This window comes from Lissotriton helveticus, chromosome 4_2 (genome assembly GCF_964261635.1).
Source record: "Lissotriton helveticus chromosome 4_2, aLisHel1.1, whole genome shotgun sequence".
Lineage (NCBI taxonomy): Eukaryota > Metazoa > Chordata > Amphibia > Caudata > Salamandridae > Lissotriton > Lissotriton helveticus.
The window spans coordinates 151519780-151766499 of NC_136064.1; the positions used below are offsets into that span (position 1 = coordinate 151519780).

A 246720-nucleotide genomic window follows, 5' to 3' on the forward strand; every position below is an offset into this window, starting at 1 on the left:
AAGAGTGATGAAAGAGTTGAGAAATGAAGAAAATGGATTAAAAGTTAAAAATGGACTGCCAATTCGGCATTTTGCTGTGCCAAAGTTTTGGGACATAAAGTTGTTCCATTTATGTTGTTTAGTTTGAACACGTGAAGGTTGGGCTAGGCACGTTTTTCTTTGAGCACGCATAGTTAGTAGTAAAAAAGTGAATCTGACGAATTATTGAGAACTTATGAAATCGAGCGGAGTGCAAACCCACCCCCAACAGATGTTTTGTGCTTATTAGCCCTGGGGTTTTGCACCCAAACTAAACGGTAAAAGTAGCATAAACCTAGTTGGTTATATCACATTCCACAAGTGAGACGGAACAACCGAGTTCGTAAAGTATGTTTATTTTAGAGAAACAACACATCACTGAAATCAGAAATAATGTTGAACTTTTTACATTCATACCGTTTAACATAGGCTTTCAGCAAATTAGAATATTCGTAACGTAGATATTTAGCATAAATCAAGGGCACCTTGTTATGTTTAGAAAGGAAATAATGCACTATGGGAGTATGAGTGTTCATACGAAAACGAGAAAGAGAGGCAGGTCAGGTGACATCCACGTAATCAGCATGGGACCAGATTGAGTACTAAGGGCGTGATTAAGGTTTAAATACGGTCAGATTGCAGAGCTCATGAGTATGCATCGGCAAGTCAGTGAGGAGAAAGACGTTTTTTAGTACAATGAAGGAGCGCCAGCAGGTACGTTAGAGACATTGATTTAAAGAGGGCAATGCAAGCACAGTGTCTATAATAGAAGGAAGGTTCACGTACAAACAAAGTGCACATATTGATTTAAAGAGGCTAACGGAAACATAGTGTAAATAACAGCATGAGAATTTTCGAATTATCCAGAACAGGGTTGCTTTTTGAAACGGTGCAACACAAGTGGGGAAAAGAAATATAAATGTTCACCGATAGAAATATGTTAATGAAGTTTTTAAGTTTTTAACTGATGAGAGAATGTCAAAAAAATGTAGTAGAGATTCAGATAATAATAAGACGGTACACTAATGTATGTATATATTGTAATTTTCAGTGACCCCTGACGAAGAGCCAAATTGGCTGGAAATGCATTGGGTGCAAATAAACTGCTTTTTAAAGAACCTGGCTTTAGCACGTGTTTTTGAAAGAGGTTCGGATGGCCCATCGTTAACATAAGAAACTTGGGAAATTGCCATAATCTCTCACCTGTGGATTGCGACAGAGTACATATGGAGTTGGACTAATGAGATGATAAAGAGTGATGAAAGAGTTGAGAAATGAAGAAAATGGATTAAAAGTTAAAAATGGACTGCCAATTCGGCATTTTGCTGTGCCAAAGTTTTGGGACATAAAGTTGTTCCATTTATGTTGTTTAGTTTGAACACGTGAAGGTTGGGCTAGGCACGTTTTTCTTTGAGCACGCATAGTTAATAGTAAAAAAGTGAATCTGACGAATTATTGAGAACTTATGAAATCGAGCGGAGTGCAAACCCACCCCCAACAGATGTTTTGTACTTATTAGCCCTGGGGTTTTGCACCCAAACTAAACGGTAAAAGTAGCATAAACCTAGTTGGTTATATCACATTCCACAAGTGAGACGGAACAACCGAGTTCGTAAAGTATGTTTATTTTAGAGAAACAACACATCACTGAAATCAGAAATAATGTTGAACTTTTTACATTCATACCGTTTAACATAGGCTTTCAGCAAATTAGCATATTCGTAACGTAGATATTTAGCATAAATCAAGGGCACCTTGGTATGTTTAGAAAGGAAATAATGCACTATGGGAGTATGAGTGTTCATACGAAAACGAGAAAGAGAGGGAGGTCAGGTGACATCCACGTAATCAGCATGGGACCAGATTGAGTACTAAGGGCGTGATTAAGGTTTAAATACGGTCAGATTGCAGAGCTCATGAGTATGCATCGGCAAGTCAGTGAGGAGAAAGACGTTTTTTAGTACAATGAAGGAGCGCCAGCAGGTACGTTAGAGACATTGATTTAAAGAGGAAAATGCAAGCACAGTGTCTATAATAGAAGGAAGGTTCACGTACAAACAAAGTGCACATATTGATTTAAAGAGGCTAACGGAAACATAGTGTAAATAACAGCATGAGAATTTTCGAATTATCCAGAACAGGGTTGCTTTTTGAAACGGTGCAACACAAGTGGGGAAAAGAAATATAAATGTTCACCGATAGAAATATGTTAATGAAGTTTTTAAGTTTTTAACTGATGAGAGAATGTCAAAAAAATGTAGTAGAGATTCAGATAATAATAAGACGGTACACTAATGTATGTATATATTGTAATTTTCAGTGACCCCTGACGAAGAGCCAAATTGGCTGGACATGCATTGGGTGCAAATAAACTGCTTTTTAAAGAACCTGGCTTTAGCACGTGTTTTTGAAAGAGGTTCGGATGGCCCATCGTTAACATAAGAAACTTGGGAAATTGCCATAATCTCTCACCTGTGGATTGCGACAGAGTACATATGGAGTTGGACTAATGAGATGATAAAGAGTGATGAAAGAGTTGAGAAATGAAGAAAATGGATTAAAAGTTAAAAATGGACTGCCAATTCGGCATTTTGCTGTGCCAAAGTTTTGGGACATAAAGTTGTTCCATTTATGTTGTTTAGTTTGAACACGTGAAGGTTGGGCTAGGCACGTTTTTCTTTGAGCACGCATAGTTAATAGTAAAAAAGTGAATCTGACGAATTATTGAGAACTTATGAAATCGAGCGGTGTGCAAACCCACCCCCAACAGATGTTTTGTACTTATTAGCCCTGGGGTTTTGCACCCAAACTAAACGGTAAAAGTAGCATAAACCTAGTTGGTTATATCACATTCCACAAGTGAGACGGAACAACCGAGTTCGTAAAGTATGTTTATTTTAGAGAAACAACACATCACTGAAATCAGAAATAATGTTGAACTTTTTACATTCATACCGTTTAACATAGGCTTTCAGCAAATTAGCATATTCGTAACGTAGATATTTAGCATAAATCAAGGGCACCTTGGTATGTTTAGAAAGGAAATAATGCACTATGGGAGTATGAGTGTTCATACGAAAACGAGAAAGAGAGGGAGGTCAGGTGACATCCACGTAATCAGCATGGGACCAGATTGAGTACTAAGGGCATGATTAAGGTTTAAATACGGTCAGATTGCAGAGCTCATGAGTATGCATCGGCAAGTCAGTGAGGAGAAAGACGTTTTTTAGTACAATGAAGGAGCGCCAGCAGGTACGTTAGAGACATTGATTTAAAGAGGGCAATGCAAGCACAGTGTCTATAATAGAAGGAAGGTTCACGTACAAACAAAGTGCACATATTGATTTAAAGAGGCTAACGGAAACATAGTGTAAATAACAGCATGAGAATTTTCGAATTATCCAGAACAGGGTTGCTTTTTGAAACGGTGCAACACAAGTGGGGAAAAGAAATATAAATGTTCATCGATAGAAATATGTTAATGAAGTTTTTAAGTTTTTAACTGATGAGAGAATGTAAAAAAAATGTAGTAGAGATTCAGATAATAATAAGACGGTACACTAATGTATGTATATATTGTAATTTTCAGTGACCCCTGACAAAGAGCCAAATTGGCTGGAAATGCATTGGGTGCAAATAAACTGCTTTTTAAAGAACCTGGCTTTAGCACGTGTTTTTGAAAGAGGTTCGGATGGCCCATCGTTAACATAAGAAACTTGGGAAATTGCCATAATCTCTCACCTGTGGATTGCGACAGAGTACATATGGAGTTGGACTAATGAGATGATAAAGAGTGATGAAAGAGTTGAGAAATGAAGAAAATGGATTAAAAGTTAAAAATGGACTGCCAATTCGGCATTTTGCTGTGCCAAAGTTTTGGGACATAAAGTTGTTCCATTTATGTTGTTTAGTTTGAACACGTGAAGGTTGGGCTAGGCACGTTTTTCTTTGAGCACGCATAGTTAATAGTAAAAAAGTGAATCTGACGAATTATTGAGAACTTATGAAATCGAGCGGAGTGCAAACCCACCCCCAACAGATGTTTTGTACTTATTAGCCCTGGGGTTTTGCACCCAAACTAAACGGTAAAAGTAGCATAAACCTAGTTGGTTATATCACATTCCACAAGTGAGACGGAACAACCGAGTTCGTAAAGTATGTTTATTTTAGAGAAACAACACATCACTGAAATCAGAAATAATGTTGAACTTTTTACATTCATACCGTTTAACATAGGCTTTCAGCAAATTAGCATATTCGTAACGTAGATATTTAGCATAAATCAAGGGCACCTTGGTATGTTTAGAAAGGAAATAATGCACTATGGGAGTATGAGTGTTCATACGAAAACGAGAAAGAGAGGGAGGTCAGGTGACATCCACGTAATCAGCATGGGACCAGATTGAGTACTAACGGCGTGATTAAGGTTTAAATACGGTCAGATTGCAGAGCTCATGAGTATGCATCGGCAAGTCAGTGAGGAGAAAGACGTTTTTTAGTACAATGAAGGAGCGCCAGCAGGTACGTTAGAGACATTGATTTAAAGAGGGCAATGCAAGCACAGTGTCTATAATAGAAGGAAGGTTCACGTACAAACAAAGTGCACATATTGATTTAAAGAGGCTAACGGAAACATAGTGTAAATAACAGCATGAGAATTTTCGAATTATCCAGAACAGGGTTGCTTTTTGAAACGGTGCAACACAAGTGGGGAAAAGAAATATAAATGTTCACCGATAGAAATATGTTAATGAAGTTTTTAAATTTTTAACTGATGAGAGAATGTCAAAAAAATGTAGTAGAGATTCAGATAATAATAAGACGGTACACTAATGTATGTATATATTGTAATTTTCAGTGACCCCTGACGAAGAGCCAAATTGGCTGGAAATGCATTGGGTGCAAATAAACTGCTTTTTAAAGAACCTGGCTTTAGCACGTGTTTTTGAAAGAGGTTCGGATGGCCCATCGTTAACATAAGAAACTTGGGAAATTGCCATAATCTCTCACCTGTGGATTGCGACAGAGTACATATGGAGTTGGACTAATGAGATGATAAAGAGTGATGAAAGAGTTGAGAAATGAAGAAAATGGATTAAAAGTTAAAAATGGACTGCCAATTCGGCATTTTGCTGTGCCAAAGTTTTGGGACATAAAGTTGTTCCATTTATGTTGTTTAGTTTGAACACGTGAAGGTTGGGCTAGGCACGTTTTTCTTTGAGCACGCATAGTTAATAGTAAAAAAGTGAATCTGACGAATTATTGAGAACTTATGAAATCGAGCGGAGTGCAAACCCACCCCCAACAGATGTCTTACCCTCACTATTAGCACGCAATCTGCATGCACACCATTGTGTCACCCTAACCTGCCACATGTTTTTTTTAAAAACAATTCAGTCAATGTATGCATATAAGATACTCATGTTTTTTCAAACCTATTGAATTATGACTTCATTAGCCTTTTGCATTGTGTATCTTTACATATTTTGGGGCTATTGCTTTGCTAGGGGAGGGAGGTGAACGTATATGCCAGAAACTATTTGTAACCTTATCACCCATGCAATCCAAGTAGCTGCTGTCTGGGAATTGCGTGCATGCCATGTAACACAAGAGACCTACATACTGCCCAAGGCCTCCCAAACACGCAAAGCAGATGCCAGCAGAGGGCGTTTCATCAGTCAGCCATCTTGCTCTGTCTCCGTGTGGCATTTGCGATACCAGGGCATTTTGGGGGGATTTCAGATTTTTCAAATAATGGTAGGTTGTGGGTGCTTGTGGCATTTCTGAAAGCAGGACATCTCTAAGTACAATGCACAGTGGTGCCTGAGACCTGTCTGACTGATGTGCACTGGTGGTACGTGTGAAATCTCAGAGTGAGGTGCAGTGGTGAATGGTGAATGTGTCAATACCTGTTTCCTGAGGCAGCTTGTATTCCTAAATCAGACTTCATAATCCAGTGTGTAGCAATTGTATAGCTCTTCAGTCCCTGGTTGCACAGCAGCCAGAATAATGTGCTGCATGGCTAAACATTTATAAGGTCTCAAAGGCGAGACCTAATGGCTATGCCAATGCTTGTTTTGAATTGTGTTAGTGTGCAGCATGTTAGTTGTGTTGCAGTGCTGCTGTGTTGTTCTAGTGTCTGGTTATTTCAGGTGGGCCTGTTGTTTGTATTAATGCAGTATTTTGTGTTTTCCTGCAGGGTTTTTCTAAGAGAGATGTCTGTTCTGGTTCATTACCACCACATTGTAATGCATGTGCTTTCAGTGACTGTAAAAGAACACAGCAGCCATGGAGCACAGGCGTGGCACAGGGCAACCCCCCTCACTGCCTCTCACTGAAACACATATCTTCCAATACCGGAAGTACCCGCAGCAGGGAGCACAGCATGCGTCAGAGCCACGCAGGTGGCTCCAGAAACTGGATTTTCCCGTTTGGAGACGTGAAATCATTTGTAAAGATAGCTTCAACCTGACATTTCCGCCACCAAGGCTTGTTTTCAGTTGCGGAGGCGTTGGGGCCTTGAGTGATGGGAGAGGGGTGAAGAGTGAGGGGCGAGGGGTCAGGGTTCAGGGGCGGTGAAACTGATAAAAGCCAGTTGAAGAGAAGAGATAGGGCTGGTGGGCATTCCATGGGGGCAGGACACGTTTCCCAACCAAGGATAGGATTCATGTCAAAATCTGAATCTGGGAACAAAGGATTCAACAGAATCAACAAAAGAAGTGACCACACAGAGGACACAGCAGCTGCAGGCGACATCCCCCCTAAGCCGAGGACATTTCAGCACACACAGCAGCTCTGTGCAATAGCACCTCGGTGGATGTACACAGCAAAGACAGCAGCCACACACAGGGCCCCAGCTTTATGTGTGCGCTCAATACAACACACACAGCAGTTTCAAGCAACAGAACCACAGCTCACTGCACATGCACAAAAAACAAGCAGCTTCAGTGAACAGAATCACAGCTCGGTGCACCTGCAGAACACACACAGCAGTTTCAAGCAACAGAACCACAGCTCAGTGCACAGGCAGAACACACACAGCGGCTTCAAGCAACAAAACCACAGCTCGATGCACATGCACAAAAAACAAGCAGCTTCAGTGAACAGAATCACAGCTCGGTGCACCTGCAGAACACACACAGCAGCTGCAAGCAACAGAACCTCAACTTGGTGCACATGCAGAACACACACAATGTGTAAGACCTGGCACCATTGGCGTGGGTCTCCCTTCCATTTTGTTGCTGTTGCCTCATGTGTTTTTGTTGGTGTTAGCTGCTCAGAGCACTGTGCCACTGCCAATCAGAGCCACAGTGCAAGAGCTCCCAGTATAAAGTGTATACATTGATTGGATTCCATGATTGGCTTATTTGATTTACTGTCAGACCCCAGTAAAGTGCACCAGGAGTGCCCAGGGCTTTTAAATCCAAATGCTGCTAGTGGGCTTGCAGCACTGGTTGTGCCACCCACAGAAGTGGCCTGGTAAAATATGTCTACGGTCTGCCATTGCAGAGCCTGAGTGCAGTCTGGTACTGTCATGCTGACTGGGCAAGTGCACCCACTTGCCATTCCCTAAACCATCCCTTGACTTCATATTAGTCACCCCTATGGTAGGCACAATGGCAGGGTGCATTGTAAGTGTAAGGTAGGGCATGCTCTGGTGTGTGTGGCATGTCCTAATAGTGAATTACAGCCAATTTTATTTTTCACTATTGCAAGGATACCTGTTCTCCCTAGGCCAGAATGAGCTGTTAGAATTATTACATTCTATGATCCTAACAGACTCAGAGAACATGGTAGAAACTCGAGTTTAGTATGCCTGTACTCAGAATAATAAAATACATCTTTTAGTAAAGTTTATTGTAACCCCATGCGCGCTGCGGGTTTTCCCGCTGTGCGCTGACTTTTGCAAAAACCCGCGGTTCATGACGAGCTCAGCTCGTCATGAGCGTACGACAGGCGTAACTCATGACGAGCTGAGCTCGTCATGAGCGTCGAAGGGGTTAATATTCTGTGTTTGCAAATACCACTTTTAGAAAGTTGGTATTTGCTAGCCTAACATTTTCAGCCGGCCTCTGCTAGGATGTGTATCTGCTGTCTGGTTTCTGTGAGTGACAGGCTGGGGAATTCCAGGAGACAGGCTGGGGCAGCCAGGTGGTGAATAGGAAGATTACATCCAGATGGGTGAGAGGAGTGCACCTGGACTCTGAATAGACCTGTGCTCAGCCACCACAATGCTGGCTCCACCTTCTTTGGAGCGTCTGATGTCTCTGCCATGCACACTGAAAAGACAAGCCAGAGTCCTGTAAACAAAGTACCCCAGAACTGGGCTGAACTGGGCAAAGAACAAAAGAATTGTGGTATAAATCTTGGGGCCCTGCTCCGAAGAAATCAGATCCTGCTGTAACAAGAAGAACCTCTGCCCGACGAGAAGGAACTGGGAAAACTGTAAGAAGGAGTACTGTCCCTGACCTGGGGGATTGGCCTGCATCGATGGCCTTACTACTGAAGGAGAGGGAAAAGACTGGAAAAGACTTTGCTCAACTTGTGCCTTCAAGATCTCCAAGGGCTTGTGGGTGAGCTTGCCCCCTGAACGGAGTCCCAGGACTAGTGGACTCCCACCGCCTTAACAAGAGTTGCTGGAACTGCTGATTTCCCCCGTAACACTGGAACCGCGATCTATGTGCGTCTCAAAGACTCGACTAAGGTGAACCCCCCTGCCAGTTGTCCGCCCTGAACTAAGCGACTCTGCTTCCCCACGAGCCGTAGCTTGCACTGTGAGACCCAGGGCCGCACCGCACGCTGCTTCACCCTCCCCCTCCAAGCCGCACTGTTCCCGGTGCCCCTCCCACTGGCATTTGAAGTTACGAAGTGCACCACAGGGCGGAGTACGGCTCGCACGCCTGCAACGTACAGTCGGCCTCGCACCGCGCTGTCCGGAATTCAAAGGAGCCCCGCTCTTTGAGGTACGGCTCGCACAAAGCATTGTACCGTGAACGCTTCAAAGTCAGGACCATCCACCTTGCTCCCCTTGGCCCCCACTCAACGCCTCGCACAAGACGCCTGCACCGAGCCGGGCTCGCATCGAAGAGGGGCCGACAACGCTCCCGGTACACCTTCACTTTTACACGCATCGTCCGTGTTGGAAACAACAAATCTAAGGTACTGTGAGACTCGCACTGCATTTGTGTGCGCACCGGACCCGAGCGTCTGCTGTGCCTATTTTGACTCTCCCTAAGCACGTTTCATCCCCAGGAGAACCGCACAGATAGTGCGAAGTGCACAGAACTTTTAACTACGCATATTTAAACAAGAACTCTTTTTTTGCTAACAAGTATTGTGGATTATCTCTGAAGTTATATGGTTTTGTGCTAAGCCTTTACATAAAAATACTTATTTTTATACAAACACTGGTGTGGTGTCCATGTGTGGTGTTGTCACTGAGTTACTGTATGTGTTCACAAATGCTTAGCCTGTAATGCCCCTGAGATAAGCCTTATCTGCTCTTGCCACACTACCTAGAGGGTGAGCAGGGGTTATTTTAGAGGGTAATCCCCTTGTTCTGACTAGAGGAGAGGGTCCCTGCTTGTCACAAGTGCCTACCTGTGCCAACCAGAGACCCCCAAATCTAACACAACAGCTTCATGCAACAGAACCACAGCTTATTGCACATGTAGAACACATGCAGCAGCTTCAAGCAACAGAACCACGGCTCGGTGCACGGGCTGAACACACATAGGGGCATATCCTCAAGAACGTGTGATAACCATTGCAAAAGTAACTTAACGCAACTTCCAACATTGCAGTCTATCACTGGAAAATTGCGTCGTTCTCAAGAATGTCTGCTAACCACCGCAAAAGTAACTTAACGCAACTTCCAACATCGCAGTCTATTGCAGGAAAATTATGCAGTGTTACGAAGCATTATCAACACGGCGGTACCATGCGATAGTCTCCAGATAATGTGTCAAATGTCCACATTAAAATCAACGCCACGCCGCAAAAATGCTAAACGTGAACGCAATAAATCTTGTGAAGAGGCAAATCGCAGTACAAAAAGCAGCGAAAACCAGCAACAAGCCTGCAAATCCCACGCATTTGGAAGGACAGTAGCAACACACCAGAAACAATCCAAAGCGCGTAGCAACATGGATGCTACCTGACCAAGCGCAGAGGCCAACCCGAACCCCACAACCCCCACAGACCACCAGCAAGGAAAAACTGGGACAGGGATGGTCAAGGAGAAGAGAGAGAAAAGGGAGAGGAAGACGGGGTGCAGTCCGCAGCAAAACCAGATCAGTGTCACAGAGGTGACAGAACACTACCATCAACTGACCCACAAGTAGACCACCTGGAATGCAGTCATAGTTCCAAGGAGGCCAATCGAGGAGGCTAAGAGGCGCTGGTATGATAAGGCCACCTAAACCAGGTACCAACCTGCTGCCAACAGGAATGCTGCAACGATGACAGGAGGTGGGAGTCCTGCGACACAGGAGGAGCTGGAGGAAACCGAGGCCACAGTCATCAGCGTGGAGACGGTTAAAGGAGAAGGGAGTACGGACACAGCTCGAGAGCACCTGACACAACATCACCAGGGTGAGTAACGACCAGGGACTAGGGGGATGGGGGAGATGGGCACAATGGCACACATGCACAACCATGAGTAGCACACTGCACACCCACAATGACCCTGGATCATGCCCCTGATCCCCCCTGGCACACTGTAGGACACACACATAGCAATAACAGCACACCCACATTGATGACAATGTGGAACAATGCGCAAAGCCAAAACTGCAGAACAGAGAACACAACTGGCTCCGCACATGCCCAGAACCATGCCTACTACATCTGACAGAGCTGGAAACTGTGAAATGGAAATTTAGGCGTACAACCTCACATCCGTCATGTAGTCCAAATGTACACTATCCCGCAGCAATATTCAGCGCCTCCCAGCCACAATGCACATTGTCATACAGTCTGCATGTAAACAAGAACAATGCGCAACATGCATCTCCCCTTCACATTGCAGAGTGACACACAAAACCTCCAGCAGAGCACAGAAGACAACACATCTGTGATGCCGGAGAGGACCAGCACACCTCAACACAAACTGCCTACAACAGCCCATGGACATCCACGCAACCCACCACCAGGACCTGGGCAGCCAAGCTACTTATAGGAGAATACAGACCCTGCAACAGACCACACAGCAAGAAGCACCTACAAGCACAGCTGGCTCACAGCACTTCACTCACCCACACATGGCACTCCAATACCAGGTGTTAGAAAGCCAAATGGAGGTGGCCGAACAGGTGCAGGTGGGGTCCGAACACATGGAAGGCGGACTAGATCACATATGTTTGTGTCTATTATCCTCCAGGGACCACCTACACCCCACAAAGGAGACCTACACTGCCATGGAGACACATACAGTTGTACATTCACAGCACAGAACCACGCCCAGGGGCACGCAAATAGCAGTCACAAACCCACATTGGCTCTGCGTACGATGGCCCAGGACACTCTCCTTATGAATTGAGTGGGTGACGACTAAGCTACACCTCCAAGCTCCATTCTGCTGCCTGCAGTGACATTTCTGCGCCCGCTGTACACAGCACAATGTAATGTCGTAGGACCCAGGGTCCTCATGCATAAAACAAGACCACAAGGACACAAGCAGATATTATGTTGAACTTGCTACTGGCATGTGCACCTAGTCATAGTCATAGTCATAGTCTCTTGTATAGCGCACATATCACAAAAGTCTCAAGGCCCTGACCCCTTTATTGGTAGGACCACATGTACAGTGATGCCTGTGTGTGGGGTGTGTGTAAGCCAGCCCGATCAGAGTGCTTCGTGCTGGAAACAACTTGAACAGTGGACGCCAGTGCAACAGAAACTAAAACACCTGCATAACATAGCTGAGCAACATTGAAGGAGCCGGAGCAAGTACAGAGGTCACCCAACATGCAAACAGAAGTGTCCATGAGTTGTGGTGCACTGAGTCAGTGGCACCTTGAGTGCTGAGCAGGGGATCAGGCAGAAGATGTCATCCACAACAGGTGCGAGCAACTCCATCAGTTTGGACACTGGCAGTTGGTGGTTGGAGTTGGTCCTGGCGCTGGTGGTGTGTGCCTCCTGTGGTGATGCGATGTCCAGGTCGGTCATGACTCGTTTAGATGTGTGAGCCCTGGTGGGCCACAGTTGAGGCTGGAGGCAACGGACAGCACAGGGTCACAGACACATGGTGTTGATGACCCCAAGTCCATCGCCTCGGAGGCTATCTAATATCTCAGAAGAAGGGATCCCGGACCTGACCAGCACAGAGTTAGTGGCCCCGGATGCACAGCGGCCTGCACAGGCACCCTGCCACGGGACGGTGACTTAAGGTGCACTGAGGTAGGGCCACGCAGGCTGGGCGGGTCCTCATTGATGTCGAAGGTGAATGTGGCTGAGGGTTTCGGGGGACAGTGGAAGGTGTCCTCCAGGGCATGATGCAGAAGGTCTGATTTTATCCAGAAGCAGAAAATGGTGTTGTGGAAAGGGACAGTCTCATTGCCAGAACCAATTCGGTATCAGCTACATAAGGATGAAAACTACCCCCACGTCCGTAGACTCAAACGCCATCAATGTACGACCAGTGAGTGTCCATGAATGTCGGGAAAACAGACTTAGTGGCACCGAGGCTGAGAGGGGATGCAGTCTGCGATGATGCCGGTACACTGATAATAACTCGGCCGTTGCCAAATCAAGACTCTCTGACCTACTGGACTAATGTGTAGGCAGGAGGCAGCGGTCAGCAGTGGCCCACAGCAATGTGTCATTGGCTCGCGATGCACAGAGTTAGTGACACCCGGGCAGTTGTCGGTAGTGTTCGATCACCCCTGAAACGATGATACTTTTTTGCTCCAAACTGCAATGCGTCATCCTCTTACACCTCTCCATGCGTTCAATATGTACTCTGCCATTGAAAAATTGATGCTCAGTTCCAATTGTGCCACCAACTCGACTGCAGTGTAGGCGGTAGGCGTTTCCAGCGAGTGGCGAAAAAAACGTGTGGTAGTAATGCTATACATAGACTTGGTGTCACCACATTAAAGGGAGTATAGTGATTGAAAGTCTGCATTGCCATGTCTACCAGGCCATTGCATGATCAATACTCAGTTCCAAACGTGTGACCTACATGAGCTTAGTGTGACCCGGAGCAAATGTCTGCGTGGGCCCAAAGACACAAGAGGTTGTAATGCTATACAAATACTTGGTGTGAAAATTGCAAAAAACACAGATGATGGACAGAATGTAGAACAATGTCATACAATCACCCCAGTACAAGGATCTGGGCCTAAATCCATCATTTTTTTGCACTCCACACCACCCTGGGTTAGACAATGGCTATATGCAAATCAGCTCTGACCCTGTGCCTCATGGGAACAGTCCAGTCCGAACTACCAAGCCATGTCTATCCCAGACCGGAATCAAGCATCCAAGGACCGGTTTCTGGCTATCAGCTTTCATCAGCCTGGATAGCTTGACTACAGTGGTGTGGAGAGCCTGGGACTCACGTCTGAGCATACCCAGCCCACTCGGGTGAAAATTGCAAAAAACACAGATGATGGACAGAATGTAGAACAATGTCATACAATCACCCCAGTACAAGGATCTGGGCCTAAATCCATCGTTTTTTTTGCACTCCACACCACCCTGGGTTAGACAATGGCTATATGCAAATCAGCTCTGACCCTGTGCCTCATGGGAACAGTCCAGTCCGACCTACCAAGCCATGTCTTTCCCAGACCGGAATCAAGCATCCAAGGACCGGTTTCTGGCTATCAGCCTTCATCAGCCTGGATAGCTTGACTCCAGTGGTGTGGAGAGCCTGAGACTCACGTCTGAGCATACCCAGCCCACTCGGGGTAAAAATTGCAAAAAACACAGATGATGGACAGAATGTAGAACAATGTCATACAATCACCCCAGTACAAGGATCTGGGCCTAAATCCATTGTTTTTTTGCACTCCACACCAGCCTGGGTTAGACAATGGCTATATGCAAATCAGCTCTGACCCTGTGGCTCATGGGAACAGTCCAGTCCGAACTACCAAGCCATGTCTTTCCCAGACCGGAATCAAGCATCCAAGGACCGGTTTCTGGCTATCAGCCTTCATCAGCCTGGATAGCTTGACTCCAGTGGTGTGGAGAGCCTGGGACTCACGTCTGAGCATACCCAGCCCACTCGGGGTGAAAATTGCAAAAAACACAGATGACGGACAGAATGTAGAACAATGTCATACAATCACCCCAGTACAAGGATCTGGGCCTAAATCCATCGTTTTTTTGCACTCCACACCACCCTGGGTTAGACAATGGCTATATGCAAATCAGCTGTAACCCTGTGCCTCATGGGAACAGTCCAGTCCGAACTACCAAGCCATGTCTTTCCCAGACCGGAATCAAGCATCCAAGGTCCTGTTTCTGGCTATCAGCCTTCATCAGCCTGGATAGCTTGCCTCCAGTGGTGTGGAGAGCCTGGGACTCACGTCTGAGCATACCCAGCCCACTCGGGGTGAAAATTGCAAAAATCACAGATGATGGACAGAATGTAGAACAATGTCATACAATCACCCCAGTACAAGGATCTGGGCCTAAATCCATCGTTTTTTTTGCAATCCACACCACCCTGGGTTAGACAATGGCTATATGCAAATCAGCTCTGACCTGTGCCTCATGGGAACAGTCCTGTCCGAGCTACCAAGCCATGTCTTTCCCAGACCGGAATCAAGCATCCAAGGACCGGTTTCTGGCTATCAGCCTTCATCTGCCTGGATAGCTTGACTCCAGTGGTGTGGAGAGCCTGGGACTCACGTCTGAGCATACCCAGCCCACTCGGGGTGAAAATTGCAAAAAAGACAGATGATGGACAGAATGTAGAACAATGTCATACAATCACCCCAGTACAAGGATCTGGGCCTAAATCCATTGTTTGTTTGCACTCCACACCACCCTGGGTTAGACAATGGCTATATGCAAATCAGCTCTGACCCTGTGCCTCATGGGAACAGTCCAGTCCGAACTACCAAGCCATGTCTTTCCCAGACCGGAATCAAGCATCCAAGGACCGGTTTCTGGCTATCAGCCTTCATCAGCCTGGATAGCTTGACTCCAGTGGTGTGGAGAGCCTGGGACTCACGTCTGAGCATACCCAGCCCACTCGGGGTGAAAATTGCAAAAAACACAGATGATGGACAGAATGTAGAACAATGTCATACAATCACCCCATCTGGGCCTAAATCCATCGTTTTTTTGCACTCCACACCACCCTGGGTTAGACAATGGCTATATGCAAATCAGCTCTGACCCTGTGCCTCATGGGAACAGTCCAGTCTGAACTACCAAGCCATGTCTTTCCCTGACCGGAATCAAGCATCCAAGGACCGGTTTCTGGCTATCAGCCTTCATCAGCCTGGATAGCTTGACTCCAGTGGTGTGGAGAGCCTGGGACTCACGTCTGAGCATACCCAGCCCACTCGGGGTGAAAATTGCAAAAAACACAGATGATGGACAGAATGTAGAACAATGTCATACAATCACCCCAGTACAAGTATCTGGGCCTAAATCCATTGTTTTTTTGCACTCCACACCACCCTGGGTTAGACAATGGCTATATGCAAATCAGCTCTGACCCTGTGCCTCATCGGAACAGTCCAGTCCGAACTACCAAGCCATGTCTTTCCCAGACCGGAATCAAGCATCCAAGGACCGGTTTCTGGCTATCAGCCTTCATCAGCCTGGATAGCTTGACTCCAGTGGTGTGGAGAGCCTGGGACTCACGTCTGAGCATACCCAGCCCACTCGGGGTGAAAATTGCAAAAATCACAGATGATGGACAGAATGTAGAACAATGTCATACAATCACCCCAGTACAAGGATCTGGGCCTAAATCCATCGTTTTTTTTGCAATCCACACCACCCTGGGTTAGACAATGGCTATATGCAAATCAGCTCTGACCTGTGCTTCATGGGAACAGTCCTGTCCGAGCTACCAAGCCATGTCTTTCCCAGACCGGAATCAAGCATCCAAGGACCGGTTTCTGGCTATCAGCCTTCATCTGCCTGGATAGCTTGACTCCAGTGGTGTGGAGAGCCTGGGACTCACGTCTGAGCATACCCAGCCCACTCGGGGTGAAAATTGCAAAAAAGACAGATGATGGACAGAATGTAGAACAATGTCATACAATCACCCCAGTACAAGGATCTGGGCCTAAATCCATTGTTTGTTTGCACTCCACACCACCCTGGGTTAGACAATGGCTATATGCAAATCAGCTCTGACCCTGTGCCTCATGGGAACAGTCCAGTCCGAACTACCAAGCCATGTCTTTCCCAGACCGGAATCAAGCATCCAAGGACCGGTTTCTGGCTATCAGCCTTCATCAGCCTGGATAGCTTGACTCCAGTGGTGTGGAGAGCCTGGGACTCACGTCTGAGCATACCCAGCCCACTCGGGGTGAAAATTGCAAAAAACACAGATGATGGACAGAATGTAGAACAATGTCATACAATCACCCCATCTGGGCCTAAATCCATCGTTTTTTTGCACTCCACACCACCCTGGGTTAGACAATGGCTATATGCAAATCAGCTCTGACCCTGTGCCTCATGGGAACAGTCCAGTCTGAACTACCAAGCCATGTCTTTCCCTGACCGGAATCAAGCATCCAAGGACCGGTTTCTGGCTATCAGCCTTCATCAGCCTGGATAGCTTGACTCCAGTGGTGTGGAGAGCCTGGGACTCACGTCTGAGCATACCCAGCCCACTCGGGGTGAAAATTGCAAAAAACACAGATGATGGACAGAATGTAGAACAATGTCATACAATCACCCCAGTACAAGTATCTGGGCCTAAATCCATTGTTTTTTTGCACTCCACACCACCCTGGGTTAGACAATGGCTATATGCAAATCAGCTCTGACCCTGTGCCTCATCGGAACAGTCCAGTCCGAACTACCAAGCCATGTCTTTCCCAGACCGGAATCAAGCATCCAAGGACCGGTTTCTGGCTATCAGCCTTCATCAGCCTGGATAGCTTGACTCCAGTGGTGTGGAGAGCCTGGGACTCACGTCTGAGCATACCCAGCCCACTCGGGGTGAAAATTGCAAAAAACACAGATGGTGGACAGAATGTAGAACAATGTCATACAATCATCCCAGTACAAGGATCTGGGCCTAAATCCATCGTTCTTTTTGCACTCCACACCACCCTGGGTTAGACAATGGTTTTATGCAAATCAGCTCTGAACCTGTGCCTCATGGGAACAGTCCAGTCCGAACTACCAAGCAATGTCTTTCCCAGACCGGAATCAAGCATCCAAGGACCGGTTTCTGGCTTTCAGCCTTCATCAGCCTGGATAGCTTGACTCCAGTGGTGTGGAGAGCCTGGGACTCACGTCTGAGCATACCCAGCCCACTCGGGGTGAAAATTGCAAAAAACACAGATGATGGACAGAATGTAGAACAATGTCATACAATCACCCCAGTACAAGGATCTGGGCCTAAATCCATTGTTTGTTTGCACTCCACACCTCCCTGGGTTAGACAATGGCTATATGCAAATCAGCTATGAACCTGTGCCTCATGGGAACAGTCCAGTCAAAACTACCAAGCCATGTCTTTCCGAGACCGGAATCAAGCATCCAAGGACCGGTTTCTGGCTATCAGCCTTCATCAGCCTGGATAGCTTGACTCCAGTGGTGTGGAGAGCCTGGGACTCACGTCTGAGCATACCCAGACCACTCGGAGTGAAAATTGCATAAAACACAGATGATGGACAGAATGTAGAACAATGCCATACAATCACCCCAGTACAAGGATCTGGGCCTAAATCCATCGTTTTTTTGCACTCCACACCACCCTGGGTTAGACAATGGCTATATGCAAATCAGCTATGAACCTGTGCCTCATGGGAACAGTCCAGTCCGAACTACCAAGCCATGTCTTTCCCAGACCGGAATCAAGCATCCAAGGACCGGTTTCTGGCTATCAGCCTTCATCAGCCTGGATAGCTTGACTCCAGTGGTGTGGAGAGCCTGGGACTCACGTCTGAGCATACCCAGACCACTCGGAGTGAAAATTGCAAAAAACACAGATGATGGACAGAATGTAGAACAATGTCATACAATCACCCCAGTACAAGGATCTGGGCCTAAATCCATCGTTTTTTTGCACTCCACACCACCCTGGGTTAGACAATGGCTATATGCAAATCAGCTCTGACCCTGTGCCTCATGGGAACAGTCCAGTCCAAACTACCAAGCCATGTCTTTCCCAGACCGGAATCAAGCATCCAAGGACCGGTTTCTGGCTATCAGCCTTCATCAGCCTGGATAGCTTGACTCCAGTGGTGTGGAGAGTCTGGGACTCACGTCTGAGCATACCCAGCCCACTCGGAGTGAAAATTGCAAAAAACACAGATGATGGACAGAATGTAGAACAATGTCATACAATCACCCCAGTACAAGGATTTGGGCCTAAATCCATTGTTTGTTTGCACTCCACACCACCCTGGGTTAGACAATGGCTATATGCAAATCAGCTATGACCCAGTGCCTCATGGGAACAGTCCAGTCCGAACTACCAAGCCATGTCTTTCCCAGACCGGAATCAAGCATCCAAGGACCGGTTTCTGGCTATCAGCCTTCATCAGCCTGGATAGCTTGACTCCAGTGGTGTGGAGAGCCTGGGACTCACGTCTGAGCATACCCAGACCACTCGGAGTGAAAATTGCAAAAAACACAGATGATGGACAGAATGTAGAACAATGTCATACAATCACCCCAGTACAAGGATCTGGGCCTAAATCCATCGTTTTTTTGCACTCCTCACCACCCTGGGTTAGACAATGGCTATATGCAAATCAGCTCTGACCCTGTGCCTCATGGGAACAGTCCAGTCCAAACTACCAAGCCATGTCTTTCCCAGACCGGAATCAAGCATCCAAGGACCGGTTTCTGGCTATCAGCCTTCATCAGCCTGGATAGCTTGACTCCAGTGGTGTGGAGAGCCTGGGACTCACGTCTGAGCATACCCAGCCCACTCGGAGTGAAAATTGCAAAAAACACAGATGATGGACAGAATGTAGAACAATGTCATACAATCACCACAGTACAAGGATCTGGGCCTAAATCCATCGTTATTTTGCACTCCACACCACGCTGGGTTAGACAATGGCTATATGCAAATCAGCTCTGACCCTGTGCCTCATGGGAACAGTCCAGTCCGAACTACCAAGCCATGTCTTTCCCAGACCGGAATCAAGCATCCAAGGACCTGTTTCCGGCTATCAGCCTTCATCAGGATGGATAGCTTGACTCCAGTGGTGTGGAGAGCTTGGGACTCACGTCTGAGCATAACTAGCCCACTCGGGGTGAAAATTGCAAAAAACACAGATGATGGACAGAATGTAGAACAATGTCATACAATCACCCCAGTACAAGGATCTGGGCCTCAATCCATCGTTTTTTTGCACTCCACACCACCCTGGGTTAGACAATGGCTATATGCAAATCAGCTCTGACCCTGTGCCTCATGGGAACAGTCCAGTTCAGTGTGGAGTGCAAAAAAACGATGGATTTAGGCCCAGATCCTTGAACTGGGGTGAATGTATGACATTGTTCTACATCTGTCCATCAACTGTGTTTTTTGCAATTTCACCCCGAGTGTGCTGGGGATGCTCAGACGTGAGTCCCAGGCTCTCCACACCTCTGGAGTCAAGCCATCCAGGCTGATGAAGGCTGATAGCCCGAAACCGGTCCTTGGATGCTTGATTCCGGTCTGGGAAAGACATGGCTTGGCAGTTCGGACTGAACTGTTCCCATGAGGCACAGGGTCAGCGCTGATTTGCATATAGCCAGTGTCTAACCCAGGGTGGTGTGGAGAGCAAAGAAACGATGGATTTAGGCCCAGATCCTTGTACTGGGGTGAATGTATGACATTGTTCTACATTCTGTCCATCAACTGTGTTTTTTGCAATTTCACCCCGAGTGTGCTGGGGATGCTCAGACGTGAGTCCCAGGCTCTCCACACCACTGGAGTCAAGCTATCCAGGCTGATGAAGGCTGATAGCCAGAAACCGGTCCTTGGATGCTTGATTCCGGTCTGGGAAAGACATGGCTTGGTAGTTCGGACTGGACTGTTCCCATGAGGCACAGGGTCAGAGCTGATTTGCATATAGCCAGTGTCTAACCCAGGGTGGTGTGGAGTGCAAAAAAACTATGGATTTAGGCCCAGATCCTTGTACTGGGGTGAATGTATGACATTGTTCTACGTTCTGTCCATAAGCTGTGTTTTTTGCAATTTCTCCCCGAGTGTGCTGGGGATGCTCAGACGTGAGTCCCAGGCTCTCCACACCACTGGAGTCAAGCTATCCAGGCTGATGAAGGCTGATAGCCAGAAACCGGTCCTTGGATGCTTGATTCCGGTCTGGGAAAGACATGGCTTGGTAGTTCGGACTGGTATGTTTCCATGAGGCACAGGGTCAGAGCTGATTTGCATATAGCCAGTGTCTAACCCAGGGTGGTGTGGAGTGCAAAAAAACGATGGATTTAGGCCCAGATCTTTGTACGGGGTGAATGTATGACGTTGTTCTACATTCTGTCCATCAACTGTGTTTTTTGCAATTTCACCCCGAGTGTGCTGGGGATGCTCAGACGTGAGTCCCAGGCTCTCCACACCACTGGAGTCAAGCTATCCAGGCTGATGAAGGCTGATAGCCAGAAACCGGTCCTTGGATGCTTGATTCTGGTCTGGGAGAGACATGGCTTGGTAGTTCGGACTGGACTGTTACCATGAGGCACAGGGTCAGAGCTGATTTGCATATAGCCAGTGTCTAACCCAGGGTGGTGTGGAGTGCAAAAAAACGATGGATTTAGGCCCAGATCCTTGTACTGGGGTGAATGTATGATATTGTTCTACATTCTGTCCATCAACTGTGTTTTTTGCAATTTCACCCTGAGTGTGCTGGGGATGCTCAGACGTGAGTCCCAGCCTCTCCACACCACTGGAGTCAAGCTATCCAGGCTGATGAAGGCTGATAGCCAGAAACCGGTCCTTGGATGCTTGATTCCTGTCTGGGAAAGACATGGCTTGGTAGTTCGGACTGGACTGTTCCCATGAGGCACAGGGTCAGAGCTGATTTGCATATAGCAAGTGTCTAACCTAGGGTGGTGTGGAGTGCAAAAAAACGATGGATTTAGGCCCAGATCCTTGTACTGGGGTGAATGTATGACATTGTTCTACATTCTGTCCATCAACTGTGTTTTTTGCAAATACAAATACTTGGTGGCACCCCATCGAAGGGAGTATAGTGACTTCAGCTCAGCCATGAATATTGTCCTTGTTAGACCTGGCACCATTGGCGTGGGTCTCCCTTCCATTTTGTTACTGTTGCCTCATGTGTTTTTGCTGGTGTTCACTGCTCAGAGCACTGTGCCACTGCCAACCAGTGCCACAGTGCAAGTGCTCCCTGTGTAAATTGCTATATTGATTGGATCCCATGATTGGCTTATTTGGTTTACTATTAGACCCTAGTACAGCGCACCAGGAGTGCCCAGGGCTTGTAAATCCAAATGCTGCTAGTGAGCTTGCAGCACTGGTTGTGCCACCCACAAAAGCAGCCTTGTAAAAAATGTCTAAGGCCTGCCATTGCAGAGCCTGCGGGCAGTATGGTACTGTCATGCTGACTGGGCAAGTGCACCCAAATGCCAGTCCCTAAACCTTCCCTTTTCTTCATATCAGTCACACCTTTGGTAGGCCCAAGGGCAGGGTGCATTGTAAGTATAAGGAAGGACAAGCCCTGATGTGTGTGGCATGTCCTAATAGTGAATTATAGCCATTTTAGTTTTTCACTATTGCAAGGCTACCTGTTCCTATAGGCCAGAATGGGCTGTTGGAATTGTTACATTCTATGATCCTGACAGACTCAGGGAACACAGTGGATATTCGAGTTTAGTTTGCCTGAGCTCTGAATAATAAAATACATCTTTTAGCAACGTTTATTTTAGTATTCTGTGTTTGCAAATACCACTTTTAGAAAGTAGGTATTTGCTTGCCTAACCATTTCAGCCCGCCTCTGCTAGGATGTGTATCTGCTCTCCGGGTTCTGTGAGTGACTGGGCTGGGGAATCGCCGAGGGCAGGGCTAGGTAGCCCGGTGGTGAATAGACAGATTGACATCCTGATGAGTGGGAGGAGTGCACCTGGACTCTGAATAGGGCTGTGCTCTGCCATCACAATGCTGGCTCCACCTCCTGCGGAGTGTCTGATGTCTCTAGCCTGCTCCGTGAATAAGGAGTCCGAGTCATGTCAACAGAGTGCTCAAGAACTGGTTTTGGCTGGGCACAGGCCCCTCAACCCCAGAGGAACAAAGGAATTAGGGGTATAAGTATTGGGACTCTGCTCCCAAGAAATTAGATCCTATTTGACAAGAAGAAACTTCTGCCTGAGGAGAAGGAACTGGGAAAGCTGTAAGGAGGAGTACTGTCCCTGACCTGGGGGATTGGCCTGCAGTGGTAGCCTTGCTGCTGAAGGAGAGGAGGAAAAAGACTACAAAGACTTTGCTTCAACTTGTGCATAAAGATCTCCAAGGGCTTGTGAGTGAGCTTGCCCCTGAATGAAGTCCCAGGACTAGTGGACTTCATCCGACTCCCAATCCGCCGCTAGAAACTCTGTTTTTAGCATTTGCCAAGGCTTGGAGCTGAGGAGGCCACTTACCACCAAATCGTGTCCAGCAACACATCGTACCACGCCTGTCCGCTCAATCAACGCGTGCTACGATCTGTAGATCGCACCGTGACTGGCCGACCCCGCCCCGTACAAACGCTTTGCCTCATCGAGTCATCCTGGTTGGTACGACTCGCACACTGCGGCTGAAGTTCGAAGCTGCCGATCGCATCTGAAAGGGGAGTACGCTCCGTACATCCGCCTCGCACCGCAGCCAAGACTGAAACCACGGCTCCCGCAGTACGGCTCGTACGCCGCATCGTAAAGTGAACGTCTCGCATTCAGGACCGTCCGCCTCGCTCCACGCGGCCCCCCGCTCTAAGCCTCGCACCGACGACTGCAACGAGCCTGGGTTCGTATCGTCAAAGGACCGACAACGCTTCTGGATCACCTTCTGTTTACAGTGCATCTTCCGTGCCGGACACAACAACTAAGGTACTGTGAACAACTCGCACCACAGTGGTGTACGCATCGGACCGGAGCATCCGGGACGCCCGTTTCATTCTGTTAGACACTGTTTCCATCTCCATGAGAGTCGGACAGAGGGTGCGAAGAGCACAGAACTGGAAATTACGCATTTTTAAGGAACTCTTGATTGCTAAACAGTATTGTGGGCATTTTTGTTGTTATTTGGTCTTGTGCTAAGTCTCTATATAAAGATGAACTATTTTGTCATTTGATTACTGTATGAGTTCACAAATGCTTAACCCATAACACCTCTGAGATAAGCCTTGGCTGCTCCCGAGGGTGAGCAGGGGTTATTTTGGAGGGTAATCCCCTTATCCTGACTAGAGGAGAGGGTCCCTGCTTGTCACAAGTATTTACCTGTGCCAACCTGAGACCCCCAATTCTAACAGTCCTCAACCATATTGTAATCAAGACTCAGTTCCAAATGTGTGAACTACTTGTCCGCTGTGCATGCCGGTGTAGTACTTCAATGAGTAAAGAGTACTGTGGGCCTGTGTTGCTGAGGTCATGATGGTCTGAGGAGGCTTCCAAGGTCACAGGCCTGGGGCTTGGAGATTGCACAGGGACGTATGTGCGAACTCATGTGATTAAATGCTGCGAGATGATGTGCGTGGATTTATTATGTGTAGTGTGGAAGTGCCTCTAATAGAAGTTGGCAATGTCTGAGCAGTGAATGTGAATTGACTGTCTTGCTTGTGATTGGCTGGAGCTGGCTGGTGTGCCTGGCTCCAGGAGTCAGAATGGGTCTGCCCCGGTGGTGAATGGTGAGATCTGCATGTTGATGGGAGGGAGGAGTGCATCTGGGACCTGAATAGGGCTGGGCCTTCCCTCCACAATGCTGGCTTCACCCCCTGTGGTGTGTGCTGCTGCTGGGGCCCAGCGGAAGAGTTGACTCCCTGGGCCCTGCGCAGTCCCTGGATTGCTGGAGGACTTCTGCCTCGGGCCCCTTCTGCCTGGCCTGAGGATGGCTGGGAGACTTGCCTTGCCCTGAAAGCCTTGTCCTGTGTTGCCCTGGGAGGACCTTTTTGCTGGGACCCCTTTTTGCTTTAGGGGGGTCCTTCTTTGGGGGCTTTGTAGTGGCTTTGTAGTAGCTGTGCACCCAGCGCCTTGTGAGCGATTGTGATAGAAAAGGCGACTGTGAGCGCTTTATCTTTCATGTATGGGCAGAGCGCTGTCGTTTTCCCTCGGGGGGAAGCGCTCCTGCCCTTTTGTTGCACTGCGGGTGCCCAGCCCGCTGACTCCGGGCGGGTCTAAGACAGGAAGTGGATGGCCGACCAATGGTAGCGTGGTCAAGAAGGAAGTAGAGGAGCCTCGCGGGCTCCCATTTCGAAGTCCCGGTCCCCGAGGAGAGAGGACCGGGTGAAGCATGGCGCCTTGCTGAGGCGGGGCTCCCCATGAGCATTGGAAAGCCCACGCAGGCGCCGCCGAGAGCTGCAGACCAGCAGAGGGGCTCGAGGCACATTGCCTGTGCCTGCCCCGCTGCATGAATGAGGAGAGTCCGAGAGGAACCCCGTGAGTCTCTGGAGTCCAGTAAGCGAGGGCTCGGAGGGGAGGTTGTCCTGGGTCATTTCCTGAGCGGCCCCCACTTGGCAGCGGGCCGCTCCAACGGTACTGACATTCATGTTAGGGCCCCCAGTGTGCCCAGAGCCCGTGCGTGGCTCCATTGATGGGGGCATGGTTGTTCAAGGAACCCAGGTGGCTCCAGGAGGGGCAATGGTATTTTGAGGAGCCCCCAGCAGGGTCCAGAGGGCACCGTTGTGCTAGGGCCAATTTTGTCCTTTCCACCGCAGTTCCTTGAGGGGACATGCTGATTTCTAGAGCCTAGAGGGCTCCAGCGTATGTATTTCCAGAGCCTAGACGGCTCCAACGTTTTGGCGCAATGTTCTGAATGGCTAGTGAGATCCCCTGTCTCAGTTTTGAGTCTACAGATGCCCAGCAAGTAGTGGGCAGCTGCACCGTTTAGGTTCTTTCTTTCAGGGGACTTGTTCTTTGCAAATCAGGAGTGAGACGCACTCCTTTCCCCTACCTTGGCCTTCCCCAGCTGCGCAGCACTTAGTGCCAGCTGCAGCGTTTAAGCCCCAGTTCATTGTTCTCAGCTGCCCAGCAAGTAGTGGGCAGCTGCGACGTTTAGGTTTTGGCGCGGTGGCGCAACCTGGACCTTTGCTGCTTAGGCAGCAGCCCTGACTCTGTAGACATAGGGCATTTGAGCCCCTTCCTAGATGGCCAGTTGGCCTGGGGGGTTTGTTACATTTGTAGGGCGCAGGCTGTTAGAAATGGGGATTTCGGGTTGGCTAAGGCTTGCACTAAAGCCAGGCAGAAATCACCACTCTAGTCAGGGCAAGGAAGTCACCCGCCAAAGATAACCCCTGCTCACCCCCTTGGTAGCTTGGCACGAGCATTCAGGCTTATCCCGGAGGCAAGGTGTAAAGCGTTTTAGCGCACACCCAGCAACAACACCCAAGGCCCACCACAAAGGAAACTCCACACAAGGTTATATATAAAAATAGCCTTTGTATTATACCAAACACATTAAATAATAAACACATAATTTACATGTGCCACTGGCAAGGGCGGAATTTACAGGGGATTATGTACATAGGACAGGGCCACAGGGACCACTGTCAGGACTAAGCACTTGGTAGAAATAGCACTTAGAACATAGGATAATTGTAGCACCAAATAGCAACTGTATCACACAACCAGTAACCACTGGTAGAAGATATGTACACCCTATGCAATCCTAACCACCTTAGGCATACATCATGCAGGGAACGATGAACTCACTAGTATAACTATACAAGATAAAACAACCTCCTAAGCATAAAAATATGTCCAGAGGTATCAGAACACAGGGTGCGCAAAGCATACTACACACAGTACATTTCCTAACACCCAAAGCATTAGCACATAAATCACCATAGCGCATAAATCACATTAGGGTCCAAGTTGCGCCACTGTGCCAAAACCTAAATGTAGCAGCTGCCCACTACTTGCTGGGCAGCTGAGGACAAGAACAGGGCCTAAACGCTGCAGCTGGCACTAAGTGCTGCGCAGCTGGGGAAGGCCAAAGTAGGGTCGAAGCAATGCGACTCACTCCTGAGTCCAAAGACATGTCCCTATAAAGAAAATACCTAAACGGTGCAGCTGCCCTCTACTTGCTGGGCAGCTGGAAAGCAAACTGTGACAGGGGCCCTCACTGGCCCTTAGGAGCAAAACTGTGCAAAGGGTTGGAGCCCTCTGGATCTAGAAATAACTGTGCGCATGGGAGCACTCTGGCTCTAGAAATAAACACTTGCCCATCGTTGGAGCCCTCTTGGCTCTAAAACAATGTGTCGCCAGGAGCCCTCTAGGCTCTTAAAAATAATGGTGCCTCGTGGGAGCCATCTGAGCTCGGAGAACGTGGGAGAGGCCCACTGTCTACCCTCTGCAATGCCCCACATGTGCGTGGAGCCTCGTGGGCTCTAGATACAAACTGCCCCATTTGAGCCTCGTGGGCTCGAGAAACAATCCTGCCCGCTGGGGAAGCGACCCGCTCTCAACCGGGCCGCTCTACCCCTACAGAATCTGCCCCCAACACGAAGATAGCACTACTGGGGGCACGGGCACCAGCAATGTACCCCAACGCCCCCCTCTCTACAAAGGAACACCAAAGGCCCCACTCACCAGACGGCTGGTTCCGGGCAAGGACTTCTCCTCTTTGGGCGGCGGAAGCGCATGGCGGGGCTCTCTCTCCTCATGGGAGCACCGCCTTCTCAATGCGCCCTCTTCTCCCGGTCTTCGCCCGGTCTCCCATCTCGGGACCGGGACTTAGGGTGTGGAGCCTTCTTGGCTCCGAGGCAGCAGTCTCTTCTTCCGGCCGAGTTGGACTCCTAGCCAATCCCAGCGCGGCAGCGGGCGGGACTTCCCTCCAAAACCGGAAGTCCCGCCCCGCGTCAGGCACTACTATGCCTGACTTCCTGTTTGCGGCCCGAGGGCCGCTGCGGTGACTTCTCGGGCCCAAAGAGGGGTAGGCACCCTAGAGGTAAAAAAAAAAATGTAGAAGCGGGGTGGGCACCCGTAAATAAGAATAAAATAAAAATGAAGACGCAGGGTGGGTTCCTGCGCACTCGGGGCATACCAAGGGCAGGAGCGCTTCCCTCCGAAGGAAAACGACAGCGCTCTGCCCAGAAATGAAAAATAAAGCACTCTCAAGGTGCTTGGGGCACAGACAGCACCAGGCCCCTAAGGAATGACCCCTTAAGCAACCAGGGCCTCCTAGGTGCAGAGGGCAGGAGGGTCCAAAAGAAGTCCTCCAGCATCCAGGGCAACCAGGGGATGGGCAGGGCCATAGAGGCAAGCCTTCCCCTGGGCCCCAGCAGCAGCATGCCCCTGGTAGCTTCAAGTCAGGAAACAAGAACATTTAACATGAGGTCACAGCCTCTTTTTATACACCAAAATCCCTTTGTCTCTAGGGTGCAGGGTGGGGGAAAACCAGACGCAGCTGGTTCTGGAGCACTCTGGTGTGCTCAGCCCCTCTGCCCATTCACTGGCCAGGCTAGTGACATCAGTCGCACCACAGGGGGCAGAGCCAGCATTGTGTAGGAAAGGCCCAGCCCTATTCAGGTCCCAGGTGCAGCCCCTCCCTGCCATCAACATGCAGATCTCCCCATTAACCACCGGAGCAGACCTATCCTGACTCCTGGAGCCAGGCACACCAGCCAGCTCCAGCCAAGCACAAGCCAAACAGTCAAATCACATTAACTGCACAGACATGCCAACTTCTAGAAGTGGCACTTCCACACTAGACACAGTAAAGCCGCATACATCATCGTGCAGCATTTACTCTCATGAGTTCGCACATACCAAACTCGACCCTGCACTACCCACACATCAGGAACTACCATGGACACACATATCCCCCATGCATTTCTATGGGAGGGCAGACCAATCTCACACACGCACTCAGAGAGTGCACGCACTTTACACTGCTCCACAGTGCTAAAGTGCACAAAGACCAGAAATCACTACACTTATCACAGAGTCCAATGCAAAAAGTTCAGGGGTGAACCTGCCAGAAGGGCCAAGTCCAACACAGGCGCTGATGTGATTTATGTGCTAATGCTTTGGGTGTTAGGAAATGTACTGTGTGTAGTATGTTTTGCGCACCTTGTGGTTGATGCCTCTAGATATGATGTATGCATAGGAGGTTGTTTTACCAGTTTAGGTATGTTAGGGAGATTGTACTTCCCTGTATGATTTACGCCCCTAGTGTAAGGTTTTACTTAAGTGGTGAGGGTCTGATGTAGTTAGACAAGTGGGATACTGTGTATGATGGATTTCATGGGACAGACTGTTGCAAGTGCAGTGATTATCAGTGTTTACTGACTGTATGTTCTATGACCTATTTTTACTTGTATGTTTTAGTTCACCTTTACCAAGTTCACTTTGTGATGATCCTGACAGTGGTCCATATGGCCCTGTCAAGTGTACATAATCCCTTGTAAAGATTGCCCGTGCCAGTTGGCACAATGTATGTGGTGTGATTACTATATGATGTGTTTTGATAATACAAAGGCTATTTTTGATATAACCTTGTGTGAAGTTCCTTTTGTGGGGGCCTGGGATGTTGTTGCTGGTGGGTGCATGCACAAATGCTTTACACATTGCCTCCGATATACGCCTTACTGCTCGTGCCAAGCTACCAAGGGAGTGAGCAGGGGTAATCTTCGGTGTGTAACTCCCTTGCCCTGACTAGAGTGGTGGTTTCTGCCTGGCTTTGGCGCAAGCCTCAGCCAACCAGAAACCCCATTTCTAACATTGGTGATCAGCGGTGGGAAAAGGACATGTGTTTGTGCAGTACCACAGCGACAACTGGCTTCCCTACAAAACTCTGCATTTTTGATAGTCACATGAATAGGGATTATTGTTTTTAAGTTGGTTCTAAATGTCATTTCCTTGGAAACGTGTTTCTTGTGCACTATGAGTTGGGTGTCCTGCCAAGGATAGAAACCAGCGAATCTGGAGGAGGAGTAACTGCCCTTGAGCCAACGCACTGGTTCTTGTGTTGGCCTACAGTGGGGACTTAATTGGTATGGAGTCACTAGCTCGGGAGGGTAGACATCCCCTAAGTGCAGTGTGAGTTTTCTGGATTCATCAGTAAGGGTGGGATCCAGTGGTGGCAGCAGAAGTGTGTCCAGTGCATGTATTCCCCATCCCGTTCCCAGAGTATGGTACCTGTTATCAATGGGATTTCTGGTTGGCTGAGGCTTGCGCCAAAGTCAGGCAGAAACCACCACTCTAGTTAGGGCAAGAAAGTTACACTCCACAGATAACCCCTGCTCACCCTCTAGGCAACGTGACACGAGCAGCAAGGATGATCCCGGAGGCAATGTAAGTTAAGCATTTGCGCACGCACCCACCAACAACAATATCCCAGGCCCCCCCAAAAGGAACTCCACGCAAGGTTATATATAAAAATAGCCTTTGTATTACCATAAACACATTAGATAATCCTCACACAGGTACACTGTGCCAACTGGCACTGGGCAGTATTTACAGGGGATTATATATACAGGACAGGGCCACGTGGGCCACTGTCAGGAATAGCACTTGGTAGAACTAGCACTTTGTAGAAATAGCATTTTGTAGGAATAGCACTTAGAACATAGAATAATTGTAGCACCAAATAGCAAATGTAGCACACAACCAGTAACCACTGGTAAAAGGTAGGAACACGCTTCGCAATCCTAAACACCTTATGCAAATATCACGTAGGGAATCATGAACTCACTAGCATAACCTATACTAGGAAAAACAACCTCCTAAGCATACACATACATTTAGAGGTATAGGCAAAAAGCATTACACATGATGCCGAAATCATATTAGGCAGGTAACCACATTTGTACCAAAAAGTACACAGAACTTACCCCAGGCCAACCTGGACTCTCAGGGGCTTACAGGCCCAATGTCCAGAATGTCTGGGCTGGCTGCGCAATGGCCTAAACAAAGCAGCTGCTCACTAAGTGCTGGGCAGCTGTGGAACCGAGCCTGGCACCAGCGGGCCTCCTGGCTCTCCTGTGGGGCTCAATGAAACAATAGTGCCCAAAATCACGTGGGGAGCCTGGCAGGCTCTAAAACAACTGTGCCCTCAGAACAACGTGGGAGCCACGGGGCTCGGTATGAAACAATGCCCCACGTTGGAGCCTCTCGGGCTCTGAATGCAGCAATGCCCCCAGGAGCCTCTCAGGCTCCAATTACCAAAATGCGCCCAAGTACTCGGGGGAGCCACGTGGACTCTGATTATCATAATGCTGCCACACGGTGGGAGCGGCCCGCTCCCATCCGAGGCCGCTCTACCACAAGAAATGCCCCAGGTATCTCAGGCACCACTGTGCCTATGGACCTCCCACTGGGGCTCCTAAAAATACAGTTGGAGGGGAGGGGGCGGGCACCGGCAATGTGCTCCGACGCCCCTCTACAAACAGAAACCAAGATCCCTGCTCACCGGGCTCTTTCCTTTGGTGCACTAGGCTTCCCGCTCCACCAGCCGCTCTCTAGCCCCACTCACCCGGTTCTCAGGCGGTCCTCTGGTCACAGAAGCGCGGGGTAGACTCCCGGCTGCTTCCTCGCTCGGATCTCCTCCTGGGCACCTGGAATTGCCTCAGACACTCGTCCCAGCGCGGGGTAGTCTCCCGCCTGGGTCTTCTCCTCCGGACACACGGGGCACCACGGGGCTCTCCCTCACTCTCGGGGGCCACGGATGCAAACGCCGCCTTCGTCCATCTTCAGGTTACAGGAGCACGGGGTGGGCTCCCGTCCGCTTCCTCTTTGATGATTTCCCCGTCCGGGTCGACGTGGGCAGAGCGGCGGCCCGCAGTGTTAATTCCTTTGTCGGCTGCAATACTCGGTAGGCACCCAAGAAATAAAGAATAAAATGGGGTGGGCACCCGTTACAATTAAATATAAAGTCCCTGGCGGGGTGGGCACCCGCGGGGGATATATAAACAAATAATGGGCAATTAAGCGGCAGGCAGTGCGTTGTGGGCACCCATGCCGCAAATCAGCAAAAAGGGGAATCCCCACGCCGGGGAATCCCTCGAGAAAGGGGATTGCCGCTCCGGGCTGCAGTGGAGAACAACGGCCCTCCCCTGGAGGAGAACCCAAGCGCTTCCCAGGCGCTCCTGGAAACAAAGACCCAAGTCCAGGGTAAAGCTCAGCAAAAAGTCTTGGCAGGAGGTGTGGGGGGGGCAAAGGCTGGGCCCAGGGGCCAGGTCACAGGGCCCTCCAGGCAGGGAGGCAGTCCCCAGTGGCGGTCTTCCTGGCGCCCAGCAGCAGGCCCCCCTCAGATCAGGATCAGAGTGAACATTTTCATGGGGTTACAGTCCTTCTTTTATACATATAATTCCTTTGTCTCTAGCTGCAGGGTTAAGGGAAAACCAGACGCAGCTGGTTTTGGAGGACTCTGTTATGCTCAGTCCCTCTCCCCATTTACTGGCCAGGCTAGAATCATCAGTCGCACCACAGGGGGCGGAGCCAGCATTTTGTAGGGAAAGCCCAGCCCTATTCAGGTCCCAGGTGCACTCCTCCTTACCCATCTGGCTGTCAATCTCTCTATTCACCACCGGGGCAGACCCATCCTGACTCCTGGAGCGAGGCACACCAGCCAGCTCCAGCCAATCACAAATCAAACAGTCATTTCACCTTTATTACACAGACATGACAACTTCTAGAAGTGGCACTTCCACACTAGCCACATTAAAGCCGCACACATCATCGCGCAGCATTTACTCTCACGAGTTCGCACATACCAAACTCGACCCTGCACTCCCCACGCATCAGGAACTACCATGGACACACACATTCCCAATGCATTCCTAGATGGGCTTCCCTGCTTTGGGCGATAGAACAGGACACCGCCCGCAACTGCAGGGACACCCTCCTGTTCTACGCCACGGTGAACCCATGGGGTTCCTTCTAAGAACGCCATCTTAATCCCTTCACTTGAGATTCCTTAGTCCTTCATCGCTTTCTGGTGATAGTGCTGCCTTGAACTATATACTGAGCCCTTAATCGGCAATTGCCAGTCTCTCGGGCTACACGAAAGTAGATGAAGCAATCTGGCTCACGACTACCACAGTAAGTGCTCACGCCTAAAATCTTCCATCCCCAGCTACCCGCTGATACAGCCTGGCCTTCCCGCCTAAACCCTATTCACAATTCTGTTCTCAGATAAATGCGATTGTGCATTTCCCACCAGCAGGCGTCCAACACACGCGATTGCGCAGGGATGCTCTGAAACTTATTAAGTGGAACTGGTAAATATGTGTTCTGTTTTTATTCCACCAACCACTGTATGTATGATTATGTTGAAACCCATCCTCACGAGCCTAGTCCGGACCAACCCACTTAACCTACAGGACTGGGTCACGCGCTTTTTACATGAGAAAACGATGTATAACCACCTATATAGTCCTTACGTGGTTCTGACATGATTCTCATATCTATATCACCCGAGCATGAAATTGGCACAGCAATAACCATAAAAATTGCCGGTTTGTTCACAAATGTCACCGATTCTATGCTGAAAATATGCCTTGCTTATTATTTTTCTAAATATGCTTTACACCTTTTTCTCACTCTTTTCTCCCTGTGTGTATCTTACCTTTCTCCCATGTCCTTTTAAAATGTAAAGTAACAAAAAAGGCGCAACATATTACTGTCAAGACTACAATGTATTTTTTATTTTTTATATATTTTATATTTTTTTTAATTTTTTTTAAATTATTTTATTATATATATATATATAAAAAAATATATAAATATATAATATAATATATTATAATATATCCTTGCCGTGGGGTCTTCATCAGGACGGGTGTTGGGGCAGGTAACCTGTACCATGAATGGATACGGTTTCTTAGTAGGAAAAACTCTTTGTGCTGTGTCCGGATCAAGCGTTCAAGACGCATTCCTCGAAGGGAAAAGGTTAATGTCCTGATGAAGACCCCACGGCAAGGATAATATGAATTACCTGCATTTCTTAGAGGGTCGAAACGTCGACAACCATTTGTTTTCCATGCCAACTCCATGTCCTAATTCTTCATTTAATTGAACTTTTGTGGAGTATGACATTTGTAAATACAGCAGTTTTGAATCTTGAAGTCCTTTTTGTACAGAATATGTAACTTTTTATATTGTTCACTTCCAATTGATTGATTATTCTGTCACGACATCCTTTCCCTATCACTTTTTCCTCACTTGACATCACTCACAACCCCCCCTTCCCACACCGGGGCACTGTTCAACATAGTATTGATTGTCAACAAGTATGATATGTATCGCTATCTCCCATTGTGATTAAAACAATGTGGACTGATTCAGTCTCTGTGTGATTCAATAATTGAATTTTCTTTAGAAATTGTCCGACAGGGCTGGGACCCCTTCCTCTCAGTACATAGTTCACCCAGGTTCCAGTAACTATAGTTGGGTACAACCCTTATTTTCATACACCGAGCCCTCGAGAAAGCCTGGCGCAGAGACCCAACACAGGACAACATGACTGCCCTCAAGCTCGCCACCCGAAAACACCACCAACGGATCCACGCCACCAAGAAAACTGCATTCAAGGAACGACTGGACAACAACGCACACAACAGCAAGGAACTCTTCAACATCGTTAAAGAGCTCTCCAACCCCAACGCCGGAATCAACGACACCACCCCTTCACAAGACCTCTGCAACTCCCTCGCCGCCTACTTCTACAACAAGATCGCGGACACACACAACAGCTTCAGCACCCAACCAACGCACGCCACGACCGAACCACCGCCCACCACCACCACCCTCCGCGCCTGGACCGCGATCAGCACCGAAGACACCGTCCGCACGATGAACTCCATCCACTCTGGATCTCCGTCCGACCCCTGCCCTCACCACGTCTTCAACAAGGCCGATGCGGTCATCGCACCCCACCTGCGGGACATCATCAACACCTCCTTCGACACCGCTACCTTCCCGGAGAGCTGGAAGCACGCCGAACTCAGCGCCCTACTTAAGAAGCCATCAGCCGACCCCACCGACCTCAAGAACTACCGCCCCATCTCGCTGCTCCCGTTTCCTGCAAAAGTCATCGAGAAGACTGTCAACAAACAGCTGGCCGCCTTCCTCGAGACGAACGGATCCCTCGACCTCTCGCAGTCTGGCTTCCGGGCCAACCACAGCACCGAGACCGCCCTGATCGCAGCCACCGATGACATCCGAGCTCTGCTCGACAACAGAGAAACAGCGGCCCTCATCCTCCTAGACCTCTCCGCGGCTTTCGACACTGTCTGCCACCGTACCCTAGTGCAGCGCCTCAGCAACGTCAGAATCCAGGAGAAGGCACTGGAGTGGATCACCTCCTTCCTCGCCGGAAGGACACAGAGAGTCCGCCTCCCCCCGTTCAGATCAGAAGCCACCGAAGTCATCTGCGGCGTTCCTCAAGGCTCCTCGCTCAGCCCAACCCTCTTCAACGTCTACATGAGCCCTCTCACAGCCATCGCACGCCAACACAACCTCAACATTATCTCCTACGCCGCGACACCCAGCTGATCCTCTCCCTCACCAACAACCCCGCCTCCGCCAGAGCCAACCTACACGAAGGGATGACAGACGTAGCCAAGTGGATGATGAACAGCCGCCTGAAACTGAACTCGGACAAGACGGAACTCCTCATCCTGGGATCTTCACCCTCCGCCTGGGACGACTCCTGGTGGCCCCCCGCCCTGGGCAGTGCACCCAAACCAACAGACCACGCAGGCAACCTGGGCTTCATCCTGGACTCCTCCCTCTCCATGACCAGACAAATCAACGCCGTCTCCTCGTCGTGCTTCAACATCCTGCGCATGCTACGTAAGATCTTCCGGTGGATCCCCACCGAGACCAGGAAGACAGTCACCCAGGCCCTCGTCACCAGCCGCCTGGACTACGGCAACTCCCTCTACGCCGGTACCACCGCCAAACTCCAGAAGAGGCTCCAGCGGATCCAGAACACCTTAGCACGTCTTATCCTGGACATCCCCCGTCGCAGTCACATCTCCGGACACCTGCGAGACCTGCACTGGCTCCCGGTCAACAAGAGAATCACCTTCCGTCTCCTCACCTACGCACACAAAGCCCTACACAACCAAGGACCAGGATACCTCAACAGCCGCCTCAACTTCTACGCTCCCACACGCCAGCTTCGATTGACCGGCCACACACTCGCCGCCGTCCCCCACTTCCGAAGAGCCACCAGAGGGGGAAGGTCCTTCTCCTACCTGGCCGCCAAGACTTGGAACTCCCTCCCAACCCACCTCCGCCTGACCCAGGACGACCTCGCCTTCAGGAAGCAGCTCAAGACCTGGCTGTTCGAGCAGTAGCGGTCCCCCCCACCCCTAGCGTCTTGAGACCCTCCGGGTGAGTAGTGCGCTTTATAAATGCCTTGATTGATTGATTGATTGACAGAGTCACAAAGATCATGGCTGCAGGGGACCGGACGCTGCAAGAGAGCAGCAGCACCGGAACAACCCAAGGCCAGGACACCAAGAAAACTCCCCGCCCCAGCCCAGCACAAGAGCGGGAAGTGCCGGACCCCAAAACAGGAGTGCGGCCGACCGGAGGACCGGAGCAGTCGCACCGAGCATTTTTTTAAAAACAAACAAGAATAAATGCACAATAAGTCAAAGAAACGAAAAACTCATGGCATCGGAAACCAAATGAAACAGGAATCAGGAGACCGGGAGCTCCAGCTTTCCGACCGCTGTCGTAGCAGAAAAAACACAGGCATGGCGGTAGGTGGGTGGGGCGTATGTTGTATTCAAATACTGGCATTGTGATTGGCTGTGTGGAGGCAGGACTGCCTCTCACGTAGTAAGGACTAGGACGGGGAGGACCCATGAGGGGGTAATGAAGACTGGAAAGGAAGAGAACACATGCAGCACTTCAGGTGTCTCCGAGGCTGGTCACATTGGATAGACATTCAAGGCGCCAAGGCCGTTGGACTCCCAAGCTGACAGGTGCAGTGAGCAAAGCTTCAACCGCCTCAAGGCGCTTTCTTTCTTTCTGGAACAATGGCTATTTTGAAAGCTGCAGATGGTGACAGTTTATTAGGAGCATGACAAACACCTTTCGTTTGCAGGAGCTCAGATCCGGGACCATGAAATGGTTTATGCACCAAACAGAGAGCCTTGAAGGTCACTTTTTTTTAATTGGAAGACATAGAAGCTTCGATGAGGCTCTGCCCCCGAAACAGATCTGAACTTCTGTATTTTCTTAGGAAGGGGACTGGCTGCGTTCACAGAGTCTGAAGCTTGTTTAGAGAGTTTTGTTTTCTACCAAAATAAAAGGCTTTACAGTGATCTGGTTTGATAACACCAATGCAATGACAACCTGTTTCTGAAAATCAAAAGGAATAAAAGGCAAAAACGTCCTTAAGGTTCCCAGCAAGAAGAAACAGGACGAGGTCAATTTATAAATCTGAGCAGATAATGACGGATCATAATAAAAAGTTACCCCATAGTTCCTAAGTGTGGGTTCTGGCACAGGGATAGGACAACTTAGCATAGGGGCCTAATCTATGGTAACAAGTGTTAGACTCACTGATGGCCCCTGGGGGCACCACAAGGCAAAGAGAAGGATTCTGAGATCTTCTCTCCAAGGGCCACAGGTTGTACTCTGCTTGTTAAAAATGAGGAGAAATCAAGGGCCGCTCCAGCTGTTTCCATTGCTGCTAGGCGCTCCAGGTGGACTGCGCGGCTCATGGTGTCGAAGGCTGCGGAAAGGTCCAAACGGAGCACCGCAGCCCTCCTTCTCTCCGTTGTCCTTGATGGGTCTCATCTCTTTGGAAACTACAACCAGAGCTGGCTTGGCGCTGTTCCTTCACTAACAACTCTGAAAGTACCATTGAGATGCTTCTCAGGACCTTCGCCGTAAATGTTAGACTCTAAATAGGGAGGTAGTTCATCTCTTCCTTAGAGTTAAGCATAGGTTTTTTCAGCAAAGGAAGAATGGAGGGGTTTTTCCATTCTGTGGGCAAGATGCCTACACTAATCTGAATATTTGACAGAGTGGTAAGAAGCATAGCAGGGGATGCCATGTGGTAATTTGGGCTGGCAGGGGTCTGAGGGGGCTCCTGATCTAGCTTCTGACTTAGTGTGATGCAGGCTTACCCAGAATATGGGAGGGGGCACAGAGTGTTAAAGGAAGCTAATGAAACTTGAGCTGCAGTTCAGACTGTGGTTTCCTCAGAAGATGGGACTCTTCAATCCTTTTCTCTGTTTTGCAACATTTAGAACCTAGAGGATGGGGATTGGGCACAGAATAAAGAGTTACCTGGAGTTGGAGGTCAATGATTATTGACAGTATTTCTCCCAAAGGTTCGTATTTCAACTCACAGAGCTTGTTGTAGGAGCCGCGGGTGGTGGGAGGAAAGGACCTTCATTGAGTCTCCTCTGTGCTGCTTTATGTACAGGGCGGCAGGACCTGAGCTTCTCTCTGACGCACCCGAGAGCCAGTGGAGGCCTCTACTGCAGGGAAGATAAAGTAGAGAAAACCACAAAAAAGTATTCAAGGGCCCATCCCTTCAGTGCTCCATCCCTTCTGGGAGTAGTAATGGAACTGCCAGGGGCCTGTCATTGACTACCCTGAGGTTTATGCAGGAGCGAATCATATCCAAATCTGATGGGCACCCGTTACCCAGAAGTGATGGGTTAATTGAGAAGCTAGGTTTATCACTACCATAGACCTTCATAAAGGTTCCTGAGAGGTCCCCTTCACACCCGAGGATGGAGAGGCGACTGCCTTTTCTACCCCTTGTGGCCTCTTCCAGTTCACCATCATACCATGTGAGTTGCATTGAGCCCCGCGTCCTAAGGAATCAGCAGGGGTTACTCCTCCGCTTACCTGGATGACATTATCATATTTAGCAAAACCTGGGAAGAACACCTGGTACACCTCCAAGCAGCTCTCAGGGAGTTAGAGAAGGCCATCCTGCACATCACCGCAAAATAACCTCGCCAACTGCTATTCAGTGCCACAGTGCAAGTGCTCCCTATTGTAAATTGATGTATTCATCATTGGTTCCATGTTTGGCTAGTTGGTTTACTTGTCAGACCCTAGTCTAGTGCACTGAGTGTGCCAGGACTTGTAATACAAATGCTTCTGGTGGGCCTGCAGCACTGGTTGTGCCACCCACAGAAGCAGCCTTGTAAAATGTGTTTAAGGTCTGCCACTGCAGAGCATGCGTGCAGTCTGGTACTGTCATGCTGACTGGGCAAGTGCACCCACTTGCCAGTCCCTAAAACCTTCCCTTTTCTTCATATTAGTCACCCCTATGGTAGGCCCAAGAGCAGGGTGAATTGTAAGTATAAGGTAGGACAAGCCCTGATGTGTGTGGCATGTCCTAATAGTGAATTACAGCCATTTTTGTGTTTCACTATTGCAAGGCTATCTGTTCTCCATAGGCCTGAATGGGCTGTTAGAATTGTTACACTTTATAATCCTAACAGGCTTAGAGAACATGGTAGAAATTCGAGTTTAGTATGCCTGCACTCAGAATAATAAAATACATCTTTTAGTAAAGTTTATTTTAATATTCTGTGTTTGCAAATACCACTTTTAGAAAGTAGGTATTTGCTTCACTAACCATTCAAACCTGCCTCAGCTAGTTTGTGTATTCCTATGTCTGGTTTCTGTGAGTGGCAGGGCTGGGGAATTCCAGGAGACAGGCTGAGTCACCCAGTGATGAATGGAGAGATCTGCATCTTGATGGGAGGGGGGAGTGCACCTGAACTTTGAAGAGGGTTGTGCCTGCCTTCCACAATGCCGGTTCCACCCCCTGGGGAGCGGCTTATGTCTCTGCTCTGCACACTGAAAGAAGAGGAGGAAGACTGTCAACAGAGTACTCCAGGACTGTACTTGCCTTATACAATGCACTCCACCTCCTCTGGGGCGTCTGATGTTTCTGCCTGGCACTGTGAAAGGAGAGGAAAAGTCTGGAAAACAAAGTGCTCAGGAACTGGTTTGGACCATGCAAAAGCCCCTCTCCCCTCAGATAACAAAGGATTTCCGGGTATAACTAATTGGACCCTGATCCCAGGAAATTAGATCACTTTTGGACTCCAAGAAGAAACCTTTACTGAGGAGAGGAACCTGAAGAAACCGAGGAGCGACTATTCCCAAGCTGAAGTGCTGCTTGGGGGATTGGCCTGCAGTGGCTGCCTTACTGCCAAAGGAAGGAGAAAGGAACTTTGTAACTTTGCTTTCAACTTGTGAATGATCTCCAAGGGCTTGCAAAAGAGCTTGCCTCCTGCTGAAGTCTCAGGGACAACAGACTTCACTCCCCAGAGTTCTTGTGGAAGTGCCTGCTGCTGTTTTCGGCCTTCTGAAGAACTGCGTGTCGCAAGGAGCTGGAAGGGAGACTCAATGAGAAGAAGCGTGTTGCCGTCGCTGTGCATGCCATCGCAACTCCGGAGAAAGGAGGGTGTCGCCGCTGGAACTGTCGCACTGCACCGCATCGGATAGAAGCGTGCCGCAACGAAGAGCAAGCGTGTCGCCGTCGCTGCTGCTGCCGTCGCAACTCCAAAGAAGGAGGGTGTCGCCGATGTGGTTGTCACACTGCACCGCATCAGGAGAAGAATCTCGGAACGAGGTCGGAGCGTGTCGCCGTCGCTGTGCCTGCCGTCGCAACTTCGAAGGAGGGTGTCGCCGCTGGAACAGTCGCATTGCACCGCATCGACCAAGAGCACCTTGTATCTCCGAGAAGCGCACCGCCGTCGGAGCTGCTGCCATCGCATCTTGGATGTCGCCGCTGTAGTTGTTGCATTGAGCAAAAGCTTCACGCATCTTGGAGGAGAGCGTCGCCGCTGGAGCTGTTGCCGTCGCATCGTTAGGGTGTCGCCGCTGCAGTCCACGCATCGAACCGAGAGTTTCTCGCATCCCCGAGAAGCGTGCCGCATCTGGAAGATCTTCACGTCTTTATTTCTTTGCACCAGACTTTGCCGCATTTCCCATCGCTGCGACATTGCTTGTCGTGGAAGCGCTACGTAACTTAAGGTACATTGACGCAGAGTGTCACATCTAAGAACTGAACTGAACTAAGCTTAAATCTACCATCTTAAATTAATCATAGTGTGTATTTTTGTCGTTTATGGTAACTCTATATAAAGTCCACTTATTTTTTATATAAAACCTGTGTAGTGTCCATTTGTAGTGTGGTCACAACTGCTTAACTTACAATGCCTCAGAAATAAAGCCTTGACTGCTCTCGCCACGCAGCCTAGAGGGTGAGCAGGGGTTATTTTAGGTGTGTAACCCCCTTTCCCTGACTAGAGGAGAGGGTCCCTGTTTGTCACAAGTACCTACCTGTGCCAACAAGAGATCCCCAAATCTTACACTTCTCTTCCGGAATGCTCAACGTCCCTGCTAGGGCTGCGCCTCTCACCCCACCACTAGGCCAATGCCGTTGCCGTGAGCAGTGTTGCCTGCAATCCTGTGCGCCTGCTGCACCCCGGGCCACTGGTCCCCGAACCAGCCTTGCCCGCCCCTGCGCACCGATGCCTCAATGCTCACCTGCCGACACCGGCGTGTGTCAAAGAGAGCCCACCACGTATTGGTGCAAGCTACAAGCCTGATTGCCGCGACCCTGGCAGCCTCCTCGGACCATCACGGCCTCCTCGACACGGGCCACAGTACTCCTTTCTCGTTGACATACTCCACCGGCATACACAGCAAACTAGTAGGTCACACAATTGGAACTGAGTCTTGATTACACTATGGCAGAGAACAATATTCACGGTAGGGTTTATATCACTATTCTCCTTTCGATGTGGGGCCACCAAGTCTGTGTAGGGCATTCCAACCACACGTGTCTGTGTGCCCACGCAGACTACTGCACATGGGCCACACTGCACTTGATTAGGTCACACATTTGGAACTGAGTCTTGATTTAGCAATGGCAGAGTACATATCATTGCATGCAAATTAGAGGTGTAAGAGGATGCCGCGTTTCAGTCAGGAGGAAAAAAGGATCATTGTTACGGAGGTGATCGAACACTACCGACAACTGCCCTGGTGTTACTAACTGTGTGCATTGCGAGCCAACGACATGTGGCTGTGGGTCACTGATCACCGCTGCCTCCAGCACACAGTGCGGTCGAGTAGGTCACACATTTGGGACTGAGTCTTGATTTAGCAATGGCCGAGTTCATATCATTGTACCGGCATCATCGCACAGACTGCATCCCCTCTCAGCCACTGTGCCACTAAGTCTGTTCCCCAACATTCATGGACACTCTCTGGTTGAACTTTGGTGGTCTCTGTGTCCATGGACTGGGGACTGTGTTCATCCTCATGCAGCTGATACTGAATTGGTGGTGAAAACGAGGCTGTAGCATTCCGCTCTTCTATTTGCTGCTTCTGGACCGCATCATCCCTCTACATCATGCCCAGGAGGAAACCTTCCACTGTCCCCCACAACCCTCCACCACATTCACCTCAGACATCGATGAGGACCCGCTCAGTCTGCATGGCCCTACCTCAGTGCAACGCAAGTCACCATCCCTTGTCCGCAGTGCATCCAGGGCCACTAACTCTGTGCATCTCAGGTCAAGGACCCTGTATTCTGAGATACTGGATGGCCTCTGAGAAAATTGGCCTCGGAGTCATCGATGCCATGTGTTTGTGGCTCTGTGCAGTCCGCTGCCTCCGGCCTCAACTGCGGTACACCAGGGCTCACACATCAAATCGAGTCCTGACCGGCCCGGACTTCGCATCACCGCAGGAGGCACACACCGCCAGGACCACCTCCAACCGCCAACTGCCAACTGCCAGAGTCAAAACAGTGGTACTGGCAGACTAACGGAGTTGCTCATACCTGTCGTGGATGCCATCATCTGCCTGATACCCTGCTCAGCACTCAAGGTGCCACTAACTCAGTGCACCACAACCCATGGACCGTTACTCATTGATTGCAACTCACGGACACTTATTTTTGCATATTGGGTGACCCCTGTACTCGCTCGGGCTACCACCATGATGCATCGCACTTGTTTATGTAATTCTGGTGATTTCTGTTTCTATTTTAATAGTTGCCAGCACCGACCACTTTGTGAGGGCTGACTTACACTCACCCCGCCCCCATTCAGCACAGGCGTCACAGTACATGTGACCCTGCCAATAAAGGGGCCGGGCGCACGTGCCCATAGCCAGTTCCACAAACTATCTGCATGTGTCCGTGTGGTCATAATGTATGCATGACGGCCCCGGGCCCTACAACATTGCATTGTGCTGTGTACAGCAGATGCAACCATGTCACCGCAGGCAGCGGGTAAGAGCCTGGACATGTAGCTTTGTCGTCACCCACTCAATACGTAAGAGGAGTGGACTGGGTCATTACACCCACGTACAGTGTGGGTGTGTGAATGATAAATGCGTGTCTCTGGGTGTGGTTCTGTACTGGAAATGTTCAAAGGTATGTGTCTCTGTCATTGTGTGGGTCTCCTTTGTGGGGTGTAGGTGGTCCCTGAAGGGAATTATACACCCACGTATGTGATCTAGTTGGTCTTCCATGGGTTCGGAGCCCTCCTGCACCTGTTCGGACACCTCCTTTTGGCACTCTAACACCTGCATTGGAATGCCATGTGTGGCTCAATGAAGTGTCGGGAGCCAGCTGTGCTGGTGGGTGGTTCCTGCTGTGTGGTCTGTGCAGGTGCTGGGTTCGCCTCTAAGTAGCTTGGCTGCCCTGGTCCTGGTGGTGGGTTGCCTGGGATGTTCATGAGCTGTTGTAGGACGTCGGTGTCGAAGGTGTGGTGGTCCTCTCCAGCATCACTGATGAGTGGTCTGCTCTGCTCTGCTGGAGGTGTTGTTTGTCCCTCTGCAATATGAAGGGGAGATGCATGTTGACATTGTGTTGACATCAATGTGGGCACATTGTTCTTGTTTACATGCAGACTGTGTGACAATGTGCATTGTGACTGTTTTGGAGTTGCAGGATTTAGATGAGGGACAGTGTACATTTGGACTAGTTGACGGATACATTTGGACTAGTTGACGGATGTGAGGTTGTACGTGTACATTTCCATCTCCCAGTTTCCTTCTCAGTTTGATGTAGTTGGCCTGTTTTTGCGCATGTGCGGAGCCAGCTGTGTCCTCTGTTCTGCAGTGTCGGGGTTGCACATTGTACAACATTGTCGTCAATGTGGATGTACTGTTATTGCTGTGTGTGTGTGCTGCAGTATTCCACGGGGATCAGGGACATGATCTAGGGGCATTGTGGGTGTACATTGTGCTACACATCGTTGTGCATGTGTGCCATTATGCCCATCTCCCTCCGGGCACCCTAGTCCCTGTTCATTACTCACGCTGTTGATGTTGTGTCTGGTCCTCTCAAGCTGTGTCGGACTCCCAACTCCTTGCACCGTCTCCACACTGATGACTGTGGCCTCCGTTTCCTCCAGCTCCTCCTGTGGCGTAGGACTCCCACCGCCTGTCGCCGTTGTTGTGTTCCTGTTGGCAGAGGGTTTGTGCTTGGTTTAGATTTTCACATCATGCCAGCACCTCTTGGCCTCTTCCATTGACCTCCTTGACACTCCAACAGCACTCATGTTAGTCTTATTGTGGGTCAGTTGATGGTAGTGTTCTGTCATCTCCGTGACACTGATCTGGTTTTCCTGAGGACTGCAACCAGTCTTCCTCTCCCTCTTCTCTTTGGCCTTCTCTGACATCGTTATTACTTGCTGGTGGTCTGTGGGGCTTGTGGGGTTCGCGTTGACTTCTGCACTCGGTCCGGGTGCATCCATGTTGAAATGCACATTGAAATGTTTTTGGTGTGTTCTTTTTGTTGCTTTTATAGTGCATTTTCCCGCCTGACACGTGGGATTCGCAGGCCTGTCGGTGTTTTTTGCTGCTTTTTGTATCTCGATTGGACTCATCCCAAAGTGGGGGCTTATTTACAAGTACTGTGTTCCACTTTTGCGCAATTTTTAACATGGGAAAAGTGACGCAAAAGTGGGGCAAGAGGCTGGTAATTCTGCCCCGTGGTACAGAGTGAAATCCTCCCTGTGGTGAAGTATGCCTTCGGCTCTTGCTGAAGGGGCATTATTGTGCCCTGGAAATGTCAGCAGGGAGAGTACAGAATGCGTCACTACACTCGCAGGTGGCCCCAGAAACAGGATTTTCTAGTTTTAATGTTCTAAACACAGACTCCTGAGCACAGACTCCATTTCTGCCACTGAGGCCTGTTCTCATGCGACTGGAATGAGACCAGGAACTGATAGCTGACGATGCGTCTTCGACAAGTCCTGCCAAATGCTGGGCTGGGTGGAACCTTTCAGAATACTCCTTGAGTTGGCCTCAGTGGATCAGTGGTGGCCAATCCCTTCCGCCCTGAAGAAGTCCGGCGCCCCAGGGTGCTATTGAGCAGGGATGACCACAGAGGCTCTGCTTGAAACAGGCTCCCTCAGTCCAGGCATCAGCTCCAGAAATCCTCGGCAAGGCCTCCTCAAACCTTAGACCGGACCCCTGTTCATTTATATCACAGACAGCCGGGGTGTTGCCTGCTGGGAGGAGTGTGCAAGAATTTAGCTGAGAGTGAAGGAGCCTCAAAGCAGCTCCAAGCAGTTTATAGGCTCTAAGTTTCTTATCTACAGTGATCACCTCTCTCCTGCCATAGCATGCTTTGCTGCTGTGATCACCATTCCCATGCCTCAGCATGCTTTGCTGCTGTGATCACCATTCCCATGCCCCAGCATGCTTTGCTGCTGTGATCACCTCTCCCCCCAGCATGCTTTGCTGCTGTGATCACCTCTCACTCCCCAGCATGCTTTGCTGCTGTGATCACATCTCCCCCAGCATTCTTTGCTCCTGTGATCACCTCTCCCCCAGCATGTTTTGCTGCTGTGATTACCTCTTCCCCGCCCCAGCATGCTTTGCTGCTGTGATCACCTTTCCCCCGCCCCAGCCTGCTTTGCTGCTGTGATCACCTCTCCCCCGCCCCAGCATGCTTTGCTGCTGTGATCACCTCTCCCCTGCCCCAGCATGCTTTGCTGCTGTGATCACCTCTCCCCTGCCCCCGCATGCTTTGCTGCTGTGATCACCTCTCCCCCCAGCATTCTTTGCTCCTGTGATCACCTCTCCCCCCAGCATTCTTTGCTCCTGTGATCACCTCTCCCCCCAGAATGCTTTGCTGCTGTGATCACCTCTCCCCCAGCATGCTTCGCTGCTGTGATCACCTCCACGCCCCAGCATGCTTTGCTGCTGTGATCACCTCTCCCCTGCCCCCGCATGCTTTGCTGCTGTGATCACCTCTCCCACGCCCCAGCATACGTTGCTGCTGTGATCACCTCTCCCCCCAGCATGCTATGCTGCTGTGATCACCTCTCCCCCAGCATGCTTTGCTGCTGTGATCACCTTTCCCCCGCCCCAGCCTGCTTTGCTGCTGTGATCACCTCTCCCCCGCCCCAGCATGCTTTGCTGCTGTGATCACCTCTCCCCTGCCCCAGCATACTTTGCTGCTGTGATCACCTCTCCCCTCAGCATTCTTTGCTCCCGTGATCACCTCTCCCCCCAGCATGCTTTGCTGCTGTGATCACCTCTCCCCCAGCATGCTTTGCTGCTGTGATCACCTCTCCCCACTCCAGCATGCTTTGCTGCTGTGATCACCTCTTCCCCACCCCAGCATGCTTTGCTGCTGTGATCACCTCTCCCCCCAGCATGCTTTGCGGCTGTTATCACCTCTTCCCACCCCAGCATGCTTTGCTGCTGTGATCACCTCTTCCCCACCCCAGCATGCTTTGCTGCTGTGATCACCTCTCCCCCCAGCATGCTTTGCTGCTGTGATCACCTCTCCCCCCAGCATGCTTTGCTGCTGTGATCACCTCTTCCCACCCCAGCATGCTTTGCTGCTGAGATTACCTCTCTCCGCCCCAGCATGCTTTGCGGCTGTGATCACCTCTTCCCCACCCCAGCATGCTTTGCTGCTGTGATCACCTCTTCCCACCCCAGCATGCTTTGCTGCTGAGATTACCTCTCTCCGCCCCAGCATGCTTTGCTGCTGTGATCACCTCTCTCCGCCCCATCATGCTTTGCTGCTGTGATCCCCTCTCCCACACCCCAGCATGCTACTTTGAACACCTCTCCCCTGCCCCAGCATGCTTTGCTGCTGTGATTACCTCTCCCCTGCCACAACATGCATTGCTGCTGCGATCACCTCTACCCCTCCCCAGCATGCTTTGCTGCTGTGATCACCTCTCCCCCAGCATGCTTTGCTGCTGTGATCACCTCTCCCCCGCCCCAGCATGCTTTGCTGCTGTGATCGCCTCTCCCCCCAGCATTCTTTGCTAGTGTGATAACCCCCCGCCCCGCCTAAAGTGGACCTAAAGTGTGCGACGACATTTCAACCCTAGTAGTCCCCTGGTTGGTGGATCTTCATCAGGACAAGATGACATGTCATCAGTGATGTCATCATGAGTGATGTCACTGACCATATCATGAGTGTTATAATATGTGACGTCATCAGCAGTGCATTGCGGGCGCGCGAGTTATAGTTAGCTGAATTGACTATAACGGGGAAATTTCAATGGTTTTGAATTTGTGAAATGTCCAGCTAACTATACCATGTGTGAAACCTGTGGTTTTTTCAGTCAATTTCTAAGGTTTTTTAAATGCTAATTCTTAACTATAACGTGTGTGAAACCTATGGTTTTTTCAGTGAATTTCTAAGGTTTCTTAAATGTTAATTTTTAACTATAACATGGTTGAAACCTATTTTATTTTCAGTGAATTTATAAGGTTTTTTAAATGCTAATTTTTAACTATAACGTGGCGGAAACCTATGGTTTTTTCTGAGAATTTCAAAGGTTTTGTAAAGGATAATTTTTAAATGTATGAATTGTTATTTTTTTATGCTGATTTACTACATTATTTTAAGCTATTTATTTTTAGATATTTTATTTTTTAAATTACATTACACATTTTTAATATAAATTGAAAAAAATGTTTTTAAAAATATTGAAATTGTAATATATTTTTTTTATTTAATAGTTTTTTAATGTATGTATATTTTATATAGCAGGCAATGATATCCTATGGAAGGAAATTCAAGTTACTGGTAAGTACAGTTAAATTTACTTTCCAGGAATAGTAGTGAGCTAGATTGGGGTATTAATTCCTCTTCAATCCTGAAGTCCCCTGTGAGTGAACGAGTCCACCAGGTACCTCCAGTATACGCCAGGCAGCTGTGTTGCAGAGAGTCGTTCAAAGGGCACGCCCCCTTCTAACAACACTCTGCAAAACAGCTCAGTGACGCTTACTGGAGATACCTGTTGGACTACTTGCCCCTAGGGGACCACTGGATTGAACAGGAATTAATTCCCCAACTTAAAACGTGCCTCAGGGCTTGTTTGCACTCACATCACCTCAAGCCCCGCCCCCTACCTTCACCACTGTGCTAACGCACCCTGTAGAGTGTTCTAAGTTGGGGGATTAAGTTCCCTTGCATACTGGGGGTCCCTGGGGGCCAACTAGCCCACAGGGAACCTCCAGTATGCGCCAGGAGGCTGCATTGCAGAGACATGTAATGAGGCCACGCCCCTTTTTACACCTCTTTGCAATGCAGCCCCCGGGAGCGTTTGCAGAGGGGGAGCTCATTCCCCTTGCATACTGGGGTTCCATGGGGGCCAACTAGCCCACCAGGAATCTCCAGTATGCCCAAGGGGGCTGCATTACAGAGAGGTGTAATGAGGCCACCCTCCTTTTTACACCTCTCTGCAACGCAGACCCTTGGTGCGTTGGCAGAAGGGGGAACCAATTCCCCTTGCATGCTGTGGGTCCATAGGGGCCAACTAGCCCACCTGGAACCTACAGTATGCGCCAGGGGGCTGCGTTGCTTTGCTCTGAGGGTGGTGGTCCCCGGAGCAGTGTGGGGGGGATTGGGCCCCCCCCCACACTTCTTTTGCACTTTGCCCCCGGGATTTGGTCCCCCTGGGGGGTAATTTGAAAAAAAAGCAGACCGGGTTTTAAAAAAAAAATGGGGGCCTTGGGGGTCATTTTGGGACCACCTGAGCAGGCCTAGGGGGTCAATCTGTTTCTACCCTGCCCCCTTTTTGGGTTCTACATGTTGTTTCTCTGCTTTCTTGTGCCTCTGTCTACCGAGCACAAGATGACTGCCAACACTTTCTGGTTTGGAGTGTTCACAGCCAATGAGCATGCAGCTCGTACTCGGAAAGGTATTTGTAAGGTACTCGTGCATCGTGATTTTTGTAAAAAAAATTGGGGGGGTGAGCAGGCCTAGGGGGTCAGGGTGTTTCTACCCTACCACCTTTTTGCGTTGTACATGTTTGTTTTTCTGCTTTCTTGTGCCTCAGTCTACCGAGGCACAAAATGGATGCCAACACTTTCTGGTTTAGATTGTTGACAGACAGTTGACAGCCAATTAGCATTCAGCTCGTGCTCGGGAAGGTACAGAGTACAGTAAGCTTACCGTATGCACCTCTAGATATACTTATGATTTTACTTTTGATTTTCTCAGGAACTACTGAACGGATTTACACCATTTAACAAAAAGGCCCATCTGTGAACAGAACTCTACCTTTTTGCCAAGTTTGGTGTAATTCCTTTCAGCCGTTCGGGCTGTAGCCCCGGCTAAAGGTCCTATGGGAAATTGCATGGGGAATACACGTTTTGGGACCCCCCTTTTTTCTCGGCACCCACTTCACAAATCACCCCCCAGGGAAGGAGCGTAGCGGAGCAGGCCATCTTCTTGGAGAAATTCGCGAAGATTCGTCCACCGGCGCCAAAGTTATTCCAAATAGAATGTTGCTTATTTCCTATGGAAACTATAACTACCTACTGGTGACCGCCAGTAGGTAATTACCTACTGGCGGTCGCCAGTAGGTAGTTATATATAGGATTGATTTCCATAGGGAAATCGTAACATTCTATTTGGAATAACTTTGGCGCCGGTGGAGGAATCTGCCTGAAATTTTCCTCAACTTTGCCTCGCGGCGCTCCGCTCTTTCCCTGAAAGTTTGGGGGGCATTTGTCAAGCGGGGGCCGAGATAAAAGGGGGTCCCAAAACGTGTTTTCCCCATGTTAATTTCCATAGGGCAGTCGAACTCACTTTCAGCTCGAACGGCAGAATGGATTCCCACCAAACTTGACAAAATTGTAGGGACTGGTAGCCCGATGTGCCTTTGCTATGTCTCAAGATATGTGCTCCAGTGGGTTTTGAGTAATTTAGGTTTAAAAAAAATTATATATCTATAGCCGCGCCCCGGTACGCGCACCGGGGAGCGCTCCGGGCGTGCCACGCGACTTGCACACGGAAAGCTGATTGGCTCTCGGGTATCTGTAAACATTCGAAACAGTCCGCAGTGGCCGCCATCTTGTGTCTCGGTAGGATCGAGACACAAGAGGTGGCAAAAAAAAGTGGGAAATGACCATAAGGGGGCAGGGTAGACCCCCCCTGACCCCGTAGGTTTGATGTGGGGGCCATAAAAGGGTCCCGTGGATGAATTTTTTTTCTTTCAATTTTCGCGGGGGGAGCGCCCGGTACGTGCACCGGGGAGCGTACCGGGGAGCGTACTTTGGTGAAAAATAATGAAAATAATAGTGTAAAATAATCATTTTGAGTGATTACAGGTAGGGTACCTCTGACAAGAGCTTTTGGGTTCTGTGGCTGTTTTAGGTACCTACATGTACGACCCACACACACCCACACGTACACACCCTACACACACCCACACCCCTACCTACACCCAAACACCCCACACACCCACATCCACTCACACACCTTACACACCCACATCCCCACCCACACCCACATACCCCACACACCTACACACACCTATACACCTCTCCCCCCCAGACACACACACACACACACACACCTCACAGACACACCCCACACATCCCCCACGCACACATCCCCCCACACATGGGGAAAACTCATTGAAACACTAAAATAATAATTTAAAGTGCTTAGAGGTAGGGTAGCTCTGAATAGAGTTGTGTTGTGTGGGTGATTTAAGTACCAGCATGTAGGTACCAATGCCGAGTCTTAAATTCAATGTAGACTGTCTCATCTGTAGATAATTTGCATGTTGTTACAGAAGTTATTGTGGTATATGGAATCTATACTATAGTCTGTCAGGAAAGCAGAAACAACATGGAGGCAGGAGATGAAAAAGAGATGTCAAATATACATTGGAGATAATAAAGTGGGAGAAAGGAAGTAACTATGAGCAAAAGTACTATGTAACACAAACAAAAAATGCACAGTATACTATAAGTCTCACATTATATTATATTCATTTTGGTACTATTTCATTGATTACATATAAAAAAGAATAATGTCTGGAACAATTTTTAATTATTAAATATAAATGTATTGCTCTGATTTTTCAAAATTTAATAAGACTTCCAACATTATGTCGTCGGGAATGTCCTCATTTGGATTACATGATTCCATTTCTTCCACATATTTCAGAAACTCTTCATCAAGAGACTGATCCAAAAAATCTGAATCATTATTCTCTTCCTCTGGGTTTCCTGAAGATCAAGTTCGAATGAAATATTACATTTATTTTGATCTCCTTCCATTATGTTGCTGTAAATTGCATAAACAATAAATATATCAGTAGAGATAGGGCACTGTTGAGTTTAAGTTCAGACAGGTAGTTTTGATTTTTTAACAGTGAAGTTATCTTTGGGCAGTGTATGGTATCAGGCTGGAAGTAGAAATATAAAAAAGTGTATATCATAAAGACTAAGTAAATTGATAATTATACAAGACAAGCCTAACTCCATCCATATCTATAACAGAGAAGCCTATCTCAATCTATAACTATTACAGAGGGATAGTATATAACTATCAGAAAATGTTTTCCAAATTAACTTAAAGTGCACAACATACTTCAGTTTTCAAAATAACATCTTACCTTTGAAAAAGAAGTTTAAGTTCTCAGTGAAAATCCTTTTGAAATGTACTTCAGGAAGTAGTAGTCAAAATGGCAGTGTTTCCCTCTCTTTCTTTATATCTATTCATGTACATAACCAATCAAATGTCATGAAATAATAATAGAAAATGAAAGTAACATTTTAATTGGTTGTAAATTCTAACACTTCAGTTGTGTTTTTGTCAAGTAATTCACCTCAGGATATTTAGAGAGGGCTACAGGCCAAATGGCTCAATGGAATTCCACCAAATTTGGGAAAATGGTAGGGACTGGTATGTAGTATGGCCTATTTATATTTGGTGAAAGTGTCTCCGGTGGTTTTTATGTAAATTAACTTTTAAAAATGTTTGGGAGCGCTTTCCGGTGCGCGCCCCGGTACGCGTACCGGCAGCGCAACGGGAGTCCTCCATTTTGTATTTCGGTAGATTTGTGACAGAAAATGGAGGACAAACAACGTTGGGAATGGGTGTAAGGGGGCATGGTAGGCACTCCCTGACCCCTTAGGTTTTCTGAGTGGGGCTTAGGAGGTCTGTCTTTGGCATATATTGGAATATACCATGGCAGTTTGTGGAAAAAGTGTCATCAATTGCCCAAAGGTGTCCTTTAAAACCATCTCCAGACCTACCCCAGTCAAAGTGCCTAGGTCATTTCCACCACAGTGCAAAATTATGAGGTCAGGGTGCGGCAGATGGGGAGCGTACCAGGGAGCGTACTTTGGTGAAAAATAGTGAAAATAGTAGTGTAAAATAATCATTTTGAGTGATTAGAGGTAGGGTAGCTCTGAAAAGAGCTTTTGGGTTCTGTGGCTGATTTAGGTACCTACAAGTACGTCCCACACACACTCAGACGAACACAACCCCACACCCCCACACTTCCCACACACACCTCACACACGCACACCTCCACCCACACCCAAACACCCCACACCCACACTCACACACACACCTCACCCCCCCAACACACACACGCACAAACAGATACCTCACAGACACACCCCACATCCCATACACACACCTCCCCCCTCCCACACACACACACCACACACACGTCAATGTCTCAAACTATTTTTAATTATTAAATAAAAATGTATTGGTCAGAATTTTCATAGTTCAATAAAACTTCCAGCATTACATCATCTGGAATCTCCTCAAACACGCATGTTTCTATGTCTTGTAAACATTCAATACATTGTTCATCCAAAGACTGATCCATAAAATCTTCATCTAAAAAAATCTTCATTTAGAATCTCCTCAGATGTAATCTCGAAGGAAATATTGATATTTTCTTGCTTCCCTTCCATTTTTTTGCTGTAAATTGCATAAAAAATAACTATATCAGTAGATTTAGGGCAGTGTTGTGTTTAAGTTCAGACAGGTAGTTCTGTTTTTTTAACAGTTAAGTTAACTTTGGGTAGTGTATGGTAACAGGCAGGAAGTAGAAATATAAAAAAGTGCCTCTGAAGAAGCATAAGTAAATTCATAATTATAGCAGAGAAGCCAAAGTCAATCAATAAATATAATAGAGGAGCCTATCTCTATGTATAACTATAGCAGAGGGACAGTAAATATTTGTGAGAAAAAGTTTTTAGAAATTAACTTAAAGTGCCCCTTACAAATTATCAACTTACTTTAGAGAGAGGTGGAGAAGAAAAAATGTGAAAATCCTTTCAAGATGTACCTCAGGTAGTTGTAGTCAAAATGGCCGTGTTTCCCTCTAATTTTTCATTTAAATTCAAGTACATAACCAATCAAATGACAGGAAAAAAAAGTAGAAAATGAATGTAACATTATAATTGGTTGTTAATCCTAACACTTCAGATGTGTTTTTGACATGTAATTTACCTCAGGATATTTAGACAGTGCTACAGCTCAAATGGCTCACTGGAATTCCACCAAATTTGGGAAAATGATAGGGACTGGTATGTAGTATGGCCTATTCTATATTTGGTGAAAGTGTCTCCAGTGGTTTTTATGTAAATTAACTTTAAAAAATTTTGGGAGCGCTTCCCGGTGCGCGCCCCGGTACGCGTACCGGTAAGCACAACGGAAGTCCTCCATTTTGTGTTTAGGTAGATTTGAGTCAGAAAATGGAGGACAAACAACGTTGGGAATGGATATAAGGGGGCATGGTAGGCACTCCCTGACCCCTTAGGTTTTCTGAGTGGGGCTTAGGAGGACCATGTAGGTGGGAAAAAAAAATTAAAAATTTTCGCAGGGGGAGCGCCCGGTACGCGCACCGGGGAGCGTACCGGGGAGCGTACTTTGGTGAAAAATAGTGAAAAAAGTTAGAAAAAGATAATCATTTGGAGTGATCAGAGGTAGGGTAGCCCTGAAAAGAGCTTTTGGGTTCTGTGGCAGATTTAGGTACCTACAAGTAGGTACCAATGCACAGTCTTAAATTCAGGAGGAATATTCTATTCCCTTCATCTGAGAAGTGCACACCATCTTCTCTGTAAATATCTTGCATGTTGTAACGCAAGTTGTTGTTGTATATTGAAACCATTCCATAGTCTCTCATGTAAGCAGAAACAGATTTATTCACATGTTTCCGTGCTTTCTCAAATTGTGGACAAAATTGGTTGGACCACTTCCATTTCTGTCATTGGCATATATTGGAATATACCAAGGCAGTTTGAGGAAAAAAAGCCATCAATTGTTCAAAGGTGTCCTTTAAAAGCATTTCCAGACCTACCCCAGTCAAAGTGCCCAAGTCATTTCCTCCACAGTGCACAATTAAGAGGTCAGGGTGTGGCAAATGCAAAAAGGTTTTCACCAATGGAATCAATTGGTGACATTTTAATCCTCTCTGGCCAATCCATTTAATTTTCACATTTGGTAAATCAAGGTTGTGAAAATGTCTGTTAGCTGCATACCTTTGAGCCCAGTGGATATAGCTATGTCCAATAATCCAGACAGAATACATGGTGAGAGGAGATTCTGGTGCAGTCAGATGAAGTGTGGGAAAAAAATGGCAGTTGGAACAATAGGAGTTTGCAAAAAAAATAAAAGTAGACTTTCAGTGCTCTTGAATCAGAAGCAATGATTGGTAGAATGAGATAGTTGAAAACTGAAAGTTATGGTGCATGGTTGTGTTCTGTGAAAGAAGTAATTTGAATGGTTAAAAAAAAGTCATTTAAAGAAACTTTGCACCAGAAAAGCTGGTGTATTTGCAGGTCAAACATCCTTGCTGAGGTGATTTGCAACATTGTAGAATAAACTTTTAACCCTGGGAGCTCAGTGAGGAGGGAGTTGCTATGGTAACAGGTAGAAAGGGCTGAGGGGGGGAAGGGTGTTGGTTTGAAAATACAGAGGGAAGAGTTTTGATTGGTTACCATGAGCAATATGTGTGTAGAATTAGAGGTTTTCTGTGCCTTTATGGTTTGCAGTGCCTGGAGAACATACCTTTTGCTCTGCTAAAGAAATATTGGTGTGTGTATCTGACACTGTTCTGAATCTCCTAAAATATTTTTAACCTCTTCGACGCGACCGCGATTCCCCCTCCGGTGCTGGGCCCTAATAAAAACGGGCGTGGTCATGACGGAACGGTTCCGTCATGAGCACAGCTCAACCGTAGCTCATGACGGAACCGTTCCGTCATGAGCGTCGAAGGGGTTAAAGGTGAGTTATGATTCCTTTAACATACATAGAGACTTGTATACTCTATGGAGAAGATTTGGAAGCAAATTGTGTTTTTTTAATGTTGCTTTGTGTCATGCTTTTTGATAATGCTTGGTAAAAAGTTTCTACTCCATAGAGGAATTGTATTTTGTAAAATTGTGAAGTTTTAGTAGTGACATGGAATGCTTCTACATAGGACCTGTGCTGTGTTTTTTAAATGTGATGTCAAAAACGATTTTGGGAAAAATGAATGGCTTTTACATTTTTTAAAAGGAATAAAGAATGTGTGCATGTTTAAAGAAATACATTTGACTCTTTACAATGATGTTACCTGTGTTAACTCAGTGTAGGAAGCATATTGAGTTTGTTTGCATAGAGGAATTGTATTTTGTAAAATTGTGAAGCTCCATGTGAAAGCTTTTGCCTCAGTATTATCCCTGCTGTGAGGCAGATGTTTGTACATAGGATCTGTGCTATTTTGGGGAAAATGAATGGTTTTTACATTTTTGAGTATAATGTGGCGCAGAGGTTTAAAAAATGACGCATCTAACTACATGCATCACTTTTTAAATATGGTGCAAAAAGGTACATGTTTGGGCTTTCCTGGGGAGCGTAGGTGGTGAGGCTTGTATCTAAGAGTGCGGTGGACTAGGCTTCAGGAAGCCTATCCCCGTCTGCATTCTTAGACACAGGTGTCAATTTGACTCTTTACAATGATGTTACCTGTGTTAACTCAGTGTAGGAAGCATATTGAGTTTGTTTCCATAGAGGAATTGTATTTTGTAAAATTGTGAAGCTCCATGTAAAAGCTTTTGCCTCAGTCTTATCCCTGCTGTGAGGCAGATGTTTGTACATAGGATCTGTGCTATTTTGGGGAAAATTAATGTTTTTTACATTTTTGAGTATAATGTGGTGCAGAGGTTTAAAAAATGACGCATCTAACTACATGCATCACTTTTTAAATATGGTGCAAAAAGGTACATGTTTGGGCTTTCCTGGGGAGCGTAGGTGGTGAGGCTTGTATCTAAGAGTGCAGTGGACTAGGCTTCATGAAACCTATCCCCGTCTGCATTCTTAGACACAGGTGTCAATTTGACTCTTTACAATGATGTTACCTGTGTTAACTCAGTGTAGGAAGCATATTGAGTTTGTTTGCATAGAGGAATTGTATTTTGTAAAATTGTGAGGTTTCAATAATGACATGGAATGCTTGAACATAGGAAATGTGCTGCATTTCCTAAATGTGATGTCAAAAACGATTTTGGGCAAAATGAATGGCTTTTACATTTTTGAGTATAATGTAGCGCAGAGGTTTAAAAAGTGATGCATCTACCTACATGTGTCACTTTTTAAATATGGTGTATTTGGTGTAGGTGGTGAGGCTTGTGTCTAAGAGTGCAGTGGATTAGGCTTCATGAAGCTTATCCCCGACTGCACTCTTAGACACAGGTGTCAATTTGACTCTTTACAATGATGTTACCTGTGTTAACCTCTTTAACGCCCCGCATTTTCCCCTGCTGTGCTGGAATATGTAAAAACCCATTATTCATGACGAGCTGGGCTCGTCATGAGCGTGCGAGGAGGCTACCTCATGACGAGCCCAGCTCGTCATGAGCGTCGAAGGGGTTAACTCAGTGTAGGAAGCATATTGAGTGTGTTTGCATAGAGGAATTGTATTTTGTAAAATTGTGAAGCTCCATGTGAAAGTGTTTGCCTCAGTCTTATCCCTGGTGTGAGGCAGGTGCAAGATTTTGATGTAACAGTGTCCTAAAAGTGATGCAGTGAAATCTCATAGATTTTATTGCGTCATTATTACGAGGCTTTTTGGGGAGAAATTACCCCTCTGTGTACATTACACTTGACAGAGGTATAATGTGGTGCAGTGGTTTAAAAAATGATGCATCTAACTACATGCGTCACTTTTTAAATATGGTGCAACAAGGCACATGTTTTATGCTGCCAATGCGTCACAAAAAGTGACGCATCAGTAGCGCAAAACTGACGCATGGCTTTATAAATGAGGCTCATCTTTTTCTTGCACACTACTCCAGTTTAGTCCTGTCCACTGCAGTCTTGGACATAAGCCTCACGTTTTGTGTTCCCCTGGAGAGTCTTCATCTCATCTGCACTCCTGCTTAGGTGTGAGAATCGTATCACATGGGGAAAGCCCCATGTGAAAGCGTTTGCTTCAATCTTATCCCTACTGTGAGGCAGGTGCAAGATTTTGACATAACAGTTTCCTAAAAGTGACGCAATGAAATTTTATAGATTTCACTGTGTCATTATTACGAGGCTTTTTGCAGGGAAATTACCCCTCTCTGTACATTACACTTGACAGAGGTATAATGTGGTGCAAATGGTTTTAAAAATGATGCATCTACCTACATGCGTCACTTTTTAAATATGGTGCAACAAGCCACATGTTTTATGACGCCAATGCGTCACAAAAAGTGACGCTTCAGTAGCGCAAAACTGCCGCATGGCTTTATAAATGAGGATCAATCATGTCATCTGTGTTACCTGAGATTAGGAAGTAGATTGTGCAGATGAGGTGAGACATGTCCAGAGGGACAGAGGAGGTGAGGTTTATGATCAAGACTGTAGTGGGAGAGAGGCCTTTCTCGGGAAGCATAGGAGGTGACGCCTGTGTATAAGAGTGCAGTGGATTTATACACAGGTCTCATCTTCTTTGTACTTGTGGACAGAGCTGTCTTCCACTATACTCTTCAATACAGGCCTCACCTTTTGTGCACCCCTGGAGAATCCTCACCTGATCTGTAACCCTGAATAGATCGTTTGCTTTTTGTCATTGCTTTGTTGTTTTGTAATAGTCGTCTATAATGTGCTATTTCTTTCTTTAACACAGATTGAAATCAAGATTTGAAGAGTAAGCAAACATGCCCACAAGGGAAAGGAAAAGAAAAGAATGTAACCGCCAAAAATCAAAAACAGCAATGGAATTACAGCACTCTTCCACAACAAATACTTCAAAAAACAGGAACCAAGCTCCTGGTAAGACAACTAAGTCTTTTATACGAAACATATGTACTTTAAAAAAAAATGATGGAAAGCATGTAGAAAAAGAGAATGAGAGAGTAAATTTGAAAAGGAAGGAGAGAACCTCAAAGAATCCTACAACTGGAGCAGGAGAGAATAATATGTATAGGAATAGAAGGCAGAATCAGTTTAGAGACATTCGTAAACGAATGTTTCGCAATAGGGTGGTTTTAAATGTGTTAAAAAACATTAGGAAAGGTAAACAGAGAGCTGCTTTTCATAAGAAAAAGAAAAGTGTAGAGAAGATTGTTGATCAGGCTTTTGAAGTTAAGAAAAAAATATTTATTTTAATAATCAATAGAATTAGGACAGTTAACAAGACAATTGATGTTTCCAAATCAAACAGTAGATGGAAAAGAGTAATTAATCGGACTAATTTTTGTAAAGTTTTTTCGGGAGAATGGATGCACAGTTCAAGTTGTGAGCCATTTTTTGATGAGGAGAGTTACTTCCAGGATAATGATTTAGTGCATGCAGTTGACACCTGTGGTCGAGCGTATGAAGTGAAAGACGGTTGTCCGATTGAAAAAGAGAAACTTGTGCCTAGAGAACCAGAAGAGGTGTTAACTGATGAAGTTTTAGGGAGACGTACTAAGGGTCCAGTGTACACTTGGAAGTGTAGTAGTATTTGTAGTGTGCGACTGGAATCAATTGATTTGTTTTGTAATTTCGTACGTACATATAGTAAGAAAAGTCTAAAGCAGAAAGTGAAGTTGTTGCAAGACTTAGATCCTTGCAGAGTGTGAGAAAACACAGGTTTGCAAGGGCATTCACTGGCTTGTCCTTCTAGAAAAGTCTGTCAGAGTGTTTTTCATCATTTTAGGATGTTAGCAGTGCATCATACTAAAATGAGGAAATTAGTGAGAATGTTGTATTATGCAAAAAGTCCAGCACTTAAGCTTAAACAATTAAACAGTGCTCTTTTGCATGGAACTGAATTAGATGTGAAGAAGATTTGTGAAGAAATTGAGATTTGTTATTTTCGTGAAAAAGAGGACAGTGTAGAAATTGACACAGCATTTCAAGGTAATGTGGAAGACTCTGTTCTGGGGGCAGGTTCACACGCGAGCCCTTGGAGATTGTTTTTAAAATGCACAAGTTGATAAAAGTCACTTCCGTCTTTTCCTCTCCTCTCGCAGCAAGGCACCCACCATAGGCCAGTCTCCCAGGTCACACACAGTACTCCTCCATGCAGCTTTTCTAGGTCCTTCTTGTTGGGCAGAGGTTCTTCTTGGCTTAAACAGGATCTGATTTCTTAGGAGCAGGGCTCCTACATTTATACAGCAAATCTTTTGTTCTTTCAGGCCAGGGGGCCTGTGCCTTGTTCAGTCCGGTTCTGGAGCACTTTGTTGTGGTGACTCTGACTTGTCTTTTCAGGGTGCAGGGCAGAGACATCAGGCGCTCCACCTGAGGTGGAGCCAGCATTGTGGTGGCAGAGCACAGCCCTATTCAGAGTCAAGGGGCACTCCTCCCACCCATCCTGGTATAATCTCTCTATTCACCACCTAGTATCCCCCAACCTGTCTCCTGGAATTCCCCAGCCCTGTCACTCACAGAAACCAGACAGCAGATACACATCCTAGCAGAGGCGGGCTGAAATAGTTAGGCACGCAAATACTAACTTTCTAAAAGTAGTATTTGCAAATACAGGTAATAAAAATAACATTTACTAAAAGATGTATTTTATTATTCTGAGTTCAGGCATACTAAACTTGAACTTCTACAATGTTCCCTGAGCCTGCTAGGATTATAGAGTGTAATAATTCCAGCAGCCCATTCTGGCCTATAAGAACAGGTAGCCTTACAATAGTGAAAAACGAAAATGGCTGTAATTCACTATGAGGACATGCCACACACATCAATGCACCCTGCCCTTGGGCCTACCATAGGGGTGACTAATATGAAGTTAAGGGTAAGTTTAGGGACTGGCAAGTAGGTGCACTTGCGCAGTCAGCATGACAGTACCAGACTGCACGCAGGTTCTGCAATGGCAGACATTAGACACATTTTACAAGGCTTTCTCTATGGGTGGCACAACCAGTGCTGCAGGCCCACTAGCAGCATTTGGATTTACAAGCCCTAGCACTCCTGGTGCACTTTACTGAGGAATGACAGTAAACCAAATAAGCCAATCATGGAAACCAATCACATGTATACTTTATACAGAGAGCACTTGTACTGTGGCACTGATTGGCAGTGGCACAGTGCCCTGAGCAGCTAACACCAGCAAAACATATGAGGCCCAGCAGCAACAAGTGGAAGGGAGGCTCACGCCAAGGTGCCAGGTCTAACAATGTTACTAAAGACTAGGTCAATACTATGGCCTATTGTCATGGGTAGGTCTTTCGACCAGCTGTGACAATTCAAGGGACACTCAGTCTTGTAGCAGAATTTGGAAACTGCACACTCAGGGTCATCTAATCACCTAACAATGTAAAACAAACCCTGTTTATGGCTAGATTTGTGGTCAGATTGGGGAAAATCTGTGAACATTGGGAGTACCTGCTGGGAGGTCTGTACAGTAAAATCCCAAAGAAATTAAACATAGGGCTGAATGTTATCAGGGAATGGAGGCTTTCATCATTCTCAGTCGTAAGGGATGAGAACATACCTTTTAACATATCCCAATATATGACACCAAAGACTCCCCCATCCTTCCCAGATTGATGTAGAATAAAAAGACAATAGCCTCGAAATAACAATAGTATCTGTAAAGCGCACATTCACCCTTGGGTATCTTGGCGCTGAATAACAGATGTTTATTATTACCCAACTCAATGGTAGTCATTTTATCGACCTCACAAGGAAGAAAGGCTGAGTGGACCCACAGAGATTTGAACCTGTCACCATGAGGTCACACACAGGCACCTGCAGTGGATGCATTAGACCTGGCATAATACTGGAAGGCAATGCTTGGACTACATCTGGGGCAGGGCTACCATGTCGCCAGGTTTCTGTAAGAACAAGCACATCTGGAGCGGAGTCCAATAAAATGTTGCAAATGTCTAGGCACATCTGGAGCGGAGTCCAATAAAATGTTGCAAATGTCTAGTCTATGAGCCAGCAAGGAACGACAATTCACCAAAAACATGTCATAGGCAAAAGTTGAGGCAGATACCACCGGCTGAGTGGAGTCGCACCAGGACGTAAAGCCACAGTGAACACAGGTTGAGGGGAAATTTGGGTCAAGAGAGTGAAAGCAGGGCGCATGTGTGGAACTTGCAATGCCCGTCATTGGCTACCAGTAAAAGTGTCCTTGTTTTGGATGGAAGCATTAAGGTCCGTGGCCCCTATACCCGGTGGGAGGTGGACAGGCAGATGGGCTTGCCTTTGCCACACCGGCTGCATACCCGCTGCGCATCTCCACGCTGCTCACATGGGCTGCGCACACCGGCTGCGCACCCTGCTGTGCGTGTCCACGCTGCGCACCCACTGCACACACCGGCTGTGCACCCACTGCGTGTGTCCACGCTGCGCACACCGGCTGCGCACCGGCTGCGTGTGTCCACGCTGCGCACACTAGCTGCGCACCCGCTGCGCACGTCCATGCTGCTCACACCGGCTGTGCACCCGCTGTGCGCGTCACGCTGCGCACACCAGCTGCGCACCCGCTGCTTGTGTCCATGCTGCGCACCCACTGCGCACACTGGCTGCGCATCTGCTGCGTGTGTCCACACTGCGCACACCGGCTGCGCACCCGCTGCGCGCATCCATGCTGCTCACACCGGCTACGCACCCGCTGCACGTGTAGACGCTGCGCACCCGCTTCGCACACCAGCTGCTCACCCGCTGTGCGCGTCCACACGGCGCCCTCCATGTGTAGGGACCAGCCGGAGCACTTGTGCACATCTGAGTTCAAGATGGCACTGAAAAATGTGCAAAAGGCACCTGAAATGCGCGTGCTGACAAAAGCTCCCTCTCCTTGACTTCAGCCCCAACAAAGTTTTGAAACCTCAACACATTTAAAACTCATGCACGATCCAAAATGATAATTCTGCTTTTTTTAAAGAAAAAATGCTCCTTAGACCAAAATAATGAATGGAGCCTGAATACAAGCCTGCCTGCTCACTAAGGTTACGTGATTAGTCCTGGTTACATTTTTTAGTACATAAGGCTTTGCGTCAATTTTAGTGGGTGGTTGTACAGGGATGAATGTGTACCACCCACGAAATGCCCCTTGGCATAATGCAATGCAGCACACGGCACTACTGTGCTTTACTATTGCATACTTTCCAAAGTGAATCAGGATTTGTGAAATCTGTTGCAACATTAAGCTGTGTTTGCATCACAAAAGTAACTCAAACCCTGGCAGGGTGTTAGTAAACCTGTCTATAGATGTTGGCACGTTTGGAGAGGATGGATCCAGCCAGCATGGACTGAGGAGGGGTCAGCTCTGACCAACACACCCTCTGCTCTTGTGCACAGAGGCAGCTAATCAGCATCATTAATCTCCAGATGAGGCACTTCCTCGGAGTGAAATGTTTGTTGTGGTCTTTGGGGAGCCCCCTCTCCCCACCTCAGCCTGGGAGTCCTCATCAAGTCCCTTGTGCAATGTGCATCGAAGCGGTGCCAATTAGGGAGAGTTGCAACTTGTGTAATTGTGTGTCTGAAAGGCTGAACCTGTAATGATGTACCTGGGCCTGCCGGGTGTTTCTGTGTTTACACCTGAGACAGGAAGCTCAGCTGGCTTCAGATCCCCTGAGGGGAAAGAAACAATGTGTGCCCGGGTGTAATGTCTGCAGTTCACACAGCAGCAGCGTTGTCAGGAGCCACAAACCTTACCTATACTGTGCAGAAGTGTCTCAGATGCTGCCGGTTACATTGTGTTGTACCACAGAGTGTGTGGTAAAGTGGGGGGAGAGGCTCCTGTCTGTCAAACAAAACATGCTCCTTGCAAATCTCTTGTACCTCATACATTCCTACCCTCTATCCATGATCTACCTGCACCTTATGCATGCCTAGCCATCCTGGATCGTCCACCCGTACCCTATGCTTCCCTATACTCCCTGATGTATCCATACCATCTGCATTCCTACCATCCCTGTTGTATCCACCTGTACCCCATGCTTTCCTGCCCTCCCTGATGTACCCACCCATACCCTATGCATTCTACCCTCCCTGATGTATCCAGCCGTACCCTATGCATTCCAGGAGAATGGTGTAGAGTATGTGTGTGAGGCGCTGGATGGAGAGGTGAAGGATAGTTTGGTTAACCCTGCTAGGGGGCTGTGTGATCCAATTGTGGGAGAGCATATTGTAAGTCCCAGTTTTCCAGAGCTACGCCAACACCTGTTTGAGAGTGAGTTCTCTGACCCCAGGGAGCTCACATTGGAGGCTGGCCCTTTGGTGGATTCCAGAGGGTGTGAAGCAGAATTGGGGAGTGATTCCAACAAGAGTGGCTCAGGTAACTTCCAGTCCTGTGTGATGGGAGAGGTTCAGTGTAGCCCAGCTAGGTCTCAGTGTAGTGGGAGGGGTGTAGGGGCTCACGCCCTGTCTCAGAGGAGAAGGAGTGAGTGTGGGTTCTGGCCCAAGGTACCCGAAACCCAGTCTCAGGGCCTGGATGGTTTCTTAAGGGAACATCAGGTCGGGGGCCTAGGCTGTACTAGTAGGCCATTTGAGAAGGATCTCCCAGGGGTTAGAGAACGTGGAGACTCTGTAAGCAGAGCTCCAGTAGTTCTGGTAACTGGCAGTGCCGCTCCAGTTGGGAGGGTGCAGAGGTCCAGATGGAGGGGTGAGATGGGGGAAAGAGTCCCCAGTGGAAGAACCAGTGGGTCAGAGGCCAGCCAGAAGGGCTGCGTCCCCAGGGAATGACCATGGTGACACCAGTTCTGTCCTGGGGGACCTTCGCGCACTGTCATATGGACAGGGGACGGGAGATCTGCGCCAGGCAGACTGTCACGCAACACAGGAGTTATGTGTTACCCTCAGGGGGGGCATGCATGCTCCCAAGGAAGTCCTGGTGTTCCAGGCAAGTGTTCAACTGCAGGGTTGGCTCCCTGAGTTGGAGAGCCAGGTTCAGGTGTTGTCTGACCTGGAGGTGTAGTGTAGTTCCTATATTCCCAATAGGCTCTGCGCATTGGAATAATATATTCAGCAGTGTAGACGTAGGACTGAGGTCGACTAGGTCTCTACTGACTATATTAGACTTAAGTTTTTGCCAGCTAGCTCAGAGGTCATTAGAAACTTTCTCGAATAAGCGAGGAGGAGTTTAACCTCCCTGGATAGACAACAAGGGATTAGCTTCTGACAACCATATAGCATGACAACTTTTCTCCCTCAGAATAAGAGTGTATCTCTAGAGTTGTGTGAAAACAATAGACAGCTATTTCACTCAGTCAAGTGTGCATACTTAGTTTCACCAGAGTGCATAGAAAAGAGAGACGGGCGTTTTCAATAAAAGGTTGTTATTTATTGAGCAGGCTTCTTTCTCATACAAGAGAAATGAATTGCCACAATTGCAATACTTATAGTAAAGTAAAGTGCGTACAGTAAAAGGAGGATTAAGAAATAATACTGTAAAAGCATTGATATGGTTTCTTAGCCATAAGATACTTTAAAATAGATAAAATATATACATACTTGTATACATTGACTAACGTACTCAACTGGTGCTTCTAAACACGCTTACCCCGGTGTACCTGACCTAAGCCTAATACGCGGGAAGGAGTAAGTAAGTAGCAATTTAAGTTAAGTTGTTTTTGCCAAGAATCTGAGTCAAGAATTCGCTCTAAGGTTTTAGCCAGCTCCGTACCTGCGTTAATAGAAAGCAGGAGGTCTTGTATCTCTCTCTCAGACCTCGATATCCCAGTAACCCGCGAAGGTATCTGGAAACACCGGAGCTGGATTTCTCGGCAGGAGAAAAGACAGCGTCTCTCTCAGTGCGTCAAAGAGGAGGGGCAGCGTCCGTGGGCTCTAGCATCAGCTGGGCTCTCGGGCAAGTAGATAGCTGCTCTGCTCCAAAACCACCAACGTGTGTTTGCTTAAGGCCGCGTTGGTATATTTATACCTGAAAGGTGCCGGGTTTGACGTAAGGTTGGACATAAGACGTCAATAAAGATCTCACTAAGAACTGGCCGTTCTTAGAGTGCTCACAGGAGTTCTGGGACGAAATCAAAACAAAAGCAATGGGGAATTCCCAGGTTGCTGGAGGTTTGGTTTGTTTACAGAAGTCGTTGTACTTGCTAGGAGCCTGGGGAAGTAGCCTTGCTTAATTTGGACAGCATGGGCTATGACTAAATATGGATATGATTCTTATGCCTTTATAAGGATATTATTGATTATAACCACATAAGGGCATAAGTCAGGACTATCGAATTTAGGGTCCTAGATAGAACTACAACACCCACTCCACGATCTAATGTCCCTCATTAATTAAAACTAAGCAATAGTAAACATATAATGATGCATGTGTTTTCCAACCAACCCCAAAGTACATACATTTGTATATTGAAATGGTATATGGTAATACACAAAAATGAGTATTGGTACTGTACGCTTTTCAAGCAGTGTTATCATTCAGAAAAAAAATTGCATATAATTATCAGCTGAACGATTTGCGAATATTACTCATGAAATGGCTCTTAATACAGAAAAGAAGGTGGAGACCATTCCATCACATATTAATATAAAATGCTGTACATGTGCTAGAGGCTAAGGTAATATATTGTCTCTAGAGTTCCTAAAATAGAAGCTCTGTTCTCTAAGAATAGTTCTACTTTAAGCAGAGTACATGTGCCAGAAAAAGGTAAATATTTTGGAAGTGGAAAAAAATAATTTCGCTTCGGGGGAAAAAATAGTTCCAAATATTTTCAGTAGCTTTTGTTTATCAAAGCTGAAGGCCGAATTCAGAGTTCAGGGAACGCTGTGTGCTCGTTGCTTAAAAGTTATTCTTTCTGTTCAGGGGAGAACATCATTTCAGACAGACTCTCAAAAAATTGGTCTACGGCTTTAGGTGAATGTTCGACCAAGTTTAAAAATGCCGCAACAGTGCAGTCGTGAGAATGATTGCTATCATCGATGTCAGGATCAGCAATGCTCACAGAAGGTCATACCTGGGTGATGTTGCTCTCATCTCGTAATTCACTACCCCCTAATCGTAGTGGTGAAGTCTCAACGAATGCCGTCATCAGAATGGGTAGCCGCTGGGGACAACACGATGCATGAGCCGTTACTGGAGTTAGCAAAGTATCTGTATCCAATGGTACAGCTGATGGTAGTGTAAGACAGACGTCCAACACGCATTCTTCTCCGCATAGCATACATTGAAGCACAGGTAAGAAGCAATTCTGCCAGATGGGTCAGAATGAAAGAAACCAGGTCATATTCAGATCTCTTAGCCGGGCTAATCCAAGGACTTTAGTTATGCGGTCCCGATAGCGTATAGCTAGGATCGTTTCTTCCATTGTTGCTGGAGTCTGATCTGTGACTTGGCTTGCCATATCGGAGCAGAAGGATCAAAAATAAAATGCCTGCTACGAGTCCCAACAGAAGTGGTAGGCCGCCAAAGACAGAATGGACAAAATTAGGAAAAATGCCCAGAACTGTTTCCAAGGGTGTTAACAGTCCCAAAAAAATTGTCTTAAATATATGTGGGATACCACTGGTATCAGACATATTTAGAATTTGGCTTAGTATTTCTACGAAATGCACGGGGCAATTTGTTGATAAAAGGGTATGTATCTCTACCGTTGTCCTTGCAACTTGCAGATCATACATTTCTTTTGATGACGTTAAGGGCACAGTTGTCTGTAAAAATACAGACTTTATTCTGCTTAAAATATCAATTTGAATAGAAGAGATATTCAAAGAAGGCCAAATTGTTGCATCCGTATCTGCAGTGCTGTTTGGATACAATACTTGAATACAGCAAGTGACCATGGAACTCACGCTCACGAGATAGGTTTTTCCTGGCACCATGCCACAACAGCTGTGGTCCACTATTAGAATGTAACTCCCGTTTGAAAGTCGTCTAAAGAATGGCTCTATTTGTGTTGCAGGTGTGCCGTGCTGGTGACATGAAAGGTTATTTGAAGTCTCCTCACAGGCCCCATGCAGGTCAATACCTTGACACAGAAGTATACCACTTAGTGATCGTTTACAACTGTTACCACTAAGAAATACATTCTGTTCCTTTTCACTGTAACATGTGTGTGTATAAGGTAATTTCCATGATGACTTAATGTACCCTTTACCCAACCTTTCATACTAGCCCGCTGGTATATACTCTTGGCAGTATTTAAATTGGAAAGTTGTTATCGGAATTGTGATTATTCCATGTATTATCCATTCAATGACAGGTCTTTCTGACATTGTCAATGGTAATCTCTCAAGTTTTTCAATGCTCAGAATCATATAGTCTGCTCCTTTTTGTGCCAAACTGATTTGTGTATCAGTAAGGTTAAAGATAGAGAATAATGACGTTGTGTTGATTAAACGCCAGGGCACATAGCCTGAACGCAGATTTTGCAATGTCCAGCCAAGCTGTACAATAGAACGTAATTGGGACTGACCGTGTTGTAACATTAGTAAGTCCTGCTCTATGATATCAATAGCAGAGGATACAATACTGTCCAGTGAATATATTCTGGAGGACAGAGTCATTAACCCATTGTCCACAACAGAAAATGATTTTTCCAAATTAATACAATCAATTTCTCGTATTTTTTCTGCTGTTTTGATTTGCATCACTTTCCAAGCTACGTTGTAAGTAGCGTATATACCCGCCGCTATGAAACGTTTTTGACGCTGTTTGCGTGGTCCCATTATGAAATCACGCAAGTCAGCACCGTCTTTAAGTAAAGTCAAGTGTAGCTTAATTTCAGCCAGTGTGGATTTCTGTAGCCATTCGAGGCAGAGTTTCCCTACACTGTATGTTGTAACTATCCCTGGATGTTGTCTCTTGGAGTATCTTGGGTCTGGCCTGGTCATTTTTAACCCCTGTGTTTTGTTCAGGAATCTATCTTGACAGTTATTTGTGTCTGTGGGCCAGATCAACCATTTTTTCCAATCAGGATGTGTTCTGTTTTGGTTGAAAATATGTGATACGTCCATCTCAACATCTGTAGTGCTATTACTGTCATGTGTTGGCTTTGGAATAGACGGTTTGTTTAAGTCTTTAATTTTGGCTAGGCAAAGACAGGTTGTCTGTTGAATGGTGTCATTCAAGAAAATAATTTGTTCTGGGATCATGCAGGCTCTAAATAATGCTTCTAAACCTTGGACCTGCCAATCTTTGGTACCCCAGATGGTTTTGTTTCAATGTTGTTTTTCCAGAATTCAAAACCAAATGTAATCATTTTTTCATAAAATGTTTCCGAATAGATCAATTTAGTATTTGTCAGCATTGTTTTTACCCCTGTCTTATTTAACAGTTTGAAATAAAACGTTTCTGCATCACTTGTGTTAAACCCTGAGAAGTATGGGAATTTCTCATAAAATGTTTTTGAACTACCTTTCGGTGGAGTTGCACAATGTTCCCATTGATTATAATTAAAAACATTTCTAGGTTGAGCAGATTTATGCAAATAGTGATGTGCAAAGTGGTTGTAGCAATACATTTCTTCATAATTTGATGAACCCTGTAAATAATCATGTTCTGTAAATTTTGCTGACATTACTAAATCTGACATCATATCATTAATACTTTCAAAGTCCCAATCATCAGAGAATGTACTCGATTTTACAAAGTCACTTAATGAAACCTTGAACTGGTGTGGATATTTCAAGAGCTCGACCGGGCCATAGATTTCGTAATCCGTTTTGTCCCATGCTACCCCACCGGGTATTGGATTGGCTGTGACATTCACTGATGATAGTTCTCTTTTCTCGATGTGAGATGACTTGTGAGGCTTTAGGACCAAGTTGATGTTCTGACTTGCTGTGTCCATTGTACTGTATTTTCCCTCAATAAATGTTCCTAAACAAAGAACCATGATGAGCCAAAGCAGGAGGAAAAGTACACCTAACACAATCCAAAATTCAATCTATGGAGAAATCAGATAGGTTTCTTTGAGTTGATGTTGAAGTTCAGTTATTTTGTTTTTAAAAGTTTTTATTGCTGGCATTTCTTCAGGTTCGCTTGGATCTTCAGAAAAGTTATCGAAATTGATGAAGTAGCCAGATGCAGTTCTGTCAATTGTTGGAATTGCTTCCGGATTTTCAGTTGCTTTTGGATTTTTTGTTTCATTAGCATAGTCTGAGGCTACATCGTTGTAGACTGGTGTGTCTTGACGAACAGTTGCAATTTGGGTTTCAAGGGGCACAAGTTCCATGGCATTGTTGCATAGTCCTTTTTTATTCACTGCAGGTTTATCAAATGTGATTAGTCTCTCAGTTTGAACCTCTTGTATTGTAGCAAGTTTTAGTTCTCTGCTACTACTTGGGAGTCCACTGAGCCTACTACTTATTATTGGCCACATGATTGTAGTTTTACCAGGTCGATTGATACAACTCGGTTCTCCTTTTTACCAGCAAGGGGCGGTAGTACAACTGATCTTGTTCCGCTGACAGCTAAGACAGGTACTGCTTTTCTGTAAGAAGGCCCATTTTCCTTCTTCACCGCGATCTTCTCTCTGACCAGATCCCCAATCTTTGGAATCCAGACAGGCCTTGCTGGGACAGGTGGTTTATCTTCAGTGGCTGATGGCTGTTGTGTTAACTTTACGTTGCTCAGGTCTTTTCTTGTTTCATTTAAGACCTGTAAAATAGCCAAACGATCTTTGATATCAAAGCATTTTTCTTCTACCACTGAAGTCTGACTATTGAGGTCCTGAATATGCATTCTAGTCCCGAACAATAGTTCGTACGGACTTAAACCTTTCAGAGAATTTCTTGGCAGATTATTAAGACTACGTTGGACACTTGTTAAATTTTGGACCCACCCATCACCCGAACCTAATACCCTCGCCGTAATAGATTGCTTTATGTCCCGGTTTTTTCTTTCCACAATCCCATTTCCCTCAGGATGGAAGGGACAAGAGTACCGCAATGCAATGCCCATGCTGGTCATGGCCTCCTTATAACTTTGAGAGCTAAAAGCAGGACCCTGGTCAGAATGTAGCATGCCATTTGCGTATGTGCCGATACGGACTCGCAAATCTTTTATAACAGTTCTGGCGTCAGCCGAGCGCTGGTGTCTACATTTTAAGTGAATCTAGTCTTAAACATAAATGGGACGCATTTCTCCTATTGGATTTCTGCGTATAGATAGCCATATGCTTTCTAAAAGAAGGGTCCTGGCATTACTCCGGCCGGTTCGCCACTGCGATCTCTGTTGCAGTTTTGACAGCCCATTGCAAATTTGTAGTTATGCAGGCTCATCCCCGGCCACCTGTATTCTGATTGTAATTCTTTCAGAGATGTCAAGAACTCCTGGTACCTAATCCCATATGTGCTTCTTGAATCCAGAAGATTCTCCTGTTCGTGTTTGGAATCGCTCTATCCCCCACTCCAGGGATTCGAGCAAAAGGAACGGAGTTTGCATCTATTACGTATGTATAATTGAGTGGACAGTTCAGAGGTAATGCTGCACAGTCGCCTTTTGAAGACGTTTTTACCGTCAGCATGGTTACCCCGTCTATGTATTTTTCTGAATGCTTTTTTGTGGCTAAGGAAGCCGGATTAGTTGCTTCCACTGTGGCTGTGTCAGCCAATGAATTCCCTGCAGCGTGAACGCCATGATGCTGATGACTCAGTGTATGTATCACGTGAGTCTTTTGTAGTTCCTTCTGTAAAAGAACTACCTTTCCCAAAGCTTTTTATGCTTTATTGTGGCACCTGTGTCATCATTGTAATCGTTTTGAACCCATTTCTGCAAGTCATTATTGTAAGATTTGACGCAGTAATGCGAATCGCACACTATTAGTGCCGGGAATTCGCGATCAGCATTTTCAAGCGCCATCTTTAAAGATCTTATTTCAGCTCGCTGAGTTGAACAGTTTCTGAGTGATTCAGTTTTGGTAATTAACGGTCTGAATATACCCAAGCGCCAGCGACCTTTAACAATCGCGCACGCTGCGTTGTAGGAGTTTTTCTCTACATCGTAATGTTGTGCAAATCTGTCCATGTAGATTACACATTTATATTATTCGAGAGGCAGAATGACGATTGGCAGAGGATATTCTTCTTCATATTCTAGATTTTCTAGTTTTTTCATGCTCGGGTCAAAATAGTATTTCACGTCTACTGCAGAAAGAGAATTTTTCCATTGTATCCATTTTAGATCTAATGCCACCTTAGTCAAATTGCGTGGGCTTGTTAATGCCTCAAAGGCTGATTCTGCTGTTAAAACAGTTATCCTTTTGCCTTGTGCTTGGGCTCTTTCTTTTGCTACAGCTGTTTGAACCGCATTTACAATGTTTTCTGTAATACTGAATGTTTTTTCAGCTTGTGTGTACAAGTGTGATTTGTAAGCTATTGGTACCTTTTCTCCCTCATTAGAGGTCAGGTACGTGAATCTGCATCTTCCTGGGATGACTCTGATTACAAGGTTGCGTGTATTTTCGCGTGTTTGTAATTTTGTTTTAGCTAACATGTCTGTTTGCAATGATCTCAAAATTTCTGTGTGTTTTTGAGTCCAATGGATTGGTTTGAAATCAGGTTTTATTAATTCATAGAGAGGTTTAACCCTCTCTGCATAATTTAGAATGTATGTTCTTCCGAAATTCAGGAAACCTAGTATTGATTGTAAGTTCTTCAGCGTTTTCGGTGCTTGGAGGACAGCGCATTTCTCTAAGAAATTGTCCACTAGGCTTATGTCTTCACTTGTTACCCCCCACACCTTGGACAGGTTACCCCTGATAACCCGCCCCACTGAGCAATTCTAGCTGGGTGTAATACAACAAAAACACAGTTCTATAATGCTGTGCCTGAAGCCCAGCGGAGCATGGAGTCACCTGACCCAGTTCTAAAGACCTCAAAAGTACACACGGAAAAATTCCTACTCGCTCAACCCACTCAGCCTCCTCTTTAGTTAAATCTTCTTGCTTTAGCCTTATTATTTCTGCATATATCAGCTTAATGCCCCCCTTATTCCTTGCTAGCATAAGGTCAATATTAACATTGGTCTCAAACCCACAATCTCCCCCATTTTTTTAGCAAAAAGACTGCGAATCTGAAATTACTTAAAAAAATTACAATTCGCCAGCAAAAACTCCATCTACATTTCGCTAAATTGCCGAAAGCCATCTATTCCAAATAAATCCCCAGCCTTATGGACACCCTTGGCGTCCCATCTTGCCATAATTTCATCTGAAAATATTTCTGGAAATGTGGGTTTTTATATTAAACTGTATAATAATTAACTCTTCTCAGTCCAATCTTCTTCTTCAAACCCCCCCAGATCTTGTAAGCTGCAATCAGAGTCTTACATTTAGTTATTTTGTAATAACTGGGTTCTGAGAATTTAAAAAAGCACCTCACAGCATTTTCGCCCAGTAGCAATATATAATCATCAGGTAATTTGATTCCCCCTTCAATATCCGGGGGACATTCCCCTAAAAGAACCCCCATATATTTGAGAGTGGCAGCCCAGTAATAGCATTTGAAATCAGGGATCGAAAACACCCCCCCTTTCCCGTGGCAAAGACATAAAACGCAGTGCCCGCCTAGTTTTTCCATGTGCCCAAAGAAACCTGTTGAATAAACCTAACGAAATAAACCAATATTTCTGAAACTTCAAAGGGATTGCCGTAAATAAATATAAAAATCTTGGCAAGAAAATCATTTTAATAACATTACAACGCCCCACCAACGATAAATGAAGATTGTTCATCCTATCTAGATCCAGTGTTGCCTTTCTAATTACTGGTTCTATATTTTTAGCCACTAATGTTCCTAGATCTGCAGTAATCCGTATACCAAGGTAAACTGCAGAGTCGGTGACACAGGGATCCTCAAAGTTAATTAAATGATTTGTGATTATTTGCGTCTTAGATTCATTAACCACTTGGATGCTGAGCCTGTTTCTGGACTTCAATGTAATTTCCATTGAAATCAATGGAAACTCCATGACGAGCTGGCCTCGTCATGAGCGTCGAAGGGGTTAAGTGCATACCCAGTAACAAACAGTCTGTAGCCACCCTCACTCTCACCCAGTAACAAACAGTCTGTAGCCACCTACAGACTGTTTGTTACTGGGTGAGAGTGAGGAATATCGATCTTACTGAGGCTGGATTAATTCCCCCACAGAACGGGCCTACTTTGCCTGCCGGCCTGAATTGAGGCAGTGACCGGTCTGTCCCTCCTGTGGTCTACAACGCCAGACCAACACGCGCAAAAATAATGTGAGCCGCCCTGATCCCTGTACGCTTCTGACGCCTGACACCACGCCCAAAGTCCTGCTCTGCGTTAAGTGCAGGTGCGAATACGAATCACGCTATACCTACACTACGGCAATCCTTGTGCCCTCGTGCAGAATCTTTTTCCCAGTCCCCGTCCTGAAGAGAACCTTGAATACTGAGGTTCGAAACGCGTCGACAATACCACCCTGTGGCTACAACAAAGGGTGCCGCTAGGATGTAAATCATATCACCATTCTGTACCCTAGCCCCGCAACCCTACCAAACATTATACCACAGGCTCTCGCTGACTGGCAGGCTTGTTTTCGATCTCAATCCCGCCTGTCACTTGTTTTTTCAATCCCTAGGACTGGTGCCTGTTTTTTGTTTATGGACTAATCTTTGCACTGTATATAATTGCCATTCATGTGGATTATTATATATGTTATTGGTTTCTTTTGGTGTGTCTAACCACGTTTGTTTGATTCATTTTTTCAAATTTGTAAATGTGTACATTTGTAGATACTGTATATATGAACCCTTTGATCTGACAGTGGTTCTGTTTGTGCCTGTTTTTCAAAAAAATTTTGCTGATAAATGTATAAAAAAGAAAAATAAATTTGTTTGGAAAATCAAATCCAGTGGTCACATGGTACAGATTGACTGTGTGTCTGGGGAATTGTTTTGAGAATAATCCTGTCCAATCACCTCTATTAGGGCAGGGCCTACATCATCCTTGAAGATTTTATAGAATTCGAGCGGGATTTGATCAGGTCCAACAGCTTTACCCGAGGGCAGATCTTGCAAGGCACCCATTATTCCATCTTGAGAGAATAGCCTCTCCAATTCTTCGCTATCTTTGCGGTCTGCCTTCTGACAAAGCGAGACTAGTGAAGATACTGGTGAAGAGTCCCCGGACGTATCACATATACTTCAAAGTAAATCTGCAAGCTCAAGGCGTAGAGCTAGGACCAAAGGCAGATCTGCAGCAGATCTGCGGGTTCCACCACTAGGCAGCTGGAATGGGATCACTCGGTATCCACTTTAACAGCATGGAATAGTAATAGTCCTGAAGAGCTTGGTGGTGGAGCTAGAGTTGGGACGATGGAATTATTATATGCAACTCTTAAAACAATGCAAGGGGAGGCTAGGCAGGAGAGTAAAAAGTCTCAGCTTGCTACCAAAAACTTCAAGGAGCTATCAGGAAGACGAATAAGCTGTGCTCCAACATGGCAGATCGAATCGCTCATGTTGAAAATCATACTGCAGTCGTCGAGGAGGAGGTTGAGAAAATAGAGATCTTCAAAGATGCCCAGGAGAAACAAGCTTGTGATATTGACAGGAGTCGAGGTGAGGATTTTTTGTGAGAAATATTCGGTTTTTGCAGTCCGAATTTTTTTTGTAAGTTCTGAGGACGGCTAAGTAGGCATTTTTGTCGTCTGGTGAATATTTGTTTCTCCATTTCCTTTCTGCTTGACGTAGATCAAGTTTTAATTTTTTTTAATCTGTGGAAAACCATTTCTGGGCATGGCTCAGTGGTTAGAGGCGGCAGACCCGGAAGCTGAGATCGGCCGTGGACCAGGGTTCGATTCCCCGCCTCGGCGGGTCTCGGGCTCAAAATTCCACAGACTCGACAATTCTCGCTCCGGTGCCTACTCGACTCATGGGGTCACACTCTGCGACTCTGGGCAATAGCTTGCTTAATCTCCACTACGGCCCCTCACGGCGGGATGCCTGGCTTTCACCTTGTGGATACCCTGCTGGGGTATCTCACAGGAGAATACCAGGACAGGTTCCCTAAGCAAGCGCCTTGATACCTTTGGGTGATACGTGCGCTATATAAGTCACAATACATACATACATACACCCGTTGTATAGGTGGACTCAAAAGAATTGTAGCTGGTTAGATAATGTGATTCAGGAAATAACTGGTAATGTGAAATTCAAAATGAGTGCAAACGCGAAACTGAAAATAGGATTAGTGGCAATTGTGTTCAGGATTTTAGATCATGGCTTTACGTTTTTTTTCAGTAAATATCTGCGGTCTTAATGACCAGGTCAAGCGGAATAAGGCACCAATCTGGTTAAAATCCCTACATCTGGATTTTGTTTGTACTCAGGAAATGCATATTGAGGGTTGTAGAGACTATTAGTTTATACAATGCAGGGTTCACGAACACGGGGGTAGCAATTTTAACTCGGAGGAATGATGTTACTGTGCTTAGAAAATCTGCTGACCTATGGGGCAGTGGGTTTTGGTTGAATGCTCGTTAAATCATTTTAAATTTACACTTGGCTCAGTATATGGTTCCACATGTGATGATGCAGAGATATTGGAGTATTTAGATTCTAGCCTGGCAACATGGCCTGCCCTGATAATCATTAGTGTGGACTTTAATATTAATAGTCTGGGGATGCGCTGTGCCGACCCGCTTAGTAAATATACAGGGAAAAAAGGGAAGGTGGGCTTCACCATGTCCAACTTAGTTTGTAATGGACTAGTTGATACATGGTCTCATCTGAAACCGTTGGATGCAGGTAGTAAGACTTTTTCTGCACCACACAAAACTGTTTCCCGCCTTGATTACTTTTTCGTGTCTAATCAGTGTAGGTCCCAGGCAGGGATTGAGAAGCATCTTCGAACTATTTCAGATCTTAATCCATTGGTGTTGGATGTTAATTTTACAATGCTGGAAAGGAGTAATGTTGGGTGGATCTTTGAACGGAGGCTATTAGATGACCCTGACTACATCTTATATATGAAAGGGTGGATCAGGGTGAGGTAGTGCCGGCTGCGGCAGACATTTTTGTTAGCAGGCGAGCTGCTGCCTGACGCGATAGGCTCACAGGAGGCCATTTAAACCTGCCACATGCAAGCGCGCACCAGACGGGACCCGGGGCCAGGATCCCTGGTTCGCGCATTACTTATGATAGAGGTGAGCTATTGGGATGTAACCTGAGCGATACGTCCCTCGAGGAGGGGAGTGCAGCCCTACTTCGACAGGAAGGGTTGTGGAGGGCTCCGGAGAAAGGGTCCGGAGGGTTTCTTGCTCATAAAGCCGGGGTCGTGCACTATGGGCTGTTAAACACTCGTTCCCTCCAAAAACACAATGGAGAGGTGTTTTCGTTACTGGAGGACGGGGAGCTCGACGTGTTAGGAGTCACGGAGACGTGGCTGGAGGACTCTCTTGCGGCTGCTCTACCGGCTAACTTTTCGGTTTTATGTTGTAATAGAGTGGGTGAGAAGAGAGGCAGAGGGGTGGCACTTTTCTTTACAGACCGTATGCGAGGAGAAACAATCTTGGTAGAAAATTTGGGAGGGACGGAGGTGCTCGGTGTTAAACTGAGGCTGGGGATAGACTGCTTGATAGACCTGGTGGTGTATCGTCCTCCATGGGGCATGCCGGTGTTTCCAGACTTGTTCGTGAAGCTAGTGCAGGACTTGCGCTCGAGGTACGACAATATGGTTATATTGGGAGACTTTAACTACCACTGGGAAACTACCCCTAAAGAAGGGCAGGCTAGTCAGATTGATGAGGCTCTATCATCGCTAGGGCTAGTCCAACAAGGAAAGGGGCCGACACATGTGAAAGGTCACACGCTTGATCTGGTGTGGACGTCACTTCCGGTACAGGGATTGACGATTACGTTGCCTTGTGTCTGGTCGGATCATTATCTGGTAAAGGGAGATCTCCTGATGAACCTACATAAAATGAAACCTGTAGAAGGACAGAGGGTGGTGAGGAAATGGAAAAATATCAATGGAGACAAAATGGTAGTACATCTCCTAGCGAATCCACCCCTGAATTCTCTGAATGAGAATCCGGATGCCCTCTTCAGTAATTTGGATGACAGACTTCGAAAAGCGGCCGATCATGTGGCGCCAGCACGAAGGGTCAATTTAGTGAATAGAGGCTCGGGATCCCCTTGGTATAATGACTCTCTTAGGGAGAAGAAGAGGGTTCTGCGCAAGGCGGAGAGAGCTTGGCGCAGAGCCTATGACACCAAGGCGCGAAGTCTCTATTTACTAGAACTAGCGTCCTATAAACGGGCCATAACAGCTAGGAAGGCCGAGTTTTATGAGGAAAGGATCACTACAGCTATAGATCCACAAAAAGAAATCTTTAGAGTTCTAAATGAACTCAGGAAAATAAAAGAACAGAGGCCAGAGTTCACTCTAGAGGACTGTCAGAGATTTCAGGACTTTTTCACCAGTAAAATTACTGATTTCATCTCTGAAATTGCTTGCACCCTCACGCATGCCTGCCCCCTACAAGTTACCCCGGTTAAGAAGTCGGTGGACAGTCCTTTGGACACCCTACCCTTGATTGCGAAGGAGGGACTGCCACTGCTTATGGGGCGAGTTAAGTCTGGCTCTCAGGCTGATCCTTGCCCTCCTGAAGTATTTAAACTGGCTATGCCAGGTATGGAGGAAGAGGTTTTGGCCCTCCTGATTGCATCCTTAGCATTAGGCAAGGTTCCACTAGCCTTTAAGGAAGCACGACTGATCCCTTTGCTAAAAAAAACAGGGGCAGACGTGAAATGCCTGAAAAATTTCAGGCCTATTTCCCAGATTCCTTTCCTGGCCAAAGGGCTAGAACAGCATATTTTGTCCTACCTTTCCGACCATCTGGAAAGGAACGGCCTGCTGGAACCGAATCAATCGGGGTTCCGTGCGAATCACAGCACGGAACTGGTTATGTTGTCCATCTTAGATGAGCTCAGGAATAGGGCAGATAGGAGGATACCTGGTGCCCTGGTGTTGTTAGACCTCTCCGCGGCGTTTGACACAGTGTGTCATAAACAACTACTGTCGCGGTTGGGGGATTTCGGCATCCGGGGCACAGCTCTTGCCTGGTTTGCCTCTTTCTTACAAGGAAGGACACAAAGAGTACAGCTGGGAGAATTGCTCTCCACTGCAACGCCAATTTCTTGTGGAGTGCCGCAGGGGTCTGCTTTGTCGCCCCTTCTATTTAATATATACCTACAACCGTTGATTTCACTCCTCAATCAAATGGATTGTCAGGTGTATAACTACGCCGACGACACCCAAATCATCATCCATATGGATGAGGCTCCCGGGGCGGTAGCAAGGCTGCAAAATATTCTTAAGTATACAGCCAATTGGATGTCTTTGAACTCCTTAAAAATCAACCCTGACAAGACGGAGGTCCTACCAATCACCATTGCTGGTAGTCCTTGGCACAACGGGTTTTGGCCAAGAGAACTTGGCCCACCCCCAGAACCTGCAGCGGTGGTAAAAAGCTTAGGCATCCATGTGGATGACAAACTATCCATGCGGAAGCAAGTCACCATGGTGGCAGGAACCTGTGTCGGTCTTCTCCGATAACAGAGGAAAATTGCACCACTATTGTCATTCTCCACCTTGAGACAGGCGGTTTCCGCAATGATACTATCAAGGTTGGATTATGGCAATTCGCTGTATTTAGGACTGCCCCAAAAACTTTTGGATAAGTTGCAAGTGGTGATGAATGATGCTGCCAGGCTCATTTTTAAGAAACCAAGGAACTCACATGCGTCTCCACTTTTGCGTGAGCTACACTGGCTGCCAGTAAGGCAGAGGGTGCTCTTTAAAGGGTCCTGTATTGCACACAAATCACTCTATGGCAAGGCCCCAGGATCGTCAAGACCCGTCTGACTCCATATATACCAGGTAGGGCGTTAAGATCTTCTGAAGCAACCCTTCTGACCCAACCACGCTTCAGACTGGCCACAGTGGGTGGCCGTGCCATCTCCAATACCCTCCCAGCAGTTTGGAACAATCTGCCGACTGATCTGCGGAAGGAGTCCAATCTGATGTCCTTCCGGAAGAAGCTGAAAACTGTTCTTTTTCAGAGGGCCTGGGGTGGGCTTTAACTCCTGGTAGGGCCCTTTAGGAATTTGTTGTGCAACCTGACAAAGCGCTTAGAGACCCCAGGGTTATAATTGCGCTATATAAATCAAATAAAAAAAATTAAAAATCAGGGAGTTTTGGGAGTGTAATCAAAGATCCTCCAGGTTTGGAATTGTCTGGGATACGTTTAAGGCGACTGTGAGAGGGGAGCCAATGAGTTACAGTTTGCGCCGACAGAAACGGGAGCAATTAAGGGATGGCAAAATAAGGAGGACAGGCTAGGCTAGGGGAAGCATTAGTGTTGGCGATTATATCGGGTGAAGCGCTTGATGAACTATTGGTGAAGCTACCTATGAAAAAGGCGGAAGCAGGGGATGACCATGCCAAAAAAAGCTGCTGAAATCTATTTGGCTAAACAAGAACAGAGCTATCAATTAAATGAGCGGGTGGGGCATTTCTTGGCTGTCAGAACCCGGCAAAAAGTTTTCAGCGGGTGAGGTTTCTGAAATCTTCGATAGTAACAGGAGGGTTATTACGGAGGCTGCAGGTATTCGGGAAGCCTTTAGGTTTTTCTATCATCAGTAGTATTCTAGCGATGTAGGGTTGGCGCTGGAGGATACTCGCGAATACCTAGAATCCATGTTAATTGAAGCCCCTTCACGAGCGGCGATTAACATGGATATTTAAATAAAAGCACTCCATCTCCCCCGCAGCCTCGCGTTAATACTAAAACATTACAGCAAAGAAAGGTGCTTCAGGGAAATACATAACACAAGGGCCCACATGGAAACACTTACCTCCGCTCCTTTCACCGCCTTCTCCTGCCGTGGGGCCAGGAAACCTGATTGAGACACAAATGGAAGTCTGCTCCTGAATCAGAATTACAAGTAGATGAAAAATATTACACATTTTCGCATTGCCAGGTTAAAATTAGCAGTTTGTGAGGAGAAAATGCTGTATTCCTTATTTGACATCGGACGAAAGCATCTGGTATCACTTATCCCAGTTTAGTTCTCGTTCTGAGAATGCACCCTGCAGCATCTGTTTTTTCCTTGTGCAGTAATAACACATCAAATAACCAGGCACTCGGATGAGGCCCAAAATGTTTAAAGGCTACTGCTGCAAATGAATAGTAATTGCTACCTGAGATATAAATATGCTTCAGAATGAAGAACACAAATTCAAAGGCTCACAGAAGCATGGACACAATTTTTCCATTTTTACTGTTTTCCAGACTACCACTTCTGTTATGAAAAATTCACGGCCCCCAAAATGTTCACCGTGCAAGTTATTTTCTAAAAAGTATGATGTGTGGAAAAAAGCACCAAATCTAGAAGGCAAATAATTATAATGGAATTCCTTTTTAGTGGTTTACTGACTAATTCATGTGTGAAAATATTTAAATAAAGCGCACTACCAGAGGCAACTCAGACACAAATTGCTGCTACATGAAGTTAAAATTAAAAAAAGCACAGAAAGTATCTAAAAGATGTCAAAGCACAAAAAATCAAGAAAGTGAAGATAGAATTTGCTTACCTTAAATTGTGTACCTTGTGAATGCTTTGGTACATTTATCAGGAACTATCTTTGTACTGTTTCTGCTTTGCCCCGTATGTGTTTTGTTCTCAAAAGCTATTTGAAGGAAGTGGGACACCGCAATTCGGTGGCTGTCTGCTAATGTATATATAGACAAAAAGGGCGGGAGATTTCAAAACCAGCGGGTATCAGGTCCCCACAACATGATTTAGAAACACAACAAAATACCTGAGTCTAAAATGATACATAAATGCGAAAAACGAACTCAGGAGTCTTTGAAATTGTATTTTTAAGGACGAGAACCCTCATCCACCATCATAGGGTTCCTCCTCACACCACCTTTTTGTAGGACCATATGTGATACAATAGTGTAGGTGAATGATGCTGTGTGTATGAAAATAAAAGAATAGTTAATTTAAAAAACTAAAAACCCCACAGGCATTCTGCTTTATTCTTGTCTGTTCAGTGTTAGGATTAAAACTATGCAGAAGTGATTCCACTGGGAGAAAACATTATTATGTTCATATAGTCAACATGTTTCTGCCCATCAATTGCCCTAACCTTAGGTGTAGGCGCATTCATCAGGACTTAGCAATACAACACTTCTGCTGTATAGTGCTAAAACATGTGAAAGTAAAGGGAAAAAAATAGTATTTCATTAGGTGGTCACAAATGCTTTCTAGACGAGCCACTTCCACTGGACCCGCAAAAGTCAGGTCTTGACATTAGCCCTGGCAGGGTACTCAATGTCCTCACTGTAGCAAGCCTCTCACTCGCCCGGGGTCGAGGACTTGTCTCCTAATGTAGACAACCTATCTAGTTGGATGTAAGACCCTCATTGTGAGTTACTCAGAATTATAATTTGGGCAAAAGAAGGAGTTTATGCTTGAATCAGGGGTTTTGAGTAATGCATTAATTTTGCAAGCTGTATTACAGCATGCATTATTACCTTGGGTAATTTCAGTGACACATTTATGAGGTCAAACTTGGGTTCCTGCTCTTGTTCAACCAGAATTTGGCAATTACTAGCTGAAACAGTAATGTTGATTTCTGTAGAAATTCTCCATTCCACAGACAATTTGTGATCCTAAGGTAATTCCGCAATGTAAAATTACTAATAATTGCAGCATTTGAATTTTTGGACATAAATGATTGAATCAGGATTGTTGATGCACTTATAAAGAGGACCTCACTGTATACGCTATTTTAATAAATTGTTGCAATAAATTGGCTCATCTACTTTTTTTCGTTGAGTCATTGACTAACAAGAAAGTATTTGAAGGAAGAAGCGGCTCATGAGTGTTTTTCTGTTTTCAAATGTATTGTAAATAACTTTCCAGGATACCCAGAAGTCACCAGAATTTCTCAGGACCTTGGAGATGTGGATTATCAAAAAGTAGTTGTGTTGGAATTTAGTTAAGTGCACTCCCATTGGCAATACTGGGATAGTAAAGGTAACACAAAGCGCTAGCAAATTTGAAACAATGGAAATTCCATGAATGTAGAAAGTTAACAAATGATATAAATACCAATGACATTGCCACTTTAGGTTTGGAGACCAGGCATGTGAAACTGGAAACGTACTGACACTTGGATGAATAAGAAGGCACAGATATGTGGAAGACAGCCACAGCAGCACCAGATCTGACATTGGTCTGCCCTGCACAAAGACATGATTCTCCACAGCCTCATGATTACAGCCCACAACTGCAAGGCTGTGTCAGTGGCAGAATTGAGCATTGTAGATACTAACTTGCATAAGTTATCACCACTTCCTTCTGACTGTTCGTCAGACTGTTCTGATGTACTAAACAGCAGTATGATCTTCATTTTTTGGAAGACCTTTGCGCACTTTCTCTGGGAGAGTAAGCTCCCACTTCGTCCCCACACTCCAGCATTTGCGGCATAATGCATTGCACTTCTAGGATGTTATGTATATTTGTAAAGTGCACTATCAGCCGCAAGGGTATCCTGAAGCCTGAGTAGGTGGTATGGGGCTTGAAGTCCTAGGAGGCACTATGTATATTATTCGTGACTTTGTATTTCAGTGCAGTGATGCGGATCACCACACTGAAATGCGTTAGTGTCACTCCTGTTGCGTGATACTTTGCAGGCCTGGATAGAGTGCTTTAACTGGCAATGGGGACATGCAAAATTTCTCATATATCTGGATTCCAAAATGAAAATGCCTCGGGAAGGTGCCCAGTGAATCGCCAGATTGCCATTGGAGAATTATTACTTCTCTGAATGTATTTCCATCACTGGAGCAGACTCACGTCTGAGAGGCTGAGCAAGAGCTGCAAATCTGTCAGACATTTTAAACTCAGGCGGGATCACGTTCCCTCTGCCCAGCTGTCAGTGTTATTCAGTGTTCTGCAGAGATTTGCGGTAATATGAAACACGACACTATAGTAATGAACAGCACCATGCCCCATAGTTTGAGTTCTGCTTCATGAGCAGACACCCAGCGTCCAATGAGGTTTGTAAAGTTGTCGTGCAATCCTCGGCGGTCTGATAGGGCTGCAGAGTCTGTAGAGGGGAGCACAGCATGGGTCCTACTTACATTTCTTCACCTGGGCGTGTTAATAGTTCTTGGAAATCAGAGTTTCAGTAGAAAACAAAATATGGCCTGCTGTGAGCGTTATTAACCCTATTCACTTCTGCTAAAAGAAGCAAAGCCCAGTCTATGCCAGTTTACAGTTAAATGTGTAGGAATGCATTAAAAATAGAAATCCTGTGTAACAACAGCCAATGTGTGGAAATAATGACTGGAATTTAGTGAGATGTGTTACATTAATAACATTTATAAAGTGTACATTGTACTATTAATAAGGCCTCGCAACGTTATACGGGCCTCGTAACACCTCCCCCTCCTTCCAGCGTTTAACCATAGACCAGAGATAGGTGGACATGTGACCTATGACGCCCATAGTAATTGTAATTGTAAAAACATTTATATAGCGCATGGCTACCCGGAGGCACCCCTGCACTTACAGTGGCAACGCGGAGATGTTACTCAATTCAGATTGGAAAGAGAAACGTTTTTAGGGATTCTCAGAAGGAAAGGTGGTTGGATTCTGTGCGGAGGTGAAGAGGGAGGGAGTTCCAGAGTCTAGCAGCGTTAAGTGAGAAGGATCGACCTCCGCTTCTTGCCTTCCTGATTCTGGGAATAGTGGCCAAGTTCTTAGTTTTGGAGCGGAGGGATCTATTAGGCTCATAAGGCTGAATGATGTCCTGAAGTGCCCGGTTTTAAACATAGACTTATGAGCGATACACAAGGCCTTAAACTTAACTCTCTCCTGGACTGGCAGCCAGTGGAGTGATTTGAGGGCAGGTTTGGCCAAGAGATGGTTGGGAATGCCTACAAGAAATCTTGCTGCCCAGTTTTGAATTGTCTGTAATTTAGAGATAGTGGCAGCAGGGGAGCCCAGGTAAAGGGCATTAGACATAGTCCTGGAGTTCTGGACTTTTTGGTTCCGTCCAGAGGTGTCAGGGATAACACCCGAAGACCCCGGAGTTCAACCTGCCTCGGTGCACAAACAAACAGAAACACGGGCTTCTCGATGGTGGCGTCAAAGACCAAAGGTTTATTACTGCAGGGACACAGAAGTCACAGAAACTACACATGGGCAGTATCTAGGAGCCTGTTCAATTTGTACAAAGAGGGTTGCTCCTTATATACTGAATATTGGGCTTCAGGCAAATTTCTTTACATGTTAGCACATTCCAAAACCTTTGTATCTTAAACAATAAATATTTGGCGTTGCACAGGAATCGTCAACAATATCTGATGTCAAAACATTACGAACGAGGGGTTCCCACTATTCCGTCATAATCCCATGTCAACTTTCCATTAAAGACCCGGACCGCCTCATCGTAAATTTCGTTACCTCCCCCTAATAAAGGCCCAGAAGGAAAGGAGCAGAGCCAGGTGCAGAAGATAGAAGAGTAGGATAAGAGATGTTTGTGGGTCGTAAATGGGCACGGTTACCAGCTTCGGCCGCCTAATCATGATCAGACCAACGAACACGAGAACCAGTATAGCAGGACTGGCCTCAGGCTGGGGAGGCAGCTCTTGCCGAGTCATGCTGCCACAGCGTTGCTGGCCTAAGGTGCACGTGTCACTAGCAAGGTGAATTGCCGGCTAAAGCCTACGTGTCCTTAAATGAAAAGAGGTCATTGCGTGTCCATTGATTATGTGAGGGCAAGGAATACAAAATGGCTTCCTTGTTCTAAGATGGATGCCACGGGTAGAACAGAAATGTGTTTGTAACAGGAGTGCTCTTGCTCGTAGTATAGCGAAAACACCAGGATATACTAAATGGATCATTTGCGGTTCACTGATACCAAAATTATGCATTTGCGACAATGTTACAAACACGGGTAAAATCGTCACGGAACCTCAGACCCTCCTTTTGCCCTTACATAGGCAATTACTCAGTCTATGTCAGAATCTAACTCTATGCTCATTATGTCAGTGACATGTTGTTGCATCATCATCCTGTCTCGTGCCTTTTCTCCTAATGCAGGTGGTCTTCTGAAACAGGTTGCAGCACAGAGACTACACAAAGCGGGACCACATTGGATAATAAGGCAGCATGAGAACAGAAATACTAGGATGACACCAATGACCATCAGAACCTTCCATCCCCACGCTGATACCAGAGTCCAAAACCACTCCATGAAGGACCAGTTTCCCTTGTCTACGTGTATAGAGTCGGAAATCTTGTGTAGCTTAGAGATCGCTTCATAGACGGTTGGAGCATTATTGGGAATGAAAACACAGCAGCTCGATTGGATCATTCTGCATACCCCACCTCGATCTGCAAGTATTACGTCTAGAACCATACGGTTCTGCAACGTCATGAGACGATCCGCCTGAAGCTCAGCTGTTAAGTTACTAAGGGCACCAGCAGTTTCTGTAATAGTAGATTCAACTACCCGTGTTAGTTGACGTAGATTTCTACTATTGGCCATAGGCCCCCAAAACGGAAGGAAACCTTTGAAGAAGTCTCCAGCTTCCTGACCAGCGGTATCTTCCTTGCTGAAGACACCTCTTGCTACTCTGGTCTTGTGATAATCTGAAGAAGCAGTGTATGTCGGAGGTAACAATCGAGCAATATAACATGAACCTGAGAAGTCAGCAGGCAGCCATGTATACGCTCTGTCTTGACAGATGAAGTAAGTACCCCTAGCAGTAAGGAAGGCAGGGGAGGAGTTAGACGGAAATACGTAAGTCTCAACGCACTCACTCCTCCCTAGCTGAGCTCTCAGATTTCTCCCATTTCCTTGCAAACAGACCTGACCTCGGTGAGGCACGACCCAGACTGAAATGGAGCTTTTACGCTTGCTCTCTCCCAAACTAAGGCGATACTCGGTAGAGTTCCAACTCAAATACACCCGTAATTCATCTCTAGGGTAAGATGGAGTATTATTGACGTCTTTAATCATGTCAATAATTCCCTGGACTAAAGCTTTGTTGGCTGAGTTGTATTTAGTGGACCGTGGTGGACGCGGAGGATAGGTCTCAAGGGCATAGGAAAAAATAGTCTGAAAGGCCTGAAATGATCCATTATAGCTAAAAGGCAAAACTAGATAGGGAATGCCTTTCTCCATAGTGTGAGGTATCAAGCCACACACCCAGCAGTCTGTAGTATTAACTACCAGTTGGTGTTGATGCAAGAGCTGTACAAATGTATTGTTAATAAATTCAGAGCGTCGAGCTTGTTCGTGTTCAGGAAACGAGTGAAAAGAATGCATAGAAGAAACCGTAGAAGTAGTAGGATCAAGGGGAGGTACTGTAGTTACCGGCATAAAAATCAAATGCACACCAAAGATGATTCCACCCACCAACGTTATCAAAACAATTAAAAATGTAACTGCACATTGTATTAGAAAGCATTTGCTGTGAAGTATTCGGTACAGTCTATTTCTGCGAACATAAATTACATTCTTTCGTTGCAGCTCAGGAAGCTCCATCTTCTACAATCCGCTCGTGACCACTGATGATGTGTACGTAGATGAAAATGCCTCTATCAGCCCTGGGAGTTCCCAGAACTAACAGAAAGATCGACCTTATGTCTGACCCCGCAGATTCAACTAGGCACACAGCCACGACCCTACGGCTACCCAGACGGCAAGGCAAAATTTAAAACAACAAAATAATAGCAAACTTCCTGGCTGGAGGCAATGTATCAGAAAATTCAAATGTGAAAATAGGCAGTTTCCTGCTTTATTTGTCCATATTGCGAGGTCGCAAGTTGTATCTCAGTTTTGCAGGAGCTGTCTGATCTGGAAACAATGTATTTTCAGCTGACGTTGCAATGTTCGCGTTTGCAGATGGCAAATGTTCAGGGTTCAAAAGAGCAGTTTCAGGAGGAGAGTCAGAGTTTGATGTATCAGTGATCAGTTCTGCATCACTGAAAGGGATGAACCTGGGTATTTGTTCTGCTTCAGAGGCACTGATTCCTTTCTTTACCCAGTTGTCGTAAGGAAGTGGCAGAGGCACACGTTTGACATGTGTCGTGTGGATCCAATTCTTCCTTCCGGCCGCTCGAATAGCAGTTCTCGTCGCCAATAGGACTTGGAAAGGGCCAACGAATCTGGGCTGAAGATTTTTCGTTCTTGCAAAATTTCTAATGACTACTTGATCCCCAGGTTTCAGCTGATGACCTGGACTCTCCGGTGGTTTTGGCAATGCATCGAAAACCTGTTGGTGAATAAGGCTCAATTTAGCAGTCAAGTCGAAAAGATAATCAATTAACATTGGGTATTCCAGCTGCTTAAATTCTTTCGGTCTAGGTACCCCCCAAACATTTGCAGGACGACCAAAAATTATTTCATATGGACTGAGCCCTACTCTAGAATGTACAGTTGCTCTTGTTGATAACAAAGCCAAAGGCAGTGCATCTGGCCAGGGCAAACCCGTGGATGCTTGTATCTTAGCAAGTTTCAGTTTAAGGGTACCATTGTAACCCTCAACCAAACCCGCGGACTGGGGATGATTCGCACTGTGAAACTTTTGTCTAATCCCTAGGCCGGCACACACACTCTGCATAACTTTCCCTATGAACTCACTTCCGTTATCTGACCATACAATCCGTGGCATTCCGAATCTGGGGAAGTATTCTTTAAGAAGGATCTTGGCAGTGGACAAAGCAGTATTGTCCTTCAGTGGGTATGCTTCGATCCATCTGGAGAACGCACAAACTACCACTAGGACGTACTTTAGGTTATTACAACGATCCATGTGAATGAAGTCTAGCTGGATCACTTCAAAGGGGCAGGAAGGAGGAGCGAAGTGACCTGCAGGTGTGGGGATTCCCTTGCCAGGATTATGCATCAAGCATACCATACAATTTCTCACCACTCTCTATGCACACTTACTAATCCCATCATTCTTCCAAACTGGAGCCAACATCTTACAAATCCCTTTAGAACTGATGTGCGCTGCTCCATGTGCCATCGTTACTACTGCAAGCACATACGCATCAGGCAACATCCAACGCTGTTGTTCCGACAAGTCAATCCAACACCCACTCGAGTCCAATTTACCCGTGCTCTCTTTCCATGCACGCTTTTCCTCCTCAGTCGCCTCTTTCTGAATTTCTTTCACGCTTTCCACTGTGTCCTCACACATTCCAGACTCAGAAATCCATCTTGCAGACGTTGCAACATACATTCTACTCATCATATTTCTAGCTGTCTGTTTTGCAGTCTCATCAGCAAAAGCATTCCCACGACCAACATCATCCGTGATTGCTTTATGAGCACTGCATTTCACAATCGCAACTTCAGTCGGCAAGGTTAGAGATTCCAACAAGTCATTAACTAGCTGGCCATGTTGGATCTTAGTCCCATGGGACGTAATGAAACCTCTCTCTTTCCACAAACGGCCAAAACTATGGGCCACGCCGAACGCGTACTGACTATCTGTGAACACATTCACTCTCTTTCCCTTAGCTAAAACGCACGCTCTTGTCAGCGCGATCAATTCTGCAGCCTGGGCAGAATTCTGACTCACTCTCGCAGTCTCCACAATCGTACTCAAAGTCGTTACTGCATAGGCAGCAGTTACATCACCATTCTCCAATTTGAAGCAAGACCCGTCAACATACAACGTGCCATCTGGATCTGATAATGGAGTATCTTTTAAATCAATTCGTCCTTTTGTTTCTTCCTCAGTTCTGAAACAACAGTCGTGTGGTTCGGAATCACTCGACTCTTGGCTAGTCGGCAACAATGTTGCTGGATTCAATACATTGCATCTTTTGATCTGAATATGACTTGCTAGCAATGTCAGTTCGTAACCTGATAATCTAGCACTGGTAAGGTGCTGCGTCTTGGTTCGGTTCATGAGTGTATCCACAGCATGAGGAACCATAACTACTAGCATGTTGTTCATTACCAAACCAGCAGATTGTCGAATGGAGGCTGCGGCTGTAGCTCTCAAGCAACTAGGCAACGCTCTAGCTACTGGATCTAATGTTGATGAAAAATACGCACAAGGGCGTTGTTTATCACCAAATTTCTGTGTCAAAACACTCAAAGCACAACCTTCTCTCTCATGGACATAGAGCGTGAATGGTTTACTGTAATCGGGTGTACCCAATACAGGAGCTGAACACAGTGCATTTCGTAACTCAGAAAAACTCTCCTGACATTCGGCAGACCATGGCACTGGACTCGGAACATTTTTCCCAGTCAAAGCTACCAATGGTTTCGCCAAAAGAGAAAAATTTGGGATCCACTGCCTACAATATGAGGTAATACCTAAAAAGGCACGTACTTCTCTCTGCGTGCTAGGAACATTCATCTGTGTAATTGCTTTTATTCTTTCTGGGGTCAACTTCCTTCCCTCCTTTGACAAGAGATGACCTAGGTAGGTCACTTCTTGGCAACAGTATTGCATTTTTGAAGGTGACACCTTATGATTCAAATTTGACAAATGATGCAATAAAGAAATTGTAGCTGTTTTGCAAGTTTCCTTGTCATCGGCAGCCACTAGAAGATCATCGACATATTGTATTAAAGCAGAACCAGGAGGAAGTACAAATGAGTCTAACTGGCTTTTTAATGCTTGACTGTAAATGGATGGGCTTTCACAATAACCTTGTGGAGCGCGTTTAAACCTGAAGCTTCGTCCTCCTAGAGAGAAACCGAAGATATCTCTGCTTTCCTCGGCTATCGGAATGCTGAAAAAGGCATTTTTCAAGTCGATAACCGAAAACCATGCCGCTGTAGCAGGAATCAATGTTAACAATGCAGTAATGTCTGGAACCACAGGAAACTGTGGAATCACAATTTTATTAACCTCTCTAAGATCAATTACAAATCTATATACTGGAGGTTTTGTTGGGTCAGTTCGTTTCAGAATGGGCAGTACAGGACTATTACAGACATTACCTCTAGTTTCTTCTACAACGCCTTTCTTGATCAGATCTTGTACTATCAGTAGGAGCGCACGCTCACCTTCAGTAGAAATTCTGTATTGTGGAATTCGTGGAAATTTTACATTCGCTTTCAAAGTTACTACATATGGTGGAATTTCTAAAAGACCTACATCATTAGGACCAGTCGCCCAAAGAGTATCAGGGAGTGAACGCAGCTCTGGTGGGAGTGCATCCATCGACAAGTACATCGGAGAAATTATTCTTTTACCCAACGTAAGCTGTACTCCTTCTGGAGAACAGTACAATGTCGCATATAGGCGTTTTAACAAGTCTAAACCAAGCAGATTTTCATTACAACCTGTCGTCAAAATCAGGGGTGTTTTCAATTGTCGCGGTCCAACAGAAATAGACAAAGGACCAGAAACAGGGTTGTGAACAGGGGCGCCTGAAAAACCTACTGAAACGTCTGTTGAGCCAGACAAAGGTGCGCCAGGGAGTTTCGCATGTATGATAGAACTTTTTGCTGCACCAGTATCCAACAGAAACGGTTCGACTATACCTGATGTTGCTACTGCGACATAAGGCCCACTCTGATCTACTGGAACTGATACTACTCCCTCTCTTTGTCCATGGCTATCCTAGTACTCCCTTGGCTGAACTTCCTCACTAGCTTCATAGTAATCTTCAACATGATACTGTTGAGACCTATTCTGTTGGGCAGATTGTCCATTTCGTTGGTCGAAATAATTAGAAGGGCGATCACTTGTCTGTGGAGGCATAGCACCTCTTCCTCGACCTCTAGAATTCTGCATATAACCACCACGACCTCTCTGAGCTGCCGCAGCATTATTTTGTGCCCGTACCGGACACTCAGTTTTATAATGGCCTTCCATTTTGCAATAAGCACACTGATTCCATTGGTACTGTGGCCTCTGAGAATTATACTCCGTTCTTTGATATGACCCTTGCTGTGTATTGGTCTGATTGGTGCGAGGCGGATATGCTTGCTGTAAAAGAACTTTAGTTTTTAACTCTTTCGTCTTTTTATCTGATTTTTCTTTCTCCTCTTTGTCCCTATTTTCATAGTACTGGGCAGTAGCAAGTATTTGCGCAGTCGTAGAGACAGCCCACGCACTTTCAGAATTTTTTAATTTACCATTAAGTTCTGGCAACAGATTGTGCACAAATTTATCAACAAATAATCTCTGGCCTCCTTCTGTGCTCATATCCTGACCCCTATGATCCACAAAAATCTCCTCGAATCTTGTGAAAAAGTCGGAGACGCTTTCGTCTTTCTTCTGTTTGCACGCGGACAATTTGTCCCAGTTAACACGTAATGCTGGCATTACGGTTTTCATTAAATCGATTATTCTACCAGGCAAATTAGCAATTAAGGGCTCAGGTTTAGAACCACCTATTTGTTGACCATCCGCTGCAATTATAGCTGCCCAATCACCACCTAGGGCAACTGGATGATTCTCTTTACGAATTTTAGCCCAAATTGGTTGCGGTACTACATTACCAAATAGCAGATCTATGTCAGCTAGATTTAATACACAAGCGTCAACTGTCTGAGCCAACTCTTTGTAGTACCCTGCAGGATTTTTACGCGGATCTGGCAAGGCCTGTTTCACTGCTAATACTTCAGCTCGCTTCCATGGAATATGTATCCATACTCTCTGGAATTGGGCCGGAGCGGCTGCAATACCAAGGTTTACATTAGCTTGCACAGCTTCACGCCAAATTGGTGGAATCTCTCTCATTGGATATTGACGATTTTGTTTTGTACTACGTTTCTCTGACTCCCTCGGAGAACGAAGGGATGGGTCATTCCTATAACTTAAAACCAGTTCCATCGCTTCTTTTATATTTTGTCCAACTATCATACCTGCAGCAAACTCTTTCTGAACATTAATTAATTCTTCTAGATTTGATTCAGGGTCATCCTCTTCTAATTCCTCACGTAGAAGGAAGCACATTTCATCAAACACATATCGTTGTGTCGGTTCGTTCCATTGCATAAATGTATCTAATACATCTTGTACATTATATCTTCCAACTTTCGAAATCCATCTAAGAGCAGTGGAATCTAATATCCCTCTTTCTTCAGTACTGGGAAGCTGACTACGTCTCTGCACAGAGTCAGAGGTAGGAGTCTTAATCAGAGTTTTATAGAAGGGAGATAGAATGTTAGAGACAGAATCAGTGATTCTTCGACGAACAGAAAGTGGAGTCATAATATTAGCAGAAGCAGTAAATAGAGTAGCAGTTGGAACAGATAGATCAGGAGCAGTAGGAGTAGCGGGCAAAATAGCCTGTGAACTAGCAGGTGTGAGCGATACAGGTATAGGTAAAGAAGCCGGCAACCCTGAAAGAGGGGGTGCCGAAGGAACATTAATATTGACCACAGGAGGTACAGGAACTTGATTCAGAGGAGCGGGAACACCAGGTTGTCCAGCAACCGGTACTTGAACATTCGGTATAGGTGGAGCCGTAGCACCCTGTGCATACGGTGGGGATGATCGTAACAAGTAAGACAACAGGGGATCCTTTTCAGGGTCCTCTACTATCTTAGCTGTGCTCGATGGCAAAGCAGGATAGCACTTGTCTATTGCTAAATTATGCTCTCTATTGGCCACCTCCATTGCCTTCTCAGACTCGTTGAGTTGTAGCTGCTTAGCAGACTGTTCTAAAGTCAACTCTTGCTCTTTCTGTTCTTTCTTCAACTTTTTAATTTCTCTCTGTTTAGATTCTTTTCGCCAATAACGGAAAGAATCAAACATTGCCGGCCGGGCTTTCTTCTTGAATAATTTCGTTTCTAAATTATCAAGAACTTGAGGTTCGAAACTACCATGCAGTGGCCAACTAAGGACACCATCTTTCTCTGTGTAGTGGATCCATACCTCGTTATAAGAGATAGGGCCCACACCAAATTTGCAATATAGATCATAAAGGGGAGTTCCAATCGGAGGAACCGAACATGAGTCCTCCAACTGGGAATCCCTGTTGCAACTAAAACAAGACAACATACAATTTCTCCGACTTACCATTTTATAACCCGGAACACAAAACAGACGAAACACAAATTAAAAGAAAGGTGCGCACTTGAACCAAGAACTTAGGCCTACTAGAACAGACAAACGTATCGATACCCGAACTGAACTGAATGATTATCGTAACCAGAATAACCAGCGATAATCTTATGAAACCGAACCAAACCAAAAACTAAAAGGATTATCCAAACAGGAGCAACCCTTACGAAGTAACCAACTATCAACCACTTAATACTTAACTGAGGCACTGAAGACGTCACCAAGGAGAAACCCGTCACGTCTCGCCGTACTAAGGACTGCACCTCGGGTCCAAGACAGGGCGACGGTCAAGGCAACGAACCACTGCAGCCGTCTGAACGGGAACCCTCGTGGAAGAGAACGTCGGGCCACTTTTGCGATATGCCGGGATCGATGAAGTGGGGCGCCTCCCTCTGAAATCTTCACACGAAGCTTCTCGAACTCTTCAGGCTTTTGGACCGGTACCGAATGACGTCGCCCCACGTTGGGCGCCAATTGGAGTTCTGGACTTTTTGGTTCCGTCCAGAGGTGTCAGGGATAACACCCGAAGACCCCGGAGTTCAACCTGCCTCGGTGCACAAACAAACAGAAACACGGGCTTCTCGATGGTGGCGTCAAAGACCAAAGGTTTATTACTGCAGGGACACAGAAGTCACAGAAACTACACATGGGCAGTATCTAGGAGCCTGTTCAATTTGTACAAAGAGGGTTGCTCCTTATATACTGAATATTGGGCTTCAGGCAAATTTCTTTACATGTTAGCACATTCCAAAACCTTTGTATCTTAAACAATAAATATTTGGCATTGCACAGGAATCGTCAACAATATCTGATGTCAAAACATTACGAACGAGGGGTTCCCACTATTCCGTCATAATCCCATGTCAACTTTCCATTCAAGACCCGGACCGCCTCATCGTAAATTTCGTTACCTCCCCCTAATAAAGGCCCAGAAGGAAAGGAGCAGAGCCAGGTGCAGAAGATAGAAGAGTAGGATAAGAGATGTTTGTGGGTCGTAAATGGGCACGGTTACCAGCTTCGGCCGCCTAATCATGATCAGACCAACGAACACGAGAACCAGTATAGCAGGACTGGCCTCAGGCTGGGGAGGCAGCTCTTGCCGAGTCATGCTGCCACAGCGTTGCTGGCCTAAGGTGCACGTGTCACTAGCAAGGTGAATTGCCGGCTAAAGCCTACGTGTCCTTAAATGAAAAGAGGTCATTGCGTGTCCATTGATTATGTGAGGGCAAGGAATACAAAATGGCTTCCTTGTTCTAAGATGGATGCCACGGGTAGAACAGAAATGTGTTTGTAACAGGAGTGCTCTTGCTCGTAGTATAGCGAAAACACCAGGATATACTAAATGGATCATTTGCGGTTCACTGATACCAAAATTATGCATTTGCGACAATGTTACAAACACGGGTAAAATCGTCACGGAACCTCAGTCCTATCTGGAGAACACCAGCGCTTGGACCATTATTTTTCTGGCCTGGAAAGGGAGGAGAAGAACTTTCCGGATCATTTTGAGGATCCAGTAACATGAGGCAGATATCTTCTGGGCCTGGTATTTAAATGTAAGGTCATGGTCCAACCATACGCCCAGACTCTTTAACTGAGTTTTAGGGGTGTGGAGTGGGCCAATGGAAATAATCCAGATTACGGTCAAGTCAAGGGGGAGTGATTACCCAAAATCATGATTTCACTCTTTCCCCCATTCAATTTTAGGAAGGAATCGCTCATCCATCTTGCAATTTCTTCCATGCAAAGACGAAGGCAGGAGGGGGAGCTATCAGCTTTGTTGAGCCCAATCACCAATTGCGTGTCATCCGCATAGGTGACTATGTGGACTTTCGAGGGTAAAACAGCCTCCGCCAGAGTACGGGTATCAACATTAAACAAAGTGGAACTTAAAGAAGATCCCTGCGGCACTCCACAATGGAGGGGTGTCCGTTTGGAAGTGATTTCCTTGTCAAAAACTTGGAAGGATCTGTTGTTCAAAAAGGACTTTAGCCAAGCCAGGGCACTTCCAGTGATACCCAGTTTTCAGAGCCTATGGATCAGAATCTGATACGATTCTTGTGTTCTTTACCATAGGTATGTCTCAACATTTGTTGAGTCGATTAGGAATGGCGTTTAGCGGGTGTAACTACAAGTCTTACCAAATAAGCCAGACAACCCTCATACTTATATCCAATGCCCAGCACGTAGTTCTACGACTGAGTTAACTGGAGTTGAAATACATTGCATATTTAGCACCTGTTCTATGTTTACATTATTACGTCACTTGGTCCCTCATTATATGTATGATGGAATTTGGTGTGAGGATACAATTGGGACCGAATCTCCAATTCTGACTAGTATCTTCACATCAAATTCTAGTGAACAAACAGGCAGAACAAACAGGTATTTGTTTGTTAGAGTTAAACTGTGGTGCATCTTGTGTATTGTAGTATAACAACATACCTTACACATGTTTTCTTGTGTTGTAGGTTTCGCAGACAGTACCCCACACATTTGAACGGGCACCCGTGAGTAGAAGCAGAGCAGGTAATTGTTTGATAGAGTTCCCTTATGGTGCACATGGTATATTGCTGTATCACAAATTTACAATGTGCTGAAACAATCTTTACTTCTATTGCAGGCTCTACGGACAGTGCTACATTTAAGTTTGAAAGGGCAGGGCAGTGGACAGAAAAATTCAGGTAATTACACTCTACGTTTTTTCGGGGATGCCTCCGTATTATGTGACAGGTTGCACTCATGAGCATAGGCATCAACTTCAGACATGTTCCTTTATTTTGCTGTACCTTTTGCAGAGTGTGATGCTTCACCACAAAGGAAGAAATGTTGCCTTGTATTCAAGGAAGAGTCGATGAAAGAAATTGTGGAGGCTGAGACACAGAAATCACGAAGCAAGGTTCGTGTACAACTTGGGGAACTATTTCAATACAGTCCAGACGTGGGCTTGATTTGCAAAGCATGTGCCGAAGCCATGACTGTGGGGGACTTTTCTACAGGGAAGAAATGGAGTGATGGCTGGAAACTGGATTACCTGAAACATCATCTAAATAGCAATGTTCACCAGTCTGCCATGGTGATATTGAGAAACAGAAGTGCTGCTGCCAGGTTTGGTTTTGGAGTGCGGGCAATGCTGACAGAAACTGCCACTGAAAAAGCAAATAGAATGGAAGTAGTTGAACGCCAAAGATCCATGCCTGAGGAGATATAGATTCTCATCAACAATGTGTTGCTGGCAGTCAAGATGAATACTTCAATGTTATCTGTACAAGACATCCATGACCACCTAGCTTTATATGTGAAGATACCAGACAGCTGGGGGAACTGTGGAAAAGTAAATTTTGCCATGTTATATGTGCCTACGTGTTCCCCATCTTATGTTATATGTGCATGATCGATATGCATGTATTCCCCTCTGATCGATTAAAGACGCAATTACAGTTGTGTCCATCTCTAGTATGTCAGTTTCCAGTCTTCGTGAAAGCAACGAATATCAGGCCTATGTAAAGCTACGTTGCCACGTTTTACAGTGTGCACGTTAATTCATTAATATTCCCCGTTTCTAGGCCTCAAAAAGGGCCCGGACTCAGATTCGGCTCCTGTCTCCTGAACCCTCTCCGAGGAGCGATACAACCCCCCACCTGTATCCCTGACCCTTAGCTTACTTTCATGCCTCGCAGTGCCCGGCTCGGCCTGGCTCTGCCTCCCAGTCTGCCAAGAGTATGTTATGATTCCAGTTATCAGTCCGGCCCTCCTTCTCTGCATTCTTAAGCTACTGAATCGCATCAATAGTTTCCGTCATGGTCTAGCCTTTATGTCTCCATGTAAGAGAAATACTGTATTAATATTCATAGAATATTCCTCGCACACGAACTATATGTAGAATTATGCATGCACCAGTCTTAGTGTCTGTTAGCCTTTGCCCTGATAACTTTTGGATTCTATCAACATGTTCTCTAAACACCAGATACTAGATAGGCTTTAGGTACATGTCGCTCTGACACTCCAGACTTTAGTCTCCTCTTCCAGCGCAGAAGTCATAGCCCCCAGTTCTCCCTAGTAACACGTCATTGCCAGTCTGCGCGCACCACTAGGTTAGAGGTCCCAGCTGCTCAGGTAGCCCCCTCCATGTTTCCGCCCCGTTTATGACATATTCTGTTACGTTTACATCACATGTCTATGTATACGCCCTGTACACACCTCTTGTTACACCCACTTTATGCCTTATCTTTCGCGACTGCTACAAACTCCGCCTACTGCTACGCCTACTGTATTGAATGCAATGTATTTTGTTTAACTATATATACTAATGTTCTGTTATTAAAAGTTATGCGCATCATTCCCAGATCCTGCCCTCGGCAGCTGCCGGGCCCTGCCATCCCATTCCCGTACAGGCTGTCCTGTTCCTGTCCTTTATGCTTATTAAAGCCTGTCAACTTCAGCTACCTCGAATCTTGACTCTTATTTATTGAGCTACCCGTTTATTGATTATAGTCAAAAATAGATCCGGTAATTAATTATTTATTTACCACATAATGGCACCCGAATAGGGACTTGCCCTTTCCCCACGCGCCGGAGAAGCCACGCAGGCCCCCTGATCCTCTGCAGCCGTGACGGAACCATACCGGCCACGTGCAGATATTTCTGCTTCAAGTATCCCTCAGGCCCACGGAGGAGACGGAGGTCGCGGTCCAGCGTCCAGACGAGGCGGTGGAGGAACGCGGCGAGTCCCGACCAGAGCCCAAGCCGAGAGTCCAAGGTCCGAGGTATCCGGAGGCCCACCTGTAACTGAAGTCCGAAGTTCGTCCGTCCGTCGTCGTAGCAGTCCAGTCCAGTCCGAGGCCTTCCGTTCTTGCTGCCCGGTGAGTACCGTTGCTGGGGTAGTATCCTGCAGCTCCCGTTAAAGGGACATGCAATTATTGTAAACAGCCAGGTCATTTTATAAACGAGTGTGCAGTTCTGAAACACAACATAGCTACTGGTAAAACTAAAGAAAGACCACGTCCGCCTAGACAAGAACAAGTATCACAGACTTCTCAGTCACCACAGAATGCACAACAGACAGTTCCAGCACCGCAGCCTATCGCTGCAACACAGCATGTTACACAGCAGATGTACCAGTATGCCCAGTCAGAGTATCCAGAGTATCAACAGTATTCATGAAACAGCCTAGAGAGGGAGGTAGGCTTGCCTCTCATCGAGATACCTGTAGATCAAGAGGGTCCCTATGTACACAGTCAAGTATTAGGGAAAGACAGAAAGTTTTTGATTGATACAGGGGCAAGTAGGACTACTATTAGTCATGACGAGGTTCCAGGGGCTCCGCTCTCAGGCTCTAGAAATGTTTCCCTTGGATTTTCAGGAAAGCCTATTGTGAACGAGATTTCAAAACCAGTTTCTCTAGAAGTTGGTCCATTGTCCCGAACTACTGATTTGTTACTTACGAAATCATGTCCAGAAAATTTGTTAGGCATTAAAACATTGAAAGAATTAGGTGCAGTTATTTGCTGTTCCCCAGAAGGAATCCGATTGTTCTTAAGGGACTTTAAAGGTCACTATGTATTACGTGATTTTGATCCAAGATTGTCAAATGTACCGCAGCATTTATGGGCGCAAGGTCCAACTGATGTAGGTTTTATGCAAATCACACCCATCGTGTGACTCTCAAACAAGGTATAGTCTTACCACGAATCAGACAGTACAGATTGCCACCTGAGGCTGTAGCAGCCTTATCCAAAATTATTGACGAGCTCATTGCTCAAGGAGTGGTTGTAGAAACTGACTCCAATGTATGTAATTCTCCTATCATTCCAGTCATGAAACGTACTGATCCAAATGCACCTCCAGTATATCGATTAGTGATTGACCTTCGAGAACTTAATAAATGTATCATACCCCAGTATCCAGTAGTCCCAGATATCTCATCCCTATTGACAGCCATTGATTCTGAAGCTACATTTTTCACTGTCATCGACCTCAAGAATGCATTTTTCAGTGTCCCGATTCATCCAGACAGCCAGTATCTTTTCGGTTTTTGTTTAAATGGAAGGAGCTATAAATTTACACGAGCTCCTCAAGGTTTCACAGAAAGTCCTAGTATTTACAGTCAAGCACTTAAGAGACAACTAGACAATATTCACATGCCAGCTGACACTGCCCTGCTCCAGTATGTCGATGATCTACTGATCACAGCCCGTTCTGAACGTGATTGCGAGCGTGCGTCACTTACAGTCCTGTATTTCCTAGCCGAGATGGGGCACAAGGTGTCCCCTTCGAAGCTTCAATTCTGTGTCCAGCGAGTGATCTACTTAGGCCACTTACTGTCCAGGTGGGGTAGGCAGTTGACACCAGACCGTATCCAGTTGATAGCGAGTCTTCCACAGCCCAAGACACAGAAGGAGGTACGTGCTTTTATTGGCCTCACTTCTTACTGCAGACAATGGATTCCTCAGTATGCATTTCTAGCCAAGCCACTGATACAGTTAACGACACAGGAGGCAGCCGTATCGACTGTCCTCCCTTGGACCCAGGAACATACACTTGTTTTTAATGAATTAAAGAAAGCCTTATGCCAAGCACCTGTTCTAGCTACACCGAACTACAGTAAGCCTTTTACACTTTTTGTCACAGAACGTGATGGTACTGCATTATCTGTTCTCACACAAGATCAAGCAGGACAATACAAGCCCTGTGCTTATTTTTCGAGCACATTAGATCCAGTGGCCCAGGCTCTGCCTGCGTGCCTCAAGTCAGTTGCAGCCACAGCTCTAGCTATCAGACAAAGTGATTCCATAGTATTAGGACACTCCCTGACAGTACAAGTTCCACACTCCGTGGAAGTTCTTTTAAACCGAACACAGACTCAGCACTTGACCATTGCACGTTTAACAGGTTATGAACTGACACTGTTCCAGCCACACATAGAAATCAGACGCTGCAACATTCTAAATCCTGCTACACTGTTACCGTCAGTTACTTCAAATCCTGCCACACATGACTGTGTGGAAGTTGTTAACACTATGACTAAGCCAAGACAAGACCTGACAGACATTCCATTACCTAATCCTGACCTGACACTTTATGTGGATGGTTCATGTATGAGAACAAGTACAGGAGAACTAGTAGCCGCGTATGCAGTGACTACTGAAACTGAAGTTATAGAAACACATCGTATTGACATCCTGTCTGCTCAAGCAGCAGAGCTAGTTGCTCTGACCCAAGCATGCATACGTGCCAAGAACCTGAAAGTAAACATATATACAGATTCACGCTACGCATTCGGAGTTGTACACGACTTCGGAGTACTCTGGCAGGAGAGAGGTTTCATGACTTCTCATGGAACCAAGATTCAGCATGGTCTCCTCATTCAAGCTCTGTTAGATGCAATACATTTACCGACATCTATCGCTATCATGAAGTGCAAAGCACATACGAAAGTTACTGATATCATTTCCCAAGGTAACGATCAAGCAGATCGAACAGACAAGCTTACAGCTCAGACCCCAGACATTCCAGTTAACACGACACAGACACTCACTCTAGATCCGACTACTTGTATGACAGTTAAGGACCCTACACAAGATGTCATAGACATACAGTTACATGCCACTCCCGAAGAAATCAAGAAATGGTCTGAACAAGGAGGGGTCCAGACAGATCAAGGATGGGTGACGAAGGGAAAAGCCACATGGTTTCTCCCCGACTCTATGGTTCAAGTCATTATCAATACCGCACATAGTCCAGCACATCTAGGAGAAAAAGCTATGTTAGACAGTATCCAGAACCTTTGGTTCAACAAGCATTTACGAGCTGCAGCCAAGCAGAAAGTCCGTACTTGTATGATATGTTGTCAATTCAATCCAGGTAAAAGTGTCCCGGTGGAACAAGGTGGATTCCAACCCCCTGACCACCCTTTTGAAGTCCTCCAGATGGATTATATTCAGATGGAGCGATGTCGAGGTTTCAAGTATGTTCTTGTAGTTGTATGCGCTTTGTCCAGGTGGACAGAAGCATATCCAGTCCCAGATTACACAGCCGCGACCACTGCCAAGCAGCTGGTTCGGGAATTCTTTCCCCGTTATGGACTCCCTAGGGTCGTGTATTCTGATAACGGCCAGCCATTCTCATCCGAGCTAATGAAACATGTTTCCCTTCTGTTAGGGTACCAGTGGAAGTTCCATTGTGTACGCCATCCTGAAGCAGCCGGTCTCGTAGAGAGACATAATCAGACCCTGAAAATCCGTATTGCTAAGATATGTAAAGAGAAAGGTGTAGACTGGCTAGTTGCCCTGCCAGTTGCTTTATTCTTTATGCGAATGGTTGCACATTCCAGATCAGGTCTGTCCCCTTATGAGGTCATATTCGGCCGCCCCCAAACATGTGGGGTACACCTAGACCCCGCAGTATTACAGATGTTTCCAGTAATATGTTGACAGATTACCTAGCTTCCTTGATGTCTGCCCTACACTCTTGTCGTTCACAGGTTGCCGCCGCATTTCCAGACAATACTGAAGTGAAACCGCACGAGGTCATTCCAGGCGACCTCGTACTCGTAAGGAACTTTGATCGTTCAAGTCCGCTGGAGCCTCGTTGGAAGGAGCCGAGACTAGTCCTTCTGACCACCCGTACGGCCGTGAAGTTGGAAGGCCGCAAGGGATGGGTCCATCTGTCGCATATCAAGAAATTCCATGGAGTCCGGAAAAATACATTTTTAAAGGATATTTCTAAAGACTGTTCCATTTCTAAAGACTGCCTGAAACCAGAACTTAAATCTGAATTAAAAGTTCCTCTGTTAGAGAAAACTCCGCAGCAGGAGTATAAGTTAAAACTCCGGTCTAGTAAAATAAGTCAGCCAGTTTAATTGTCTAAGTCCCTCTCGGGTGAAACGGTTAGACAGGTATCTGACATGTATGAGATAGACCCCCATAGTGAGAGAGTTAGTCAAAACTCTATCCGATGTATCGTTTTTCTAAGTTTCTTATTATTCTTAAGTTTGATGGTTACCTGCACAAGTTATGCATTACATTTATGTTTTCCAATTTCTCATGTAAATAAGTTTGCTAATGCTACAGTAGAGCATACATTTAGTGATCTGCCTCCTCACGAGCTATCCTATCGTCTTGCTATGAGAAATAACACATTTATCAGAATGTTACACTATTCACACCAGACCAGCAATGCCACTAATTGTTGGGTGTGTGGTCGACTCCCCCCCTTTTCAGACACCGAAGGGAGTTCTGCCACTCTTTCCTTATCCGTTTTCACATAATGGTTCGTGTGGAGCATGGTCCACGTTAACGTCATCTTCAAATGATATGTCCCTTCTGAATAGAACATGCTTTCCAGACAAGCAAGGTCTCCCCCATAGAACAGGGTTAGATCTAGAAAATGAAGTTTATAATTTAGGTAATTATTCTTCGAATTTTATGGTCCTGAATGTTCAGTCTGATACTACTCCAGACTTACCTGCTATTTCAGTACTACCAGTCAAAGGCGAATTATGTGTCAGAAATAATGGTTCCGCACATGTAGGACATAGTGATTGTACTACTACTGTTGAGTATAGTGACAGTGGGAAATCTATTTTCAAAGCCTCACGTCATTCTTATTTTGTTTGTGGTCAGACCGCATATGTTCGTCTGCCCCTCGATTGGGATGGAACCTGTTACATTGCCTTCCTACTGCCACCAGTATTTCTAGCCCCATCTGATTATCACAGAAACACACATCTAGTACACGTCAGACATAGAAGGGAGATCGAGTCCCCAATTGTCGATCAAACTGAAACTACTCTAGAACAATATCAAGACTTTAATAAAGGTTTCTTCTTCTTTATAGGACCTATCCAGAATAGTAAGCTAATCCGTAGGTTAACCAGAACCCTTGAAGCAGTAGTGAATGAGACTACTTCCGCTCTAGGTAACTTAAACGAAGAGCAATCTGCTATGAGATTTGTCGTGCTCCAAAATCGTCTCGTTCTTGACGTCATACTGGCCGATAGAGGAGGAGCATGTAGAGTCATCGGATCTAGTTGCTGCATTTTCATTCCTAATAACGCGCCGTCTGTTTATTCAGCTATAACCAGACTTCACAAAATTGCCCATCAGTTACACCAGAATCCAGGCACCTGGACATGGTCCGGTTGGCTCTGGAGTATCATATCTGCCTGGGGATGGAAAGTATTGTCATTTCTAGGTATTGCAGTAATGATCATATTCAGTTGCTGCCTCTGTATACAATGTGGCCCTGCGATTTGCGGCATTTGTGCTACCTCTTGTATTCCCAGTCCTAAATCCCGTTCCCAGACAATTCGAGACGAGCAAATGATGCTATATGAAATGATAGATGGTATCATGAATATTGATGTTTCCTGATGGAAACGTAGGGCACAAGGAGGGAATGTGGAAAAGTAAATTTTGCCATGTTATATGTGCCTACGTGTTCCCCATCTTATGTTATATGTGCATGATCGATATGCATGTATTCCCCTCTGATCGATTAAAGACGCAATTACAGTTGTGTCCATCTCTAGTATGCCAGTTTCCAGTCTTCGTGAAAGCAACGAATATCAGGCCTATGTAAAGCTACGTTGCCACGTTTTACAGTGTGCACGTTAATTCATTAATATTCCCCGTTTCTAGGCCTCAAAAAGGGCCCGGACTCAGATTCGGCTCCTGTCTCCTGAACCCTCTCCGAGGAGCGATACAGCCCCCCACCTGTATCCCTGACCCTTAGCTTACTTTCATGCCTCGCAGTGCCCGGCTTGGCCTGGCTCTGCCTCCCAGTCTGCCAAGAGTATGTTATGATTCCAGTTATCAGTCCGGCCCTCCTTCTCTGCATTCTTAAGCTACTGAATCGCATCAATAGTTTCCGTCATGGTCTAGCCTTTATGTCTCCATGTAAGAGAAATACTGTATTAATATTCATAGAATATTCCTCGCACACGAACTATATGTAGAATTATGCATGCACCAGTCTTAGTGTCTGTTAGCCTTTGCCCTGATAACTTTTGGATTCTATCAACATGTTCTCTAAACACCAGATACTAGATAGGCTTTAGGTACATGTCGCTCTGACACTCCAGACTTTAGTCTCCTCTTCCAGCGCAGAAGTCATAGCCCCCAGTTCTCCCTAGTAACACGTCATTGCCAGTCTGCGCGCACCACTAGGTTAGAGGTCCCAGCTGCTCAGGTAGCCCCCTCCATGTTTCCGCCCCGTTTATGACATATTCTGTTACGTTTACATCACATGTCTATGTATACGCCCTGTACACACCTCTTGTTACACCCACTTTATGCCTTATCTTTCGCGACTGCTACAAACTCCGCCTACTGCTACGCCTACTGTATTGAATGCAATGTATTTTGTTTAACTATATATACTAATGTTCTGTTATTAAAAGTTATGCGCATCATTCCCAGATCCTGCCCTCGGCAGCTGCCGGGCCCTGCCATCCCATTCCCGTACAGGCTGTCCTGTTCCTGTCCTTTATGTTTATTAAAGCCTGTCAACTTCAGCTACCTCGAATCTTGACTCTTATTTATTGAGCTACCCGTTTATTGATTATAGTCAAAAATAGATCCGGTAATTAATTATTTATTTACCACAGAACAAGAACTATGCCTTTGAGTTCCTTGAGGCCGTCAATAGCACGATACACTGTCAAGGTATGGCAGAACTTCGTAACGCTTTGTATCACACATTGATAATTGATGAGAGCACAGATATTTCTGTTACAAAAATGCACATCCTGTACTTCAAGTTCCGACCTGTAACCTCAACAGAACACAAAACACTGTTTGGCGGCTTAGTGAAGCTGACTAGTTGTAATGCTGAGGCTATCACTGCTGCTGTGAAAGAATTCTACACTGCCAATGAACTGGACCTCATGAAAATGGTCATGTTCACATCCGATGGTGCATCTGTGATGCTGGGTAAGGATAATGCTGTTGCTACTCACCTAAAACAATCTAGTTGAGAAGCAATGTGTCGCTCATCAAGAAGATTTGGGAGTTGATGATGCCTGGAAGAGTGATCCAATGATTAAAGAGATGGAGACATTATTAAGGACTGTCTACACTCTGTTCTCCAGATCTCCTGCAAGGAAGTCCAAGCTGGATGAAATGGCATCAGTCGCTGATTGTGAAGTGGTCTCTTTTCGACCATTGAATGAAGTCCGGTGGCTTTCAAGGCATTTTGCAGTTGGTGCACTAATTCATAATTACAAGACTGTTCTTAAGTACTTTGAGCATGAAAAAGTTGAAGAGAATGATCCAGTTGCTAAATATTGTTACAAAAAGCTATCTGACTCTAACTACCATATTTCCCCTGCAGTACTTAATGACATTCTGGGTGAATTTGCATCTTTGTGCAAACTGTTCCAAAAAGTTCTTTGACTACTGTTGAAGCTGAACAGTATGCAAGAGCAAAAATTGGCCAAATTAAGGAACAGTATTTAGGGGACACTGTCTTTTTGAGCAGAAATGTAAGAGATATGATGTTGTTGTATAAGGAAAGGCAAGAGTTTGACAGTGGGCCTATTTTGTCTTTTGTTTCCCTTCTTTGTGAGCACATGCAAAAAAGGTTCCCTGCAGATGAGCTGAAAGAATGGGCAAGTTTTAAAATCCAGGCAATAGCAACACAATCACATTTTGATTTTGGGACTGAGAATATACAAAGACTTGTTGAAAAGTATAAAAATGTCTTGGTCCTGGGTGATTGTGAAACACCAGAAGATGTTGTCCAACAGTACAGAGACTATAAATATGTGCTGGCAGAACATGTAAAGGGTGGGTTATTTACCACCTTACAAGACCTGGTGAATTTCACTGTACGCAATGCTGCTCAGTATAGTGTTGTGTCTCAGCTTGTTGATGTCTGTGCAACATTTCAAGCATCTAGTGCAGACTGTGAACGAGGATTCAGCCTCATGAATACTATCAAGAGTAAATTGAGGAATAGACTAGAGCAGAAGCATTTAGATATGCTGATGAGGACAAAGGCCTACCTCCTGAATAGGAAGGTTGACCTTGATAGAGTTTAACAGCACTAGAAAAATGGCAAGGATCGCCGTGAGAAGCAACCCAGTCACCCATCTGGTGATGCCACTTGACGTGTCTGAACAGCCTTCTGCTACAGTCCATGTTTGCCTGGATGCCAGAGTTTCACAAACTTTTTCTGATGGGATATCCCAACATTACTCAGTAGCTTTCACATCAAATTATAAATATGTTATGTAATTGTGTAATTTATTGTGCATATGTGCTATTGTATAGGCTCTCAACATTTCCCCACCCAATGAACAGTGCTCCAGTTAAGAATATTTAGTAAAAATCTTATGATTGTCCCACCGTTGGAGTCTTATGCTTTTCTAAATCTGAAGTGTACTTGCCTGTGTAATCAATTCATGTCATGGCGTGTTTATCCAATTTGCAAACCGGCCTTAAGATCGGCCTTTTCACTTTTTTAAGTAAACATTTAGAATGACATTTGGTGATGCACACACGCGTGGTCTGGTTCCTGGCGCACATAGCCATGGTTGCAGCGCACAAAGACCCATCCACTGCCGCTCACAGAAGAAAAAAATTAGAGGGAACATTGGTTGGGTCTGTATTTTTTGGGAAGTTGTTCGGTCTGTATTGTTTGGGACGTTGTTGGGTATGTATAGTTTGGGACGTTGTTGGATCTGTCTAGTTTGGGACATTGTTGGGTCTGTCTTGTTTGGGACATTGTTGGGTCTGTATTGTTTGGGACATTGTTGGGTCTGTCTTGTTAGGGATATTGATGGGTCTGTATTGTTTGGAACGTTGTTGGCTCTGTATTGTTTGGGACGTTGTTGGGTATGTATTGTTTGGGACATTGTTTGGTCTGTCTTGTTTGGGACATTGTTGGGTCTGTATTGCTTGGGACATTGTTGGGTCTGTATTGTTTGGGACGTTGTTGGGTCTGTATTGTTTGGGATGTTTTTTGGGTCTGTATTGTTTGGACTTTGTTGGGTCTGTGTTGATTGGGACGTTGTTGGGTCTGAGTTGTTTGGGACGTTGTTGGGTCTGTATTGTATGGGACATTGTTGGGTCTGGATTGATTGGGATGTTGTTGGGTCTGGATTGATTGGGACGTTGTTGGGTCTGTATTGTTTGGGACGTTGTTTGGTCTGTCTTGTTTGGGACATTGTTGGGTCTGTATTGTTTGGGACGTTGTAGGGTTTGTATGGTTTGGGACATTGTTGGGTCTGTATTGTTTGGAACATTGTTGGGTCTGTATTGTTTGGGACGTTGTTGGGACTGTCTTGTTTGAGACGTTGTTGGGTCTGTCTTATTTGGGACGTTGTTGGGTCTGTATTGTTTGGGACGTTGTTGGGTCTGTATTGTTTGTGACATTGTTGGGTCTGTCTTGTTTGGGACATTGTTGTGTCTGTATTGTTTGGGATGTTGTTGGGTCTATATTGTTTGAGACGTTGTTGAGTATGTATTGTTTGGGACATTGTTGGGTCTGTATTGTGTGGGACGTTTTTGGGTCTGTATTGTTTGGAATGTTGTTGGGTCTGTATTGTTTGGGACGTTGTTGGGTCTGTATTGTTTGTGACATTGTTGGGTCTGTCTTGTTTGGGACATTTTTGGGTCTGTATTGTTTGGGACATTGTTGGGTCTGTATTGTTTGGGACGTTGTTGGGTGTGTATTGTGTGGGACGTTGTTGGGTCTGTATTGTTTCGGATGTTGTTGGGTGTTTATTGTGTGGGACGTTGTTGGTTCTGTATTGTTTGGAACTTTGGTGGGTCTGTATTGTTTGGGACGTTGATGAGTCTGTATTGTTTGGAACATTGTCGGAGCTCTACTGAGGTTTTCCTTTGGAATGAACTTACCATTGGCTGATGGTAGATGTTGGTTAAGGGAGTTCTTCAGGGACGCAGGCTTATTTTTCTGGGGGTTCCTTGCGCTACCAGTTGTTGCTGTACTTGGGGATTCAAAGGCAGATTCAAAATGGGTATGAGAAACCAGTCCTCATCCAAGGCCCAGACTCTGCAGCCCCCACAGGTTTCGGATTTTGGAAAAGGGGGGTGGTGATGGACAGAGCTTCTGAATGATGCAGAATACTCTTACCAAGTCTAGAGATCATGGTTTTAATCCATCACCGTTTTTTAGCTCACTGCACCATCCCAGCTCAGAACCTGGCTATATGCAAATTAGTCTGTTCCTGTCCCAGTGCATGATGGGAACAGGGCAAACCAAACTACCAAGCCAATTCTTATACTGGGAAGGAAACAAGCTTCCGGGGACCGGTTTCTGGCATCACAGCCTTCTTCGGCCCGGCTTGCTTGAATCCTGATGGTGCAATGAGCAAGGGACTCACGTCTGAGTATACCCTCCCACACATAGTGTGGATAAAACCGATTTTGGAAAAGGGGGGTGGTGATGGACAGAGCTTCTGAATGATGCAGAATCCTCTTACCAAGTCTAGAGATCATGGTTTTAATCCATCACCGTTTTTTAGCTCACTGCACCATCCCAGCTCAGAACCTGGCTATATGCAAATTAGTCTATTCCTGTCCCAGTGCATGATGGGAACAGGGCAAACCAAACTACCAAGCCAATTCTTATACTGGGAAGGAAACAAGCTTCCGGGGACCGGTTTCTGGCATCACAGCCTTCTTCGGCCCGGCTTGCTTGAATCCTGATGGTGCAAAGAGCAAGGGACTCACGTCTGAGTATACCCTCCCACACATAGTGTGGATAAAACCGATTTTGGAAAAGGGGGGTGGTGATGGACAGAGCTTCTGAATGATGCAGAATACTCTTACCAAGTCTAGAGATCATGGTTTTAATCCATCACCGTTTTTTAGCTCACTGCACCATTCCAGCTCAGAACCTGGCTATATGCAAATTAGTCTGTTCCTGTCCCAGTGCATGATGGGAACAGGGCAAACCAAACTACCAAGCCAATTCTTATACTGGGAAGGAAACAAGCTTCCGGGGACCGGTTTCTGGCATCACAGCCTTCTTCGGCCCGGCTTGCTTGAATCCTGATGGTGCAATGAGCAAGGGACTCACGTCTGAGTATACCCTCCCACACATAGTGTGGATAAAACCGATTTTGGAAAAGGGGGGTGGTGATGGACAGAGCTTCTGAATGATGCAGAATACTCTTACCAAGTCTAGAGATCATGGTTTTAATCCATCACCGTTTTTTAGCTCACTGCACCATCCCAGCTCAGAACCTGGCTATATGCAAATTAGTCTGTTCCTGTCCCAGTGCATGATGGGAACAGGGCAAACCAAACTACCAAGCCAATTCTTATACTGGGAAGGAAACAAGCTTCCGGGGACCGGTTTCTGGCATCACAGCCTTCTTCGGCCCGGCTTGCTTGAATCCTGATGGTGCAATGAGCAAGGGACTCACGTCTGAGTATACCCTCCCACACTTAGGGGCCGATTAGGATGGCGGACGGACTTGCGTCCGTCCGCCACCCTTGAGGAGGAGGGAACGTCCGCAGGGGCTGCGGCGTTCCCTCCGTGCTGATTAGGATGTGACCGCCAGGGTGGCGGTCACATCCTCTATATTTAACATTGCGGCGGGTGCAGCTTCAAGCTGCACCCGCCGCAATGTTAAAAAAGCATGTTTTACATTTACATGCACAAAGCGGCCGGCACCGCACGGTGCCTGCTGCTTTGTGCACGCAAATGCAGGGGGGTACCATAGGTACCCCCCATGTGCACCCCCCACCCCCCATTCACCCAGGGGGCCCGCAACGGGCCCCCAAAGTGAATGTCCGTATGCTTTTCCATGGCGGAAAAGCCGCCGTGGAAAAGCATGTATTCACGAACATCCTAATATGGCGGACGGTGTCTCATAGACACCGCCTGCCATGTTATAGCTTTTCCGCCACGGTCGGAAGCCGACCGCGGCGGAAAAGCGGCGGACGGAATTCCAGACCCACCAGCCATCCTAATTTGGCGGTGGGTCTTTGGAGGCTCCGCAGCGGTTTTTCCGCATCCTCCAGGCCGGCGGACACTTCCACCGGCCCGGAGGATGCGGAAAAACCGCCATCCTAATCGGCCCCATAGTGTGGATAAAACCGATTTTGGAAAAGGGGGGTGGTGATGGACAGAGCTTCTGAATGATGCAGAATACTCTTACCAAGTCTAGAGATCATGGTTTTAATCCATCACCATTTTTTAGCTCACTGCACCATCCCAGCTCAGAACCTGGCTATATGCAAATTAGTCTGTTCCTGTCCCAGTGCATGATGGGAACAGGGCAAACCAAACTACCAAGCCAATTCTTATACTGGGAAGGAAACAAGCTTCCGGGGACCGGTTTCTGGCATCACAGCCTTCTTCGGCCCGGCTTGCTTGAATCCTGATGGTGCAATGAGCAAGGGACTCACGTCTGAGTATACCCTCCCACACATAGTGTGGATAAAACCGATTTTGGAAAAGGGGGGTGGTGATGGACAGAGCTTCTGAATGATGCAGAATACTCTTACCAAGTCTAGAGATCATGGTTTTAATCCATCACCGTTTTTTAGCTCACTGCACCATCCCAGCTCAGAACCTGGCTATATGCAAATTAGTCTGTTCCTGTCCCAGTGCATGATGGGAACAGGGCAAACCAAACTACCAAGCCAATTCTTATACAGGGAAGGAAACAAGCTTCCGGGGACCGGTTTCTGGCATCACAGCCTTCTTCGGCCCGGCTTGCTTGAATCCTGATGGTGCAATGAGCAAGGGACTCACGTCTGAGTATACCCTCCCACACATAGTGTGGATAAAACCGATTTTGGAAAAGGGGGGTGGTGATGGACAGAGCTTCTGAATGATGCAGAATACTCTTACCAAGTCTAGAGATCATGGTTTTAATCCATCACCGTTTTTTAGCTCACTGCACCATCCCAGCTCAGAACCTGGCTATATGCAAATTAGTCTGTTCCTGTCCCAGTGCATGATGGGAACAGGGCAAACCAAACTACCAAGCCAATTCTTATACAGGGAAGGAAACAAGCTTCCGGGGACCGGTTTCTGGCATCACAGCCTTCTTCGGCCCGGCTTGCTTGAATCCTGATGGTGCAATGAGCAAGGGACTCACGTCTGAGTATACCCTCCCACACATAGTGTGGATAAAACCGATTTTGGAAAAGGGGGGTGGTGATGGACAGAGCTTCTGAATGATGCAGAATACTCTTACCAAGTCTAGAGATCATGGTTTTAATCCATCACCGTTTTTTAGCTCACTGCACCATCCCAGCTCAGAACCTGGCTATATGCAAATTAGTCTGTTCCTGTCCCAGTGCATGATGGGAACAGGGCAAACCAAACTACCAAGCCAATTCTTATACTGGGAAGGAAACAAGCTTCCGGGGACCGGTTTCTGGCATCACAGCCTTCTTCGGCCCGGCTTGCTTGAATCCTGATGGTGCAATGAGCAAGGGACTCACGTCTGAGTATACCCTCCCACACATAGTGTGGATAAAACCGATTTTGGAAAAGGGGGGTGGTGATGGACAGAGCTTCTGAATGATGCAGAATACTCTTACCAAGTCTAGAGATCATGGTTTTAATCCATCACCGTTTTTTAGCTCACTGCACCATCCCAGCTCAGAACCTGGCTATATGCAAATTAGTCTGTTCCTGTCCCAGTGCATGATGGGAACAGGGCAAACCAAACTACCAAGCCAATTCTTATACTGGGAAGGAAACAATCTTCCGGGGACCGGTTTCTGGCATCACAGCCTTCTTCGGCCCGGCTTGCTTGAATCCTGATGGTGCTATGAGCAAGGGACTCACGTCTGAGTATACCCTCCCACACATAGTGTGGATAAAACCGATTTTGGAAAAGGGGGGTGGTGATGGACAGAGCTTCTGAATGATGCAGAATACTCTTACCAAGTCTAGAGATCATGGTTTTAATCCATCACCGTTTTTTAGCTCACTGCACCATCCCAGCTCAGAACCTGGCTATATGCAAATTAGTCTGTTCCTGTCCCAGTGCATGATGGGAACAGGGCAAACCAAACTATCAAGCCAATTCTTATACTGGGAAGGAAACAAGCTTCCGGGGACCGGTTTCTGGCATCACAGCCTTCTTCGGCCCGGCTTGCTTGAATCCTGATGGTGCAATGAGCAAGGGACTCACGTCTGAGTATACCCTCCCACACATAGTGTGGATAAAACCGATTTTGGAAAAGGGGGGTGGTGATGGACAGAGCTTCTGAATGATGCAGAATACTCTTACCAAGTCTAGAGATCATGGTTTTAATCCATCACCGTTTTTTAGCTCACTGCACCATCCCAGCTCAGAACCTGGCTATATGCAAATTAGTCTGTTCCTGTCCCAGTGCATGATGGGAACAGGGCAAACCAAACTACCAAGCCAATTCTTATACTGGGAAGGAAACAAGCTTCCGGGGACCGGTTTCTGGCATCACAGCCTTCTTCGGCCCGGCTTGCTTGAATCTTGATGGTGCAATGAGCAAGGGACTCACGTCTGAGTATACCCTCCCCCACATAGTGTGGATAAAACCAATTTTGGAAAAGGGGGGTGGTGATGGACAGAGCTTCTGAATGATGCAGAATACTCTTACCAAGTCTAGAGATCATGGTTTTAATCCATCACCGTTTTTTAGCTCACTGCACCATCCCAGCTCCGAACCTGGCTATATGCAAATTAGTCTGTTCCTGTCCCAGTGCATGATGGGAACAGGGCAAACCAAACTACCAAGCCAATTCTTATACTGGGAAGGAAACAAGCTTCCGGGGAACGGTTTCTGGCATCACAGCCTTCTTCGGCCCGGCTTGCTTGAATCTTGATGGTGCAATGAGCAAGGGACTCACGTCTGAGTATACCCTCCCACACATAGTGTGGATAAAACCGATTTTGGAAAAGGGGGGTGGTGATGGACAGAGCTTCTGAATGATGCAGAATACTCTTACCAAGTCTAGAGATCATGGTTTTAATCCATCACCGTTTTTTAGCTCACTGCACCATCCCAGCTCAGAACCTGGCTATATGCAAATTAGTCTGTTCCTGTCCCAGTGCATGATGGGAACAGGGCAAACCAAACTACCAAGCCAATTCTTATACTGGGAAGGAAACAAGCTTCCGGGGACCGGTTTCTGGCAACACAGGCCCCCACAGGTTTCCCCAGTGCCTCTACAATCGAAGGGTTTCTTCAACTGGTGGTGGTACTTGTATCCAAAGAAATAGAGCTGATTGAGAGAAGGCTTTGAGTGTCCAGGGACAGTCCCCGCCTCTTCCCCTCTCACTCAATTTTTCTGAGACCTCCAGGTGGCTCGCATGATGTAACACGGCTGATTTGAGGCTATGTTGGGGGTGGGGGGTCCTGTACAGGAATCAGCTTTTTTAAATGCCATGCTCAACCCTAAATGTAAACAGAGTAAACGTGGGTCTGCGGTGACCCCAAATGTTTCTAAGGTCAACGCAGCAACGCCCAGTGTTCATAACCTATCTCGCCCCAGGAGTGGAAATCCTCCCATGAGGGAACTATTACAGGAGTTTATGGTAGCCCATTATGCTGAACTTGACCAGGTTTTGACAAGGCTGACCCTCATAGATTCCCTAGTCTCTGATATCCTGACTCCCATAGATCCAAGGACAGTCCCACAGTAGACTCATCTCGCTCACACTGTGCTGGCTTATCCTATTAGTTAATTTCTTGCCCAAACTGCCTCTGCATCTGATTCCACAACCCCACTTTTGACATAGATACACCTTTGAACTTTCCTGAGCCACCTAGGCTGCTGGGGATGGAAGCTTGCATTTTTAAACTATCTGTATTGTGCATGTTATGTGCGTGTGTGTGTGTGTGTGTGTGGGTGTGGGTGTGGGTGTGTGTGTGTGTGTGTGTGGTGGGGAGGAAGCTTTCCCTTCTAAATTGCCTGTACTGTGCATGTTTCATGTGTCATTGGGATGGAATGTTGTGCTTCTAAATGTTGTGTACTGTGCAAATTACTTGTGTGTGAGATGGGAGCTTACACTTCTGAACTGCCTGTACTGTGCATGTTATAAATGTGTATGGAATGGAAGCATGCACTTCATTTTGTATGTTTAATATTTTTTTTCTTATTAAAAGTTAAAGGTAGTAAACAATACAATGGTAAGCAATATATAAAAAGTTAAAACAAAGAACAGAGGAGCATATTCTCAAGAACATTTGATAACCATTGCACAGCATCCAACATTGCAGCCTATCGCGGGAAAATGACACTGTGTTAACCAATCATTCTCAACACGGCGGCAACATGCGATAGTCTCACAATAACACGTCAAATGTCTGTGTTAAAATCAATGTCAAGCCGCAAACATGCAAAACGCGAACGCAAAAATTCCTGCAATGAGGATATTGCGGTACAAAAGCAGCAAAAACCAGCAACAGGCCTGCAAATCCCTCACGTCTGGCGGGAAAATTCACTATAAAAGCTACAAATACAACAAACGAGAAATAATCCAAAGTGCGTAGCAACGTGGAGGCACTCTGACTGAGCGCAGAGGCCGACGCAAATCTCATAAGCCCCACAAACCACAAGCAAGGAACAACGGGGTCGGGAAGGGCAGGTTGAAGATGGAGAGGAATACGGGGTGCAGGCCACAGGCAAAATAGATCATCGTCACCGAGGTGACAGAACACTACCATCAACTGACCCCCAATTAGACTACCGGGAATGCAGTCGGAGTGTTGAGGAGGCCAATCAAGGAGGCCAAGAGGCGCTGGCATGATGTGAATATCTAAATCAGGCACAAAGCCACAGCCAACAGGAAGGCAGCAACGGCGACAGGAGGTTGGAGTCCTGCGCCACAGGAGGAGCTGGAGGAAACGGAGGCCACAGTCATGAGTGTGGAGACGGTGCAAGGAATTGAGAGTGCGAGCACAGCTCGGGAGGACAGCATCAACAGGGTGAGTAACAACCAGGGACTGAGAGGACGGGAGGAGATGGGCACAATGGCACGCATGCACAAAGATGTGTAGCACACTGCACACCCATAATGACCCAGGATCATGTCCATGTTCCCCGTAGTACATTTCAGCACACACACATAGCAAGAACAGCACACCCACATTGACGACAATGTGGTACAATGCGCAAACACTACTCTGCATAACAGAGGACACACCTGGGTCTTCACATGCACAGAAACAGGCCTATTACATCTGCCAGATCTGAAAACTGTGAAATGGAAATGTACGCGTACAACCTCACATCCGTCATGTAGTCCAAATGTACAGGGGCCCGCATCCAAATCCTGCACCTCCTCAACAGTCACAATATACATTGTCTGACAGTGTGCATGTAAAGAAGAACAATGTACCAACATACATGTCAACACAATGTCGAAATGCATCTCCTCTTCACATTACAGAGGGACACACACTCCCTCCAGCAGAGCGGAGAAGACCACACATCAGTGATGCCGGAGTGGACACCACACCTTCGACACCAACGCCCTACAACAGCCCATGGACATCCCACGCAACCCAACACCAGGACCAGGGCAGACAAGCTACGCAGTGGAAAACACAGACCCTGCAACAGACCATACAGCAAGAATCACCCACAAGCACGACTGGCTCACAACACTTCACCGAACCACACATGTCACCTCAATGCCAGGTATCAGAACCCAAAAGGAGGTTGCCGAACAGGTGCGGCTGGGTCAAAATCCATGGAAGGCGAACTAGATCACAGACGTGGGTGTCCATCATCCTTCAAGGACCACCTACACCCCACAGAGCAGACCCACAATGTCATTGGCAAATGCAGATGCACATACCCAGTACATAGCCATGCCCATGGGCACGCAAACATCAGTCACACACCCATGTTGGCTCTACGTATGACGGCCCAGTCCCCTCCCCCTACGAATTGAGTGGTTATCGGCAAAGCTACATATTCAAGCTCCAACCCGCTGCCTGCGGTGACATGGTTGTATCCGCTGTACACAGCACATAGTAATGTGGTAGGGCCCGGGGCCCTCATGCATACAGCAAGACCACAGGGACACACACAGATATCATGTAGAACTGGCTATCGGCACGTGCTCCCGGCCCCTTTATTGGCAAGGCCACATGTACAGTAACGCATGTGCTGGATGTGTGTGTGATGAGTGTAAGGCAGCCCGTACGGAGTGGTTGGTGCTGGCAACAACCTGAACTGTGGATACCAGTGCAACAGAAACATATAAACCTGCATAACAGAGTCAACTACTGAGCAACATGGAGGGAGCCTGTACAAGTACAGAGGTCACCCAACATACAAATGGAAGTGTCCATGAGTTGCAGTACAGGATTACCTGGAGTGCTGAGCAGGGTAACAGACAGAAGATGGCATCCATGACAGGTGTGAGCAACTCCGTTAGTCTGTCAGTACCACTATTTCGACTCTGGCAGATAGCGGTTGGAGGTGGTCCTGGCGATGGTGACGTGTGCCTCCTGCGATGATGTCACATCCGGCCGGTCTGGACTCAATGTCATGTGTGAGCCCTGGTGGGGCGCATTTGTGACCAGAGGCAGTGGACAGAACAGGGCCACAGACACATGGCCTCCTGAGACAACTGCGGAAATTGTCTCCACTCCTTACCTTTGCCACGCTCAGACTGGCAACTCTTTGTACACTGGCCTCCCTCAACAATTGTTGGCCAGATTAGAAATCGTCATGAACGACGCAGGCAAATTAATTTTTAAAAGACCAAGACGGGCGCACACCAAACCCCTACTACACGATCTCCATTGGCTCCCAATTAGGCTGAGAATTAAATTTAAGGGTCTCTGCATCACACATAAAACTTTGTATGGCCGAGCTCCAAGTTACATCAAGGACCGCATTGTCGTCTATGTTCCCAGCAGGACACTGCGGTCAGCAGAGGCAACCCTTCTGGTCTGCCCTTGCTTCAAACTGTCCTCCGTGGGAGTGCGAGCGTTCTCTACCGCTATCCCCTTGGTCTGGAATAGCCTTCCAGTGAGCCTACGCAAGGAAGTGAATCTCCTTCCTTCAGGAAGAAGCTTAAAACCATGCTCTTCCCTGGAAGCATGGGGCACAACTTAAGCAGCCTTTGCCCCCCCTTCTCTCCACCTAGTTCAAGTTTGCCCTCCGACAGCGCTTAGAGACCTTTGGGTGATAATGAGCGCTACAAATCAAAATTACAATTACAATTACAATGGCGTTGATGACCTCAAGACCATCGCCTCGGAGGCTATCCGACATCTCAGAAGAAGGGGTCCCAGACCTCACCAGCATACTCTGTGCTCCTGTGTGACCCCGGATGCACCGCGGCCGGCACACGCACCCTGCCAAGGGATGGTGACTTGCAGTCCACTGAGGTAGGGCCACGAGGACTCCAAGGGGAATGTAACTGAGGGTAGTGGGGACAGTGGAAGGGGTCCTCCAGGGCATGATGCAAAGGTTTGATCTTATCTGGAAACAGCAAATGGGGAGTGGAGAGTACAGCTTCGTTGCCACCAACAATTCGGTATCAGCTACATGAGGAGGAAGACAACCCCCTAGTCCATAGAATCAGACGCCACCAAAGTTCAAAGAGAGTGTCCATGATTGTCGGAGAACAGACCTAGAGGCACCGGGGCTGAGTGGGGATGCAGTCTGCGATGATGCTGGTACACTGATATGTATTCCACTACTGCTAAATCAGGACTCTGTGACCTACTGGGCCACAGTGTAGGCCGGAGGCAGCAGTCAGCAGTGACGCCTAGCCACGTGTCGTAGGCTCGCGATGCACAGTTAGTGACACCAGGGCAGTTATCGTTAGTGTCCGATCGCCTCTGTAACGATTATCCTTTTCTCCTCCCATATGCAACGCATCATCCTCTTACACCTCTTCATGCATGCCTTGATGTGCACTCTGCCTTTGAATCATCGATGTCCACTTCCAATTCTCATCGATGTCCACTTCCAATTCTCTGACCTACTCGAGTGCAGCGTAGGCCCTGGGCTGTAGTCCGTGTGGGCCATCATGCATGTGTGGTTGTGATGCTAAGCACAGCCTTGGTGGCACCACATCGAAGGGAGTATAGTGATTTCCAGTCAGCCATAAACATTGTCCTCTGCCGTGGTGTAATCAAGACTCAGTTCCAAATGTGTGATGTACTGGTCTGCTGTGTCAGCCGGTAGAGTACGTGAACGAGAAAGGAGTCCTGCGCGCCTTGCTCGCTGAGGCCATGACGGTTGTTGCAGGTTGCCAGGGTCGCGGGCCTCCGGCTTGGAGCGACACACGCTGGTGTTGGCAGGTGGACATTGAGGCCTTGGTGCGCAAGGGCGGGAAAGACTGGATCGGCGACGGTCTTGTGGCAAACTGAGAGGTGCCACCAAGCCAGAGACGGGCATGTCGGAGGAAGACCACACCCAGGGTCACATGCCTTTTATTCACACCCGTATCCTGTCCTGGCGTACGCTGAGTCACCCTACTCCACTCAGGTAACAAACTACAGTCCCGCAATCTTCCCCACTGGCTGGGGTGACATGGTTGCGTCCACTGTCCACTTCACTCCATACACCAGTGGGGTCTGTCGACATGGATATGTGTGTGGTCTGCATACCACAGTCTGGCCATCACATTCACGCATCACTTGGCATTGTGTACATTCTCGTTCATGGGTCACTTGCCTCCTTTGCTCATGCCTGGTCCCAACCTCTTCCGACATCCTGCAATTGTGTGGCTAAGATGCCATGCCGTTGATGGCTAATGTACATGGCTGGCCCAGGTTCCCACAGTGAGTTGTGCTGTTGTGTCTGGTGGGTGTGCATGTTGTATGTGAGCTTGTGACATGTGCATTCCCTATGTTGTGAGTTGTATGTTTATGGAGTTGAGGTGTGTGGTGTGTGCATTTGGTATTGGCCAATGAGCAGTGCATTACCCTGGGTGCCATCCTGGTAGTACAGGTTGATGGGGGACTGTCGGAGGTGTAGGAATCAGGCACACTGCCTGGGTGGTTTACCGCAACGTTGGCGGACATTCCCCGGTGGTCCACTAATGCCTTCACATTGGTGGGATACATGCGCTTTCTGTAGCCCTTATTGTGTGCAGTGTTGCCAGGAGGCACAAGTGGAACATGTGTAAAGTCAATTGCCCCCTGACACGTGCGGGAATCCAGCTCTGGCGTAGATTAACCCTGGGCGTAGTACGCGTATTCGCGCTACGCGAAGCTACGCGAAGACGTTCTCGCACAACGCGAGCTTCGCGTATCTTCGCAAGCATGCGTAGTAGCTTGCTGGTCCCGTTTGCGAGCTATTTGTCTTTCTCGGGAGCGCGTTATGCGTGTTCGGGGCGCTGTCTGCGTGTTCGGGGGACATTGGTTGGGGTTAGGGTGGGGATAGGGGTGGGATAGAAGAGGACCAGGTGGATATTTCTTTATGTACATCAATAAATGTTATTTATTTTCAACGTACACATATGATGTTGTTTTGTGGTGGGGTTACTGTTGTACGTCACAAGGTTTACTCTACATGCAGGGCAGCGGCCATTGTTTGATTGAAATAATTATTAATTGACCACATGTAACAACATCATGCCAACGGACAGATGCGGTACCCTTCACTGAGTCATATTTGTCCTATTCGTACTATCAGTCTCTCCTCCATTATACCTCCTAGCAAACTTCTCTTCTTACCTGTGATTGATGATGATTAAGTTTGGCACTGCAAGCAGAGCCTAGTGGTCTGGGAAGAGGAGCTCGTCCTCAAACCCTGGTGGTTCTTCCGACAGAAGTAGGTCCTGTAACCCACTAATTATTTCTTCCGACTCGCTCTCCTCTTCCAGCTCTGATTCACGTACTTTGTAGTCTGGTGGTATCAAGTGCTGATTCATTTTTATCATGGTTAACCTCTCCACGCTTTTGGGGGAGAGACTGGTCCTTTTCACAGTCACAATGGCACCAGCAGCACTGAAAACACGCTCAGAAGAGACACTTGCAACAGGTCAAGCTAGATACTTTATCGCCAGCCCGCTGAGCAGTGGCCATTGGCTTCTTGTCCTATACCAATACACCAATGGGCTTTGCTCCATGAACACCTCTGTTGTGTCATCCAGATAGGCCTGGACCAACCGCTCAAAATGTTCATTGGTGCTCGGGTTTGCTCGTCCTCTTTTTGCTTTGCGACAGCAACAGACTTACCCATCCCTTTCTGTAGAAACCAAGCAGCTATTTTTTCACTTGTGTCTGATGAATCAGATCCTGTTGGTGCGGTTGTTGTTATTGTTTGTGTTGGTGACTGATGGGAACCAAACACACTGCTCGCATGCTGTGAAGAAGAACTTGATTCTGTAGGATGCTCAGTAATACTTGCACTGTCCTGGGCTGGCACTGGCAGGCCTCTAATTGAGAGCCGTTCGTTTTCTAAATCAGTGGCTTCCTCGGCTATTACAGTTTTGTACTTGGTAACATCCCCTTCTGAAAAAGGAATTACTGCATTACTGTTCACAAATAATTTGTACCGTGGATCCAAAATTGTGGCAGTAATGTAATGTTGATGTGACACAATCTTATTTTGAATCTTTGTATTCTGAGATAAGCCGCTGGCTAAGGACTTCGCCAAATTATATGCTTCAAGTTTTCCTTTAACACCTTTGTATGTTTCAGACACCTCCTTCAGCTCTTGCTCCAGCATGTACAACAATGGGATAGCTTGGCTCATAGTACAGTCCTCCCTGCTGACTGCACGTGTGAATACCTCAAAAGGAAGTAGCATCTCTGTCAGGCACTTAATGAGGGCCCATTGCGACATCTCAACTGTCATGGCTTTAATAACACCAGTTGTATCCCCTGATCTTTTTGTCATGACATAAGCATTAAGTGGTATGTACTGCTCAAACAGCCGATCAAGCATGTAATAAGTAGAGTTCCAACGTGTTGGTACCTCCTGGATGAGTGCTTTCACTGGCATTCTATGCTCACGTTGAATGACCTGTAGCTGCTTCGGGGCTTTAAAAGAATGATTGAAATGCATGCAGATTCTTCTGCAAAGGGTCAGTAAGCTGCTGACTTTGCTTTCACTTTTCAGAAAGTCTTGAACCACAATGTTAATGCAGTGTGCCAAACACGGGACCCTAAAATTGCCACCATCTTCCATGGCCTTAACTACATTACTGCCATTGTCGGTGGCAACAAAACCAATATTGAGGCCTCTTGGTCGCAGCCATTCAAAGACCTTGCTGTTGAACGCATCCAAAATGTTTGCAGCAGTATGCGATGTCTCCATAGCAAACATGGCTACAGTAGAATGTTTGCGAGTATCATTAAAAATCTCAGTAGTGTCAATGCCTGTAGATATATTGTCTCTAACACCTGTAAAAGAGATCCAATGTGCAGTGATGCACATGTAATCTGTGGCTTGACTACTGCTCCACATGCTGTTGTCAGGTGGATACTATGCACAGCACTCTGCTGCAAGGCTTTTCCAAGCAATTCCAGCACGTCGTGGTGTAGTGCTGGGACAGCAACTCTAGCAAAATAGTAGCAGCTGGGAACATTCCATTTGGGCAGAGGGTTGACACAAATTCCAGGAAACCCACCCCTTCAATAAAAGAAAAAGGGAGAAGGTCCAGAGCTAACATTTTAGCAAGCTTAGCATTGTACAAACGTGCTATTGGGTGGTTGCGCTCATACTTTCCCTCCTGCCTAAACATGCTAACAATGGTATGCTGCTTGGTATTTCTTTCTGTTGTGCCCAATGCTGTCATTCGCGTCGCAGACTTTGCACCCGTACTCCTTGGTGTCTCCGGGTTACTCTTACTCTGGTGCCACAGAGATGTTGCTGATGCGGAGGATATGGGTTCTACCACTGCAGTGCTGGGGAGTCGGACAGGGGTTCTTAGTGTACCACTACCAGATAGAATGTCTCCCTCTTCTTCCGGTTCGACCTGTTGACCTTCTACTGCTTCCCCACCAACATTAATGGTTCCAGCTTTTATGATACATAGGTGGTCCTCCCACTTGATTGCGTGGTGTTTTTTCATATGGGTCATTTGGCCTCTGGTACCATAGTTTGTACCAAGCTTACCACGACTAACAGAGGATGACAAATGGAGCATATAGCAATGTTCTCCTCATTTGCGCTAACTGTAAAGAAGTCCCACACTGGGGAGCTTAACTTTGGTCTCCTGCTAGAGGTGCCACTTCCAATGCCGGATGAACTGGAGGTTGTTGTGTGGTGAATTTCACTATGTGGCTGCGCAGTAGGACCACTATCTACTTCTGCTGAGGTGGAACTTGTGCTGGATGTAGGACGCTGCCGGCTGTGTGCAAATGTAAAAATGGAAGCTGGAGGTAGTTTTGGTGTGGCCTGTGTTGGTGGTATGCGTGCTACATCCCTAGTCGCAGCCATTCTTGATAGGGTTAAAATGTTGGTCTCCATATCCTCAGGGCCGGGAGTAATGCTTGTGATGATTGGGTCTGACTCATCATCACCATCATTATCCGGCTGCTCAACATCGCACTCCATAAGTGGTAGGCTTCTTGGAACCTTCCTTTTCCCTAGCCTGTTTTTTTTGGGATGTCTCTCCCTCTCATGCTGAGATTGTTGTGGCTCCCAAGTGATATAATAAGATCATCAGAAGGGATGCTTGGTGAAGAACTCAATGGACTAACCCTCCTTTTCCTTGGTGGGGATTTGGAAAACAATAGATCTCCTGCATGAGGTGCTGCCTCGTCTTCTTGCTCAGCATCCGGCTCAATTTCTTGAACTGCCCCGACTTCGGGAGGAACAACAACTACTATTGCCGGTGGTGGTTCTTGAACAACAACTATTGCAGGCGCTGGTTGTGGTTGTTGTTTTCGTTGAACATCTACTATTGCGGCGGTGGTTTTTATACGTCATGTGCCTTGTTCTTACACCTCTGAATGTATTGTTGATGCATCATGTGTTTTCCTTCCTTACACCGCTGAATGTATGTTTATGCATCATGTGTTATGTGCTTACACCCCTACAGGTATTGTGATACTTAAGTGGTTGTTTTTCCTAGTGCAGGTGGTGCTAGTGAGGTCCTGGTTACCAGTAGTTACTGGTTGTGTGCTTTATGTTCTACTTTATGCTACAGTAATTTCATATCCTAAGTTCTAAAAGTGCTGATTCCTGACAGTGGTCTAGGTGGCCCTGTCTTGTACGTATCCCCTGTAAATTCTGACCGTGCCTGTTGGCACATTGTAAAGTGTGTGTTTTATCTAATGTGTTTTGGTGTAATACAAAGGCTATTTTTACATATAACCTTGTGTGGAGTTTCCTTTGTGGTGGGCCAGGGTGTTGTTGCTGGGGTGCGTGCGCAAATACTTAACTCACATCGCCTCCAAGTTTAGCCTTGCTGCTCGCGCCACGTTACCTAGAGGGTGAGCAGGGGTTATCTTGGCGTGTAACTCCCTTGCCCTGAATTAGGAGTGGTGGTCTCTGACTGACGTTGGTGCAAGCCCTGGCCAGCCAGGGATCCCATTTCTAACAGTGTGAATGGGAAGTATGCTTGTGCATGTTAACTGCCTGTACTATGCATGATATGTGTGTATGTGTGACGGAAGCTTGTGCTTCTAAACTACCTATCCTGAACATGTTATATTTGTGAGGGAAGGACACTTGCACATCTAAACTGCCGGTACTGTTCCTGTTATGTGAGTGTGTGGGATGGAAGCTTGCACTTCTAAACTGACTGCACTGTCCTTGTTATGTCTGATTGAGGGATTGAAGCGTACACTTCTATCTACCTGTACTGTGTATGTTGTGTGTTTATGTGGGCTGGAAGCTTTCACGTCTAAACTGCCTGTACTGTGCATGCTATGTGTTTGTGTGGGATGGAAGCGTGCACTTATCAACTAACTGTACTGTGCATGTTATGTGTGTGGGGGTGGAAGTTTGCATTTCTAAACTGCCTGAGATGTGCATGTTATGTGTGTGGGGGTGGAAGTTTGCATTTCTAAACTGCCTGTGTTGTGCATGTCTGTGTCTGAAGTCTACACTATGCCTATGTTGTCTTTTAATGAAGCTTGCACCATAAACCCATACAGTCCTCCCTCAGAACTGCCTCTAAAACCTAAAAAATGTTAAGTAATTGCTTTTAGAAAATGTGCTCTAAAAGGGGGATACTACCCTCTGTTTTTCTAACTTTTTTGGGGGGAACCCAGACCACCCTTTAAAGTTGGCCTTGCACCACACTGTTGTTACACTTCAGGTCAGATATGACACCCCAACACTTTCTAAGATCAGCAGCCATCACTGATCAGAGGTGATACAAAGTATGTGTTTGTACATGTTTAGTTCCTTTTGTCAGCTTTATAAAGGGTTATTTTCAGCAACGGTTTCTCCATGAGGGCCGGGGAATGTTGCCCCATCCGCTCACTGCAAACCACATTTGAAAAACTGAAATGGCCATGAAATCAATGTCAGTCACAGCCCAGGTATGTATGTCCTCTGTTGCCGAATTGAGCATAGTAGCTCAAAGTGCGCATGTAATTTGGCCGGCTGTCTTGTGGCTGCCAGGCTAACATGCGCACTTTTAGCTCTCCAACCCAAGCTGTCTTAGACAGGGGGGTGGAGAGCAAGCACAGACCTCTAGGGCTTGAAGGAGCATCCGGCCAGCCCACTCCATGCAATCCTGGTGCTTCTCTCATGCTGGGTAATAGCAGGAGAGCATCTTCTGCATTGGTTAGGGGAGCTCCACCGCAGTCTGTAGTTTCACAGAGGAGGACGTGTGGCAGTGGGTAAGTACTGTTTTTTAAATATTATTTATTGTATTAGTGACTTTTATTTTTGATGGCGGGAGTGGTTGTTTGATTATGAGATTTTGGAGGGAGGGCGTGTTCTATTTTGGACTTTTAGATGGAGGTGGTATTTTATTATGAGCTTTTGGAGGAAGGGGATATTTTATTTAGATTTTTTGGAAGAGGTGGGCCATTTTGCTGGCCTCACCATTTTTACAATTTGCCAGGCGGATCTGCTTTTTTTGTTGTGAACTGAGAGCACAGCCTTCAAATCTTCCAAATGTATACACTCCTTCATTCACATCCCGGATCCCCACACTCCCAAGAGAAAGATACCCTTGTGGTAGTTAGAGCTACAAAGTGGACTGGAAGCACTCCGAAATCAACACCCTCCTGAAAAAACCCACAGCAGACCCCAAGGACCTCAAGAACTTCCGTCCCATTTCCCTGCTCCCTTTTCTGGTGAAAATCATCGAGAAGGCCGTCAGCATACAACTGACCAGGTTCCTTGAAGAAAACAACATCCTAGACGCATCCCAGTCCGGATTTCGCCACAGCCACAGCACCGAGACAGCCCTCCTAGCCACCACACACGACATCAGAACCCTGCTAGACGATGGGGAAACTGTGGCCCTCATCCTCCTGGACCTGTCGGCTGCCTTAGACACAGTCTGCCACCACAACGTACGCACACGCCTCCACGACACAGGAATACAAGGACAGGCCCTGGACTGGACCACCTCCTTCCTATCCGGCAGAACACAGAGAGTCCGCCTCCCTCCCTTCCCCTCCAAAGCCACTGAGATCATCTGTGGCATACCCCACGGCTCATCGCTCAGCCCCGCTCAGTTCACCGTTTACATGGCCCCGCTCGCCCGCATCGCCCGACTACACAACCTCAACATCATCTCCTACGCAGACAACACCCAGCTGATCCTCTCCCTCACCAAAGACCCCCACACGGCCAAAACCAACCACCACGAGGGAATGACGGCCGTCGCAGACTGGATGAGAAACAGCAGACTGAAGCTGAACTCAGACAAAACAGAGGTCTTCATCCTCTGGCCCACCCCCTCGGCCTGGGACAAATCCTGGTGGCCCACTAAGCTAGGAACAGCACTCACCCCCACCGACCACGCACGCAACCTAGGTGTCATCCTCGACTCCACCCTCTCCATGACAAAGCCAGGTCAACGCATCTCCTCCTCCTGCTTCAACACCCTTCGCATGCTTCGCAGGATCTACAAGTGGATCCCCACCGAAACCAGAAGGACGGTCACCCAGGCCCTTGTCAGCAGCAGACTGGACTATGGAAACGCCCTCTACTCAGGAGTCTCAGTGAAACTCCTCAAACGGCTCCAACGCATCCAGAACACATCCGCACGGCTGATCCTTCACATCCCGTGGCACAGCCACATCACCCTGCACCTAAAACACCTGCACTGGCTCCCAGTCACCAAGAGAGTAACCTTCAAGCTCCTCACCCACGCACACAAAGCAATCCACAACACCGGACTGGCATACCTCAACAGCCGCCTCAACTTCTACACCCCCACTCACCAGCTACGATCCGCCGACCTCGCCCTTGCCTCCGTCCCCCGCATCCGCAGAGCCACCACCGGCGGCAGATCCTTCTCCCACCTTGCTGCCAAGACATGGAACACCCTCCCCCTACACCTGTGGCAGACGCAGGACCTACAGACCTTCAGAAGATGCCTCAAGACCTGGCTGTTCGAGCAGTAGCTGTACCCCCCAGCGCCTTGAAACCCTACGGGTATATAGCGCGCTTTATAAATGCTATGATTGATTGATTGAAAGGTCATCTCTGGGTTTGGCGACACCACTGGTTGTGGAAGAGGACCATACTCATAGCTGAAGTTGGCCAAACTAATGGTTGAAGTGGGCAGTAAACCACCATAGACGAATTTTGGGCAGCAGCACTTCTTTTCTTTCACAAATTAAGGGGCATATGTACAAGAACTTAACACCGCTGTAGCGTCAATTTTTTAACCTTACGGTAGCTTTTTTGTTTTTGCCTTATTTAAAAAGTGCTGTTAACTGCTGTTAGTAGCCCTTTTCCGGCATAAACGTTAATTGTTAAGATGGTCATTTCTGTCAGCGGGACTTAACAAAAATGAGATGCAAGGTGGGCGTTCCCATGCAAAAGCTGCCACTAACACCACTTCGCGATATTTACAATGAAATTCCCATATGACGATAACCTTCCAAAACTGCCACTAAGTCCAGTTAGAGGCAGTTTTCAAAGACCAGAAAATAGCTGGTCTAAAAATTGGTGCAAACACTCGGGTCCACACATTAGATGTTTGGGTGCTGGTCAGCCACATATTAGATGTTTGGGTGCGGGACAACGCTGCCATGAGGCAGGCGTAAGGTTTTGATGCAGTGACATCCTAGAGATGCCTCAGTTAAATCTGAGCAACTTCACTGTGCCCATCCTATAAGGCTTTGTTGCGTTGGAATGCACACCCTGCATACATCATACCAGATGCAGGTATAATGTGACACAGGGCTTCACAAGGTCAGGCACATGTGTCACTTTGAAAATACAGCACAAGGTGGTGCAATATTCACGCTGTAAGTATGTCAGGATTTGATGCCCTGGCGGCCTTATTCATTGAGTTATTTGTTGAAACTGCTTTTTGCACTGTTCTGTTTTTAGATTAGAGTGTGAGCAGACATTTTGAATAAAAAATTCCTTTTTTCGTTTTTCTCCTCACAACTATATTTAAAATCACCACTTTTTTTGTTTTGCACTGCACGTAATTCCCATGTGTTTTGGAATTAAGGAACTAACTACTGGTTCTTTCTTTCTTTGGGATTTTGGTTGGATCCAATCAAGCAAATTTCCCTGGGATGTCAAGTCTCTATGATCAAAAGACACATCATCCATATGGGTAGATGACCAAATGATAAGTTTGATGACAGCGATATATTGATGGGAATCCAAGTAGTTGCTCTAGGATCCCAAGTTTTCTTACTCCTGTGCCTGTTTGTTTGGTTTCTCTCTTTTATTTTTCTCTCTATGTGATACCCTCTTTGACTTATTGTTTAGAGTAGGCCGAGGCAATAGATGTCATTGTTGTTTCAAGACCCCCGGTTTTGTTTGTTGTTGTTACTGAATAATTTGGGGAGTAGAACTGTTTCAGGTCTTTAAAATTTCCCCATGACCCTATATCCCTCTGATGTGTTTTTGAGGCATTAAAAGGGGCTCAGGAATAAGCCCCCCTGTCTTTTTCCCCTACAAAGGTGCACAATGGCTGCGATGCCCCACCGCAGGCACCCTTGCGCCATGGTACAATGGGTGACTGTGTTGCAGAATTGATTGATGTTGTGGCTCCCTCTCTACTCAATATGTCTGCAGGTGCGTCTGGACTAGTAGAGGGCGGGAGTGAACCAGTTGGCTTTACTGGATTGTTGTTTGCCTGGTCTTTTCTTGAGGGGTGCCAGGGGGTTGATGCAGTTAGACATCCATCACTGGAGATTGCGCACTGCGGTGTTAGCATCTGTAAGCGTTGATGTAGTGGTGGTGCTGTGGGTGTTGACTAGAAGTTCTTCGGTGGCCATGATCCAGCTGCAACGGAGGGGCGATGATGGCAGTGCACGTCCGGTGGGCATGGTGAAGGCATGATGTATACAATGATGGTCGGTCCAGGAGTGTTCTGTGTTGTGGATGTAGTTGAAGTTACCCCTGGGGGAGAAGACGGGCTCAAGCATGTATCCAGCTATATGGGTTGGTGCAGTGATTGGCTGCTTGAGACCAATATTGGTGAGGTTCCCCAGTAGGAGGGTGGTGTTTTGGTCTCTGGGGTTGGCCAGGTGGAACTTGAGGTATCCCAGCAGAATGTAGTCGGTGGATGGGAGAGCCTGGGATGCGATGAGGTCTACAATGGCATTGGTGAATGGGGGTCCATGGCCCGGGGGGCCTGTAGCCGAGGGTACTCCGGCGGTGGTGTTAGGGTTGGTAGGGATCTGGAAGTGGAGGTGTTGGGTCATTAGAGTGCGTGGTCAGTCGGAGCGTGCTTTTGTAGACAATGGCAATGCCTTCTCCTAGACAGTAGGGTGGTCCTTGCTGATGAGTTAGTAGCCGTCAGTGATGGCGATGGCGATGTCTGGTCCAGAGCGGAGGTTAGTCCAAGTTTCAGTGAAGAAGACGATGTCTGAGGAGGTGGCATCAAGGAGGTCCCAGATTTCTGAGGCTTATTTGTGGAGAAACTGCACATTGAGGAGGATGCAGTAGAGCCAGTCAGGTGTGCTGCTGGTAGACTGAGTGGCAGGAGGCACTGGTCCGCTGATGTGGCAGGAGGTGCATTGGCAGTTTCAGTAGGCCAAGGGTGCAAGTGTATTCTTCGGTGATGCTAGCTGGCAGTCAGCATGGCTTCCAGGGTTGAAGGCGAGGAGTCTGCTGGCATCGTAGTGTTGGAAAGTTCAAGAGGCAGGGTCCCTGGTGCTAGGCACAGTACGGGCAGACAAACATAGATGGGCTTGCCTTCGACGCATGAGTGGCATGCATGCTGCGCATTACCGCACAATCTGCCATTAAGTAGTGCTGCAGAGGGGCTAGACAGATGGGAGGTGGGAAATGCGGGCGAGGACACTGGAGGGGGCAGGAATGCATGGAATCTCAGCAGCAATGAAGGAGAGGATAGGGGAAAAAGGAACTTCAAAAAAGCACAGGAAAAACAAAGTCAAACAAAGCAAAGATTAAAAAACATGACAAATGTAGAAAAGCAATGGAGAAGAGCAGAAAGATTAACAGAAACAACAGAAAAGAAGGAGAGGAGGGCAGTCAAGCTACAGAGCAGTGACGCTCTACCACTTGACCACCAGGGATGAGGTGTAGGCAAGAGCCTGCGGGTAGAGGAGGGACTCGAACACCTAACCCCAGGGTCAGCAGATGGGGACAGCAGCAGCAACCAGACAGTGCAGTGCTATAGGAAGAGGAAGTTCACTAAGTGTTAGTCCCCCATACACCCAAAAGCAAACTAACAGGGGACCAGGAAAGAAGCACCTCCCAGATACCTCTTCAGATCTAACAGTGGCAACCAGATTCTGTGTTCCCCAATTCCCTAGCGAGTAACGGTGGATCAAGCTGCATACCCAAGGGCCTGAGCCAAAACCAGCCCCCATTCCCCTGGAACCCACTGCCAGCAAAGACAGATCTCAGAGACTTGAGCCAGTTAGTGTAGTCCCCCACCAGTCTGGTGTGGTGTCCTCGGTGATGTAGGTCAGCGGCAGCAAAGGGGTTGCTCAGGGCACCGTGTGCTTCACCCACAGGTGCTAATCCTGGGCCTGACTTGCTTCCAGGCCTCCTCTGCTACATGTCCCACCTTCTCCTCACCTGGACATCTACACTGGTTCTCAGTATGATGTACTCTCTCCAAATCCATGACTCATCCAGCAGGAGCCTCAGCCAGGTAGTATTTCACAAGCCTGAGTGCCGCAGTCGGCGGAAAGTCCGCTGGGGAACCTCCCGATGCAGTTGATGCAACACTACCCCCTTAGGCTTGAACTTGCAGAGCTCCCACCACACAGGTTTGGCACAGCTCAGGGGCCTCACCCTCCTCCGGCCAGTGTAACATTGTCCGGGCTGTGATGCAGAGATGCATCGCCCACCGTTGATAATCTCCTCAGTGCACCCCGGTGTAGTGGTGGTGTATGGTTTGCGATGCAGACCACCCTACGTTGGTGCACAGGAGCTCCTCCACTGTTCACAGCTCCAAAATGCACCAAGCAGTCTTCGCACACAGGTCCTCCATGCGACCAGTCTGACTCATCCACTAGGCAAGGGCGATTACCAACACCTTGATGTCTACTGCCACGCCCAGCAACTCCACAGCGCCTCTGCCTCCGGGTCACATGGATCTTCATTTCCTCTTCCCCTGGGATTCAGGTTGGTCATCATGGCAGTTGGGGGGGGGGGGGGTTTGATCTGTGCTGCGTCATGTTGGGCTGACTAATGTGAGTTTTTTGCCTCTAATGAGCCTTTCGTCACTTTTCTCTCGCTAAAGTCAACATTTTCATCACCTTGATGCTAGTGTTCGCTGCAGTTTTCACCGCATCTAGCTGTGACTTATCGCCATGTAGCGACGTATGGTAAATATAGTGTTAACAGGGCAATAGTTTTGGTGATAGGCAGAACTTTGCTTCTAACTAACCTGCTAACTAAGGCTAGTTAGCAGCAATTCTTGTACATATACTCCTAAGTACTGTGTTGGTGGTGGCAAGATGGGGACATCAGAAGATGAATTTGTGGACGGCATGGTAAAACAATCAGGAGAACATAGAGACCAGAGGGGTTGAGAAAAAGGGACGAGAGTCAAGAAAATCAAAGGACAATTGTAAGACTGTGATGGTGTGAAGGAGGGATTTCTCTCTAATGTGGAAAAGTATAGACATGTTCATAAATTAAGAAGGAATGAGCAGGAGGAGAGTAAGGGGTGAAATTCAGCAGGGTAAGCCAAAGAAAACAGCCAGTGAGAAGAGACTAAATGGAAATTATTACAGCAAAGAAATACAAATTAAAATGAATGAGATAAAAAGAGTCAGCCAAGTTGGATTGGTGAATGTGGTGACTGCCTTGCTTGAAATGTTTGTGAGTATACTTTTATCAGAATCTGTTTATCCATGATGGTTTCCCACCAAGATAACAAACAATTGCTGTCATAATCCAACATTGTGAAAAGCAAAAAATATAACTGAGGAAAGGATCATTCAAAGGCGGGAGGAGGAAGGCAGCAGCACTAGTGAGGTCACAAGAGGAATCTCTTTCAGCTGCAGGTCTCTCTGGAGTCTCTTTGGGGCCTCAAGGCCACTGTCCCCAAAGATCACATGCTGGTTGGTGAGCCTTTAAAACCACTAGTAGTGCGTGCGAGCCATGGCTAGCGCTCTAGGTAGAAGGCTAGGGAGTGTGAGCCCGGGCTGGGATAGCACTAGGAGTACAATTCAAAGGAGGAGCTTAGCAGTAGAAACTGCAGGAGTGTGGATGTGCAGTGTAAGTCTTTTAACACTGTTAGGGTACTATAAATATTCTGAATAGTAGTGCTAATAGAAGTAGTAGAGGTTGTTGTAGTCGTGGTAGAGGTAATAGTAGTGCTAGCAGTTGAGGTAGTAGTTTTAGTAGAAGTTGTAGTACGGGTAGCAGTGATAGTAGTAATTATAATAGTGATAGTGGTTGTAGTAGTGGGAGTAGTAGGGTACAAATAGTAGTTGTAGTAGTGGCATTAGTGATGACTGGGGGCACCTGCTTATGACACACCGCGCCATCCCACGCACCCGTCGCTGGGCTCCCTGGACATCAGGTTCTGACCTGGCGTGACCCGGTCTGACCTCCTGTGAAGAGCGACACGTATGATTTGAAGGATGAACTAAAGTCAATCCGTTTTTACAGGTGAACAACCAAAGTATGTACCTTGGTTCAAATGATATCCCGGATCTACGACCGGCGCGGCCGGAAGCGGTGAGTCCCAACCAGACCACGTCAGTTGCTGGTGAACACTGAGAGTCATTGATGCTGGCTGAGAAGTGCCACCCAGCTCTGCCTACTGCTCACTTATTGAAAAGGTACTTGCAGTAGCTTAGGTTTATTTGCGGTGGCACAGAGATAGGGGGTATTTATGTGAGGCAAATAGATTCAATTACAAGTCTGTCTGATATTGTTTTTCAGGTTAAATTTTGTTGAATTTCATGCACACATTTTACAAAATAGTCAATGTTTCTGGTTACGGATTGTATTTCCTAGAATCTGTGCAGTTTCTAAAGCATGACATGGCGCCCTGTGTACTTGACTCTGCGGAGAGAGAAGGAGCCCTTCAGTGCATGAGTTTGGCCTCTGCTTTGAGTCCTGTGCACTCTGTGCTGAGAGGGAGTGTCTAGGGTGCGGTCTGTCACTCTCCTGTGCACTCTGTGCTGAGAGGGAGTGTCTGTGGGGGTCTGTCACTCTCCTGTGCAGTCAGTGCTGAGAGGGATTGTCTGCGGTGGGGTCTGTCACTCTCCTTTGCACTCAGTGTTGGGAGGGAGTGTCTGGGGTGCAGTCTGTCATCTCCTGTGCATTCAGTGCTGAGAGGGAGTGTCTGTGGTGGGGTCTGTCACTCTCCTGTGCAGTCAGTGCTGAGAGGGTTTGTCTGCGGTGGGGTCAGTCCCTCTCATGTGCAGTCAGTCCTGAGTGGGAGTGTCTGGTGTGGGGTCTGTCACTCTCATGTGCAGTCAGTGCTGAGAGGGAGTGTCTGTGGTGGTGTCTGTCACTCTCCTGTGCAGTCAGTGCTGAGAAGGAGTGTCTGTGGTGGGGTCTGTCACTCTCCTTTGCACTCAGTGCTGGGAGGGAGTGTCTGGGGTGCAGTCTGTCACTCTCCTGTGCATTCAGTGCTGAGAGGGAGTGTCTGTTGTAGTGTCTGTCACTCTCCTGTGCAGTCAGTGCTGAGAAGGAGTGTCTGTGGTGGGGTCTGTCACTCTCCTGTGCAGTCAGTGCTGAGAGGGAGTATCTGTGGTGGTGTCTGTCACTCTCCTGTGCAGTCAGTGCTGAGAAGGAGTGTCTGTGGTGGGGTGTGTCACTCTCCTTTGCACTCAATGCTGGGAGGGAGTGTCTGGGGTGCAGTCTGTCACTCTCCTGTGCATTCAGTGCTGGATGGGGGTATCTGAGGTGAGTTCTGTCACTCTCCTGTGCACTCTGTGCTGAGAGGGAGTGTCTGTGGGGGTCTGTCACTCTCCTGTGCAGTCAGTGCTGAGAGGGATTGTCTGCGGTGGTGTCTGTCACGATCCTGTGCAGTCAGTGCTGAGGAGTGTCTGTGGTGGTGTCTGTCACGATCCTGTGCAGTCAGTGCTGAGGAGTGTCTGTGGTGGGGTCTGTCACTCTCCTATGCACTCAGTGCTTGAAGAGAGTGTCTGGGGTGCAGTCTGTCACTCTCCTGTGCATTCAGTACTGACAGGGATTGTCTGATGTGGAGTCTGTCACTTTCCTGCGCAGTCAGTGCTGAGTGGGAGAGTGTGTCTGGGCTGGGGTATGTCACTCTCATGTGCAGTCAGTGCTGAGAGGGATATTCAGAAGTGGGTTCTGTCTCTCTCCTGTGCAGTCACAGCTGAGAGAGAGTGTCTGAGGTGGGGTCCGTCACTCTCCTGTGCAGTCAGTGCCGGCAGGGATTGTCTGAGATGGGGTCTGTCACTCCTCTGTGCAGTCAGTGCTGAGTGTGGGGAGTGTCTGGGGTGGGGCCTGTCACTCTCTAGCGGAGGGTCCCAAAGAAATGGGGGCTTTCCTTTATGGCCTTATGTGAAATGGCCTGCCTGTACTGACTACCCTCTGAGGATTTTTGTATGAGACGGCCTGCCTAAACTGCTTTCATGCCGAGCATTTATAGACACTGATTGCCTCCTTGAAGTTTGTTCTTCCGCATCTAGCCCGCGCATGTGACTGCTTAATTTGCCCTATCACTGTATAGTTGGAGATGCTTCAGAATGACGGTCAAGTGATGTGTCTAGGAACTGACGGCGCAAAATGGCGGAGTGCGAATGGAGCCTTTATTTTGTTGTTTCTTGTCCTCTCTCTCAGTCTGTCGAACTTCATCTTGCCGACCCTCAGTCATTGCTCCTCGGCTGGACGGCCTTATCTCTTTCTTCCCCCCTAGGTCCTTGTCCCTCATATAACCTCCTTCCCTCTCTCTACCCCTTGGATGTCTTATTTCTCGGTTCACTCTGTAGATAAGTAACATACAATCGTTTTTATCCTAATAGTTGTGATAATAGAACCACAAGTGAATTTACTATTTTGCATAGTTTCAACTCTAACCACTAGTATATTTAGTTGCTCTTTGTACTTGATATCACCATTTGTGATTCTGAGCTTTTTGTGTTTGCATTTATCTCCTGAGTGACTCTACAACGTACTCATTTCCCTTTTCTGCTATCCGTATCTCTTCTTGGTGGGACGCTACAACTCGCTGACCCCCTCCCTTTGTCCTCACTGACTCTTACCTTTTGTGGATCCTCTCTTTTTCTGGATCGTTCATTTATCCGGGTATTGAATGTGTTACATTTCAGTAATTAATGTGATTTTCTTCTGGCGTTTGTTCACCCCCTGTTGACCTGTCAGTTCCGACCCTCTTCCTAGCCCCCTGTCCCTTGTGCCCCTTAACTAAGCACTCCTTCTGCTCTTGTTGGGTGAAGATCCAATTATTTATACTTTGGAGTCTCAGTGATCCATCTGAGAGAGTCCACAGTGCTAAGGGAGTCACTCACGGTTGAGGCATTGTATGGCGCCCCTTGCCAAAGCACTCCCTCTCCCCTTTTTGGGGAAGGATCCAGTAGGTAGACCTTGGAGTCTCAGAGACCCCTCTGAGAGAGTCCACTCTGTAAAGGGAGCCTCTTGCATCTGAGTAGGGGGAATGATACCACTTCACCTGTGATCACAGCTTACTAGACTTTGGGTGCAGCTTTTACTCGTCCACCGGTTTGTACCCCGTCACCTTCTTCCTCTTCTTTCATGTTGTGTCTCTCACCCTCCCCCACCTCTTTCCCTCTTTCCCTCCTTAATTCGCTGTCTACTTCCCCTGTTCCTCCCCCCTCCCCCTGAATCTCTCCCCTTGCCTACTTTTTCCCTTACGCATATGCCCTCATTATTTGTCTCAACCGAACATGTAACTATGCAGCTCTGCTCTAATAACTGTATAACCTTTGTAACAATGTAACCTGCAACTATGGTCTAATACTCATGTAAAGCGCTCTGATGCCCCTGGGTCTATCGAGCGCTATACAAAACCTTTCAAATTAAAAAAAAAAAAAAAACTCTACTGTGCAGTCAGTGCTGAGTGCGGGGAGTGTCTGGTGTGGGGTCTGTCACTCTCATGTGCAGTCTGTGCTGATAGGGACGATCTGGGGTGGAGACTGTCACTCTCCTGTGCAGTCACTGCTTAGAGGGATTGCCAGGAGTGGGTTCTGTCTCTCTCCTGTGCAGTCACAGCTGAGAGAGAGTGTCTGAGGTGGGGTCTCTCACTGTTCTGTGCAGTCAGTGCTGAATGGGAGTGTCTGGGTTGGGGTGTGTCACTTTCCTGGGCAGTCAGTGCTGAGAGGGACTATCTGGGGTGGATACTGTCACTCTTCTGTGCAGTCACTGATTAGAGGGATTGTCAGAAGTGGGCCTGTCTCTCTCCTGTGCAGTCACAGCTGAGATGGAGTATTTGAGGTGGGGTATGTCACTCTCCTGTGCAGTCACTGCTTAGAGGGATTGTCAGAAGTGGGGTCTGTCACTCTCCTTTGCAGTCAGTGCTGAGAGGGAGTGTCTGAGGTGGGGTCTGTCACTCTTCTGTGCAGTCACATCGGAGAGAGAGTGTCTGAGGTGGGGTCTGTCACTCTTCTGTGCAGTCACATCTGAGAGAGAGTGTCTGAGGTGGGGTCTGTCACTCTCCTGTTCAGTCAGTGCTGAGAGGGAGTGTCTGTGGTGGGGTCTGTCACTCTCCTATGCAGTCAGTGCTGAGTAGGAGTCTGTGAGGTGGGATATGTCACTCTCATGTGCAGCCAGTGCTGAGAGGGATTGTCTAGGGTGGAGTCTTTAGGAGAGTAGGATCTGCTTCTTATAGTTACCCCCTTTGTTGCTGATGTTTCACTATTTTTGACTTAGATTGACTAGTATCCTGCAATCAAGGACCCCAGCCTAGCTGCTTTCTCTCTAAATTGATTGCATGTACTTTGGATACACTCCAGATTGGATTCTGGGGTACCCTTATAAGTCCCTATTATATTGTATACTATGTACCCAGGACACAGGTACCTCAGAGGCCTCCCAGTGGCTGCAGCATTTATTATGCCACCCCTAAGAGACCATTCAAAATGACACCACAGGTCTGCTACTGCAGCCGGTGTAAGGTGGTGCATGCACCTCTTACTTAGATATAGGTTCACTAATTCTATTCTAAATCACTGCACTTATAAACCTATCAGTCACCCCTATAGCAGGCCTTATCAATCCTGAAGGCAGGGTGCTGGGTGTTATGTGAGAGGGTGCACCTGCATGAGCAGTGCCTCTCTGCAGCCTTCAGAACCTATTTTGCAGGGTTGTTTGTGATACAGCCAACCATATATTTAAGTGCATTATAACCTCGCGGTAAATGCTATTTTTAAAATGGCTGCATAGAAACATGTTGTGTTTGGTGTCAAACACCCTGGAATCAAACCTCCCCGCCAGTAACTGGTGGGGGAGGTATTATTCCACTGTTCTAGAGGGACTTATGTGACACACCGGGCTACCAGGTACCAGCTTTCTCGACCTGGGCATCACCAAATGGATGCTGCCAGCCAAAGACACAAGTCTTCTCTCCTCCTTCTGAGCAAAGATTGAGCAGGGGAAGGCTTAACAATAGGTTTCCTGTATTGGTGCTGGGTGGGTGCACTCTGAGAGTGCTTTGAAGTGCTTTCTGGATGCGCATTTGGTGTCCCTGTGAATAGTTCAGCTCAAACCAGTTGCAGGAGCCATTTGCTCCTGCTTTGGCATGAAAATGGACAATGGACATGAGTGTAGCTACCCCTCTGTCCTGACCCAACCAGTTAAGGCGACATTTTACTTTAACAGCTTTCAAGACACGTATTAAATCAGTGAATTCTAAAAAGATCTTTATGATGCCATGAGATTTGGAGGAATGAGGTTGAGGATGGCCCAGATGATGAGAACGTTGAATGTTGAGAGGCGGCGTAGATTGAAGATCAAGGAGATCAGGAAGAAAAGTGTTCAGGAAGGTCAAAGGGTCGGGCCCTCAAGATTCTCAGGAAGGCCATAGAGGCGAAGATTATTCCATCTTTTTCGGTTTTCAAGGTTTTCGGTGTTGTTGCAATTTTTTATTAGTTGCACACCTAAATGGTTGAAGACCACATACCTCATCTAAAATAGAGTTACCATCACTCACATTGTAGGAATGGCAGTAAAAGAAAGGGCAACAGAATCCACACTGCAACACGGTAATTAAATAATGAACCCCTTTAATGGGCATCAGGATGTTGCAGTTATCCAATAAAATGAGGCTCTAACATATATCTTTCTCCTGTTTCCCTCTTTAACAAGAAAAAAAAAACTGAAAAACACAAGTGATGCAACTTAAAATGGCAGCCTCCCGTGTCTGAATTTGGAGATTCACTGCTGCAGCAACAGGGTTCCAAAAAGCACCTCTAGCAGTCAATAAAGCATGCTGAGCTCTCGTAGGTGACAAGGAGCCATAAACCGCAATGGAGGTGGAGAGGAATTTTGAGGTAGGGGCCACAGAAAAGAAAAAAAGCTCCGTAATGACGCCAGAGCTCAGGAGTCTGCCGCCATCTTGCATCAGCGTTGAAGCCACGCCCCTGAAGCATGTACTAGTAAACTGCTTGTACTGTGCATGTTATGCGTGTGTGGAGAAAGGTGCTGGCACTGTTAAACTGCGGTTACTTTGCATGTTATGTGTGTGTATACAGAAAGAAAGGCTAAACTGACTGTACTGAGCAGGTTAGGTATGTTTTTGGGATGTAAGCTTGTGCCTCTAAACTCCATGCACTGTGCATGTGATGTGTGCATGTGTGAAGAAAGCTTTTTCTTCTAAACTACCTGTACTGGGATTTTATGTGTGTGGGAATGCATCTTGCCCCTCTAAACTGCTTGCACTGTACGGGCCCGATTCACATTACTAACTTAAGACAAAATCCTAAATTTTGTACTATTTTGATATTCACAGAAGGCACTTACTCTTGTGGTATTCACAGAAGGCACTTACTCATTTTGGTATACACAGAAGGCACGTACTCATTGATGAGTAAGTGCCTTCTGTGTATACCAAAATGAGTAAGAGCCTTCTGTGAATAGCAAAATAGTAGCAAGTTTAGGATTTTGTCTTAAGTTACTTCTGTGAATTGGGCCCTGCATGTTTTGTGTGGGGGTGGGATGGAAGCTTGCACTTCTAAACTTCCTATACTGTGCATGCTACGTTTGTGTGTGTGGGATGAAACCTTACACTTCTGAACTGCCTGTACGGTGCATGTTACATGTGAGTGCGAAATGGAAGCTTGCACTTCTAAACTACCTGTACTTTGCATGTTATAAATGTGTGTGGGATGTAGGTTTGCACTTTTAAATTGCTTGTACTTTGCATGTTATGTGTGCGTGTGTGGAGGGAATACATGTTAAACTGCCTGTACTGTGCATGTTATATGTGTGTGTGGGAAGTAAGCTTGTGCCTGTAAAATACCTCTACTATGTATGTTATATGTGTGTAGGCGGTTGGGCTTTTAAACTACCTATACTGAGCATGTATTTTGTGTTTGTGAAGGAAGCGTGTGCCTCTGAACTGCCTGCACTGTTCATGTTATGTGAATATGTGGGATATAAGCTTGCACTTCAAACTGCCTGTACTATGCATGTTGTGTGGGTGTGGGATGGAAGCCTGCATCTCTCATCTGCCTGCACTATGCATGTTATGTGTGTGTGGGGGGTGTGTGTAGGGGGGAAGCTTTTAATTCTAACCTACCTCTACTGTGCAAGTTATGTAGGTCTTGAAAGGATTATTGCATTTCTTAACTTGTTGTACAGTGCATGTAATGTGTGTGTGTGGAACTGAAGCTTGTACTTTTAAATGAACTGTACTGTGCATGTTATTTGTGCATGCGATAGAAGCTTGTTCTTATAAATGACCCATACTAAAAACACTAATTAATCTCTCTTGAGGAGGGTAAGATCCCCAAGGACTGGAAAAGGGCAGTATTGAACCCAATACGCAAAAACACCGCGTTACCCTGGTCAGAACTTAGTAATTTACGACCCATATCTCTCCTACCCCACCTTAGTAAGATGACTGAGAGACACGTTAATTGTCATCTCTCTAAATTTATCGAAGCAGCGGACGGCCTGGACCCTTCTCAATCTGGGTTCAGGCCAAATCATAGCACCAAGTCAGCCCTCCTCTCTGTAACCAATACCATCCGGATGACACAGGATAGGGGAGGCTCAATGATTCTGGTGCTATTAGATTTGTCCGCTGCTTTCGACACAGTGTCTCATGACATCTTGATAAGTCGTCTGGAGGGGATAGGAGTGGGTGGAATGGCCCTATCTTGGCTCAAAAGTTTTATTTCCAACCGCCATCAAAATGTTCGCCTGGGCTCCCATTATTCCATCTTTAGGGAGCTCACAAAGGGGGTTCCACAGGGCTCATGCCTAAGCCCCACATTATTCAATGTGTATGTGGCCCCCTTGGCGAATATTGTTAGGGAATATGGGTTCACACCTATATCTTATGCTGACGACACCCAGCTACTGTTCCCATTCCAAATTATGACCCCTGCAGTTAGGAATTCCTTTGCTGCCGGAATGAGAGCGATAGCTGGATGGATGGCCTCCAATTGCCTACAATGTAATGTGAGTAAGACGGAGGTCATGCTCTTTGGAGATGCCCCACTCCTCTGGTCACCTGAGTGGTGGCCTTCGGAACTGGGTGTTGCTCCGTGCCCAAAGGATAGTGTAAAGAATATGGGCGTTAAACTTGACCAGTCCTTGGTGCTCAAAGATCACGTTACACAGGTTACAGGTACCTGTCTGAGAGTGATCGGCCTACTTAGAAGGGTTTTTCCTTACCTAGCGGATCAACATCGGAAAACACTAGTGCAGACGCTGGTAATTAGCAGACTAGATTACTGCAATGGATTACTGGTGTCTGCTAACGAGGAACAGATAAGGAGGCTTCAGGTAGTTCAAAATACAGCTGCTAGGCTAATTCTCAATGCCCCTGCTAGAACCCCCTCTCGCCCCTTACTAAATAAGCTACACTGGCTCCCTATTCGTTTGAGAGTACAGTTTAAGATAAGCTGTACCATCCATAGATGTTTGTATGGAATAGGTCCCAGATATCTGACTGAAATTTTTAAACTCTACAAACCTGGGAGAACCCTAAGATCAGAGAATCAAGGCCTTCTTCAGATCCCAAGGATTAAAAGAGAAAGACAGGGAGGTCGAGCCCTCTCATACAAGGGTCCTGCCCTCTGGAATTCAATACCCACCAGCCTTAGAATAAATTCTAACTTCCTTGCTTTCAGGAAATGCCTGAAGACTCACCTATTCCCTATTTAGTAACCTGGCATTTTCTCACAGACAGACACATAGCTTCTGAGTCAAGTCAAGTCAAGTCAAGTCAAGTCAAGTCAAAAAGTTTTTATTTGATCTGGTACTCGACTGAGGACCACAAATTTTTAAAAAACAATTTACAGAGAATCAAAATACACATCAATATAATATTAAAAAAGATTTAAAAAATTTGTAGAAATTATAACAAACCCATTCATCTGTCGGTTGTTTACATAATAATAGTAAACTATTAACTGTAGTAATATTATATTTCTGATATATCGGCCCTACATATCTTTTCCGCGCTTTAACTACACTTACGTGTGGGCAAACAAATAAGATGTGCACTATATCTTGAACTCCACCAAAACACAGATTACACATAGGGGAGTCTCCTGGTGACCATTTAGATGTAAAGGCGGAAACCGGTAAGATGCCTAAGCGCAACATAATTATGGACCTTCTTGCTCCGTGTGTTAGACAGAGCCCCAAATATGGCCGAGATTGCTTATATTCCAGTGATTGTGTAAAGATTTTATATGTAATAATAATAATAATAATAATAATAATAATAAACTTTATTCGGATTTTTTTTAGAGATCCATAAAAGCAGTGCATAGTAAAAAATCTACTGTACGATGTATTTACAAATAACATGCAATATACAAAAGAGATTGGGTAGTTTATACAGTGCTGTTATTTAGAGATTTTTTCTGTGTCTGTATATACATTTCAAAAAATTAAGAACGTGGTAGCACGTGGCTTCAGTGGCCAAAAGCTGCAAACTCAGCATGGCTGCTCAACATTGTCTGAGACCCCAAGATTTTAAAAGAGTCAGTAACCAAACTTTGCGGTGTTCCTGATAAAATTTACAGAACAAAACGGTATGAAGAGTGGTTTGTGTTGATTCCCCGTCACAAGGACAAAGAGGTGGATTTGAGTCCCAGACGTTTGGGGTTGGAAAGGCTACCAGTTTGTGAAATATGTTCAGTCTGAATCTTATCAGGAGGTATCGGTCGAAATTGCCAATGTTAAGAGTTAAGTAGGGCTGCATTAAAAAGGTGGATTGGACCGTTATTGCGTGCTGAACGGATCCTTTCCCTGCTTCTGATTGCAATCTCAAGTTTCCCAGGTGGTCCAAGGCTCGTGTTTTTAAGTTGTTTTTTGAAAGTTCTCCAATTTTTTCGGGGTTTAGATAATATTGTTCTATTCCGAGATCAATTAGGAATTTCTGGATATAAGCTAGCCATTTGATTTTTAGGGCGTAGTCTAGGGACATTGCATCTGCTAATATTGTTTTTGTAAGGTCGTTTTTTTCTGAAGTCCAGATGCGACGCCATAAGAGTAGCGGTTGTATTTTCGCGAGGTCTTCGATATATGAAACGCCCAATTCTGTGTGGCAGGCGTAGGTCGAGGCTCGCTTAGGGGCTGATAAGAGGAATCTAAAAAAATTGTTTTCTGCGATTTGCAGGGAAGTAACATCCGTGTGACCCCATAATCCTGCTCCGTATAGAGCTGTAGATTGGCATTTGGCTTTATATATAGTCATCAGTTCCATGGGTGGGCGTTTTCCTAGTTTTTGTGAGAACAACACCAGTGCGGCCAATGCTCTTTTAAAGCAGTGTTTCCTTGCTTCTACTGCTGCTTTCCAAGAGAGCTTGTTATCTATCGTCACTCCTAGATAGCAGTATTCGTTTGTGGAGTCTATTTTTTGAGTGTCAAGATAGATGGTTTTTTGGTGTTTTGTCCCGACCCCGGCCATCATTACGAGTCTTTTTCACATTTATGTGAAGGTCTAGGGTTCTCATGAACTGAGAGTATCTGTTGAGGGATTTTTGGAGTTCACGGGGGGTTCGTGCTAGGAGGACAGCGTCATCCGCGTAGAGCAGAGCGGGGATCGGGCGATGTTTAGCCTGCGGGAGATCTCGGGCACCCTTCAAAAGCTCCACCTCCAAGTTGTTAGTGTAGAGGAGAGATTTTATATGTAGACAATTTACTACAATGGACTAGATCAAGATCGTAACTTAATCTCGGAGTAAAGCATTTCAAAAAAAGTTTTAACTGCGATTTTGTCCAAGATGACAGGATAACTTTAGTCAGGCATGCTAATTTGAATGCCTCAGACATATTCTTGGAGAAGGTAAGATATTGAGATTCGGATTTAAATATCTCAATCTTTAACAAAAATCTCAGTGTTCCTTCTTTTGCATGCAAGATGTTATAGGCCCATCGGATGATATTTGCCACAGCTGTGGCATACGAGCTTGTTAAGGCAAATTCCAGTCTGAGTGCCTGTACAGATGTTGATGTAGCGACCTTTAATAGTCTTTTCAAAATCTTTCCCTCAGTTATATCCATGAAAGACCATTGTTTCATTGGTAAGTGTTCAGTAGCATAAGACAGTACCGCGGGTATTTTTACTTTGTACACTTTGAGTAGCGAGGAGAAATGCCTATTTCCTGTGGCCGTATACAATCGAGAAAGCGCCCCTGCATGTATCTCAGATTTTTTCTTTAGATTGTTGATTTGTTTGGAATTTTGTATGTTCTTTGAAAAAATCCTCCCAAGGTAGGTATATTCATTTACTTCCTCTACTCTTATCCCATTAAGGTACCAGCTATATGTAGCACTTTTTTTCCGGCCAGAGAACGCTACCACTTTAGTCTTTGATAGGTTAGGGGTTAAAAAATGATCCTTCGAATAGACGTTCAAGGAGTTCAACAAATTTTGAAGGCCAAACGGTGTGAGGTCTAACATAACTATATCATCTGCATATAACAATGCATGTATGCTCTGAGATGCGACCTTTGGGGGCAGACTAGTGCATTGTTGCAGATGAGAAGGTAAGTCGCTAAGGTAAAGTGAAAATAGAATTGGTGCAAGAAGGCATCCTTGCTTAAGACCATTCAAGGTATTAATTGGTTTTGTAATACCCTTCTCACTTCCCATTTGTACCTGGGACCAGGTGTTCGTGTGTAACATAATTATTAGTTGCAATAAATTTTCGGAAATCCCCAGTTTTCTCAATTTTTTCCATAAGGTTGGCCTATCAACGCGATCGAACGCCGTTGAGTAGTCTATAAATGCAGCATACACTGGTTGAGATTTCCGCCCAGTGTATTTGTCAAGTATAGTCTGGAGAATTGAGATATTATCTATTACTGAGTGATTAGGTCGGAAACCGGCTTGATACATCGGTATTATTCCTTGTGAAAAGCACCAGCCTTTTAATCGATCCAATACCTCCGCGGCAAAGATTTTGCCTGTAGCGTCCATTAATGCAATTTGGCGGTAATTACTAGCAATATTTCGGTTCCCTTTTTTGTATATGGGAATTATAGTACTTCCCTGCCAAGATTTTGGTATTTTCCTGGTACAGAAGATGTAATTAAATAATGATGTTAGCATCTGACTCCATTGTTTAGGATTGGACTGCAGTACTTTGATCGGTATCAGATCAGGGCCTGACGCAGAGGTACATCGGGCTTTTCTAATGTGTATCTCGATAGAAGATGCTGCACATAGCTTCTGACTCCAACAGCGGATAAAACAAAGCGCGGAGATATCTCCTCGGAGATCGAGTTCCTGCGCTATATAAGCAATAAATAAATATACTGTGCATTTTATGTGAGTGTGTGGTCATTGATGCTTGCACTTCTAAACTGCATGTACAATGCATGTTATATATGTGCGTTGGATAGAGTCCTGCACTCCTAAATTTCCTGTAATGTGCAAGATATGTGTTTATCTGTGGGGAGTAAGAGTGTGCCACTAATGTGCATAGTCCAGATCAAACTAGTTGCAGGAGCCATTTTCTCCAGCTTTGGCGTGAAACTGGACAAAGTACATGGGTGTAGCCACCCCTCTGTCCTGAACCAACCAGATAAGGCAACATTTTACTTTAGCTGCTTTCAAGACATGTATCAAATCAGTGAATTAAAAAAAGAGCTTTATAATGCTATGAGGTTTGGAGGAATGTGGTTGAGGACGGCTCAGATGATGAGCCCGTTGAATGTTGAGAGGCGGCGTAGATTGAAGATTAAGGAGGTCAGGAAGAAACGTCTTCAGGAAGGTCAAAGGGTCTGGCCCCCACGATTCTCTGGAAGGCCATGGAGGCGAAGATTATTCCATCTTTTTCGGTTTTCAAGATTTTCGGTGTTGTTGCAATTTTTCATTAGTTGCACTGAGCAGGCTATGTGTGTGTATGGGATGTAAGCTTGTGCCTCTAAACTGCCTGCACTGTGCATGTGATGTGTGCATGTGTGAAGGAAGCTTTCTCTTCGAAACTACCTGTACAGGGCATTTTATGTGTGTGGGAAAGCAGCTTGCACCTATAAACTGCCTGCACTGTGAGGGCCCGATCACAATACTAACTTAAGACAAAATCCTAAACTCACCACTATTTTGATATTCCCAGAAGGCGCTTACTCATTGATGAGTAAGTGCCTTCTGTGTATACCAAAATGAGTAAGCGCCTTCTTTGAATAGCAAAATAGTAGCAAGTTTAGGATTTTTCTTGAGCTAGTTCTGTGAATCGAGCCCTGCATGTTTTGTGTGGGGGTGGGATGAAACCTTACACATCTGAACTGCCTGTACTGTGCATGTTATATGTGAGTGTCAAATGGAAGCTTGCACTTCTAAATTACCTGTACTCTGCGTGCTATAAATGTGTGTGGGAGGTAAGTTTGCACTTGTAAATTGCCTGTACTTTGCATGTTATGTGTGTGTGTGTGGAGGGAATGAATGTTAAACTGCCTGTACTGTGCATGTTATATGTGTGTGTGGGAAGTAAGCTTGTGCCTGTAAACCACCTGCACTACGTATGTTATGTGTGTGTAGGCGGTTGGGCTTTTAAACTACCTATACTGAGCATGTATTTTGTGTCTGTGATGGAAGCGTTTGCCAATAAACTGCCTGTACTGTTCATGTTATAAGAATGTGTGGGACATAAGGTTGCACTTTTAAACTCCCTCTTCAATGCATGTTATGTGTGTGTGTGGGATGAAAGCCTGCATCTCTCATCTGCCTGCACTATGCATGTTATGTGTGTGTGGGGGGTGTGTGTAGGGGGGTGGGAGCTTTTAATTCTAACCTACCTCTACTGTGCATGTTATGTAAGTGTTGAAAGGATGATTGCATTTCTTAACTTGCTGAACAGTGCATGTAATGTGTGTGTGTTAAATTGAAGCTTGCACATTTAAATGGACTGTACTGTGCATGTTACCTGTGCATGCGATAGAAGCTTTTACTTTAAAATGACCCATACAGCGCATGTTATGTGAGTGTGTGGGTATTGACGCTTGCATTTCTAAACTCCATGTACTAAGCATGTTATATATGTACGTTGGATGGAGTCCTGCACTTCAAAATGTCCTGTAATGAACAAGGTATGAGTTTATTTGTGGGGAGTAGGATTGTGCCACTAATGTGCCTGTACTATAGATGTTATCTGTGGCTGTGCAGTGACGCTTGCACTTCTAAACTGCTTGTATTGAGCATGTTAAATGTGTGTGTGGGAAGGAAGCTTGTGTCATTTAACTCCCTGTACTGTTCATGTAATGTGAATGTGTGGGATGGAAGCTTGTACTTCTAAGAGATCAATACTGTGCATATGTTGTGTGTGGAATAGAACTTTGCACATCTAAAATATCTGTTCTGTGCATGTTATGTGTATTGGGAAAGGTAAATTGCACTTCTAAACTGCATGTACTATGCATTTTATATATGTGTGTGTAATGGAAGTTTCTACTTCTAAACTGCCTCTACTGTTCCTGTTATGTGAGTGCCTGGGATAGAAGCTTGCACTTCAAAAATGACTATACTGTGCATGTTATGTGTTTGTGTGGGATGAAAGCTTCATCAACTGCCTGTACAGTGTTTTTATGTGTGTGTGTTTTTACTGTTCATGTTATGTGTGTGAGGGTGGAAGCTTGCATTTCTAAACTGCCTGTGTTGTGCATGTCTGTGCCTGAAGTCTGCACTATGCCTATTTTGTATTTTAATGAAACTTGCACCATAAACCCATACAGTCCTCCTTCAGAACTGCCTCTAAAACCTACACAATTTTAAGTAATTTCTTTTAGAAAATGTGCTCTAAAAGGGCCATACTACCCTCTATTTTTAAACTTTTGTTGGGGGAACCCAGAGCCCCCTTTAAAGGAGGCCTTGCTCCACACTGTTGTTACACTTCTGGTCAGATATGACACCCCAACACTTTCTAACATCAGCATCCATGACTGATCAGAGGTAATACAATGTGTGTGTTTGTACATGTTTAGTTCATGTTTTGGGCTTTTTAAAGGGTTATTTTCAGCAAAGGTTACTCCATGAAGGCGGGGCACTATTGACCCATCGGCTCGCTGCAAACCACATTTGATAAACTAAAATGGCCATGAAATCAATGATTTCATGGCCATTTTATTTTTACCAATGTGCTCCCTGCAGCACCCCCAAACAAAGAGGTCAGCCGCAGCACAGGTATGCATGTCATCTGCTGCCGAATTGAGCATAGTAGCTCCAAGTGCGCCTGTAATTTGGCCGGGTGTCTTGTGATAGCCAGCCTGACATGCGCACTTTTCAGTTCTCCCACGCAAGCTGTCTTAGACAGGTGGGTGGAGACCAAGCACAGACTTCCAGGGCCTGAAGGAGCATTCGGCCAGCCCTCTCCATCCAATCCTGGTGCTTCTCTCATGCTGGGTAACAGCAGGAGTGCAGCTTCTGCATTGGTTAGGGGAGCTCCACAGCAGTCTGCAGTTTCACAGAGTAGGACATGTGGCAGTGGGTAAGCACAGCTTTTTAAATATTATCAATCAATCAATCAATCATTTGTAAAGTGCACTACATACCCGCGAGGGTCTCAAGGCACTGGAGGGGTGGCGCTGCTGATCGAACAGCCAGGTCTTGAGTATCCTCCTGTAGTTCAGCAGGTCTTGTGTCTGTCGTAGGCTCAGTGGGAGGGTGTTCCATGTCTTGAGGAGAAGGAACTCCCACCGACAGTTGTTCTTCGAATGTGCAGGATGGTGTTGAGTGAGAGGTCGGCGGAGCGTAGCTGGCGGTTGGGGATGTAGAAGGAGAGCCGTCTCTTGAGGTAGGCTGGGCCAGTCTAGTGGAGTGCCTTGTGTGCGTGGGTCAGGAGCTTGAAGGATATCCTCTTGTTGATGGGGAGCCAGTACAGGTTTCTCAGGTGGGGGGTGATGTGGCCGTGGCGTGGTACATCGAGGATCAGTCGTGCCGAGGCGTTTTGGATGCGTTGTAGTCGTTTGATGAGCTTGGTCGGGGCTCCCGCGTAGAGGGCGTTTCCGTAGTCGAGTCTGCTGCTAACGAGGGCCTGGGTGACTTTCTTTCTTGTATCTGTCGGGATCCAACTGTAGATCTTGCGGAGCATGCAGAGGGTGTTGAAGCAGGAGGAGGAGACAGCGTTGACTTGCTTGGTCAGTGAGAGCGTTGCGTAGAGGATGATTCCTAGGTTGCGTGAATAGTTGGAGGGTGTCGAGGCTGCCCCCAGTGCCGTCGGCCACCAGGAGTCATCCCAGGCTGAAGGGTTGGAGCCGAGGATGAGGACCTCCGTCTTGTCCGAGTTCAGCTTCAGAAGGCTGTTCTTCATCCAGTCGGTGACGGCCTTCATTCCTCCGTGGAGGTTAGCTTTGACTGTGATGGGGTCCTTGGTGAGGGAGAGGATCAGCTGAGTGTCGTCGGCATAGGAGATAATGTTGTGGTCGTGCTGTTGGGCTACGTGTGCGAGCGGGGCCATGTAAATGTTGAACAGAGTCGGGCTGAGGGAAGATCCCTGGGGTACGCCACAGATGATCTCGGAGGCTTCGGAATGGGGGAGGCGGACGCTATGGGTTCTGCCGGAGAGAAAGGAGGTGGTCCAATCCAGAGCCTTGTCACAGATCGCTGCACAGTGGAGGTGTGCGCATAGTGTGCCGTGGCAGACGGCGTCGAAGACGGCAGAGAGGTCTAGGAGGATGAGTGCTGTGAACTCGCCGTTGTTCAGCAGGGTCCTGATGTCATGGGTTTCGGCGATGAGGGCAGTCTCGGTGCTGTGGATGCTGCGGATCCCTGACTGGGAAGGGTCCAGGAATCTGTTTTCCTAGAAGTATCAGGTTAGCTGCCTGTTGACGGTTTTCTCTATGACCTTGGCAGAGAAGGGGAGAAGAGAGATGGGCCGGAAGTTCTTGAGGTCTCTTCGGTCTGCCTTAGGCTTTTTGAGTAGGGTGTTTCATATATTAGAGATTTTTTTTTTTGGTGGAGGAAGTGGTTGTTTGATTATGAGATTTTGTAGGGAGGGAGTGTTCTATTTTGGAGTTTTAGGTGGAGGTGGTAGTTTATAATGATCTTTTGGAGGAAGGGGATATTTTATTTACTTTTTTTGGAAGTGATGAGACACTTTGCTGGCCGCACCACTTTCACGATTTACCAGCCGGACCTGGTTTTGTTATTGTGTGAACTGGGAGCACAGCCTTTAAATATTTCCAAATGTATACACTCCTTCATTCACATCCCAGATCCCCACAATCCCAAGAGAAAGATACCCTTGTGGTAGTTAGAGCTACAAAGGCTAGCGCCGGGTTTCGTGACAACACTGGTTGTGGAGGAGGACCATACTCTCGGCTGAAGTTGGCTAAACTAATGATTGAAGTGGGCAGTAAACCACCATAGATGAATTTTGGGCTGCAGCACATCCTTTCTTTCACAAATTGAGGGGCATATGTACAAGAACTTAACTCTGCTGTAGCGTCAATTTTGTCACCTTACGACAGCTTTTTTTTGCCTTATTTAAAAGGGTTGTTAACTGCAGTTAGCAGCACTTTTCCGGCATAAACATTAATTGTTAAGATTGTCATTTCTGTTAGCTGGACTTAACAAAAATGAGATGCAAGGTGGGCGTTCCCATGCAAAAGCTGCCGCTAACCCCACTTCGCGATATTTGCAATGAAATTCCCATATGACGATAACCCTCCAAAACTGTCACTAAGTCCAGTTAGAGGCAGTTTTCGAAGACCAGAAAATAGCTGGTCTTATAATTGGTGCAAACACTCGGGTCCACAAATTAGATGTTTGGGTGCTGGACAACGCTGCCACGAGGCAGGCATAAGGTTTTGATGCAGTGACATCCTAGAGATGCCTCAGTTAAATCTGAGCAACTTCACTGTGCCCCTCCTATAAGGCTTTGTTGCGTTGAAATGCACACCCTGCATACATCATACCAGACCCAGGTATATTGTGACAGAGGGCTTTACAAGGTCAGGCATATGTGTCACTTTGAAAATGCAGCACAAGGTGGTGCAATATTCACGCTGTACGTATGTCAGGAAAATTAGATGTTTGGGTGCTGGACAGCACTGCAATGAACTTTTGCTCCGCTGCCCTGCGCCAAAACAAAAGGACAGGGATGCACCCTATCAATAAGATAGGGCGCATTCCTGGGCTCCATTTATGAAAAGTGTTGCATTGCTGTGACAAAACAGTGTTGCAACAATTTCCAATGCATCCTCCTTGCAACGCTCCATGTCGCAATCAATGACAGATACGTCTGGAATCCTGCTGTATCTGGCAGCGCTAAAGTCACAAATTGCTACTGCATGACACACCTTCAGCTATGCATGGGGCCAGCCTATTGCTATGTCACTGCATCACCCTTATGCCTGCCATGAGGCAGGCGTAAGGTTTTGATGCAGTGGCATCCTAGAATTGCTTCAGTTAAATCTGAGCAATTTTACTGTGCCCATCCTATAAGGCTTTGTTATGTGGAAACGCACACCCTGCATACATCATACCTGACGCAGGTATAATGCGGCACAGGGCTTCACAAGGTCAGGCATATGTGTCATTTTGAAAATACGGCACAAGGTGGTGCAATATTCACGCTGCAAGTAAGTCAGGAAAATTATGCACCAGTGGCATTAAAAGGGGCTCAGGATTAACCCCCCAAGTATTTTCCCCCTTTAATGGTGCGCAATGGCTGCCATGCGCCAACGCAGGCACCCTTGAGCCATGGTGCAAGGGTGACTGTGTTGCGGAGTTGATTGATGTTGTGGCTCCCTCTCTACCGAAGATGTCTGCAGGTGCGTCTGGACTAGTAGAGGGCAGGAGTGAACCAGTTGGCTTTATTGGATTGTTGTTTGCCTGGTCTTTTCTTGAGGGGTGCCAGGGTGTAGGTGCAGTTAGAGATCCATCACTGGAGGTTGCCCACTGCAGTGTTGGCATGGGTAAGAGGTGCTGTGGGTGTTGACTAGAAGTACTTCGGTGGCCATGATCCAGCTGCAACGGGGGCGCGATGAAGGCTGTGCACGTCGGGTGGGCATGGTTGTAGGAGAGTAGTGTCTGCTATCCTATGGTCACCCCAAATTTTTGCTTTTTGCTTCACTGGTTTATGACTTAATGTGGCTGTGGGCCTGTTAATCAGACCCACAGCCTGCTGTTCTCTCTCTAAAATAATGCCAATGCACTCTAGGTGCATTACGAATTGGAACTGGTTCGCCTTATAGGCCCCTGTAACAGTGTACCCAGGGTACCCAGGGCATAGGTGTTTCCGAGGCCTACCAGGGGCTGCAGCACGTATTGTGCCACCCCTGGCCTGACCTCCATATTTGACACAACTGGTTGATCACTCAGCTGGGGTAAGTCGGTGTAATCACCCCTTACTTAGGTACAGTATGCCTGTACCTAACCTAAAATGGACACATATGTTCCTATCAGCCACTCCTATGGAAGGCCTCATCAATCCTGGAGGCAGAGTGCTTGGAAATATGTGAGATGGTGCTCTAGCATGAGCTGAGCCTGTCTGCCGCTTTCGGAACCACTTCCTGTAGCTGTTCCATGATACTGCCATACCATATACTCTTAAGTGCATTATAATCCTCGCGGTTATTTGCTAACTTTGGTCTGGCTTTATCAAAACATGTCGAGCAAGGTGTCATACGAATTGGAATACTACCCCCTCGCCAGTTCTGGCGACGGAGGTAGCATTCCACCCTTCTAGAGGGACACGACATGTACATAACCTGAACCCCGGTTAAAGTTAAACTAGAGCCTCAGCATCACAAAATGGATGCTGCCACCACAGACACAAGTCTGACCTCCTGCTGCTGGGAGTCCTTCCAGCGAGGGAGACTTGGACAAAGGGTTTCCTGCCTTGGGAGGTGCTAGCACCACCCCAGACAGGATTTTGTGTATTGGGTAGGACAGGGCTGAATAGAATGAGACATGCCTGGGGCACACAAGGTGTCCCTGTGCATAGGCCAGTTCAAACCGGTGCTGGGGCTCTCCAGCCCCAGTCTTGGCGCAAAGCTGGACAACGGAAAGGGGGTGTAACCACCCCCCTTCCTGGTCCCACCCAGAGGTGGGACCTAGCAGGTAATCCGGCCCCTAGATTTGGAATAAGAGTAGGAGCTGTGTCCCAAGACTTCAGATCATCCTGAAATCGACTTGAAACTAAGAAGAAAACTGGACTTCGACATTCTGCTGCACAGAAGACTGAAGAGAATCTCCCTTGTGGCCAAGGAGTGACCACCCTGTGAATACAGGCACCAAACAGCAACTCGACATCCGCTTTGCCGCCGCCTCCCGCCAGAGCCCGACACCAGAGCCTGACAAGACCTGGATTCCCAGACATCTCACAGCCTGATCCACAGTCCCTGAAAAGAAGAGACCCGTGGAGGCATCGAGAGACGTGGGACCGGCCATCTTGAAAGACCCCCGAGAAGCTGACTGCGCAGCACCCGAGGATCCCTCGATGCTGTGCTTTGGGGGTTTAGAAGCCCCTCCACCGAGCAGCATCTGCACCGAAGATCAGCCCCCCAGCATCTCCACGGTCTGCGTGGGGCCCTTTTGCACTTTGCCACTCGTGGGTCATCCTGGTCACTTGCCACGCAGCTAGTGGCCATCTTGGCGACGAAATCTACAATCTAAACGACTGGTCTGGTTGCTCCAGACTGGCCCTCGCTCCTGTAAAAAGGAGCAGCACCTCTAACCTTGCTGGTCCGAGAGTTAAGCTTTCTTCACTTCCTGCGTGGCTTGCATTAGCCAAGGCCTGTTTGCTCCAATCAAGTTGCCGACACCGCCATCAGCTAGAGCCTTTGTGGGACAGCTCTTGATCGACTCCTCGACGTCCTAGACCTCTTCGTGTCCACGTGGCTGCGGAGACAAGCTGCACCTCTTCGCCTGTTTGCACCCGACATTGCCTGGTTCCATCCTGGTTCCTCGCCAGTCACTGGCTAGTGACTTCTGAACATTGTCCCCTCTGCTTTCAGGTCTTCACATCTTTGATCCACCCTTGGATCACACCGGACACTTCTCGCCTGGACGCCTGTAGCATCTTCATCCTCAGGCACCATCAGACTGAGTGACGAAACCCGACACACTTTGGCACCTATGCACCCGCTTCCTCTGGGTGAGGTAACTTACTAACGCCGGTGTTCTTACACTGGTACACACCTCTAGTGCCTAACTCTAAAGTTTGGTAGTCCTAGTCCAGTCGGAAGGCTCCTTTTGCAGTAACTTTGTAACTTTTACGCACCATTGACATTGCATTGGTGCATGCGTGCACTTTAAGCACTGCACCCGAGTCCCGCGGGCCTTTCCCGACTTCTTCCCTGTTAGTCCCGAACAGCTCCAGCGATTCCCCAGGTCCTAGGCCTATTTCTTTTCCAATTGGTGGTTCTTATACCACTATTTTAGTATATAGTTTAAGTGGCCCTAGGGCTCATCCATATTGTGCAATTTTTGTGTATTTAAACTGTGTTTTGTTTTAACGCATTTGCTTCTGTGCTCATAAAGAGTATAGGGGATATTTGTAGTAAATAAATATATATATATATATATATTTTCAATATATATCTGTGTGGTGTCCTTTCATTTGGTATTCAAGGGGATTGTGTATGGTAAAACAGCTTGCTTCACATGCTTTTACAGAGTTTAGCCTAAGACTGCTTTGTCCACGCTACTAGGATAGCTGGTCTATAAGGTTGACTTACAACCAATCATCATAAGGGTTGCTTGGCATGGTACAAGGTGATCACTAGAACTAGTGAGCATCATATACCAGGCCAACTTCTCACAATGGTGAAGGCATGATGTATACAATGATGGTCGGTCCAGGAGAGTTCTGTGTTGTGGATGTAGTTGAAGTTACCGCTGGGGGTGTAGACGGGCTCAAGCGTGTGTCCAGCTATGTGGGTTGGTGCATCGATTAGCTGCTTGAGTCCGATATTGGTGAGGTTCCCCAGTAGGAGGGTGGTGTTTTGGTCACTGGGGTTGGCCAGGTGGAACTTGAGGTCTCCGAGTAGGATGTAGTTGAATCGGAGAGAGGTCTACAATGGCATCAGTGAATGGGGGTTCATGGGCCGGGGGGCCTGTAGCCGAGGGTACTGCAGAGGATGGTGTTAGAGTTGGTACGGATCTGGAAGTAGAGGTGTTGGGTCATTAGAGTGCGTGGTCAGTCGGAGCGTGCTTTTGTAGGAGATGGCAATGCCTCCTCCTGGACAGTCGGGTGGTCCTTGCTGGTGAGTTAGTAGCCGTCAGTGATGTCTGGTCCGGAGCCGAGGTTAGTCCAGGTTTCAGTGAAGAAGGCGGTGTCTGAGGAGATGGCATCAAGGAGGCCCCAGATTTCTGTGGCTTATTTGTGGAGAAACCGCACATTGAGGAGGATGCAGTAGAGCCGGTCAGGTGTGCTGTTGGTCTACTGGGTGGCAAGAGGCGCTGGCGTGCTGATGTGGCAGGAGGTGCATTTGCAGTTTCAGTAGGCCAAGGGTGCTAGGGTATTCTTCGGTGATGCTAGATGGCAGGCGGCATGGCATCCAGGGTTGAATGCGAGGAGGCTGCTGGAGTCGTAGCGTTGGAGAGTTCAAGAGGCAGGGTCCCTGGTGCTAGGCACAGTACGGGCAGACAAACGTAGAAGGGCTTGCCTTTGGCGCACCAGTGGCACGCATGCTGCGCATGGCCACACAGTCTGCCATTAAGTAGTGCTGCAGAGGGGCTAGACCGCTGGGAGGCAGGAAATGAGGGAGAGGACACTGATGGGGACAGGAACGCACAGAATCTCAGCAGCAACGAGGGAGAGGATACGGAAAAAGGAACTGCAAAAAAGCCAGTGCTGAGAGGGAGTGTCTGGGGGGGTCTGTCTCTCTCCTGTGCAGTCAGTGCTGAGAGGGAGTGTCTGTGGTGGGGTCTGTCTCTCTCCTGTACAGTCAGTGCTGAGAGGGAATGTCTGTGGTGGGGTTTGTCAATCTCCTGTGCACTAAGTGCTGAATGTGAGTGTCTGGGGCGGTGTCTGTAATTTTCCAGTGTCGTCACTGGTGAGTGGAATTATCTGGGGTACGTTACTCTCTTGTGCAGATGGTGATGAGTGGATGGTAGTGTCTAGGGTAGAGTATGTCACTCCCCTGTGCAGTCAGTATTGACAGGGATTGTCTGATGTGGGGTTTGTCACTTTCCTGCCAAAGTCAGTGCTGAGTGGGAGGGAGTCTCTGGGGTGGAGTCTGCCACTCTCTTTCGCAGTCAGTGCTGAATGGGAATGTCTGGGGTGGAGTCTGTCACTCTCCCGGGTAGTCAGTCAGTGCTGAGAGGGATTGTCTGAGGTGGGGTCTGTCACTCTCCTGTGCAGTCAGTGCTGAATGGGAATGTCTGGGGTGGAGTCTGTCACTCTCCCGGGCAGTCAGTCAGTGCTGGGAGGGATTGTCTGAGGTGTGTTCAGGCACTCTCCTGTGCAGTCTGTGCTGAGAGGATTTGTCTGGGGTGGGGTCTGTCTCTCTCCTGTGCAGTCTGTGCTGAGTCGGAATGTCTGAGATGAGGTCTGTCACTCTCATGTGCAGTACGTGCTGAGTGCGGGGAGTGTCTGTGGTACGGTCTGTCACTCTCCTGGGCAGTCAGTGCTGAGAGGCAATCTCTGGGGTGAGGTCTATCACTCTCATTTGCAGTCACATATGAGAGAGAGTGTCCGTGGTGGGGTCTGTCACTCTACCGTACAGTCACATCTGAGAGACAGTGTCTGTGGTGGGGTCTGTCACTCTCCTGTGCAGTCAGTGCTGAGTGGGAGTCTGTGAAGTGGGATATGTCACTCTCCTGTGCAGTCAGTGCTGAGTAGGAGTCTGTGAGGTGGGGTATGTCACTCTCATGTGCAGTTAGTGCTAAGAGTGATTGTCTAGGGTGGAGTCTTTAGGAGAGTAGGATCTGCTTCTTATAGTTACCCCCACTTTTTGCTGATGTTTCACTGTTTTCGACTTAGAATGACTAGTATCCTGCAATCAAGGATCCCAGCCTAGCTGCTTTCTCTCTAAATTGATTGCATGTACGTTAGGTACACTCCAGATTGGATTCTGGGGTACCCATATAAGTTCCTAGCAAATGGTATACTAAGGTTCCTCAGAGGCCTCCCAGTGTCTGAAGCATGTATTATGCCACCCCTAAAATACCATTCAAAATGACACCACAGGTCTGCTACTGCAGCCGGTGTAAGGTGGTGCATGCACCTCTTACTTAGATATAGGTCCACTAAATCTATTCTAAGTCACTGCACATATAAACCTTTCAGTCACCCCTATGGCAGGCCTTATCAATCCTGAAGGCAGGGTGCTGGGTTTTATGTGAGAGGGTGCGCCTGCATGAGCTGCACCCCTCTAGAGCCTTTGGAACCTATTTTCTATGGTTGTTAGTGATGCAGCCAACCATATATATTTAAGTGCATTATAACCTCGCAGTAAATGCTAACTTTAAAATGGCTGCATAGAAACATGTTGTGTTTGGTGTCAAACACCCTGGAATCATACCTCCCCACCAGTAACTGGTGGTGGAGGTTTTATTCCACCCTTCTAGAGGGACTTATGTGACACAGCGGGCTACCCAATACTAGCTTTCTTGACCTGGGCATCACAAAATGGATGCTGCCAGCCACAGACAAGAGTCTGCTCACCTCCTTCTGAGCAAAGATCAAGAAGGGGAAGACTTGACAATAGGTTTCCTGTAGTGGGGCAGGGTGGATGCACTCTGAGAGTGCTTTGATGTTTGCACTGGGGGCACATTTGGTGTCCCTGTGCATAGCCCAGCTCAAACCAGTTGCAGGAGCCATTTGCTGCTGCTCTGGTGTGAAACTGGACAAAGGACATGGGTGTAGCTACCCCTCTGTCCTGATCCAACCAAAGGTGGGTCCCCAGAGTTTGTCCCACCCCTTCCTTGGGTATAAACTAGTTACCCCTCACTATAGGACTTTAGATTTTACCTGGACAAAACTCTGCTACAGAAACCATGGGGCATATTAGCAAGGGCAATATCGTCGCTTTAGCTGGACTTTTTCCCGCTAAAGCGGCGTTATTTTCATCGCCCTATTAGCAAGCTGACGCTAACAGCAGTTAGCGACAGCTTTTAGGCGATAGCGAGCGGTTTGCGGCCCGCTTTGCATGTCAGCAATATTTATCGCTAATGACATGCAAAGTGGGTGTACCCAACCTGTTAGCGACTGAAAGCAGTCGCTAACACAGCTATCGCCTATTAGCAATACCTGTGACGCGTTAAAAAAACGCTTTCTAACCGCTATTAGCACCAGGATTTTACACCTGGCAAAAACCGGACTTATTAGTCAATGGGTAGTGGATTCTACGGCTAAGTCCCCACCTGCCTATTAGCGAGATTTTCCTTAGTGATAGCATTTTTATCGCTGGGAATCTCACGTTAAACATTGGATTCGCCACTATCGCTGGATTTTATATCGCATTGGAGATAAACGATGGTAATACTGCGTTATCTTCGCGATAAAATCCAGCGATAGGAGGTGATAAAGAAATTCACACTAAGGGAGGGTTGCGATAATTATCGCAAGTTGTTGCTAATAGGCCCCCAAGTACTTTGAAGATCTACACTATCTTGGATGACTGGAGAATCTCCCTTGGAGTAAAAGAGAATCTCCCTTGGAGTAAAGGAGTTACTCCCCTGCAAGGCAGGCACCAAATGCATCTGACCGGTTTGCATCTCCAAAGCTCCTGAGGACTCTGAAGATTTCTGCAACACAGGAGGTGGGATCCCAAGCATCCCTTAGGTTGATCTGACCTCTCAGCTATTCTGAGACCAGTATCTCTTGTGCACCGTGCATCTGAGGTGGGGTCTGTCACTCTCCTATGCAGTCAGTGCTGAGAGGGATTGTCTGTGGTCGGTCTGTCACTCTCCTGTGTTGTCAGTTCTTAGAGGGATTGTCTGTGATGGTGGTCTGTCACTCCCTGCTGGGGTCTCATGGCCTCACATTTTTTCGCTATTTTGACAATCAAGAGCCCCATGTGGTCAAGTTTTATGAATCACAAACCAGACGCGAAGCGATTACCAGAGAATGAGCATGAAGGGATGGACGAAGGGCTAAAATGTGATTTGATATTTGACTGCAAATCAAACTTACCAAAAACTGAACTATGTTTGAATTATTTACTGCTGGATTTCCAGCAATAATCGCACAATTGGCAGCTAACCCCGGAATTTTTATCGCTGTGGAGATAAGCGTCGCTGATGGCGCGCCATCTCTGCAATAAATTCCAGAGATAGCTGGCAATAATTATCCTAGTGCTAAGCACCGGTTGTTGCTAATATGCCCCAAAAATATTTACAAGGGTTTTCCTTGGATGCAGCAAAAAAAGAAGTACTGCCGCTAAGTCCCATTATAGGCAGTTTTTTAACGTCAGAAATTAGCTGGTCTTACACACACACTTGGGGCCTCATTTAAGTGGTTTTGGTGCAGGACAGCGCTGCAAGGAATTTTGCTGAGCTGCCCTGCGACAAAACACACAATGGTGCAAGGGTGCATGCGTTGTGGAGCTGAGTGATGTTGTGCTGGAAGGGACACCTTCCTGCACAAAATCAATCAATCCAGGATATTTCATCTTCCGATGTGTATCCTTTTTTCTCCTCCCAAAAGCCATCCTTGGGGTGGTGTTAGATTCTGATGCCTTTTCTGGTTTACATTTTCTCGTAAATCTGGGAATGCTTCATATTTCATGGGTTTTTTGGTTGGGAACGCCCACAGCAACATACATGGAATTCCCCTTTCACATTGCTTTATGCGTGGAAGGGGCACATATTTACAAAGCCTTGAAAAGCCACGTAAAGTGGCTTTATTTTGCCTTGAATATTTGCTGTGGCACATGGCGCCACTAGAACGTCAAAAAGTGACATTCCAGCAGTGCAGAAGTGTCACTTGTGTCATAAATGAGGCCCTTGGAATATAGAAGAACTCCCACGATTAAACCTTGGCAAGATCATCCAAGACATGGACCTCCGGCCACTGCAGCTCGGAGCACCAAGGAGACCACCACCACTAACTCTGTCATGCGTCACTCACCTGAACAACTGCTCTGTTCCCTTCGGATGACGACTGGACCTGATCCCCTCTGAGTGCTAACCTCGGTACACCAGAACATCAGCAGCAGGAGGCTGGAGACCAGGAACCGCAGAAAGCCAGAGACTCTTCAGAGCCATCTGGAACTGCGGAAGAATAGTAAGATCATCTGCCGTCGGAGGAGTCATATCCGGGGTCCGCTCAGACTCTGCACTGGATGACCACATCACAGTGGAGCCCACGTCACCGGCGGAGGGCTCAGAGGAAGTATTGGGATCCTGTCTCTGAGCGCAATTGCACATCGTCACCGCTACACATGCAGCACCTTCCACCTCTCTTAGCGTCACTACTCACCCATGAGGGTCTCCAGGCATGGGGAGCTGCTGGTCAGATTTGGTGGAGGATCATTTGAATTGCCAGGTCTTGAGGTCCTTCTGAATTGGGTCAGCGATGCTGATTGCCGGAGGTGCAGAAGCAGGGTGTCCCAGGTCTTGGAGGTGAGGTAGGAGAATGACCTTCCTCCTGTTTTGGTCTTGTGGATCCTGGGGACGCAGGCAAGGGCGAGTTGGGAGGATCGGATTTGTCTGGCGGGTATGTGGAATGTGAGGCGATGGTTCAGGCATGCAGGTCCTTCGTCGTGTAGGCAGAGGGATGAGTTTGAAAGCTACTGTCTCTTTGACTGGGAGTCAGTGGAGTTGTCAAAGGTGTTGTGTGATGCGGCTATGGCGAGGGATTTTGAGGACCAGTCAGGCTGGAGCACTCTGTGGTTTCTTGAGCTGTTTCTGGGTGACGCCGGCGTAGAGTGCATTGTGGGGCTGCAGGGGTCTTTAGGCTACCCCCTCATTCTCAATCCTGCACACTGAGTGCATAGCCAATAGGTCTTGCCTTTGGGACTTTTCAAGTGTTTAGCCAGAGCTACTGACTGTGCCAATGTGTTAAGGGTATGTTGAAGAGCAGTGCAGCTGCTGTCGATCATGTTGAAAAGTTATATTGAAAAATGTTGGTTCCTCTGATCCACTTTGCTGATAGAGTCCCTGACACTGTCCTTCTAGTTTCTGCTTATGTTAATGTACGCTGGTGTACATTGGTGTAAACGTTGGTGTTGCAACAACAAAATGAACTCTTGTCTGTTGGAGCGCTCCTTTACATTGGATTGTGGCTGTTTTGTCCTTCTGTAACTCATCCAATTGTACCTCCAGTGCATAGATCTTTAGTTGCCTTCATTGTTTGTTAGTTTAATTTATGTATTTTGTTGGGAAAGCGTATATTTATACTTATATTGGAGAGTGTTGACACATTGTTTTATCATTTTTTTTACGAGTTTGACTTTTCAAGTTTCATTGATATATTGAGTAATTGATTAAAAAAATTAAAAACAAAAAATCTCGCTCAGGGGCACAGGTGGATCATCGAGCTGTGGGTCCCGTAAGAAAAGCCTTGACAAAGGCAATCATTTAGCATATTAGCAAGCAAAAATGTTTTTCTTGGATCAGTAAGACACCAACAACAACTGTGGTATATGCAGATGTAAAGCTTTCCTTGCATGCAGAGAACAGTCATAGCAACGACTGCGGCACTGCGGGAAACAGGTGCAGTATTCTTCGTTACAATTACAGCGCGTGCAACAGAAACAGTCATACAAGCTCTGTTCGCACATACAGCGCCGATCATAGGGTAGTCATTCCCCCCTCTATCCCAACAGAATGAGAGCCTGGCCCGCCTCCCCCACTCACGCCCTGTTTGATCCAAAGGCTGGGTTTGGGGGCTCTTGCTGTTTTTGAGTAGAATCTCTTGAATCCTTGGTTACTAGCATTCTGAAACACAAGGGAGGTCGCTGAAGGAGGAGCTGGTGGTTGAGTAAAACAATAAAGATGAGGAAAGAGGAGGTGGTGGGTCATGGGGGGCTAAAGCATTGATTCATTCAAGCAACAACTGAGGGTGAGGGGGTTGTGGGTAAACATGTATTAGAACAATGGAGTGCTCCCTGCTTCCACGGGCCGGTAAAGGCCCGCAGAGCAACATTCCAATGTTTTACAAAGGCCTCTCGGAGCTCGAGCTTCGAGAAGCCTTTGTTTTATTTGTGATAACATTCTGCCTCTAGTGGCAGAATGTTCTAATAGCCTTATAGCCCACCGAAGCAGGGCTATACCAGCTATTAAAGTCCCGTCCCTTGTTAAAGTCCCTTGCCTTCGGCTGTGGCCTTTAACATAGGAGCGGGCTTTTAATAGCCGGTATAGCCTGCTACAGCGGGCTGTAAGGCTATAGTAAAGACGGCTGCAGATGCACTCCATGGAATGCTTGCTAAGTGTTTCTTTGTGATGTAAGCGGTGCTCATGCAAAGCACTTCAGGCCCTTCATGTCGAGTTGGTTCTACATGTATATACGTATTCGATGGAAATAAATAAAGGCCAGTGCGTTTCTGGGTCCCGGTTTAATGGTAAATAACAATCTAAACCACCATATATAAAAAATAATCACAACACTCATAAATCATGAACAATCTAGAAGCAGACTTGACTGTGCTGAAGGAAGAATGCAAATACATTTAGGCCAACTTGAGTAGTGATAGTGTTAAAGGGCTGGGGAGGCTCTTGTAAAAGTACTTGTGTTTCTTACATCCAGGCAGATTTGTACCCATGCGTGAGTCCATTCAGAGTTCACATAACACAAACTCTCCTTCCAACACTGTGAGGAGCAAAACCAAATACACAGGCAGGAAGCAGAACGTCTCTGTAAGCTGCCCATGACAAAAGAAAATGTGCTCGCACAGGAAAAAGTATTCTTTGAAATGACGCACTAAGTAAACAAACCCTTGACTCAGCGAGCCCTTTCTGACAACAGAGGTACAAGCTGACCATCTGCAGGAGAAACGGATGCCCCATTAACTCCACAGTTTACCAGCAAACTGGACACAGGCCGACCTGGGAGCCGCCTCCGGAAAGGAAACAAAAGAATGTCAGCCACAGGGCAGGAATTGAAAGGGCTGATGCTGCAATAAATGAAAGCTGCTTCAGGCCGGCGCACCAACAGTGTAACACGAGGTGGAAAAAATTATAAAATTGTTCCCCACGAACAGATGAACACAGCAAAGCGTAATAATACTGGGCCTCATTTATTGCGTCAGTTTTGCGCTTCCGATACTTCAGTTTTTGTGACGCACCAGCGGTGTAAAACATGCCTCCTGTTGCGCACTATTTACAAAGTGACGCATCTAAGCAGATGCATCTCTTTGTAAACCCCTGCGCTACATTATACCTGCGTCAGGTGTAATGTATGCAAGGGGGGCGTTCCCCCGCAAAAAGCCTCGTAGAAGTGACGCAGGGAAATCTATGAGATTTCACTGCGTCACTTTTAGGACGCTGTTGCGTCAAAATCTTGCGCCTGCCTCACAGCAGGCGTAAGACTGATGCAGGCCCTTTCATGCCCCATGTGAAAGGACGCATTCCTGGAGTTGTGTCACTTTTGTGTCACACTCCAGCAATGCGTCACTTTTGCGCTTACAGATACGTCAGAAATACTGACATATCTGTAACTCCTTGCGACATGATGCGTCATACATTAAATATGACGCACCAGGTATGTCACAAGGAGGGCGCACTGAACAGTGACGCATCGCTGCTTTCACGTAGCGATGCGTCATTTCTCATAAATGAGGCCCGTTGTACTTGGTCCCCACTCCTTGGAGGAAAAAGGAGGGACAAAGAGGCAGGACATTGAAACCCACAAATGAGAAGCCTTGGAATGGCTTTAGGCCCACAGACATATATACTAAAGTATACAAGAGGTTGAACGCTTACACTCAACCTAAAAATAGTTTTATGGCTAAGAAAAAGGGCCAGTATGGCACCAAGATCCTTCTACAGCTGCCGATTACCAGTGGTACTGTGAACTGAGTCATTCTGCTTACTAGGCTGATAACCGTGTCTGATAACAGTGGTTGGATGCACACACAGGTTTAAATCCTTCCTCTCAAATGGAATTCAGCAAGTAAAATTAGACCCTTTCTCCAAAATCAGAATGTTTTTGGGCGCATCACAGTGCTTTTGCCTCCAGGCAGATTTTTAAAACCATCAGGACAGATCTGTGATCATCTCCAACAGCTGTATTTCTGACTATCATCCTAGCAAAAGCCTGTCTATCCTTTTCCTATTTGCCCTGTGCAAATCCCACTAGAAGCAAATGCTCTCTGATTAAATATGGTGGTTCAGAAGGGTTCGTTTCCTCCTGTCAATGAGGTAAAACCAAGTCCCTGCTTTAAAAAAATAAGTTATGACCAAGCTTTTACTAAAGATACAGGTTTATATTTCCCAACCGAAGCACAATTGGGCTTCTATGGTCCAGCAAGGCTTTAAAGTTCACACCCAGACCTGGGCTGGTGTTTGTGTGGAGGCGAGGAATGCCGGGAATGCAGCTGTAATGCAAACAGGAGCGCAGAGATTCCAAGGTTCTGACTGCAGGGCACAGACCAGCCTTCATTCACACAAGGCCCTTTCGTGAGTGGGGATAGAAGAAATATCCTTCAAAGTGGCACGAGGTGGAAGCAGTGCACGTCTCCAAAGACGTCAGGCCTTCCGTAACTCTGACCATGCCCTTGATGTAAACTTTCTATACTTTTAAACAACAGTGGTCCTTTGGAATGAAGAAGGTAGAGAACAATAAAATATAGACAGAATCGTAGCTATATTTGTTTTGACATATCCAGCCGGAGAGAGGTCTGATATTTCCTTATAAATCAATTGCGAAGGTATTATACAATAGTACACAAGGTGGGGCACAAGCCTGTGCCCTACTAATCACATAGATACATACACACAGGTGGAGAACAACAGGGGCTTTTAGGCAAAAGCTTGGGGTTAGTTGTACTTAGGGTTATGATAATGTCAGAGTACAACAACAATAAACCACAACACCTTTACACATTTAGTAAACATAATTTAGCTTGTATAAGGTGTTTCAGGGGTGTCGACAGCGTTTCGATTTGCTTGGAGAGATTTGCGGATCATCATCAGGACATAATTACTATGCCGAAGGGTAGCCTCAATTGCTGGAGATAGGGTGGCACGATTTGGTGTTGTAATACAGCGTAGAATCAATCTCTTTGAACTTGTAATTGGATAGGGGGCGGACAAGTGCGTCCTAGCAGAGTTATGGGAGCGCTGTCCTCGAGGCGGAGTGAAACGGATAATTACCCGGATGGGTAGTGCGCCGCCGGAATCGGTGGTACAGTCCGGCATCAGTCCGCGTGTTAAGGTAGAAGGTCGGCGGCTCAATGGTCGGAGATGTCTGTAACTTCTTGCACAATAATTATCGCTAAACACGGCCAGCAATGATTATCACTGGCCGTTGTTAATATGCCCCTAAGAAACATACACAAAAACTGTCACGTGAGGTGCTCCCGGCAATTGCTAACGTGAAACACTTTGAGTCTGAAAGAATCAGCTGTAAAGCAAGAGACTCAATTGGGGAAACCTGATCATGCTGAAAGTCAGGGCTCAGTCATGATGGTGACATATCTGATGTCACAACAGTACAATGTCAGAATCTCCACTTTCACACGTCATTCAGTGCCTAAGTCACTCACAGTTCCTTTCTTGAGAAAAGGAAGACTCTGATCAGCATTGCCCAGACAGGGCACATCATTTCGATGCAATCTGATTGAGATGTGATTCTGAAATATTTGTAAGACACAGAAAGGCTCTTCCTGTGGACAAAGCCACTGGTGAGGGCGCCTAAAGTCAGGCCACTTATGCTAGGACAACAACTGCTCGCTTACAGTCCAGCGAAAGGTGCAAAGATGAAACCAATCATACTGCAACAATGTGGCTGCTCGTGGAGCATGAGTAATCAAACCCAAGACCAGATGATGTACAAGACAGATACACCTATTTCACCGCCCCCTGCGACACAGCATCAGTCTGCGCTGTGCTGGATCGAGTCCCAGGGATCTGACCCCGTGTCTTACTGGAGACGCTATTCCTTCACCTTTTCAGAGATCACTGGTCCCTCATATCACCCATGGTCGGTGCCTTTTGCTTCTGGTGAAGATATTTTAAATATGCAATTAAACAAAGGCTAAATAAAATAATAATAATAGCAGTAGTCACCACCGGGCGCAGTTTATTGAAAGTAATATAATACTCTGAGATATTATTAACCTGAGTGTATGTCAAATGAGCTGGAAGGTGTAAATTTCAGTGCAGAAGGCAGCTGAACCCCGACCCACGCAATCCAACACAAGCAATACTTTTGTAAATGTATTCAGCGTGAGGAGATCCAGGCGCTGACACAATTGCTCACCACGATAAGCGCCCAAATGAGGTGCCTCAATACACCCCTGGGCAGGAGCCTTTAGGCCAACAGAGCACAGCCGAGAGGCCAGGGAAACCGTCCATCGGGCACAGACTCACCACCATAAATTACTGATGCTGCCTCCTGGCATGTGATCCTGATGCGACACAGAACCAAGGGTCAACCTATGGGACACAGCGTGTCCGTCATGGCATCAAAGAGATTTCAGCGTGTACAGAGAGGAAAAGTAAAGCAGTAGGAAAGTTTGGAGATTAGCTTGGGTTGGTGCTGAAACCATCACTGCTGTTGCATTGAAGCAGCCTGAATAAAAGGAAGTGTGTGAAAGACATGCAGGAAAGAGACGATGCTCGTCTCAGAGTGGCATGCTGCAGATGAGCTTATGCCATCTCGGAAGGGGTAGAGCTTATGGGTACGAGCGCACAGCTACTGCAGTACGCTGATTATTGTGGCCAGAGTAGCGTCTTTGTTTAACAAACACATCACAAGTGCCACTGTGCAGGCTAAGCATAAAAAAAAAACAAAAGCACATGAAAATAGTACTTGGTCCTCAGGAAACTGATAAGAGAAGCACATGAGGAAGACCAGGAAATAGTATGCTGCAGGCAACAGAAATGGAGGAAAAGTAAGTAGCAAGCATAGGAATCATTCAAAAGCAAGGGGGCTGGATGTAAGCCCCTTTAAAGATTTATATTGAATATAATAGATTTCACAAGCACAGTGCAAGTGATGTGTGGCAAAACCTAAAAAGAGTCTTAGCAGACAGGAGGTGGAGGGGGGGGGGGTAACATTTAAAAATTAGGCTGTGATATAGAAGTCGGTCTTCGGAGTCAGGCCTTACTCACACAAAAAATGTATTTTTAACATGTGATGGGCTGTCGTGGGGCCAGAGATGCCTCATATGCCATTGGACTTTCAGAGGTGCATGTGAGTTATAAAATCTACATTTACCCCCTAGTAATTTTTTTTATCTCTCATCACTTTATAGGTTGAAGTTTATGCTTTCCTTTTTTCAAAAAAACATTGATCTGAAAATCTCTCTTGTTTTCCCAACTGGTCCAGGACACCTACCTCCAAATCTTAGAAAACTGCAAGCATAATAAATAAATTAACTAAAGAGGGAACATCTTTTGTAATTTTGCAACTTCCTCTGTTACTGCTGTAATCTGACCAGGAGGCGCGGTGGGTAACACCATGTGCTAACCATGGAGGAGAAGCATCAGACCACTTAACTTCATTACAAGACAGGAGGCTACATTATGCATTAATCCTTTTAATGCAGCTCTCACACAGCCGCTTACGTCACAAAGGTAAGAACAAGAATTAGGTGACATCATAGTATCCATAAAGGCCAGGTGCCAAGGGAGATCAGCCTCTTTTGAATGCGGCTCTCAGACAGATAAGTTGCCTTTACTAAGCTACTCCTTGTGTCTGCTTACCTCCTTGATATTGATATTCTTTCTTATTACTTATTGAAACCTTTGCCTATACATATGATGTATGATATATACTACTGCTTTTCATGTTTATCCCCATAGGGGCTTGTCTGTTCTCCAACTGACGCTGCTTGTGTTACCTCCATCGTAACCCCTCCCCAAGACTTCCAATTTACGGTAGTCTTCCCCGCACCGTGTTTCTTCCCTTGTAACCGCCCTGAGGCCACTCGATTTCACCCGCTTTATGCGCGCCAAAACCGCTCGCGGCTTTCATTTAATCCTAACATCGGCCGAATGGTGAATGCCTTAACTCTTGCCTTTATGGGCTTCATCCGTGTTTCCTCGCATCCCGCTGCCCGTTTCCCCTCGCGCTCAGACCCGATACCATACCGGTATCTTGCGGCCCCTCACGCCTCCCGCATTAGAGGAATGACCCTCGGCAGCGGCGGCGCAACGTCCCCTGCCTCCTAAGGGTCATTCCTCTTCTCCCAGCGCCTCCACTGCCTCGAGCACGTCAGTTGCTGCGAGAGGCTTCCCTTTCACCGACGAACAGCTGTTTTCGATCGGTCTTAATCATAACGTTGCCCAAATACGTTCCTAGGGCAAACGGAGGCATAATTGGCTTCACCTTTACCGGCTAACATTTTCTGGCAGGCGCAGGCATAATTTTACTTGTGGTTTATATACATAAAAAAAAAAAAAAAAGGGGAGGAAAGAGGCAGGATAAGCCTTCTGTTTTCTATACTATCACCCTGCTCTACCCTAAATAACATGTCAGATATGGAGAGCGAGGACGCTACAGCTTCCTCTCCCTCCCACAATAGTGACGCTTTTAAAAACTTTCTAAAAAAAGAAATGAGAGCATGCATGCTCGATACCTTTAGCGAGGTAATGTCTCGTAAGAGGACCCTCAGTGATCCTGGACAACACCCTAATAACCCTACCAAGCCTAAAGCACCTAGAAAAACCAAGCACACTATGGATAGTCGTGCGGGGAACCTTGGAGGTCCTAGCACCTCTCTAGATTCGGGAAGCCTTAGCGCTCCAAGAGGCATTGGTGCCCCTCGCGGCACAACTTGGTTGGGTACCCTTGGGGGTACAACTCTGGAAGGTGTCCTAAGCGGCACGACTGGTGATGGTGCTAGTGCTCTCTCCGATACCCACTCTGACGTGGAGGAGACTTTCGAGGAACCCTACGACGAGTTCGTTTTCGATCCTAATGACAACTTTTCCAACGACTCGGACCCCAACTCCTTTTCGGATTTAGACCCTCCTCCCTCCTCCAAGGATACCATCCTTGACCCCCTAGGGGGTGAGATGTTTTCTCCTGTCAATATCTCACGCCCCAATAGCTCTAAGTGGTCCCCCCAGGAACATGTCGGCAAGTTTATAACCAAATGGCTAAGAAACTCCTTGGAAACTGATACAAGGAACATTATGTGAGCCGAGTGCCCGAGACCATGGATTGGGGATAAGGTCTGCCAGACCCCCAACCTTGACCCAGACCTTATTAAATTTCTTTTTAAACTGGGAAAGGACCCAAGAAAAGGCCTCGAAAGAGCATTTAAATCCTGCCAGGACCGTCTTCTAGACATCCTAGGCCCTCTCACCAAAATTCTTGATCTTGCTGAGGAGTCCTATATTTGAGATACTCCCCTCGACCCTGCGCTCATCAGAGGTTGGAGCCAGAGAGCCATCGTTCTCCTAGGGAACGCCAATTCAAGCCTGAACATGGAAAGGAGAAAAACTGTCTTAAACAGAATTAACCCCAAACTCGGGGACCTGGCCGACAAAGAACCTTCTTCCGAACCTCAAGGCCTACTTTTCGGGCAAGATATGATTAAGTCAATTGGCAGATATGTGGCGACCTTCACGGCGCTTGATAGGGCTCAAAGTAACCTGAAAAAATTCTTCCCATCTAATGTTTTTGGTCAGGCCGGAAGAAGGGGCAGTTCTTCCGGCCGTGCCAACTTCCGGCCCTATAACTCCGGCAGAGGAAGAGGTGGTGCAAGAAGGGGATACTACCCCTCGAACAGGCAGTTCTACCCCCAACGAGGAGGTTGTGGTTCCCGAGGCAGAGGCTTCCCCTCCCGTGGAGCACCTAATACCAACACCCCAAGTAAGTGCCCTCCTTTCTCCTTCCCTTCCAAAGGTCGGGGGAAGGCTCAAATTGTTTTACCACGTTTGGGAAAGTTACACTCAGGACCCGTGGGTCCTACAAACTGTCCGCGGGTTCATGATAGATTTCATGGACATTCCTTACCAATCCACGACTCCAAGACCCTTGGACATCCCCCCGGAACAAATAGCTATCGCCAAGGAGGAGGTCTCCTCCATGCTGAAAAAGGGAGCTATTATCGAGGTTCCTTGGTCACAAAAGAATTTTGTAAGTACCCTCTTCTTGGTAGAGAAAAAGGACAAAGGCTGGAGGCCAGTGATAAATCTACGGGAAGTAAACAAATACCTGGTTTATCGCCACTTCAAGATGGAGGGCATCAATCTTCTCAGGGACCTTCTCCTCCAAGGAGATTGGCTAGTCAAGCTAGACCTATAGGACGCCTACTTTACTATCCCTATGGCCAAGGAACACCAATCCTTCCTCCAATTTATTTGGGACGGACACCTCTACCAATTTCAAGCTCTCCCCTTCGGTCTCTCTTCCGCCCCATGGTGTTTCACCAAGGTCATGAGAGCCATTGTTTCGATTCTCAGAGCAAGAGGGGTTCGCCTAATTATCTACCTAGACGACATCCTCATCATGTCTCAAACGGATCACTGAAAGAATATCGACTACCAAAATATCGACTACCCAAAATATCGAGGAAAAAATATCTACAGCAAAAATATCGAGTTTGTATGTACAAACAGGTAAGTACAAAAATATCGAGTACAAAATATTGTTTACAAAAATATAGTTGTAAAAAATATCGTATTTACTAAAAACAGTGGGGCATATTATCAAGGACCGGTGTTAAAATTATCGCCGTTTTATCGGCAGGAAACTGCCGATAAAACGGCGATAATGGGCTTGATAATACGCCCTTGTTAATTCCCATAGAAGCCCATGTTAACATCCGAACATGGGCTTCTATGGGAATTAACAAGGGCGTATTATCAAGCCCATTATCGCCGTTTTATCGGCAGTTTCCTGCCGATAAAACAGCGATAATTTTAACACCGGTCCTTGATAATATGCCCCAGTGTTAAATTAAATTAATATTAATAATTAATTACTAAAATATACTTAAAATTACTTAAATTAACTTATAATAATTAAATAATTAATGAAAGTTAAATAAATATTTTTTTATTTCATATTTATTAAACATATATATATAGTAATAAAATATAATAAAATAATACCCAAAAACTGAAAACTGACCCTGAACCCTAAAAATACCCCTTTACCCAAAAACTGAAAACTGACCCTGAACCCTAAAAATACCCCTTTGCCCAAAAACTGAAAACTGACCCTGAACCCAAAAAATACCCCTTTACCCAAAAACTGAAAACTGACCCTGAACCCTAAAAATACCCCTTTACCCCAAAACTGAAAACTGACCCTGAACCCTAAAAATACCCCTTTGCCCAAAAACTGAAAACTGACCCTGAACCCTAAAAAATACCCCTTTACCCAAAACCCCAAAACTGACCCTGAACCCTAAAAATAAAAACGATATTACTTCACTTACCTTAAAAACGATATTACTTCACTTACCTTAAAAACGATATTTTGGCTGTCGATATTCTGTCCTGTAGATATTTTCTCCAAACGATATTTTGGAGTCGATATTATGTCCAAACGATATTATGTAGTCGATATTATGTCTGTGCACCGTCTCAAACCCAGGAACAAATTCTAGAAGACCTCAGGGTCTCCATGGAATTGATAGAGGATCTCAGCTTCATTATAAACAGAGAGAAGTCCATCCTTACTCCCTCAAAATCCCTGGAGTTTTTAGGCTTCACCGTGAACACCTCAAGCTGTCTTCTTTCACTGCCAAAGAAGAAGATTGCGAAAATCCGAAAAGAAATCAGGTTTGTCCTGAAACATCAATCACTCTCTCTATGAGAACTAGCCAGACTCTTGGGTCTTCTTTCTTCTTCGATCCAAGCTATCTTCCCGGGCCCTCTAAACTACCGTGCTCTCCAGAGGGTGAAAGCCCAAGCCCTTCGGTTCGGTCTCTGATATGGGGACAAGATCTCTCTGGACCAACCAGCGAGACTGGAACTCGCTTGGTGGTTGGACAATTTGGATGCATGGAACGGAAGGGCTATCTTCGGTTCCACCCCAGACTTTGTCTTGGAATCAGACGCCAGTCTCCATGGCTGGGGCGCTCGCCTCCTCGACCAAGACACCGGTGGAGTTTGGACCCCTTCGGAGTCCTCCCACCACATAAATTTTTTAGAGCTGACCGCTGGGCTTTATGCCTTGATGAGTTTCAGATACTCACTTCAAGGCAGATCTGTCCTTCTGAAAATGGACAACGTTTCTGCGGTCTCTTACATCAACCGTCTCGGTGGCACGAGGTCGGCAGACCTATCGGATCTGGCCAAGAAATTATGGATGTTCTGTCTAGAACACAAAATTTCTTTGAGAGCAGAATACCTTCCGGGGAAATCCAATAGCTCAGCGGATTGGAACTCGAGGTTCCTTCAAGACTTCAGCGACTGGAAACTCGATGCGACGATCTTCAATTCCCTGAACACTCTTTGGGGTCCCTTCGACGTGGACCTTTTCGCAAGCAGGTTGACCTTCCAACTTCCCCAGTACTTCAGCTGGATGCCAGACCCGGGTGCTCTAGCTGTGAACGCTTTCCTCCAGCCTTGGGCTCCCCTTCGCCCTTACGCCTTCCCCCCCTTTGCGATGATTCAGAGGGTTCTCCAGAAGGTGAGACAGGAACAATGCTCCCTTGTCCTGATAACCCCTTTATGGCCGTCTCAAGCCTGGTTCCCCACAGCTCTGGAACTTTCTTGCGACGTTCCCTTCTTAATTCCTGCAATTCAGGGCCTCCTCCTAAACGCAGACGGAGAGGATCATCACCTGGTTGCTTCAGGGAGTTTGAACCTTCTTGCCTGGAAAGTGTCAGGCAATCTCACCAATTGTCTGGACTTTCGTCGTCTGCTCTCACTCTCCTCGGAGAGTCTTGGGCACCCGGAACCCATTACAGATACAATAACATCTGGAAGAAATGGTCAAGTTGGTGCTTGGAGAGGAACTTGGATCCCGTGGAGGCTCCTATAGTCTTTATTGTTAATTTTCTTGTTGAAATCTATGATAACGGTCTCTCCTATAGATCAATTAATTGTTTTAGATCTGCAATTTCAGCCGGCCACGCTCTTGTTGATGGTAAAACGGTAGGTAAAAACTTTATTATCTGTAGAGTTCTCAAAAGCATTCGTCTTATGAGACCCCCTCGTCCTAGATATCAATCAGTTTGGGATGTTAAACTTTTGCTTGATCTTTTTTGTTCATGGCCTAACAATTCTCTCCTTAACAGGAAATGTCTCTCAATTAAGCTTGCCTCTCTCCTATGTCTAGTTTCTTGTCGCAGAGTCTCTGATGCCAAAGCTCTTGACATCTCTAATAGATGTTACGACATGTTTGGTGTTAAATTCGAAATATTTAGAAGAACTAAAACCATGTCTGGTTCTATCTTTTACCCTCGTTTCGATTCTCACCCAAAACTATGTGTTGTTGATTGCATGAAGGAATACGATTCCAGAATGTCTAACCTTCGTCCTCCTGGTGCAAATCAACTTTTAGTTTCTTACGTTAGTCCCTTTAAAACCATCTCATCCTGCTCCATCGCTAGGTGGGTTAAAATTGCTATGAACTTTGCTGGTATTGACCTGTCTAAATTTCAGGCTCACTCTCTCAGGAGCGCTATGGCCAGCAAGTCATTCTGGTCTGCTGGTAAGTTGGATGCTATCCTTAAATCCGCGGATTGGTCTAACGCCTATACCTTTGCACATCATTATTGTAAACCAATTGAGCATGTTTCTGATGCAGTTATTCAAGGCTACCAACATTCATAATGTAGCCTCCTGTCTTGTAATGAAATTGCGATTCTCCTATTAACATGACCAGAGAATCTGGATTTCATTAAAATTAAAGACACGGAGGCTAACATTATCCCTCCCGTCCCTCCCTGAGGGTAATTGTGGATTGTTATTTATTCTGGTTTACAATTATTTAATCTGTTTTACAACATTTTCATGCCCTCTTATTGTGATGTTGTTGTTCATGCTTCTCATGAAGACATTTTCCTTCCTCCTCCTGATTTACCTCGTCTTTCCATTTCAGACAATTCTAACTGACGGATCTACTTGGAAATCAAGATGGTCTCCAGTTCTTCATTCAAGTTCAAGCTTTGTTCCTCCGTTTCAACTTCTCCTGTCACTCGAGGCATTTAAAAGAGGCTGATCTCCCTTGGCACCTGGCCTTTATGGATACTATGATGTCACCTAATTCTTGTTCTTACCTTTGTGACGTAAGCGGCTGTGTGAGAGCTGCATTAAAGGATTAATGCATAATGTTAGCCTCCATGTCTTTAATGAAATCCAGATTCTCTGGTCATGTTAATAGGAGAATCGCAATTATCACCTGCCTCATTTCACAAAATCATTACACTTTATGCACGCCCATCGTGTGGCCTCTGTAACTGGCCACGCTGTTCAGGAAACCAAACATGGTCCAGAAACCAGAATCCTCTTGTGGATATCATCTTTCTGAAGACTTCCACACACCAGTATCCTTATTTTCTAACTCCTCCCACAGCCATCACTTCAGCCAGTGACTGCCCCTCTGCTCTGTCCAGGCTCCTCCTCATATGCCCCTCAGATTCTGCTGCGTATCCCCCCTCCAAAACCACTGCCACTTGTCCGAAGTTCACTTCACTTCAGCTCTTGATCCATTTTGAAATGATGGAGAAAGTAAACCAGATCCATGGATTGAGATAAAAGATCCTACGGGTCACATTTTCAATTAATGCCAGACGGCACACCAAGGGTACTTGCTTTGCTGCGTTGCATGAAAGGGAGAGAGTAGAGATGCTCTGTATTCACAAAGATAATGAGCATTTCTGCTCTGTCCTTGCGCTGGCGCATCAGGTGCTGCCGTGTGCTAACACAAGCACCCTTGTACCATGGTCCAATGGTGCCCGCATTACTGGCAGTATTAGTTTTTATTGCAGGAAGGGATACCTCAGAGGCGTACTCCTCTTTCTCTGTGTGCTTCAGACTCTAGCACAGGTGGACGGAGGAAGTAACGAGGAGACTTAAAGATATTTTCCTCATTACACCTCTGTCTTGTAGGCACACCATTTTGTCTTTGTAAATCTGGGTTTGAGTCAAAATACATGGGCGGATGTATACGAATGCCCATGCTCCACCCATGTAACCTCCTCCTGATGCAGGCTAACACAGAGCAGCGCTAAGTGCATCTTTGAGTGACTTTGGGGCATATTACCAAGCCCGCGAGAAATGCGTTAGCGACTTTTTAAACATCGTACTATTACCAATACGTCTCTAACCTGAGTTAGATAACGCTAATCGGATGCAGGGTGGGCGTTCCCACGTCCAACCACATGTAAAATGTGGTTGGAGGTGTTAACACCCTATTATCAAGGCAGGCGTTGGGTGAAGGAGACCTGCGATAAACGAGTTTATCGCAGGTCTCCCAACGCCTGCTCTGATCAGGTGTTAGGCATTGATAACATGGGGGTGTGGATCATAAAGCTGAATCCACCCCCCCATACTATCAAGGCACCCATTATCGCATGAAAACAACGCTTGTTTTCATGCGCCAATGTTCCCTATCACCGACTATCGGCAGATTTCATTTCGCCTACGTGATGTGCGTTGATAATTACGCGCTATCACGGCGAAAAAATCCGGTGATAGACGGTGATATGGAAATGTGCGATGTGCGTATTTTAAAGCACATCTTGTTAATATGCCCCTTTGTAATTACTAAACAACTCAAAGCCATGCAAAGTGGCTTTGCTTGGCTTAGTAAATTCTAAATATTCTATTGCGCTGTGGTTGCGCCACAAAAGGGATGCAACTCCAATGCAAAATTATGATAAATCTTGGCATCAATGTACTTAAATATGATTACATAAATCAACTATTTGTTAGTTTGTGTTATGCAGATTTGTAGAACCACTATCACCTGGAACTTGTGGAAAAGCCAGGACCTCAGGTTCCTGCAGATTTCAGGAAGAGAGAAGGAGGTTCTCATGTGCATCGGCGGAGAGTTCCATGCTTTAGGAGCGATGTAGGAGAAGCGCCACAGCCAGGGCTGGTTTTCTGTATGTGTGGGATGTGTGCAAGTAGAAGTCTGGAAGAGCAGAGGTGTCTGGAAGGTTTCTGAAAGGTATGCTGGTCCAATGCTTTGTAGCGCCTTGAAACTCTGGGTGAGGAGTTTGAATTGTGCTCATTTGTGAATGAGGAGCCAGTAGAGCTCCGTCAGGTGTAGAGTGAGATGAGATTATTCCTTTCACTCACAATAGCTACCGATATGCGCCATTCCCCCCCTGGGCTTCTTTAGGATCACATTAAAGATGTGCTCCAGGACTTAATGTTTTTACATGAGAAGTAGCATCCATCATCACAAGGCAGAGATACGTCCTTGTCATATTGGGAGAGAAAATATTGGTGGATGTGAGGAGCCAATGTAGTAGTGAAACCCAAAACCTCTGACAGTGCCAATGGTGGATGGTGGAGCTATCACCATAAACAGTTCCTACTGTGATTACATGAACAAGGTCAGTGTCAGTACTGACATATCAACTCTCACTAGCATGGTGGCTTGGTTATATTTCCAAGTATTTTAAAAACACTACTGTTGATTTTCAAAGAATGTTTTTAGTAGACTTAATTCTGCCATACATATTGACCGACCAGCAATCCATGGTTAGGAGGCTACGCCTTCTTTATTGGCAGATTTTTTCTCACACCTTTGCAGACCCAAGACCAGAGTTGGAGCAAGCACATGCACAAGATATCCACCTGAAACGAAATCTACAAAAAAGCGAGTCAGAAATTAGAGGCGCTGTTTTTTTGGCAGAGTGACTGTTGCCACACTGCTCCAAATGAGGGCCTTGATCTAAGTCTGATATTCATACTTTTGTCAAAGAGGATCTGAGATTTAGGATTTCTCCCCTATCTCTCTGCATTGAACCTGCGTTTCAAAGGTGGTCTGTCCTCCTCAGTTTGTCTGTAGGCACCAGCATCCATCATCCCAACCACCACATATAGTTTAGAGACTCTGGGGCATATTATCAACAACTAGCGATATATATCGCTAAATAAGCTTAGCGATATTTTTTCTATCGCCGTGCATCGCCGGATTTTATCGCAGAGATTACATGCATTTAGCAACATTTATTTGAAATGCGATAAAATATCCGGCGATAGCGACGAAATGCGTGAATATCACTGGAAATCCAGCGATATTCAGGCATTATCACTAATAGGGTCTTAACCTGAATATCCACCTCCCATTGGATATACAGGTTAAGAAGCGCGTCTGAGCAGGCGTTAGGTTTTGGTGATATTCGTGCTTAGCGCAATATTTTTTAGCGCTACGCCTGCGTTGATAATAGGCGATAGCGATGTTAGCGAATGCTTTCAGTCGCTAACAGGTTGAGTACACCCACTTTCATTGTCATTAGCGATAAATATTGCTGACATGGAAAGCGGGCCCCAAACCGCTCGCTATCACCTAAAAGCTGTCGCTAACTGATGTTAGCGACAGCTTGCTAATAAGGCGATGAAATTATCGCCGTTTTACGGCCACAAAAGTGGCGATAATCTCATATTGCCCGTCTAGAAAATATGCCCCTCTACGAGATAAGGTGGCCGGCCTGATCCTCAGATCAATCATAGCGGATGTGAGAGATGAAAAAAATGTGGCACGCACTAAAGTCTAACAATCAAAGAGATTGATTATTTTGAATCAAACAGCATTTTTGTAAGGAAAAGTAAAGAAAAGTTGCAGATACGATGATCCACTTAGTTAATGGTCATTCTCTCCTTCTAGGTTTCCGCATATCAATGGAAAATGAAACCTTTGTTGACACCTTCATCTTCTCGGGATTCTCACACCTTCTCAGGTACCAGAGTCTTCTCTTTCTGGGTTTCTTATTCATTTATCTCCTCACATTGATGGGCAATATTCTAATATTTACTCTCATCTGGGTAGACAGCCACCTTCACACACCCATGTATTTCTTCCTTAGTAACTTGTCTGTCCTGGATATGTGTTACTCATCAGCCACTATTCCACAGATATTGCACAACTTACTCATGGAAAAGAAAGTGATTTCCTATCAGGCCTGCATTTCTCAGCTCTTCTTCCTGATCACCTGCGCTGGTGCTGAGTGCATCCTTCTGGCGGTGATGGCGTATGACCGGTTTGTTGCTATCTGTGCTCCCCTGCGTTACTTGGCAGTCATGAGTAGAGGAACGTGTCTCCAGCTAGCTACTTGTCCTTGGGTGATTGGAATTCTCAATTCTGTTCTCCACACTGTCCTGACATGCTCCTTATCTTTCTGTGCTTCCAACGTCATCCATCATTTCTTCTGTGACGTGCCCCAACTTCTGAAGATTTCATGTGTGGATACAAGCCTCAATAACACTGTACTCCATGTGGTGACAGTGTTTGTTGGCTTAAGCCCATTCCTCCTTATCATCATCTCCTACATCAACATCATATCTTCCATCATGAAGATCCGCTCACCGGAGGGAAGATGGAAGACCTTCTCCACCTGTGGATCGCATCTGACAGTGGTCTTCCTATACTATGGAACTGTCAATTTTAACTATAATCGTCCTACGGATGGCTACTCAGTGCATATTGACACGCTGGCATCTGTGCTCTTCTGTATGGTGACACCAATGCTGAACCCCATTTTGTACAGTCTGCGGAACAAGGAGGTGACTGGAGCTCTGAAGAGAACCTTACACCGACTTCACCTTTTTACAAAAGGTTAAGCTATTCAAAATGGTGTTTAGTATCTAAATTCTGCAGAGTAACAATGTGTCTATAGATTGTTAACCTAATAAAATATGGGCCAAATATGGTTTTATTGGTTGTATATGAATGGAGTGCAAAATGTACTTAAAAAACATGTTCTGGAAAATCATGCCCTACAAACCTGATTCTTTAAATATTTCCAAATGAATGAGAATCCCAGCTTGTCCTATTTATTTGGTAAACTGGTCACTTCTAAAACATTTCCAGTAGTTTTCTGTAGAGATTCCTTGTTTCTATTTAGGCTTCACTACTTTGCCTCTCTGGCTACCTATCTTAGTATTGCTTGGAGGGTGTTGGGGGTGGCACAATATTCATTTCTTTTCTTTATCCTAGTCCTTTTCTGGTTTCTCACCTCTTTTTCCTATATTCCTATACTACGGGGCATATCATCAAGGCGTCGCAATAAAATGATCGTTGCTTTAGCGGTCGTTTTCAGGCAAAAAGTGGCGATAATTTTATCGCATCATTAGCAAGGTCACGCTATTGCATGAATTCTTGCCTTAGAGCCCTTTCCCTCAACGCCCAGTTTTGCATCTCTAATGAGATGCAAAGTGGGCGTTCTGCATTAAAATAACGTGAGAAATGTCGCTAACCGATATTTCGCCTATCATCAAACCTCCCGCTAACTTCCATGGCGATCAGAAAGGTAGCGCTAACCTCAGTTCTCACTACTTTCCTTACGCCTGCTTTCAGTCTGGCTTACCAAAAAACAGTAATGGGCCTTGACTCGAACTCAGTCAGGCTGAGTCAAATACTAAATAAAACAAAACGATTGCCAGAACTGAGACAGACTCCTACAGAATCTTCAACTAAACCTTTATGAACAAAACATAAACGTCTGCTTTATCAATTGCAACATCTAATGATTTATTCAAATTATTTGTTTTCATATATTTTTGCAAAAACTATATTCATTGTGCATAGTATCCATACAAGATATTTACAAAACAACTTATCTACACTAGCAATATATACAAAATGTACACAACATTTACAACTGACACATTTATACTAAACCACATACACACATCTCTCAAACTTCAAACACTCATAATTCACAATGGTCCCAATGTACACAACGAAATACATAAACATATAGAATGAAACAAACTGTCAAAAAAGTTTAGAAGTCTTTTGTGTCTTTTTTTCAAAATGAATAAAGCTATACTTTTTTCTTTTTTTATATAAACAACAGATACACAGTCTGTGTGACCTGGGACCTGGTCGACGTGTTTCAAACCCGCAGACTGGTGGGGTTCTCCTCAGGACCAATAAGACTATTAAGTCTTCTGGGTGACTCCCTTCTTTTGTAATTCTGATGTGTCAGTATCCCCATATAGCTCAAAACAATGTTTGTAGGCACCTGGACTCCCAAGTCATGCCCTGCTGCCTCCGGCCCATAGATAAACCCGGATTCGATCCATTGATCTGCTCTCTTGGAAAACTGCCAATGAATACAATGCCGTCACTGTATTACTCTGACTGCCGGCACGGGTGCATACCGTCAACCCCAGTCTGACTTAGCCATGATATCCAATGGAAGGTGGATATCATGGCTAAGTCTGTCCTGCCCTATCATCAAGCTAGCGCCAAAACTTGTGCGATTATCGCTGGATTTCCAGCAATAATAGCACATTTGGCAGCTTGCACATGGAATTTTATCGCTGTGGAGATAAGCGTTGCCGATAGCACACTATCTCCGCGATAAAATTCAGCGTTAGCCGGCGATAATTATCCTCTCGCTAAGCGCGCTGAGCGATAATTATCACTGGCCCTTGCTGATATGACCCTACATTTCTTACTTTACTCTTTCTTCTACCCATGCCTACACCATACTACATTTACCTTCCATACTCTAGTATATGTATATAGATATACCTATCTATACCTTAGTGTCCATACCCTTACCAATATTACTAATATCCCTGAATAAACTTAAATCCATCTCACCTTCCTATGCCCTAGTAATTTACCTGTACCAGAGTGCGCTACTGCTGCTGCTTTAATTTTAACTCGCGTGACTCCTCTTTTAACTTCGCGCTGCTTGTATTGCGCTGCATAGTTTGCATAGCCTACTGTTTAGCTTATTAATTCTTGCCTACCTTAGTGACGCTCTTCCTTAGGCCGGGGTTCAGCTAGGCTTACTGGCACTATAATTGGATCTCACCCGCATTCGGCGGGATATAGCTAGCATTAGCGGGTCCGACCGCCATCTTGGGTGGGTTTTGAGGCCAGGGGCACTTCGGGCGCCATCTTGCTTAGGGCAAGGGGCGCAGGAGGCGGACTTCCGCACTTGGTGAGCTTATTTAAGCCACCGGGTCAGGTTTGGCTCAGATTTCGCTGTCAGCGCGCTACTGCTGCTGCTTTAATTTTAACTCGTGTGACTCCTCTTTTAACTTCGCGCTGCTTGTATTGCGCTGCATAGTTTGCATAGCCTACTGTTTAGCTTATTAATTCTTGCCTACCTTAGTGACGCTCTTCCTTAGTCCGGGGTTCAGCTAGGCTTACTGGCACTATAATTGGATCTCACCCGCATTCGGGGAGATATAGCTAGCATTAGCGGGTCCGACCGCCATCTTGGGTGGGTTTTGAGGCCAGGGGCACTTCGGGCGCCATCTTGCTTAGGGCAAGGGGCGCAGGAGGCGGACTTCCGCACTTGGTGAGCTTATTTAAGCCACCGGGTCAGGTTTGGCTCAGATTTCGCTGTCAGCGCGCTACTGCTGCTGCTTTAATTTTAACTCGTGTGACTCCTCTTTTAACTTCGCGCTGCTTGTATTGCGCTGCATAGGCTGCATAGCCTACTGTTTAGCTTATTAATTCTTGCCTACCTTAGTGACGCTCTTCCTTAGGCCGGGGTTCAGCTAGGCTTACTGGCACTATAATTGGATCTCACCCGCATTCGGCGGGATATAGCTAGCATTAGCGGGTCCGACCGCCATCTTGGGTGGGTTTTGAGGCCAGGGGCACTTCGGGCGCCATCTTGCTTAGGCAAGGGGCGCAGGAGGCGGACTTCCGCTCAGTGTAATACCATATAAAGATGGACGAGCAGGTGCGCAGCGTCCGCGCGCAGCGGGCGCGACGTAGGCGCGCCGGAGGTGCGCCAGAGGTAAGCCCGTTTGCGCCCGTTGGCGTAACGGGCACGCATAGGGCCGCTACCTCTGGCACTCCGTGCACATCCCGCATAGTCTATTCTCGAACTGACTTACTAGCCTTGAGAGCGCCTCAGGCGCCCCCTAGTCAGCAGGCCAGCTGTTCGCCTATACCCAGAAAGCTCTCCTGTGGTTTGCTTAATGTTCGGTCTCTTTGTAAGCACCACACGGAGATTGCCTTTCTTATTGAGTCCATGGGGCTTGATGTGCTGTTCCTAACGGAAACCTGGACTCGGGCGGACTGTGAGGTCGAATTAGGCCTGGCCTGTCCTCCGGGATTTAAAATCAACCATACTCCTCGCCTGCTGAACAGGGGCGGTGGAATTGGATTTATATACAGGGAGACGCTAGCTCTATCTCAGCTTAAGATCAGAGAGGTACCGGGCTTTGAGCTGATGGGGTTCTCTTTTAAAGGACTTGAGGGGATTTTATGCTCAGGTGTCCTGTGCTATCGACCGCCGGGCAATGCCCCCACCCTCCCTGATCTCATCGATCTGTTACATGATCTCTCTAATACTCACTCTTGGTTGATGGTCCTAGGGGACTTTAACCTGTGGCCGGGCGGACCGCAGGACAGTGCCTTTAACACCTTGTGCCAAGCATGCAACGATATTCAGTTGCAGCAGCTTGTCCTCTCGGCCACGCACCGGCAGGGCCATGTCCTGGATTTAGTGTTTGCCGATGCACAACAAGTGACTGTGAACGATATCCTCTGCCAGTATTGGACGGATCATGCCTTAGTTGCTTTCTCTCTATGTCTGGGCATTAACTCTTCGGCGGATTCCGGTTCCAGACATGCTAAAATGGGCAGACCTTGGTCTAGACTGCTAAAATCTTCAGTTCTGCCTACTTTATTACCAGGAAATTTCACCCTGGGAGATAATGTGGAGGAGAGCTACACTTCGATGTGCCGGCATATCTCATACTCCTTGGATAAGGTGGCCCCCCTTCGGGGAAAGATTGAATCGGGCATGCCTTTGGTACACGAACGATCTGCGGCAGATGAAGTTGTGCTGTAGACGAGCTGAGAGAGCCTGGAGGAAGGACTATTCGGATATAGCGAAGGCCTCTTTCAGGCAGTCTCTCCAGGAATTCAAAGCACAGATTAAGTGTGCGAAAGCGGCCTACCTGGAATCCGCCTTGAACCAGGCCCCTAACAAATTCCAGGCGCTGTTTAAAATCGTCAACGACCTGACGCATCCTACCTGCGTGGCAAATAATGTTCCCGCATCGCAGGCTTTATGTGAGTCTTTGGCAAGTGCCTTTGAAGAGAAGATTGCCACGATCTTGGAGGGACTAAAGCGCCCAGCACCGTCCTCCTCTGGTCTGGGAGCTCCGGACGTCTCGCCCAGTCGACCCCAGCAGAGTCACATGACTCTTTGCTTGGGAGCTCCGGACGTCTCGCCCAGTCGACCCCAGCTGGATGGTCCTTCTCTCAGTCTGGGAGTTCCGGACGTCGCGCCCAGTCGACCCCAGCAGAGCCGCCTTACTCTCTGCTTGGGAGTTCCGGACATCCCGCCCAGTCGACCCCAGCTGGATGGCCCCTCTCTCAGTCTGGGAGCTCCGGACGCTGCAGCCAGTCGACCCCAGCTGGGTGGTTCCTTTCTCAGTCTGGGAGCTCCGGACGTTGCGCCCAGTCGACCCCAGCTGGGTGGTCCCTCTCTCAGTTTGGGAGCTCCGGACGCTGCGCCTAGTCGACCCCAGCTGAGCTGTTGCTCTCCCAGCATGGAAGCCTTGGCGGTCTACTCCAGTCGACCCCAGCTCTGTTGCTTCCCCAGCCCGTCCTACGAGGAGTTCTGCAAATTGGCACTAACTGTGTCATCGGGTTCCCCCTTGGACCCACTGCCTCCTAAATTCTGGAAGGTGTTCCAAGATGAACTCTTCCAGCCCTTGCATTCCATCTGCCTCCAGTCCTTTGACACTGCAATCGTTCCCGAGTGCTGGAAGCTGGCTGTGGTGTCACCTCTTTTAAAGAAACCCACATTGGACCCTGCCTGCCTGTCTAATTATACACCCATCTCCTTGCTGCCGTTCCCTATCAAAATCATCGAGAATCTAGTGACCCGCGCCCTGTCCGGTTTCCTGGAAGAGAACACCTGGTTTGATGAGGCACAATTTGGCTTCCGTCCAGCGCATGGGACTGAATCTGCGCTGGTGGCCGTGTTGGACAACCTTCGTTCGCGGGTTGACATGGGTCGGGCAGCCTTCTTAGTGCTGCTCGACATGTCGGCCGCGTTCGACACGGTCTGCCACTCTACCCTCATCAGGAGACTGGAAGAGTGCGGGGTCACCGGGCTGGCAAGGGATTGGTTGGTCTCTTAATTGAACAACCGACGGCAGGTGGTGGCGCTGCCCCCATTTAGATCGGAGGTGAGGAATGTGGGGCAGGGGGTACCACAGGGCTCGGTCATCAGCCCCATACTTTTCAACCTTTACCTTCGCCCTCTGGTCCATCTGATAAAATCATTCGGTATCTCAGCATTCAATTATGCTGATGATATCCAATTGGTCTTTTCACTGGAATGAAACAACTCGGTCCCGTTGGAAACATTCCACCGCTGTATGTCAGCTACAGCTGACTGGCTTCGCTCTAACTCCCTTCAGTTCAACAGCAAAAAAACGGAGGTGCTTTACTATTCTTCTGATAAAATACCGCGTGCACTCCCCGACAACTTTTGGCCCTCGACCTTTCCTGAGACAGTGTCAGCTGCGGAGTCTGCACGTAACTTAGGGGTTACTTTTGGGCCTAACTTGCAGCTGGATATACATGTAAATAAGACCACGGCTACGTGCATGATGCTGTTGTGCATGCTCCGTAAAGTTTTGCCCCTTCTACCTGAACAGTCTAGACCAGAAGTAGTGCGTGGGACCATCTTAAGTCGTTTAGACTATTGCAACGCTCTACTTCTGGAAGCCCCTAAAACGTTGCTATGTAAGCTGCAACGGGTGCAGAATATGGCGGCCAAGCTGGCCCTCTCTCGCCCTAACTTCAGCTCCTCCACCGCTGCTCTCCGGGACTTACATTGGTTGCCGGTCCATCTACGTGTTCAGTACAAAGCTGCCTGCCTGGTGTTCAGGGCTTTGCACAGACATGGCCCGGTCCCACTGCAGAATATGTTTTCATGGTATTCGTCCACGCGATGTTTGCGCTCTTCTTCTGCGTGGCTGGTGGTGGTACAGAGATTCCAGTGAGTGAGGATGGGTGGACGCTCGTTTAGTGTCGCAGCGGCTAAACTCTGGAATTCTCTGCCACTCCTTTTACGAGGTCAAAGGGACCTTCTACCATTTAAAAAAGCGTTGAAGACCCACTTGTTCCCTAGGGCAGTGTAAGATGTTGTTTCTGTTGCTGACAGTGATCTCAAGCGCCAGGATGCCCTTGGGGTGACAGTAAAGCGCTATACAAATACACAATACATACATATACTTTAGTGCTTCTACTCCTACTCTTAGCACTTCTGAACTCCAATGCCTGATGCATATAATCAAGTACTGTTACTCCTACTATGGCATTTCTCATATGTCTCTTTGTAAGAATCCAGCAAACGCAGTATGGATTAATAAAAGTAGATTTATTCCAGGAAAAAGGATCCCATCAACAGACAGCCTGTTGATCAGATACAAGCCAGGCTATAACTGATCTAAGACCCCACTCACATCATAACATTCTCTAGCACCTGGCAACAAGCACAGCATCAAAGAGTGCCACACATCTCCCTTCTTTAAAACAAGAAAACGAAATAAGAGAAAAGAAACACAAGGAATAAATTAGGGGAATAATAGTGACAATTATAACTACTTAACAAAATCCTTCAAATAACTTGGGGGAGATGACACTCTTGAGGACTTCCGAATGACGCCTGGATCATTAGAGGTGTGAACCAACTTTCCAGAGGCTCCTTGGGTCTGCAAACAAAGTATTTCCTGACCACCACCACCACCCTCTTTAAGTTCCAAATGTGGGGGTCAGCAGTCTGACAGCTGTAGTATTCTCCTATTTCTATTTGTCTCTTATGTTTTTTTTTTGTATTTTTTTTTTTGTAAGACCTTTATTAGCATTAGGTAGTTATACACAGCCATGAGCCTACAACCCGGGGGCCGGCTGCAATGTAGCAACAGTAAAATCATAATCAGCAAGAAACAATATTATCAGCATATCAATTTATACCGCCCCTTATCCAACCTCGTTAGGCCTTGTGGTGTATCGCATTACCTTGAGTCTTACATTTCGTAATTTTGTAAATAACAAACAGTAGAGAAGTAACTCAACCTAGAGACCTGAAATGGAGACCATCACAATAGGGATCTGGGAACATTGCAATCAGCTTGGGTTCTTCCCCCAGTACAAACAAGTAGAGAGATTCGACCTACACATGATGTATCCCTCCAGATGACTGTATGGATGGATAGTCTATCCTTCTGTGTCCATGTCTAGTGAGTTTATATAGTCTGTTAAGAAACACCAAAAATTCTTAGGTCTAGACCGTGCAGGGAGGTTTTCCTCGTAGGTCATTAACTTATCTCGGCAACCGGACATGTCATGGAGCCACGTAGACTTCTTGGGCACTTTCCTACTGTGCCAACATTTCGCAATCTGTCGTTTGGCCAGTAACAAAGATACCACACAGAATTTACGTTTGGCTGCTCGGAATTGTGGTACAACACCAAGTAGGCACGTTTTTATTGTGCATTCCACTTTCGCCTCTATCATGATAGTGAGCGTATCAGTGATGTCCACCCAGTATTCTCGTATCTTAGAGCAGAACCATGCCAGATGTGTAAAGTCTGCACCGTCTCTGCCACACCTTTTGCATCTATCTTCGTCTTGAAGTCCGAACTTAAACATTTTTGCAGGTGTATAGTATGCCTGGTGGATGAATTTATAGTGTATGATTCTTAAGTTCCCATTAGGGGTGAGTATTTGTGTCATTGCACAGGTCTGCTGCCATTCTACATCAGTTAACGGATTCTCCAGTGCCATGTCCCATCGTGTCCTAGCCTTCTCGGCGGTTTGCGCTATCTCAGCCTGTGCTGTCGTGTATAATCAAGACACTAAGTGCGATAAGTCCTTTGTTGTGATAATCATCTGTAGTGGGGTCAGGCTGTCTGGTTCTGTGGGGAATGTGGGATAATGTTCTTTCAGCGCGTGAGTTAATCTATAGTATGTGAAACGGAATAAGGGGGTCTTGTTCTGAATGTATGTTAGGTGTTCGATGTCCAAAAATGTGCCCTCTTGAAATAAATCCCCCATTTTGTCTATGCCAGCTTTCTGTAGGAGGGACATACCCACCTTTTCACCCGTGACTGACAGCGCCTGATGGTGGTGTAAAGGCATCGCTGGTGGATACAACGGGAGCTTGTGCGCCAAGTGACAAAGTTTACGCCAGGCTTTCACTGTGGTGTCTATGGTGTTGATATCCTTTGCATGTAGCGGTGGTCTAGCGTGTGTTATGATTGCTGTTAAGGGAATAGGATCTGTGTCTCCCCCTTCAATAGCCGTATGGGTGAGGTATGGTACCTCATGATACCAGTAAGCTGCATACTGCGCTTGAGAGCATAAGTAATATAGAAGGAAATCCGGCACTCCGAATCCTCCACGTATATACGGAAGAGTCAGAGTCTGAAGATCTATGCGAGCCTGTTTGCCCGCCCAAATTAGTTTCAGGACTAGTGATTTTACACGGCGAAAGACCTCTCCAGGTGGTGTGATGGGAATGTTGTTAAAGAGGTACAACAGTTTGGGTAAGACATTCATCTTCACGACAGCTATGCGATCCGCCAAGGACAGTGGCAATTGGATCCAGCGCTGGGCTTTGTCTTCTAGCTTGGATATTGCTACCCCATAGTTAGATCTTATTACTTCTTCTGGATCCCTATGGTACATTACCCCTAGATAACGAATGGGATCATGTTGCCATTCCAATGGGAAGTCTGTGTCAAAGGGAGTGGTGGTATCCGTTAAGGGAATGATAAAAGATTTGGGCCAGTTGATTGCCAGTCCAGAATGCCCACCAAATTGTATGTATTCTCTGAGTAAGTCGTTAAGATGCATGGCGGGATCGCGTACGTATAGCAACATATCGTCTGCATACAGAGATATATGCAGTGGTCTCGATTTGAACCTCAGAGCGGATTGTTTATAATTTTGCCGCACTATGCATGCCAAAGGTCCCAGTGCTAGAGCGAAAAGTAACGGCGATAGAGGGCAACCTTGTCTGGTGCCGCGTTCCACGTTAAAGGGCTCAGATACGTAGCCATTTATTCGGACTCTAGCGCACGGTTTGGTGTACAGTAATGAAACCCATTGGACGAAGCGCCTGGGGAAACTCATTCTGTTCAAAATCGTGATCATGTAATTCCATTCAATGGAGTCAAACGCCTTGGCGGCATCGATCATGACCGCCACGGCTTTTACGGATGGCTGAAGGTAGTGGGACAGGGCAAATAAGGACCTCGTATTGTGGGACGTCGATCTCGTGGGGATGAATCCAGTCTGGTCTGGAAGGACCAGGTGTGTCATCAGTGGGGATAGACGAACCGCCAGTAATTTCGCGAGTATTTTTTAATCAACATTAATGAGCGATAGTGGTCTGTAGGAGTCACACTCCTCCGGGTCCTTGGATGGTTTTAAAAGGGTGATGATCATCGCTTCGCGGAGTGTGGGTGGGAGTATGGACTTCTCGAAAGACGTACCAAACATGTCTACCATATAAGGCGCAAAAATATCGGAAAAGTGTTTATAGAATTCATTAGTGTACCCATCGGGGCCAGGCGCTTTGCCGTTGGGAAGTGATTTAATCACTTCAGTCACCTCCTCCACTGTGATGGGCATCGCTAGATGCTCCCTCTGTTCATCCGACAACCAACCTATTGCTACATTGTCCAGGTATTGAAGAATCTCGTCTGACGACGCTATTGGATGTGATTTGTAAAGTGTACCAAATGTGTCAGCAAAGCTATTTAGAATGTCAGTGGATTGTGTCTGCGGTTCCCCATCTTTCGATTTAATGCGAAGTATGGCCGAGTGACTCTTTCCCTTGCATATTTTCCTTGCCAAGTTCCCCCCTGGTCTGCCCCCCTCCCCAAAGGCTCTAGCAGTGTGTTTGCGGTCTAGGTATTTTATTTCATCGTCCACAAACGTTTGATGTTCTGTATGCAATTGGCGTAGTTCTGCTAATAATGCAATATCCTGCGTGTCCTCAAAGGCCAGTTCTATTTCCTTCATGCGTGTTTCGCAGCGCTTAATCTGTCGTCTAATGTCTTTTAAGATACCTATAGTAGTGCCTATGCATACGCCCCTTGTTTTGGCTTTGAAGGCGTCCCATAATAGGCCCGGGTCCTCAATTACCGGCGAGTTTATTTGGAAATATTCCTTGATTGCCTTTTTTATTGTGTCTACATAAACAATATCAGAGAGAGCTTGGGAATTAAACCTCCATTGAAACGGGGGGGGGCGTGTAATGTGGTAGTATGAGTTGTAGTAAGACAGGATTGTGGTCTGACAGTGTGCGCGGTAAGACCTGCACTCCCCGTGTCCATAATGCAATACCATCCGTGCCTAACCAGTAGTCCAGGCGTGACCAACTGCTGTGAAACGCTGAGATGTGGGTGGCACCTGGTATGTTATCATTCCGATGCCTCCAGATGTCAGTTAACGACAGATCCTTCAGCATATGTCCTAGTGTCGTCTGTGCTTGTTTGTGCTGTTCCAAAGAGTTGGGGGATCGATCTAGCCCGTCCATCAGCGTCACGTTCCAATCTCCCCCACATATGATATGCGTGTTCGTGAACGTTTGCAAGTGTCCCCATAGTTCCTGAAAAAACTCTGGTGCATCCGTATTTGGACCGTGGACATTAAGGAGTGTTATGTGCTGTCCACGTAACGTGCCGGATACTATCACATATCTGCCAGCGGGGTCTTGTATAACCTTATGCGATGTGAAGTTTACCCCCTTACGGATCAGTGTGAGCACCCCCTTCGAATAAGAGGAATAGGAAGCTCCATAAGACGACTCCACCCATCGTTTACCTATACATTGGTGTGTGTTAGGTGCAATGTGAGTCTCCTGCAACAGTGCTACATCTATGTCCCATCTGTTTAAATAGGCAAAAACCTGCCTTATTTTCTTCGGTTGAACGAAGCCCCTGATATTCCATGTGAGGAAGTTTAAGTGTGTTCTACCTGTATGTCCAGTGCCCTGAGTCATCTATAAGGCCTTAGTGAACTATCCAGAAGCAAACAATAATCAGAGGTGAAATCAGAACCCATCGCAATGCGATCACAGAATTCAGATTTATCAGTCCCTCGCCACAAGTGACGTAGTGTCATGATACGTCTCAAAACTTTTGGTCTCTCTATACAAACAACACCCACGTTCCCTCCCAACCCACCCACTCCAGCAACCCAAACCTGCCGAAGCCATATTCCCTCTGAAGACATACCCTTCAAACCAGAACAATTCAAACTATTACCCATACAATAGAACTTGTGTTGGGTGTTACCCTTGTGGAGGACTGCTTGGGGCACAACTCTGCACCCAACGTATCGGGTGTGGACGACACCCTCAACAGAAGTCATATACACGTTTGTAGTGTCTGTTCGCCCGCAATTCCCCACAATGTTAGCATCAACTTTAGTATGGACTTTAAACAGGTACAAAAGCAGCCTTCCAGTCCCTGTCACATACACAGTAGTAAGATAAGCAAAATTGGGGCTACTCGCCAGTGTCAGAGATGATCAATACATCGCATCCATCGAGTCAACTACACAACATACATTTATCAGCATATATTGTCGGGAGCATATATGTACGTGAGGTAAATCGTGTTATAGTACATTATATCACAGTAGCCCCCATCCCTCAGGTGACTGCGTCCCAATAATCCATAGTTAAGGCGTATTCATGGTGTGCTAGTGAACGGAGTGAGAATAGTCATTTGACCTTTCCTCGGCATCGTACAGTTCAAAAAAGAGGCTAACGATAATTAACAGAACAGCGCGCCGGGGCTCAAGTGTCTGCGGCCTACAAGAGCAATCTTAGGTGTGGAATATAGTGTGATACGGCCTCCCGGCAGTCACCCCAAGTCTATTTAGTTACACCCATACTTAGATCCAGGAGGTGATTCAGGTGGGTACCCAGGTCATGCCATGTTCGCTGACGCAATTAGTTCGTCACACCCTTTGTCACATAACAAACCATAGTCTACTGTTAATGACGATCCACAGAATCGCGCACAGTTGTCCTGCAAGCAGGAAAAGTCTTACCGCAAATCTCTGGTGGTCCTTACCGGTACAGTTAGTCTGAGTCCTGGCGCTGTCCCTCACGATCACTGTTCCTTCGTTCTTGTACAACTTTTTTGACGAAGTCTTGAGCTGCTTTAGGAGAGGGCAACAGCACCGCCTTGTCGTTCCATGTAACGCGTAGTCTGGCCGGGTGCAGCATGGAATAACTGATGTTGAGATCCCTGAGTTTGGCCTTGATGGACGTGTATTCCTTTCTAGCCTGTTGTACTGCGACGGTATGGTCCGGATAAAATTCCAGAGAATTACCCTGGTGGGTGATTTTCCCCTTTTCGCGTGCAAGTCGTAGGATGGTATCCCTGTCGCGGTAATTCAATATCCTCGCCACTATCGGCCTCGGCGTTGCCCCAGGTGGCGGACGAGGCGCCAGGGATCTGTGTGCACGTTCTACAATGAAAACTGGCGATAGCGCTTCTGCTCCGAAAAGATCCTTACACAGGTTTTCCACGTATAGTTCCATACGCCCAGTGTTGGTCGTCTCCGGTAAGCCTGTGATGCGCACATTATTGCGCCTTGAGCGCGCTTCCAATTCCTCCTCCTTCGCCTTAATCACCTCTAGGATGCGTTCCATACCAGTACATTTGGTGGTCGACGTACGTGCCTCATCTTCCACAGCTGATAGGCGTGTTTCGGCTGTGTCCAGGCGTTCTCCGTGTTTCTCTTGCCTTGCGGCCATGCCATCCATTCTGCAGGTCAAGTTGTCTAGCTTGCCGTTAATGTCTTGTAAATTCGCCTGGATAGCTAACAATATCTTTTCCATGTTGCTGCTTGGCGCCGGATCTGCTGCCCCATCGTTTTCCGCCATGGTCTCCGAGGGTTTGGTTGTTTTCTTATTGTCAAAAGATAGTTTTTGCTGTTGTTTGTCCGGCTTACCCATCGCCACTGCCTGTGGGGTAGTCGCCTTCGTCGCGGGTCCCGATGCCCTGGTGGTTCTTGCCGCCGCCGCCGTTTTGTCCCTGAAGGTGAAGGACACCGCCGTGGTCCCTGTGCGCGAGAGTAATCCAAGTACTTCGACCTCTCCGGAATTGTCCGGTCAGTGAGGGAGGAGCAGAAGACTCCCCTATACAACTCAATGGGGGACCGTCTCTAGAAGTGGAATCTGCAAAGGAGCGAAGGCAAACAATGACACCAATCCTCCTCTCAGCCTCCGCAGTGTCAGGGGAACACAGTCTCGCCAGCAGGTTCACGCCGTTTTATTCCTGTACTTGACGTTTTTTTTTTTTGTTTTTTTTTGCGTCCTGTAGTGCTCGAATCGTTTGCTATGAGGCAGCCGGCATCTGTTCACCGATAGTGCAACCGCCGCTAGTGTCGTGCAATAATTAGGTAGGGTGCTGCAGCATTTGATTTCTTATGCCCCTGGCATAACGCGGTGCCAACAAATGCATTTGCCGGGCTTCAGTACTGTGGGCGCCGCCATTTTGCTTACTGCACGGCCGGGCTCAGCGGACACGAAACATAAAGTCACTTCTGGTCCAGCGTGCGGGAAAGGACAGTCCGCCGCAGCCGCACACGCGTCTTGCACCCTCCAGCCTTTAATGCCGTCGCGATCTGTGTCTCCCTCATGCAGCCGCCACGGACGTGATCGGGTCAGTGATCCCGCACTCCGCCATCTTGACCTCTGCGCTGTCCCGTACCAAGGAAATTGTTGTTTTCCACCTCTTCACCAGGGAGCATTTATTTCATTTTCCGCCCGCCGATGCTCGGCACCTTCCCACATCCGAAGACCCGACCATCAGGCTGAATGTTGGGGTTGAAAGCGGGGACAGACCATAGCGTTTGCGGTCGTCCGGCGGAGCTGTGGATTACACAGCCATTCCGCTGTGCGCCCCCTAGCGCCCTATTTGTCTCTTATGTTAATGTGCTCCTAGCTGCTCAGCCTGTGTGAGTGTTCTGACTTGAATGTTTTGTGTGTGGACTATTTGTGGAATGCTTGGGTGACTGGAGAGAATGATGGTTGATGGGTGGGGCTGAGCGGCTAGCAGGCTGCTCCCGGTGGGACTGTTGATGGATACTTAGGACTACTGATATACACCTGTTGATAAAGATTTATACCACAAGTAATGGATGACTGGTCAACGCAACAGGAACGAGATGCTACAGAAAAGAGTCACAAGAGGCCTCACAGGTATCTTTCTCTAAAGACTTTCAGCTTCAAATGAAACAAAGGAAACAAGCACGAAGACAGCGCGCTGTGCAGTCCCACCGGACAGCCCCCAGACAATCGTGCTGTACTCCTTCTCAAGAGGCTACTACATCAAGATGCATCATGAATGTTGTGCAGAGGGAACCTACATGTACAGTAAGCCTCTTGATTTTCATTTTGAACGCTGCGTAGAGTATGTGTTGTAAATAGAATTAAGTAAGCAGCACGACACGTCTTCAGGTAATTAAGATAGGTTTATTAAGTTAGACAAGATAAGACAGCAGAGCAGTAAATCCCCACAGCTGACCAGACCAACTGCCAGGGCTGGAATCCTCAACACACCAGATAGAACACACATAGCTAACATGGGAGATAGAGAAGGTATGAACACTAATAAAGGACTACAGACACCAGGTAGTCATTTTGATGTAAGTATAAATATACAACACATCTTCTCCCCTTAGATACAAAACACAAATGAAAGACTCAAACACACAGTAAGAGTTAAAGCATGGCGAAAGAAACATATAACACTTAGGAGGTCAAAGACCTCATAAACTTCCAGAACAGGGAGAAAGAGAATCAGGATCAAGATGTGAAATAAGATGAAGATCACTATGACCACCTTCTCCCCTTCAATTGACAAAAATGAAGAGCCAGTCCACTCTCTACACTCCGTCATTGTGGCCATCAAAAACGGAAATAGAGAGTTCACTTTCTCCAAGAATATTTGTCCGTCGCTGCTTTAAGCTAACTTTGAATAAAGGACAGTTCTGGAAGAATGCTTCCGAAGAAAAATTTGGATCCAGACTTCTTACAGTCCAAAAGCTAGTTCTGAACCAGGTGTCTAGGTTCTGGGTCTTTCCCTCGGGTTGTGAGCCTCTGGTTGTTTTTTAGGCTTCCGAAATTCCTTTAAATTCCATTTCTCTTGCGGACAACTTGCCTCAGCACTGTGGGCTAAAAGTCTGGTTCAAAACGTAGAACATTTATGCCGGTTCAAAAAACCACCTCATCACAACTATGTCGTGGTACCTGAAGCTCTAGTCCTTCACGAACCTCGGTCGTGAACCCTGCCGGTCCTGGGACTCTCTTCGTCCTCTCCTGGTACAGGTTGTGGGAGTTTTGTCCTCCACCGGTCCTGGTACGTAGTCTGTCCACTCCTGGTACTGATCTAGAACTTTTGTCCCCTTTTGGTCCTGGGACACTCTTCTTCCTCTCCCGGTTCCTTTCTGGGATTTACGTCCCCATCCGGTCCTGGGACATTCTTCTGTCCACTCCCGGTCCAAAATCTGGAACTTTTGTCCCCCTCCGGTCCTGGGACATGCTTGTCCTCTCCCGGTTCTACATCTGGAACCTTTGTCCCCTTCCGGTCCTGGGATGTCCTTTGTCATCTCCCGTTTACATTCTGGGATCTTTTTCCCTCTGGGACATTGACACCTTTGTGAGATCCGGATCTCTGTTACAGCTGTACAACATGGATTTTGAATCTCTGCCCACTGCCCAGCATGGTCCCTATGTCTCTGTAGATCCGTCTTGAGACACTGTTGAGAAACCAAACTGCACTGGTTCCATAACACTGCACTACAACTGCTTCACTGTTGACACAAATCTTTAATAAACATTCTGAATTGCACAGTGTATTTTTTCTTTAAATACAGTGTAATGTAGTTAACTCTCAACCTTGAATCACAGACTCTGTAGTAAAAACAAACTCCAGTAGGTGGCACTGTTGTGAAAGGATCACTGAATGACTATGACCATTTGTGTATGAAAAGTATTACGAAGCTCGGTTTGAATCCTGTTTGTTTTTCACTGTAAGAGAAGCCATTTCTCTTGCAACCAAATGTGATCTTTTCAACATAACTTTCCATTGAGTGCTTACCAAGAATCTATAATCATGTGTGCTTTGCTCTCGCTCTTTAACAGAAGTGTACAGGTAGGCTCTCTGTCTGAAGGCTGGCCGACATCACGGTGTGGAGCTAAGTTGACAAGTCCAGATTGATATTGTCTAAGACTCCATCTTACCCATTTCAGAGTGACAATACCACGGCCGGAAGCGCACCCCAAAAGTTCCACTTGCGCTGCTCCTACCTTGAAATCCAGTCTGGAATAATAGTAATAATAGCACAGAGATGGAGTGTACAGATGGCAGAGTTGCGTCGTTCCTGTCACCAAGGGAACCAATGCGAAGAAACAGCAACATGGCTGACCGGCGTCGTGACGTTTCACGTTTTCCTCTGATCGTGACGTTATGCGTTTCTCTTCACTACGACTAAACAAAGGGAAAGAGGCGCTGTGACGCAGAAGGCGCACACGCACATTCTCTTACGTCATCAGAATACCGCTGACAGCCGAGCAGAAGGACCTCTCACCTGCAATGGAGGAGAACCTCCCTCAGTATCAAACAGCTGGCTGCTGCCTTCTGATCAGCTGACTGCTGAGTTCGACAGCTAAACTTCCCCTTCACTTTTCGTTGTCTGTTATTTGCCCGTTTTTTGGCAGGAAGTGTCAAACAGTAGCAGTTAAGAAAAGAAAACGTGAGTAACTAGTCTCTAACTTCTTGCATTCCCATTTCTGTCCACACTGAATACAAGAGTTGGCAATTACCTTCTTGTTGTCACTTCCATTAGACTTGATCAGCCAACAACTATGGAACATTTGAGTCGAATATAACAGAGTTAACCAATATCTTTTCTTCAAAGAGGTTTTTTTCCATTTTTTTTAGATGATAGATACTTCAGCTCAAGTCTTTTATTGTATTGGCACAATGTCAAGTTTAAACGCTCCCCACGACCGCACCAACGCCCCCCACCACCACCCTCCGCGCCTGGACCCCGATCAGCACCGAAGACACCATCCGCACGATGAACGCCATCCACTCCGGATCTCCGACCGACCCCTGCCCTCACCACGTCTTCAACAAGGCTGACGCTGTCATCGCACCCCACCTGCGGGACATCATCAACACCTCCTTCGACACCGCCACCTTCCCGTAGAGCTGTAAGCACGCCGAACTCAGCGCTCTTCTGAAGAAACCAACAGCAGACCCCACCGAACTCAAAAACTACCGCCCCATCTCGCTCCTCCCGTTTCCAGCCAAAGTCATCGAGAAGACCGTCAACAAGCAACTGCCCGCCTTCCTCGAGACTATTGGATCCCTCGACCTCTCACAGTCCGGCTTCCGGGCCAACCACAGCACCAAGACCGCCCTCATCGCAGCCACCGATGACATCCGAGCCCTGCTCGACAACGGAGAAACAGCGGCCCTCATCCTCCTAGACCTCTCCGCGGCATTCGACACTGTCTGCCACCGCACCCTAGTGCAGCGCCTCAGCAACGTCGGAATCCAGGAGAAGGCACTGGAGTGGATCATCTCCTTCCTCGCTGGAAGGACACAGAGAGTCCGCCTACCCCCGTTCAGATCAGAGGCCACCGAAGTCATCTGCGGCATTCCTCAGGGCTCCTCGCTCAGCCCCACCCTCTTCAATGTCTACATGAGCCCCCTTGCGGCCATCGCACGCCAACACAACCTCAACATCATCTCCTACGCCGACGACACCCAGCTGATCCTCTCCCTCACCAACGACCCCGCCACCGCCAGAGCCAACCTACACGAAGGGATAAAAGACGTAGCCGAGTGGATGATGACCAGCCGCCTGAAACTGAACTCAGACAAGATGGAAGTCCTCATCCTGGGCTCCTCGCCCTCCGCCTGGGACGACTCCTGGTGGCCCCCCGCCCTGGCCACCGCACCCAAACCGACAGACCACGCACGCAACCTGGGCTTCATCCTGGACTCCTCCCTCTCCATGACCAGACAAGTCAACGCCGTCTCCTCGTCCTGCTTCAATATCCTGCGCATGCTACGTAAGATCTTCCGGGGGATCCCCACCGAGACCAGGAAGACGGTCACCCAGGCCCTCGTCACCAGCCGGCTGGACTACGGCAACGCCCTCTACGCCGGAACCACCGCCAAGCTCCAGAAGAGACTCCAGCAAATCCAGAACGCCTCAGCGAGACTCATCCTCGACATCCCCCGACACAGCCACATCTCCGGACACCTAAGAGACCTGCACTGGCTCCCGGTCAACAAGAGAATCTCCTTCCGGCTCCTCACCCACGCACACAAAGCCCTACACAACCAAGGCCCGAGATACCTCAACAGCCACCTCAACTTCTACGCTCCCACACGCCAGCTCCGATCAACCAGCCACGCCCTCGCCGCCGTCCCCCACATCCGAAGAGCCACAACAGGAGGAAGGTCCTTCTCCTACCTGGCCACCAAGACCTGAAACTCCCTCCCGACCCACCTCCGCCTGACCCAAGACCACCTCACCTTCAGGAAGCAGCTCAAGACCTGGCTGTTCGAGCAGTAGTGGACCCCCCCTCCCAAAGTGCCTTGAGACCCGCCGGGTGAGTAGTGCGCTATACAAATGCTATGATTGATTGATTGATTAAATTACTCTGTTACTCACAGTTGCTTTATGCTTATTTTCACGCATAGGATTCACTTGCAGGCTGTTATGTTAATTGTCCTTTTAACTTACGGCTAATTTCTTCAGGCTCTTTTGCGTACGCAGCTTTTAGTTACTTTTCTTCTTGTTTCTTGCCGCAGTTAGGTGGGTTCTTTTTGGTGAGGTACTGCTCTGGTCTTCTTGGTCTTCTCCTTTGGTCTGCTTCTGGTCTGGTCAGCTTCAAACGTTGCCAAAAATGTTGTAAATAGAATTAAGTAAGCAGCAAGACACGTCTTCAGGTAATTAAGATAGGTTTATTAAGTTAGACAAGATAAGACAGCAGAGCAGTAAATCCCCACAGCTGACCAGACCATCTGCCAGGGCTGGAATCCTCAGCACACCGATAGAACACACATAGGTAACATGGGAGATAGAGAAGGTAAGAACACCAAGAAAGGACTACAGACACCAGGTAGTCATTTTGATGTAAGTATAAATATACAACAGTATGACAACATTTGACTGTTGTTACCTGATTTTTGCCTGCGTTGGAACTGAGCCATGTTTGAAGTTACTCTGTCGCGACGTTCTCAGATTGGAGGAGACGGGCTGGATGCTTAGACGTTCGTCATTATGAAAAGAGAGACCATCAGGATTGTGAACCTGTGAAGCATGTGATGCCGTAGTGTTGTTGGCCAACATCAAAGAACCAAAGTTATAGAGAATAGGTCCATGACGCAAACATACCGTCCCCCTGTCCTTTATATGAAGATTAATGAGTTTGACTGAATTATACACATTTTGTGGATAAATTAATTTTGATCTCTGAGACGACTGAATGATAAAGATCTAGAATGAATATATGAATATAGACGGAATAGACAATAAATATACCATCAGCGTCCTACCTAAGGTACCCTGCACACCCTTTAAGGAGAAAAAACCCTTTCTTTGCTGGTCCTGAGGAAGGCGGTATAAATCCATTGAAACGCGCGTAGACCTGGCGTGGAATCTCACAACTAATATCCGTGTTACCTCAAACTTAGAAAGAGTTTGGATTGTAAAATAGATATGTGTAGTGTTGTATGTATGAATAGGTGCGAATGTTGACAGGTGTGTTTCAGACAGGGTGCTTGTTTCTTTTTATAACAAGATAAATTGTGTATATAATGTTTTGTTAAGACAGACGGATTGCTGTCTGTATTTTAATGTAGAAATGAATATAACTATCATGAATGAATTGACAAATACATATGGAAACATTTTTAAAAAGTATTTTTTGATATATCACTATAAAATGAATAAAAAACCAAAAATATTGGAAAAACTTGTGTATTTGTGCTAATCTGAAGTCTCACTGCTGAAATATTTAAGCGATGCTTTTGGAATAATTATGGTTAGACCATGGGGGAATCTCAGTATATTTTCTTAGTTGTTTTCCTCTCTTTTCCCTGGTCATAAAGTAAATATAGAGGGGGTTCCAATTTTATGCTATTGAAGTTACTCTGTCACCACTACTTCGAGTTATCCATCTCAACAATGGCACTGGCTGGGATAATGATGTCAGGTGACAAGAAGTTAATTGTCTTCACGTTTTCACTGAATTGCTTTCACATAATATGTGTAAAGGTGATTATTTGCAGCAGGTACCACTTTCTGGATTCACCTTTGCATGTTCCACATGCCAGCTGACATCTCTGTAAAAGCAGTAGTCTACAGAGTGTATCAGCAGCTGTATTGAACTTTTCAACCACACCAGTCTCAACGCTTATTGATCTGACCTCTGTGTTAAAAGGTAAACCAGTCTGCTGTCTTTACATGAGGAATGTATTTGAACTTGATTGCTTTTGGCCCAGCGGAGTTGTTTTGTGTGACATTCCGTTTTGAGTGGCACACAGATAGACAGAGGAATGGCCATCAGAGTGAACATTGTACGATTTCCTGAACCTTTCATTTTCCTTGCATTGAGGCCGCTAGGAACAACGGCCGTTCCAAGATTCAAATTACAAACGTAGCTCGTGCACCTGACCTGGCTCGTGGTGTAGCGTGGAGCAGCTACAGGACTCCTTATGACGTGCTCCTTCTTGCTGAGCACGCATTGCTGCCTATAGACGTATTTAGTGATTGGATATGCTGGGAGCCATCCGGCGCGGCGTAATAATACGTGCCGCCATCTTGCGGTAGACAAGATTGTTATAGCATTGCCTTGGTTCTCATAGCCATATGCCAACCACGCTCGTTTGTGCCAACCACGTCCATTTCACTGTAAATCATCGCTCGCTCACAGACAATCAATTCCTACTTCGTGTCAAGAGTAGAAGACGTCAAGGGTATTTACTCAATGTATTTATTGGCAACGGAAGCTTTACCTGTTGTCTGTGTGTTGTGGACATTGAAGCACCTGTACTTTGCCCAGACATTGCCTCTGATAATTACATTCCAGTTTTCGTTTTACGTCTGTATAACATCATTAGTGTAGTGTGCGCTCTAGTCTATGAGCGTGTACGCGATGACGCGTCACGCTATAGACTGGAGCGTGAGGCGCGCGCATGCGCGAGAGGAGCTTGGTGAAAGGCGCGAACGGGGATAACGGCAGTTGGAGACCGGAGCGAGAGCAGTGCAGACGCTCGGCGCCCTAATGCTCATATTGCTTTATGATAAGTTGAATAAAGAAGTTATACAACGTACAAAGGCTCAGTGCATAGTGTGGGGGCAAGGAGGCGACATTACATTGGCGACGAGGCTGGGACCACGAACACCATTGAGCACAGTGGCCAGGAGCAGGCACCCTCCAACAGCCCCACACCAACCAGAAGGACAGAACAGCAACAAGGATGAGCAGAGGGCGTGGCAGCAGCGCAACAGCACGAGTATAACCCACAATACAGCTTGAACACCCAGGTCAGTGCTGTGCTAGGGAACGGAGCTTACAGCTAGCACCCTGGCAGCTAAAGGCATCACCCCCAAGACAGAGGAAGGGGCGCAGACTGACAACCCCACGCAGGCTATAAGGGACAACACCCCAGGAAGTCCCAGAGGGCAAGGTGACACGGCAGGGAGTGCAGGAGCATCCGGTGTACCCGTCCAACACAGTGCCCAGGCGGTAGACCCCAGAGGCGAGGCCAAGATGGCGAATCAAGCGTCGGCCCTGATGGCCCCTGTCCCATTCCTGCCCAGACCGGGGGAACCACAGTTAAAATGGGAGGATTGGAAGGAATATTTTCAGAACTACATTGAGGCACTTGAAGATGAAAATGATGGGGCATTCACCCCAGAAAGAAAGAAGAGACTGTTACTCCACAACCTGGGCCCGGAAGGGGTGAGAGTGTTCAAAAACCTGGTGCCCAAGGAAAGGGGCGCGACTGAGACGGATGTCTTCAAAAATGCACTAGATGACTTGGACAGCCATTACCGTCCAGCAGTTTGTGTCTCCATAGACCGGTATAATTTCCAACAGAGGAAGCAGGAGGCCGGCGAATCGATTGATGACTATGTGGCAGCGCTCCGACGTCTGGCCATCACGTGCCAGTACGGTGCTCTACAGGAGGAGTACATCAAAGACCAGATCGTCATGCATACCACCAGCAGGACTGTCCAAGACAAACTATGGGCGCAGAACGAGACATCACTCAAAGAAGTTGTTGCAATGGTCAAGAAGGCTGAAATGTCTAAACGCGGCGCTGATGCAGCCAAGCGAGAGGGCGCACCGAGACAGATGATTAACAAGATCGACGAGGCGTCCCAGCCCAGCAAACCCAGAGGGATGTATGGAGACCAGAGGAAGGAGTCGAGATGGACAGGGAAACAGACGGTCCGCCCAGGATCAGACAACAAGTTTGCGTGTTACAGATGCGGCAGCACGGCGCATTCGGCCCAAGATAAACGCTGTCCTGCGTTCCGCGCCAGATGCGCGTTTTGTGGCCTGGTCGGCCATTTTGAAAAAGTGTGCCGCAAGAAAGGGAAGAAGTCCACGGTCAAATGCGTCGATTCGGCCACAGCGGACATCAGCGAGGAAGACGACCTGGAAGATGGAGATTTGGTGCTATGCATCGAGGACCAGGTGCTGGAAGTGGCGGGGAAGCGAAGAGATAAGCCTCGCACGGACATGCTGATAGGGGGAGTGAAGGTACATGTGGCTGTCGATTCAGGATCTCCCTGGACCATCGTGCAAAGATCCATATGGGAAGAAGACTTCGCGCCAGTAGTGGGGCCAGACCTATGGCCGCCGGACATCAAACCCATCTCGTATACCGAGAACGCCATTCCACTGGTGGGGTGCCGAGACTTCACATTCGAATTCAGAGGAAGGTCAGCCACGTGCACCCTGTATGTGGCGGAGAAGGGCCCATCAGTGCTGGGGTGGAGAGACGCTGGGGATCTAGGAATCATACTCAACCCAGGCGGGAAAGAGCAGATTCTATTGACGGACGAGTGGCCCCTCACTAGAGATGAGGACTGGAAATCTGCTTACCCCAAGGTTTTTGATGGCTCAGTCGGAAAACTGGACAAGTTCGTCCACAGAATGGTCCTCAAGGAGGGAGCTGTACCAGTGGTACACAAAGTCAGGAACGTACCCATATCCACTAGCGGAGCGGTACAACAAGAACTTCTGAGGCTGGAGGAGCAAGGCATCATAGAGCCGGTGGACAGTGCGGAGTGGCTATCCCCCTTGGTGGTGGTCAAGAAACCCAATGGACAGGTTCGTCTCTGCGTTGACCTCCGCGAGCTCAACAAAAATCTCATTGTGGAGAGATTTCCCCTGCCCAGAATCGAGGAGATGCTCGCTAGGACAAAAGGGGTAACGCACTTCTCCACCATAGATCTCACGTCAGCGTACTATCAGATTGAGCTGCATCCTTCGAGTAGGAAGTACACCGCCTTCATTACACCCTTTGGGTGCTACCAGTTCCGGAGGATGCCCTTTGGCCTGGCATCCGCAGCGGCTGTATTTCAGAAGCTGATGCATCGGCTGTTCAAGGACATCTCGGGGGTACAGTACTTTCAGGATGACATCCTGGTGATGGGCGCCTCCAAAGGAGACCACGACAGCAAGCTGCATAGAGTCCTGGGAGTGCTGCAAAACAGGGGGTTAACTGCGGAATGGAGCAAATGCAAGATTGGAACCCACTCAGTGACATACTTAGGTCATGAGATCGGCACGCTGGGAATATCACCCAAGGAACAAAATGTGAAGGCCATCAGGAATGCCAAAGCTCCTAGCACCAAGGAGGAAGTGCGGTCATTCCTTGGAATGGCCGAGTATTATAGCAAGTTTGTGAGGCACTTCGCCACCAGGACATACAGAATGAGGCAACTCATCAGAGACAAGACAAAGTTTGAGTGGGACTCAGAAGCGCAGTTGGAATTTGACACGATAAAAGACTGCATCAGCCATGCTGTTCCACTGCAAGGGTTTGTCCCCACGGGCAAGACCATAGTGACTACAGATGCCAGTGATAAGGGCTTAGGGGCGGTTTTGGCACAGGTGAGGGACGATGGATCTACCGAAACGATCAGCTTTGCTTCACGCGCGCTGTCCCCGACGGAACAAAGGTACAGCGTCATTGAAAAAGAGATGTTGGCGGTCACCTGGGCCATGGGCAAGTTCCGGCAGTTCGTTTGGGGCACAAGATTCAAGCTTCAAACCGATCATAAACCCCTGATCAAAGTCTTGACGTCCTCGGGCCATGAGACAGCGACCCCGAGAATAGCAAAAATGACTCTTAAGCTACTCGATTACACCTATGATGTGGAGTACCTACCAGGCACGCAAAACAGGGTTGCAGATTACCTCAGCAGGGCTGCGGCGATGGAAGAGGCGCCGGAGGAGGCCCCGGATAGGGAAGAGATGGTGGCCAGCATGGAAGACCATGAGACGACGATAAGTATCCAGGAATGGGCGGCTGCCTATGAGCAGGACGTGGAAAAGGTGGAGATAAAGAGACATTTGACGTCGGGCTGGCCTGACAAAAGGAAGCTCACTGAAGGAGTACGGAGGTTCTACGAAATGAGAGAGGAACTGTCCCTAAGTGACTCGGGAATTTTCATTTACAGAGGTGAGAGGGTCATACCACCAGAATCACTGATACCCAAATTGCTAACACAACTTCACGAAGGACACCTGGGTATTGTGAAGACCAAGGCACGTGTCAAGCAAATGTATTGGTGGCCAGGCATGGATATCCACATAGAAAGGCAAGTGAGGGAGTGTGGCCAGTGCCAAGGAGCGGACAAAGTGCTAAGACCACTCCGACCAGCCTTGGGGAAGTTTGACACTCCGCAGAGCCCCTGGGAGAACGTGGCCATCGACATACTAGGGCCTGTCCTGGACAGCAAAGGGGTGAACAAGTATTTATGTGTGGTAACAGACAAGTATTCCAAATGGCCTGAAGTGGACATCCAAGAGTCCATGGATACGGACACGATACTGAAATTCCTGACGACGGTGTTCCTAAGAGAAGGCATCCCCAAATATATCCTCAGTGACAATGGGCCGCAGTTTGTCTCAGACAAATGGATTAGGTTTATGAGGAGGAATGGGATTGAGTCAAAACACACGGCCGTCTATCACCCAGCATGCAATGGTCAAGTGGAGCGGTTCAACCGCGTGCTAATGGGCTCCATACAGGCAGCCATCACGCAGGGAAAGGACTGGGAGACCGAAGTGATGAGTATGCTGTGGGCCTACAGGATCACCCCCACGGCCGTGGGGTACAGTCCATTCCAAGTGCTAAGAGGACGACACCCGTTCACCCGAGACAACGTAGTGTGGAGGGAGAAGACCATCACCAGCAAATGGTCCCCCGCGGTGGTTCAGCACAACTTGGAGAAGGCCTAGAAGATCTATGCCGCACACTATGATAAACGTCGCAATGCGAAAGGGACAGGGTTGGAAGAAGGAGAATGGGTCAGGGTCAAACTCCCTACCCTACAAAAGAAAGGCGAAAGCAAGTATAGCCAGCCCTTACAGGTCAAGGAGGTGCGAGGCAGGGCAGCCCTCCTCAGCGACGGCAGGGTGTGGTCCCAAGACCGCATGGCCAGAGTCAACAAGATAGTTGTGTGGCCCAAGCCCGAGGAGATAGAGATACAAGTGGATTCCCAAGAAGCCAGACCTCAAACAGAGCACGACGCTGAAGTCCTGCCCGATGGAGCAGGAGAGGACAGTGAGGCGGAAATTCCCAGCACAGCGTCTACCGCCAGAGACGGTACACCGGCCGGTGTAGTGCATAGTGGAGATCAGAAAGATGGAGAGAGATCGAGAGGAGAGAGAGAGGTGGAAGAGAACATGCCGGTAAGACACACCCGTAGTGGCAGGGCAGTCACTGTGCCCTCTCGATATAGAGACTTTGAATTGAGTGGACACTAGCCATAGGCATTGCCAACCTAAGTGCCCTCCAGAGACACATTTGGGGACTATGGACACACAGTGAGAGTTGGGGAAAGGTTGTTTTGTTTTCTGTAAAAAGGGGAGATATGTAGTGTGCGCTCTAGTCTATGAGCGTGTACGCGATGACGCGTCACGCTATAGACTGGAGCGTGAGGCGCGCGCATGCGCGAGAGGAGCTTGGTGAAAGGCGCGAACGGGGATAACGGCAGTTGGAGACCGGAGCGAGAGCAGTGCAGACGCTCGGCGCCCTAATGCTCATATTGCTTTATGATAAGTTGAATAAAGAAGTTATACAACGTACAAAGGCTCAGTGCATAGTGTGGGGGCAAGGAGGCGACATTACAATTAGTGACTCGTTTTGTGAAGGTAACTGTTGTATCTATCTAAAATGTAAGGTTGGTACAGTCCAACCCCCCTCTGTTCTGCCCCAGTTGGGCTGACCCTCTCGGAGATGTCAACGTTCTAAGGCACACGCCTGTCAGTACTTGACTGGCAGGGTTATGGATGTCGTGTTATATGTTCTTACCAATAAAGGACTTCAAGCTACAAGCTGGTGTTCATTATTACAATACTGACATCCTTTTCTCGAGTGCAGTGTAGGACTGTCTAATTTCAGAAATCTTGTTTTATTGCATTCCAGTATTCACTTTTCTGTGCTGTGCTGCCATCTATTGGCTGTTTCTCGCATTTTTTTCGATGTCTTATTTATATCACTGTTTAAAGTTCACAGTATTTCAGTCAATGCTTTACTGTTCAGTATGGATGTTGAGATCTTGAATGTCTTATTTCAATTACAGTTTTACAGGATTTCAGCTTCCACATTTCACATATTAAGTTTTCCCTTACGTTGGGGACGTTTGTTTTTTTCCAGTGGTTAGCTGCACTTACTTATCCCTTACATGAGGGAAAGCCATTTAAAAAATGTGACACGTGGCCTCTACACGGGGGTGAACCCTTACATGGGGTAAATATTCCTTTACATGAAGGTTGACCTACGTTGGGGTAACTTTTGGGATTTTTATGTCCAGTATTATTACATACTGACATTTGTACCCTTACCTGAGGGAGGTCTTTTTGATTTGTTGCAGGGGTGGGTCCCCGCGAGCTTAAGGCGCCTTGCGCCGCACAAGCTTTGTTGCTGAGACTTTACATTTCTAGCTTCCTTACATTGGAGAGCTTTCACATTTTATTTTACAGGTTGTCCCTTAGTTACTAGTGGGGCAGGACATTGGGTGCTAGTCCCTATGTTCTCATGACGTTTTATATTCTTTACTTAGTGTGATTTTTTCTAATCACAGGTTGTCCCTTTTGGTTGATGGGGGAAGGACATTGGGTATGAGTCCCTCTTGTGCACATTACATATGCGTTGCCCCCTGTTTAGGGTGGGGCAGGAATTTGGGTCCAAGTCCCTCTTTCCACACCTTACATGGAATCTTCCCTACATGGGATTTTATACATTTTTGTGATCAATGTATTGCCTTTATTAAGAGGGGGAGATGGGTATTTCGTATTTTATATAATGTACCTTTTCTCTTCTCTTTTTATCTTGCATGGTCGCTACCCCTCTCGTGATGATGTTTCTATCATCTCTGAGTTACTGACTATTTTACTTATCTTCTGCTGTTTTTATTACAGTCTTAAGATGTTTGGTATATGTATTTGTCTTATACATTTATGCTTGTAGTTTTAAGATGTTTTGATTATTTATCTTATCTTATACTTTTAGGTTTATAGTTTCAAGATGTTTAGTTTCGTCTTTTGCTTTTAAGGAAAGAGATATGTAGTATTCTCCTATTGCTATTTGTCTCTTATGATAACTTGCTCCTAGCAGCTCAGCCTGTGTGAGTGTTCTGAGTGGAATGTTTGGTGTGAGTGTTCTGAGTGGAATGTTTGGTGTGTGGAGTGCTTGGGTGACTGGAGCAGATTGACAGTTGAATGGATGGGGCTGAGCAGCTTGCAGGGTGCTGCCGGGGGGACTGTTGATGAATACTTAGTACTTCTGATATATACCTGCAAATGAAGATTTATACCTGTTTATCTGCCATTAGAATAAACCTACATTGACTTCATCACACCAGCGTGTCCTGATTACTACAACAGCATTATTGAAAATCTTGAGGACCTGAATGGGTTTAAAAAATGCATCAGAAGAACTCCTCTTGCAGGGATTCTTGATCAAAACCCAAGCCCCCACTTTCACCACGGTTTTCTTTACACATTTCTTAATATCATGGAGATTTTTCCTAGTTTCAATTCTTTTAGTTTCAGCCAATCTCCTATCACTCTTTTCAATTGGAGCATGTCGGTCAGGTTACATGTCATTGACCCAAGAAGGTGTCACCAAAGAGTTGGCACACCTACCTCTGAACAATTCAAAAGGAGTCCTTTTAGTAACTGCATGTGGAGATAATCTATAAATTTCAACTTTTTTGAAAACCTTTGTACGCCAATCCAAACCTGTTGATTTGGCCATTTCAATAGTTTCTTTGAGCACACGATTAAACCTCTCATCCATGCCATTGGTCTCTGGGTGGTATAATGAACACTTCTTGTGCCTAATCCCATGCCTATGTAGAAACACTTCTATTTCCTTCGAAACCAACTGTACACCATTATTTGTAAGAATGATGTTGGGTATGCCTTCTCTAGCAATGAGTTTCTCTAGAAACATTTTAATATGTTTAGTTACAATTCCTCGTGATAAGACTATTTCTGGCCACCTCGAAAAGAAATCAACAAGGACAAGTACATACCACTCTGAGCCAGAAGATCTAATGGGACCAACTATGTCCAATCCAAATTCCTTCCATGGACCATCAGGACGGTCTCTTATAACCATGGGTTGCACTTTTGGTTTAGCTACTCTCTCACTCAATGCACATTGCACGCAATCCCTAACATTCTGTTCTACCTGCAAGTCCATCCCCGGCCACCAATAAGACAATCTTAATCTTTCCTTTGTCTTAGAGATTCCCTGAGGACCAACATGCACCAACGAAACAATCTCCTCTCTGAGAGAAACTGGAGGAATAAGCCTAATGCCCCTGACAAGTAAACCACATTGTTCCGAGAGTTGATCCCTCACATGCCAAAACATTTCCAAAGCTTTTTCACCATTCGGTCTGGTTTTCCAACCTATATTAACACACTCCAAGACTTTTAATTAATCCTTATCTGCATGCAAAGCTTTTTCCCATCTCTCTCTGTCAATGATACCACCCTCAATGGCACATACCATTTCTTCATCATGTTCACTCTCATCCGCAGGGCATCCATAAACTCTATCAACCAGGCGAGATAAAGCATCTGCCACTTTGTTCTCCACACCAGGTAAATATCTTATGTCGAAATTATAATCTTGTAAAGCCACAACTGTTAAAAGGGGTGACGCTACCAACCAGAATATAAGATCCTTAAGTATTGCCCGGCGGTGTCGCCTCTTGAACCCACAAAGAAGTTAACTATTGAAGAGGCAGGCGCTGGAGACTGGAAGGCAGGAAACAAGGTTTTTATTCTCTCCGGAGGAGAACACAGCAAAACGGACAGCAGGTATCGTTCTGAGGTGCTCTGTCTGCATCTCTGAGGCCTGGCCTCTTATACACAAGTTAATCACTTTATTGCATGAAACACATTCTCGTTAATCCTTTGATGTACGGAAAGACATCCTCGGAACCTCCCCTTCAGGCCCGTTCCCACACATAGTTACAGTTGAAGTCCCCACCCCGGTCACAACAGGTGATGATCATCGCGCAGCTGGATATTCCGCCGATTCACGGAATGTGTGGGGTTCGATCGGATCTCGTAGGGTGGGGGCTTTGATTGACCCGAGGGTCCTTTTATGGGAGGAAGCTTCCTACTGTACTGGGGGCAATAAACGGTATCCGCAGAGTCAGGTGGTGGCCTGGGAACGATGAAGACAAACGGGCATACAGGGAAAAAGGGGTTTGTATCAAAGGACCTGGGACCATGAAAGGAATGAAGGGAGGTGTCGTGCTGGGAACAGGATGGGATTCCGAGGCAAAGCTGCGCTGAAGAGGGGTTTATGACCCGAGGCATGTGAGGGCGAGGGGGTTGTCGGTATGCGGGGAGGGGGGTTCCTGCGAGGCTAGGAGAGGGAGAGAGACGCGCTGGCTATCAGCAAAGGGGCAGGGAAGCCATGGTGTTCAAAATGGCGGCTGTTTATGTGCGTGAAAGGGTTCGAGAAGAGCAAGAGGGCGCCGATAATGTTGACGGTTTCAGTCTAACTTTCAACAGTCCTCCCTTTTCAACATATCTAGCCAACTTGCTTACTCAATGTCAATTTTCATCAAATTCCTAACCTCGACATCATACAACGCTCTCATGTGTTCGTTTCCAAAGTCCACAGTTTTGGGGAAAATACAACTTGCACATAAAGAACACAGAGGTGGCAGACATTGAATTCCTAAGCATAAACCACATATTACAACTACAGGAACCAGGATAATGGTGAGCAGTCTCCAGCCCCAGTTCTTAACGGTGCCCCAGAACCAACCACCGAGTGACCATTCTTCTTGTTCTTGGCGGACTTCTGAAGAGAGTCTGTGAAGATGTTCGATGGCTTTGTACACTGAGGGTGAGTTGTCCGGTATGTATGTACAACAGCTGGACCCAATAATGCGGCATGCTCCTCCACGGTCCGCCAGAACCACATCTAGAACAAGGCGGTTCTGAAGAGCCACCAGACGGACCGCTTGGAGCTCAGCAGTGTTGTTAGCAAAGATACCAGCTGTGATGTTCATGGTTGTCTCAACTGCCTGAGTCAGATGTCGGATGGCACGGCTGTTTGCCATCGGGCCCCAGAGGGGGACGAGTCCTTTCATAGCATCGAGGAACTGCGCTCCCGTTGAGTCGGCTTGCTCAATGTCTTTGGCTCGTTTTTGTCTATGGTGATTCGCTGGTGCCACATAAGTCGGGGGAAGGACGAAGGAGATGAAACAAGTGCCCCCCCAGCCTTTGGGGAGCCAGGTGTAGGCTTTTGTGCCGCAGACGAAATACATGTTTGGGGACGACACAAAGGAAGGTGGGTCCGTGGAATCCAAAGTTCTGGTAAAGCGGCAAGCGCTGCGGCCCACCAGCTGCGCCCCAAGTCCTTCTACACACATGTGGCCTGTGACGTTGATGACCGATAGGGCCACAGTCAGAGTGGCAGCCGTTCGTTTCCGCAGATAGGAGAAGGTGGGTCTGGTTGGATTGTTGAACACCTGCATTTCAATTCGTTCTTTTTCAGGGATGTCCATGTGGATTGAGTCGCTGGGGGTCAGCGGGCAGAAGTGTGTCTTTGTCTTGTTTCGCCCGACCCCGTGAGAAGAATGTGCTGCAGTTCTGCTGGAGGTGGCATTGTCCTTATAGCTCTCTTGCAGGAGGATCAGCCAAGCAAGGCAGGAGCCGTGGACAGAGAAGGGTGAAGGGATGAATGGTATTGAATGTCCAGTGGCATGGGGTAGCAACCCACAGATCCAGCAGTTGGTGGTATTGGTGGCAAGATTGTGCTGGTGAAGTAGCTGCACGAAAGAGTTGTTCCAAAACTCCCTTCGCCTCTCTCTTAGTTGAGGAGAGAGCGAAATCAGATAATGTTCCTTCATGGTGGTAGGTTGAGCAGTGGTTAGGAATGTTTCGTGAGCAGGCGCATGTTCTTCCATAATCCAGAGCGTGGTCATGAGGAGAAAACAGAAGAGGATTGTGATGAAGAGTGCAATCGTCTTTGAGCGATGAAGTCTGTCTGTTCTCGGATTTCTGTAGTGGGTATTTCCTGCTGTCTCCGTCGGCTTCTTATTTGGCGCTTCCATCATCTTCTTATCTGGCGCTTCCATCATCTTCGTTTTCAAGGTGCTCGGTAGTGGGCAGGACCACAGACTTAGTTTAGCTTCTCTCCAGGTAACCCTTGGTAGTTTGGGTCACCGTTCTGAGATCCTTTAACCTAGTCCGTGGCCTACTTAGCCGAAGCTCCCTCCTTTCGACGCAGGAAATACCCTTCTCGAGATGGTACAGTGGGGTCAGGATGTTTTGAAAGTTCAAGTGTCTCTGTGTCAGGATAGCAATTCAACGATGGTCGGTCCTGGTTCAGGAGCTCTTCTTGGTTGTTGACGGTGTCTGTCGTGGCCAGGGCTGGGGAGACCTTTTTGCAGTGATGGGCGTGCAGCCAGTGCTTCTTCCCCTCCACTCGAAGTGCGGTCCGAGTGGTGATCAGCACTTGCCAGGGGCCCATCCACCGGGGTTCCAAACTCTTTGATCGCTGAAAATTTCGGATCAGCACGAAGTCCCCCGGCTGGATGGCGTGACCCGGACCCCTAGAAGCATCGGGGATGGCCTGCTGCACCTGCTGATGAATGACAGACAGAGTTTCAGTCAATTTATACAGATAATCAGACATTAGGACGTCCGGAACGTCATGAATGGAAGTTGGTTTCGGGGCAGACCAGACGCTCATGGGTCGACCGAAGACAACTTCATAAGGAGTTAAGTGATGTCGGGTGGGGGTAGAGCGCATCGATAGCAATGCCAGTGGGAGGGCGTCTGGCCATTTCAGGCCCGTGGTAGCCACTATTTTGGCCAGTTTAAGCTTTAGTGTGGCATTGTGTCGTTCGACAAGTCCAGCAGATTGGGGGTGGAAGACTGCGTGGAATTTCTGTTTAATACCCAACCCATTTAGGATGAGTTGGATAACTTTGGCTATGAAGTGGGGGCCATTATCACTCCATAAAACACGACAGAGGCCATAACGGGGGAAAAACTCCTTTAACAGAACCTTTGCAGTGGCCATAGCGGTGTTGTCACGGGTTGGATATGCTTCCACCCACTTGCTAAATGCGCACACCACAACAAGTACATATTTCAGGCCTTGGCATCTGTCTAGCTGGATGTAGTCCATCTGCAGGACTTCAAATGGGTGGTTTGGGACCCCAAATCCCCCCCGGGGTACTACAGTTCCTTTCCCGGGGTTGTGTTGCAGGCATATTAAGCATTGTTGGACCAGGCGTTTGGCGGAATCTGGGATCTTATCATTGTGCCAAACCCTGGAGACAAGTTCGATCATGGGGGCTGATCCTATGTGGGCAGGGGAGTGTGCCATGGTCAATATGGGAATCAAGTATGAATCAGGTAGCAACCATTTGTTCGTGTCTTTTGTCCGCCAGCAGCCTTCATCGTCTTTCAATCCCACCCGTGTCCATTCAGTCAACTCGTGTTGTGTGCTAGCCGTTTGAATGTCCCTGATAGTGTCTCCAACGTCAGTCCATTTTTCCGCTTGTGATCTGGTCACGTACATATGTGTTGTCGTCCTATTTTCAGCTGTCGTTCGGGCGGTGATGTCGGCTAGTGCATTTCCCTGTCCAATAATGTCTGTCACCTTCTTGTGTGCCTGGCATTTGATGACGGCAAGCTTGTTGGGGAGGAGGACAGCTTGGATTAAGGCGGAGACTAGATCCCCGTGCAAAATGGGTGTGCCGTGTGAGGTCAAGAATCCCCTTTCCCTCCAAAGGAGCCCAAAATGGTGAACCACCCCGAAGGCATACTGGCTGTCGGTGTAAATGTTCGCTGTGGTTCCTGTTGCCAGGATGCAGGCTCGTGTCAAAGCAATCAGTTCCGCTGCCTGGGCAGATCGCTGGGTGATGCGGGCTGTTTCTACTACGGTTCGAGCCGTGGTGACTGCATAGGCAGCGGAAGTGGTACCATCGGAGAGTTTGATGCAAGAACCGTCCACCCACAGCTCCCCGTCGGGGTCAGGGAAAGCCGTGTCTCTGAGATCGACCCTACTCCTGGTCTGTTCGTCCGTAAGAGTCACGCAGTCATGCACGGGGTGCACATTGGGATCGTTCTCTGGCAAGGGTAACAGAGTTGCCGGGTTCAGTGTGGTGCATCTTTTCAGGGTGATATGGGGGGCAAGCAAGGTCAGTTCGTATCCAGTCAGTCGTGCACTCGTCAGGTGTTGCGTCTTGGTTTGGTTCAGGAGGGTGTCGACTGCATGGGGTACCAGTACCGTGAGGGAATTCGAGAGTACAATCCCCTCACTCTGTCGGATAGAGATTGCAGCAGCAGCTACAGCTCGAAGGCAGGCAGGCAAGGCTCTGGCGACAGGGTCAAGAGTGGCAGAGAAGTAAGCGCACGGTCGTTGCTTAGGGCCGATGGCCTGGGTCAGGACAGATAAAGCGCACCCCTCCCTTTCGTGAGTGTAAAGGGGAGAAGGGCTTTTTGTAATCAGGGGTACCTAGGACAGGGGCTGAGCAAAGGGCATCTCGCAGTTCCGTGAAGGAAGTTTGACACTCAGGGGTCCACGGGAGTGGGAAAGGGACGTCTTTGTTTAGCAGAGAAAGCAGTGATTTTACAACGAGGCTGAAGTTTGGTAACCATTGTCGGCAGAAGGAGGTGAGGCCTAATAGGGAGCGAACCTGCTTCTGGGTCTTAGGGACAGGGGTATCTAGAATGGTTTGGATTCGATCAGGAGTGAGTTTTCTTCCATCTTTGGACAAAAGGTGGCCTAGGTAAGTGACCTGGGGTAGGCAGAATTGCAACTTCTTCTTGGAGACCTTGTGGCCATTTTCCGCAAGGAAGTGCAAGAGTTGAATGGTGGCGGTAACCGCTAGAGGGGTGGTGTCGGCTGCCAAAAGGATGTCATCGACATATTGTACCAACACCACTCCGTCGGGTAACTGGACTTGGTCTAGTTGTCTTTTGAGGGCCTGGCTGTAGATGCTAGGGCTTTCCGTGTAGCCTTGAGGCGCTCGGCAAAACCTATATGAGCGGGCTTTTAGGGTAAAGCCGAAGAGATATCGGCTGTCTGGGTGGATGGGGATGGAGAAGAATGCGTTCTTGAGGTCGATGACGGTAAAGGTGGTGGCAGTGGATGGAATCAAGGTCAGGATGGTGGTGATGTCTGAGACCACAGGGTACTGGGGTACCACCACTTTGTTGATCTCTCGGAGGTCGATGATAAAGCGGTATGCTTTCTCATCTCCCTCTCCCTGCTTCTTGATAATGGGCAAGATAGGGCTGTTGCAAATGTTGCTAACCACTTCCTCTACCACTCCTGCGTCTATCAGTGACTGGATAATCATTACCAATGCCTTCTCGCCCTCTGGCGATATCCGATATTGGGGGAGTTTTGGGAGTGTTACGTCTGGTCGGACAGTAATGTGTACTGGGTCAATTAACATACGCCCTACGTCCGAATCCGCTTTGGCCCACAGATACGGAGGCAGAGTGTCAAGCAGGGATGCGTCAACGTCGGTGATGGAAAACATGTGTCGGGGAGAGCAATGTCTAAGCAGAACGGGGTTGTCGTAGAGAAACACTCGAACTCCATCTTGAGAACACCTGATCGTCGCTCGGAAGTGTTTCAGTAAGTCAAGTCCCATAATGGCGTCAGGGCTATTGGAGGAGAGCAAGAACGTGGTGTCGGTGGTGTTGTTTTCTACGTCAAAGAGAATCGGGGCAGACAAAGGGTTGGTGGAGGGCGTTCCATCGAAACCTGTTGATGTTATGAGTGAGCCAGACAAGGGTGCCCTTGGAATCAGTCGTTTAGATAACGCACTACGTGTTGCGCCAGTGTCTACCAGAAATGGTGACTTGGTACCCAGGACCTTAGCAGTGACGTAAGGGCCCTGCTGGTCAACATAGAGCTCGACTGGATCCCTCCCTTGCCCTTGGCTGTCCTATGCGAAGTTGTGGGTGTCTTCATAGTCAGATTGTTGATATTGGTTCTGCCTGGGTCGATCGAACGTATTTGGTCTGCCTGATCTGTCGTTAGTCGCGTCATTTGGGGGCCCTCGCTGTTGTTCCTTAGGTCTCGGTCCGTTTGCTACGTCCCTGGGGTCTTTGTTTCTGATCATTTCCAGAAGAACTGGGCACTGGGATTTCCAATGGCCAGTCCCTTTGCAGAAAGCGCACTGGTTCTCTCTAAGGTCTGTGCGCCCACTGTAGGAAGTCAGAGTGCGGTCTTGGGGAAATATAGTCTTGGGGACGTTCGTCTGGTAGTTTCCCCGGTATTGGTCTCGTCCTATAGTCACCCCTTGTAGTTTGGCAATCATCACCCTCTCTTTCAAGTCCTTCTTCTTTTTCTCGGTTGCCCTATCGTTTTCATTTTTCTGATGTTCATAATATTGGGCCATTTGGAGAATCGCTGTAGGTTTGGAGGCTGCCCAACTACTCTCGCTGGCCTGTAGTTTCTGGGAGATCTCCGATGACAGGCCCTTAACATAATTCTGGACAAACAGATGGTGTCCGGTTGCAGTGGTCATGTCCTGGCCGCTGTAATCGGAGAACACCGTTTCAAACCGGGAGAAGTATTCTGATACATCCTCCTGGGGTTTTTGGCGACAGGCTTTTACTATCGACCAGTCCACTTTCTTTTCTGGGATCAGGGTTTTTAATTTCTCTACGATTTTATCTGGAAGGTCTAGAATGGATTTCAAAGGCTTTTGTCCTGGTCCCCGTTGTTTATCCAGGTCATTGAGTTGTGACCAGGTTTGTCCAAACAGCTCAAGGTGGTCGACTTTCCGGATTTGCTTCCACACATCAGCTGGTAGACATAACCCGAAGAACAAGTCGATGTCAGCCAGGGTCATAATCGTTGAGCCCAGGGCTGTACCCAATTCAGTATAGAAGGCAGTGGGGTTTTTACGTAGGTCGGGTAGAGATTTTCGGAATGTCAGTATCTCTTGCCGGTCCCATGGCTGGTAGACCCAGTTGTACACTACCCTTCCTTTCGCATCTTGGTTGTTTGCATCATCGTGAGTCCCTGTACCTCGGGGAGGAACCCAGTAAGGGGCAGCCTCTCGTATCGGCATCATGGTGTTAGATTGCTCGGTTGGTGGTTTGGTCACTACGGAGGTCGCGGATTTAGCTCCCGGCTCTCGTTCAGTGAGGTGGCGGAAAACCTCAAGCGTACGCGTAAGGAGGTCCGACACATCACACTCGCCCTCATCCCCGATATCGACCTTCCGGTACAGAGTCGTTAGGCTCCCGGGACCGTTGTCTCGATATCGGTCCTCGTATGCATTCAAGACATGATAACACAGTCGTACGGTAAAATGTCGTCTGTGACTCCCTGTATACGAGCTGAACATATCTGTGATGTACTCTTCATCATCCTTCCTTTCTACCAGTGTCCTTGCTATTTTGTCGATCCCCGCTCGCTCATCTTTGCTTAGTCTGCTTGTTCTTGCAGGGCCAGCCCCTCGAGTCTCATGGTCGTCTAACGTTGTTGTTGATGCGGTTTTTAATACAAGGGGTTCGGCTGGCACAGAGGCCATTGGGGCCGAAGCTGTGGCGGTACCTTCGTTTGTACCTGGGGGTGGCGCGTGCTGCGCCAAGGGTTGGGAAGGGGCATATGGAGGGGGCATGTAGATGATAGGAGGACCTAACAGCAGATCCTCGTTGGCTCGTTGTTTCGAGGGTAAATCAGGGTAGAGCATGGAGGGAGTTCTAACCGGACACTGGCTTGGTGTTTCCATTTCTAGTTTCTGTTTAGCTTTCTCTCTTTCCTTTATCTCTTTTTCTAGTTTCTGGGCAGCTAGGTGGGCTGCTTTTCGCAGCTCTTTTTCCAACCTACTCTCAGTTTTCTTTTTACGTTGTTCAGTTTCTTTTCGCCACATGCCGAAACTGTCAAGCATAGTGGGTGTTGTCTTGTTTTTACCCAGGGCAGTTTCTAGCGTTTTTATTTTATCATCATCGAAGGATCCTATCAGGGGCCACTGACTTTCTTGACCCTTTTTCGTATATTTATGCCATAGTTTACTATAGGCTATAGCGGTCAATCCATGCTTCATGAACATGTCCTTATTAGGGGTGCCTTCCAGCGGGGCTGGATGGTCCATCTCTAATAAGCGGTCCGGGCTAAACAGGCTACTAATCAGTGGGGAGAAGACAGACATGACGGCTCGTAACGAGGGACTAAAAAGTCAGCACTGCCTATCTTATCACTAGGTGCAAAGACTGGACAGAATATTTCTATTCTACGTTGTTTGCAGGCAGTGAATACCTCATGGATCAAAATAACAAAAAGACCAATAAATATTCAATGGGGAGAATGAGTAGGTCCGCAAAGATCTGCGTTACCTACCCTTTTCACTATCTGCAAAAAGGGTGGTCTCTTCCCTGTTTGCAGACAGAGAATCTCCAGAAAACAATAGTTTTGCGAACAACAGTTCAGTTTCAAGTAATTATTGAGTGGGGGAGAAAAAAATAAGCACGGCTGCTGCCCTACCTATCCTCCACTGCTTGCAAAGAGAGAGCCCGTTGTTTCTCCGTTTGCAGACAGTGAATCTCCAAATAAATAAAAAGAGCAATACTAGTATTTTTTTAAACAATCAAGCAATCAAGCAATCATTTCGCAACTTGTCGTGATTACACGACCTTACCCGGACCGCATGGACAGTTTCTTGTCTTCCGAATCCAGCGCCCGATCGTCCTCTCTTCTCCGTTATCCTCGCGGCACTCCTGATGGTACCCAGTCAGGACCGTAGATCACTCGAGAGAGGTCTGTTCGGAACCAGTGAAGTTCGGATGATCGGCTGTCAGACGAGGGTCTATCGGACAGACGCGTTCCCGATTGTTGCAGTCGTTCACTCTGTCGTCAGGACCTCTCCCACTGGATCCACGGGTCGCTGATGGGCCCCACGCTTGGGACGCCAATTGTTAAAAGGGGTGACGCTACCAACCAGAATATAAGATCCTTAAGTATTGCCCGGCGGTGTCGCCTCTTGAACCCACAAAGAAGTTAACTATTGAAGAGGCAGGCGCTGGAGACTGGAAGGCAGGAAACAAGGTTTTTATTCTCTCCGGAGGAGAACACAGCAAAACGGACAGCAGGTATCGTTCTGAGGTGCTCTGTCTGCATCTCTGAGGCCTGGCCTCTTATACACAAGTTAATCACTTTATTGCATGAAACACATTCTCGTTAATCCTTTGATGTACGGAAAGACATCCTCGGAACCTCCCCTTCAGGCCCGTTCCCACACATAGTTACAGTTGAAGTCCCCACCCCGGTCACAACAGGTGATGATCATCGCGCAGCTGGATATTCCGCCGATTCACGGAATGTGTGGGGTTCGATCGGATCTCGTAGGGTGGGGGCTTTGATTGACCCGAGGGTCCTTTTATGGGAGGAAGCTTCCTACTGTACTGGGGGCAATAAACGGTATCTGCAGAGTCAGGTGGTGGCCTGGGAACGAGGAAGACAAACGGGCACACAGGGAAAAAGGGGTTTGTATCAAAGGACCTGGGACCATGAAAGGAATGAAGGGAGGTGTCGTGCTGGGAACAGGATGGGATTCCGAGGCAAAGCTGCGCTGAAGAGGGGTTTATGACCCGAGGCATGTGAGGGCGAGGGGGTTGTCGGTATGCGGGGGGGGGGGGGGTTCCTGCGAGGCTAGGAGAGGGAGAGAGACGCGCTGGCTATCAGCAAAGGGGCAGGGAAGCCATGGTGTTCAAAATGGCGGCTGTTTATGTGCGTGAAAGGGTTCGAGAAGAGCAAGAGGGCGCCGATAATGTTGACGGTTTCAGTCTAACTTTCAACACAACCCATTTCGTAATTCTACTGGAAACAGCATCAATGCCCTTTTTAAAAAAAAATTCACATAAAGGTTTATGATCAGTTCTCACTTCAAAAACACCTCCCCACAAAAGATTCTTATGTTTCTTCACCGACCAATAAACAGCAAGAGCTTCCTTTTCTATTACTGAATATCGCAATTCATCTCCTTTCAAACTCCTTGACAAAAACAAAATTACTTCATTATGTCCTTTGTCCTTTTGTAGAAGTACAGATCCCAGGCCCTTCAAACTGGCATCAGTTATTAGAACAGATCTCTTCTCTGGGACAAAACTACTTAACTTGGGTGCTGAACTCAACTTCTCCTTAAGAATGCAAAACTCTCGTTCATATTTTGCGTCCCATGCAAATTCACATCCCGTCCATAACAAACATCTAATACCAACGCGCAAAGAGGCAAAACCTTGAATAAACTCGCTGTAATATTCCACCATTCCTAAAAAACTCATTAATTCTTCTTTATTAGTGAGAGAGTGCATTTTCTGTATGGCTAAAACAGGATCTTCTTTTGGCAAAACACCACCAGTCAAAATTGTGTGACCAAGATAATCAATAGAATCTCTTCTGAACTTGCATTTTTTCAATTTTAACAGTTAAATTAAATTCATCAAGTCTGCACAACACTTTCAAAACTCTCATGTCGTGTTCCTTGTTATCAAAACCAAAAATTTGAATGTCATCTTGATATATTCTGACTCAAGGAAGACCCTTCAAAACATTCTCTAAAGCCCTCTGGAAGACCGAGGCCGCTGAGACCAAACCAAAAGGAAGTCTGACAAACCGATAAGCACCATAAGGGGTAACAAATGCCGTTAAATCCTTTGATTCCTCATCTAATCTAATCTGATGGTACGCAGACTTAAGATTGATGGTGCTAAACACCCCTGCCCCTTTTAACAGCATTAACATGTCAGGAATTTTCGGAAGAGGGTACCGGTCCAGCACCACCTGTTTGTTCAACTCCCTAAGGTCCACACATATACAAAGAGAGCCATCAGCTTTTTTAGCAGCTGCAATTGGAGCAAGTCATTGAGTAGCCTAAACTTCCTCAATGATACCATCGTTTTTTAGGCGTACTTATTCTCTCTGGACCTGCTCTCTGACTGCTACAGGAACATTACGTTCTTTGCAGCACACGGGTTTAGCACCATCAATCAGACGAATGTGATGAACATAGTTTTGTAGACAACCCAAAGGTACACCAAACACCTTAGGAAATTTTTGTCTCAACATTTGTATAAACTCTTTTACTGGATCACTATCAATAGCAGCAATTGATTTGGTGTTAAAATTCTCTTTTAACTTAATGGGTGGTGAAGCATTTGGGTCTAAAATTACCCCAAGATCCCTCTGGTGGAACCAGCTTGATATCCTGTCACCTTTTTGTGAAATGTATATTTTAGCGTTGGTCAATTTTGTTTTTATAATCAACAAAACCCCAGAAATACCCAAATAATTTAATTGGCTCACCCCCAGACGCAAAAGGTTTTATATCAAGATGAAAGACATTGATTTTATCTTTAGCTTCTTTCAGATAAAATTCCTTTGAAACTATGGTGATCTTGGCACTGGAGTCAAAAGGACATTTGTTGGTTTAACTTCAACAAAAATCTGGACAGTTGGACAATTTTTACTCTCTTTGTTTTGAACAACTTGTACTTGAATCAGACCACAATCAACTTGGTTAAAAGAATAACATAAATTATCTTCATCACAATATGTTTCACTAATCGCCAAAGGTAAGCCCGTCTACGCCCGTCCGCGCCTGGACCGCGCCCAGCGCCAGACCCCCTGGCCCCCGCAAAACCCATCCAACCCAAATAACATATGACGCCGCAACCCTCTCAGCCCTTAACCCCGGCCTCACACCACAATGCTACCTAGCTACCCCAGGACACACCCATGGACCTTTCACCTGCCACTCCTGCAAGTTCGACTGCATCAAGACCCCCACCAAATCCACAAACTCCAAACAGAACTCCGACACTAACCACCTCAAGTGCATCCTGCTCAACACCCGCTCGATCCACAGACACTCCATTGAACTCTGGAACCTACTCGACACCACATTGCCGGACGTCGCCTTCCTTACAGAAACCTGGATGAACGCCTCATCAGCGCCCGACATCGCCATAGCCATCCCGAACGCCTACAAGATCATCCGAAAAGATCGCACCAACCAAAAAGGAGGAGCCATCGCCATCGTCCATAAGAACACCATCCGCATCACAACCAGTTCTGACGATAACCTCACTACCGCCGAACACCTTCACTTCCAGATCCACACCGACCCCAAGACCACACTCAGAGGCACCCTCATCTACAGACCACCGGGACCCCGCACACAATTCAGCGAAGACATCACTGACTTCATCAGCCCACATGCCCTCACCTCCGAGAACTACATTCTACTGGGAGACCTCAACTTCTACCTGGAAAAGAAAAACGACAGCAACACCACCACCCTTCTGGACAACGTGGCCAATCTTGGACTCAAACAACTTGTTGACACCCCCACCCACTTAACCGGACACACGCTCGACCCTATCTTCACCTCCAGCAAGCACATCTCCTTCGATCACACCACAGCTCTCCATTGGACGGACCACAGCTGCGTTCACTTCAACTACAAAAAGACCACGACCCACAACCCCCCACAACCTATTCCGCGAAGAAATTGGAACAAAATCACCACCGACCAGCTCTTCACATCACTTCACCAAAACCCTCCTGCCAAATCATCGGACCCAAACCAAGCAGCGACCAACCTCACACAATGGATCACCCACAGCGCCGACGAACTAGCAGCCTTGAAAAACCATCTAATCAAGCAAGGTAGCAAAAAAGCCCCCTGGTTCAACGATGACCTTAAGAAATCCAAGAAGTTATGTCGTATTCTCGAGAAAGCTTAGAGAAAAAACCCAACCACTGACAACCTGGCCACCTTCAAGAACGCCATCCGCAAACACCACCAACTGATCCGATCCACCAAGAAATCAGCTTTCAAGGATCGACTTGACAACAACGCCCAAAACAGCAAGGAACTATTCAACATCGTCAAAGAATGTACCAACCCCACCGCCGGCAACAACGACATCAATCCCTCCCAAGACCTCTGCGACTCTCTATCCTCATTCTTCCACAACAAAATCGCCGACATACATAACAGCTTTGAAAACCAGTCCGAAGACCAGTCCACTCCACCCACCCCCGAACCAAAATCGCTCTCTAACAACCTTTGCGCCTGGAACCCAATCACCACCGAAGACACCATCCGCTTGATGAACTCCATCCACTCAGGATCGCCAACCGACCCATGTCCCCACCACAATTTTCACAAAGCAGACTCCATCATCGCACCCCACCTCCGCGATGTCATCAACTGCTCCTTCAACTCCACTACCTTCCCAGAAAGATGGAAACATGCCGAACTCAGCGCCCTTCTGAAGAAACCCACAGCAGACCCCACTGAACTTAAGAACTACCGCCCCATCCCGCTCCTCCCATTCCCTGCCAAAGTCATTGAGAAAGCCGTCAATAGTCAGCTCGCCACCTTCCTTGAATCCAACAAATCCCTCGACCCCTCACAGTCCAGCTTCCGAGCCAAACACAGCACCGAAACCGCCCTCATCGCAGCAACAGACGACATTCGAACTCTACTGGACAACGGAGAAACAGCCGCCCTCATCCTACTTGACCTCTCCGCAGCCTTCGACACAGTCTGTCATGGCACCCTCATACAACGCCTCAGCAACGTCGGTATACAAGGAAAAGCATTGGACTGGATCATCTCGTTCCTCTCTGGAAGAACCCAAAGAGTCCGCCTACCCCCTTTTAGATCAGAGGCTACTGAAGTCATCTGCGGCGTACCACAAGGATCATCACTCAGTCCCACCCTCTTCAACGTATACATGAGTCCCCTCGCATCCATCGCGCGCCAACACAACCTCAACATCATCTCATACGCAGACGATACCCAGCTGATCCTCTCCCTCACCAATGACCCAAACACCGCCAAAACCAACTTACACGAAGGAATGAAAGAAGTAGCCAAGTGGATGAAGAACAGCTGTTTAAAACTAAATTCGGACAAAACGGAAGTCCTCATCCTAGGGTCATCCCCATCTGCCTGGGACGACTCATGGTGGCCACCGGCCCTGGGAATCGCACCCTTACCTACGGATCACACATGTAACCTGGGCTTCATCCTGGACTCCTCCCTCTCGATGACCAGACAAGCCAACGCCGTCTCATCATCATGCTTCAACATACTTCGCATGCTCAAAAAAATCTTCAGTTGGATCCCCACCGAAACAAGAAAGACGGTCACCCACGCACTGGTCACCAGCCGACTGGACTACGGAAACACCCTCTACGCCGGAACCACAGCCAAACTACAGAAAAAGCTCCAACGCATCCAAAACGCCTCAGCCAGACTCATATTGGACATTCCTCGGCAAGCTCACATTTCCGGCCACCTGAAAGATCTCCATTGGCTCCCCGTCAACAAGAGAATAATGTTCCGTCTCCTCACCCACGCACACAAAGCCCTCTACGACCTAGGACCCGAATGCCTCAACACGCGACTGTCCTTCTACACCCCCTCCCGCCAACTACGATCGTCCAACCAAGCCCTCGCCGCAATTCCGCGCATCCATAAATCAACCATGGGGGGAAGAGCCTTCTCCTACTTAGCGGCCAAAACCTGGAATTCTCTCCCCACCCACCTCCGCCTTTCACAGAACCACCTCTCCTTCAGAAAGCAACTAAAAACTTGGTTATTCGATAAGTAAAGCACCCCCCCCCCCTCCCTCAAGCGCCTTGAGACCCTCTGGGTGAGTGGTGCGCTATACAAATCTTTGAACTTGAACTTAATCTTTCCTTTGTAAGTTTTAACTCTGCATGCAACAGAAAAATGACATTTCCTTTTACATTTATTGCAGGTGGCTTTCAAACCTGGGAATTGCTTATCATTTGCCCGATGACCCAACTTTCCACAGCAGAAACAATTCACTTGAGACAAGTTAAAATTATCATTTCTCTCAGAGAATGCTCTTTTGTTTTTAAATTCTTTATGTTCATTATGATCATTTGAAGCTTGTTTAACGACTTGTACTGAGTTCTTATCCTTTTTCTCACCATCTTTCTTGGTCACCTCAAAACATTAAAGAGAATTTTCAATTCTCTTTGCGATGACAATTACATCTTCCAAAGAAGGTTCATCTTTTTGCCATAATTCGTCCCTGACACGATCAATGTTACAACCCAACATAAATTAGTCTCTGGAGAAGTGTGGCTCAATGGTTAGAGCGGCAGACCCTGATGCAGAGGTCTAGCCCGGGACCAGGGTTCAGTTCCCCGCCTCGGCAGGTCTTGAGCTCAAAAATTCCACAGACCTGATAATTCTCGCCTCGGTCCCTATTCCAATCATGGAGTCCCACTCTGCAACTCTGGGCAATAGCTTGCTTAATCTCCACAACGGCCCCCACAACGCTAAGGATACCTGGCCTCCACCTTGTGGGTGCCCAGGAGTGGACATTTCACAGGGAAAGCCAGGATGGGTTCCACAGCGGTATTCGTACAAGCGCCTTGAGACCCTTGCGGGTGAGTAGTGCGCTCTATAAGTAAGTATCAATTTACATTTACAATTCTCTCATCAAGGGTAGATCCAAATTTACATGAAGAGGCTAACTTCCTGGGGGATGTTACATAATTTTCAATCGTTTCATCATCTAATTGAGATCTACCACCAAAATGATACCTTTCAAGGATGGTACTGACCTTTGGCAGATAATGCTTGTCTAATTTAGCTATGCACATTTCGTACTCATTGAGGTAATGATCTTGAAATTCAGGAAGATGATCAAAAACTTCCTGACCTTCAGATCCAAGACAATGTAATAACAAGGCTGTCTTTCTTACCACCCTTAAAGAAGAACCACACACCCTAGCATATCGTTCAAAAACTTTATGCCATTTTTGCCATCTAATGGGTGGATCTCCAGGTGATGACAAAAAGAAAGGGGGTGCAGTTACATTTTGCATGTTAATGTAAATAACAATCTTCCAACAATACAACTGTGGAAATGTACCAATTGTAGTTAGGTGTGTGTTAGAAATGGGATCACAGGTTGGCTAAGGCTTGCGCCAAAGCCAGGCAGAGACCACCACTCTTGTCATGCCAAGGGAGTTACACGCCAAGATAACCCATGCTCACCCCCTTGGTAGCTTGGCACGAGCAGTCAGGCTTATCCTGGAGACAATGGGTAATTTGTTTGCGCAACTCACACACACACAGCAGCAACCCACTAGGCACACCACAAAAGGAACTCCACATAAGGTTATACCAAAAATAGCCTTTGTATTATCATAAATCACACAATATACACTGTGCCAACTGGCACAGGGCAATATTTACAGGGAATTATATACACATGACAGGGCCACATGGACCACTGTCAGAATCATCAATTAGTAGAAATAGTAGATGTAGCACAAATAGTAAATGTAGAGCACAACCAGTAACTACTGGTAAACGAATGATCTTAGCATTAGATCCTGCAACAGAAACCATAGAATGCACAAATCATATTACGCAGGAATCTCATCGGGTATAAACCACATGAACCACCTTAGGTAATCATTAGCATTAGGTATAAAACATCTCCTGCATAAACCTCAGGGGCATAAATATATTAGTCATAAGCACCATAGGATCACATTAGGAATCACAACCATAAACACCATAGGAAATAAATTGGCATAAAAACAGTGTGCCTCAATTGAGGGCACAACACACTGAACCTGGCCCCAGGTCAACTGGCCTCTTTTAGGGGCTCAAATGCCCAATGTCCAGAATGTCCGGGCTGGCTGCGCATGCAGCAAAAGCAGAAGGCGCAAAAGATCAGGCCTATACGTGGCAGCTGCCTACTAATTGCTGGGCAGCTGTGAAAAATGAGCATGGGCACCAGAGTGCCCTCTGAGCCCCTCTCTGGGACTCAGAAACTGGAATGGCCCCAAGTCCCACTGGGACTTCTAAAGACAATATGGCCCAAAGAGCAATCAGCACAGGCACCACTGTGGGAGCCCCACTCGGGGGACTCCTGGAAACAATGCCCCCCAATGAAAATGGCACTATGTCACGGCTGCACGCTGCGGTGGTGCAGCTGAAGGGGGCAAAATAAGCACTGGCACTCACGGTGCCGCCGGAGCCCCCATTGGGACTCTGAACTAGGAAATATGCCAGAACTTTGCAGGGGCCTGCAACTGTAGTGCCGCTGTGAAGCTCCAAATATGCTGGCACCACAGGGCTGTGGAAGGACTCAAGGCAGCTGCCCACTACCATCCAGGGCAGCTGCTATTGAAGGGGAACAGAGCTGTGCTACCCCCCACCTCTCCCATGGTTCTCACCTGGGGGGGCACCCTCCTTGTAGCTGGGACAAGGCCCGCCTTTCCGCCTCGTTCGCTGGGGGAGCAGGAGTCTCCTTCCTTCACCCGGTAACTTCACCAGCTCTTTAGGCCTCCTTCAGTCGCCTCTGACAGACGCTTGGTCGGACCGCATGCAGGGCTCCCTCCGGTACATGGGGGCCCCACCTTCCTGCTCAGGCTTCCTCTTCTCTGTACTGCTTTCTCTCACACGCCGCGCTGCTATTGGCCTGCCAGTTGCTTCTGGGTTTTGGTCCCGCCCGGAGTCAGGCGAGCTCTGCCTGGCTTCCGGATTGAGTTTTAACGATTGGGCCATGCAGTGTCTTTTGTTTCCGATCTCGGCAATGCGGGGTAGGCTCCCGCTTTCTATCAAATAAATTCAGTAGCTGGGTAGGCTCCTGCTAAAAGCGCATAAACGCGGGATGGGCACCCGTAGCAACCACAAAAGGCGGGGTGGACCCCCGCCGCACTTCCTTACGAAATACGGGGTAGGCACCCGCTGCGAGGCTGCACAGTGCAGCATAAACCAGCAATAATGCGGGGCAGGCTCCCGATTTCCCCACGCTAAGCAAGGGAATCCCCCACGAGGCAGCCTCACGCTGTAGGCCACCAGCAGTCCTACTGGGCCAATATACAGCCCTCCCAAGGGGCAAAAGTCCAGCGCGCTGCAAAGATAAGTAAAGCGCTCTTCAAAATAAAGGCAAGTAAAGCGCTCTTCCAGGCGCTAGGTTTAAGTCCAGGGGGGACAAAGGCTGGGCCCAGGCAGGCCTGCACACAGGGCCCTCCAGCATGGAGGCAGTCCCTTCTGGCGGTTCCTCCTGGAGCACAGCAGCAGCGGACCCCCCTCAAGTCAGCACAAGCACAACTGAACATTTTCATGGGGTCACAACCCCTTCTTTTATACACATATCCCCTTTGTGTCACAGCACAGGGTTAAGGGATTCCAGTTAGAACTGATATAGGGGAGCTTTGGAGCACTTTGTTGTGCTCAGCTCCTCTCTCCTTTGTTAGGTGGGGGCTCAGGGATCAGAAGCACGACAGGTGCCGGAGCCAGCATTGTGGAGGGAAGGCACAGCCCTATTCAGGTCCAAGGTGCAGCCCCTCCCTGCCATCAAAATGCAGATCTCCCTATTCACCACTGGGTAGACTCATCCTGGCTCTTGGAGCCAACCACACCATCCAGCACCTGTCAATCACAAGCCAGACATGCAAATCACATCAGGCAGGCAGACACACAGTATACAGAAATGCCAACTTCTAAAAGTGGCATTTCTCCAAGAGTCACCATAAATCTGCGCACACCATTGCGCAGCATTTATTCTCACGAGTTTGCACATACTAAACTTGCCCCTGCACTCCTCTCATACCAGGAATTATCGGGGACACACATCTCCCCCTTGCATTCCTATGGGAGGGCAGGCCAACTCACCACACGCACTCAGAGTGCACACGCACTTTACACTGGGACACAGTGCTTAAGTGAGCAGGGGCCAAAAATGACTAATATCAGGTCACAGAAAAGGCAAAAAGTTTAGGGGTGAACCTGCCAAAAGGGCCAAGTCCAACAGTGTGAATATTAGAACATAGTCATTAAACATGAACAGAGCACCTGAAGAGAAAATTCTAAAAGTCACTGCAAAAAAAATACAGGGTTTTACCCAAAGTTGTAGATTTTGAGCTGTGAGTGTAACATAAACCGCGTACAAAATATCAAATTGAAATGTGTGTGTCACTAAAAAGGCACACAATGGTTCTTCTTATTGTTATTGTAAAGGATATGTGAGAAATATTAAAAATAAAATGGGTGTAAATATTACAAGTGTGCGTCACTGAAGTAGAATCAAACACGCTGTAAAACTTGAAGTGTTCGTGTCACTTTAATGACACAAATAAATTCCTCCTGCTTGAAAGTGTGCGTGTCACTAAAAGAAAGGCAAAAGAGTTACAAAAAGTGAGCGTGTCACTGCTGTGGCATGCAAAACCCTTCATTAATTTTCTTGAAATGGAGTGCGCGTGCCACTGAGATGACACGCAGATACATTCCTCCTGCTTGAAAGTGTGCATGTCACTGAAAGAAATGCAGAAAAAAATATCACAAAGTGAGCGTGCCACTGATGTGACATGTGGAACCCTTCATTAATTTTCTTGAAATGGAGTGTGTGTGTCACTGAGATGACACTCAGAGTGTAAATAGAACAGCGCATTGTGCCTTCGTTGTAAGCGGTATCCAGGCAACGACCGGCACATCCAACATGGCCGTCACGTAGAGAGCGCTTGCGTGGGAAGCGTCCAGACGTCAATGACAAGGCGCGCGTCACAGTATGGAGAAGGCACGCTTGTCCGCAGATGGAATATTGGAGTCTGGAGCGTTATGGCGTAATCACTCTCGAGCAGCACCAAGACAGGTAGGAATGTGAGCAATTCCAACAATTTTCTTTCAATTCAAATGATGCCTCGCAGTCATGGTCGACACCAATCTCCCAAATGGTCCAAGGAGCCCAAGATACACATTATTAAGCGGAAATTAAGAACAACACATATGGGCAAACGTGAGCAAAAAACAAAGCCAGTCACAACCTCTACATGCTGCACCAAAACTCCAGGAGCAATCAAAAACGTATCATAAGCGCCCCATGAGTGAAGCAACAGAGTCAAAAGAAAAACGTGGCAATGGGAGGAAGTGAGAAAGTTAAAGTTCACAAAATGCTCGAGTTAACCAAAAACTTCCAGAGATGTTCTAATTTTGAACACAATGCTCATGTGAGTGACTCTTAGTCAAAGGTAATCAAAAATGCCACTTGCTTGAAGATTGAAGACGGTGAATAAATTATAAAACCACAATCCTTCCTCCCTGTTTTTAAAGCAGAACAGTCTGAGTATTTCAATGAGAATTAAATACACAGTATGGCCCTGTTTGAACCATCTTCGAACCTCGCAGATCCTACCTGCCTGCGGGGGTCCTCTTTGTCCGAGGCTTGCGCTGTTTGTTTGTTCTGGGCACGCTGTCCGGGGTCGCTGTTCCCTGCTCTCCTCCCGCCGCCGCAACCAAGCACCATCTCTCTGCGGCCACTGTGTGGCGGAGGACTCGGACAGCTAGGACTACAGGTACCAGCCGGCAACGCTGCCGGAAGCCGCCACCACCACGTGAAACGCGCCAGGAGGCGCTTTAAAAATGGACTCATCCCCAGCGTCGCGGGACACGCGCGGGCGGCGCCGTTCTAAGCCCGGGCAAAGGGCGGGCCATCTGTGGCCATCAGGGGCCAGAGGAGGCCGGGCTGGGCCACCCCCCTTGGACCTTTTTTTAGGTACCACTGTGTGACTTTGAACCATAGAGACTAATTTGCTTTGATAAAATTTGGGATATCGCATAATACCGATTGAAGCGAATGATAGACGATTTGTGGGAAGGGCAAAAAACTGATTGATTCTGCTGATAGCTGTTGTTCCTTTAAATATTCTCTTACTGGCTCTGTATTCAGCTAAGTGGGAGGTAAGACACAGTGTAGATTACTGCCTAACCACTATGGCTACTAAAGCAAAAACTCGTTCTAATAAGGACAAAGTGAACTTATCAATGACACCATTAACTACCCTCCTGACACCCACACAAACCGGGGGTTTAAACTCAAGCGAGTTATCACACAATGGCAGTCCGGACAACTCACTTGAGGTTGTCCCTTGTGCCCAACCAGTAGAGACAGACAGGGCCGAAATGAGAAATCCCAGAAATAGAAGTAAAAACGGGGTAACAAGAATACACATCTCAGAAAAGTGAACCAACCTACTAGGGGCGACAAGGTAAAAGAAACAGAGGGTGAAGTAATGATTTTAGAAGCCCCATCCCCTTCAATCCCCCCAGGGTGGCTAGATCCTGTTATTGCAGACCTCCAAAAACATCTGGAGGCGTTCATAGTCAGTCAAATAAAACCTTTAGTTAGCAAATTAGATAAAATTGCTAACGAATTGCACAGACAGGGTAAGATAAAGGAGACCACAAACGCTAACTTAAATGATAATGCTTCCTTATTAGTAGCTCCCTTAGCCCAGCAACCCCCAGCTAACAATAATTGCGTAAGCAATGAACAGTGTACTATTGTACAAGTTCACGCAGTACCCAAAGCTTTGGCTGAGAAGGGGGACAGAAGTATACAACAAGACGGGAACAATGGTAGAGATAAAGCTCAGGGGCAGACAAATGCAATCCAAACACAAATAGGGAACCCCACAATCTCCAAGCAGACAGAAACCTATCAGTCAGGTAGGGAGCGAAACGATATGTTTCAGGGTCCTTTACCATGTGTAAATCTACCCCCGGAAGCGAGCCCTTTTCTTGTCCTCTTTGCCAGGGTTCCTGAACTCAGAATGGGGCAGAGAGAGTCGCATCTGGAACTCAAAAACAAAATCATTAACTGGTTGAATATTCATAGGCCACTGCAAGGGGAAGAACCGGGGGAAATTCTGCATGTTAGGAGGGTAAATTGGGTTGGCGGTAGAAGGAAGGATATAGAAGGGAATTGCATTATCGCAAACTTCAGGAACCCGAACCTAGTGGAGTATATACTGGATAATTATAATAGGAATGCTACCAGTACTATAAGAACCATGCCACTAGGGTATTTCTATCCGAGAACATTAGTTACATACCCCCCAAATTTCACGCAGGGTAGAAAGGGCAAAGTAACAGATGGATATTGGGCAAGGAAAAATGAATACTCTGGCCTGCCTATATTAAACCAGGGTGGTTTGCAACGGACAAACAGTTTTAGTCCCCTATAATCCCTGGATGAGAACGAATGACTATCCCTATCAGGGAGCTATCAGGAGGGTGCTCATGGTTGGGAATGATCAAGGATCTCAAAGTAGTCAACAGGGGAAGGGGACTGTAGTACTCCCTTCAAGTCAGGACAGGGGTGAACAGCGGGCTGGTAGCGAACAAGGATCTCAAAACAGCCAACAGGGGAAGGGGCTGGTAGAACTCCCATCAAATCAGGACAGGGGAGATCAGGGGGTTATGCTAATGAGGAAGGACAAATGTAGGTTAAATGCTCAGAGCATTAATGTCAGGAAGGTGCCAGGGGGAGGGCTGAATATATTGTCCTGGAACATAGCAGGCTTAGCCGGAAAAATTGAAAATGTAGACTGGAGAAATCACTTACGTGGTTTTCATATACTAGCATTCCAGGAGACCTGGGCAGTTGAATGCTCTCCCTACCAAATAGAGGGCTACAAGTGTTTTTTCGTCCCAGCACAAGAAAGTAGAGCTGGTAGGGCGAAGGGTGGGCTAGCATTGCATGTTGATCTTAACCTAGAAGGAAGATGGTCACTTCCATCTTGGACGTCACATACCCTTCAAGCAGTAACATTCCAAGGAAGAGGGCTGAGGTTACAGTTGTTTAATATTTATAACTCAGGACCAACAAATGGGAATAATGCTGTTTTGCGGGAACTAGATGGAAGACTCACTCAAGAGGCCGAACAAAGAAAGGGTGGGGGGGAACCAATCGTGTTACTTATGGGAGACCTAAACTGCCATCTTTGACCTACTCTCCTCCCTGTAACTGTAGATTGGGCCGCTTGCCCGACCAAGAATGGGCCACATTTTGAACACAGCACTGAGGGCACAGTACTAACCAGATTAATTGAAACTCATACACTAGCGCATACAATCGACCTGATAGATCCGGGGGTAGAGGGCACGCTTATCCCAACATTTAAAGGAAGAGTTTGTTCTTCCATCATAGACTATATGTTGATATCCACTTTTGCTAAAAATCGAATTATAGAGGCCAGAACGGAATGGAGCACTTTCAGTGACCATAATCCCCTAATTCTGGAACTAATATATAAAGGCCGCTTATATATGAAAAAGCAAGTAGACATAAGTTTGAGACCAAAGGATCAGGGGAGGCGACTAAAGTGGGCGAAAATTAATTCCCAGGAGTTTTATATAACATTAATTGAAAAAGGCAAAAAACTGGTTGAAAACTGTTTAGACACTCTAATAGTAGATGCTGAGTTAGTCGAGACATTTGGGTCGCTGACCAAACTGGCCGATAAATTACTGGAAGCAAAAGGACCTAGAAAACCCATTACACAACCACGATGGTTTGACACAAGTTGCTCACGAGCATTAAGGAATTTAAAAGTAAGCCTTAAAGCCAACCCCAGGGATAAGGTAGAAGTGGCCAATTGTAGACAAATCTACAAAATTAAGGTAAAAGAGAGGAAGGCTACCTTACAAGTGGAAGTTTGGGCTGATTTAAGAGAGGCAGGAGAAAATAGGGATTTCACAGAATTTTGGAGGATCATTAATAGGCCCTGTTTTCAGGATAATAGTACCCCAGTGATTAGCTCTAATATCCACCCTCAACAGTGGGTTACTCACTTTGAGGGTCTCTATAACCGCTCTAAGGAGACAATCCAAGAGGGGGGCTGGGATGGTATCCGGAGTCTGGACCTAGATTTCTCATTAACAGAGATAACCAATGCAATTCAAGGTCTTACACCGAACAAAGCCCCAGGGCCCGATGGCACCCCCCCCCAGATTTATACAGAAGTAATACTGATCTGTGGGCGCCAATCCTGACGAGGGTCCTAAATATGGCCATTAGATCTGGTCTCCCACGATCTTGGTCTACTGCACTGATTGTCCCTATTTTTAAGAAAGGGAATAGGGACAATCCTCAGTGCTATAGACCGATATCATTAATTGACGTCTCAGCCAAAATTCTTGGCCGAGTGATATTGAATCGGCTGATGGCTTGGTCAGAGGAGCACCATATTATAGCCGATACACAGTATGGGTTTAGAACGGGTAAATTGACCAGTGACCAATGTCTCAATTTGTATTTATTAGTTGCTAAGTACACCAAAGCAAGTAATGGCACTGTTTACATGGGATTCATGAATTTGGCTGCTGCCTTTGACAATGTGAACAGGAACACATTATGGGCCATGATGGACAAATTGGGAATAGATCATGGCCTCATAAACATTTTAAAGGAGTTGCACTGGAACACCACTGCTAGGTTCCGTTTTAGTGCAGAAGGGGAGTGCACTGACCCATTTCCGTGCTCAAGTGGAGTAAGGCAAGGGTGCATCCTTGCTCCTTTTTTGTTTTCGTTGTACATCAACGATCTTGAGAGTACACTTGTATCCCAGAATATAGACTGCCCTAAAGTAGGAATGCGTCAAATTCCGGTACTTTTGTACGCGGACGACGCGGTCCTGCTTGCACGAACACCACGGAGCCTACAATGCCTCATTGATGGATTTGTGAAGTTCATGGATAATTTAGACCTATCGGTGAATTTAAGCAAATCCTTCATGATGGTGGCCGGTAAAAAACCCTCTAAAAAATCTGTGTTTAAAATAGGGACTCACACTTTAGACACTGTAAGTACCTTTTCCTACTTGGGCCTTCTTTTTGATGGCGAAATCCAGTTTAATTCCCTGATTGAGGAACATTTCACAAAGCTTGTCTCCTCAAACGGTACGATATTAAATTTTGCTCGCAGGCTGGGTCGCTGGTGCCCCGAACAAGTAATGAGCCTATATGGCTTGATAAGTATAGCAAAGGCCCTGTATGGAGCTGAGGTGTGGGGCTTTAGGGATGCCAAACAACTACAGATAGAGGAAGATAAATTTCTTTGCAGAATCCTAAAGATCTCACAGTCCACCCCAGCTGAGATAGCGCATACGGAACTGGGGACCCTGTCGTAATTTGGCAGCAACTGAGTTAGCATTTAGCTCAGCTACACGAACTTTCATTGTTAACTTGACCAAACGTGCGGGGGCCATTTTGTATTTCCTGGCTTCCATTTTGTATGAACATGCGGCCTCGTGGTCAGCATGCCCTTTTGTCCTTTCTCTGTACCAATGACCATTTTCTTTGCCCAGCAACAGGCTATTTTTAGCACTGGCCAAGCTCACGCATGCGCACTCGAACATTTAGATTAATGAGCGGTCACCTCTTAGGAATGTTCTACAAAACTGACCAGTGGTACTAAACTCCTCCCACATGTTGGCTATGTCCCAAAAATGCCCTTATATGTACCTAAACTATGAAAAGAGTATACCGCCTACCTTTTTATTACTGTTAAACTTGTATAAAAGAGGTCGCGCACCGATGTTCGGTGTGATACTTCTTGCATTACCGAAGAGTGCTGTAGGAATGTACCACCACCCCATGGGGTCCTAATAAACTTGTCTTTTGCATTTCCAGTTTCCGTGCCAACTTCTATTGTATGGTTTTCGAGAGTTTTTGCAGAGTATGTAGACCTGACGAAACCCAATACCACAACCCCATATACCACAGATCAGGTAAAGATGAGGCCGATTATGGCATGGCTCAGGATATGGGCCAACCCTGAGGCAGAATTGAGTAGGGAAATTGTTATAGACTGTCTGCAAAGGGACAAGGGGTTACAGATCCCCTGGCTGAAATACGTTAAAAGCACTTTAGAGACTATAGGCCAACATACCCTTTTTAGTAACCCTTGCTCAATCTCGACCAGCTGTAAACCAAGAATCAAAAAGTTGCTGCTAGAAAAATTAGAAACGGTCAGAGTAGGTCCTGAACCCTTGAAGCGATCAGTAGTAGCTCACTGCTTAGTTAACAATGGGGAGGGCATGGAACCCTACTTATTTCTGATGTATAATCAGCAGGATAGGTTTTTAATGTGTCGTTTTAGGCTCAATTTGTTACCTAATATTTTAGCTTATCCATCAGGTTTTACTGTAACTATTGAGCAGAAGGGTGCCTGCAGCTGCGACAATAGGTCTCCGCAGGACACCCTTCATTTTGTACTTTTGTGTCCAATTTATCGGAAACCACGGCGCAGGTTTTTGGTTAACATTTTAAGAGAGAAGAAATTTTGTCATGCGAAAGTTGCACTACTGTTTCTACAAAGAGCTAATGAGATGCGCACTTTATGCTCTATTATAAGTTTTTTAAAAGTAGCAGTAAGGTTAAGGAATACAAGAGATTAACTAACTATGTATACAATATCTATTCTTCTCTATGAATTGTATCAGCTCTGCCTCACGCCTTTTAATTTGTTTGTTTTTAATTCAATAGAGTTCAGAAATGTAATTTAATGGAATTTTTATTGTATAAATTGTATTTTTATGATGGTTTTTAATCATCGAAATAAAGATTTACTGAACTGAAATACACAGTACCGTAAATATGCAAGAAGCGCATTTCTTTCCTTGAAGAAAATTATCATAGTGTTGAGATCCTTCCCAGAAGAGCCATACTACGTTGCCAAGTGTAAGAATCCAGCAAACACAGCATGGATTAATAAAAGTAGATTTATTTCAGGAAAAAGGATCCCATCCACAGACAAGCTGTTGATCAGATACAAGCCAGGCTATAACTGACCTAGGACCCCACTCACATCATAACATGCTCTAGCACCTGGCAACAAGCACAGCATCATAGAATGCCACACCCTTCCTAACTCCGGCCCCACTCTCTACACTGGTATACTCTAACCATATGTCTATACCATAATATATTTCACCCATCTGTGTACTAGTTTATTGACCCCACTTATAACAAAGAAGATCTACCACTGTCTACACTTTAGTACCTCATCCTCTGCCAATCACACCTTAGTGAATCGGTAGTACCTTTAGTCCTGTTTTATGGCCTCTACCTCCTCTTCTCTCCTTTCTATGCTGACATCGCCGCCACATGTGCAGAGCTCTTTGCACATGATGGTGTTTATTTTTGTAGTAAATGTGAGTGGTACAAGGGGAAGAGAATGGAAAAAGGGGAATAATTGCTACTAAATGTGAGGGGTTTTGGTAAATAAAAGGAAAGACTTAGGGATGGGCATTTTAATACAAAAACACACCCACAAAGAATGCGGGACGGATTTAGACCTTGGCAGATGAGAACCCGCCTTCACTTTTCTGTTAGATTCTCCATCCACATTCTGTGTGGTCCGCCTGCTCTATTTAGATGCTGGTGGGTCCATGGACGATAGTCCGTCAGAGTACCACCGACTCCATCAGAATTTTCATCCTGCTTCGTTGGCACCATAGGCAAGAGTGGTTGTTTGAGGAAGTTCAGTCAATATCACCTGCCTTTCCACAAAGGAAATAGTGGCACGCAAACCTCCAAACCTGAGTTGGTGGAATCAAAGGGATATGAGGTAGAAACATACCTTTTTTCTGGGTTTCACTTCCATTTCCCTCATGAACCCGATTGTCCTAGTCCTTCCTTTGCTGCTGATACTTGACCATGAAGCAAATCAACTCCATCATTGTCGGAATCAAAAGTAAGCTACATTTATAACTGTTTTCTTGTGAATTGTCTGTTTCAGTGCAATTTCTTTTTGTGTTTATTTTTTCACATATTAAGTTGAAATAAACACACCCGTATTAACAGTTAAAAGAAATCAATAAACGCATTTTACATATTTTAAAATAATTGAGATTATTGTCACATGTAATTTTTTACAATCACGAAAATATAATTAATGAAAAAAAGAAGTAAGGGTAGAAGGGGTGGAGTGGCATTTGTAGGCAGAGGGAGTTGGAGAGGTTAATGTGCTTGTGTCTATATGTTTGGCAGTTGCATGTAGGTCTGTGTATGTTGTGTAGGTTTGAATGTGTTTTTTCATATGGCTGGTGTTTGGTAATCTGGTGAATGTGTGTGTTTGCTTTTGGCTGGTGTTGTTTTGTGTGTAGGTGTGCATTTGTGAAGGTTTGTTGGTCTTGATGAGTGTGTGCTTGATGTTATTATGCCGCTTGTGAGTGTTGAAGTGGGTGCCTGCTAAGAAGTGAAGGTTTTGGGATTGGGGTAAGAGTTAGGAATTGGGTTGAGGAAGGGATATGAATTGGGGCAGAAAGTTGGGCTTGATGGGATGATGGGGTGAGTGAGGAGGCTGCTATGGTATGCATAGAAAGGGCAGAACACATTAGCAACAGCTATTTCAAATGCACATACTACATGCATGTATAGGGACACATTCAAATCTATAATTTACCAGTCTCCCCTCCTCCATGGACTCCTGCCAGGATGTGGGTTCTGGAGGTCCTTCTCCTCCCAAGGAAGTAGTGTTAGGTGGGGACTGGGAGAGCACCAGCAGTACTCTGAGCCTCCAGGTAATGCTTGGAGGTATCCAAGTGACAACAATTAGCAAAAACACATATGGTGTGTGATGACCGTCCATCCTAAAGCCACATGAATTGTACAATCTTGAACGTGTCCTGTGGCGGACTCACTCTTTCACAAATCCGCTGCTAGGATACCACCAGCACAACTGTGAAATCTAAATAGGCTTAGTATAAACCCGCCACCCAGCGGCTCCTGAGTACTGTTAGCCAGGAGTCTGCTATGTCGGAGGAGGTTAGCCTCTTAGGCAATGGTTAACAGTCTCTAGACACGGACAGCCGAGCAGCCAGCACAATCTAAATATGGCTGGTGGGAATCCATCAGCTCGAAGGAGTACTTGTAACCGCCGCCATGGGGGGACGATGGGAGTCCCGCCAAGATCTAAATCAGGTCCTAAGACAATTGCTATTCACAAAACACAGGTCCCGTCCAAATTGAACTCCATCCTATGCACAACACAGGGCCTTGATTCCACAATGAACAATTGAGACACCAAATAACAATAGGGAAAAAAGGAATTAATTTTTGTTTGATGCCTTAACATTTTTAACGTTTTTTAAACAAACATCTTAGGACAAAGCTCAGAACACATGTAACACACCACGACGACTCAGGACGCCACCACCCATCTACAGTAAAACTCATAGCAACAACAACCAATGAATTTTAATTTATAAACTAATAGGACTGAGATTCACGATCATGGTCATGTGAGTCAATGGAGGGTGGCTCTATGCCATTAAAAAAAACATTCACAAGACAAAATCTAAACTCAAAATTATAAAGGTCTGTTCAGAGTCATTACAGAAGGCAACAAAGCCATTCAGTTAGTAAAATTCACATCGCAAGTAGAGCAGGTGAACCCCACATTCAATGGGCGGGGCAGCTCACGCTTCTTTTCCAATGCCCAGCATTCCTCACACTCTCAATAGATCCTCAGAGTTGTATAAACCACATTCCTGCCTTTTCTAATGCTGTAGATCACATGTGTTACTATTACCCAGTTAAATATTACTGAATGTACTGACCTCAAAAGGATAGAAGCTTTATTAGCCTTCTTTGGATTCAAGGTCATGACCTACAAACCAATAAATGTTTCCAAGGTGAGCTCTGGACTCAGTGAGCCATCCTGCCAGTGATTAAATGTACAAAGGAAATAAAGTATGCATAAGACACCAAAACAGTTTACCTGTAACCTCGCATGAGTACCAAGAAACTGCTTTGTTGCTGATTGTTCCACCTTACAAAAGATGGATGACATAAGAGAAACCTGACTTAGATATAGACTAGAACGTTTGACAGTGAAGATGCTAAGTAAACACTTTCTCCAGAACTACCATTCACTTCGCTTCTCCAGTGCTAGCATTCACTGCTTTTGACAGAGCAACAATTAACTGCTTTTTCCAGTGCTACCTTTCACTGGTTTCTGCAGTACTACCATTCAATACTTTCAGCAGTGCTACCTTTCACTGGTTTCTGCAGGGCTACAGTTCACTACTTTCTGCAGTGCTACCATTCACTGCTTTCTGAACTGCTGGCATTCACATGCTTCTCCAGTGCTAAGATTCACTGCTTTCGGCACTGCTACCATTCACTGCTTTCTGCAGTGTTACTAATCACATGCATCCCCAGTGCTACCATTCACTGTGTTCTCCAGTGCTACCATTCACATGCTTCTCCAGTGCTACCATTCACTGCTTTCTAAACTGCTGCCATTCACATGGTTTTCTAGTGCAACCCTTCACTGTTTTCTGCAGTGCTACCATTCACTGCTTTCTGCAGTGCTACCATTCACTGCATTCTCAAGTGCTACCACTCACTGCTTTATGCAGTGCTGCCATTCACTGCTTTCCTCAATGCTCCCATTCACATGCTTCTCCAGTGCTAGGATTCACTGCTTTCTGCAATGCTACCATTCACATGCATCTCCAGTGCTACCATTCACTGCTTTCTTAACTGCTGCCATTCACATGGTTTTCTAGTGCTACCATTCACTGCTTTTTGCAGTGCTACCATTCACTGCTTTCTGCAGTGCTACCATTAACTGCATTCTCAAGTGCTGCCATTCACTGCTTTATGCAGGGCTGCCATTCACTGCTTTCCTCATTGCCACCATTCACTGTTTTCTGCAGTGCAAGCATTCACTGCTTTCTTCTTTCTCCCCCTCTGACTCAGGAGTGCACAGATCACCTGCCAGGTGGAACTACCTCTGGCTCCCCGCTGGAGCCCGCCCTTTGAAGATCATGAAATTAGGTATGGAGATAATTGTCCCTCACCTTACCTCTACTCTTGATGTAGCCATTTCATAAGGGCAGTACCCCATTATCTGGAAGACTGGGGTAGTTATACCTCTTTTAACGCCCCTGCCTTCCTCCCTGGTCAAGCGACGGGCCTTGCTGGCCGGAGTTCAGGACTTGCTTGCCAAGCGGGCCATCCGCCCGGTCCCGCCTTCTCAGAGGGGTTCGGGCGTCTACTCCATCCTTTTTCTGGTAAGAAAGGTTTCTGGGGATTTTCGGCCAGTTTTGGATTTGAAGTGGTTGAATTCTTACATTCCACATACTAAATTCAAGATGATCTCTCTGCAGGAAATTCTGCCTCTTCTGGTTCAGGGCGAAGTGGTGGCTTCTCTGGATCTCCTCGACGCCTACCTCCATGTCCCGGTTCATCCGGTTTCTCAGTCCTTCCTCCGGTTCTGCGTTGGGGGTTCCCACTTTCAGTTCCAGGTACTTCCGTTTGGCTTGTCATCTGCCCCGAGGGTGTTTACTAAAATCCTGGCTCCCCTGGTGGGTATTCTTCACCGGGAGGGGGTCAGGGTTTTTCCTTACCTGGACGATTGGTTAATCTCTGCCTCTTCTTTTTCCAAGGGGATTCTGCACGTCGGACGGGTCTGCGAGGTTCTCTCCTCCCACGGCTTCCTGATCATCGAGCGGAAGTCCCATCTGTTCCCCACGCAGGACTTGGCCTTCATTGGGGGCCGACTGGACATGGTGCTGGGGAAGGTGTTCTTGCCTCTGGGTCACTGGGACACTTTGTGGCGGGATCTGGGGTCCCTACTTGCTCGGGGATCCGCTCCTGTTCGCCTCTGGCTAAGGGTTCAGGGCCTGATGTCGGCGACCATCAATGTTCTCCCCTGGGCTCGCCTCCACCTTTATCCCTTGGTCAACCATCTGCTTTCCTTCTGGGATCCCCGCTCGGAGGATTACGAGTTCCTGGTCCCGGTCTCCCCTCAGCTTCGTTCGGAGTTGGGTTGGTGGTTGGTGGAGTCTCACCTCTCCGAGGGTCTTCCCTTCTTGGTTTCCCCTTCCCGGGTGGTCACGACCGATGCCAGTCTCCTCGGCTGGGGGGCGACCTTGGGCTCAGGGTCGGTTCAGGGTCGTTGGGATCTCCTCCTGTCGCGCTGCTCCTCGAACTATCGGGAATTGAAGGCGGTCCTCCTGGCCTGCCTTCATTTTGCTCCCTCTCTCCGGGGTCACCATGTCTTGGTCAGGACGGACAACCAGGTTGTGAGGAGCTATGTCAACCATCAGTGGGGTGCAGGGTTCGCTCCCTTTGGTTGCTGACTCAGGAGTTGTTGTCTTGGGCGGAGTCGTCGGTCCTGTCTCTTCGGGCTGTCTATCTCCTGGGGTCCGACAATGTGGAGGCGGATCGTCTGAGTCGGATCTTTCCGTCTTTGTCCTGTCTCTCCTTGTCTCCAGTGGTGTTTTGCCGCCTGGTGTCTCGCTTCGGTCTGCCTCTGGTGGATCTGTTCGCGGACGAGGAGTCGGCCCTCCTGCCCAGGTTCTGCTCTCTCCTCCCGGTTCCGGGGGTGTGGCGTGAGGATGCCCTGTCATTCCCTTGTCCCTCCGGTCTCCTGTACGCATTTCCCCCCATCCCCCTGATCCCTCGGGTCCTCTGCAAAATTCGCTAGGACAGGGCCAGGGTGCTTCTGGTGGTTCCCGGCTGGGTTCGCCGCCCCTGGTACCCTCTCCTTTGCGAGCTGGCGGTTCAGGCCTGCTGGCCGATCCCGGATCTTCCTTTTCCTTTGAGGGCCCCCCGCTCCCGGGGTCGGTGTTGCGCCGGCTCCATCTGCAGGCCTGGCTCTTGAGCGGGTGACGTTGCTTTCCCGTGGTTGCTCTTCGGGGGTGGTGGATTTGCTGCAGGGCTCCCGCAGGACTTCCACCTTGTCCTCCTATGCCTGGCACTGGTCTTCCTTCTCACGTTGGTGCGGTCTGCAGGGTGCTGAGCCCGCCTCCGTGGATCCCTTGCGGGTCTTGGATTTTCTTGCTGAGGCGTTTTCCTTGGGTTTGGCGCCTTCGTCCCTGAGGGCCCAGTGGGCGGCCTTGCGGGCCTTCCGCAGTCCGGATTTCGACGGGCTGGATTCCCTGGTGGCTCGTTTTCTCCGGAGTTGTTTTCTCCGTCTCCCTCGGACGCTCTGCCTGTCTCCCCCTTGGGATCTCCCCCTAGTTCTGTGGGCCCTTCAGGGTCCCCCCTTTGAACCCCTGGCCTCGGTGGCTCTGAGGTTTCTCACTTTTAAAGTGGTTTTCCTGGTTGCCATTGTGTCTGCCGGTCGGATGGGCGAGCTGGGTTCGTTCCTTCGCTCTCCTCCCTTCTTGCGGGTTTTGCCTGACCGGCTGGTTCTCCGTCATGACCCCCGTTTTCTTCCCAAGGTTCCTTCCTTGGTGAACCGGTCTCGGGAGGTGTCGTTGCCTTCTTTCCCTCCCGACGCGGATCCTTCCCTGTCCTTGCTGGATGTCCGGCGTGCTGTTTTGGTTTACCTTGATCGCACATCTTCCCTTTCCCGGTGTGATAGCCTGTTCGTTACATTCGGTCCCGTTCATTCTGGCCACAAACCCTCTCTTTCCACCTTGAGTCGCTGGCTTAAGCAGGCTATCCTCCTTGCCTATGCTTCGCTGGGTTTGGTTGTTCCGGTCGGGGTCCAGGGTCGTTCCACTAGGAGTGTGTCTGTGTCCTGGGCCTCCTTCAAGGGTGTCTCCACTGAGGAGATTTGTCGGGCGGCGACGTGGTCATCCCCCCACATGTTCATGGAACATTATCGTGTTATCCTGGGTGGTTCTGTTCCTGGGGAATTTGCTGGGGCCGTTCTGAGTGCTGGAGCGGTGGCTCCTTGATGGCCCTTTTTTTGTTTCTTGATTCAGGTTTGCTGTTATTCCTGTTTTCTTTCTTTTGTACTGAATAAACCTTGTGTTGGTTTTCTACTTCACCGTGTGGTGTTGTTTTTCTGGTGGTCAATGAAGCCTTTTGGCTTGGGTATTTGCTCACTATGTTAGTCATGTGGCGAGGAAGACTAACGAGGAGGTAATGCCCCGGTTACTTACCGGTAATCTTCATTACTCCGAGTATAGTCTTCCTCGCCACATGAGTTCCCTCCCCCCCTCCCTGTCTGGCTATCGGCTTCATTGTTTGCTTGGTGGTTCAGGCTGTTGGTTGGGCCGGCCCGCCTCTTATAGAGGTCAAGGGTGACTGGTCGGCCATGTTGGGAGGGGATGGGAGGCTTTTTTTACTTTGGAGGGTTCTGTCGTGGAGCTTAAAAAACTATCGGCCCATCTCCTTGTTGCCAGTCCCCGCAAATATCCTGGAGAAACATTTCAATCTCCTTCTTAGCTCCTATTTGGATGAACACCATCAGCTTATGGCTGTGAGCATGGTTTTAGAAATGGCCACAGCGCTGAGACTGCATTAACCTCTGTGTTCAATAACATTCGAACTCAGGTTGATGCTGGTCGCACCACTTTACTGATCCGCTTAGATCTAACTGAGGCCTTTGATACCATATCCCCTCTGAGTTTGGATGGCCGACTTAAGAAAATTGGGGTCACGGGCCCCACCCTGGAGCTGCTTGCCTCCTTTCTTACTGACCGATCACAAATCATGGATACATTTTATTCGGACACCAATCACATTTTCTGCGGAGTTCCTCAGGGTTCTTCATTGAGTCTGACTCCCTTTAACATCTATGTCGCCCCCGCTAGCCAAGGTCGTAAGATCCTTTGGGCTGGAGGTGCTGTCCTATGCTGATGACACCCAAATTGTGGTATCTATTACGAACAGCATAGAGGCATCTACAACAAACTTCAAAATGTGCATGCAGGCAGGGAATCACCGATAAAATATCAAAGGTCAGAAAATCGACGTACAAAAATATTGCAGCAAGAATATCCAAATCAAGAATATCGACATACTATCTACATTATGGTACGTACAAAAATATTGAAATCAAAATATTGATGTCAAAAATATCGTTGTTAAAAATGTATTTAACTTAAAAAATAATGTAAAATAAAGTAAATAATACATATAATTTAAAAAAAACTGTTAAAATATTTTAAAATAATTAAAAATTATAAATAATATATATATATAAAGTAAAAATATCTTAAACATATACATATAATATATAAAATGTCTCACAAAAAGCAAACTGGGTCCTTCCGGGTACCTCCTCCCATAGTCAGGTGGCGTGGCAAATCGGCAAACCCAAAGCCGAGTAGGTTTCAATACAAAGTTTTCAATCTTGTAAGTAAGCAAAGCCGCGCACTCAAGTATTTGCAGTCACAGAGTTTTTATTTCCAGATAACGCTACGCGTTTCGACACCCACCGTTGTCTTGATCACACGACAACCTCTCCTCTGTTGCCAGCACGTTAAATACACGTCACAATTTGAAAGTAGTAAACACAAACAAGGATTCTGGTGCATACGTCAATTCATGAAAAACAGTCTGCCATTTTAGACTAGTCATTTCGCCTCAGTAACTAACAGTGCATTTAACTGGCCTTTAGAAATTAAATTATGTATGATCCTTATGTTGAGTGATCTGTAAGTCAAAATTATTGAAATCAATTTCATTAAATCATGTAATTCTTTCAAAATGAAAGGTAACCAATCAATAATTGTTACCAAAAGGACCTGGTCAAACATAAATTATAGGTTGACTACCTGGTCACTGATCTATTATAAAAAAGATTACTCACACATGAAGATGATAGAGAACCAACCGGTCTAGTGCCTTTCTTGTACTACACAAGTTATGTTATATCCCAAATTAGGCAATCACTGTATACGGTCTAGTGCCCATTACAACAATAATGTACTGGTTCATCTATGCATGACAACATACGTTTCTTAACAGTATTCCTCCCACAAATTTTAAGTGGCGTCCTAAATTGTGCAATTTAATATACAGAATCGGGTATTAAGCTGCTGGCTACACAAGAGGGGAAGCAGTGCCCAAACACAGTGTGTTTAAAGTCTTATCTTAATGTGAATAAAGTGAATTCCTCCGTCCCATTGGAGATAGGTGGGGCCGAACAAAGATTTCCAAAATACTTTTTTATAATGTCTTCCCCCTTCCTTATCTCCTAAAAGAAATATATAACAAAAACAATAATTAAAATAGGGTTAAAATGTATACTGAACGTATACTGAACACATATACACATTATGCAGGATTGTCATTACGTCCAATTTCTTAGTGGAAAAAACGAGAGTCACCAACTATATAATATACATCGAGACATTAATATACATGATGCACCACTATTCTGTATAAAGATGAGTTGCCAGCTCTTCGTCCATATTGTGGCCTCCTGGGAATCTGGTCTCTAAATTCATTATCCATCTGGATTCCCTCTTTCTAAGAGCCAATGCCCTATTGCCTCCCCTTTTACCTAGGTTAACTTGTTCCACTGCATAGTATCTCAATAACGAATTATTTGATTGGTGGAATTCCTGGAAATGCCTGGCAATGGGATATTTGGTATCTACATTAGTTATGGCTCTAAGGTGTTCTTGTACATGTTTTTTAGCCATGCAGGTAGTGCTCCCCACATATTTGATTTTACACGGGCATTCTAAAACTTATACCACGTAATTAGTGTTGCACGTCAGGAATTGTTTGATTTTTTTACGTTCCTGAATACCTGGAATTTCAATGTCCTTAACCATGAAACTGGCTGCACATGCTCGACAATGTCCACAGGGATAGAAACCCTTAAGACCCTGAATATGTTGTTTCTTGGTCTCTGTGATATCACCTTTAACCAGGATGTCCCTCAGGTTCCTACCCCTTTTGTAAGTAATCTGGGGACTTCCTGTTATTTGTGGGCCTATGATGTTGTCTGCCTGGAGGATTTTCCAGTTGTCTGCAATCATTTTGCGTACTTTGTTGGAATCCTGATGAAAGGTGGTAATAATCCTCGTATTCTCTGATACGGGGTCAGCTCTAGGTCTGGGTGCTAAGGTTTCAGATCTACTGATTTCTCCAATTTTGGTAACTGCCTTGGCAAGGACCCATTCCGGGTAACCACGCTCCCTGAACCTAGTTAACATTACCTCTTGTTCAGTATGGAAACCCTCTGTGTTACTACAGTTCCTTCTTGCCCTCAGAAGCTCCCCATAAGGTATACTCCATTTTAAAGGATCTGGGTGAGCACTGAGGGCATGTAGTAAACTGTTCCCTGAGGTTTCTTTTCTATGGAGTTTGGAAACGAGATGACCATTGTTTACTTCAATAGTTGTGTCAAGAAATTCAACACAATTGTTACTGATATTAGAAGTCAGATTTATATTGTAGCTATTAGAATTCAGTTTATTAATTAATTCCACTGCTTCTTTTTCCGTTCCCAACCAGATAATAAAAAGATCATCAATGTATCTGATCCAAAACTGAACTTTGGTAAAGTCCGTTGTCAGGTTTGTGTCCTTTCTAATTTCTTCCTCCCATTTGCCTAAAAATAGATTAGCAAAATTGGGGGAAAAAGCTGATCCCATGGGGGCCCCCGAGTTTGTTTGAAGAGAGACCCATCAAACATAAAGATGTTATTTCTAAGACATAATTTCATCATGTCTACGAGCATACTTGTATGATCGCTGAAGCCTATTTCTCTCTGTTTTAAAAAATGATAGCAGGCTTCCATGCCCTGGACATGGTCGATTATGGTGTAAAATATATAAAATGTATACTTACTAATACTTTTTAATAATTATTTCAATAACTTGTAAAAAAAATATCATATACATTATACATATATCTACACACAAAACAATAATATAAATACAAATTAAATGAATATATATAAGAAATTAATTAAAAATATTGTTAATCTTTGAAATATTAATTATGTACTACATTAACTAAAATAATACAAAAATTATTAGATAGCCGAGGTAATAGAATTACTATTCCAACTCCGAACAGTGCAACAGTAGAGAAAATGCTGGATAGTGTAGGGGTAAAAATTACTATTTCCACTCCACTGAGTGCAACAGTAGAAAAAGTGTTGGATAGTGTGGGGGTTAAAAATACTATTTCCACTCCTGGGATTGCAACAGTAGGGAAAGTATTTGGATAGAGTAGGGGTAAAAATTAAAATTCCCAGTCCAGTGAGTGCAATAGTAAGAAAAGCGTTGGATAGCGTAGGGGTTAACATTACTGTCCCACTCCAGGGAGTGCAACAATAGGGAAAGTGTTGGATAAAAATTACTATTCCAACTCCAGTGAGTGCAACAGTAGGGAAAGTGTTGGATAGCGTAAGGGTTAAAATTACTATTCCCACTCCAGTGAGAGCAACAGTAGGAAAAGTGTTGGATAGCGTAGAGGTTAAAATTACTATTCCCACTCCAGTGAGTGCAACAGTAGGGATAGTGTTGGATAGCGTAGAGGTTAAAATTAATATTCCTGCTCCAGTGAATGTAACAATGTGGGAAATGTCTGATAGCGCAGGGGTTAAATTAACATACTTATAATAAAATATTTTTGGTAAAATAAATCACATATTAAAAATTAATTACCTAAAACTTTTATAAAAAATACAAATAAAATTAAATTAATATTTACTTACATAACATTAAATTACTTTCCACCATATTCCCCATAAACATACAACCCGCTACACATAAAAAACAAATAATCTAATTGTCAATTAATCAATTAATAAAAATAATTACCAATTAATAATGAATTAACAATAAACTAATTAACAATAACAATAAATGAAAAATAGTAATACATTAGTTATAATTAATATCATTCTAAATTAATCAATTAATACAAAGTAATTACCAATTAAGAATTAATTGACAATAATTTAATAATCAATAACAATAAATAAAAAATAAAGAAATGCATCAATTATAATTAAATTACTTCCTACCCTATTCCCCTATAAACCCACAACCTGCTACACATAAGAATGAACAAAATTAATTTAATTATCAATTAATCAATGAATACAAATTAATAACCAATAAATAATTTATTAGC

At 46.7% G+C, this 246720-nt stretch overlaps 1 protein-coding gene across 1 annotated transcript; it reads left to right on the forward strand.

Moving 5' to 3' along the window:
• The first annotated feature begins 74387 nt into the window (after nucleotides 1-74387).
• Nucleotides 74388-177866, forward strand: LOC144752008 (olfactory receptor 5V1-like). The gene is made up of 6 exons (XM_078639968.1): nucleotides 74388-74508; nucleotides 95656-95716; nucleotides 168801-168984; nucleotides 170716-170903; nucleotides 172682-172782; nucleotides 176914-177866. Exons 1-6 carry the CDS (start codon nucleotides 74388-74390, stop codon nucleotides 177864-177866), a joined length of 1608 nt encoding a protein of 535 aa, XP_078496094.1.
• The last annotated feature ends 68854 nt before the right edge of the window (nucleotides 177867-246720 follow it).

Excerpts from the sequence above, each read along its gene's own strand:
- LOC144752008 (XM_078639968.1), top strand. The coding sequence starts at position 74,388 with ATGGCAGATCGAATCGCTCATGTTGAAAATCATACTGCAGTCGTCGAG. Across the intron at positions 95,717-168,800 it reads CAGTGGACAGAAAAATTCAG|GCCGGAAGAAGGGGCAGTTC; the intron begins GTAATTACACTC and ends GTTTTTGGTCAG. Across the intron at positions 170,904-172,681 it reads AAAATCCGAAAAGAAATCAG|GTGGGTTAAAATTGCTATGA; the intron begins GTTTGTCCTGAA and ends CTCCATCGCTAG.